General features: G+C 44.6%; 1 protein-coding gene and 2 non-coding genes across 5 annotated transcripts; 2 read left to right on the forward strand and 1 right to left on the reverse strand.

Moving 5' to 3' along the window:
• The first annotated feature begins 41244 nt into the window (after positions 1-41244).
• Pitslre (cyclin dependent kinase 11B pitslre) lies at positions 41245-223196 on the forward strand. Of its 3 annotated transcripts, none has more exons than XM_080271808.1 (16): positions 41245-41412; positions 58844-59032; positions 65309-65441; positions 72876-73125; positions 75571-75810; positions 104181-104393; positions 150084-150125; positions 162729-162806; positions 163441-163537; positions 166644-166796; positions 172198-172342; positions 177749-178015; positions 184996-185220; positions 186442-186590; positions 191917-192121; positions 222530-223196. In XM_080271808.1, the coding sequence occupies exons 1-16, from the start codon at positions 41315-41317 to the stop codon at positions 222614-222616; spliced, it is 2571 nt and encodes an 856-aa protein (XP_080127934.1). In that variant the 5' UTR covers positions 41245-41314; the 3' UTR covers positions 222617-223196. The 3 variants fall into 3 exon arrangements, with proteins under 3 accessions (XP_080127934.1, XP_080127935.1, XP_080127936.1); XM_080271809.1 differs by having other exon boundaries at positions 58847-59032; XM_080271810.1 differs by lacking the exon at positions 150084-150125.
• On the reverse strand, positions 53441-53559 carry LOC145399165 (5S ribosomal RNA). Its single transcript, XR_013897240.1, has one exon. It is a non-coding gene; the product is annotated as a 5S ribosomal RNA (ribosomal RNA).
• Positions 61285-61403, forward strand: LOC145399156 (5S ribosomal RNA). Its single transcript, XR_013897231.1, has one exon. It is a non-coding gene; the product is annotated as a 5S ribosomal RNA (ribosomal RNA).
• Positions 223197-288358: the final 65162 nt, after the last annotated feature.

Consider the following 288358-nt stretch of genomic DNA (forward strand, 5'->3'; position numbering starts at 1 on the left):
CTTGAAAGGGTACAACAAGGAAGAAAGGCTGATGGTTCTTTGAAAGCAGTGATAAGAAACAGGGAAGTGAGCATGGAAGTGAAAAAGTTACTACATGACAGTATTGTGATACCAACTCTAACGTATGGAAGTGAAGCTTGGACCTTGTTGGAGGGACACAAGTCAAAAGTGAGGGCAGTGGAAATGAGTTATTTGAGAGGAGCATGTACAGTCACATGGAGAGACAGACTGACAAATAAGGAAATGAAGGAGCACTGTGATGTGGAGGTGGATACGAAACGGTAGGAGAAACACACTGAGGTGGTTTGGCCGTGTGGAGAGGATGGAGAGTGTAGACTGATGAGAGTGTACTGTATGTCAGTGTGGTGGAGGGGGTGGAGAGGGAAGGGGAGGCCAAGGATGAGATGGAGGGATGGAGTGAGAGAGGGGGTGTGTGACCTGGGAGCAGGGCAGTGAAATGGTGGGGAACAGGGTGACATGGAGGCAATATGTTTGTGGCCACCTCTTACAGGATTAAGACATCTGGCAACAGATGGATAGATTGACATGACAGTCAGTGGACTGACTCCAACTAATAAGTAATGTGAAACGAATAAGTGTTGATGGTTACGCCTGTGAAGCGGAGTCATGTTTCTGGAAGCATAAATGGTGAGATGGTGCGATTATGGCCCCCTAAACTGACTAATTAAGTACTTCTTGAAATGATGACAACAGACGACACCACGACACCACCAGAAGGTGACAACGGAGGAGTAGACAGAGTGTGCGCGACATCCGTGCTATATGTATTTAAGTCCCATAGAGCCACGCGCCCCTATTCCCCGGAATGCACCTGGCGTGAACACCTCAGTCCGGGTGCATTACCCTTTCACTGGACCAGCCTGTTTCAGGATTGGGGTGGAGCTAGAAAACTAGTTCCAAGCAGGACCTCAGCAACGGCTAGTAGCCACGCACCTAAGGCAACGGTCTGTAGCCATACACTTGGGACGGCCAGTAGCCGCACACCCAAGGCAACAGCCTGTAGCCGTGCACTTGTGACGGCCGGTAGCCATGCACCTAAGGCAATGGCCTGTAGCCGTGCACTTGTGATGGCCGGTAGCCATGAACCTAAGGCAACAGCCTGTAGCCGTGCCCCTGCAATGGCTTGTAGCCGTGCACTTGTGATGGCCAGTAGCCACGCACCTAAGGCAACGGCCTGTAGCCGTGCACTTGTGATGGCCAGTAGTCGCGCCCTAAAGAGATGGCCAGTAGCTGCTCTTAGTGCTGCCATCCCCTCCAGCAGAACCCGTGACGGCCGGTTGCCGCTCGCGAGGAGAGAACAGTACACCCTCTCTCCTTCTGCAATTGTTTTGAGGGGCTTGACACTGGTGATGACGGGTAGCCGCACCAGCAGGCAAGAGACGGCCTGTAGCAGCTCTTCGCCTACATGTCGCCCTTCATACAGGACTTTGGCGACAGCTGGTAGCCGTGCCCGCAGCTGCACTTTGCTTGTGGTCCTGTCAGGTTGTCGAGTCCAGGTGACGGCCAGCTGCAGCCCCTACGGGAAAGGGACAGCCTGTAGCCACCCTCCTCCCGTTGCCCAAGGGACCTCAGCGACGGCCGGTAGCCACGCCTGGGAGGGGCACCTCAAAAGCCCCTCGCCCCCTGTGACTCCGGAACTCGAGGGAGACCTTGGAAGTCAGGCCCAGGTGATGGCCAGCTGCCGCACCTACGGGACAGGGACGGCTTGTAGCCGCCCTCTGCCTGTTGCCCAAGGGCCGGTAGCCATGCCAGGGAGGGGCGCCCTGAAAGCCCCTCGTCCCCTACAACAGCCCTACCTGAGGGAGACCCCTGTTCGAGCCGCCCCTCCAGTGGCAGAGCAAGTCCCACCCTCAGCTCCCTCACCTGAGGCAATCTACAGGAGGAACACCTCTCTATCCAGGACTGGTGGAGAGGACCCATCTTGACCCCGGGGTTACACTCCATCCAGCTGACATCAGAGGGAGATCCACGCCTGTTGGACTCCTGCCGCCCACAACACTGCAGTCCTACCCTGACAGCAATGCAGCGGGAGCGAGACCACAGCCGGCGGGCCCTCCACACCACCCATAGCATCCCGGGGCGTGACCTCTCCAGTCTGGAGGAGGAGTGACGCCCTTCCCGCACCAGATGCCTGCAGGAGCGCCTTCACCGAGTCTTCAGCCCCAGTCCTGAGGGCCAGACCCCAGTATCAAGCCCCTCTAGTGTGGGGCCCTTCAACACACATGACCGCAGCCCATCCCGGAGGACGACACCCCCACGGATAGCCCCATGGCCCCTTACCGAGAGCGCACCTGAAGGGTCGCCACCAACACCAGGCCGCCACCTGTGAGCCACCGTCCCCCTACCCCCCGGATGGTCTGCTCCTCTGCCCCATATCCCAGTAGTGACTGTGATCTCCCTCCCTGCCCGCAAGTGAAAGTGACTGCCCGAGCGTTTAGTACAGGGACAGTAAAATTGAACGTGACTGCCCGAGTATAAGGTACAGTGACAATGGTAGAGTAGCCAGAATATAGTGAGAAGTAGGAAAGGCACTACCAATGCATACCGTGGGACAGTTATAGAAATAATATAAGAAACCAGCAGCCCTAGAAGAAAAGTGTTAGTCACACCTTGTCTCAAGAGCAGTGTCTGTTTGTCTGTTTGTTGGTATCCTGCGAGATACCTTTAACCCATAAATACCTGTCCATTCCAGTTACTTGCCTTTGGATAAAGTCTAGCTTCCTGTATCCATAATTTGGTAATATACTTATAAGGTTTTTGCTCTGTGTTTTTATGCCCTATTCCTCTCATACTGTGTCTAAGCTCCGGTCTAGAAAGGGAATCCAGCTATACCTTTGGCGTTATTAGGATGGGAAGCCGACTTAAAAACACCTAGCATAACACTGGTGGACAGCAGTGGTTCTTGACCCGGGCATACACAGAGAGGAGCAAACAGGGGAATCGGCAAAATGGCAACCAAACCACACGTACAATTGCCCAAATTCAATCAGGAGCAGTACGATATTCACACGTACTTGTCCATAATCAAGCCAATGATGAATATTGGCTTTGAGTATGACAGACAGAAGATTGCGGTCACCCTACCACTTCTGGGCAAGGCAGCAGCCAGTATTGCACCCAAAGTTGTCCCCGACCTAACATGGGTGAATTTTACCAAGATTGTAGTAGATGCGTAAAATACCCGCCGCCGCCAGACCACCCACCCCACCACCAAGCCACTACCACACTGCCACCCCAGGAGGACACCACGGCAGGGCTATTGACCTGGAACAAGAGGGTCACTGGGACACCCCTGTCCTGAGTCGCTCTTCCCCGCAACTGTCCCAACACCAAGTAAGCGGGAAGAGGCAACGACCCTGCGAGCGGGGCAGCCTTCACCAGGTTCGGGGTGTGGCTGATCCAGAGTCAGTCCCAAGCAACACCGCGGTACGGCCACTGTATGTGCCGGGGAAGGAGCGGCCACTGTACGCCCTTCAGTTGTTTGCCCCCTGTGACTCTGCCATCACGGCCACTGTACGTGAGGGGGAAGGAGCGGCCACTGTATACCCTTCGGTCACAGCCACCTCTGGGGACGGCCTCGGGGTGTTAGTTATTGAACGCGCCCCGACTGGCAGAGACAGGAGTAGTGGATCCGCGATCACGGCCACTGTACGTGACGGGGAGGGAGCGGCCACTGTATGCCCCTCATCCACTACCTCCTCCTTCTACGGGAGTAACACTGCGCTCATGGCCACTGTACGTGACGGGGAAGGAGTGGCCACTGTATGCCCTTCAGTTACTTCCTGAAGGGCAGGCAGGCCCACGGCTACGGCCACTGTACGTACTAGGGGAGAGAGGCCCACGGCTACGGCCACTGTACGTACCGGGGAGGGCGCGGCCACTGTGCACCCCTCTCCTGCCTCTTCCTCCTTTGGGAGCAGCACCACCAGCACGGCCACTGTACGTGTGGGGGAAGGAGCGGCCACTGTACGCCCTTCAGCTGCGGGCCCTGGGAGTCACGGAACCGCCAACACGGTCACTGTATGTGTGGGGGAAGGAGCGGCCACTGTACGCCCTTCATTCGTGACTCTGACAGTCCTCCCAAAGCAGGAGGTCCCTTGCGCAGCCGACCCTTTACCTCTCGGCTGCGTGGGACGCCCTTTGTTGTCTCTTTTCAGGAGTGGCTTCCCGGAGGTGTTGCCAAAGTGGTGGCACGGCCCGATCCCGGTCCTACCACCTACCCCTGGGAGGTCCCTGCCCCTGCTGGACGTCCGACGGAGAAGGCGCCGCAGTTCACCCCTGACGGCGCTCCACCCTGTAGGCGGCCGCAGCCCCATGACCCCTAGGCCTGACCAGCAGGCCCCAGACCCGGGCAACTCAGGCTCCCTCTCTCCCCGGAGTCGGAGGCGACAGGCCTGCCTCCTGCAGCTGTTTGGCCCTAGTCCCGAGGGCCATCTCTCAGGTCGAGGCCCCCAGACTGGAGGGCCTCCCTGCACCCCACCGACGAGGCTCCAGTACGAGGGCCTCCTCCCAGGTCGAGGCCCCCAGACAGGAGGGCCTCCCTGTACACCCCCGACGATGAAGACCCGCGCGGTGATGCCCCTATGGGCAGTGCATTGCCCCCTACAGGAAGGCTCCCCATAGGGCCTCCTCTCATGCCCGGGCACCTCATCAGGTTATACCCAGGAAACACGGGTATGTAGTGATAGCAACGCCTCTTGTGCCGCGAACTGTCGAGACGGGAGTGTATAGTGACAGTAACAAAGCGAGGGCCAGAACAATATAAGTGGCTAAGTTACAAGTGATACACTGAAGAACGATACCCCGGCAGAGTGGAAAAATACGGATAAATACAGACAGAGAAACCTATCCTATAGAAATAGTGGGTCAAGACCAGTGGTGCGTGGGAAAACCAAAGACCTGTGAATAAGTGTTACTGCGACTAAGTGACTTTCTCGAGTGTCACGGCCCGCACCCTGAACACTTGTAGTAATATTCACTCCCCTGACCCTTGGCCCTGTCCACCCCTAGTGCATCAGACTTAATATATAAAATATCAATTCTGCCTATAAACAGAATACGGGTTTCGTGTTAGCATAATTCATTATCCATGTGTAAGTGAAGAATACTATGTCCTGAGTGTAACAATGAACATTTATATTGAAGGCTAACTCTGTGTCCCTGTCCAAAGCATATCCAGTGTCTCTCTGTTCTATATTGTAACGGTGTATGAATTAAGACAATAGATGTGTTAAGGTGTACTGCCTGGTTTTCATGTCCTGTTCCTTTGTGGGTGCTTTACTTCCGGTCTGGAAAGAGGACCCCGCTCAGTCGCGGGCGTTTTTAGGACAAGAGGTCGGACTAAAAACACCCAGCATAACACTGGTGGCCAGCGGTAGTTCTGGATCCGATTAAAGCACGGAGGAACAATAAAGGAAACTTGCACAATGGCAGCCAAACCTCACATCCAATTGCCAAGGTTCAACCCGGAGCAATATGACACTGACGTATACTTGGATATGGTAAAACCCCTCCTAGACATCAGGTTCGACACCGACAGAGAAAAGATAGCTGTCACACTACCCAACCTGGGCAAAATAATCGCCACTGTCGCAACAAAAATTGTCCCAGAATTAACATGGGACCAATTTTCACACATCGTGAAGCAGGCTGTCATGCCCTCTATGGGCAGGGTTGTCGCCCTCTCACAACTCGATGCCCTCACCTACGACGGTAACCTAGATGACGCTTTCGTCCAGGCACGGCGCCTCGTCAGCGCCGGTTTTCCCAAGGCAACCACAAACACTCGGGATCAACACACTTTAAACGCCCTGCTAAGAATTCTCCCAAGCACAGTCAGGGAGCACTTCACCATCTACGACCCCTCTGGGAACATGGGTCATGACCTACAACTCGTCCGACGCCTACTTGCCGCCCGTCCCATGCCACAACCTATCCACGCTGTGAGCAAATTCCCAACCACCAAGACCCCACCACCAAAAACAAAGCCACCGCCCCACCAGCCCACCACAGAGCCGTCAACTACCATTCCCAGGGCCCACCCACAGAAAAAACGCCCCAACCCTAGGGACCAGGACAACCTCATCTCAATTAATCCCTGGGAATTTATGACCTGTAGTCGCACCTGCCCCCTGCACGACATCAGAGAGCAGCTCTAGGCAAGCAGACGCAGGACCCTCACACATCGGCGCAGAAAGGTATTCTCCCTAGAGGACGACGCTCCACCCCTAGTCTACCTAGGACCAGACAATGAGGAACACGACGAACACGACAACGCTCAGCAGATGGATTTTTAGGTCCGCCCACGCACCTCCCCACGGTGGCGGGGTCCACTTCACATAAGAACAGGCTCCCAGTCTATGACAAAATTCGTCTGAATGGGGTCAAGGCTAGACTACTGGTGGACACGGGAGCTGCCAGGTCATGCCTGTACTCATACTTCTACTCCCGCCACAGTTCCGCTTTCAGTCCCCTTCTCCCCACCTCAGCCAACCTCGTAGACACAGGGGATGGCCCCCTGCCCATCCGTGGGGAAACCCGGGCCCTGTGGACCGACATTCACCAACAAGCATCCACCAATCACCCCTTCATCATATTCGACTCCACATGCCGTTAGTATGACGGATACCTAGGGCTGACCCTCTTACAAAAACTTCATACCACTAAAGACTGTCATCAACGCTGCCTCCACTTCAGTCCAGCCCCCCCACCAAGCATCAATCAAAAACAAGAAAACAACACCACCACCACCCATACACACCGCACCCCCCCCCCGACACTCATCCCCCCCAACCTCTCTGTACATATAACTCCACTCCAACCTCACCCAACACCTCACTTCCCCACTCTCCATCATCAGACTCCTCCCCACCTATACCGGCCCCCTCTCCATCTTTCCCTGCCACTATCGCCTCCACTGTCACCATCCCGCCCCATCACGAAGCTTGGATAGAACTAAACAGACCCTCTGGTACCTCCGTCCTCTTCTCCCCCTCCTTACCTGCCGGACCCCTCTCATCCTGTTTAGTATCCCCCACCTTCCTTCCCCCCCATGCCCGAGCAATCCGTATCGCTAACCTCGCCACAACACCACTGACCCTACCACAAGGACTCATCATAGGCGACACAGAAGCCGAGCCATGCCAAGCACCACCCTCTAACCACCCCACTCTACCTATCCTACCTCCGCACCTATCCCCTTCCCAAACTAACAACCTCTGACAATTACTCCTGGACTTTCAAGGCCTTTTTTCATCTGCCCCAACAGACCTCGGCCACATCACCTATCTCAGCCACGAGATACACACAACCGGACCACCCATTCGCCAATTATCACGCCACAAAAACCCTAAGTGACGCGCGGAAGAAGACCGGCAGGTCCAGGACATGCTCGATGCCGGTGTCATTTCCAACTCCACCAGCCCGTGGTCCTTCCCTGTCGTGCTCGTGAGAAAAAAAGACGGAACCATGCGGTTCTGTGTTGACTACTGCAGAGTCAATGATGTCACCATCAAGGACGCCACGCCCCTACCCAGAATCAACGACTCCCTCGACTCTCTACACAGCTCAACATGGTTCTCCACCCTAGACCTGCAATCAGGATACTGGCAGGTCCCCGTTCACCCAGACGACAAACAAAAGACGGCCTTCTCAACCTCAAACGGGAAACAATATGAGTTTAACATCCTCCCCTTCGGACTCTACAACGCCCCAGCTACATTATCCCGTCTCATGGAATCCGTCCTGAGCGATCTGACCTGGGAAATCTGCCTGGCCTATCTAGACGACATCATAGTCTTCAGTCACACCTGGGCCGACCACCTCCATCGCCTCAAACAAGTGTTCCTAGGCATACGCTAGGCTGGACTTAAACTCAAACCGACAAAATGCGTCCTAGGCACTCCTAGCCGAGCGATCCGTCTAATTCCTAGGACACGTGATCGGAGGCATCTCACCCGACTCTGAAAAACTATGTGCGATAGCCGACATCCCTCTACCTAGAGACGTCCACGAATCCAGGGCCTTCCTAGGCCCTAACTTCATATTACAGACATTTTGTTAAAGGTTTCGCCGACATCGCCAAACCACTCCATGACCTCACAAAAAAGGGCGAACCATTCGTGTGGACAGAACCAAGAAAGGCCGCATTCAGCACCCTCAAATCAAAGCTTATCTCAGCCCCCATCGTAGCTTTCCCAGACTACAACCTTCCCTTTCGTCTGTACACCGTTTCACTCATGGCCATAGGGGCTGTCTTTGCTCAAGTACAACATGGCCGTGAACACATCATCGCCTGCGCCAGCCGCACCCTAAATCAAGCCGAACGGAATTACGTGGCCACCAAACGCGAGTGCCTTGGAATCATCTGGGCTCTAGAATACTTCCGTTCATATATCTCCGGCACCCACATAATCATCATCACGGACCACCAATCACTCCAATGGCTACGCCAGTCCAATACCAACAATGCCCAACTCATCTGATTGTGAGAAGCACTATAAGAATTCGACTTTGAGATATCATACTGGCCAGGGAAATTACACACTAACGCCGACGCCCTTTCCCGCCTACCCATCAACGCTATCTGCCGAAAACCAGACCTAATTCAAATGTGGAGGGATAAACAACGCCCTACCTGGATCCCACCGCGCACGTTCTCCAAGCTTCACCTACACAGCGATCACCTGTTTGATTCAGACGGCCTCATCGTCCTCGACCCTACCACTGCACTTCACGCCAACAACGGCATCCACCTCGGGACAAAGAAACTTGTACAAGTTTTCAACGACATGTATTGGACAGCAAACCCATCCACCATTGCTAAAAACATTATCCAAGCATGCCGCGCCTGTGCTTTAGGTAAAGACATCACTTGCACACCCGGCCCTTCAGGCAAACTAACTGCACAAAAACCATGGAAGTTGCTCTCTCTCGACGTCGTCGGCCCCCTCACACCTAAAGCAGGATACAAATACAGCATCACATTCGTGGATGTTTACTCAAAGTTCATCATCGCTTGCCCCGCCAAAGACCACAACGCCGTATCAGTCGCCGACTTCCTGACCCGCCACGTCTTCCCCTACTTTGGAATTCCCCAAGCCCTACACTCAGATAATGCCCCAGAGTATACTGGCAAAATATGGGAAGAACTCGCGAAAATATTTGGCTACCATATCTCCCACTCATCCCCATACTGGCCACAAGGAAACAGCATATGCGAGAGAAGTCATCAGGCCCTCCTGAACCAAGTCAGAACGAGAATCATGCAAACGGGAAATGACGATTGGCCCGCCCATGTCAAAATTGTACAATGGGGCCTCAACACATGCCTCAGAGACGACGGCGTAATCCCCCACAAGCAAGTGTTTGGGGAAGCACCGCTCCTTCTACCCTCTGCCACCACCTCCACTTTCCCACCCCTCCCTCCACCACTGACCCCCTTCACCACCTCAAACGGCGTCTCCACCACCTCCAAGCCCAACAAGATCTAAAACCTGACACTAACCCCTCCAACCCCTACAAACCAGGAGATTCCGTCGTCGTCGTGCATCTACCTACCCCCGCCAAGACCTCCCCCCGATTCGATGGTCCCTTCACAATCATCAAAGTCCCTAACCCTTACCAAGTTACCATTGACCACCAGGGACAACCACGCACATATTGTAACCGCCATGTGCACCCCTTCCACCCCTCCAACAATGACCACACACACACCCGCGTGCCCCGCACCTCCCTCTGCACACCTGTTCCCTCAGCATCTTCCAAGAATTACCCCCCAGACTCCTACTCTTACTCCTTCTCACCTCCACCCTCCAACTCATCCACGAGCACGCCACCTCCCGGCACACCGACCCCCAACACACCACCCCTACTCTCCGACACCGACCCCCAACACCCCACTCCTCGCCATGACGACCACCCTACCTCTGCACCACCATCTCCACCACCACATCCTGCATCACTGCCCCCGCCACCCACTACCCAACCCCCAGCCCACCAACTAACCCACCCCCCACCCGACACTGCCACACCACCACAACCCACCACCCACCCACCCTCACACCAGTCAATGCACCACCCCACCCACCACACCGCTCTCCAGCCCACCACGTGCAACCACTCCACCACTCGCACGCACCACCCATCCAACCCCCCCCCTTACCCCATGACCATTCTCACTACACACGACGCACCACACCTCCACCCACAATCCCACCCAGCGACGACAACGCTCCCTCACCACCACGTGCCCAACCACCCTCACCACCGACACCCACCCTCACCACCAGATCAGGCCGCCTTTCATGCCCACCCTCTAGATACACCCCAACACCACCACCCACCGCCCACACAACCCACAATTCACCACCACATGCCACCCACACCCCAAACACCTCCCCCATCACCTTCCCTCTCCACCAGGCAAAATGGAATCTCCCCAAATCCCAATTCCCCAAAGTACAACGCTCCTCCCACCAACCTGTCCCCCATAAAAGCCCCAAACTCCCCTCACTCACCAGCATCCAGCCCCTGCCTCCACATCAAGCACCACCACCCGAGATGAAGATCGAGAGTTCATTGGCAACCTCACAACCACCCCCATGTCAGGATCAGGGCAACACACCAGCTTCTCCGTCTCCTATGCTGGACCAACCACCCATCCTCCCTCTGGCTCACTCTCAACCACCACCAAGAGCCAAACCCCACCACCCTCCACTGGACCAACTTCCTATGACACCTCAACCCGGCCCACAAGACATCCACCACCACAACATACCACCTCCAGTCACGGGGCCGTGACTTCTTCACCACGGAGGGTGGTAAAATACCCACCGCCGCCAGACCACCACCCCCGCCACCCCCCACCCCACCACCAAGCCACTACCACACCGCAACCCCAGGAGGACACCATGGCGGGGCTACTGACCCGGAACAAGAGGGTCACCGGGACACCCCTGTCCTGAGTCCCTCTTCCCCGCAACTGTCCCAATACCAAGTAAGCGGGAAAAGGCAATGACCCTACGAGCGGGGTAGCCTTCATCAGATTCGGGGTGGGGCTGATCCAGAGTCAGTCCCAAGCAACACCGTTGTACGGCCACTGTACATGCTGGGGAAGGAGCGGCCACTGTACGCCCTTCAGTTGTTTGCCCCCTGTGACTCCGCCATCACGGCCACTGTACGTAAGGGGGAAGGAGCGGCCACTGTACGCCCTTCGGTCACAACCACCTCTGGGGATGGCCTCGGGGCGTTAGTTATTGAACGCGCCCCGACTAGCAGAGACAGGAGTAGTGGATCCGCGATCACGACCACTGTACATGATGGGGACGGAGCGGCCACTGTACGTGACGGGGATGGAGCGGCCACTGTACTCCCCATCATCCACTACTTCCTCCTTCTACAGGAGTAACACTGCGCTCACGGCCACTGTACATGATGGGGAAGGAGTGGCCACTGTACGCCCTTCAGTTACTTCCCGAAGGGCAGGCAGGCCCACAGCTACGGCCACTGTACGTACTACGGCAGCCAGGCCCACAGCTACGGCCACTGTACATACTAGGGCAGACAGGCCCACGGCTACAGCCACTGTATGTACCGGGGAGGGCGCGGTCACTGTGCACCCCTCTCCTGCCTCTTCCTCCTTCGCGAGCAGCACCGCCAGCATGGCCACTGTATGTGCGGGGGAAGGAGCGGCCACCGTATGCCCTTCAGCTGCGGGCCCTAGGAGTCATGGAACCGCCAACACGGTCACTGTACGTTTGGGGGAAGGAGTAGGCACTGTACGCCCTTCATTCATGACTCTGACAGTCCTCCTGAAGCAGGAGGTCCCTTGTACGGCAGACCCTTTACCTCTCGGCTGCATGGGACGCCCTTTGTTGTCTCCTTTCAGGAGTGGTTCCCCAGAGGTGCTGCCGGAGTGGTGGCATGGCCCAATCCCGGTCCTGCCACTTACCCCTGGGAGGTCCCTGCCCCTGCCGGACGTTTGACGGAGAAGGCACCGCAGTTCACCCCTGACGGCGCTCCACCCTGTAGGCGGCTGCAACCCCCGGACCCCCAGGCCTGACCAGCAAGCCCCAAACCCGGGCAACTCAGGCTCCCTCTCTTCCCGGAGTCGAAGGCGACAGGCCTGTCTCCTGCAGCTGTTCGGCCCTAGTCCCGAGGGCCATCTCTCAGGTCGAGGCCCCCAGACCGGAGGGCCTCCCTGCACCCCACCAACGAGGCTCCAGTACGAGGGCCTCCTCCCAGGTCGAGGCCCCCAGACAGGAGGGCCTCCCTGTACCCCCCCGACGACGAAGACCCGGGTGGTGATGCCCCTACGGGCAGTGTGTTGCCCCCTACAGGAAGGCTCCCCATAGGGCCTCCTCTCACGCACGGGCACCTCATCAGGTTATACCCAGGAAACACAGGTATGTAGTGATAACAATGCCTCTTGTCCCGCGAACTGTCGAGACGGGAGTGTATAGTGACAGTAACAAAGTGATGACCAGAACAATATAAGTGGCTGAGTTACAAGTGACACACTGAGGAACGATACCCTGGCAAAGCGGAAAAATACGAATAAATACAGACAGAGAAACTTATAGAAATAGTGGGTCAAGACCAGTGGTGCGCGGGAAAACCAAAGACCTGTGAATAAGTGTTACCACGACTAAGTGACTTTCCCGAGTGTTGTGGCCTGCACCCTGAACACTTATAGTAGCCTAATATTCACTCCCCTGACCCTTGGCCCTGTCCACCCCTAGTGCATCAGACTTAATATATAAAATATCAATTCTGCCTATAAACAGAATACGGGTATCGTGTTAGCATAATTCATTATCCATGTGTAAGTGAAGAATACTATGTCCTGAGTGTAACTGTGAACATTTATATTGAAGGCTAACTCTGTGTCCCTGTCCAAAGCATATCCAGTGTCTCTCTGTTCTATATTGTAACGGTGTATGAATTAAGACAATAGATGTGTTAAGGTGTACTGCCTGGTTTTTGTCCTGTTCCTTTGTGGGTGCTTTACTTCAGGTCTGGAAAGAGGACCCCGCTCAGTCGCGGGCTTTTTTAGGACAAGAGGTCGGACTAAAAACACCCAGTATAACAATGCGATCACACCATCTCTAGGAGGAGTGGTGGCATTGTCCCAACTGGACAGCCTAACAATCGATGGAAGCCTGGATGACACCCTCATCCAAGCCAGGCAGCTCATTACCGCCGCTTACCCGGAAGCCGACACGGAAACCCGGGAGCAGCACACGTTTAACACCCTGCTCAGAGTTCTTCCAGGTATGGTCAAAGAGCACTTTACCATACACGACCCTACAGGAGATCTGGACAGGGATGTCCAGCTAATACGGTGACTTTTGACCTCCCGCTTCACCTCTCAACAAATCAACATAGTAAGTAAATTCTCAATGAATAAACCAACCCCACCCAGCAAGCCTCAGCCAATACCAACCCACACCAACCCTATGCCAATCCCACCTAGGACACACCCCACCAACAAGCGCCCGGCATACAAGGAAAGCCAGAATTTAATCACCGTCAATCCCTGGGAGTTCTCGGTTTATAGCCACTGGTGCCCACTCCACGACATTCGGGAGCAGCTTAAGGCAGCCTGACGTAAACCTAACACACCAGGCTGACGCAAGGTATCCTCATTAGAAAACGAGGGCCCTGACAACGACATCACACCACTAGGAGATACCGATCTTGGGGAAACAGAGCTGGAGGAAGAGGAGATCCCACAGCGGCTGGATTTTTAAGCCCGCCCCAGCACCTACCCATGATGGCGGAGGCCATCTCTCAGAAATACCGCTCCCCAGTTTACAATAAGATGAGACTCAATGGGGTTAAAACAAAGCTTCTGGTCAATGCAGGAGCGGCCAGTTCGTGCCTCTATAGCAGTGTTTTTTAAAGTGTGGTCCGCGGACCCCCAGGGGTCTGTGGAACGTTTCATAGGGTCTACAGGCTAATTTGAGTATCGGATAAAACATGTACTGTAACAGTATCTGGAATCAATTTGACGACTTCGTAGAATGCAGTGATATTTGTGATGCGGCAACTCTGTACTGGCTGCTGCCTGGCCACGGGCCCGCCGCATGCTATAGATTATACCCTACAAATGCCTTTAAACTCAAGAGGTAGGGTAGGAAGGAAATCTGCTCATAATTAAGGGTCCGCCACATGATTAGTTTTAATAAAAGGAGTCTGCTGCACGAGAAAGTTTAAGAATCAATGCTCTATAGTCACTTCTTCTCACGTCACAAACCAGCTTTTGGCCCACTTTTCCCTATGTCGACTCATCTTGTGGACGCAGGGGATGGCCCCCTACCCATCCATGGGGAAAGCCGGGCCTTCTGCACTGACGCCCACCAAAAAGTCTCTACCCAGCACAAATTCATCGTGTTCGACTCAGCCTGTCGCCCCTATGATGGATATCTGGGGCTGGACCTCGTGCAAAAGCTACAAATCAGCATCAATTGCCACAAGCGGCAACTTCAATTTCAGGAGCCACCAGCCCACTCCCTCAATCCCCCACAACCCCTGTGCACCTGCCTGCAGGCCCTCCCCCAACCCCCCCAGCACCGTGTCCCACCCATCTGTCCCCCCTCCCCCATCCCCCTCTTAACCCCCCCCTTTCACCCCATCTTCCACGCCATCACCACCTCCACCATCACCATTCCCCCTCACCACGAAGCATGGCTGTCACTGAACATGCCCACCAGAACATCTGTCCTATTCTCCCCGGACCTGCCTCCTGGAACTCTCTCGGCCTGCCTCCTATCCCCCACCTTCCTTCCCCCCCACATCGTGGCGGTCTGCATTGCTAACATCAGCACGACCCCCCTCACGCTACCTAAGGGGCTTGTGGTAGGAGAAATGGAAGAAGCACAACCATGTGACCCCACTGCCCCTCCCTCTTCTGTCCCTCTACCCCCCATTCCCGAGCATCTTTCACCTCACCAAGTCGACACTCTGCCACCTGCTCCTGGACTTTCAGGGCCTTTTTGCATCAGGACCTACTGATATCGGCCACATCACCTACCTGGAGCACGAAATATGCACCACAGGACCACCTATCCGCCAACCATCCTGACGGAAGAACCCGAAACAACGAGCAGAGGAAGACCGGCAGGTCCAGGAAATGCTTGATGCCGGTGCTGTTTCACCCTCCACCAGTCTTTGGTCCTCTCTCATCACCTTCATTAAGAAAAAAGATGGCACTATGTGATTCTGCGTGGACTACCGTCGCCTTACGACATTACCACCAAAGATGCCACCCCACTACCCAGGATTGACGACTCCCTCGACTCGCTGCACAGCGCTTCCTGGTTCTCTACCCTAGACCTCCAGTCTGGGTATTGGCAGATCGCCGTACATCCCGAGGATAGAGGGAAAATGGCGTTTTCCACCAGCAGTGGAAAACATTATGAGTTTAACATCTTGTCCTTCGGACTCTGCAATGCCCCTACCACCTTTTCCTGATTGATGGAGTCCGTCCTGAGTGGTCTTACCTGGGAGATATGCCTGGCATACTTAGACCAACTATTCATCTTCAGCAAGACGTGGGCCGATCACCTTCAGCGCCTCAGGAAGGTCTTTCAATGCATTCGCCAGGCCAGCCTTAAACTCTGACCTTCCAAGTGCATCCTGGCTGGCAAGACTGTTGCTTTCCTGGGGCATATAGTCTCAAAAGACGGTATTTCACTTGACCCCGACAAGCTGCACGCTATTGCGGAGCTCCCCCTACCACAAGGTGTCCACAAGGTCTGAGCCTTCCTGGGCCTCACCTCATACTACCATCTCCCAGAAGGGAGAACCTTTTACCTGGATCAGTGAATGACGGGCCGCTTTTCAGGAACTGAAAGACAAGTCCATAACTGCCCCCGTTGTAGCTTTCCTTGATTACTTCCTGCCCTTCCAGCTATATACAGACGTCTCCCTGATTGTGATCAGTGCCGTCCTCGCCCAGGTCTGGAGGGACGAGAACATATCATCGCCTGCACCAGTCACACCCTTAACCCATCACGTCCCGAGCTATTTTGCACCTCTGACACCCCCCAATCCAGAGGTATTTTCGATTTTTTTGGGGGGGCTAAAACCTCCGCTTTTGGTGAGAAACATCAAAAATTCACAGAGAAATCGCTCACCTGAGGTTTAAAATACTCGATCCAGGTACCAGTACCTCCTTACCTGACTGGGTTTTCTAACAGGCTGGCATCAAAGAAAACGAGTTCTATGGGAGGGTAACTATTTCACACCACTCATAAACGGTATTTATTTATTTACTTGGTACGAATTTATATGTAGTACGAGAGTATATTGGTTTTCAAACAGTAATATAGGCATTATAAGCATTGTTTCACTCACTAACTCATCATCATACCTGACCTTCTTTTGCCACATTACCTGATCATTATTTCTGACTGTTTCTTCCTCTAATGCTATGTAAACTTTGTCCTCCACATTGTCATCGATTGGGGAATCACTCTGGCCCTGAATGTCTTTACTGGCCAGGTCACTGGTAACAGGTGAATTGCCGAGACAATGGCATGAGGGGGGGAGGGGGGAAGTTATGTGGTGTAAGGCATTGTCCCTGCTTGGCATCTTGTAGAGGAATTGATGAAGGTGTCCCGTGTATACGTACGAAAAATCAAGTGCGAAAATTGAAAATTGTTCAAATTAGGGACCTTGCAATTGCACGACGTACCAGTACGTCGTCGGGATTGGCAAATGCAAAATGTTGCAATGTACCCATACGTCGACAGGACGGGGCAGGTTAACCAGGCCAAAAAGAATTATGCTGCGACCAAGCAAGAGTGCCTGGGCATCATCTGGGCTTTGGAGCATTTCCAGGCCTGTCTCTCTAGAGCAAATGTTACTCTCATCACAGATCACCAGTCGGTCCAATGGCTGCGCCAATCTGACACCCACAATGCCCAGCTCATCAGATGGAGGGAGACGTTGGAGTAATCTAATTATGAGGTCGCCTACCGTCCTGGCAAGCTCAACGCTAATGCCGACGCACTCTTGTGCCTGCCCCTCCATGCCATCCAATGTGAGCCGGAGCTCCTCCAACAGTGGCGTGACAAGGATCGCCCTCCCCCTGGATTCCACCACGCTTGTTCACCCAACTCCACCGACAGGGTGACAATTTATTCACCCCATCAGGCTACATGCTCCTCAACCCCGACACTGCTTTAGATACCATGAAACATCTCCACACCGACAATGGAATCCACATAGGTATCAAGAAGCTCCTCCAGGTGTTCAGTGACACCTATTGGACCCCTAACCCCAGCAACCTAGCAAAGCAAGTCACCCAGTTCTGCTGTGCCCGCGCATTAGGCAAGGATGTCACCCGCACCGCCAGTCCATCAGGCAGCATAACCGCCCACAAGCCTTGGCAGTTGCTGTCAGTAGATGTGGTGGGGCCCCTGCCCCCTAAGTCCAGGTACCGTTATATTATCACCTTTGTGGATACATATTCCAAGTTCTTATCGTGTGCCCGGCCAAGGAGCATCATGCCGTCGCCATGGCCGACGCCCTCGTCCACCACGTACTCCCCTATTTTTGAATTCCACAGGCCCTGCACTCAGACAATGCCCCCGAGTTTACCAGCAATGTATGGCGAGAGCTAGCCAAGCTATTCGGCTACTGCATCTTCCACTCCTCTCCATGCTGGCCACAGAGGAACAGAATTTGCAAGAGGAGCCACTGCACCCTCATGAATCAAGTGCGAACTAGAATTGAGGAGATGAAAAATGATGATTGGCCTGCACATGTTAAAATCGTCCAGTGGGGAATTAACTCCTGCCCCCGGGAAGACGGCATATCCCCTCATGAGCAGATATTTGGGGAGGCGCCTCTCCTCCTCTCACTACGCCGACACCTACAGCCTTCCACCATGCCCCCCAAGTCTGACCCCCTCCACAATCCTAAATGGGGTCTTCACCACCTTCAAAACGGCCTGGACCTCCAACCCGACACCACCCCCTGAAACCCCTACAAAACCTGGTGATTCCGTGATGGTTGCATAACTCCCAATCCCTCACAAACTGTCCCCCCGCTTCATGGGCCCCTTCACCATCACCCACGTCCCTAACCCTTACCAAGTGATCATAGATTATCATAACATTCCACGAACATACAGGAATTGCCATGTACGCCCGTTCCGCACCACCGCCACCCCCCAGTCCACCTCACCAGCCCCCCCGCACCACCTCACCACCACTCACCACCTCAGACCCTTCCCCGACTCCTACGATTGCTACATCACCCCTTCCTCCTTCCTCCCATCCTCACCTACACTCCCACCTTCCGCCCCTCACACCGCCTTGCCTCCCACCTCACCACCGCCACAAATTCCTTTCCCCAGCCAAACCCCCAGCCTCTCGCTGCTGCCTTCCTTGACCCTACCACCTCACCTGTCCACATTACGCACAACCTGAGCACAACGTGGCAGCACTCATACCTTGTCACCCACACCCACCCTAAAAACCACCATCACCCGATCTGGCCTTCTCTTGCCCCCTCCTGCCAGATACACCCCCATTCCATCCCCCACCCCCTCAGCCTCACCTCCGCCACTGGATTTATCCACCCCCATCACCCTCAGACTAGACCAAGCCCAGCTGAAATCTCCTTCTACTCCTATTCCTGGGGAAAACACCTGCGTTTCTCCCCAGCATAAACCCACCACTCCCGCTGCCAGCATTCAGCTGAGACTACTGGAGGACCAACCACATACCACCATGAGAGTCAGACGTGCCACCTGGGCACCAACCCGCGGCAGGAAGTGCCGCGTCCGCGGACCACACCACCTCCTCCAGATCCTCCGCACCTCATCCCTGCCCTCCACCCTATTCCTAACCTACACTCCGCACCTTGGTGAGAATAGAGCAACCACTCAATGGATCACCCTTCTCCAACACCTGACCCCAGACCATGACACCGGCAACACCAAGACCCAAGCATGCAGACATGACTTTTCCCCCCACAATGGTGGTGAAATGACGACAACAGACAACACCACGACATCCCCAGGAGGCGACAATGGAGGGGTAGACAGTGCATGCACAACGTCCGTGCTATACGGACGTAAGTCCCATAGAGCCGTGCGCTGCTATTCCCCAGAATGCACCCAGTGTGAACACCTCAGTCCGGGTGCATTACCCTTTCACCGGACCAGCCTGCATCAGGATCGGGGTGGAGCTAGAAAACTAGCTCCAAACAGCACCTCAGCAACGGCTGGTAACCGCACACCTAAGGCAGCGGCCTGTAGCCGTGCACTTGTGATGGCCAGTAGCCACACACCCAAGGCAACAGCCTGTAGCTGTGCCTCTAAAGCAACAGCCAATAGCCGTGCACCTGTGATGCACGGTAGCCGCACACCTAAGGCAACGGCCTGTAGCTGTGCCCCTGCAATGGCCAGTAGCTGTGCAAAAGCGACGGCCAGTAGTCCCGCCCTAAAGAGACAGCCAGTAGCCGCTCCAAGTGCTGTTATCCCCCCAGCAGAACCCATGACGGATGGTTCCCGCATGTGGGGAGAGAACTGTACTCCCTCTCTCCTTCTGCAATTGCCTCAAGGGGCTCGATACTAGTGATGGCTGGTAGCTGCACCAGCAGGGAAGAGACAGCCTGTAGCCACTCTTCACCTACACGTCGCCCCTCATATGGAACTTTGTGTAGATGGTCGGTAGCTGCGCCGTCAGCCGCACTTTGCCTGCGGTCCTGTCAGGGAGTCGGGTCCAGGTGATGGCCAGCTGCCACACCTATGGGAAAGGGACGGCCTGTAGCTGCCCTCCTCCCGTTGCCCAAGGGGCCTCAGCGATGGCCGGTAGCTGCACCAGGGAGGGAGCCCTCAAAAGCCCCTTGTCCCCTGTGACTCCGCAACTCAAGGGAGACCCTGGAAGTCAGGCCCAGGTGATGGCCAGCTGCCTCACCTACGGGACAGGGACGGGCTGTAGCCGCCCCCCGCCCATTGCCCAAGGGACCTTGGCGATGGCTGGTAGTTGTGCCATGGAGGGGCGCCCCTCGCCCCCTACAACTTCCCCACCTGAGGGAGACCACTGTTTGAGCCGCCCCTCCAGTGGCAGAACAAGACCCACCCCACCTGAGGCAGTCTCCAGGAGGAACACCTCTGTATCCAGGACTGGTGGAGAGGACCCATCTTGACCTCGGGGTTACACTCCATCCAGCCGGCACCAGAGGGAGACACATGCCTGTCAGACTCCTGCCGCCCGCAACGCCGCAGTCCTACCCTGATGGCAAAGCAGCGGGAGCGAGACTGCAGCCGGCAGGCCCTCCGTGCTGCCCCCAGCACCCCAGGGTGTAACCTCTCCAGTCTGGAGGAGGAGCGATGCCCTTCCTGCACCAGGTGCCTGCAGGAGTGCCTTCACCGAGTCTTCGGCCCCAGTCCCGAGGGCCAGACTCCAGTTCGGGGCCCTTCAACAAACATGACCGCAGCCCATCCCGGAGGACGACGCCCCCATGGATAGTCCCGTGGACCCTTACCGATAGCGCACCTGAAGGGTCGCCACCAACACCGGGCCGCTGCCTGTGAGATGCTGCCCCCCCCCCCTGGTTAGTCTGCTTCCCTGCCCCATACCCCTATAGTGACTGTGATCTCTCTCCCTGCCCGCGAGTGAATGTCAAAGTGACTGCTCGAGCGTCTAGTACAGGGACAGTAAAACTGAACATGACTGCCCAAGTATAAATTACAGTGACAGTTGTAGAGTAGCCAGAATATAGTGAGAAGTAAGAAAGACATTACCAGTGGATACCGCAGGACAGTTATAGAAATAATATAAGAAACCAGCAGCCCTAGAATAAAAGTGTATGCACACCTTATCGCAAGAGCAGTGTCAGTTTGTCTGTTTGTGGGTATCCTACGAGATACCTTTAAGCTATAAATATCTGTCCATTCCAGTTACTTGCTTATGGACGAAGTCTTGCTTCTTGTATCCATAATTTGATATTATACGTGTAAGGTTGTTGCTCTGTGTTTTTATGCCCTGTTCCTCTCATACTGTGTCTAAGCTCCGGTCTAGAAAGGAAACCCAGCTACACCTTAGGCGATATTAGAACGGGAAGCCGACCTAAAAACGCCTTCACCCTTTATCTTTTTTTTTTTTTCTTCTTCTTTTTGTGCCCCCAGGACCTTGCCTCACCCCCATCCTGGATGGTAAAAAAGAGGCTGGGATGATGATGACGAGCATTAAACGGACATCAATATTCTGCCAACTTTAGCTGGCATGTACTGTACTCATATATGTACTGTATGTACTTACCTACGCATGTACTGTATGTACTTAAGTACGTATGTACGTACCTACTTCCATAACTACTTACTACGTATCTACGTAATTAGGTATTATATGTGGAAAGTTTTGCGCATGTATGGTGTAGATGGTAAGCTGCTAGGTGCTGTCAAGAGTTTTTATGATGGTAGCGAAGCATGTGTAAGGGTTCATGGGCATCTAAGTGAATGGTTCACGATCGTGTGGGCGTGCGACAAGGTTGTGTGATGTCCCCATGGTTGTTCAATATATATATGGATGGGGTGATGAGAGAAATAAAAACACGAGTAAGTGATGGTTATTGAGAGAGAAGGTGACTCCCAGTGTGATGTCATAGTGAATGGAGAGAGACTGGAATTGGTGAGAGAGTTCAAATACTTGGGTACAGTGTTTGAAAAGAAAGGAAAATGTGCAAAAGAAGTGGAAAGTAGAGTGACACAAGGAAGAAAAGTAGCTGGTGCAATGAAGGCCTTGATAAGAAAGAGGCTTGAGTGTTGCAGCAGCACAAGGCTTACATGAGGGAGTGTTAGTGCCAACTCTAACATATGGATGTGAGACTATGGTGTGGCATGAAAATGAAAAGTCAAGAGTAAGAGCAGTGGAGATGGGATTGCTGAGGAATGTATGTGGAGTACAGAGGGTGGATAGGATACGAAATAATGTGATTCGTGAAAGGTGTGGTGAGGAAGTCGGTGGACACCAGAGTCGAAGAGAGTGTCCTGAGATGGTATGGTCAAGTCGAAAGAATGGATAACAATAGAGTGGTGAAAAAGGTATACCTGAGCGAATTTGAAGGAGGGAAGAGGCGAGGTAGGCCAAGGAGAAGGTGGAGAGATATGGTGGATGAGTGTTTGAGGAAGAGAGGTTTGGAAGTCAGTGAGGCCAGGGAACTGACAAGAGATCGAGCTGGCTGGATGAATGTAGTGAGAAGTGCATGATCATGGAGTTTGGCACTCCTTGTGAGTATGGCAGCATTCGGATTGACTCAATCGGATACGTTTGTGTGAAGCTGCAGAATATGGTGAATGTTTTTGGCGTATCCAGAAGAGCCAGGATTCTGAGGGCTTGAATGATGAGTGAATGAAAGTGTGGCCTGTTCGGATTGGGCAAGTTTGTGCTGTCTGGACATTGCTACACCTCACCCTGCCCTTGGGTGGGAAAGGAGGTCCGGATGATGATGGTGATGATGATTGTGATGTGCAAACGTTCGAACTTATTTACCGACGTGCTTACCTATGTACTAATTACCTAACTGGCTGGACCATTTCAATATCTTACTAAAATGCTGTATAATGTCAAGGAGGGCAACCTAACACCCCCAGAAGGAGCCCACCGAGGAGCATATACAGGGTGCATGGACTCCAGGCGACAAGGACATAAGTCCGCCCTGGCCGCTCGCCCCTATGACCCGGAACTCTCCCGCCGCCACCATAGCAGGAATATGAGACTACCTTCCGGCCGAGCCGACCACCAACAACCATGGGAGGGAGCTGTTACTTCAGCTCCAGTCAGCACCCCTGAGATGGCCGGTAGCCACTCAACCCTCCTACAGGAGACGGCCTGCAGCCGCTCTGGAGGCAAACAGAAGACGGCCTGTAATCGCTCCCGCCTTCGTCAGGAGATGGCCAGAAGCTGCTCTGAAAGTGCCCCTAACGAGACTGCCTGTAGTTGCTCGACCCTCCTACAGGAGAAGACCTGCAGCTGCTCGAGAGGCAAACAGGAGACGGCCTGCAGCCACTCCTGCCTTCGTCAGTAGACGGCCGGAAGCTGCTCTGAAGGTGCCCTTAACGAGATGGCCTGTAGCCACTCGACCCTCCTACAGGAGATGGCCTGCAGCTGCTCTGGAGGCAAACAGGAGATGGCCTGTAGCCGCTCCCACCTTCGTCAGGAGACGGCCGGTAGCCGCTCTGAAGGTGCCCCTTGAGAGACGGCCTGTAGCCGCTAGACCCTCCTACAGGAGACGGCCTGCAGCCGCTCCGGAGGGAACCAGGAGACGGTTGGTAGCCACTCCTGCCTTTGTCAGGAAATGGCCCGTAGCCGCTCTGAAGGTGCCCGTGAGTCGGCCTGTAGCCGATCTCTCCCCCAGGCCACGGCCGGTAGCCAGGCCTTAGCGATGGCCGGTAGCTGCACCCCCAGAAGGCCACGGCCAGTAGCCGGGCCCTATGGCAGGAGACGGCCAGTAGCTACTCCTGTTCACCAACCTACGACCCAGAGGGAGACCCCAGCCTGGAGGTGTACTGGAGAGGCCCCGTGACTACCACTGGGCTCTTCGCCTTGGAGCCGGATCCTGAGAGGACTCACCTGATGGACCCCGACGTAGGCCAATGCAATAGCTCCCTCCTGATGGCGTCTCCGAACACTGGGGACTGCAGCCCTTGGGACCTCCAGACCGCCCCCAGGACCCCAGATGGGACCTCCCTACACCCAGACCCCGGAGATCCTCATCCTCCGTCAGGTGCCTGAGCGAGAAGTTCAGGCAGCTATTCGGCCCCAGTCCCGAGGACCAGACTCCCGCCCCAAGCCCCGAAAGCACGGGACCCTTCGCCACCAGCAGCCCCTGACGAGAGAGGACGCCCCTACGCGTGATCCTGTGGCCCCTGAACACAGAGGCCCTTAGTGGAACCCAGCCCCGTCAGTAGTGAGGCTGAGTCACCTCTGTCGCCCTTGTACCTAACAGCCACGACGCTCAGACCTGAAAGGAGTGACAGTGAAAGCACAGTGTCCATGACATAGTGAAGTAAAGGCAGAACAATGAATTAACAGTATAAAGGAAGTCAGTGAGAAAAGCATCAGTGACTATATAAGAGAGTTGTGGAATAAGTAACGTAACAGTGAAACAGTGAACATGGCAAGGCAGTGAAATACAGGTCTATCACAGTGAATACGCTGCCAAATAATAACGCCGCACCACACTAAGATCATACGCAGACCCCAGTATTAAAGTAATAATTACCCACAGTGAGATAGTACCACCAGTTCCACCAATATATAAAACTTGGACTTCCTGCAATAATAGTGCATAACCCCTCTGCCCTAAGTGCTATTCACCTTACCCAACCTTTGACCTGAGTAGTATCCTGCGCGATACTAACGACCTATATCTAGGCCCAAGAATTATAATTGTCCAGTATATCTGTATTCGTGACATCTACCCGTTCTGCTGTAGAATTTAGTAATACACACGTAAGGTTGTTGCCTTGAGTTTTTGTGTCCAGCCTCTCTCCTATTTGTCTAAGCTCTGGTCTAGATAGAGAACCCAGCTACACAGTAGGCGTTAGAGGGACGGGAAGCCGACCGTAAAACACCTAGCATTACACTGGTGGACAGCGGTGGTTCTTGACCCGGGCATACGAGAGAGGTAATCAGGAAATACCGAAAAAATGGCTGCCAAACTGCATGTGCAATTACCTAAATTCGACCCTAAACAGTATGATGTTCACACATACCTGGCAATTATTAAATCTTTGCTAGATATCGGGTTCGAGGATGACAAGCAAAAAATTGCAGACACACTTCCGCTACTTGGCAAAGTGGCAGCTAATATAGCACCGAAGATCGTTCCGGGGCTCACCTGGCAGAATTTCACGAAACTCGAGATTCAAGCCATCACTCCATCACTAGGTAAAGTGGTGGCGCTATCCCACTTGGATAGCCTAACCTTTGATGGCATTTTGGATGATACTCTAGTCCAGACTAGATGCCTGGTCACCGCTCCCTACCCGGAGGCAGATGATGAAACCCGGGAGCAACACACCTTTAATACTCTCCTGAGAGTGCTCCCCAGCATGGTCATGGAGCACTTTACAATCCATGACCCTACCAGAGACATGGATAAGGATAATCAACTGATACGCCGCTTCCTGACCTCCTGCCCAGCACCCCAGCAAATCAACGTGGTAAAAAAGTTTTCCACGAATATTTCAGCTCACCCAGACAAGCCACGTCCGCCTATGCCCTGCACCAGCCCCACCCCAGCACCCAGCCTAAGGTGCACCACCCCCCACCGGCGCCCCAGTCACAGGGAGAATTCCAACCTCATCTTGGTGAATCCCTGGGAGTTCTCTGCTTGCAGCTCCAGGTGCCAACTGCACGATATCAGAGACCAATTGAAAGCTGCCAGACGGAAAACAACCACCCCAGGCCAACATAAAGTTTCCTGTCTAGAGAACGAGGAACTAGAGGATGAACCTGCACCCACGGAGGATACCGAACCCGGGGAACAGGAGCCAGAAGAAGAAGAAGGAGGTCCCTAGCAGTTGGATTTTTAGGACCGCCCCCGCACCTTCCCACGGTGGCGGGGGCCATTTCCTTCAAATACCGCCCCCCAGCTAACCACAAGATGAAGCTGAACGGGGTGAAAGGCAGAATTCTGGTCAATACAGGAGCGGCCAGATCCTGCCTGTATAGCCACTACTTCTCCCGTCACAAATCGACCTTTGGCGCGCTATTCCCAAAGGCTACTCACCTTGTGGACGAGTGGGATGGTCCCCTGCCGATTCGTGAGGAAACACGGGCCCTGCGCGTCAACACCCAGCAGCTGGCGTCGACATAGCATGAGTTCATCGTACTCGACTCTTCCTGCCGCAATTACGACGGATATCTGGGTTTGGACCTGTTGCAGAAGTTAGGAGCCACCATTGATTGCCGCAACAGACAGCTGCAGTTCCGGAAATCACCCGACCTCCCCCGTCCCACTCGGGCCATCTGCACCTGCACGCCCCGGCCCCGGCTGGAAGACTCTATGCCTCCCAATCTCCCCCCCCTTGACCACCCTCCCCTCTCCCCCCGCCTCCCCTCTTTTCCCACCACCATTTCATCCAGTCACCATTCCCCCCCCACCACGAAGCCTGGGTGCCCCTCAACCGGCCCTCCGGTACCTCCGTCCTGTTCTCCCCACTCCTGCCACCCGGAACCCTCTTGGCCTGCCTCCTGCCCCAACCTTCCTTCCCCCTCATCACACAGCAGTCCGGATTGCCAACCTTACCCCCTCGCCCTTCACTCTCCCTAAAGGTCTTATAATCGGAGAGTTGGAGGAAGCCGAGCCCTGCGTCCCTTCCTCCTCCTGCTCCCCCATCCCTCTGCCCCCCATCCCAGACCATCTCTCCGTTCACCAATCAGACACGCTCTGCTGCCTCCTCCTGGATTTCCAGGATCTGTTCGCAGTGGGACCCGCCGATATTGGACACACCACCTACCTGGCTCACGAGATTCTCACGACGGGCCCACTGATCCGACAGCCATCCCAGCGGAAGGACCCCAAACAGCGGGAAGAGGAAGACTGCCAGGTACAGGAGATGATCGAAGCCGGAGTCGTCTCCCCCTCCACCAGCCCCTGGTCCTCCCCTATCATCCTCGTGAAGAAGGATGGCACGATGCAGTTCTACGTTGATTACCGCCGGCTTAATGACGTGACCACCAAGGATGCTACTCCATCTCGTACATAGACGACTCCCTGGATTCTCTATACGGCGCCTCCTCGGTCTCCACCCTCGACCTCCAGTCAGGGTATTGGCAGATCCTGGTGCATCTGGAGGACAGAGGCAAAACCGTTTTCTCAACCAACTACGGGAAACATTATGAATGTACAGTAATGTTTTACCCTTCGGCCTCTGCAATGCACCCGCCACCTTCTCACGACTAATGGAATCCGTCCTCAGCGGCCTCACATGGGAGATTTGTCTTGCTTACTAGGATGACATCATCATTTTCAGCCAGACCTGGGCCTACCACCTGCAGCGCCTCCGCCGGATTTTCACCAGAATCCGACAGGCAAGCCTCAAACTCCGGCTCTCCAAGTGCGTCCTGTCTGCCAGAACCGTCTCATTCCTGGGACATGTCATCTCCCAGGCTGGCATATCTCCCGACCCAGACAAGTTCCTTGCCATCGCGGACATACCCCCACCACAAGACGTTCATGGGCTTTGAGCCTTCCTCGGCCTGACGTCCTATTACTGCCATTTTGTGAATGAGTTCGCCCACATTGCCAAGCCACTCCATGACCTGACCCATAAGGGAGAACCGTTCATCTGGATGGACGAGAGACAAGCCACCTTCCAACAACTTAATGATAAGCTCGTTTCCGGCCCTGTCGTGGCCTTTCCCGACTATGCCCTCCCATTCTGGCTGTACAAGGACGTTTCCCTAATCGTGATCGGTGCTGTGCTGGCATAAGTCCAAGAGGGCCGTGAGCACATCAGTGACTGCGCCAGCCGTACCCTCAATCAGGCAGAAAAAAAATTATGCCGCCACCAAGAGGGAGTGCCCGGGCATCATCTGTGCACTTGAGCACTTCCGGGCATACCTATCGGGGACTCAAGTTATTATCATTGATCACCAGTCCCTCCAGTGGCTGCAGCAGTCTGACACCCAGAATGCCCAGCTCATCAGATGGCGCAAAACCCTGGAGGAGTTCAACTATGAAATCTCGTACCGTCCCAGCAAACTCCACACCAACACGGATGCTCTCTCTCGGCTCCCCATCAATGCCACCCAGCCGGAACCCGATCTCCTCCAGCAGTGGCATCGTAAGGAACGACCCCACTGGATTCCCCAGCACCTCTTCAAGAAACTGAATCACCAGGGTGACCACATGCTTACTCCGTCCAGACATATCATCCTAGCCCCCAACACCGCCCTCGACACCCTCTGACACCTGCACACTCACAATGGTATTCACTTGGGCTCAAAAAAACTCCTGCAGGTCTTTAACGACACCTTCAGGGCGCCCAATCCCTCCACCCTCGCCAAGGAGATTATCCAATCTTGCCGAGTGTGCGCCCTTGGTAAGGACATCATCCATACCGCCGGTCCATCGGGTCATATTACCGCCGACAAACCTTGGCAGTTATTGGCAATCGACACAGTGGGACCCTTACCCCCGAAATCAGGCTATAGTTATGTAATCACGTTCGTTGATACGTACTCCAAATTTGTCGTAGCCTGCCCAGCAAAAGAACACCACTCTGTCGCAGTGGCTGACGCCCTGATTCGGCACATATTCCCGTACTTCGGTATCCTACAAGCAATCCACTCAGATAACGCACCAGAGTTCACCAGTAAAATCTGGGAGGAGCTGGGCCACATATTTGGCTATAACATCTCACACTCTTCCCCTTACTGGCCCCAAGGAAATGCCATATGCAAGCGAAGCCATTGTATGCTAATAAATCAACTCCTCACCCGGATAGAAGCCACCAAAGACGACGACTGGCTCACCCATGTAAAAACTGTGCAGTGGGGCATCAACTCCTGTTCCTGAGAGGACGGAATTTCACCGTAAGAACGAGTGTTTGGAGAAACACCCCTCTTCCTGCCCCTTCGGCAGTACATACTACCCCCCACTGCAACCCCCACATCTGACCCACTACACCATCTCAAACAACAGCTAACCCACCTTCAAAACAACCTGGACCTCCTCCCTGACACCGCCTGCAACCCCTACAAGCCGGGCGACACTGTTATGACAGCACAGTTCCCCACCCCCCACAAGCTTGCGCTGTGGTTCATGGGGCCCCAAACCATCATTCGCGTCCCTAATCCCTACCAGGTGACGGTCGAATATCGCGGCACTTCCCGCACTCTCAGAAACTGTCATGTACGCCCTTTTCATGCTCGTGCTTCCCCTGCCCCGGCCCCGTGCCCCACCCCACCCACTGCCCCCGCGCCACTTCCCTCTACCTCCTATGACTGCTACATCTCCCCATCGCCCTCTCTCTCCCTACCCTTCCCCCACTGCCTCCACCTCACCTCCCGCCACGCTGCCTCACACCTCACATGACAACTCACCGACGCCACCAAATCTTTGCCTCTCCCCCACCTCCTCACCACTCACCGCCCCGTCCCACACGCCCAGCACCGAGTGTCCCACGGACGCCCCTGCACCCCCACAACCCACCACACCCCCGCCCCAGCCATTGCCCACCACTGCCCCCGAATCTCCCCGCCTGCCACCCACACATGCCCCCTCGACCCCAATTACCCTGTCCCCCACCCCTGACTCCACCTGTGCTGCCCACACACCCACTACACCACCACCCACTAAGCCTACACCCCACTCCATGCAACGTGCCACCCACACTCCTACCACTCCACAGCCGCCCTCGCACGCCCTGCTCACCTCACACATGCGCTGACACCACACACCCACATCGCTGCCCACACCCACCCTTAAAACAACCATCACACACCCTGGCTGCCTCTCCCACCCACCCGCCCATTACACCCACTCTCCCACCCCACCCACCTCGCCGCAAAATCACACTCCAACCCCTGCCCTAAATCATCTCACACTCATGCTACACCAGGCCCAAATCCCAGCCACTTACACTCCTGAGAGACGCCGCGCCACATTACTCCAGCATAAAACCCCACACTCTCCGTCCGTCTCCAGCATTCAGCACAGCCCTGCACAGAAGACAACACCTACCACCATGAGGATTCGCTGAGCCATATGGGCGCCGCCCTTTGGACGAAAACAATGAGTCCGTGGACCCCGCCACCTCTTACGACTCCTACGCTCCTCTAGCGACCCATCCACCCTCTTCATCACCTGTGACGGGCAGCTAGACGAAAACCCTGCCACCACAGCCTGCCATGCTCTCCTCCAACACCTACAGCCAGTCTACCACACCTTCGACACCAAAATTTACCACTTCCAGTCACAGAGACATGACTTTTTCCCAGCAGATGGTGGTAAAATACAGTATAATGTCATGGAGGGCAACCTAACACCCCCAGAAGGAGCCCACTGAGGAGCATAATTATACAGTGCACCTGGACTCCGGGAGACAAGGACATAAGTCTGCTCTGGCCGTGCGCCCATATGACCCGGAGCTTGCCCGCCGCCACCGTAGCAGGAATACGAGACTACCTTCTCGGCAAGCCGACCACCAACAACCACTGGGTGGAGCTATTACTCCAGCTCCAGTCAGCACCCCTGAGACAGCCGGTAGCCGCTCAATCCTCCTACAGGAGAAGGCCTGCAGCCGCTCCAGAGTCAAACAGGAGACGGCCTGTAGCCACTCCTGCCTTCGTCAGGAGGCGGCCAGTAGCCGCTACAAAGGTGCCCCTAACGAGACGGCCTGTAGCCACTCGACCTTCCTACAGGAGACGGCCTGCAGCTGCTCTAGAGGCAAACGATAGACGACCTATAGCCGCTCCCACCTTTGTCAGGAGATGGTCGGTAGCCATTCTGAAGGTGCCCCTCGAGAGGTGGCCTGTAGCCGCTCAACCCTCCTACAGGAGACGGCCTGCAGCTGCTGCAGCAGGAACCAGGAGACAGCCGATAGCTGCTCCCGCCTTCGTCAGGAGACGGCCCGTAGCCGCTCTGAAGGTGCCCCTGAGTCGGCCTGTAACCGCTTCCTCCCCCGGGCCACAGCCAGTAACCGGGCCTTAGCGACGGCCGGTAGCCGCGCCCCCAAAAGGCCATGGCCAGTAGCTGGACCCTACGGCAGAAGACGGCTGGTAGCCGCTCCGTCAGGTGCTGACTCCTGTTCATCAACCTACTACCCGGAGGGAGCCCCCAGAGGAATACTGGAGAGGCCCTGTGACTACCATTGGACTCTTCTCCTTGCAGCCGGATCCTGACAGGACTTGCCTGACGGACCCCGACGTAGGCCGACGCCGCAGCCCCCCCTCCTGACGGCGTCTCCGAACACCGGGGACCGCAGCCCTTGGGACCTCCAGACCACCCCCAGGACCCCCGGGCAGGACCTCCCTACTCCCAAACCCCGGAGATCTTCTTCCTACATCAGGCACCTGAGCGAGAAGTTCAGGCAGCTATTCGACCCCAGCCCCGAGGGCCAGACTCCTGCCCCAAGCCCCAAAAGCGTGGGACCCTTCGCCACCAGCAGCCCCGGACGAGAGAGGACGCCCCTACGCGTGATCCCGTGGCCCCTGAACACAGAGGCCCCCGGCAGAATCCAGCTCCGTCAGTAGTAAAACTGTCACCCGCGCTGCCTTGTACCTGACCGCCACGACGCCCAGACCCGAAAGGAGTGACAGTGAAAGCACAGTGTCCGTGACTTAGTGAAGTAAAGGCAGAACAGTGAATTAACAGTACAGTATAAAGGAAGTCAGTGAGAAAAGCATCAGTGACAATATAAAAGAGTGGTGGAATAAGTAAGGTAACAGTGAAACAGTGAACACGGCAAGGCAATGAAATACGGGTCTATCACAGTGAATACGCTACCAAATAATAACGCCGCACCACACTAAGATCATACGCAGGGCCCAGTGTAAAAGTAATAATTACCCACAGTGAGATAGTACCACCAGTTCCACCAGTATATAAAACTTCGACTTCCTGCAATAATAGTGCATAACCCCTCTGCCCTAAATGCTATTCACCTTACCCGACCTTTGACCTGAGTAGTATCCTGCGCGATACTAACAACCCATAACTAGGCTTAAGAATTATAATTGTCCAGTATATCTGTATTCGTGACATCTACCCGCTCCGCTGTAGAATTTAGTAATACGCATGTAAGGTTATTGCCTTGAGTTTTTGTGTCCAGCCTCTCTCCTATTTGTCTAAGCTCCGGTGTAGAAAGAGAATCTAGCTCGCTAGGCGTTAGGGGAACGGGGAGCCGACCCTGAAACACCTAGCATTACTCATACTATAAGAAAAGAAAAAAAAACTTTATCAATCTACAGTATGGTTGAGAACGTGTATAATAAATATCAATGAAACTACATGAAATTTAGAAAAATTCTTGTAATGCAAGGTGTTTTAGGGTCGGCCTCCCGTCCCTAGAGCACCTAGTGAGTAGCTGGGTTCTCTTTCTAGACCGGAGCTTAGACAAATAAGAGAGAGGCAGGACACAAAAATTCGAGGCAACACCTTACATGTGTATTACTAAATCTTACACAGGAACGAGCAGATGTCACAAATACAAACAAGCTGGACAGTTATAATCCTTGGGCTGTAGATATGGAATAATAGTATCACGCAGGATACTATACAGGACCAGATTGGTTAGGGGGAACAACACTTGAGCTAGACACTTATGTTGGTGGGGGAGTTTAGATTTCCTAGGCCAGTGGTGGTGGTTGTCTCGATTTCCCAGGGTAGTGTAAATATTTTACACTGGGCCTAAGCGTGACCTTATCGAGACGTGATGTCACTGTTGCATAGAGTGTTCACTGTACCTTGGCCCGTAGATCATTTTTACATTACTTTACTATGTACCCGGGTGGACCTGGCGTTACTGGAACTTCAACTCAGGGGCCTATGTATGATTTTCACTGTCTTACGGCGGCACTGTACACTATGGTAGGCCCGTCCTTCACTGTCTTACTATTGCACTATCTTTTCCACCATTTTCTTTTATGCTCTAACCACTGGCCCACTTTACTCTGTCACTCCTACACTGACTGTATGCTGCGTGTGTTCACTTTCACTTGCTGTCAGGTCGGACGTGTCACAGTCAAGCGCAGGGGCGGCGGCAGAGTCTCAGCCTCCCTATTGACGGGGCTGGGATCCGCCAGAGGCGGCTAGGTCTCGGGGCCGGGGGACAGTGCATAGGGGCGTCGTCTCTCGTCCGGGGCTGCTGGGGGCGTAGGGGCTCAAGGCTTCTGGGCTCGGTGTGGGAGTCCAGCCCTCTGGGCTGGGGCTGAACAGTTGCCTGAACTTCTGAGTCAGGCACCTGACGGAGGATGAGGATCTCTGGTGTCTGGGTGCAGGGAGGTCCCACCCGGGATTCTGAGTGGCGGTCGGGAGGCTGCGGTCCCCGCAGGCCGGGGACGCCATCAGGAGTAAACTGCAGTGTCGGCCGGCGTCGGGGTCCATCAGGGGCGTCTCCACGGGCTGTAGGGAGAAGAGCCTGGTGGTGGTCACAGGGCCTCTCCAATACTCCTCCAGGCTGGGGGCTCCCTCCAAGTCGTGGGTAGGTGGACCAGGCTCAGCACCTGACAAAAAAGCGGCTTCAGGCTGTCTCTGGCGGTAGGGCCCGGCTACTGGCCGTGGCTGTCACGGGACACCTTCGGAGCGGCTACCGGCTGCCTCCTGCAGGAAGGTAGAGTGGCTACAGGCTGACTTTCCGGGGACACCTTCAGAGCGGCTTCCAGCCGTCTCCTGATGAAGGCGGGAGAGGCTGCCGGCCATCTCCTGATTGACCTCCGTAGTGGCTTCGGGCTGTCTCCTGTAGGAGGGTGAGCGGCTACCAGCCATCTCTCCAGAGGCACCTTCAGAGCTGCTTCTGGCCGTCTCCTGATTAAGGCGGGAACAGCTACCGGCCATCTCCTGATTGGCCTCCAGAGCGGCTTCAGGCCGTCTCCTGTAGGAGGGTGAGCAGCTGCAGGCCGTCTCTCTGAGGGGCACCTTTCAACCGGCTTCAGGCAGTCTCCTGACGAAGGTGGGAACGGTTTCAGGTCATCTCTTTTCCTCCAGAGCGGCTTCAGGCTGTCTCCTGTAGGAAGGCAAGTGGCTGCAGGCCGTCTCTCCTAGGGGCACCTTCCGAGCAGCTTCAGGCCGTCTACTGACGAAGGAGGTAGCGGCTTCAGGCCGTCTCCTAGTTTCCCCCAGAGCAGCTTCCGGCCGTCTCCTGTAGGAGGGTGAGCCGCTATAGGCCGTCTCAGGGGTGCTGTTAGGAACTGGAGAAACAGTTCCATCCCGGTCTGATCTGCGGGCAGCTCGCCCGGCAGGTCGTCTTGTATTCCTGCTATGGTGGCGGCAGGCGAATTCCGTGTCATAGGGGCACGCTGCCCGGGTGGACTTAAGCCGTTTCTGCCTGGAGCTCATTTCCGCCGTGAACACTTCTCCTTGGACTCCTTCTGGTGGCTCATTGCGGTCTGTTTTGGTGTCCTGCTGCATTTTACCACTGTCGGGAAAAAGTCATGGCCTCGTGACTGGAGGTGATAAATTCTTGTATCGTAGGTGGCGGAGACTGGCTGGAGGTGTTGGAGGAGGGAGTGCCAAGCTGTGATAGCAGGATTTTCTTCATGCTGTTCGTTGCAAGTGATGAACAGGGTGGATTGGTCAGTGGAGGAGCAGAGGAGGCGTAGGAGGTGGCGAGGACCTCGGACACGCCGTTTGTGCCCGAAGGGTGGTGCCCATACAGCTCAGCAGATCTTCATGGTAGGTGTCGTCTAGGGTGTTGGACTGTGGTGAATTCTGCAGATGGAGGGCAAGTATAGAGTTTTATGCCGGCGTAATGCGGCGTGGAGTCTCTGGGGAGTATATGTGGTCGGGATCTGAACTTTGTGTATCATGTATGTGAGAGGGCTGAAGGTAGGGGTCGGTGTGTGAATTTGCAGTAAGGCGGGTGGGTCGAGTGGGCGGGAGAGGCTGCAGGAACGGGTAGTGGTGGTTCTGAGGGTGGGTGAGGCGGCGATGGAGGCATGCGGCGATGGCCCGCTCGTGATGGGGGCTGGCATGGGCATTTGGTTTGGGGGTGGTCGGTGGGTGGATAGCGCAAGGCAGGGAGGGGTGGGTGGGTGTAGGGGTTGGTGGTGGGGTGGGCATGTGGGCAGCTCTGGTGGAAGCAGGGATGGGAGCTGGGGTGGGTGAGACCAAGGGGGTATGGGCGGGCGGCGGTTGATGGGTTTGGTTGTCCGAGGGGGTCAGAGGTTGAGGCGGGGGTGTGGTGGGCGGCGAGGGTGGGACACTTGGTGTTGGGCATGGTGGCCTGGGTACTAGGTGGTGATGGGGTGGGGGAGGTGTGGGAGCTCGATGGTGTTGTTGAGCTGTCAGGTGAGGTGCTGGACGTGGCGGGGGGTGAGATGGGGGCAGCGGGGGAGGGAGAGAGAGAGAGAGAGAGAGAGAAGGGGAGGGGGAGATAAAGCAGTCGTAGGAGATAGAGGAAGGTGGCATGGGGATGGGGGGTTGGGTGGAGCACAGGGTCAGAGCCGGGGAAATGGGGGGCGTGGAAGGGGCGGACATGTCGGTTTCTGAGGGTGCAGGACGTGCCGTGGTATTCTACGGTCACCTGGTAGAGGTTAGGGACATGAGTGATGGTGTGTGGCCCTGTAAAGTGCGGGGCAAGCTTGTGGGGGGTGGGCAGCTGCATGATCATCACGGTATTGTCAGGCTTGTAGGGGTTGAAGGTTGTGTCAGGGTGGAGGTCCAGGTTGTTTTGGAGGCACATCAGCCGTCGTTTGAGGTGGTGTAAGGGGTTGGAGGTGGGGGTGGAAGCGGAGGGTTGCAAGTGCTGCTGAAGGGGCAGGAGGAGGGGTGTTTCTCCGAACAGTTGCTCGTAGGCGAGATGCCGTCCTCTCGGGGACAGGAATTAATGCCCCATTGCACAGTTTTTACATGGAAGGGCCAGTTTTCATTTTTGGTGGATTCTATCTGGGTGCGGAGTTGATTCATTAGGGTACAATGGCTGTGTTCGCACATGGCATTTCCTTGGGGCCAGTAAGGGGACAAGTGGGAGATGCTATAGCTGAAAAGATGGGCATGTTCCTCCTAGATTTTGCTGGTGAATTCTGGCGCATTGTCTGAATGGATGGCTTGCAGGATACCAAAGTAAGGAAAAACATGTTGGACCAGGGGGTCGGCCACTGCGACAGCGTGGTGTTCTTTCACTGGGCAGGCTATGACGAACTTAGAGTACGTGTCGATGAATGTAATCACGCACCTATAGCCCAATTTCGGGGGCAAAGGTCCCGCTACGTCGAGTGCCAAGAGTTGCCAAGGTTTGTGAGTGATAATATGCCCAGTTGGGCTGGCAATACGGGTGATGTCCTAACCAAGGGCGCATGCTTGGCAAGATTGGATAATCTCCTTGGCGAGGGTGGAGGGATTTGGCATCCAATAGACGTCGGTGAAAACCTGTAGGAGTTTCTTCGTGCCCAGATGAATGCCGTTGTGGGCGTGCAGGTGTCGTAGGGCGTCTAGGGCAACGTCGGGGGCCAGAATGATATGCCCATATGGAGTTAGCAGATAGTTGCCTTGGCGGTACAATTTTTTAAAGAGGGGCTGTGGGATCCATGGTGGCCTTTCCTTCCAATGCCATTGTTGGAGGAGGTCTGTCCCCTGCTGGGAGGTGTTGATAGGGAGTCAGAAAAGGGCGTCTGCGTTGGTATAGAGTTTGCTGGGATGGTACGAGATTTCATAGCTAAACTCCTCCAGAGTTTCACGCCACCTGATGAGCTGTATGTTGTGGGTGTTGGACTGTCGCAACCACTGGAGGGACTGGTAATCAGTGATGATGGTAACTTGGGTCCCTGATAGGTATGCCAGGAAGTGCTCGAGTGCCCAGACAATACTCAGGCACTCCCTCTTGTTGGCGGCGTAATTCTTCTCCACCGGATTTAAGGTATGACTGGCGCAGGTGATGATGTGTTCGTGGCCCTCTTGGACTTGTGCCAGCACAGCCCTGATTGCAATGAGGGAGACGTCTGTGTAGAGCCGAAATGGAAGAGTGTAGTCGGGGAAAGTGACGACAGGGGCGGATACCTGTTTATCCTTAAGTTGTTGGAAGGCGGCGCGTCTCTCGTCTGTCCAGATGAACGGCTCTCCTTTTTGGGTCAGGTCGTGGAGGGTGGAGGGGCTTGGCAATGTGCTCAAATCCCTTCACGAAACAGCGGTAGTAGGAAGTCAGACTGAGGAATGCTCAGATTCCATGGACATCGCTGGGTGGGGCAATGTCCGTGATGGCGCAGAGTTTGTTGGGGTTTGGATATGCCAGCCTTGGAGATGACATGCCCCAGGAATGAGACAGTTGGCCAGGACGCACTTGGAGGGCCGGAGTTTGAGGCCTGCCTGTCGGATTCGGGAAAAAAACCGGCGGAGGCGCTGCAGCTGGTCGGCCCAGGTCTGGCTGAACACGATGACGTCGTCCAAGTACGCCAGACAGATCTCCCACGTAAGGCCGCTGAGGATGGATTCCATGAGTGGTGAGAAGGTGGCAGGGGCATTACAGAGGCTGAAAAGTAAAACATTAAATTCATAGTTTCCCAATGCTGGTGGAAAACGCAGTTTTGCCTCTGTCCTCCGGTCGCACCGGAACCTGCCGGTACCCCGACTGGAGATCAAGGGTGGAGAACCAGGATGCGCCATATAGGGAGTCTAGGGAATCGTCTATTCAGGGAAGTGGAGTGGCGTCCTTGGTAGTGACGTCATTGAGCCGGAAGTAATTGACGCAGAATCGCATCTTGCCATCCTTTTTCTTCACGAGGACGATGGGGGAGGACCAAGGGTTGGTAGAGGGGGAGACGACTCTGGCTTCAATCATCTCCTGCACCTGGCGATCTTCCTCTTCCCATTGCTTGGAGTTTTTCCACTGGGATGGCTGTCAGATTGGTGGGCCTGTCGTATGGATCTTGTGAGCTAGGTAGGTGGTATGTCCAATGTCGGGGGGTCCTGCCACAAATAGGTCCTGGAAATTCAGAAGGCGGCGAAGGGTGACGGATTGGTGGGCAGAGAGATGGTCGGGGATAGGGGGCAGAGGGGCGGAGGAACAGGATGGGGAAGGGGCACAGGGCTCGGCTTCTTCCATCTCTCCAATTATGAGCCCTTCTGGAAGGGTGAGGGGCGAGGGGGCAAGATTTGCAATCCGACTGCCAAGTGATGAGGGGGAAGGAAGGTTGGGGGCAGGAGGCAGGCTGAGAGGGTTCCGGGCAGAAGGAGGAGGGAGAATAGAACAGAGGTACCTGAGGGCCGGTTAAGGGGCACCCAAGTCTCGTGATGAGAGGGGATAGTGACAGTTGAGGAGGTGGCGGTAGGGAAGGAGGGGAGGGGGAGGGGGGTAGAGAGAAGGGGGGCAAGAAAAGGGGGGAGGGGGAACGGGGAGTCTTCCTCCTGGGGCCATGGCGTGCAAGTGCAGACGGCCCTCGTGGGGGGGGGGGACCGGAGGGTTTCTGGAACTAGAGCTGTATATTCTGGCAATCGATGGTGGCACCCAGCTTCTGCAGCAGGTCTAGTCCCAGATAGCCGTTGTAGTTTCGGCAGGAAGAATCGAATACAATAAATTTGTGCATTGTTGATGCCGGCTGGTGGGTGTCGACGTGCAGGGCCCATGTTTCCCCACGGATCAGCAGAGGGGCCATCCCCCGCATCCACCAGGTGAGTAGCCATCGGGAGTAGCGGGCCAAAGGTCGACTTGTGATGGGAAAAGTAGTGGCTGTATAGGCAAGATCTGGCCACTCCCGTGTCGACCAGTAATCTGGCTTTTACCCTGTTCAGCTTCATCTTGTGGCAAACTGGGGGGCAGTATTTGGGGAAAGTGGCCCCCGCCACTGTGGGAAGGTGCAGGGGCGGTCCTAAAAATCCAACTGTCAGGGTCCTCCTTCTTCTTCCTCTAGTTCCTGCTCCCTGGGTTCGGCTTCCTCTACGGGGTCAGATTCGTCGTCTGGCTCCTCATTTTCTAGGGAGGAGACTTTACGCCTGCCTGCGGTGGTGTTTTTTCATCTGGCAGCCTTTAGCTGGTCCCTGATATGATCGTGCAAGGGGCATCGGAAGCTGTAGGCTGAGAACTCCCAGGGGTTGACTAGGATGAGGTTGGGGTTCTCCTTGTGACTGGGGCGTCGGTGGGCAGGGTGTGCTCTAGGTAGGCTGGGTGCCAGATTGGGGCTGGTGTGGGGTATGGGTGGGCGTGGCTTAACTGGGGAAGCCGGAGCATTTGCGGGAAACTTCTTTACCACACTGATTTGCTGGGGTGCAGGATGGAAGGTCAGGAGGCGGCGTATCAGTTGGATATCCTTATCCACGTCTCCTGTAGGGTCATGGATTGTGAAATGCTCCATGACCATACTAGGGAGCACTCTCAGGAGAGTATTGAAGGTTTGTTGTTCCTGGGTGTCATCATCTGCCTCCGGGTAGGCAGCAGTGACCAGGCGTCTAGCTTGGATTAGGGTATCATCCAAATTTCCATCGAAGGTGCGCTAGTACTTTCCATAGCGAGGGAGTGATAGCTTGAATCACGAGTTTCGTGAAATTTTGCCAAGTGAGCCCCGGAACGATTTTCGGTGCTCTATTAGCTGCCGCTTTGCCTAGTAATGGGAGCGTGACTGCGATTTTTTGCTTATCGTCCTCGAATCCGATATCCAGCAAAGGTTTAATACCGTAAATGCCAGGTATGTGTGAACATCATACTGTTAGGGGTCGAATTTAGTTGCCATTTTGACAGTATTTCCCGATCACCTCTCTCGTATGCCTGGGTCAAGAACCACCGCTGTCCACCAGTGAAATGCTAGGTGTTTTAGGGTCGGCCTCCCGTCCCTAGAGCACCTAGTGAGTAGCTGGGTTCTCTTTCTAGACCGGAGCTTAGACAAATAAGAGAGAGGCAGGACACAAAAATTCGAGGCAACACCTTACATGTGTATTACTAAATCTTACACAGGAACGAGCAGATGTCACAAATACAAACAAGCTGGACAGTTATAATCCTTGGGCTGTAGATATGGAATAATAGTATCACGCAGGATACTGTACAGGACCAGATTGGTTAGGGGGAACAACACTTGAGCTAGACACTTATGTTGGTGGGGGAGTTTAGATTTCCTAGGCCGGTGGTGGTGGTTGTCTCGATTTCCCAGGGTAGTGTAAATATTTTACACTGGGCCTAAGCGTGACCTTATCGAGACGTGACGTCACTGTTGCATTGAGTGTTCACTGTACCTTGGCCCGTAGATCACTTTTACATTACTTTACTATGTACCCAGGTGGAACTGGCGGTACTGGATGTATGATCTTCACTGTCTTACGGCGACACTGTACACTATGGTAGGCCCGTCTTTCACTGTCTTACTATTGCACTATCTTTTCCACCATTTTCTTTTATGCTCTAACCACCGACCCATTTTACTCTGTCACTCCTACACTGACTGTATGCTGCGTGTGTTCACTTTCACTCACTGTCAGGTCGGACATGTCACAGTCAGGTGCAGGGGCGGCGGCAGAGTCTCAGCCTCCCTACTGACGGGGCTGGGATCTGCCATGGGCGGCTAGGTCTCAGGGGCAGGGGACAGCGCGTAGGGGCGTCCTTTCTCGTCCGGGGCTGCTGGGGGCGTAGGGGCCCCGAGGCTTGTGGGCTCGGTGTGGGAGTCCGGCCCTCTGGGCTGGTGCCGAACAGTCGCCTGAACTTCTGAGTCAGGCGCCTGACAGAGGATGAGGATCTCCGGCGTCTGGGTGCAGGGAGGTCCCGCCTGGGAGGCTGAGGGGCTGTCGGGAAGCTGCGATCCCCGCGGGTCGGGGACACCGTCAGGGGTGAGCTGCGGCGTCGGTGTCCCTCGGGCGTCTCCACGGGCTGTAGGGAGAAAAGCCCGGTGGTGGTCACTGGGCCTCTCCAATACTCCTCTAGGCTGGGGGCTCCCTCCAAGTCGTGGGTAGGTGGACCGGGCCCAGCACCTGACGAAGGAGCGACTTCAGGCCGTCTCCTACTTTCCTCCAGAGCGGCTTCCGGCCGTCTCATGTAGGAGGGTGAGCGGCTATAGGCCGTCTCAGGGGTGCTGTTAGGAACTGAAGAAACAGTTCCACCCCGGTCCGATCTGTGGGCAGCTCACTCGGCAGGTCTTGTATTCCTGGTATGGTGGCGTCGGGCGAGTTCCGTGTCATAGGGGCGCGCGGCCCGGGTGGACTTCCGCCCGGAGCTCATTCGCGCCGTGTACACTCCTCCGTGGGCTCCTTCTGGTGGCTCGTTGCGGTCTGTTTTGATGTCCTGCTGATTTTAATTCTTTTCCTCCACACAGTCAAACGAAAGAAAAATGAGACAACAGGCAGCAAAAAAGAACAGCCGAGTTAATCGCCTACTCCGAAATGTACATACTCGGCGTCAGAAGAAAATTATGAAAAAAAAAAAGACTCTTTGCACAGCTCTGGAGAGAAGGAATGCGATATTAAAGAAAAACATAAGACAGTAGAGAAGGAACCGAACAACGCAGCTTGGGAGCCGAATCAAAGGCAAATGCCGACAACGCTACTGAACTGAACTGAACCGAACGTCAGTTTGTCAACAAACACGGACGAAAACCTGTCTGGTTGTCAGTGCCCGGTACTGAGAACAGTAAGCTGTGTACTGTGCTGATGGTTTTAGACAAAATTATCGTGTCTCTTTAATTTTGTAATGGATAGTCATGAAGAGGATGGGGAAATAAGGGACGAGGGACGCCACCACGCTCACAATTCCATGGAGGATAACGAGGTGGAAGAGGATGAGTTTAGGTAAGTCAATCATGCCTCACCAAAGCATAACTGTCAAGGGCAGAATTATAATTATGATGACTTTAATAACATCTGTGTGTAAAATTTGACAGAACCTTGGAGTACTTCCACTAACAGGATAGTAAAACTGCAGAACTCGCATATATATAAAACAAAAATGATGTATGTAGGGTTGGTGGCGGCACTGTCAGAGAGGGAACGTGGCCATGTGCGATTTTTTTTTTTTCTCTAATGCGAATAAGAAGGAACCAAAGGCTAAGAGCCCACTGACAATTTCTTTGGTATTATTTTACAAGTGGACAATATGCAGTTTTGGAATTTTAGCACCATTGTCGTATAGTATAGTCCCAAAGGAACACAAATAACCCCTATTACCCCATTTGGAAATTGATTATTACTCCCCAAAGATTGGTTAGGTATGTTGATTTAGTTTGGTTAGTTTTACCGGTATTGTGTTCGGTGAGGGGCATTTCTGACAAAAATGAAGGTCAGAAACATTCGAATCGCATCAAAAACTGCCAGAAAAATATATTGCACTATCTGGGGGGTGTATTGTCCACTTGTAAAAATTTACCATTTCTTCCAAGAAGAAAACAAAAACAATACAAAACTGAGCCAAATTCAAGATCTGTTCATTTTGAGATGCCTGGACACACTTTGTTTGAAAGACTGGAGGTCATAGGAAGCAGGAAATACAGACAGAGGGAGACAGTTCCAAAGTTGACCTGTTGCATAAATGAAGGACTGGGAGTAATGGTTAACTCTTGCATTAGAGAGTTAGACAGAAAAGGGATGAGAGGTTGTTGCTTACGTCAGCATCAGTATTTTCGCCACCTGCTGAAAATTCTAGACTTTAACAAAATCATAGCGAGTACTTAAAACAGAACTGAGCACTAACGTAACACCCAAACGAAGCTTCAGCTTCTTACAGATCATCACACAAATCCTTCCTGCTCAGTGCTTAACTAATACTGTGCGGGAGGAATATATATTTTTGGACCGAAAAATGGCGAAATTAGTAACCATACTTTAAATTCTGCTGGCGAAAATTTTCATCCCATGTAATAACGTCGTCACTCTCATAAAGATAACGTGTAAGGTGAAATTTTCACTGTTGGCCAAGTTTCCATACTTAAAAGGCCTCAAAATGCAATTTGGCATCACATGTTTCGCCGAATACGAACTGTTGTTGTCGCTTGAAACGATCGGTTGTTACATAATCATCAGTCCTTTAAGTTACTTCAACGATAGTTTATGATTCTGAGTTCATGGAGCATTTATTAAGTTAAATAATACAACGGTTAATACATTTTCACAATTTTATTGCATATACCGTATATAGATGCAAATTAGTTGAGGGAAATTAAGACTGACAACTTCCACATAGCCTAATTATGAAAATATAGGAACCAACTCGGTACTTTAAATCAGCTGAGGATTAAATCTGTCCACACACACACACAATATATGTATATCTATAGCTATATCTATCTATATATATATATATATATAACCATACGTGCTCCCTACGTGTCAACAAGTGGGTTGGTGGAGGGTTAGTGCCCCTCCCCGTAAAACAAATAACTCAAAGTCAATGGCCACCCCTTACGGGATTATGGCGTCTGGCAATTGATTGATTGATTTGATTGTATATGTATATTCATTCTTTCATTGCCAGACGCCATGTATCCCAAACGGGGTGGCCAAGGCTTAGAGTTAATTGTTTTAGAGGAGGGGCACTAATCCTCCACCAACCCCACTTGACACGTAGGGAGAAATAAGGAGCCTTGACGGAATACGTATGGAACTCCAGACACCTTCATTCAAGTGGCAGGCCGTTCCACCCTATGTCACCTTGGCTCCTAAATTAAATATTGCGAGGATTCGAACCAGCGCTTGCAACTGCGTGAGTACAGCAGCTTACCAATATATATACTGTATGTATATAATATATATATATATATATATATATATATATATATATATACACAGTATATATATATATAGGTACAAAGTAGATGAGGAAAAGTATGACTTACAAATAATTACGAAAATATAGGAACCAACTCAGTTCTTTAAATCAGCAGCGTACAATAAGGTTTAACTTAAATGTCTCCCCAGACTTTAAAGGTCACACGCACGCACGCACCCACACACACACACACACACACACACACACACACACACACACTGATAGGAAATTACGGTGTTCCTCAAGTGGGAATGGGGTTATCATTAACTCAATGGTGTAAATAAGGACTTCTTTTAACTAAGTTAAGCTTACCGGTATTGTAATTCTATAAGGATAAAAAAAATCACAGGTTATGTATCACAGTTGTAAGTTAAAGCCTTTCAGATACTTAAATTAGCTTTGTGTTTCATTTGTTCTCTTTGAGAATTTTCAAATACTTAACAAAAATAAAGCTCTTTTGTACTAAACACAACAGAAAAACAGGTTTGTACTGACCACAGATATAAAATGAATACCTGTATAACGTATTATTCTGTAAGATTAACAAGATAACTCAGCTTCAAGATTCTGTTCAGTTCATTTTTGCAACAAAGCATTGGGGATGGGGGGATTATTCAGATGAAGTACAGTTAAAGAACACAGTTATCACAATAATATTCATCCTTATAATCAAATCCACTGGGATGGCAACGAGGACATGTCCAATGGGGACATCCTTGAGTCTCAGATCCAACCCACTTGGATTGTAGAACTGCCCTTTCATCATCCCATCCCTACCACATCGAGCACAACTATTATCATCCATTGAGCCTACATCATCTGAATCAGTGGACATAGGTCGTTTACCTTTAACAGCACTCCTCACTGGACCTTTAACTGTTCCTGTTTGTTTTCCCTTTTCTTTCCCCTTAATGGCATTGGATTGTTCTCTTTTACGTTTATCTGCTGCTTTCATATTGATTTCCACCTGTTGTTTCCCCAGGTCTTGCTGCACATCATCAGCAGTCATTACTCTTGCTTTTGATTTTATTCTTAGTGGTCTTTTGTGACCAGGAGGAACCTCTTTTGGTGGAGGGAAGAGAATCTGTGAAGTTTCAGCAGACATTATACCACAAAGATGTAAGGGGTTTTGTGGGGGAAGTTGTTCAAAACTTTTTGGAGTGGAAGCACCTACTGGAGAAGACTTATGGGTCAAATTCATAACAATAGTGTCAGCTGAGGCATTACTTACTGAGGGTCATGGAGAGCGGGGAATCTCCCCAGTATTACTTAATGATGACTCGTTTTGTACCTGAGGGACTTTGTCCTCAGGTACACTGTTGCAAGATACCTGTGGGTCAAGGCTATCTGTCTGCGTACTGGCATTAATCATAAAGCCAGTTGGTGGGGCGGCAAGATCAGTATCCACGTCTGGGATAATTTTGTTTCTTAGCAGCATGTTCTTATCTATGGCATTGGGATTAAAAGGATGCCGGTATATCCCACACTTTTGAAAACCCGCCTTAATATTAGACATACCGGTACTCATGCTTTCCTCAAATGGTTTTTAAATTATTCTGGGCACATGTTTCTTTGCTACCCAGACGTTACCTTTAACTACTTTCCTCAAATTCACCAGTTTCCCCAAGTGTGACTTGAAGCTCTTGTACACTGCAACATCAAGGGGTTGACGGATGTGATAGGTGTGTGGGGGCAAGGGCAAACAATGTCACATTGTGTTGGCGTGCCCTGTCAATTACCTGAGGTGAGCAGTGTGAAATGTGGCCATCCAACAAAAGCAGCACTGGCCATTCTGGAGTAGGATGAGCATGGGGAATGAATAACTGTTCAAATCATGTTAAGAATAGGTCAGAATCCATGAACCCAGACTCCTGTTTCCCATACAGATACTCATCAGGACCATCTTTGGAGTAGTTGCCTCCTGGAAAAGACTGTTTAAAAATTATGAATGGTGGCAGAGCATGTCCAGCAGCAGACATGCAGCAGTGAATACTTATATGTTCTGAGGAAACAACTTCTCAAGAGTGGGCATGTTTCATCATTTTTGGAATAGCTACTTTTTTTGTTCATTTATTTTAAATCCACAATGGTTTCATCACAATTATAAATATCCTGTGGCCTCTCCAGATACCCCCCATCCTCCAACTGTTGCTTTAAAAGCTAAAAGTAATCTCTGTTTATATTAACAGTTGAAGAAAGTGCCCTTCCTCTGTCCAACATATCAGGTCATCTTAACCTTACAGCATCAGGATACTTCTGTCTAAAGGACCGTCACCATCCCTCAAATGGTCCAGATGGCCCAAACACCATCCTACTGTTTATTTTATCAATGCACCAAGCTAGCATCAGTATTTGATTTACTGTAAGGGGGAATCCTCTGCCTGCCATGTAATCAGTGTAATTACACCGGTCTTTTCCGGGCCAGGAGTTAAAGCTCTTTTCCTCCCTGCCTTTGTACAGTCCTCATTAATTTTGCCATGCAGTCTGTCTGTCAAAGTTTTTCTGGGTACATTGTAAGTAGTGGCAGCTTGTGTAGGTGTCATCTGTCCAGATCTATCTATCTATATATCGCCAGACACCTTAATCCCGTAAGGGGTGGCCATTTGACTCTGAGATATTTGTTTTACAGGAAGGTGCACTAACCCTCCACCAACCAGATCTACATGCTCTAATTGCTAGTTGCATATTCCCCTGGCTCCATTTTGAATGCTTGACCCCAACCCTGTGGGGCCGTAATGATCTTTCAGGAGGTGCCATCCCTGCAACCATAGAATAAGGCAAATATATATATATATATATATATATATATATATACTGTATAAATATATAGACGGGGAACAGGCCGACATGGAGGCGATTTGTTTGCGGCCACCCCTTACGGGATTAAGGCATCTGGCAATGGATAGATAGATATACAGTATATCTATCTATCTATTGCCAGACGCATCAATCCCGTTGGGGGTGGCCACAAACAAATCGCCTCCAAGTCACCCTGTCCCCCGCCATTTCACTGCCCTGCTCTCAACTCACCCCCCCCTCTCTCATATACCTCTCCACCCCTTCCCTCCATCTCATCCTCGGCCTCCCCCTCCCTCTTCCCCCCTCCACCTCACTCACATACACTCTCTTCGTCAGTCTTTCACCCTCCATCCTCTCCACATGGTCAAACCACCTCAGTGTGTTCCTCATAATGCTTCCTATCACATCCACATCAACACCACAACGCTCCTTTATATCCTCATTCATCAGCCTGTCTCCCCATGTGACTCCACAGGCTCCTCTTAAATAACTCATTTCCACTGCTCTCACTCTTGACTTGTGTCCTTCCATCAACGTCCAAGCTTCACTTCCGTACGTTAGAGTTGGTATCACAATACTGTCATGTAGTAACTTTTTCACTTGCATTCTCACTTCCCTGTTTCTTATCACTGCTTTCAAAGAACCAGCAACCTTTCTTCCCTGCTGTACCCTTTCAAGCACTTCACCCTCCAAACCTCCATCCTTACTCATCACACTACCCAAGTACTTAAACGTACTCACACTTTCCAATTCCTCACCATCCAACCTCGCTGTACATTCACTGACTTCACCTCTCTCAAAGACCATCACTTTACTCTTCCGTACATTCACCTTTAGATTCCGTTTCTTACACACTCTCCCAAACTCATCCACCAAGCCTTGCAGCTCCCCTTTGTATTCACTCAACAACACAGTATCATCTGCAAACAACAGCACAGAGAGCTTCCAAACACCACCCCCTCCCACCAGGGCCACTCCAACATCCACCACTGTACCCTGTACCTCTTTTATTACCCCATCCATGTACAGATTGAACAACCATGGAGACATGACACATCCTTGTTTCAACCCAACTTTCAAAGAGGGCGAAATTTTTTTGAGGCTTATTAACTTTGCCGCTTATTTCGCCAAAGTTACCAATTTCACCATTTTCTGCAAAATATCATAATTCATTTTGCTGCCAGAAAAAATCATTCATTCATTCATTCATTGCCAGATGCCATGTATCCCAAACAGGGTGGCCAAGGGCTTAGAGTTAATTGTTTTTACAGGGAGGGGCACTAATCCTCCACCAACCCCACTTGACACGTAGGGATGCCAACAGCATCTGGTGTTCCCAGGCGGAAAAAAAAAAAATATTCACACAAAAAAATTGGCAACTAACATCGACAGGAATGGCTGTGTATACGGACCTACATCCTTCAGCTTTTTTTTTTTTTTTTATATATATATATATATATATATGTATATAAATAACAGAACAGAGGAAGGAAAAACATATGAGTAAAAAAAAAAAATCATCCATACACCAGATTACTGGTGTCCTCTGTTCATAAAATATCAGTAACAGTTAGACTTGAACAGTTGTGGGTTGAAATTTGGAGGGAAACAACTCTGGGGAAATGAGTTCCAGCGAGCTGTATTTCGGGGAATGAAAGAATTCTGATAGGCAGAAGTTCTGCAATATGGGTGAGTGACATTCCAGTCATGAGCGCTACCAGATGCCCGTGTAGCACGAGGGAAGGCATGGAGAGGTGGCACCATGGATGCAACTTCATCTGAGCATTTGCCAAAAAAATATCTGTAAAATAATGCAAGGGAGGCAACATTCCTTCTTACTTGCAGGGGAGGTAGTTTATATGTAATGGCAGGGTTGTTAATGATTCTAACAGTTTTGTTCTGAATTTTGTCTAGTTGTCTTAATGCAACTTTTCCACAACCATTCCACAAGGATGAGCAATATTTAGGCTGAGAGCGCACATGACTTATAAATTATAGCTAACTGTTCATCGGCAAAGAAGCTACGAACTATGTACAATAATCCAAGTTTCTTAGGGGCGGTTTTAGCAAGTGATCTGCCATGAGAGGTCCAGCTGAGGGCACTGTTAAGTGAGACGCCAAGAATTTCAGTACTTTTGGAGATGGGAATATTAGTAGCACTGAAGGCAATGTATGAATCTGGCAATATCTGTCTATTAGTAAACTGTATATATTTAGTTTTACTAGCATTAAAAGAGACAAGGTTGTTTTGCCCCCATTCACTGATTGTAGATAGATCTTGATTTATGGAGATGGCTGTACTGAGTTGAGAGGTGGAGATATTACACTTTGTAAATGGATGTCTGAGAGAATGAACTATGTAGTGTTGAGTCATCTGCATATGAGTGAATGGGATTGAGGGTGACAGATAAGAGATCATTAATATGAACCAGAAATAGGGTTGGCGCCAGAACTGATCCCTGTGGCACACCAGCGTTAATTGAGTGGAAATTGGAATATACATCATCTACTTTTACTCTCATCTGCAAACAACAGTACAGGGAGTTTCCAAACACTATCCTCTCTCACCAGGGCCACTCCAACATCCACTAAGGCTTGGTGGATGAGTTTGAGAGAGTGTGTAAGAAACGGAATCTAAAGGTGAATGTAGGGAAGAGTAAAGTGATGGTCTTTGAGAGAGGTGAAGTCAGTGAATGTACAGCGAGGTTGGATGGTGAGGAACTGGAAAATGTGAGTACGTTTAAGTACTTGGGTAGTGTGATGAGTAAGGATGGAGGTTTGGAGGGTGAAGTGCTTGAAAGGGTACAGCAGGGTAGAAAGGTTGCTGGTTCTTTGAAAGCAGTGATAAGAAACAGGGAAGTGAGCATGGAAGTGAAAAAGTTACTTCATGACAGTATTGTGATACCAACTCTAACGTATGGAAGTGAAGTTTGGACGTTGTTGGAAGGACACAAGTCAAGAGTGAGAGCCGTGGAAATGAGTTATTTAAGAGGAGCCTGTGGAGTCAAATGGAGAGACAGGCTGACCAATGAGGATATAAAGGAGCGTTGTGGTGTTGATGTGGATGTGATAGGAAGTCTTATGAGGAACACACTGAGGTGGTTTGGCCATGTGGAGAGGATGGAGGGTGAAAGACTGACGAAGAGAGTGTATGTGAGTGAGGTGGAGGGGGAAAGAGGGAGGGGGAGGCCGAGGATGAGATGGAGAGATGGGGTGGAGAGGTATATGAGAGAGGGGGGTGTGAGTTGGGAGCAGGGGAGTGAAATGGCGGGGGACAGGGCGACTTGGAGGCGATTTGTTTGTGGCCACCCCAAACGGGATTGAGGCGTCTGGCAATAGATAGATAGATAGATAGACTTTTACTCTTATTTTCCTGTCACTAAGATATGAAGAAATCAAAGGAACAAAAGATGTTAGTCCATAGCAAGGGAGTTTGGACAGCAGGGAACGGTGCCATACTCTGTCGAAAGCTTTAGAGATATCAAGAGCTACTGCATGAGTTTCTCCAAAAAGATCAATTGATTGATGAATAGTATGAGTTAAGAGATTGAGTATGTCAATGGTGAATCTTTCGTGGCGAAAACCATATTGTCTATCACTAATTAAGTTGTTGGATTCAAGATGTTTAACAATGAGCTTATTAATTAAAGTTTCAAATACCTTACCAAGAGAAGATGTGACAGCTATTGGTCTGTAATTGGAGGGGTCAGACGAACTTCCATTCTTCGGAACTGGGTGGATATTGGGTTCTTTCCATGAATTTGGGAATAAAGAAGTATGTATGCATAGTCTGAATAATTTAGCTAGGACAGAGGCAAGTTCAGGGGAACACTTTTTCAAAACAATTGGCGGAATTCCATCTGGGCCTGGAGCTTTGTTGGTTGGTAAATTGTCTAGGATGGATTTTACGTATCTTGTCTGTATTTTACGGGGGGCAATTTTGGGAGAATCAAGTTCCAGTACTGGGACATTCTGGCTGGTATCGTTTATGGTAGAGTTTCTGGCAAAGATATCTGCTTTCCCACGTGGGTCATTTGTAATGTTGCCATCTGAAGATTTTAGTGGGGGAGTGGAAGATGACTTGTTAAAGTTATTATTGAAAGAATTAAGAGTTGACCAGAATATTCTATCGTCATTAGGGTTGATAAGTAGTTTTAATGCTTGCTTTTGAAGAAAGTTTGATTTAGATAGATTTAATACAACTTTTGCATGATTTCTAGCAATTTTAAACTGGGAGAGTGATTCAGATGTTTTTGATTTTAAGTAAGAGTTATATGCTAATGACTTTTGCGCTGTTGCTCTGGCACAGTTGCCATCAAACCATTTTGGAGAGTTCGATCTTTTAGTGAACTGTTGACATGGTATGAATAAATCCATACCAGCTAGTATTAAGTCGCAAATTTGGGGTTGGGTAGAATTGGGATCACTAGAGAAGAAAGACTGCCATGGAACATCAGCAAGATAATTTCTAAATCCATCCCGAAGCAAGTTGAGCAGAACGCACAGTGTCACCCGCCATTTTCAAAACCTGCGATTGTCACCGGTAAGATTTTCTTTTTCTTTTTTTTTTCTTTTTTTTCCCTTTGATGTATGGTACACTATTTCTGTACATAGGTTTAGTTGTGGGAAGTATTAATGATGATCTGAGAGTCTCAAAAAAGTGGTCTGCACTGAAATAAGAGTGATATTAGCAAAAACGTAGAGCTCATCATCACTCGAAAATTGGCAGAAATACTGATGTTGACGTTAGACAGATGCTATGCACCTGTCGTATAGGTGGAGGGATGCAAACAGACAGTTCAGAGGAGCAGTGACCATGGAAGTAGCGATAGAAAAGAGATAAAAAGGCAACAGTGCAGCAAAGAAACAGAGGTTGAAGAGAGCTAGTAAGAGGAGGAGAGTTAATGAGACGAAAAGCCTTTGACTCCACCCTGTTGAGAAGAGTTGTATGTGGGGAGCCTCCCCACACATGAGAGTTGTGCTCTACATGGGGAAATAAAACCTGTGTATAAAGTCAACAACTGTGCAGGGGTAAAGAAGGAACGGAGTTGACTTAGCACACCTAATCTCTTGGAAGCTGATTTTACAAGAGATGTAACATGATCTTTGCAAGATAAATCCCGAATGAATGAAACCCCAAGCATGGTCAAGGATGATGCAGGCTTGAGCTGGTTATTATTAAACATTAGTGGGTACTCCTGTGGAAGATTTTGACGGGTTGACAGGTGTAAAAACGTGAGTCTTTGATGCATTCAAAACAACAAGATTATTTTTACCCCAGTCAGAGATACGAACCAAGTCAGACATTAGGTGTGCCATAGTCTCATCCCTTGTTTGTTGAAGTAATTGCAGGGATGGACGTTGTGGGAGCCAAATGGAAAGGTGAAGGGTGGAATCATCAGCGTACAAGTGGATATGGTTAGATATACAGCTTAGAAGGTCATTGATGAATAAAAGGAAGAGAGTTGGTGATTGGACAGAGCCCTGAGGAACACCACTGTTGATAGATCTAGGAGAAGAAAGATGGCCATCTACAACAGCGGCTATCGAACGACCAGAAAGGAAGCTGTAGATGAAGGCACAGATAGAAGGATAGAAACCGTAAGAGGGCAGTTTGAAAATTAAAGATTTATGCCAGACTTGATCGAAAGCCTTTGTGATGTCAAGTGTGATGGCAAAGCTTTCGCCAAAGTCCTGAAAGGAGGATGACCAGGAGTCTGAAAGGTAAGTGAGAAGATCGCCAGTGGAGTGTCCCTGACAGAACCTATACTGACAATCAGAAAGGTTGTGATATGAAAGATGCTTTAAAATTTTTCTGTTAAGAACAGATTGAAAATTTTGAGACACAGGATGTTAAAGCAATTGGAAGATAGTTAGAGGGTTGGGAATGGTCACCTTTCTTTGGGACTGGCTGAATGAGAGCAAACTTCCAGCAAGAAGGAAAGGTACAAGTTGAAAGACAAAGGCAATAGAGTTTACCTAGGGAAGGTGTAAGCAAAGAAGCACAGTTCTTGAGGACAACAGGAGGGATCCCGTCAGGTGCATATGCCTTGTTATACTCTGTCCAAGTTGATTTGAAGGTAAGTGCTCCACCTCTGGGATTTGACATCAAAATCGCTCCACCTACAGTCCACTATGATTGGCTGGTGGGGTGACATGCATGTACACACACACACACACACACACACACACACACACACACACACACACACACACACACACACACACACACACACACACACACACACACTTCAGACTGAATCAGATCGTGTCCTGCCCTGACTCAGTGCTCTCACCCTCTTATTTATGCTCTGTACAATATCCACGATAAACAATATAATTCTCTCTCTCTCTCGCATGCGCACGCGCAAAAAAAGGAAACATAAGAGGGGTATTGATAATGGATTTGATGTAGAGGTAAGTTTCATAATACATGAGGAAGAGGGAAGTTAAAAAGATAAGCAGCCAAGAGGCTCACACTGCACTCACGTCCCAGGGGATTTTCATGGAGGGCTGAAGAGAATCACAGGTTGCAAAATCCACCTGTCCATACTTGCCACTCCTAAACCCCTTTCTTCCCTCCGTTGCTCTCTCTCTCTCTTTCTCTTGAAACACACCACAACATAATGTAAACAAAAACGTACATACATACATACTGTATATATATATATATATATATATATATATATGTATATATATATATATATATGTATATATAAAGAGGGAGAGAGAGGAGTGTTGGAAGAAGACGGGACAAAAGGAATGAGGCACTGTACACTGGTATGCTACGTTTAAGAGACAATGAAAAGGGCGAAAAGCTGAGGAGAAATAAAAATAGGGTGATAGAACAGTGGAAGTGGAGGGATTGCATATACCGGTAATGACTTTAATGACGTGGAACAAAGTGTACGAGTCCTGGAGCATGATAGAGAGAGAGGGGCGCATGCACACACACACACACACACACACACACACACACACACACACACACACACACACACACACACACACACACACACACACACACACCAGAATATTGTATATTGTCCCTTGAGAATTAGCCTCCCTCCTCAGGTCACACACACACTCTTGGCTGCCTTTCATTTTAACTTCCCTCTTCCTTATGTATTATGAAACTTATCCATCCATCCATTGCCAGACGCCATGTATCCCAAACGGGGTGGTCAAGCGCTTTGAGTTAATTGTTTTACAGGGAGGGGCACTAATCCTCCACCAACCCCACTTGACACGTAGGGATGCCAACAGCATCTGGTGTTCCCAGGCAGTCACCCATCCAAGTACTAACCAGACCCAACGTTGCTTAACTTCGCTGATCGGACGGGAAGCGGTGTGCTCAACGTGGCATGGCCGTTCCTTATGTATTATGAAACTTATCTTTGCATCAAATCTTTTATCAGTACCCCTCTTACGTTTCCTTTTTTTGCTCTCTCTCTCTCTCTCTCTCTCGAGAGATTATATTGTTTATCATGGATATTGTACAGAGTATAAATAAGAGGGTGAGAGCATTGAGTCAGGGCAAGATACGATCTGATTCAGTCTGAAGTGTGTGTGTGTGTGTGTGTGTGTACGTGCCTGTCACTGCACCAGCCAATCATAGTGGACTGTAGGTGGAGCGATTTTGACGTCAAATCCCAGAGGTGGAGCATTTACCTTCAAATGAACTTGGACAGAGTATAGTACTGAGGCCAGTGATGGCAGAAAATACATCAGCTGAAGAAATTTTGATGTCAGCCATGAGGAAGTCTGAGGGAGGAAGTGATGGAGAACAGCACTGGAATTGTCAAAGATGGAATTGGTGGAGAAAGTCTGAACGAAGAGATCTGCTTTATCAGTGGAAGAAATAGCTACAGAGCCATCAGAGCAGAAAAGAGGAGGGAAGGATGATGAGGTAAAGTTGTTAGAAAGGTTTTTGGCAAGGTGCCAGAAAGAGCGGGAAGAATTCGAGTGGGAGAGTTGAGAGCATTTAGTACGGATGAAATTATTTTTGGCAGAGCGAACAACAGACTTAGCGCGATTCCAGTCAGAGACGTAAAAAAGATGTGATTCAGGGGTGGGTTGGCTCTGGTTCCTTTTATAGGCCGTCTCCTTATTGCGGGCAGCATTAGAACAAGCATGATTAAACCAAGGCTTTCTTGCATTAGTCAGAGGATATGAGAAAGGAATGTATGCTTCCATGCCCGAGAGAATAACCTCCATAATGCGCAAAGCACACTCAGATGGCTCCAGGCCACGGAAGCAATAATCCTTCCTGGGAAAATCAAAGAAGTACTGCCTGAGTTATTTAAGAGGAGCCTGTGGAGTCACATGGAGAGACAGGCTGACAAATGAGGATATAAAGGAGCAATGTGGTGTGGATGTGGATGTGATAGGAAGTGTTATGAGGAACACACTGAGGTGGTTTGGCCATGTGGAGAGGATGTAGGGTGAAAGACTGATGAAGAGAGTGTATGTGAGTGAGGTGGAGGGGGGAAGAGGGAGGGGGAGGGGTAGGCCGAGGATGAGATGGAGGGATGGGGTGGAGAGGTATATGAGAGAGGGGGGTGTGAGTTGGGAGCAGGGCAGTGAAATGGCGGGGGACAGGGTGACATGGAGGTGATTTTTTTGTGGCCACCCCAAACGGGATTGAGGCGTCTGGCAATAGATAGATAGACTGCCTGAGGGCCTCCCAATCCGCAGCTCCAAAGTGCCAGAAGGGCGTGGGAAGTAATTCTGTCTTGAGTAGTGTTTCCAATAAGTGGGTGCATAAGAGATGTAGTGGTTCTAAAGGTAGAGTGCAAGATGAGGTAAATTTTCGGAAAACTACATTTCTCGATCCATGAAATCTGACAACCACGTTGTAGACCATGTTTTTCTGAATCTGTTCAACAATACATTTGTTTCTGGAAATGTATATTTAACATAAAAATCCTGTATAATATTGCCTTGGATCTCCCCTTCAGTTTCCAACTTTCGCTTCGGTCTTTCTCCCTGTCACGGGAGCTCCCGGGCGTGACGTCATGCTACTACAGAGCATGTTCGGACATCACGGCCAATGAAATTGAAATCAGCCAAAAGGCAGGCCAATCAAATCATTGATAATGTTAGGAGATTTTCAGATTTCAAACATCCCTTACTTTAGAGTCAGTTCCACAATGGCTTCCACTTGTAGTGGGTGTCTGTCTATCTATCTATCTATCTATAGCCCGACACCCTAATCCCACAAAGGGTGGCCGCAGACAAAACGCCTCCAAGTCGCTCTGTCACCCACCATTTGACTACCCTCCCCCCAACTCACCCCCCTCTCCCTCATATACCTCTCTACTCCATCCCTCCTCCTCATCCTTGGTCTACCCCTCCCTCCTCCTCATCCTTGGTCTACCCCTCCCTCCTCCTCATCCTTGGTCTACCCCTCCCTCTCCCTTCCTCCACCTCACCTAAACACACCCTCTTAGTGAGTCTTTCATTCTCCATTCTCTTCACATGTCCAAACCACCTCAGTGTATTTTTCCTAATCTTCTCAACCACATCCACCCCACAACGTTCCTTCACTTCATTCGTCAACCTGTCCCTCCACGTCACTCCACATGCTCCTCTCAAGTAACTCATTTCCACTGCTCTCACTCTTGACTTGTTCCCCTCTTGCAAGGTCCACGCCTCGCTTCCATACGTCAGGGTAGGGATCACAATACTATCATGCAGTGACTTCTTAACTTCCATACTCACCTCCCTATTTCTCATCACTGCTTTCAGTGTACCAGCAACCTTCCTTCCTTGCTGTACCCTTTCACGCACTTCATCCCCCAAAGTTCCATCCTTGCTCATCACACTACCCAAGTACTTGAATGTGAATAATTATGAGGTCTTCGCTCGTTTTTGTAAGAATAATCAGGAAAGTGTAAATTTCTCATGCAGTCACGGTGTCCTGCCTTCCTCCCCGAAGTGTAGATGTGACCTACAATATAAACAGGACCGTCATTGGTAGTACTGTAAGAATTTTAGGAATTACCGTACGCAAATTCAAAGGAGCAGAGGTTGTGTAGGTTTAGAGGATTGAGGCAAACCCTTCCACTTCATTCTCCTCCTCTGACATTTAAGGTAAAGTAAGGTTAGGTAAGGTTGGGTTTGGTTAAGTTAGGTTAGGTTAATAATGTGGGGGGTATATGGTTCAGCCCATGTCCTCGATTTCGATTTCAAAACCAAAAATATTTTTTCTGGTCAATTTTGGTGTGATTTAAATGAATTTGTCCTTCATTTTTGTCTGAATTCACACATGTTGGAGATAGGCATGGGTTGGTGTATCTCCGAAACGAGTGATTTCCAACAAAAATGAAGGTCAAATTCATTCAAATCACACAAAAATTGACCAGAAAAATATTTTTGGTTTCGAAATGGAGAAATGTATTTTTCCGAAAATTGACCCAAGATAATGCTGATTTCATGTGTGCAGCGTGTCACGGAGAGCATGTGGAGATTCTTAGGTGTGAAAGGATTGAACTTGTCGGTGAGTCTCTTGTGTGGAAGATATTTGTTATTTGGGAGGCATATTATGGGCTGGAGCTAGCTCCGTGGCTAGAGTGAAGAGTGGTTGGAAGAAGTTCAAGGGGCTGTAACCTCCCCTGATGTTGAGAGGGCTCTTCATCTGTGCTAAGGGATCTTTGTATGCAGCATTCATTAGGAATGTAGTGCAGTATGGTAGTGAGACCAGGGCAATAAAGGAAGAGGATATTTGCAGGCATACACGTAGAGAAATGACAGTGATTAGGTGGATGTGCAATGCATTCCTGAATGCGAGGTCTGGGGGGGCTAGGTTTACAATGAAAGAGTTGAGTGGTAGGATGGGGCTGGAGTGTATTGGTGTTGTGATAAGGAGAGGTAAACTGAGATGGTTTGGGCATGTGGAAAGGATGGACGATGATAATGTGGTGCAGAAAGTGAGAAATGTTAACGTTAGGGGTAGGATTGCGTTAGGTATACCGAAAAGACCTGGGATGAGGTCATTGACCTTAGAGATAAGGGGCTGAATAAGGAAGCTGCCAGAGATTGAGCTGCATGGAGAGCAGCCATTAGGTGACCAAGGCCAACGCATGCAAGCATATTGGAGCCTTCAACAGCGAAATGAAACAGATTCTTTACCAAACAGGCGTGGCAATTCCAAGTATATATACTGTATTATAAACTCATGATCTCAAGGAAAGTAATTTTGGTACATGTGCAACACAGATAGTTAAATGTTGAATTTTGACTGCAAGAAGTTTTTGGAAAAAAACAAAATATATATATACCGGTACCTATTTTTGGGTATTTAAGGAAGTGGCCATCGCCAGCAGCATTGTGTGTACCAGTGATCTCTCTGACTGACCATGTTGTTTACCAGTCATCGCACTGAGAACACAGTATACCGTACCTTATCAAATATGCTCTATGCAAGGAAAGAAAACACTAATAACCCTGTCAAAGTTATGGAAAGCTTAATGATTTAACCTAACCTAAAATCCTCTGACAGCCAACTTTCAAGTTTCAAAACATGTGTTAAGAACATTAGATATGGCCAGCTACAGGTAGATGTTGGCGGAATATTTATGCATTCTAAATTCTCATTTCCAGCTTTCAGAGGTACATTAAGTTTATAAAAATTACCAGTAGGTATGGTAGTTGAGGAAGAATAACAAGTAACCTATGAAAGACTCATTTCAATAGAAAATTTGGAAGCACTGTGCCCATTTGGTAAAGAATTATTTTTTCCCCTCCATAAGCTGTAGCTAGGTATGGTATATATATGTTACCTCTCTTCCAGTAGTGCTAGAGATATGTTTACACTACTGTATTAGTTTGTGCATGTGATATGTGTGGGTGAATAGTGTGCATATGTGGGTAAATAATGTACATGTGTGGGAGGACAAGAACATATGCTTAAGGCTAAGCCAGAGTCAGTGACTTTATAAAGGTGTACAGAAGTGTGTTTTCAAGTATGAAGAGGATCCATTAATAAACAAGGAAAATATGATTACAGTATATACATAAGGAATAGGTTGGGTTAGGTTAGGTCGAGTTTGGTTAGGTTAACATGAAATTGGTAATGTTATACTAGGGTAAATAAAGCTGGGTAAAGTTATGAAAATTTTGGATAGGTTTGAATTAATAGGCACTGACAAAGGTAATTCATTAAAAAATAGCGTGATGGCATGCATCTGTCTTCGTGCACCACAAGATGGCATACGTCTGTAAGCAAACACCACTTTTTTAAATGCCTTTCATCATTTTTAAAAGAAATAAAAAAATATTGAAACTTAAACAATTGCATGGAGACCTAAGATAAGAAAAAAACAAAGGAAAACTCCAAAATAAGGTGTACCCGTGTATCCTGAAGGAGACACAGGTTGTTTTTTCTGATTTGGCTGAAGCTAGAAATTGAGTAGGTTTGGTCCTGTGTGGTTTGGTTTGTGTGTAAAACTGATGAGGTTCTATAATTAATAACTTTCAGATATCCCATTTCTGTTGTTTTAAACTAAATATTTTAATAGTCAGGTAATATTTTATAAAGAAAAAATATGACAGAATTGGGAGGTATCCTACTGGTAATATTTATTGTGAAATTTAAAATTTAGGCCTAAGTTACAGAGTACATTTTGTGTAACGTTTTAAGATTTCTCCTCTCTCTAGCAGCATGTCTTCCTATGATGGGGACCAAGGTGACAGTCTGGACATCAAGCCTCCTCAGGCGGTGGTACAACGAAGGGAAAAGAGAGAAAAACGCGAGAAGAGAGAACGGCATCGTCACAAGGGAGAGCGACATAAAGAGAGGCACCGCAGTAACCATGAAGAAAGGCATCGCACTCACAGGCGACACAGGTACAGTGTACAGTGATCCCTTGGTTATAGCAGTTTTTGTTATTACTGTGAGATGAAAATCTGTGCTTCTGCCATAGAAGCTCATTTTTAGCTAAAGGACATCATTATCACATGCCTGAGTTGGTTTCTGCTGAACATGATGGTGCAGTGTCTATGGTTTCTGATGGCTTTCGTTTTTGTTTTTGTTTATAAAGGCTCCAGCATGCTTGCATGTGTCAGCCTTGGTAACCTAATGGCACCTCTCCATGCTGCTCACTCTCTGGCAGCCTCCCTATTCAGTACCTTATCCCTGAGGTCACAGTCAGTGACCTTGTCGTAGGTCTTTTTCATTCTGCCTCACACCACCCTATCCCTGACATTAACACTTCTCACATTTTGCACCCAGTTGTCATCCCACTTCCTCTCCACATGCCCAAACCATCTTAGTCTACTTCACTGCATCACAGCACCAATACACTCCAGTCCAGGCCCTCAGGCAGTACTTTTTTTATTTTCGCTGGAATGATCATTGCTTCCATGGCCGGGAGCCATCTCGGTGTGCCTTGCACATTACGGAGGTTATTCTCTCGGGCATGGAGGCATACATTCCTTTCTCATATCCTTTGACTAATGCACGAAAGCCTTGGTATAATCACACATGTTCTAATGTTGTCCACAACAAGGAGAGGGCCTATAAAAGATACCGGAGCCAACCCACCTCTGAATCACATCTTTTATATGTTTCTGCCCAGAATCGTGCTAAGTCTGTTCTTCGCCTTGCTAAAAATAATTTCATCCGTACAAAATACTCTCAACTCTCTAACTCGAATTCTTCCCGCGCCTTCTGGCACCTTGCCAAAAACCTTTCTAACAACTTTACCTCATCATCCTTCCCTCCTCTTTTCTACTCTGATGGCTTTGTAGGTATTTCTTCTACTGATAAAGTAGATCTCTTCACTCAGACTTTCTCCTCCAACTCCACCTTAGACGATTCCGGTGCTGTTCCTCCATCACTTCCCCCCTCTGACTTTCTCATGGCTAACATTAAAATTTCTTCAGCTGATGTATTTTCTGCCATCACAGGCCTCAATACTAATAAGGCATATGGGCCTGATGGAGTCCCTCCTGTTGTTCTCAAGAACTGTGCTTCTGTGCTTACACCCTGCCTAGGCAAACTCTTTCGCCTTTGTCTGTCAACTTGTACCTTTCCTTCTTGCTGGAAGTTTGCTCTCATTCAGCCAGTCCCATAGAAGGGTGACCATTCCCAACCCTCTAACTATTATCCAATTGCTTTAACATCTTGTATCTCAAAAGTTTTCGAGTCTATTCTTAAGAGAAAAATAAAAAAGAGAAAAATTTTAAAGCATCTTTCCTATCACAACCTTCTTTCTGATCGTCAGTATGGTTTCCGTCAGGGACCTCCACAGGCGATCTTCTCACCTACCTTTCAGACTCCTGGTCATCCTTCTTTCGGGACTTTGGCGAAAGCTTTGCCATTGCACTTGACATCTCACAGGCTTTCAGTTGAGTCTGGCATAAATCTTTAATTTCCAAACTGCCCTCTTTTGGTTTCTATCCTTCTACCTGTGCCTTCATCTTTAGCTTCCTTTCTGGTCGTTCTATAGCCGCTGTTGTAGACGGCCATCGTTCTTCTCCTAGATCTATTAACAGTGGTGTTCCTCAGGGCTCTGTCGTATCACAAACTCGCTTCCTTTTATTGATCAATGACCTTCTAAGCTGTACATCTAACCCTATCCACTCATATGCTGATGACTCCACCCTTCACCTTTCCATTCGATTCCCACAGTGTCCATCATCAGTTGCTTCAACAAACAAGGGATGAGGCTATAGCACACCTAATGTCTGACTTGGCTCGTATCTCTGACTGGGGGTAAAAATAATCTTGTTGTTTTTAATGCATCAAAGACTCAGTTTTTGCACCTATGAACCCGACAAAATCTTCCACGGGTATACCCACTAATGTTTAATAATATTTAGCTTAATTCTGCATCATCGTTGAACATGCTTGGGGTTTCATTTGCTTGGGACTTGTCTTGGAAAGATCATACTACATTTCTTGCAAAATCTGCTTCCAAGAGATTGGATGTGCTAAGCCGACTCCGTTCCTTCTTTACCCCTGCACAATTGTTGACTCTATACAGGGGTTTTATCTGCCCCTGCATGGAGTACAACTCTCATGTGTGGGGAGGCTCCCCACATACAGCTCTTCTCAATAGGGTGGAGTCAAAGGCTTTTTGTCTCATTAACTCTCCCCCAACGGCCATACCACGTTGAGTACACCGCTTCCCGTCCGATCAGCGAAGTTAAGCAACGTTGGGTCTGGTTAGTACTTGGATGGGTGACCGCCTGGGAGCACCAGATGCTGTTGGCATCCCTACGTGTCAAGTGGGGTTGGTGGAGGGTTAGTGCCCCTCCCTGTAAAACAATTAACTCTGAGCCATTGGCCACCCCGTCCGGGATACATGGCGTCTGGCAATGAATGAATGAAAACTCTCCCCCTCTTACTGACTCCCTTCAACCTCTGTCTCTTCACCTCACTGTTGCATCTTTATCTCTTTTCTATCGTTACTTCAATGGTCACTGTTCCTCTGAACTGTCTGCATGCATTCCTCCACTTCTACGATGGGCGCGTAGCACCCATCTAGCAGCAAACTCTCACCCCTTTTCTGTCCAGCTCTCTAATGCAAGAGTTAACCGTTACTCCCAGTCCTTCATTTATGTAACAGGTCAACTCTGGAACTGTATCCCTCTGTCTGTATTTCCTGCTTCCTATGATCTCCAGTCTTTCAAACGCAGTGTGTCCAGGCATCTTGAAATGAATGGATCTTGAATTTGGCTCTCTCTTGTATTTTGTTTTTCTCTTGGAAGGAACAGTTTTGCGGGCTCGTTGCCTTTGGTTCCTTCTTCCTCACATAAAAAAAAAAAAAAAAAAGATCCCATCCTACTTTTTAACTCTTTCATTGTTAAGCTAGGCCCCCTCCCCCCCCAGGCCTCACATTCAAGGATGCACTGCACATCCACCTAATTACTTTCATTTCTGTATGTTTGAGCCTGCGAATATGCTCTTTCTTTACTGCCTAGGTCTCACCACGATACTGTACAGCATTACACTCCTAACACATGCTGCATACAAAGATCCCTTAGTGTGGATGAAGAGCTCTCGCGGTGTCAGGAGAGGCAACAGCTCCGTGAACTTCTTCCAGCTACTCCTCACACTAGTCACTGAGCTAGCTCCAGCCCAACCTCCAGCACATAACATGTCTCCCAAGGGGGAGGCGGTGGCCGAATCAGTAGAGAGGTGGCCTGCAGTCCCAGTGGACCCAGGTTCGAATCATGGCTGGGGCAGGGAACAGTTTATGGATTTGAATTTCATAAAAAGCAGACCTTACTGATCTACCAGAAGACCCGCCGACATGTCATAAAAATACCCCCGCTAATACCAATACAACAGTCCTGTATGAGACAGCCCTAGCATGTATTCAATATGGATGGTGGGTGTTAGCGCCGAAGTTGTGACATGTAGAGGTGAATGGATGTAGAAGGACTACTGGGCCTTGGGAACGGGCTGTGAAGCTTTAGCCCAGAGTCGGACACATTATAAAAAAAAAAAAGAGAAAAAAAATCCACACCTTCAAGAGACTCACCGGCAAGATCAATCCTTTCATGCTTGACAATCTCCATATTCTCTCCCTGACACCGCACGTATGAAATCAGCAGTATCTCGCAGTCTACCTCTAATACCACTACAACTCTTATGCACCCATGTATCACAAACACTGCACAAGATGGAATTACTTCCTACACCCTTGTGGCAAACCACACATTGCCACTCTCCCTCTTCTTTGACAGTACCACCACCAACCCTAGATACCATCACCTTTGTTTTATCTGCATTTACTCTCAAGCCCTTGTGCCTCATACCATCTCTCCTCTTCAAAAATCTTTACTCTGCCTTCCTTTCATTCTCTGCAGTCAACACCAAATCATCAGCATACAACATCTCGCACAGGAATCCATTTCTGAAGTCATGTAGGAGAGCTTTATGCACCATGATAAACAACAAGGGGCTCACAACTGACTCCTTGAGGGATTGAAACATGAAGCCCTACTTGAAGAGTTAATCCCAGGTGGTGGAGACCACTAACTCTCCACTCCCTGGCCTCGGAACTCCTTACCTCAAGCCCATCTCAGGTCTCTCTGTGGTACATGTTTCTTCCTTACTGTGTCTTTTTCACCACTTTCTGTTAACTTAACCATGTCTGTGTGTGTTTTTGATACTTATCTTAAGAGTTTGTATGTATTATAGTTGGTCTAAATTGTCATTAAAGGAAAAATGGGTAGGATAAATCCCATTGGTTCTTTGTATTTGTTATCTTGCATATCCATTATCATGCACCATGTTCAGTTCCAGTTATGTGTGATAACCAAGGGATCAGTGTATATACAGTGTGCACAACAACACTTATGACGGGGAATTTGTTTACACTAAGGACTGCAGGTACCAGATATACACTAATAATGAGTTACAGTAAAATCTCAAATTTCAACAGTTTAGAATTCGATGAATCAAATTTCGATGCATTTTGGAGTGGTCTGCCTACCTTACTTTTTGATGCAAATTCGTGAATTTCGATGCTCTCAGGGCCAGACTATAACCAAAACAAGCAAAGCTAATATGTTTGATGCGAACCAAAATGCTAGAAGTGAAGGAAAATTATAAGAAAAAGTATGAACCTGACCTAATATTGTATGTAACATGTGCACTCAGGGCCAGACTCCAACCAAAACAAGCAAAGATAATATTTTTGATGTGAACCAATATGCTAGAAGTGAAGGAAAATTATAAGAAATAGTATGAGCCTAACCATATGTGAACATGCATTTCACTGCAATTTAGTTGTATGTATTTTCTTTGTATTTTCATCACAACCTACCTGTTTCAAAATAGCAAGCAAGAGTGGTCCTTTAGGTAGCAGTGGTGATGTACGAGAGCAGCCTGGCATCTCTAAATCTTTGCAGCCCAAGGAGAAATGGCAGTACAGGAAAGGGCAGAAATACACCAAGTATACACTTGCTGACAAGATGGCAATACAATGCAGAACTACAGTTACTTAACCACAGTTATAGTTCATAAAGTTTACAGGGGGTGTGGGCAAAAAATCATGATTTTAGGTACCATAGTTAGATTTGGAGGCCCCGGACCCAAACTAATTTTTCCCATAAGAAGTTCAATTTAAATTTCGATGTTTTGAATTTAGATGCGGTTTTTGGGTACATATGTCCATTGAAATTTGAGATTTTACTGTATATACCATATGCAGCAGTTAATAGTACAATATATCATGTCACATTTCTTCTGATGATTTTTGAAGATCCACCCCCACACACATACCCACACCACATCTTGTAAATGCCATATCTGAGTAACTATGCCACCTATGATTGTTACACTGTGCATATATACAAAACCCACATTAAAGGTCTTGGTAAAGCTCTAGCCCATTGATTTTTTTTGTTCTTTCCCAGGTATTAGCTCTGTAGATCTCATCTGCACCATCTTTCCCCTCTTCTCCCCCACCCACCAATGCATTATATATTGTGGAAGATGTACTTTCACTCAAAAAAATATCCTTACTCATGTGAACGCAGGACTCCACAATTAGTAGAGTGATTCGAGCTGTGTCGGTATTCCATATTTTCTTGTCAAAAGACTCATGCCACTTTAGTAAGAATACCATTTACCCTATTGGTAATCAAGCTACCATTGGTTGTGTGGTGTTACATGGACAGTAGGCTTATGTTAAGGGTCCATCCTACCGGTTTTCAAGGCTCATTTTGGTACATGGGGTGAAGGAAATAGTCATGGGAGAATATGTTGGTGTTTGACAATTGAAGTGTGATAGTGAGTATACTTTTGATAAATGACATTTTAGTTCAGAGAGGATCCCATAATCATCATTATTATATTGCATTACCCTATTATATATATATATATATATGAAAGAAATTCATGCAACAAGTAGTACTGCACCGGTACAGTGTTCCAGCATATATGAAGAACTGCAGGGCCAAATGTGCATAAAAATTGTGAAATGCTTGTATTATTGTAGGACCCTTATAAACATTACCATACTATACCTGCACATCAGACCATTTCTAATTGTTTACCATTCCTGTATTAGCATATTAAAGTCATAATAGCAACTAATAGTTATGAGAGTTGATTAGCCAACTTTGAGTGGTTGAGTAGATTAGCCAGCTTTATCCACTTGTCAGGGACCGTGGGGAAGGTGAGCGACGTGATATTCGACATCGTGAGAAACGGCGTGACAGAAGCAACAAGCATGATAGACAGGTTATGGATGCTCGTAGCAAGAGTGACAAGAGGAAAATGGCTGAACGAGAGATGGTAATTTTTTGTTCTCTTTTGTTATACTTATTAATTGTTGATTAGCTACAGTATTGAATGCAGATTTCTTTTATGTAGAGCTGCAACAAACTCAACTTAAAACTAGGTCATTATCATTTATCTTCAGCATTGTCATTAGCATCCAGATCTCTGTCTCCCACACAGGAATGGAGTGATGCAGGGTCAGGAAAGCAGGGAGGGACAAAGCATGATATTGGGAAAACTAATCAACAGTATGTCCAATGAAATGGGTCACACATTCATAAATTATTCATGTCCCCAGAATCCTGACTCCCCTTAACAGTATGCACTTTTTTTTTTCTTTTAATGCATTCATATTACTTATAACTTAGTCAGTCTATCGACTAACAAGTTAAAAAGGGATGCCCAACCTTATGCATCTTATATGAGGCATCCGGAGGTAGAGGGGCGACCTCGCCAAACGTTGGAATTTCTGTTCTCTCGCTGGGTTAAATTTGACCCATTTTCTATGATTTGGTGTGTAAAGGCAGGCGAAATGCACCCTTATCACATGCATTCTGAGGGTTTGAAGTCCCAAGGTCGTCTGGGTAGAACCTAGCTGTCAGGTTGTGCTTCTGGAAGGTAGAGGGGCGATATTTTGGTCCAGCCACTAGCCAATAGGATGCTGCAGCGGAAACTCCTGGGTTTACATCCCGCCGCTCAGCCAATCAGCACCCGCGAAGCATTGCTTGTTGTCATTCTCTCCACCAGTCTCACATGTGTTGGAAGGATTATTGATGTCGTGCTGTATTTTGCCTTATTATACGGTTTATACTCATCATGTCTTCTAGTGACACTGCAAGTGAATTGCAGTTACCAAAGGTAACTAGGAAGAGGCAGAGGAACCTTGAGAAGTGGAAACAAGCTGCAGCTAAGAAGAAAAGAAACAGTGGTGAGGCTTACCTTAAGTCACCATAGTAAGCAACAGGTTCATGCAAGGTGAGTTGGTTCTCCTTGCCAGTGTCATGATAAATGCTTCACTAGTATTGGTGGTGATAATGTGCAGGAAATTTTTTATAATTTCTGGGCATTAGGTGACCATTATGCTCAGACAGCATACATTGTTGGCCGTGTGTCTGTTGGTGGTGTGAAATGGTCCCATGTGGCTGGTGGTGACCAGGAAAACAGAGTAAAACGGAGCATGATTTACACAGTGATGGTGAAGGGTGAGGCCTTAAAATTGTGTCGTGTGGCATTCCTTAAAATGCACGATATTTAGAAAAACATGTTCGTAATGCTTTGAAAAAGGTTTCAGATACTGGTACAGTTGACTCTGACATGCGGGATAAACATGCACCCCTGAATAAAGTGTCTGATGGGAGGAAGGAGAGAGTGTGGGAGTACATCAGAGTTCTGCCGACTGTGACAAGCCATTGCTCACGTGCGAAAAGTTCGCACCGCCAATATCTTCCTCCTGGGCTTAGTATTCACGAGTTGTACAAGGCTTATAAGGAGGTACGCGAAAAAGAAAATTGTAGTGCTGATGTTGTCTCACAAGATTATTTTGAAAGTGTGTTCTGTAATGAGTTCAGTATCGGATTTGAACCACCAAGTTCAGATACTTGCAACTAAATCATAAACACACACGTGCTTGCACTGCCGCCGTACTCAGCACTCTGAAGATGCAAGTTGTCTATCAACTTGTACCTTTCCTTCTTGCTGGAAGTTTGCTCTCATTCAGCCAGTCCCAAAGAAGGGTGACCATTCCCAACCCTCTAACTATTGTCCAATTGCTTTAACATCCTGTATCTCCATAGTTTTTGAGTCCTTAATAGAAAAATTTTAAAGCATCTTTCCTATCACAACCTTCTTTCTGATCGTCAGTATGGGTTCCGTCAGGGACGCTTCACTGGCGACCTTCTCATGTACCTTTCAGACTCCTGGTCCTCCTCCTTTCGGGACTTCAGTGAAAGCTTTGCCATTGCACTTGACATCTCAAAGGCTTTCGATCAAGTCTGGCATAAATCTTTAATTTCCAAACTACCCTCTTACGGTTTCTATCCTTCTATCTGTGCCTTCATCTATTGCTTCCTTTCTTGTCGTTCTATAGCCGCTGTTGTAGATGGCCATCTTTCTTCTCCTAGATCTATCAACAGTGGTGTTCCTCAGGGCTCTGTCCTATCACCAAGTCTCTTCCTCTTATTCATCAATGACCTGAGCTGTACATCTAACCCTATCCACTCATACACTGATGACTCCATCCTTCACCTTTCCATTTGATTCCCGCAACATCCATCTCATCAGTTACTTCAACAAACAAGAGATGAGGCTATGGCACACCTAATGTCTGACTTGGTTCGTATCTCTGACTGGGATAAAAATAATCTTGTTGTTTATAATGCATCAGACTCAGTTCTTACACCTGTCAACCCGTCAAAATCTTCCACAGGAGTACCCATTAATGTTCATATTACATCTCTTGTAAAATCTGCTTCCAAGAGATTAGGTGTGCTAGGCTGACTCCGTTCCTTCTTTACGCCTGCACAGTTGTTGACTTTATACACGGGTTTTATTTGCCCATGTAGAGCACAACTCTCATGTGTGGGGAGGCTCCCCACATACAGCTCTTCTCAATAGGGTGGAGTCAAAGGCATTTTGTCTCATTAACTCTCCTCCTTTTACTGGCTCCCTTCAACCTCTGTCACTTCGCCACACTGTTGCATCTTTATCTCTTTTTGGTCGCTACTTCAACGGTCACTGCTCCTCTGAACTGTCTGCTTGCATCCCTCCACCTCTACGACGTGCACATAGCACTCGTCTAGTAGCAAACTCTCATCCCTTTTCTGTCCAACTCTCTAATCCAAGAGTTAACCATTACTCCCAGTCCTTTATTGATGCAACAGGTCAACTCTGGAACTGTCTCCCTCTGTCTGTATTTCCTGCTAGCTATGATCTTCAGTCTTTCAAATGCAGTGTGTCCCGTCATCTCGAAATGATCGGTTCTTGAATTTGACTCTCTCTTGTATATTGTCTTTCTCTTGGATGGAACAGTATTGCAGGTGCGTGGCCTTTGGTTCCTTCTTCCTCGCATAAAAATACACACATACACACACACACAAATGAGGGAAGATCAGAAGAGGAGAAGAACACATTTTTTTTTTACAAAGTAATAGGATTGCAGGTACGAAAGTGGTACATAAACAGGAGGGAATAAAATGGAGGAAGGTAGTAGAACCAAGTCATGACAAGTATATAAACAAAATGATAAAGTTGATGTACTCAAATGTGGATGGAATAGTATCTAAATTATTAGAGATGAATGATTATGTCAGAGTCAATGAACCACATATAATATGCCTAACTGAAACAAAATTAACACCAAGGATATCAAATGACATACTAAACATAGAGGAATATAATATATGGAGAAGAGGTAGAAACTTAAAAAAAGGAGGAGGAATTATAATATTAACTAAGAAAAATCTAAAAGTCAATGAAATATACTAGATATATCCTCACAAGTAGAACTGATTGCAATAGAGATCAACACATCTGAAGGGAAAGTAGTTGTAGACAATTTGTACATGCCACCCAAATCAAACACATGGGAAAGAGACGAATATGAGGACCTGGCAGAGAGTACAATTCAGAGTTTAAGAGCATTACTACATAAAATGGAAGAGAAATCTGAAAGAATTATACTAACTGGAGATTTTAATACAAATATAAATTGGAGTACTCTAGATATAATAAGCCAAGAAAGCTGTTGGGACCAAAAGCTCCTGGATCTCGTGCAAGAGTTTTTCCTAACGCAACATGTGAGGGAAATCACCAGAAAAAGAGGACTCGATGTACCTTCAATGCTAGATCTCATATTTACTTGGCAAGAAAATGATATTGATAGTTTAATATATCACCCTCCACTTGGCAAAAGCGACCATGCAGTACTAAATTGCAACTTCAGGATAGCATATGACCTAGTTAACAGCAATGAAAGTTACAAAAAGAGCCTAAACTATAAAAAGGGAAATTATCATGACCTAAAGATTGGGAAAATGAGCTTAGAGGACAAGATTTAAATGCTGTATATAAAAAAATCTGTGAACTTAATGAAATAGGAGTCCAGAAGTACATCCCACAGCACAAAGAAACAGATAAGAAAATACAGAAATGGCTCAATACAGAATGTAAAAAATCAAATGAAAAAAGAGATTTGTTGTGGAATAGATACAGAAGACACAATAGTGAAAGGGCATATAATAATTACAAACAGGCAAGAAATGATTATACAAGAATAAGGAGGGGAGCCCAAGAACAGTTTGAGGAGGATATAATGAATAAAAGTAGTGATCAGCCGAAGCTATTTTACAGCTACATCAGAAGCAAAACCAAAGTAAAAGATATAATACAATCCATTACGGACGAGGGAATCACCTATACACGAGAGAAAGGTATTTGTGAAGCACTAAATAAAAATTTCCAATCAGTTTTTACAGAAGTAAAAAATTTTGAGAGGGACTATGTGGAACATGCATGTCCACACACACTACCAGATATACAAATATCAGAAAAAGTAATACAGGAGGAGTTAAGTAAATTAGACAGAGGAAAAGCACATGGTCCTGATGAAATTTCATGTTGGGTGCTACGAGAATGTGCAAAGGAGTTAAGTAAACCATTATTTTTAATTTTCAAGAAATCCTTGAGTCAAGGTAAACTACCTGATATTTGGAAGAAAGCAGATATTGTCCCATTATTCAGGAAAGGGAATAGAGGAGCCTGTGGAGTCACATGGAGAGACAGGCTGATGAATGAGGATATAAAGGAGTGTTGTGGTGTGGATGTGGATGTGATAGGAAGCGTTATGAGGAACACACTGAGGTGGTTTGACCATGTGGAGAGAATGGAGGGTGAAAGACTGACGAAGAGAGTTTATGTGAGTGAGGTGGAGGGGGGAAGAGGGAGGGGGAGGCTGAGGATGAGATGGAGGGATGGGGTGGAGAGGTATATGAGAGAAGGGGGTGTGAGTTGGGAGCAGGGGAGTGAAATGGCGGGGGACAGGGCGACTTGGAGGCGATTTGTGTGTGGCCACCCCAAACGGGATTTGGGCGTCTGGCAATAGATAGATAGATAGATAGAATAGACAAAATCCACTCAACTACCGACCAGTATCACTGACCAGTGTTGTAAGCAAGCTTATAAGAAAAGCTTGGGTAATTCATCTAGAAAAACACAATATGATAACCGAAAGACAGTTTGGTTTCAGAAAAGGAAAATCATGTGTTACTAATCTGTTGAGCTACTATGACAGAGTAACAGACACAATACAGGAAAGAGAAGGATGGGTGGACAGTATCTATTTAGATTTCAAGAAAGCATTTGACACAGTACCACACCAAAGACTTTTATGGAAACTGTACCATCAAGGAGGAATTCGAGGCAAACTGTTTTGTTGGATGCAAGATTTTCTCATAAAAAGAGGAATGAGAACAGTACTAAGAGGAAACTACTTATCATGGAAAGAAGTGACTAGTGGAGTACCACAGGGCTCAGTGCTGGCACCAATCATGTTTTTAGTGTATATAAATGATATAGACAGTAACACTGGAAATGAAAGCTATCTAAATATGTTTGCAGATGATGCAAAAATACAAAGGAGAATTACTAACATAGACTCTTGTAAAGAGCTACAAGAAGACTTAAATAAACTTCACGAATGGAATAATATATGGCAAATGGAATTCATTGTGGACAAGTGTCATGTAATCAAGTTTGGTAAAAGTGGAAAAAGACCTGATTGGGATTATACATTAGGAAATAAAACCTTACACACATCAGAAAGAGAGAAGGACCTAGGTGTGATTATCAATAACAGACTATCTCCGGCTGACCACATCAGTGAGAAGGTACGGAACATGTATGCACTACTTGCAAATATGAGAATAGCATTCACATACATAGATGAAGACATGCTAAGAAGGATAACAACATCATTCATCAGACCAACCCTGGAGTATGCATCAGTAGTCTGGAGTCCTCATCTCAAAAAACACATAGACAAGATTGAAAAAGTTCAAAGGGCCGCTACAAGATACCAAGCTTAAGGGATCTAAGGTATGAAGAAAGACTAAATAAACTGAATCTACCAACACTACAAGAGAGAAGGAAAAGAGGTGACATGATAATGCTATATAAATGCATATCAGGGAAGGAGAAAAAAGACATAAATGATTACTTAACATATGGGGAAGCATCAGCAAGAGGACACTGCAAAAGACTGCATAAGAAGAGAGGTGATAGAGACGTGAGGAAATTCAGTTTCCCAAACAGAGCAATTGATCAGTGGAATGCACTACCGAATGAAATAGTGTGTGGCAAAACAATTCACAAATTTAAGGATATGTACGATAAATATGGTTTAAGACACGGGACAGTACGAGCTTGACTCATTCCTGTAAAGATACAGTTAGGTAAGAGCAATTAGGTAAGGTAAGAACACACACACACACACACACATACACACACACACACACACACACACACATCTTGAAGTGAATGGATCTTGAATTTTTTCTTTCTTTTTTTTTTTTTTTTTTTTTTTTTTTTTTGAAGGAACGGTTTGCATACTCCCCGCCTATGGTTCCTTATTCCTTGCATTAAAAAAAAAAAAAAAAAAAAAAAAAAATCTTTCCCCTTCATCCCTTGAGAAGCCCTCAGAAAGTAGGGAGGCAGGGACATTATGTGTAGAAAGACTTGCATGTGTTTGAGCATCTCAACTTGGCTTTTGATTGTGTGCTGGAGGCAGAGTTCTCTTCCTGAGAGTGACTGATTGTATGGCAAAATTATCAAGCTTGTAGCCAAACATCAGCCTTTTGGGTTGTACCTCTCATAGTCAGTAGCTGCCAACAATCTGCTGTGCAACATAAATGAATACTTGCCACATGAATTGACCCATTTCTATTGACAACCCGAGACCCAAAATTCATGCCATAGACTTTTTTTTTTTTTTTTTTTTTTTTAAATAAGATGTGACATCACCCTTGTGCGGTGTGATGCGGTGAGGATCTGTCCGTTCTCCCCTTTGGGGCTAAGATGCGAATGAATGTGTTTGAATGGATGAGTAAATGGAGAGTGAGTCGTCCTGTCTCGGCTACCTCCCTTTCCTTGGGGGAAGCAGCCTAGGTATATAGATAGATAGATTAAATAAGATATCTTGTGTTTCAGTGGGTTAAGCTGCTCCAACCAGATGTGGCACATAATAATTTATAATGTGAGTGGTGGTTGGAGTTTATTGCTTAAATAATGCTATTCAGGTAAGCAACTGGTCACCCACCTAATATGTGTCTGGACTAAGTAGCCTAGCCTCAGTCCTGTGTGCCCCTTATGGGACAAAATAGGACTGGATGATAATGATGATGATGATGATGGGGAGGAGGATTTTGACAAATTCTATGTAAATGTAATGTACTACAGGGAAGGAGAAGGGATCGTGAACGTGAAGATTATTATGTAGAGGACCGTGAAGGATATGAGCGTTTGGACTATCATCGAGAGCACCAGGGAAGGACTGGTGTAAGGAGTGGTGGGGCTAGTGGAGGGATGGGGCCCAGTGATTATGCTGCTTACCACCCTCACCACAGAAGAGAAGACCAACAAATGGTTCAGCTGTCTCCAAGAGAGAGAGCAGAGAGGGACAGGCGAATGGAGAGAATTCTTGGTGCTGGTGAGTTTTTTATATACTGTATACAGTATATATGTCAGACCATTTATTTATTTATTTATTCATGACCACTCAGCCATTAATAGGTTGGTGTTTTTTGCAGTAAAATTATAGTTGTCCATTTAAGCTACTGTTTTTTATTGTGTAGACACTACTGGTACTTCTGGCAACTAGCTACTGTATATGCATACTAAGATGTAAATATTAACATGTGATGTACTAAAGCACATGGGGAGGGATGTATGATGCTCAGATAACTGTCATGGAATTTTGGTCTTGATATATAGATGGAGATTCTCACCATCCATTCACTCAGTGTAATGCCATCTACTGGTGACTGCCTGAGCGATATGACAGATCACTTATTTACTTCTCCAGGAAGTAATTTATTATGTTAATTGGTAACCTTATAGCCAATTCCTGGAATAGGGCAGCAAGAATATTGCCCTAATAATTCTTGTATCCCTGATGGCAAGGGAGAAAAGGTGGTAGGGATTACAGTACCCCCCACCCTATACCCTGTTCTTCCACTGCAAAAGCAGTGGACATGGATCATATGCCTATCAAGGACCGAGAAAGAATAGGCTCATGTGACCATCTGCAGTACGCCTGACTCCCACTATTTGATAGGGATGCATTCCATAAAAGTAGTTGAAGAACGAATTGGTCGAATAACGAACTGATTTTTCCCATAAGATTGTTAAGAAATAGGGGGGTTTGGTTCCTGACCACCTTTGTCATTCAAAAAATATTCAATAAAGATGGATAAAATACTGAAAGTGACACAGGGATTTCAGCTGTTTTCCTATAGACCTGCGTTCTCAAGGAAAATTATTATAGCACTGCATACATCTCAGATGATTGTCCTTTGATTTTTGGTCATAAAAATATTGGAGAACTAACGAAATATAGCTACTTCTCGATCTTAAAGAAAGCCACCTGAACACCTTCGATTGCATGTTTATTGTCGATCCCGCTGGCTGGACATGACCTCACCACACCAAACACTCAAATTTATTCAATTTAAAACCATAAATAGCATTGGAAGCCTAACTGGAAGTGCTGAAACCTACCTGAGGCCTTTGCCCCCAGGACCCCCAATGATTATAACCTACCTAACCACCTAGTGCATCCTAAGATGTGCATTCCATAAAACTAGGGCCAAAGCAGTATCGAGTGGTAAGAGCGTTCGTTAATCATTGGTGCAGTCATCACCAGGATTGCCATTTGGTATTTTTCTTTACCAAATGTGGGCCAATTTGGTAATGAAAAATTCATTTGGTAATGAATCAGCGTGATCCATTACCAAACCTAAATTGTAATCGCAGTGTACAGTGCACCCTCACACAATGCGAGTTTATGGGCGGCAGAAACCCTCTCATTCTACGATTTCTCATTGTGTGAACCAAAGAACTTATGGGAAAAATGATATATGTTGGACAGCCCACCCAGGGCTTTTTCTTCGGGTCCCCTTCCAGCCTACTCTACCCTGCTAATACTTTGTTTGATAGTACTTCTAGTTGGACCAACAAATAAAACAACAAATAGAACCTTCATTGAAGTGATGTCTGGGCTTGTTAAGAAGGGGGGAGGGGTATCTGAGGCTTGGGGCGTCTACTCTTGCCCTGCGGGGCAGGGTGCCCTGTTGTCACTCTCACTGTCACTGCTGAGGTCTCCTGGAGGTGCCGTAAAGCCTTCAAAGTTTAAAGCTGAAACCATGATGAACAATTGGGTACTGCTGTGATGCTAAAATGGACCACAGGATGCGGGGTACAGCATGTGTTCTCGTGGCAATATGGAGAAGTGTCTGTTTACTCAGGAAAGTCAGTAGATGACATGCGGATAGCTGGCCAGCTGCCCACCATTTTGAATCTGGCTTGTTGCCAACCACCTGCCTTCGTGAGACTGACTTGCATTGTCCAGCCTGACACTCATAGTAATGGCGGGAAGTCCATTTTTGCCTTGGAATTATACAGCCGATTCGCATGTTTGGAAGTTTGATTCACAGATTTCGCATTTGATAAAAATAAGCTTTTTATGGGTTGACCTCGCATTGTAGATGATTCACATCATGTGGGTTCGCAATATGTGGGGGTGCACTGTATAGTATTATGACGGTATCTGTGTTAATGAATGTGCACAAGTAATTATGAGAAGCAGAATAATAGTTGCTCTTGCTTGTAATATGAAGTCACTATTTCAGTGACTTGAATGGTAAGTGAATGATTGTGTGACCGACTTTACAGGGCACTATATTTGTAGTTTTACTTTAGTGCATTTTCTTTCCAGTTTGTGCATCCTACCTATCCTATTTCAGTGGGAACTATAAGATTGGAGTGTTGATTTGATAGCTGCCTTATTTAATGGTTTATCATGTATATGATCAGTGTAGAGGAAACAGGTTAGGAGATTACAGTGTAATTATCTTTTGTCTTCTTTTTGTTTCAGACAAGCAGAAGGAACTCTCACAGCAGATAGCTGAGAGCAGACGTCAGAGACGGGAGGAGGTGAGGAGAGGGGAGCAGATTGCGCGACACAGAGGTGGAGGTGAGGGAGGAGGAGGAAGTGGAAGTGGAGGAGGAGAGTTTTCACATCGGCACTCTACAAGATCTCATTCCCCATCTGATATACCGACTTCCCACAAGCGGCGAAAGCATCACCATCACCCAGAGCAATATCCTCACCATGGTTAGTGTCTATCTAACTTGAAATTCTTTAAGTAGATAAGATTCTTATTATTTCTTCTTATCATGATCAAGAATGTGAGGTATATATATATATATATATCTATCTATCTATCTATCTATAGCCCGACGCCCTAATCCCGCAAAGGGTGGCCGCAGACAAAACGCCTCCAAGTCACTCTGTCACGCACCATTTGACTACCCTCCCCCCAACTCACCCCCCCCCTCCCTCATATACCTCTCAACTCCATCCCTCCACCTCATCCTCGGTCTACCCCTCCCTCTCCCTCCCTCCACCTCACCTACATACACCCTCTTAGTCAGTCTTTCACTCTCCATTCTCTTCGCATGTCCAAACCACCTCGGTGTATTTCTCCTAATCTTCTCAACCACGTCCACATCCACCCCACAACGTTCCTTCACTTCTTCATTTGTCAACCTGTCCCTCCATGTCACTCCACATGCTCCTCTCAAGTAACTCATTTCCTATCTATCTATCTATCTATTGCCAGACGCCTCAATCCCGTTTGGGGTGGCCACAAACAAATCGCCTCCAAGTCGCCCGGTCCCCCGCCATTTCACTCCCCTGCTCCCAACTCACACCCCCCCTCTCTCATATACCTCTCCACCCCATCTCTCCATCTCATCCTCGGCCTCCCCCTCCCTCTTTCCCCCTCCACCTCACTCACATACACTCTCTTCGTCAGTCTTTCGCCCTCTATCCTCTCCACATGGCCAAACCACCTCAGTGTGTTCCTCATAACGCTTCCTATCACATCCACATCAACACCACAACGCTCCTTTATATCCTCATTCATCAGCCTGTCTCTCCATGTGACTCCACAGGCTCCTCTTAAATAATTCATTTCCACTGCTCTCACTCTTGACTTGTGTCCTTCCAACAACGTCCAAGCTTCACTTCCGTACGTTAGAGTTGGTATCACAATACTGTCATGTAGTAACTTTTTCACTTCCATGCTCACTTCCCTGTTTCTTATCACTGCTTTCAAAGAACCAGCAACCTTTCTTCCCTGCTGTACCCTTTCAAGCACTTCACCCTCCAAACCTCCATCCTTACTGATCACACTACCCAAGTACTTAAACATACTCACATTTTCCAATTCCTCACCATCCAACCTCGCTGTACATTCACTGACTTCACCTCTCTCAAAGACCATCACTTTACTCTTCCCTACATTCGCCTTTAGATTCCGTTTCTTACACACTCTCTCAAACTCATCCACCAAGTCTTGCAGCTCCCCTTCGTCTTCACTCAACAATACAGTATCATTTGCAAACAACAGTACAGGGAGTTTCCAAACACTATCCTCTCTCACCAGGGCCACTCCAACATCCACTACTCTACCTTGTACCTCTTTTATTACCTCATCCATGTACAGATTGAACAACCATGGAGACATGACACATCCCTGTTTCAACCCAACTTTCAAAGAGAAAAATTCACTTAGTTCACCATCCACACGCACTGCAGCCTTCGCACCATCGTACATACTCTTCATAGCATTCAACAACTTCCCATCTACTCCATATATTCTTAACACTTTCCACAATCCTAGTCTATCCACCCTGTCATATGCTTTCTCCAAATCCATGAAAGCCGCATACAACTTCTTTCCCTTCTCTAGAAACTTTTCCACTAAAGATCTGAGAATGAATATCTGATCTACACAACCTCTTCCCTTCCTAAAGCCTCCCTGTTCTTCTCCAACTAATTTCTCTGTTCTTTCTCTAACTCTGTCAATAAGTATCCTACCATACACTTTTCCTATTATACTAAGAAGACAAATGCCTCTATGATTACCACACACTTCTTTTTCCCCTTTTCATTTGTACAAGGGAATAATTATACCTGACTTCCAATCCTCCGGGACTCTACCTTCCTCCCAGGCCAATCTGCACATCTTCCACATCCATTCTACTACTATCTCTCCCCCATGCTTCAGCATTTCACTACACACTCCATCAATTCCTGGGGCTTTCACTGATTTAACTTTCTTCATTGCTTCCACAACTTCTATCCTACTGATTTCTTCCTGTCTTCTCACCTCCCCCCTTCTCCCAGCCATTCCCCAGCCACTTATACTCACATTACTTCCATCCTCCACGTTCAACAATTCCTTAAAGTGTTCTCTCCATCTGCTCACTTTTTCTCCCTTCTCCACTAGTAATCTACCATTTTTATCCTTCACTCCCCTGCTAACTTCACTTCCACCCTGTCTTACTCTTTTCACCTCTCTCCAGAACATTTTCTTACAGTCCCTCCACTTTACACTCAAATTCCTTCCAAATTCCTCATCCACTCTCTTCTTACTCTCTCTTACTAATCTTTTCACCTCTCTCTTTCTTTCTACATATAACTCTCTCTTTCGCCTCTGAACCTCTTCCACGCCCCTATTTCTCATCCATTCATTGTATGCTTTCTTCTTTTGTGCCACAGCCCGTTTCACTTCTTCAGTCCACCACGCTGTTCCTTGCACCCCCCTCCGTCTTCTCTTCCTTCCACACACCACATCACATGCTGCACATATTTCTTCTGTAAATATTCTACACACACCTTCCACGTCCCCCATCTGCTCTAATTCATATTTGCCCAATCGTTCCTCCACTTCTCTCTTATACTCTGCCTTTTTCTCATCCTCTTGTAACCTTTCCACTCTCCTTGCAACTACTCCTTCCTCTCGTCTTTCCCGTCTTCTATTCCTCCATCTTACTTGAACTTTAATTCTGGCCACCACCAAGTAGTGGTCAGAAAGTCCACTCCCCCAACCTCTATAAACTCTTGCATCTTCGCATCCTTTCATCCACACACACATAATCAATCATTGCCTTCCTTTCATTCAGTTCACCACCCACCCTTCTCATCACTCACCATGTATACCTGTGGATCATTTTATGCCTGAAGAGGGTATTGGCTATCACCAACCCCCTACCAGCACAAATGTCCACTAACGCACTCCCATTCTCATCTATCTCAGCAGGCACACCCCACTCACCAACTATTCCATCCACCTTCACATTCCCAACTTTACCATTCATATCACCAATCAAAAACACTCTCTCATTCCTTCCAAACTTTTCCATGCACACTTCTACATTTGTCCAGAACTCTTCTCTCACTCTTCTAGCATGATCTTGCGTTGGCGCATACACACACACAATCGCCCACATTTGTATTCCAACTCTCAACTTTACCCACATAATCCTTGATCCAACTGATCCATACTGTCTTATGCTCCTCTTCCATCTTTTACTCACAACTATACATACTCCTTCCTTTGCCCTCTCATTCTCACCTACTCCTGCACATATACCCCATCCATACTCCCATTCTCTCACACTTTCTCCTCTCCATTTTGTTTCAGTTATTCCACATACATCCACTTTCGCATCCTCAAGCACCTGGACAATCTCTCTCTCTTTCACCTCATCATTTGCTCCCCTTACATTCCAAGTTCCAATTGCAATGTCCTTTGTCCGGTCCTTGGTCGTCAACGTTTGGTCAGTCCTTGTCCGAGGCTCATTCTTGACTTTTTCCCCTCTTGCAAGGTCCACGCCTTGCTTCCATACGCCAGGGTAGGGATCACAATACTATCATGCAGTGACTTCCTAACTTCTGTACTCACCTCCCTATTTCTCATCACTGCTTTCAGTGAACCAACGACCTTCCTTCCCTGCTGTGCCCTTTCACGCACTTCATCCCCCAAAGTTCCATCCTTACTCATCACACTACCCAAGTACTTGAATGTGCTCACATTCTCCATATCCTTACCATCCAACCTCACTGTACACTCTGTGACTTCATTCCTCTCAAACACCATATATTTACTTTTGTTTACATTAACTTTCAGCCTCCTCCTCCTACACACTGTCCCAAATTCATTCACCAAACCTTGCAACTCCCATTCATCTTCACTGAACAATACTGTATCATCAGCAAACAGCAGCACCGGAATCTTCCAAATCTCACCCTCATTCATTAGAGCCACCCCCACATCCACTGCCCTACCTTGCATCTCCTTTACAACCCCATCCATGTATATATTAAACAGCCATGGAGACATCACACAACCCTGTTTCAGTCCCACATTGAGATCAAAGAACTCACTCAGCTCACCATCCACACGCACCGTAGCCCTAGCTCCCTCGTACATACTCTTCACAGCACTCAACAATTTCTCATCCACTCCATATATTCTTAATACCTTCCACATACCTTTCCTATCTATTCTGTCATAAGCTTTCTCCAAGTCCATGAAGGCAGCATACACTTTCCTTCCCTTCTCTAGATACTTCTCCACTAAACATCTTAGAACAAATCTCTGATCTACACACCCTTGTCCCTTCCTAAATCCCCCTGTTCTTCTCCAACTAGCTCCTCTGTCATATGCCTAACCGTATCAGTGAGTATTCTACCATCTATTTTACCAGTCACACTAAGAAGGCAAATACCCCTATGGTTATCACATACTTCTCTCTCCCCTTTTCCTTTGTATAAAGGAACAATTATACCTGATTTCCAGTCCTCTGGAACCCTTCCCTCTTCCCAAGCCAATCTACACAACTTCCATATCCACTCCACAACAATCTCACCCCCATACCTAAGGATTTCACCATACACTTCATTAATTCCTGGGGCCTTTCCCAACTTAATCTTCTTCATCGCTTCCGCTACTTCTGCCCTACTGATCTCTTCCTCCCTCCTCTCATCTCTTCTTCTCCCAGCCATTCCCCAACCACTTATACTCGCACTGTTCTCACTCTGTACATTCAACAAATCCTCAAAGTGCTCCTTCCATCTCCTCAATTTCTCAGTCTTCTCCACCAACAATCTGTTATTCCTATCTTTCACTTCCCTACTATTCCCCTTTCACACTGCCTTACTTTCTTTACCTCCTTCCAAAACAATTTCTTACTCTCCCTCTATTTCACACTCAGATTCCTCCCAAATTCTTCATCCACTTTCTTCTTACTCTCCTTCACCAGTCTCTTAACCTCCCTTCTCCTGCTCACATATACCTCTCTCTTCTCTGTCTCATCTTCTTCCCTTCCTCTACTCGCTAACCATTCACTATATGCCTTCTTCTTTTGTTCCACAGCTCGTTTCACCTCATCATTCCACCATGCTGTCCCTTGCACACCCTTGCATCTCCTCCTCACTCCACAAACCGCCTCACACTCTGCGCCTATCTCTTCCGTGAATATCATGCATATGTCTTCTACCCCTTCCATCAGCTCTAGCTCATACCTTCCCAATCTTTCTTCCACTATGCTCTTATACTCTGTCATTTTCTCCACTCTTCTCACAGGAGATGTTTCCTCCTATCTTCCCCTTCATCTCCTCAACCATTTTCTTTGCAGCTTTACCTTGGCCATCACTAAGTGATGGTCCGAGACTCCATTTCCCCACCCTCTCCACACTCTTGCATCCAACACTTGTCTTCTTATTTGCTCATCCACACACACGTAGTCTATCATTGCCTTTCGTTCAACAAGTTCATCATCCATCCTCCTCATTACTCTCCATGTATACTGGTGGATCATCTTATGGCAAAAGTAAGTGTTGGCTATTGCCAACCCCTTACAAGCACAGATGTCCACCAAAGCACTACCATTCCCATCTACTTCAGCTGGTACACCCCACTGACTAACCACTCCATCCACTCGTACATTCCCAACTTTGCCATTCATGTCTCCAATGAAAAGCACTCTCTCGCTCCTCTCAAACTTGTCCATACATTCTTCTACTGTCACCCAAAACTCATCTTTCACTCTTGCCACTCGATCCTTTGTCGGGCCATACACACATACAATCGCCCACGCTTGTATACCTACTTTCATCCTCACCCATACAATCCTTGCACCCACTGTTCCATACTCTCTTATATTCTTCTTCCACTTCTTGCTTATCATCAGACATACTCCCTCTCTTGCCCTCTCATTCTCATTGACTCCTGCACATATACCTAAACCATATTCCCATTCTCTCACCCTTTCACCTTTTCCATTTAATTTCAGTCAATCCACATATATCCACTTTTGCATCCTCAAGCACCTGAACAATTTCTCTCTCTCTCACTTCATCATTCACTCCTCTCACATTCCATGTTCCCACCAAGATATATATATATATATATATATATATATATATATATATATATATATATATATCTATTGCCAGACGCCTCAATCCCGTTTGGGGTGGCCACAAACAAATCGCCTCCAAGTTGCCCTGTCCCCTGCCATTTCACTGCCCTGCTCCCAACTCACACCCCCCTCTCTCATATACCTCTCCACCCCATCCCTCCATCTCATCCTCGGCCTCCCCCTCCCTCTTCCCCCCTCCACCTCACTCACATACACTCTCTTCGTCAGTCTTTCACCCTCCATCCTCTCCACATGGCCAAACCACCTCAGTGTGTTCCTCATAACGCTTCCTATCACATCCACATCCACACCACAACGCTCCTTTATATCCTCATTCGTCAGCCTGTCTCTCCACGTGACTCCACAGGCTCCTCTTAAATAACTCATTTCCACTGCTCTCACTCTTGACTTGTGTCCTTCCAACCGGACCCCTTTAATCCGGATTTCTGTTAATCCGGACAAAATTTAAAAATAATAAGCTCCAAAAATATGTTGAAAGTAATTCTAAAGTCATTTTCAGTATCGGCGTGAAAGTGATCGTCATTCGTTTAGTCTCGGATCACGCTAGGTCGCAACATGGGCGCCTGTTTAAACACACGCTAGCATTCATTCCATCAACTAGTTCACCAGCCATTTATATTTTTACGCTGTATTTCAAAAGTTAATCCTCCATACCATGTCCCTTAATGCAAGTGTAGCTTCCGCAATGAATAAAGGTGTTAAAAGGAGGAGTTTGCTTACACAAAAATGGGTCAGAATATTCTGCAGTGTTTAATGATTACTGTAGGTTATTTTTTGTACTTAAATGTGCTTTACTTGTACATCAAACATTAGCTTCTTGCCCATATGGGTGTTATCAATATGCCAAAGATGTCGATGTATTTTTTGCCTACATAAGTTTTATTTTTATTCCAAATATTACAGTTAATTAATTAATTTATTTTTTTGCCTACATGGGCCTTAGTCACTTACTACAATTTAAAGTGTAGGCTAGTTTCTTGTCATGGCCTTACATGTAAATTATGCAATACAAAAGTATCGTACATGATTAGTTTGGTTATTTTAGTGTCCTTTCATCTTTTGCAGTTACGTAGGGTTGACATGTGCCACATATGTTAATGATTAACAAACATACCATATGTAGACAGTTTTTGGTATGAACTGGAGATTACCCTGATGATCCGGACAATCTGCTAATTCGGATAACCCTTCCCCCCATATAGTCCGAATGAGAGAGGTTTTACTGTATATATCTTCTCCCTGCATATTAAGTGGGGTTGGTGGAGGATTAGTGCCCCTCCCTGTATAACAATAAACTTTAAGCCTTGGCCACCCCGCTTCTGGGATACATGGCGTCTGGCAATGAATGAATGAATGCATATATATAATATATATATATATATATATATATATATATATATATATATATATATATATATATATATATATATATATATATATATATATATATATATATATGTACTGTATATATGTATATATATATATATATATATATATATATATATATATATATATATATATATATATATATATATATATATATATATATATATATATATATATATATATATATATATTATATATGTATATTATATATATATTTTATATATATATTTTTTTATATATATACATATTATATTTTATATATATAGATATTATATATATATTATATATATATATCATTCATTCATTCATTGCCAGACGCCATGTATCCCACACGGGGTGGCCAAGGGCTTAGAGTTAATTGTTTTATGGGGAGGGGCACTAATCCTCCACCAACCCCACTTGACACGTAGGGATGCCAACAGCATCTGGTGTTCCCAGGCGGTCACCCATCCGAGTACTAACCAGACCCAAAATATATATGTATATATATATATATATATATATATATATATATATATATATATATATATATATATATATATATATATATATATATATATATGTATCCATCCATCCATCATCCAGTCCTACATTGCCCCATGAGGAGCGTAGGAGCCCGGGGCTAGGCAGTTGGTCCCGACATTTAAGATGAGAGTGATCAGCCTCACTCATCCCTGAGTGGTATTACATGAGCAATCAAACCCAACATATATATATATATATATATATATATATATATATATATATATATATATATTTACACACACACAATAATCCCCGTACTTTTCGGACACTTACTTTCCAGACACCCCACTTATCAGACATTGTGGGTCTGGACCCTCAGAACCCAAAAATGGCCAAAAAAAGAAAAAAATCCTCCCAAAATCCAAATTTTTTCCCACCCATAATTTGAAATTGCCACGCGGCACCAAACAGCTGGTTTACACCATGGCCCCTTCACCCCTTCCTTCTTCCCCCCTCCCCCATCCCCCTCCCCTGTCAGGGTTGCCATTTGGTATCCTTCATTACCAAATGTGGGCCAATTTGGTAATGAAAAATTCGTTTTGTAATGAATCAGAATAATGCATTACCAAACGGATTTTTCACATGTATGAGGATACACAGGATGGAGATGGTGGATTGTTTGCTCTCTCTGATTAATCTGTTAGCCAACATAGCATGAAAATAATCAACATGCTGTTAATTATAAGAAGAGTGATTACATGTATTTCCACTTGTATACATAATTAGTGAAGAATAAATGCTAGCTTATGAATTTGGTAATGAAAAGTTAAATTTGGTAATAAAAATTGAGGAGTTTGGTAATGTGGCCATTGTGATCTGTCAACTCTGTTTCCCCGTCACCAACACTCCAACCAACAGTTACTGCCTAACTTCGGTGGCGAGTAGATGCCTATCGCAATGGAAGCCACACGTGCTCATTTTTTGTGAATAAACTGCAATACCTCGCCACTAAACCACATGGGAATTTACAGTGTAATGCAGTGTTAAGAAATTAGAATTAGAGTGCAATGGATTAACTGTGGAGTGCAAATTGGCAGTTGAAACTGGCGTTTGAGACTGGCATGGTGCAGTGTTAAACAATTATAACTCACAGTGCAAAGAACTAAGTGCAGCACATCACTGGATTACTGTACTTACATGAAGAGCATTTTCACCACTGCCAAAACCTTAGAAAAGCCAGCCACAAACGTGCTGTAAGTGCCCTGGCTAAGGTACAGTCACTTCTAATTCCTCATTCTTTGGTTCCTTTTCATTTATTTCATGCTTTATGTCCATTATTGGTGTGAATAGGGTCTTAACCCTTTAACCGCGGGTGTCATCTCAGAATGACATTGCAAAAACTGGACCAAACCGCGGGTGTCATTCTCGAATGTTTGTGAATATTTTGAATATCGTGTGTTTTTTCCGTGCGCCAATTGTTTCAAGGGAGAGTAGCTATTAAGTTCTTTCACTCCAGCCGACCCCCACCTCCCTCCTCCCACCCCCCGGGCCCCCACCTCCCGCCCCCCGGGCCCCCACCTCCCACCCCCTGGGGCCCCCACCCCACCCCTGACAAAACACGCATCAGTATCTGTCCAGCTGTGTGAGTGACAACACCGCTGATGTGGCAGTGAAGTGCGGGCAATTACAGTGCCTTTTAACTGCCTCAGTGAACACAGAGTGGGTGTTTATCTTATGTGCAGTGTTCATATATGTTTATAGTATTATTATCAGAATGAGGTTGGCATTTGGTAATGGTGTGTGAGCGAAAAATAGAGATTACAACACCGCTGATATGGCAGTGAAGTGCGGGCAATTACAGTGCCTTTTACCTGCCTCAGTGAACACAGAGTGGGTGTTTATCGTATGTGCAGTGTTCATATATGTTTATAGTATTATTATCAGAATGAGGTTGGCATTTGGTAATGGTGTGTGAGTGAAAAATACTGATTACAACACTGCTGATGTGGCAGTGAAGTGCGGGCAATTACAGTGCCTTTTACCTGCCTCAGTGAACACAGAGTGGGTGTTTATCGTATGTGCAGTGTTCATATATGTTTATAATATTATTATCAGAATGAGGTTGGCATTTGGTAATGGTGTGTGAGCAAAAAATAGTGATTTTAGATCGCTCACTTCTAATGGCACTGCCCATCCAGTGATAGTCAACGAAATCATGAAACCTACATCATTGCAAAGCCGAAGGTTAGTACTTTCTAATGGTACCTTATTTTTCGCTCTAGATTTATTCTATGCAGAGTTATAAAGGTTTAAAGTTTGTTTACATTTTGGCTGGAACCCCCGCGGGAGAGGCCAGACGGGCCAAAACAATGCCCGCGGTTAAAGGGTTAAACAGATAGTAGTAGTAGTAGTTGTTCCCTAGGCAGTCTGGCCGAACAGCTCCGAGTCCCTTAGGAAGGCCATGGCTGAGACTGGGCTTTCCCACAGAGCTCTCAAAGAGTGTATGTTGTGTTGTTGGCGTAGGTGATTGTGTGCAATGTAGTCTTCCATAATGTGCTTAATAGTATGGGGTGCTGTGTTGCATCCTGGATAGGCATCAGCGACGGAGTCATCTAGCCTCTTCTGGTAGCTGAAGAGGGCTGTATGATGCCCACATCTCAGCCTGGCCAGGTGGACCCTGTCCTCACAAGGAAGATAGGATTCAGAAGGGTGGATGTCAGGAGGCCGTGCATGCAGCTGTGTGTTGTCTTTAAGTGACTGAATGGAGCGGCGAGTGATCTGAGTGTGGATATGTTTCTGGAAGCTGGTCTAAGGTGGGCGAGGGGAGAGGGATGACAGTACACTATTTGTGTATGGTATCGTGTGCTGGGTGTTGTTTTGATGTTCTTTGGTGTGGGTGGATGTGCTGCCATGTACTGTAGTGGATGTTGTGGGTTTGTGGAGGCTGCAGCAAGAAACTGGGTGCCTCTCATGTCTAGGTGATCCTTGACTTTGAGGACTTTGGTTTCTTGATGTAGGTGGTCTGTGGGTGTAGTAGCTGTGCAGCCTGTGATTATTTTTAGGGCCTTGTTCTGTATGGTCTGTAGAGTGTTGTAGTGTGTTTTGGTCAGGTTAGAAGCCCAGGCAGGGCTTGCATAATTCATCACTGAACGTATGTATTGTTTGTATACTGTGGTGGTGGTTTCTTTGTTGTGTCCGAATGTTGTATGGGCAAGTGACCTCAAAGCGTTGAGTCTTGGTGTTATTTTATTTTTAATGTTTGTGATGTGTTGTTTAAGTGACATTGATGTATTGTATGTTACACCAAGGATTTTGTGTGTGTGTATGTGTGTGTGGTAGGGGAGTGTTGTTTATGGTGAGGTGTGGGATGTGACTGTGTTCTGCTGTCCAGTTTGTGAGAAGAGTCACTATAGATTTGGCTGGGGCTATTTTGAGCCTGTTTGTGGTGAACCATTCGTGTAGTGTGTTGAGGTAAGGTTGAATGATGTGTGCAGCTATGTTTGTGTTTTGGTGTATACATGTAATTGTTATATCATCTGCATTGGAAGCTATGTGTATCTGTGGTGTGTGGGGTGTTGGTACGTCGTGCATGTATAGATTAAAGAGTGTAGGGGACAAAACAGATCCTTGGGGGACGCCGTTTGTGAAGTTTCTGATGTTAGAAGACTGACCGGCAAATGTTACGTGTGCACATCTGCCTGCTAAGTAGTTTGCCAGCCATCTTTTTGTGTTATTGTGCATGTTTGTGTTGAGTATTTTGTTTGTGAGGTTGTGGCGGGGGATGGCATCAAAAGCTTTGCTAATGTCTAGTGTGGTTAGGAGTGTTCTGTGTGGTAGCCTAGCTGAATTCATGCCATCGAAAACTCTCTGTGTAAGGTCTGTAAGATGGGTGTTTGTGGAGTGTAGTGGCCTAAAGCCATGTTGTGACTGGGCTAGGGGAATGTGAGGTGTGACTAGTTGTAGTATCAGTCGTTCAGTGACTTTAGAGGGGGTGCAGAGGAGTGTGATGGGGCGATGTGAGGAGGGTAATGTGGGGTCTTTGTTGGGTTTAGGGATTGTGATGATATTGCCACGCTTCCAGAAGTTGGGTATTATGTTGTGTGAGTAGCTGTAGTTTGATATGTTGGTGAGTGCTTGTATGCCTTGTGGTCCTAGGTGTTTAAGGTGAATGTTGCTTATGTTGTCTGGTCCACAGGCAGATGAGTGCTTGAGGTTGTTAATGATGTGCTTCGTCTGGTTGTAAGTGAAAGGCGCGTAGTCTGGGTTTGTGGGGAACTGTCTCTTACGTCTGATGATACGTCAGTCTTCCGGATGGGGGGTTAGATGGCTGACTTGTGAAAAGTGATTGATGAGAGTGTTTGCATGTTGTTTGTTTGAGGGTATGGTGTCTGTTGTTGTGATGGCAGCGTGTGATTGTGTGGTGTTGCTGTTGGAAAGTGTGATGCTGTTTAGTGTTTTGTAGAGTTTGCTGATGTTTGTTTTGTGGTCAGGTGTTTGGAGGTAATTTTTCCAGTTTAGTGTTTGCTGTTCTGATATTTTAATGTTTATCTAAGTGTTGAGTTCTTATATTTGTTGTATGGTGTCTTGTGTATGGGGTGTTTGGGGAGTGTTGCAGTGTGTCCCGTTGTCTGATGAGGCCTTGAATTTCTGGTGTGAAGTTGGGGATTTGTCTCTTTCTGTTGCCTCTAGGGATGTGTCTTTTGTCTGCGTTTTGTATGATTGTATTGAAAGTGTGCACAGCGGTGTTGATGTTTGTGATGGGTGTACTGTTAAGTGTTTTGAAATGTTGTTCTGTTTCAGTTACAAATTCCTCCCAGTTGGCTCTCTTATAATTAGTGTATGTGTGTTTGTGGCCAGCTGGGGTGATTCTGGTTTTGGTAGTGATGATGATTGGGAGGTGATCAGAACCTAGGGTTTTGACCACTCTCCATGATGTAGTGGGAGCGAGGTTTGTGGAGCAGAAGGTGATGTCTGGAGATGATGGGAGGAAGAGGGCTTGGTGTGGGATATGGGTATGTTGCTCTAGACTGTTTAGTATGAAAAGATGATCTGTCTGGGATTGTAGTACCAGCCGTCTATCTGTGTCAGGGTTGTTGACATGCCAGGCCGACGACTTGGCGTTGAAATCACCACCCAGGATGATGTTGGGTATGTTAGTGATGTGGTGTGTCTGTGGAGAGTAATTGTGTGGTACTATGGGGGACGATTGGGGGGGAATGTATGTGTTAGCGATTGTTATGTGTGATTTGTTACCAGTGCGTATTTTAATTGATTGTATTTCTGTTGTGGTGTCATGTGGGGGGAGAAGTGACTTTGTGTGTGCACTGGTATCTGCAAAGTTGATGGATTTGTGTACCAGGGTGATGAGTCCACCGCCACCGCCGTCAGCCCGGTCTTGTCGAATGGTGGTGAAGTTATGAAATGTTGGTGTTTTCTGTGCTCTGTGTAGTTTTGTTTCTTGTAAGATGGCAATGTGTATGTTCTGTTGTTTGATGAATTGTGTGAGTTCATGTATTTTGGTGTTTATGCCATCTATGTTTAACTGAAGGATGTTTATGTTGTGTGTGTGATGTGTGTTGGCTGCTGCAGCACGGGGGGTCGGTGGTGTGGGTGTAGGGGAAGGGGTAGGAGGAGGTTGTGATGGCGGTAAGTGTTGAGGTGGATTAGGATGGGTTGGAATGGGAGGAGTTGGGGGACTGGAAGGTGTTGGAAGGGTCAGTGGGTTTGGCTGTGGAGGTGTGAAGGAAGTAGGAGTAGGATTGGAAGGGGGGTTGATGGGTGGGGGGAAGGAGCCTAAGGAGCAGGTCCAGGTGTTTGTGTAATGTTTCCTGGATGCAAGTGTTGTGCAGGTGTAATGGGTCCAGTTCTTGCAGGAGTTGCATTGAACTGAACCCTTTGTCTGTTGGCTCGACGTGATAGGTTTTGAGCGTGTTGGACATATGTATTTGTTGTAGGGTCCTGGATTGCTCTCAGTGTCCCCAGCTAGAAGTCGTCGAGAAATGACAGCCGGGGAGTCATTTCTCGGTGTAGAAAAAACGGTGTTGTGTGTGTTGTGTCGGGAGATGTGGTACTTGCTCGGGCAACTGAAGCCACTCCCAGGTACTTGAGCCCCGTGAGGGGCCGGGGGGGTTTGTGGTGGTTTGGCCCCCATGCTGTTCTCTTCTCTTCGACAGCCTCTGGGGGGTAGATGCACGGCGAAGACGCCACTGCTCCAGATCCTCTTAAACAGGTTTAAATAGGTGCTATGCATGTCCGGTAGGGAGTTATTTAGGTGGCTTTCAAAGTTAGGCTGGGTTAGGGTCCCTAAGTACCAGTCCAGGAGCTAGGGGCCCACTTTCCGGACGGGGCCTCTTTCTGGACATGCCTTTGGCTCTGTTACATCAGATAGTAGAGGGATTACTGTATATATATACATATATACATACACACTCTACCACTGTGGTACAGTGGTAGAGTGTGTGTGTTGCAAGCTGGTGAACGCGGGAAGCGATCACCAAGCCACTTGCTACTTTGGCGAACACAAGGGATGCTGTAGTTGAACCAGTGTCGCATACTAGTACGCTTGCACCCAGTCGGCTTAAGGCGGGCCGATTACACTTGGTTCACAGACTACACACGCATCCAAAGCTACTACAATCACACTCACAAGCACTTCTCACCCTACAAACAGTCTTTACCGGACAGCATAAGCCACTGGGTAGAGATACATTGACTGTATTGTCCCTGCTTCGGTAGGGATAGACTGGTCCTGCAGTGGACCTCAACGGCTACTGCTGCTGCTGCTGATATATCTATCTATCTATCTATCTATCTATCTGTGTCTGTCTGTCTGTCCATCTGTCTTTATTTATCAATATCTATCTATATCTGTCTATCTATCCATCTGACTATCTATCTATCTATCTATCTATGATAAGAAACAGGGAAGTGAGCATGGAAGTGAAAAAGTTACTACATGACAGTATTGTGATACCAACTCTAACGTACGGAAGTGAAGCTTGGACGTTGTTGGAAGGACACAAGTCAAGAGTGAGAGCAGTGGAAATGAGTTATTTAAGAGGAGCCTGTGGAGTCACATGGAGAGACAGGCTGATGAATGAGGATATAAAGGAGCGTTGTGGTGTTGATGTGGATGTGATAGGAAGCGTTATGAGGAACACACTGAGGTGGTTTGGCCATGTGGAGAGGATGGAGGGTGAAAGACTGACGAAGAGAGTGTATGTGAGTGAGGTGGAGGGGGAAAGAGGGAGGGGGAGGCCGAGGATGAGATGGAGGGAAGGGGTGGAGAGGTATATGAGAGAGGGGGGTGTGAGCTGGGAGCAGGGGAGTGAAATGGCGGGGGACAGGGCGACTTGGAGGCGATTTGTTTGTGGCCACCCCAAACGGGATTGAGGCGTCTGGCAATAGATAGATAGATAGATATATATATATACATTCATTATATATACAGGTAAGCCCTTAATTCACGCGAGGGTTAGGTTCCCAGACCCTTCGCATATGTGGTAAATTCGCGTATATGTTCTGCCCTTGTGTGCACATAATTACGCATGTCTGTTAAGTATATTACATCTGAATAATACTGTTTATGCACTACATACACCTTATAAACTAGCATAAAGTATGAAAAACAACAAAAATGTAAGAAATTTAAAACTGAAACCTGACAAGCACAGGCGTAGGTGGAGACACTTCAGCAGTCTGGTGCGCCAGCCCTCACTGCCTCCCGTATGCTACATTCTGCCTTCTGTATTGTATGAACAGTTGACTCATTCACCCCAAACATGCGGTTCCAAGACAATTCACAGGCATAGGTGGAGACACTTTAGCACAGTCTGGTGCACTAGCCCTCACTGTCTCCCGTATGCTACATTCTCCTTCTTTATTGTATGAACAGTTGACTCACCCCAAACATACGGTTCTAAGACAATTCACCATCAAGTCATTTCACCGTCAAAACATGGACAATTCCCCATCATTCTATTAATATACTTATTATTGATTAATTAATACTTTAATAACTAATTTTCAGGGGGATTTTATAACTCATATAAGTAAAAAACTAGTGTACTGGACTTTGCTAAATGAACTGGTATGTAAATAAATGACGGGGAATCGTCCTGATGGAGAATTGTCGTCGACATTCCTCCCTGAAGTTTGTCCAACACTTTAACTTTCTCAGTCAGCAACATCACTTTACTAGTCCGTTTTGATGTGTTACCACATGCATCACTAGCACTAGGCTTAGGCCCCATGTTGGCAGACAAGGCAAGCAATCACTGGAAGGCAGAAAAATAAGCCACAAATAACGATTGGCCAGTCACGCATGGTTCGACCGTCGGATTCAGACTGACTGTGGTGCATGGTAAACCGACCTCCCACACACACATACACACACACACACACGCACACACACACACATCTGTATGCACACGGGCAGCAGGTAGGCATTTTTATATTTTATTTATTTCTCTTGTATATTAAAATTATTTATTTGAATACAGTACTATAATTTTATGTTTTAATTATTGTACGAAAAATTTGTGGATAACCGAAATTGCGTGAAAAAAGTTCGCGTGAATTAAGGGCTTACCTGTATATATATTTTTTTACTGTAAAATAGTACTGTACTCTTGTGGTATGGGTGGATACTCACCATCCACTCACTCAGTGTACTGTAGTGCTGCTCGTGGATGCATCTGTTTCCTCTCTTCTTTCCTTCTTTCCTCTTCTGTCTTTCTTTCCTTCTTTCTTTCTTCTTCCATCTGCCTACGGGTGACTCCACACTGAGTGAGAAGCCATATTGTTTCCTGTACACCAGGAAGCCATTTACTACGCTGGTTGGTAACCATATAACCAAATTATGGTGCCTGATGGTTTGGTGGGTAATTAAGGCACTCCTATCAGATTGAGCCTGGGCAGGTTTATATCCAGGGGGTGATTGAGGTTTATTGCTCACATAATGCCATTCAGAGATGAGTGAGACTGGTCACTTTCATCTTAAATGTCAGGACCTACTTGCCTAGCCCCGGGCTCCTACGCTCCACATGGGGCAAAACAGGATTGGGTGATGATGATAATGAAGTACCGGTACACTATGTACAGCTGTGGTCGTAAATAATCACCTATCCTCTTGCACCCCATGCCCCAAGTTGGCTCCTTTATATACAGCAAGTCACAGTGGGGTCATAGTGGCTGAGAGGGAGGGGCCAGAGAGAGTAGGGAAGGTGGGTGGGGGGGTGAGCGATGATGCACGAGTGGGATGATGGAGGGGAGGGAGGTAAGGTAGAGGATGGAGAATGAAATGCGAAGTGATGGTCCCATTATTTGTCTACAGTATTTCTGTTTATTCAGGGCATGATATAATGGAGTTAATATTTGATAGATAATACTGTATTACACCTTTTATAGCGGCATCAGATAACAAGCTTTAGAGTGGCTTGTGAGAGAAATATACTGATGTGACAAATCAAACTTTAGTGTGGGGCCAGATACTGGTGTGTAGGCCTGTCCATGTATTTTAACTTCGGACACAGAATGGAATCTGGATGGCTTTGACTTCCGTAATGTTTGTGTAAGAAACATACTGTACCCTTACATGTAATTAATCTATCCATCATCCAATCCTACGTTGTCCCATGAGTAGCGTAGGAGCCTGGGGCTAGGCAAGTTGGTCCTGACATTTAAGATGAGAGTGACCAGGCTCACTCATCCCTGAGTGGCATTACATGAGCAATAACCCCAACCATCCCTTGATATAAACCATCACCAGCTCAATCCGATTGGAGCGCTGTAATTACCCAATAAACCACTAGGCGCCATAATTTGGTTTTATGGTTACCACCCAGCATAGTAAATGGTTTCCTGGTGTACAGGAAACCATTCAGCTTGTCACTCAGTGTTTTCACTCACAGGCAGAAGTAAGAGGAAAGAATGAAGGACATAAAGACAAAAGTGTAAAGTCACGCGTAGGCAGAATGTTGTGGAAAGAATGAAGTAAAGAAAGACGGAAGAGGAGGGAAGGAATGGAGGGAGGAGAGGAAAGGGCAGATACCCGAGAGCAGCACTACATCGAGTGAGTGGATGGTGAGCGCTTCCACCTACCACAAATGTAATTAATTCAGGAACTAAATATCATATGCAGCCTTGGACATGGCTATGTCCCCAACAGATATGATCTTCCTCCCAGTACACACTCCCTCTATACAGTCACCATGATGTCAGCTGTTTTATGGCATCTCTCTGTGAAATGGCTATTTAAAATAATCTTGCATAAAAGGTAAATAAAATTGATGTCTGTGCACATAGGTGGATATAATAACTATCTCATATTCTGTTGCTTGGACTCTGTGCCAGTAGAGGTTTGAATAGCCGTCCAGCAACCCCAACACCCTCTTATCACCTCGGAATGATATTTTCCTCCGACAAAAAGAGCTACTTACAAACAGGTGGACAAGGCATTAGTGTGTTGTGTTGGAAACTTCTGGGTGTGCACTATTGTTTCATTTGTCATGTCAGTATATTTCTCTCACGAAGCAGCCCTTGATGTCACCACTCTCAAGCTTGTCATCTGACGCTGCTATACAAGCTGTAATGCAGCATTATCTACAGAATATTAACTCCTTTATATCATACCCTGAATGAAAAAAAATAGACAAATAATGTGACCACCACTTTGCATTTCATTCTCCCTCCCTTACCTCCCTCCCTCACGCCACCCCTGCACCACTGCTTGTCCCCCCACCAACCTTCCCTTCTCTCTCTCTGGCCCCTCCCTGTCAGCCCTTTTTACTTTACTGTGACGTGCATAAAGGAGCCAACAGAGGATAGGTGATTATGACCATGACTGTATTGTGCTTTTTTCCTCATCATTGTTAGAAATAAAATAGATTGAAAACATTCCTGCTGTTTAACAAATTAAAGCTGTAAAATGGTATATACAGTATTGGTATTTTTTCCATCTTTATTGAACATTTTTTGAATGATGAAGGTGGCCAGGAACTTAACCTCCCCCATTTCTTAACAGTCTTATGGGAAAAATAGGTTTGTTATACAACCAATTCATTATTCAACCACCTTTTATGGAACGCATCCCTGTTGAATAGTGGGGGAGAGGTGTACTCTGTACATAGCCAGTACAGTATTTAGAGTAATTTTGCTAATACTGTACAATAAACTCTCTAAAATTTGGATTAATTAAAGACTTCACCAGATCCTGTTTCAGGAATCTGCCACTAGGTTCACATCCATCACCCAGCTCTGATGCGGGGTAGGCACTGAAAAAGTAGCCAGTGCTTAATTTCTTTTTAATTTTGAAGCAAAGTAAAACACCTCAAAACATATTTTACTCATCAAATTACCCAGACGGCATGATATGCTACAAAGAAATTGCAATATGGGAGCCCTTTGATTATATATAATGTATTATAAGTGTCATTTTGTAAACTCAGCTTTCGTCAGTTTACTCATCTCTGTAAGCATAACAGAGAGACAAAACCTAGGCAAGTTTACTAGAACCATCCATAAAGCAAGATAACAGGGATTAAAATGTTTGTCATTCGTTAGTATTCACAAACGAAAATAGATGCGTAGCCGCATATTTAGCAGCGCCTTTCGATATACTGCCCTGCCTGACGGATGACTTTTCCTAACAGTACAGACCTGTTGAACGTCTTGGTCATCTTAGTAACCAAAGTCTAACACAAATAATTCTTTTAAATGTTTTCCTGGCTCCACTGCACAGTTTAGTAAGTTTACACTTCAACTCCTCATACTCTGTTATGATTATAGTGTCGTACCACACTGCCGTTTGTTTGGATTAATATAGATGACTCACCAACTAAGCAATTGTGCAGTACATTATTTTCAGTGGAACTGCTTACCTCTTTAAAGTATGCTAAAACACACGTCAGAAGTCCTGAAGGTAATCTCCTTATACTAACTGCACACGATTTATTCAAATATATGTAAATACTGTACACAGCACACTATTTTAGTCCCAAGCTAACATTCTCTGAAAGCCGGGTTATTCTTTCTTTACAGGTATATATATATATATATATATATATGTATCTATCTGTCTATCTATCTGTTGCCAGACGCCTCAGTCCTGTTTGGGGTGGCCACAAACAAATCGCCTCCACGTCGCCCTGTCCACCGCCATTTCACTGCCCTGCTCCCAACTCACACCCCCCTCTCTCATATACCTCTCCACCCCATCCCTCCATCTCATCCTCGGCCTCCCCCTCCCTCTTCCCCCCTCCACCTCACTCACGTACACTCTCTTCGTCAGTCTTTCACCCTCCATCCTCTCCACATGGCCAAACCACCTCAGTGTGTTCCTGATAACGCTTCCTATCAAATCCACATCCACACCACAACGCTCCTTTATATCCTCATTCGTCAGCCTGTCTCTCCATGTGACTCCACAGGCTCCTCTTAAATAACTCATTTCCACTGCTCTCACTCTTGACTTGTGTCCTTCCAACAACGTCCAAGCATCACTTCCGTACGTTAGGGTTGGTATCACAATACTGTCATGTAGTAACTTTTTCACTTGCATGCTCACTTCCCTGTTTCTTATCACTGCTTTCAAAGAACCAGCAACCTTTCTTCCCTGCTGTACCCTTTCAAGCACTTCACCCTCCAAACCTCCATCCTTACTCATCACACTACCCAAGTACTTAAACGTACTCACATTTTCCAATTCTTCACCATCCAACCTCGCTGTACATTCACTGACTTCACCTCTCTCAAAGACCATCACTTTACTCTTCCCTACATTCACCTTTAGATTCCGTTTCTTACACACTCTCCCAAACCCATCCACCAAGCCTTGCAGCTCCCCTTCGTCTTCACTCAACAACACAGTATCATCTGCAAACAACAGTACAGGGAGTTTCCAAACACTATCCTCTCTCATCAGGGCCACTCCAACATCCACTACCCTACCTTGTACCTCTTTTATTACCCCATCCATGTACAGATTGAACAACCATGGAGACATGACATATCCCTGTTTCAACCCAACTTTCAAAGAGAAAAATTCACTTAGTTCACCATCCACACACACTGCAGCCTTCGCACCATCATACATACTCTTCACAGTATTCAACAACTTCCCATCTACTCCATATATTCTTAACACTTTCCACAATCCTTGTCTGTCCACCCTGTCATATGCTTTCTCCAAATCCATGAAAGCCGCATACAACTTCTTTCCCTTCTCTAGAAACTTTTCCGCTAAAGATCTAAGAATGAATATCTGATCTACACAACCTCTTCCCTTCCTAAAGCCTCCCTGTTCTTCTCCAACTAATTTCACTGTTCTTTCTCTAACTTTGTCAATAAGTATCCTACCATACACTTTTCCTATTATACTAAGAAGACAAATGCCCCTATGATTACCACACACTTCTTTTTCCCCTTTTCCTTTGTACAAGGGAATAATTATACCTGACTTCTAATCCTCCGGGACTCTACCTTCCTCCCAGGCCAATCTGCACATCTTCCACATCCATTTTACTACTATCTCGCCCCCATGCTTCAGCATTTCACCACACACTCCATCAATTCCTGGGGCTTTCCCTGATTTAACTTTCTTCATTGCTTCCACAACTTCTATCCTACTGATTTCTTCCTGTCTTCTCACCTCCCTCCTACTCCCAGCCATTCCCCAGCCACTTATACTCGCATTACTTCCATCCTCTATGTTCAACAGTTCCTTAAAGTGTTCTCTCCATCTGCTCACTTTTTCTCCCTTCTCCACTAGTAATCTACCATTTTTGTCTTTCACTCCCCTGCTAACTTCACTTCCACCCTGTCTTACTCTTTTCACCTTTTTCCAGAACATTTTCTTACAGTCCCTCCACTTTACACTCAAATTCCTTCCAAATTCCTCATCCACTCTCTTCTTACTCTCTCTTACTAATCTTTTCACCTCTCTCTTTCTTTCTACATATAACTCTCTCTTCCGCCTCTCAACTTCTTCCACGCCCCTTTTTCTCATCCATTCATTGTATGCTTTCTTCTTTTGTGCCACAGCCTGTCTCACCTCTTCACTCCACCACGCTGTTCCTTGCACCCCCCTCCGTCTTCTCTTCCTTCTACACACCACATCACATATATATATATATATATATATATATATATATATATATATATATATATATATATATATGTATATATATATATATATATATATATGTATGTATATATATATATATATATATATATATATATATATATATATATATATATATATATATATATATATATATATATATATATATATATATATATATATATATATATATATATATATATACTGTATATATATGCACTTGATTGAATAGGAAAAATTATTCCTATAAATAGCAATATTATTATAAACTTAGCATTAGGTACAATTTCACAGGTCTTTAAAACCCCGCAAAAATATTTAATCAGGGCTGGGCAATGCTAGGCCACCTGGTGACAGACCTCTGAAATAGGGTTTGGTGAAGCCTCTAATTGGGGTGAACCCTACAGTATGTCAAATTATCCAAATATCCGAATTATTGGAGCTAATGCTGGCCCCTATCCCCATATCACACCCACGCTCACTAAAACATGGCTTTTTCTTAAAAACATTGAATAGTACAGTATATTATTACTTTATACTCAAAGAGTGTACAGTACAATAAATAAAATAGTGTCAGACCTTGAAAATGAAGTCTTGCAACACAGTAGTAGAGTACAGTACACTTAACTGTACCAAAGGTACTGTACATTTCTTAAAAATTACATTTATTACTACACTTATCACTACAAAAACTGTTCATATCCACTTATCACTGGAACCGTCTTCGGACTTGTCTCGCTTAATTTGAATTTCTGTCCGAAATAAAATTATTTGTCTGGTGGTAAAAAATGATCCGAATTAACCAGTTTCTGAATTATTTGGGGTCGAATAAGAGAGGATTTACTGTACTCATTTGTTCCAACTTTGTTTCCCTCTGTTATATACTTTTTTTTTTAAGTGAAAAGGAGTAGAGAAACATAATTTACACTAATGTTCTGATCCATTGTTGATGTGAACAACAATCATTGTCCTCCATCACAGACTTCTTTGGATGGCAGTCAGTGCTGCTAGTGTCTGTTCTTTGCTGACAAAGGATAGAAGCAGATGGAGAAAGTGTATTTGGAGATGTACATAGCACAGGCGTTGTACCTCTTTATTTTCCCATGCAATGAATAGAATGACTCAGTCACACAAGTGTACTGTACGTGAGGTAGTGAAGAACAGCAATACCCACGTACCTTGCATAATTGGGTACGAGATGTGCAGACCTTGCTTGTACCTATGTAAGAATTCATAATTTAGTCCTGAAACGTGAAGGGAAAAAAATGCACAAAAACATCATGTCTGGAAATTATGAGTTATCAGAAATGTTATATTTACTGTTCACTGTGGTACAACAGAGGGGACTGGGTATGGAGGCTGCAAAACAGCTGCATGAAGGTGTGTTTTTTTCACATTAACCCATGTATAACAAGAGAATTCTTTGTGTTGAGTAAAATTGTCATTAGGGAGAGTAAAATACATAAGTTGTCAGCCATGTTGGGGGTGTTAATAAAAAGAGTTTTTCATGTTTGAATGATAGGAGTTTCCCTAAGATGAATAAAATTGTTTGGCATTGGGTAAAATAAAATGCAAAAGTAGTCAGTCATCATTTAAGGGTTGTTTAATGTATAGGTTGGAGACAGTGGTATAACATGAATATGAGAAGTTAGTATTGTTAGCAGTAGAAATGCCAGTGCTGAAGATGATGTACAGTATATTTGTTGCTTGAGATCAGGTAAAATGTTGATCAGGTTATTGTAAGATATGGAGTAAGAAAGTCACTTGCCTGGAGTGTAGAGGAGAATGTGCTTAGTTGGGATGGTTATATAAAGAGATTTCTTAACCCGTTGTGTGCCGTGTCCATATATGTGTGGAGAAACCAATAGTCAAAATTGCTGAGTCCGTATATATACAGACTAACTCGTAGTACCCTAAATTGCCACGTCCGTATATATACAGACACAGTTTTTTGCACATTTGTGCAAAATTATTTGAGTCTGCCCTTAGTGTGTGACAGAAAATGGGATGACTGACACCTCTCCTCCCCTCCCATGTCTTATACCAATATACAGTAAAAGTCCTATTTTTCGGCATCTATGGGACCGGGCTGATGCTGAGAAATTGGATTTGCTGAATAATCAAAAAACCTACCCACTCAGTACTTTAAAATTATTGGTGAACACTGTCATCACCTCTTGTGGTATTACAATTTTCTGGAGAGAGTACTGTATTCTGTACAATACTGTAATCAGTACAGTACTATACGTGAATCTGAAATATATATACAGTATATTAGTAAACATATACAGGTGTAATGACACAGTAGGCCTAAAAGTCAGAGAACACTTCCTGGATGGCCGAAATGATACGGAATACTGTATTACCTACCGCTCAGTACATCATTTGTACTAGTGAACACTGTCATCACTACTTGTATTATTAGAGTGAGTACTGTATACAGTACTCTTTACAGTACTTGTATTATTAGAGTGAGTACTGTATACAGTACTCTTTCCAAACAAAATAAAATAGTCGGAAAAATACATAAAATAACTGGAGGAATATGAACTGGTAAGGTCTTTTGGATGGAAGTTAAACGTACATTTAGCGCTCATTCTTATGTTCGTTTTTATGAATTTATGTGAAAGAGAGAGTATTGATGCAAACAGTAATGTATTCTATTAACCCCTTAATAACCCCGGCATTGAACAACCTTTTACAGTACCAGTGTCAGTGATGTTGAGTTAGTATGAGCAACAAAGAAGAAAAAAGGAAAAAAAAACTGTGAACAATTATGGGAAAGAACGGAGGTCAGTGGTATGTTTACACGACTGTGGCCGCATTACATACACCAGGTTGCATTTCCATACTACAAATACTACATGCATCCACCTACTCTGTACCAAAATGGACTCTCTTTCCACATCAGCTGCTGATGGTATCTGAAAGAGGCCATCTTATGCAATCTGGTTCACGCTGCACAGCCAGAGATGTTGTGCTTACTCCCAACTTCTACTTGAAGTTGGAGGACTTCCAAGTGATGACCTAAATGACAGTGATGTGTAAATAGTGTTTATAATGAAAGTAGGATATGTAAATGTAAGTTAATAGAGGTAAATCATGAAATCAAGTAAGGAAAATAACATAAGAAATGTGTGATTTACCAGAAGTAATATGACTGTGTGCAACGTGAATGATTATAGTGCCATGTATGAGTGTTCATAATTTCTTATACCAGTAATATAAAAAAAAGTGAATGTGAAAATATGTAAAATTAGCATGAAACCCCAACTTCCTGTCATCATAGTTTCATCTGTGACCGCATTACGTTAAGCAGAATGCGTTTTATCACAGCAAATACTACATGCATCCACCCACTGCACATCGAATTGGACTATCAATCCACATCAGCCATTGACGGTATCTGAAAGTAGCCATCTGATGCAAATCTGGGCATCATGGACCAAAACCCATGTACAGTAAAACCTTGATATAATGGACTTCAATAGACTGGAATTTGCTTTTATCGGAATTGTGGAGCTACCGGACTAAATTCCTATATGTCGGAAAAAATCTAATAAAGCCAGAAGCAGTCCAGACTGCCTGACCACTTCAGCTGTGTTCACCATAATAAGGCAAATAAAAGACAGGTTTGTCAGTGTACAGTACAGTATTATGATATATATTACAATATACAGTAAAAGTCCTATTATTTGACAGCTGATTATTCGGTAGATCCAACACTTCGGCAGTTTTGATAAATACAGTAGTTCCATATATGAAAATCATCGATTGTTAGGCAGATGTCCGGAATCATCTCGGCAGTCCAGGAAGTGTTATCTGTGACTTGTAGGCCTAATGTTTCATTACATTTCTCTGTGTTCACTAATTTCTATATTTTTTTCAGATTCAGGTATAGTACTGTATTGATTACAATATTGCACAGTATCATACAGTACAGTAACCACCCCCACCAAATTAGTGAGGGTTACGTTCCAAGCCCCCTCGCTAATTCTTGAAATTTGTTCATTCTTGATGCCTTCCTGAAAATTACATTTACCAGCCATTGCGTAGCCCTTGAACCACTGATACTGTAATGCATTACCCATAAATAAATGTTGCTTGTTAAATCAGTTTCCCCGTTGTTTTTAGCTGTACGACTGTGACAGCTCTAGTATTTTTATTCCTCAGCATAATGGTGGAAGGGACTGTCCTGTTTAACTAAACCTAACCTAACCAAGTTTAACTGTACTTAATAATTTAACCAAACCTAACCTAACCTAAAGTCAGAAAAATACTTAAAAATAAACTGGAGGAATATGAATTGCTAAGGTCTTTCTGATGAAAGTTAAACGTACATTTAGTGCTCATTCTTTTGTTCATTTTTGTGTTTATACTTGAAACAGTACAGATGCAAACAGAAATATATCCCATTAATCCCTTAATAACCTCCAGCACTGAACAACCCTTTACAGTACTGATGTCAGTGATGTCAAGATAGTGTGAGCTATAAAGAAAACTGAACAATTATGGGGAGGGAACGAAGGTCACTGGTATGCTTACACGACTCTACGCTACGATTCCAAGCAGTCAGGCAGTCGGTTAATCTCGGATGTTTTCGCCCAGTTGGTAAATACATCGTAACCTTATCAATTTTTCCGTGACTGATAGTGATATCACAAGATGGGTTTAGGAAGCTAAATAACACATTGCTAGGTGAGCCAGACGATTATCATCACATCTTTAAGAAAAATAAATTGATTTCAGAAGAATGGAAGAAACTTACTCTACGTACTCAAAGAGGGACTAAATTTCTTCCATTTTCTTAAAGATGTGAAGATAATCGTCTGGCACACCTAGCAATGTGTTATTTAGCTTCCTAAACCCATGCTATGATTTGCTATGATTCACGGGAGAAATTACAAAGTTACGGTGCATTTACCAAATGGGAGAAAACATCTGAGATTAACCAACCCCCTGACTGCTTGGAATTGTAGCGTAGAGTTGTGTAAAAATACCAGTGATCTTCGTTCCCTTCCCATAATTGTTCACAGTTATTTCATAGCTCACTAACTCGACATCACTGACATCGGTACTGTAAAGGGTTATTCAATGCCAGAGGTTATTAAGGGGTTAATGGAATACATTACTGTTTGCATCAATACTCTCCCTTTCACATGTAAACAAAAAAACAAACAAAAGAATGAGTGCTAAATGTACGTTTAACATTCATCAGAAAGACCTTACCAATTCATATTCCTTCACTTTATTTTTATGTAATTTTCCTATTATTTTATTTTGTTTGGAAAAAGTACTGTGTACAGTACTCACTCCAAACATATTTGTAATAGTATAAGTAGTGATGAGTTCACCAATACAAGTGATGTACTGAGCTGGTAGGTAATATTCCGTATCATTTTGGCCATCCAGGAAGTGTTATCTGACTTCTAGGCCTACTGTGTCGTTACACTCGTATATGGTCACTAATTTATAGATATATTTCTGATTCAGGTATAGTACTGTATTGATTGCAGTATTGTACAGTATACAGTACTCTCTCCAAACACAGTTATAATACCATAAGTGGTGATGACAGTGTTCACCAATATATTCTAAGGTACTGAGTGGGTAGGTTTTTTTATTATTCGGCAAATCCAATTTCTCAGCATCATCCTGGTCTCATAGATGCCGAATAATAGGACTTTTACTGTACTGTTTGATTACTGTAATGAAGTTATAACACAGTACAATACTGCAATGATAGTCAAAACAGTTTAAAAACCATTCATGCTATCCAGACTAATGTCTGATATATCGGAAAAAGTCCGAGTTAGCAGGGGGAAGTCCGAATGTCGCTTTTATCGGAATTTCACATTTTTTGGAGTGGCTCAGGCCCCTGTTAGTCTGTTATGGTGAGGTCTTACTGTATTTGGGTGGAAAACAGCTGAAGTGAGCACTTTTACTATCATTAGGCTTATTGTGACCACTTTTCAGGTCTAATCATGGGAAAAAAATGTTGAAAATGGCTGGCATTCTAGATAATTTTGAAACACTGACCCTCGGCAATCTAGGCACAAAAACCGACAAAGGCTTCGGTGCTGAACTGGTTAATGATAGCTGTAGTTTCTGTCAGCATAATGTATAGATAATTTATTGATTAGCGTCTGAAACAGTATCATATATCCATGGTTTACTTAAAAAAAAAAAAAAAAAATTTACTCTGTTTATACCTACAGATGACACTGAGGCAGTGACAATACTGAGTGATGATGATGTAGAGACTGAGTATGAAGAAAACATAAAAGCTGAAATACACAAAAGCTCACAAGATAGGCGATCAGATGAAGATGGTAAGAAGAAGAAAAAGAAGGATGAAGAGAGAGGAGTTAGTGGGGGCAGCCAGACTGATTCAGGGGGAAGTGGATCATCAGACAGTGAATCTGATTCAGGTATGTTATATTAAAGTATATTGTTTTACAGTAGTGAACATCAAGTATGATGATCGTTTATCACTTTTGTTGATAGATTCATTTTGAATTTACAATGTAATGTACTGTATACACATATATGCTGATGTGGGTTTATTATAAAAAATGTGGATACACAAAAGGTGCTATCGACCTCAAACTAGTTATTGTCTTTTCCCAGCTGGCAGTCAGTTTTTTGGATGCCCAGTAAAGATACCCACTGCTGGTACAGTGGTACAGTATATTAGTGGGAGGGGCTTCTTACTCTGTTGGAGTAGATAAGGGCTGTACTTTTTTGTGCATATCACCAAAATTGTGTGTGGGGTTCTTGCTTCTCATACCCCTTATTTTCCATGCTTTTATGTGTAAGGTGGTTATTTATTTATTTATTATTTATTTTTTAGTAAACAAGTGTATAAGCCAAGAACTTGCATGTCTTAGGCTTTTATTTTATTAAGATATATAGGAGTGGATATGGAAGTTGTGTAGATTGGCTTGGGAAGAGGGAAGGGTTCCAGAGGACTGGAAATCAGGTATAATTGTTCCTCTGTACAAAGGAAAAGGGGAGAGAGAAGTATGTGGTAACCATAGGGGTATTTGCCTTCTTAGTGTGACTGGTAAAATATATGGTAGAATACTCATTGATAGGGTTAGGCATATGACAGAGGAGCTAGTTGGAGAAGAACAAGGGGGATTTAGGAAGGGAAAAGGGTGTGTAGATCAGATATTTGTTCTAAGATGTTTAGTGGAGAAGTATCTAGAGAAGGGAAGGAAAGTGTACGCTGCCTTCATGGACTTGGAGAAAGCTTATGACAGAATAGATAGGAAAGGTATGTGGAAGGTATTAAGAATATATGGAGTGGAGGGGAAATTGTTGAGTGCTGTGAAGAGTATGTACGAGGGAGCTAGGGCTACGGTGCGAGTGGATGGTGAGCTGAGTGAGTTCTTTGATCTCAATGTGGGACTGAAACAGGGGTGTGTAATGTCTCCATGGCTGTTTAATATATATATGGATGGGGTCATAAAGGAGGTACAAGGTAGGGCAGTGGATGTGGGGGTGGCCCTAATGAATGAGGGTGAGATTTGGAAGCTTCCGGTGTTGCTGTTTGCTGATGATACAGTATTGTTGAGTGAAGATGAATGGGAGTTGCAAGGTTTGGTGAATGAATTTGGGACAGTGTGTAGGAGGAGGAAGCTGAAAGTTAATGTAAACAAAAGTAGAGTTATGGTGTTTGAGAGGAATGAAGTCACAGAGTGTGCAGTGAGGTTGGATGGTGAGGATATGGAGAATGTGAGCACATTCAAGTACTTGGGTAGTGTGATGAGTAAGGATGGAACTTTGGGGGATGAAGTGGGTGAAAGGGTACAGCAGGGAAGGAAGGTTGTTGGCACACTGAAAGCAGTGATGAGAAATAGGGAGGTGAGTATGGAAGTTAAGAAGTCTCTGCATGATGGTATTGTGATCCCTACCCTGACGTATGGAAGCGAGGCGTGGACCTTGCAAGAGGGGAGCAAGTCAAGAGTGAGAGCAGTGGAAATGAGTTACTTGAGAGGAGCATGTGGAGTGACATGGAGGGACAGGTTGACGAATGAAGAAGTGAAGGAACGTTGTGGGGTAGATGTGGATGTGGTTGAAAAGATTAGGAGAAATACACTGAGGTGGTTTGGACATGTGGAGAGGATGGAGAGTGAAAGACTGACTAAGAGGGTGTATGTGGGTGAGGTGGAGGGAGGGAGAGGGAGGGGTAGACCGAGGATGAGGTGGAGGGATGGAGTTGAGAGGTATATGAGGGAGGGGGGGGTGAGTTGGGGGGAGGGGAGTCAAATGGTGGGTGACAGAGTGACTTGGAGGCGTTTTGTCTGCGGCCACCCTTTGCGGGATTAGGGCGTCGGGCTATAGATAGATATAGATAGATAGATAGAAGATATAGCTTCCTGAATTACTTTTTTATTAAGGTATCCAGGCAGCATTCCATAGATGGGTTTGGATGAAAGATTCATCTGTAGTAAATTGTATTGAAGGGAACATAGGAGAGAGATGAAGTCAAACTGTGTATAGAGAATCGACAAAGAGAGAAAATTAACACAGCTTCTTCACCATACTATAATAACTTACGTTTCATTTAGAGGTAAGGAACTGAATATAGGGAGGCTTCCAGAGATTGAGGAGCATGGAGAGCTGCCATTAGGTAACCAAGGCTTATGCATGCAAGCACGTTGGAGCCTTTATAAACAATACAATTTAGTCAGGTTTTGACTGAACAGTTTTATTCATTAGAAAGGACCTCAAGTATTGATAGAGGTAATGACACTATCTGACTCTTCAAGTACAAAGATCTACCCCCTGTGGGGGAGGGGAATCATCCCAGGATATAAAAAATAATATGTAAACAAAGTAAATGAGAATGGGAAGTGATTGAAGGATATGTGTCAGGAGAGGAGATTGAGCATTTCTACCTCGTATTTCAAACACAAAGATGCACATAAATATACAGGGTACATGGTATAGAGGGAACGGGGATCATGTTGAAAGGAGCCTGATTGATTACGTGCACGTAGAGAGGTCAGTGTGAGAATGGTTGCTGATACGAGGGCCATAAGAAGATGATGTGAAGGTGTGTCAGATCATATGATTGTGGTATGCAAGATCAATCTGAGAGGAATGTGGTGGACCAGGAGAGAGAGAGGCAGTCAGAGAGAATGACTGAAAGTCGAGAAGCTGAGGATCAAAGAAATAGCAGATGAATACAGGACCAAAGTAGGGGAGAAGTTAGAATCAATGAATTGGAATGAAATGGAACTGAACAGCTTGTGGAATGCACATAGGGATTGCTTGGTTAGGAATGCTAAAGTGATGTGTGTTGTGGCAAGAGTAACAACAAAGAAGAAAGGTACGGCATGGTGGGATGAAGAGGTTAAGTGAGCAGTGGAGGAAAAGAGGAAGTGGCAAGAGTGGTTACAAGACAGGGGTTCAGTTGAAATAAGAACTGTATATGTCGAGAGCAAGAAGGACGTAAAGAGACTAGTGAAGAGGAAAGAGGAGGAGGTAATGATGATCTAGGAAGAAAAATGAATGCAAACTACTTTGAAAATAAGAAATTATTCTGGAAAGAGGTGCAGAAATGTAGAAGTGAAAGTGGAAAGAAATGTGAAGGTGTGAAGGATGTAGGTGGTAGTAACCCATGGGGATGAAGTAAGGACCAGACAGAAAGAATGTTTTGAAAACCTGATGAATGGGAATAGGGAGAGCAGAGTGGCTGTAAACATGATTGGTTTGGGGGATGTGCAGAGAAGGAAAGCAGTGCCAAGAAATGTGACACCTGTACAGGTGACGAACACTGTGAAGTGGCTGAAAGGTGGGAAAGCAGCTGGGGTTGATGAGATTTATGCATAGATGATAAAGTTTAGTGGAGAGAGCAGAATGAAGTGCTTGTTGGAGATATGTAAGAAGGCATGGAGAAGTCAAGCTGTGCCAGCAAAGTGGAAAAAGGCTATGATTGTACCCCTGTGTAAGAGGAAAGGTGAGCGAAATGAGTGCAAGAACTATTGTGGCATAAGTTTATTGAGTGTGGTAGGGAAGGTGCATGGAAGAATTATTATAGAGAAAGTAAGAGATGTCAGAAGTCCTAGTGAGTGATGAATAGGGTGGCTTTAGGAGTGGCAGAGAATGTGTGGATCAAATATTTTCAGTAAGATAGATAGTGGGGAAGGCCTGTGAGAAAGACTATAAGGTGTTTATGGCATTCATGGATCTGAAAGAAGCATACGAGAGAGTAGACAGAGAAGGATTCTGGAAGTTTTTGCGCATGTACGGTATAGATGGCAAGCTGCTAGATGCCGTCAAGAGTTTTTATGATGGAAGTGAACCATGTGTAAGAGTAAATGGGCATCTAGGTGAATAGTTCACGATCGGTGTGGTCATGCAACAAGGTTGTGTGATATGGTTGTTCAATGTAAATATGGATATGATGATGAGAGACATAAAAACATGAGTAATGGAGAGGGGGATGGCATTGATAATGAATGGTAATGGATAGAATATCTCAAATTTGGTGTATGCTGATGATGCAGTACTACTTGCAAATAATCCTGGAGAGTGGTCAAAACCCTTGGATCTGATCACCTCCCAACCATCATCACTACCAAAACCAGAATCACCCAGCTGGCCACAGACACACATACACTACTGTAATTATAAGAGAGCCAACTGGGAGGTCTTCACAAGTAAATCAGAACAACACTTTGTAACACTAAACAGTACACCTATCACAAAGATCAACACCACTGTGCACACTTCCAATACAGTTATTAAAAACACAGACAAGACACATCCCTAGAGGCAGCAGAAAGAGACACAACCCCAACTTCACACCAGAAACTCAAGACCTCATCAGTCAACAGGACACGCTACGACGCTTCCCAACACCCCATACACAAGAGATTGTACAACAAATACAAGAACTCAACACTCAGATAAACAATAAAATATCAGAACAGCAAACAGTAAACTGTAATAATTATTTCCGAACACTTGGCCACAAAACAAACACCAACAAACTCTACAAAACACTGCATCACACTCTCCAACAGCAACACTACACAGTCACATGCTGCCATCACAACAACAGACACCATACCCTCAAACAGTCAACAATCAGACACTCTCATCAATCACTTTTCACATGTCAGCCATCTAAACCTCCTCGCGATGACCAACGTATCACCCGACTTAAGAGACAGTTCTCCACAGACCCTGACTTCGCACCTTTCACTTACAACCAGACAAAGCACATCATTAGGAACATTAAGCACTCATCTGCCTGTGGACCAGACAACATAAGCAACATACACCTTAAACACCTTGCACCACAAGGCATACAAGCACTCACCAACATATCAGACTACAGCTACTCACACAACATTAATACCCAACATTTGGAAGCATGGCATTATCATCACAATCCCCAAACCCAAGAGAGACCCAGTGTTACCTTCCTCACACCGCCCCATCACACTCCTCTGCATCCCCTCCCAAGTTCCTGAATGGCTGGTACTACAACTAGTTACACCTCACCCCCCCCTAGCCCCATCACAACATGGTTTTGGGCCACTACACTCCACAAACACTCTTCATACAGACCTTACACAGAGAGTTTTTGATGGCATGAATTCAGGTAGGCCACCACACAGAACACTCCTAGTGACGCTAGACATCAGCAGAGCTTTTGATGCCATCCCCTGCCACAACCTCACAAAGAAAATACTCAACACAAACATGCACAGTAACACAAAAAGATGGTTGGCAAACTACATACCAGGCAGATATGCACATGTAACATTTGCCGGTCAGTCTTTGAACATCAGAAACTTCACAAATGGCATTCCCCAAGGATCTGTTTTGTCCTCTACTTTCTTTAACCTATACATGCACGACATACCCACACCCCACACACCAGAGATACACATAGCTTCCTATGCAGACGACATAAATGCAAGCACAACTGCACACATCCTCCAACCTTACCTTAACCCCTACACCGCGGGCTTGTTTACCAATGACTTGCGTGTGCCGCAGGGTTATTTGGGCTCCGACAGACTCTCAAAAAATATTTGCCAAAAATCAGTTATTAGTCCTAGAATAATAAAATTACATATGCTTATGGCACATACCTTCAGCTTTCTCCTGGAATGATTGTTGAGCCTTCGTCGGTTACCATAGGACTTGTGGAGACCTCTGAAGTAGGGTAACGAAGTCTCCACTTTACACTTCCCGACAACCCGTAATATGATTACCACAGCCAGATACAAACACTATAAACACTGTTCTACAATTTTCAAGTAGTTTGGGATCCATACTCAAAAAAAAAAACACTGTGAAAGCAATGGAAATTACGAGCGCGTCTGATCGTCGCACTGGCACTAGTTCGCTCATGGTAGTCTGTCATTTATTATTCATAAAACCCCTCACACTTTATATTTCTATTACTATATAACACTTATATATATCTACAGTCTTTATCCATAAGTTTCCTTCAGTAGTATTAGTTTATTGTCACTGTAGGGATTCAATTTCTTTCAGTAAAATACGTAGCATTCACTTTCTCGTCCTGTATACTGGCATTGAGAGTGAATGTCACTTTCATCTGCACTCTCATAACTCATAGCATTCAGACATGCTAGAGTGAAACTTTCACTTTCATTACTCCTAGGGTATATACTCGTATTCTTATAATACTACTCATTTACATTTCTATTTACGTTCTCTATTTTATTTACGTTATTTACATTTCTATTTTATTTACAGTGTTATGCACTGTCACTTGAAATAACTTATAAAACTATTTTCCATTGTTCACGTATATTTACATTCATTACTTTCACTTGCTGTTTACACATTATTTACACATTATTTACAATTCCACTTGCACTGTTTTACTCAATAGAAAGATCGTAGTCACTCTTTTATCAATTGTCAGCCCTTTACCTCTTTCCACACGAGGTTTAGTAGGGGGTAAAGGTCACAGAGCCATTTGCATGGGGGTGAAAAAAGGCCTTGAAGTCAGCAAGATGAAACATACGTCCTCTCACTTCGGAAGATGAGAGTACACTGATAACGCAGGGGCCAGGCCAGCTAGCCTAGAGGCCTGCTTTAGGGGTTATTCAGAGTTACCAATATTACTTCTTGAAACAGCTAAGTCTAGCACTGATATGATTGGCAGGAAATCTAGACAATACATTATAAATTTGGTAGTTCCAGGTGAATGTAAATATCATTTAGGCTTCTCCCTTCCCTCCTTACATGTATATTTATTACGAAAATAGATTAGAGGCCTACTTAGGAGATATATAATCAGAGCTACCAATGTTAAATCTTGAAACAGCTTTGTGTAGCACTGATATGATTGGCAGGAAATCTAGACAATACATTATAAATTAGGTAGTTCCAGGTGAATGTAAATATCACTTAGGCTTCTCCCTTCTCTCCTTACATGTATATTTATTACGAAAATAGATTATACGGCATATTTCAAGGGGAAAAAAACAGCGAAAATTAGCGAACGAGGGCACGTGAGGTGTTGTCAGGTGATAATTAGCCAATTCCAGGTGTATGGCACTCTCACTTACCTGATTTCTTTCTTGTATATATTATTTGGTATAAGAATAGGACATAGGGCTTATTTCAATGGATGAAATCAGTGAAAAATTCCAGGGAAGATTTACTTAGCGTAGCATGGCCGGGCAGGCGAGAGGATAGGGTAATGGAGGGGGGGTAGGGAGGGGAGTCAAGAACGGGGAGAAATGGCTAAATTATCAACAATGGATGGGAGTACAGATGAGATTAGGAGTGCTGACTAGTGTTGGACATTGTCAGTACTGATAGATGATACAAGCCCCCACTTGAAAGCCCGGGTGAATTCAAAATAACACAGAATCACAAAAGCGACGCCCCGCGGTATGATCCCTTGCTCCCAAGCGTCACGAAAGTGACGCCCCGTGGTTAAGGGGTTAACACACTACACGAATGGTTCATCACAAACAGGCTCAAAATAGTCCCAGCCAAATCTACAGTGACCCTTCTCACAAACTGGACAGCAGAACACAGTCACATTCCACACCTCACCATAAACAACACTCCCCTACTACACACACACCCAAAATCCTTGGTGTAACATACAATACATCAATGTCATTTAAATAACACATCACAAACATTAAAAATAAATTAACACCAAGACTCAATGCCTTGAGGTCACTTACCCGTACAATATTTGGACTCAACAAAGAAACCACCACCACAGTATACAAACAATACATACGTTCAATGATGAATTATGCAAGCCCTGCCTGGGCTCCTAACCTCACTAAAACACACTACAACACTCTACAGGCCATACAGAAAAAGGCCCTAAAAATAATCAGAGGCTGCACATCTACTACACCTACAGACCACCTACAGCAAGAAACCAAGGTCTTCAAAGTCAAGGATCATCTAGACATGAGAGGCACCCAAATTCTCACTGCAGCCTCCACAAACCCACACCATCCACTACACTACATAGCAGCAAATACACACACACCAGGGAACATCAAAACAACACTCAGCACACGATATCATACACAAATACTGTCATCTCTCCCCCCTTGCCCGCTGAAGACCAGCTGCTTGAAGCACATCCATATTCAGATCACTCGCTGATCCATTCAGTCACTGAAAGACAACACACAGCTGCATGCATGGCCTCCTGATATCCACCCTTCTGAATCCTATCTCCCTCGTGAGGACAGCGTCCACCTGGCCAGGCTGAGATGTGGGCATCATCCAGCCCTCTTGAGTTATGGTAAGAGTGTGGATGATTCTGACGCTGATGCCTGTTGAGGATGTAACACAGCATCCCATACTGTTAAGCACATTATGGAAGACTGCATTGCACACAATAACCTATGCCAACAGCACAACATACACTCCTTGAGAGCTCTGTGGGAAAGCCCATTCTCGGCCATGGCCTTCCTTAGGGACTCGAGGCTCTTCGGCCAGACTGCTTAGGGAACAACTGCTAGTACTACTACCAGACAAGAACTTGGTAGACTAGTGCAAAGTTTTGCTGATGTCTATGAGCATCATGTTGAGAGTAAGTGTACAAAAAAGTAAAGTGATGGTTATCGAGAGAGAAGGTGACTCAGTGTGATGATACAGTGAATAGAGAGAGACTGGAATTGGTGAGAGAGTTCAAATACTCAGGTACAGTGATAGAAAAAAAGAGGAAAATGTACCAAAGAAGTGGGAAGTAGAGTGATACAAGGAAGGAAAGTTGCCAGTGCAATGAAGGTCTTGATAAGAAACAGAGGCTTGAGTGTTGCAGCTGCACGAGGCATACATGAAGGAGTGTTAATGCCAACTTTAACCTATGGATGTGATGCTAAGGTGTGGCATGAAAATGTAAAGTCAAGAGAGGGCAGTGGAGATGGGACTGCTAAGGAATGTATGTGGAGTACGAGAGAGGATAAGATACAAAATAATGAGATTTGTGAAAGATGTGGAGCGAGGAAGTCTGTGGACACCAGAATCAAAGAGAGTGTATTGAGATGGTATGGTGGTATGGAGAGAATGGATAACAATAGAATGGTGAAAAAGGTATATCTGAGCGAGTTTGAAGGAGGGAGGAGGCGAGGTAGGCCAAGGAGAAGGTGAAGGGATGTAGTGGATGAGTGTGTGAGGAAGAGAGTTTTGGAAGTCGGTGAGGACTGACAGGAGATTGAGATGGCTGGATGAATATTTTGAGGAGAAGTGCATGATCAGGGATTAGGCACCCCTTTTTAAAGTGACAGCGTCTGGATTGACTCATTTGGATATGTTTATGTGAAGCTACAGAACATTGTAAATGTTTTTGGCGTATCAGATAGAGCCGGGATTCCGGGGGCTTCAATGGTGAGTGAATGGAAGCATGGCCCATTGGATTGGGCAAATTTGAGCTGTCTGGATGTTGCTACTCCTCATCCTGCCCTGGGTTGGGAAAGGAGGTCCGGATGATAATGATGGTGCCTTCTGGCTGAAGGGGTTAATATGTGTCAGGTGAACCTCCGCTTTCTGGCTGTTCTGTCATATTATCATATAGGCTACCACCTGCTGGCACCACTCCCCTAAATCATATGAGCTTGTGTGTCTTTTGCTGTCTCACCATTGAGGAGATAGAGATTGTTGGCTGGATCTAATCTTTAAGAACCACTTTCTCAGTAGGAAAGAAATCCTATCTGGAATAGTAAATGCTTAACCCATACTTAAGGGGGAATGTCCATCTGGGTGGTATAATGTCTGACAACTGAGCCTCACTGGAAACAGAGAAAAAGAACATTGCCAAGTAGTCCAAGAAGATAGTTACCATTTAAAGCCAGGTAACCTCTGACTGACAAAGACTGACTAGACATGCTTTAGGAAAACTGTTTTTACACTGTAGTAGAAGAATGTAGCTCCAGGGAAATTACCTCCATCATCTAGTCCGTGTGGGAGGATTAGCCAGCAAAAAAACCATACCCATCTAATGGGTTACATCTTTAGCGTTCCAACAGTGGGCAGCAAGGTTCAGATAACCATAACAAGGCTTTTAGTATTACAGTATGCCCTGAAATTTTGCATTTTTTTACATTGCAGAATTAAAGTTGCTCCTTTTCATCTGAGGCTTCATTTCAAGGGAGTGAGCATTTTGAGACAGCATTCTGACACAAACTTTTGTGTTCATCACGACCTCAGTCTCTGTTAGATATGTCTATGCATCTGTAAGCACTAGTCACATTTTAAGCCCATCTAAGGGAGGTGCTTCTAAGGAACAGAAAAATTTGTACAGCTGAGCAACTGGGAGGGACTACAAGACCCACAGGTTCCCTGGACAGGGGCAGTTGCTGTGTGACAGAAGCTGCTGCATGTGCATCTCATGAGCAAATGAGACTAAGTTGCTAGAAAAAACATTTACATAGAAAAAAAAAAATTCTATCACTAGGTTAGAATTAATGAAAGGACAGTGGGTCAGTTAAGAATACCATTTGGTGTGATGGCCGATGCCTAGGCAGCAGCTTCAGTGTGACCATGTCTCTAAACCAGGTCAGTTCATGTCCCACCAGTAATTTTTTTTTTTTTTTTTTTTTTTTTTTTTTAACAAACTCTGGTGAAGAAACAGTAAAACTATCTTTATTTGATTTTTTTTTTTTTTTTTTAAGAAACTCTGGCCAAGAAACAGTAAAACTAATATCTTAAAGGCAGCAGTTTACTGTCACCAGATATTAACTGGAGTATTTGCAAGGCTGGAATGAAGAATAAACATTCAGAGTAAAGGGACACACTGAGACATACAGCAAAACTGGTTTTGGATTGGCTTGCCCTACCCTAGGGGTAGGGTTTTTTTTCAAGAATACTCCCCCAGTATCCCTGCTTGTCGTAAAAGGCGACTAAAAGGGTTGGCAGAGGGTTAGTGCCCCCTCCCTGGAAAACAACTAACTAAAAAAACAAACAATAAGCCTCGGACAAGGACTGACCAAACGATGACCACCAAGGACCGGACAAAGGACATGGTTATCGGAACGTGGAATGTAAGGGGAGCGAATGATGAGGTGAAAGAGAGAGAGATTGTCCAGGTGCTTGAGGGTGCGAAAGTGGATGTATGTGGAATAACTGAAACAAAATGGAGAGGAGAAAGTGTGAGAGAATGGGCGTATGGCTGGGGTATATGTGCAGGAGTAGGTGAGAATGAGAGGGCAAAGGAAGGAGTATGTATAGTTGTGAGTAAAAGATGGAAGAGGAGCATAAGACGGCATGGATCAGTTGGGTCAAGGATTGTGTGGGTAAAGTTGAAAGTTGGAATACAAATGTGGGCGATTGTGTGTGTGTATGCGCCAACGCAAGATTGTGCTAGAAGAGTGAGAGAAGAGTTCTGGACAAATGTAGAAGTGTGCATGGAAAAGTTTGGAAGGAATGAGAGTGTTTTTAATTGGTGATATGAATGGTAAAGTTGGGAATGTGAAGGTGGATGGAATAGTTGGTGAGTGGGGTGTGCCTGCTGAGATAGATGAGAATGGGAGTGCGTTAGTGGACATTTGTGCTGGTAGGGGGTTGGTGATAGCCAATACCCTCTTCAGGCATAAAATGATCCACAGGTATACATGGCGAGTGATGAGAAGGGTGGGTGGTGAACTGAATGAATGGAAGGCAGTGATTGATTATGTGTGTGTGGATGAAAGGATGCGAAGATGTGTAATGGATGCAAGAGTTTATAGAGGTTGGGGAAGTGGACTTTCTGACCACTACTTGGTGGTGGCCAGAATTAGAATTCAAGAAAGATGGGGGAATAGAAGAAGGGAAAGACGAGAGGAAGGAGTAGTTGCAAGGAGAGTGGAAAGGTTACAAGAGGATGAGAAAAAGGCAGAGTATAAGAGAGAAGTGGAGGAACGATTGGGCAAATATGAATTGGAGCAGATGGGAGAATTGGAATGTGTGTGTAGGATATTTACAGAAGAAATATGTGCAGCGTGTGATGTGGTGTGTGGAAGGAAGAGAAAACGGAGGGGGGTGCAAGGAACAGCGTGGTGGACTGAAGAGGTGAAACAGGCTGTGGCGCAAAAGAAGAAAGCATACAATGAATGGATGAGAAATAGGGGCGTGGAAGAAGTTGAGGGGCAGAAGAGAGAGTTATATGTAGAAAGAAAGAGAGAAGTGAAAAGATTAGTAAGAGAGAGTAAGAAGAGAGTGGATGAGGAATTTGGAAGGAATTTGAGTGTAAAGTGGAGGGACTGTAAGAAAATGTTCTAGAAAGAGGTGAAAAGAGTAAGACAGGGTGGAAGTGAAGTTAGCAGGGGAGTGAAAGATAAAAATGGTAGATTACTAGTGGAGAAGGGAGAAAAAGTGAGCAGATGGAGAGAACACTTTAAGGAATTGTTGAACATAGAGGATGGAAGTAATGTGAGTATAAGTGGCTGTGGAATGGCTGGGAGAAGGAGGGAGGTGAGAAGACAGGAAGAAATCAGTAGGATAGAAGTTGTGGAAGCAATGAAGAAAGTTAAATTGGGGAAAGCCCCAGGAATTGATGGAGTGTGTGGTGAAATGCTGAAGCATGGAGGAGAGATAGTAGTAGAATGGATGTGGAAGATGTGCAGATTGGCCTGGGAGGAAGGTAGAGTCCCGGAGGATTGGAAGTCAGGTATCCCTTGTACAAAGGAAAAGGGGAAAAAGAAGTGTGTGGTAATCATAGGGGGATTTGTCTTCTTAGTATAATAGGAAAAGTGTATGTTAGGATACTTATTGACAGAATTAGAGAAAGAACAGTGAAATTAGCTGGAGAAGGACAGGGAGGCTTTAGGAAGGGAAGAGGTTGTGTAGATCAGATATTCATTCTTAGACCTTTAGTGGAAAAGTTTCTAGAGAAAGGAAAGAAGTTGTATGCGGCTTTCATGGATTTGGGGAAAGCACATGACAGGGTGGATAGACTAGGATTGTGGAAAGTGTTAAGAATATATGGAGTAGATGGGAAGTTGTTGAATGCTGTGAAGAGTATGTACGATGGTGCGAAGGCTGCAGTGCGTGTGGATGGTGAACTAAGTGAATTTTTCTCTTTGAAAGTTGGGTTGAAACAGGGATGTGTCATGTCTCCATGGTTGTTCAATCTGCACATGGATGGGGTAATAAAAGAGGTACAAGGTAGGGTAGTGGATGTTGGAGTGACCCTGGTGAGAGAGGATAGTGTTTGGAAACTCCCTGTACTGTTGTTTGCAGATGATACTGTGTTGTTGAGTGAAGACAAAGGGGAGCTGCAAGGCTTGGTGGATGAGTTTGGGAGAGTGTGTAAGAAACGGAATCTAAAGGTGAATGTAGGGAAGAGTAAAGTGATGGTCTTTGAGAGAGGTGAAGTCAGTGAATGTACAGCGAGGTTGGATGGTGAGGAATTGGAAAATGTGAGTACGTTTAAGTACTTGGGTAGTGTGATGAGTAAGGATGGAGGTTTGGAGGATGAAGTGCTTGAAAGGGTACAGCAGGTTGCTGGTTCTTTGAAAGCAGTGATAAGAAACAGGGAAGTGAGCATGCAAGTGAAAAAGTTACTACATGACAGTATTGTGATACCAACTCTAACGTACGGAAGTGAAGCTTGGACGTTGTTGGAAGGACACAAGTCAAGAGTGAGAGCAGTGGAAATGAGTTATTTAAGAGGAGCCTGTGGAGTCACATGGAGAGACAGGCTGACGAATGAGGATATAAAGGAGCGTTGTGGTGTGGATGTGGATATGATAGGAAGCGTTATGAGGAACACACTGAGGTGGTTTGGCCATGTGGAGAGGATGAAGGGTGAAAGATTGACGAAGAGAGTGTATGTGAGTGAGGTGGAGGGGGGAAGAGGAAGGGGGAGGCCGAGGATGAGATGGAGGGATGGGGTGGAGAGGTATATGAGAGAGGGGGGTGTGAGTTGGAAGCAGGGCAGTGAAATGGCGGGGGAGAGGGCGACTTGGAGGCGATTTGTTTGTGGCCACCCCAGACGGGATTGATGCGTCTGGCAATAGATAGAATAGATAGATAGATTAAAAGCTCAATGGAATAACAGCACTTTTCAACTTTGACTCGCTTGAGAAAAGTTTCTCACTCACTGTGCTTTTGTTTATGGTGATGGGTGCAGAGATTTTTGCCTCTAGTATAGCCAGCTGATAACACTCCTCCATGGGGAAAGAATGGGTTATTGCATATTCAGCAGCTTATTTCCTACCAAGCTAATTTTGAAAATGCTTGGTGGTAGTATCTCAACCATCAAATGAAAAGACCTGCACATGCTAGCATGATCGCTACAGTCGTGGCACACAACTCTGAGGTTGTCATTATCATACCCAGGCAACCTACCACTCAAAAGTGTGTCCGATTTCGTGTCATACATGAATCATATTATTATGCGCGAATATATTACACACGAATATTATTATACATGAACATATTACACACGAGTCACATGCGTCTCATACATGAAATCAGACACACTGTTGAGGGGTAGGTTGCCAGGGAATGATAATAACAACCTCAGAATCGCTCGCCATGAATATACAGTAATCCCCGTACTTTCCGGACACCCACTTTCCGGACATCCCACTTACCAGACATTGTGGGCCTGAACCTTCGGAACCCAAAAATGGCCAAAAAAAGAAAAAAATCCCCCCAAAATGAGAACTTTTTTCCACCCGTAATTTGAAATTGCCTCGCGGCACCGAGCAGCTGGTTTACACCACGGCCCCTTCACTCCTTCCTTCCTCCCCCCTCCCCCCTTCCCTGTCAGGGTTGCCATTTGGTATCTTTCATTACCAAATGTGGGCCACTTTGGTAATGTAAAATTCGTTTGGTAATGAATCAGAATAATGCATTACCAAACGGATTTTTCACATGTATGAGGATACGTAGGATGGAGATGGTGGATTGGTTGCTCTCTCTGATTAATCTGCTAGCCAACATAGCGTGAAAATAATCAACATGCTGTTAATTATGAGAAGAGTGATTACATGTATTTCCACTTGTATATATAATTAGTGAAGAATAAATGTTAGCTTTACGAATTTGATAATGAAAAGTTATATTTGGGTAATGAAAATTGAGGAGTTTGGTAATGTGGCCATTGCGATCTGTCAACTCTGTTTCCCCATCACCAAGACTCCAACAGTTATTGCTTAACTTCGATGGCGAGTAGATGCCTATCGCAATGGAAGTCACGCGTTCTCATTTTTTGTGAATAACAGTGAATAAACTGCAATACCTCGCCACTAAACCACACGGGAATTAACAGTGTTGTGCAATGTTAAGAAATTAGAATTAGAGTACAAAGGATTAACTGTGGAGTGCAAATTGGCGGTTGAAACTGGCGTGGTGCAGTTAAGAACAATGTGCAGTTAAACAATTATAACTCACAGTACAAAAAACTAAGTGCAGCACAACACTGGATTACTGTTCGTGCTTCAAGAGCATTTTCACCACTGCCAAAACCTTAGAAAAGCCAGCCACAAATGTGCTGTAAGTATCCTGGCTGAGGTACAGTCACTTCTAATTCCTCATTCTTTGGTTCCTTTTCATTTTTTTCATGCTTTATGTCCATTATTGGTGTGAATAAGGTCTTAACCCCTTAACCGCGGGGCGTCACTTTTGTGACGCTTGGGAGCAAGGGATCATACCACGGGGCGACACTTTTGTGATTCTGTGTTATTTTGAATTCGCCCGGGCTTTGAAGTGGTGGCTTGTATCATCTATCAGTACTGCCAATGTCCAACACTAGTCAGCACTCCTAATCTCATCTGTACTCCCATCCATTGTTGACAATTTAGCCATTTCTCCCTGTTCTTGACTCCCCTCCCTACCTCCCCTCCATTACCCTATCCTCTCGCCTGCCCGGCCGTGCTACGCTAAGTAAATCTTCCTTGGATTTTTTCACTGATTTCATCCATTGAAATAAGCCCTATGCCCTATTCTTATACCAAATAATATGTACAAGAAAGAAATAAGGTAAGTGAGAGTGCCATACACCTAGAATTGGCTAATTATCACCTGACAACACCTCACGTGCACTCGTTTGCTAATTTTCGCTGTTTATTTCCCCTTGAAATATGCCGTATAATCTATTTTCGTAATAAAAATATATATAAGAAAGGAAGGGAGAAGCCTAAGTGATATTTACATTCACCTGGAACTACTTAATTATTGCAGGCCACTACACTGTATTCTACGCTAAGTAAATCTTCCCTGGAATTTTCCACTGATTTCATCCATTGAAATAAGCCCTATGCCCTATTCTTATACCAAATAATATATACAAAAAAGAAATAAGGTAAGTGATAGTGCCATACACCTGGAATTGGCTAATTATCACCTGAGAACACCTGACGTGCACTCGTTCGCTAATTTTCGCTGTTTATTTCCCCTTGAAATATGCCGTATAATCTATTTTCGTAATAAATATACATATAAGGAGGGAAGGGAGAAGCCTAAGTGATATTTACATTCACCTGGAACTACCTAATTTATTATGTATTGTCTTGGTTTCCTGCCAGTCATTTCATTGCTATATATTAGCAGGTCTCATAGGGCTGAAGTTGGTAGTACAGTAAGCCCCCTCGTTTGGCGAATTTCAACTTGGCGAAACTCACTTTTGGCGGTAGGGTGGCCACGGACCACCGAATGCGCGCTTAGGGATTTGAATTCAAACTTGGCGGTCCATCCCAACCTCCCCAGCCACCCCAACCTCCCCAACCTCCCCAGCCAAGCTTCGCTGCCCTCTTTAAGCTGGATGCTGACTTTTCTGGCTTCGATGAAGTGGATGATCATGCGAGACAAATGGTTGCTAAGGGGGTTATGGGGGAGGAGGGGGAGAGTGATGAGGAAAGTGGTGGTAGCAACTAAGCTGCCCCCACTGCCACTCCGACGTCCCCAGCCAAGCAAGTCTATCTTCACTCTATTTACGGTTAGTTACAACCTTTATATCATGTCTTATTAGCTTTATTTATTGTTTATTGGTCTGTTTTCTACATGTGTATTAATATGTGAAGGCAAAAGATTTTATTTCAGCTCGAAAGATGGTGTTTTAGGGGTCAAAAGGGGGACTTTGGCAATGACCAAAGACTGATTGAGGCACTTTATAGGCTATTTATATGGTAAAAAGAACTCGCGTTTGGCGAAATTCGCATTTGGCGGTAGTTTCGCCAGACTAATTGGATCGCCAAACGCGGGGGCTTACTGTATTGCACCTACCCTAGCCAGGCGGCAGGAGGCCACCACTATCAGTTCACTGTCGTCTTTGAAAGTGGGTGTATGTCTGATTTGCTCCTGCTAACTTCCGCCGCTTTATAGCCCCATGCAAAGGGCACTGTGACCTTGTACCCCTACTAAACCTCGTGTGGAAAGAGGTAAAGGGCTGACAATTTATAGAGAGTGACTATAATCTTTTTATTGAGTAAAACAGTGCAAGTGGAATTGTAAATAAAATGTAAATAATGTGTAAACAGCAAGAAAGCAATGAATGTAAATATAAGTGAACAGTGGAAAATAGTTTTATAAGTTACTTCAGGTGACAGTGCATAACACAGTGTAAATAAAATAGAAATGTAAATAATGTAAATAAAGTAGAGAACGTAAATAGAAATGTAAATGAGTGGTATTATAAGAATACGAGTATATATACTAGGAGTAATGAAAGTGAAAGTTTGACTCTAGCATGTATGAATACTATGAGTTATGAGAGTGAGGGTGAAAGTGACATTCACTCTCAATGCTATATACAGGACGAGAAAGTGAATGCTACGTATTTTACTGAAAGAAATTGAATCCCTACAGTGACAATAAACTACTATTACTGAAGGAAACTTATGGATAAAGACTGTAGATATATATAAGTGTTATATAGTAACAGAAATATAAACTGTGAGTGTTTTTATGAATAATAGACAACACTAGCGGCGAACGATCGGAAGTGGGATGGTCATACACCCTCGTAATTTTCATTGCTTTCACAGTGTTTTTTGGGGGGAGTATGGATTCCAAACTATTTGAGAATCATAGAATAGTGTTTCTAGTGATAATATCAGGCTGTGGTAATCATATTACGAGTTGTCGGGAAGTGTAAAGTGGAGACTTCGGTACCCAACTTCATAGGTCTCCACAAGTCCTATGGTACTCGACGAAGGCTCAACAAACACCCAAGGAGAAAGCTGAAGGTATGTGCCATAAGTATATGTGATTTTAATATTCTAGGACTAATAACTGATTTTTGGCAAATATTTTTAGTGAGGCTGTTGGAGCGCGAATATGCTCGCAGGAGCCGCAAGTCAAAGCAAAACAAGCCCGCGGTGTAAGGGTTCAGTAGGTTTAAATAGGTGCTATGCATGTCTGGTAGGGAGTTATTTATGTGGCTTTCAAAGTTAGGCTGGGTTAGGGTCCTTAAGTACCAGTCCAGGAGCTAGGGGCCCACTTTCTGGATGGGACCACTTTCAGGACATGCCTTTGGCTCTATTACATCAGATGGTAGAGGGATTACTTTAGTATCTAAACGTTGACTTAACATAATGTACGTGTAGCTAAGGAGGCATTTCATAGGTTGCCCAACCAGAGGGTTGTCCTGACATTATTTAGCATTCCACTACTTGCTTTACTGACCAGTAGGTTAAGTTTGGAAACATGGTGCAGCTTGGGAACAGTACTCCTTAGTACAATGGTAGTCATAATGAACTACACAAATATTGGTACACTAAAATCTCCAAAGGAACTGTGAAAATCCAGTAATCCCTGAAAAGAGATTATACATTCACCTCCGTTACAATTTTTATAGAACAGCAAGGCACCTCTGTCTTTGACTCATCAGAGCTGTGATGTATCCATCATTTCCTTACAACTTTTGGCAGAAGGTAATTTGTGGATAATCAGCTTCTAGTTCCTCAGGGGAAAGTTTTTTATTTTTTTATTTTTTTTATTTTTTTATTTTTTTTTTAGTTACAGCCCTTTTTATTATTCACTGCAACGTCTCTAATAATAACAAGCAGTACTGTTTCAGTTGTTGACTGGTTTGAGATAGTACTTACAGTATGTACTGTTATAGCCAGTTCTGTTTAGGAGCAACTGCAGTAAAACTGAATGTGATTAAAAAAAAAAAATTCATCATCTGCATTGTTTTGTAATGCATAATTCAGTCAGCATCCAGAGAGAGAAGTATCCCTGCTGTTGCCATCTCTGTTCTATGTGAAATCCAGGTTGTGCATTGGTCTTCCATTTGCGATAGGGATATATCATGTAATTGATCATAAAAATATGGAAACGTCCACCAACAAAATACATATATATATATATATATATATATATATATATATATATATATATATATATATATATATACAGTAGAACCTCTCTCATTCGGACCATATGGGGGGAAGGGTTGTCCGAATTAGCAGATTGTCCGGACCATCAGGGTAATCTCCAGTTCATACCAAAAACTGTCTACATATGGTATGTTTGTTAATTATTAACATATGTGGCATACAGTATGTCAACCCTACATAACTGCAAAAGATGAAAGGATACTAAAATAACCAAACTAATCATGTACGATAGTTTTGTATTGCATAATTTACAGATAAGGCCATGACAAGAAACTAGCCTACATTTTAAATTGTAGTAAGTGACTAAGGCCCGTGTAGGCAAAAAAATGAATTAATTAATTAACTGTAATATTTGGAATAAAAATAAAACTTATGTAGGCAAAAAATACATTGTCATCTTTGGCATATTGATAACACCAATATGGGCAAGAAGCTAATGTTTGATGTACAAGTAAAGCACATTTAAGTACAAAAAATAACCTACAGTAATCATTAAACACTGCAGAATATTCTGACCCATTTTTCTGTAAGCAAACTCCTCCTTTTAACACCTTTATGCGTTGCAGAAGCTACACTTGCATTAAGGGACATGGTATGGAGGATTAACTTTTGAAATACAGCGTAAAAATATAAATGGCTGGTGAACTAGTTGATGGAACGAATGCTAGCGTGTGTTTAAACAGGCGCCCATGTTGCGACCTAGTGTGATCCGAGACTAAACGAATAACGATCGCTTTCCGCGCTGATACTGAAAATGACTTTAGAATTACTTTCAACATATTTTTGGAGCTTATTATTTTTAAATTTTGTCCGAATTAACAGAAGTCCGGATCAAAGGGGTCCGGACCAAAGAGGTTCTACTGTATATATATATATATATATATATATATATATATATACCTGTACATACACAGCGGGATTTCGAATTTCGACGGGCATAGGTGCCTAAGAATCACCGCAAAATTCAAATACAGTAAACTCGCCCAGAACACGTTCTCGCTGAACGTGCTCGCAATTAAACATGGTTAGAGCTGGGATATGTATAAGATAACGTAAGATTAAAGAACCATTACGAAAACTATATATTTATGCAAGAGAGGCCTTTGACAGGCCAAATCCTCGAACATCAGCTCATCGCGCACGGTTTGTTTTGATCACGTGATGTGATTCGCTGTGCTGCTTTTCCTCAGTGCTGTATTTGTAAGTTAAATATTTACAGTACTGTTCTGGTAAGTTTATGTGCAAGTTAAAGTATTATTAAATAACGTTCAAGCAAGAAATAAAGTCTTATATCCAGTTTTCTGATAGGCGTCAGAATATTACCTTTTTTATTTGTTTGTTAAATATTTGCTGTACTGCTTTTCCACAGTATGTTTGTAAGTTAAATATTTACTATTCTGGTATGCACTTGTAAGTTAAAGCACTTAAAGAAAGTTAAAGCATTAAATAAAGCCTTGTAACTAGTTATAGATTACACACGATCGGTGGGTTCCAAGACAATTCGCCATCACGTCAATTCCCCGTCAAAACATGAACGATTCCCCATCAGGACAATTCGCACCCTGTTTGATTCCCTGTCATTCTATAAATATATTAATTAATCAGTACCTTTATAAATATACTTATTATTAATTAATCAATACTTTAATATCTATATTTCAGGGGGATCCATCAAAGTTTATGTTGTCTTGTTGTTGTTGTGACGGCGAACTGGCTGGACAGCGAATAGTCCAGAAACCATTTTGCTCCCTAGACTCCCTAAACGTGGTATTTTGCTGTTATCTGCCATTGGTAATCAATATGAAGCACTTTAAGTGGTTAGAAGGTTTATTTAATGTTATAACTTACAAATACAGTACTGCACAGCAAAACTTCAATATACAAATACGTAAACACAAGGCAACATTTCGACGCCAACTGATTTCGGCATCGGAATGTTGCCTTGTGTTTAGGTATTTGTATGTTGAAGTTTTGCTGTGCAGTACTGTATTTGTAAGTTATAACATTAAATAAACCTTCTAACCACTTAAAGTGCTTCATATTGATTACCAATGGCAGATAACAGCAAAAGACCACGTTTAGGAGATCTAGGGAGCAAAATAAGGAGTAGTTAAAACTTACGCGGTTTCGTGCCGAACGCGCCATGTTAGGAATGAAACCCACGCGTTGGGGGCGAGCTTGCTGTAATCAAAATTTAAACTGAACTTCTTATGGGAATAATTAGTTTGGGTCCGGGGCCTCCCCTAACTACGTAAACTCATGATATTTTTGCCCAAACCCCCTGTAAACTTTATGAACTATAATTGTGGTTAAGTAACTGTAGTTCTGCATTGTATTGCCATACTGTCAGCAAGAGTATATCACCTTGTCAGCAAGTGTATACTTGGTGTATTTCTGCCCTTTCCTGTATTGCCATTTCTCATTTGGCTGCGTCCATGTTTTGATGGGGAATTATCTGATGGCTAATTGACTTGACAGTGAATTGTCTTGGGACCATATCTTTGTATGCATCACATATGAATAAATGATGCTGATTTTCATTCTCATCTTGACACATGTCACATATTAGGTTAGGCTCATACTTTTTCTTATAATTTTCCTTCACTTCTGGCATTTTGGTTAGCATCAAAAATAGTATCTTTGCTTGTTTTGGTTGGAGTCTTGCCCCAAGAGCATCGGAAAATACGATTTTTTATCGAAAAGTGAGGTAGGTGGACCACTCCAAAACGCACTGAAATTTGAATCGTAGAATTCTAAACTGTCGAAATTTGAAATTCCACTGTATGTATATATATATATATATATATATATATATATATATATATATATACACACACACACACACATACCCAGTACAGTAAAAGTCCTGTAATCCGAATGGTAGGGGACCGAAGGCTTTTCGGACTATTGTTTTTTTCGGACTGTTGGGAGGGACCTCTGAAAACATTAGACATGTACACTCACAGTCACTAATTTCTGCCCAGGGGTGCCCCCTTCCCACCCCTGTATACCCAGGGAAGAGGGGACGGGGGGACGAAACGAGCTTCACCAACACTACCCCAGCATCCAACCCTCCCCCATACCCCTACCCAACCCCCACCCCACCTGTCATTCTTAACTGGCAGTTACATCTCAAGCTGATTTCATGCTTAACATTCTTGGTCCCACTACTAATACAAACATACAATGCTAGGATATGTTAAACATATATAATATAACTATCAACATGCTACAGCAAAAAATTAATGCATTATGACGTTGACAGCAAAACAAAAACATAAATGACGGCCATCTCAGGCTGTGAAGGAGCATTGTGGTGTGGATGTGGATGTGATAGGAAGCGATAGGAGAAACACATTAAGGTGGCTTGGCCATGTGGAGAGGATGTTGAGTGAGAGACTGGTGGGGAGAGTGTGAGTGAAGTGGAGGCCAAGGATGAGATGGAGGGGTGGAGTGCAGAGGTATATGAGAGAGGGGGGGTGTGAGCTGGGAGCAGGGCAATGAAATGGCGGGGGACAGGGCAACATGGAGGCAATTTGTTTGTGGCCACCCCTTACGGGATTAAGGCATCTGGCAGTAGGTAGCTAGATAGACCTCAGGCCTTATGTGTTGGGTGCACTACTTTGCAACAACACACACACACACACACACACACACACACACACACACACACACACACACACACACACACACACACACACACACACACACACACACATGCACACAAGCACCCAACACATAAGGCCTGGGAGCGCCATTGTTACTACTTTTGTTTTATTGTCAACATTATAATGCATTAATTTCTTGCTGCAGCATGTTTATAGTTATATTATATACTCTTTACATATCCTAGTGTTTTGTTTGTGTATTAGTAATGTGACTGAGTGTAACTGCCTGTTAAGAATGATGAGTGGGGGGGTTGGGTGGGGCAGGGGTAAGGAGGAGGGTTGGGAGCTGGGGTAGAGGTGAGTGGAGTTCGTTCCGTTCTCCCCTCCCGTCTTCCCTGGGTACATAGGGGTATGAAGGGGACACCCCTGAGCAAAAATTAGTGATCGTAAGTGTACACAATCATTAAATAAACTCTTGAAATGATATGGGTTATTGTTTTACTCACCAGAAATGCATAGAAGTGTAGATGAATAGTTGCAGGCATGTACATCCAAGGCCAAGACCAAGCCCAAACCAAATAAATCCTTAGATAAATCCCAGAAAAATTCAAAAAAAGACCAAAAAAAAAAAAAAAATCGAAAATTTTTGCCGTGACAGATTCATAGTATTGGGATTTTCGGATTATTGGTGGCCAGATTAGAGGACTTTTACTGTGTGTGTGTGTGTGTGTGTATATATATATATATATATATATGTACAGTGAAATTTCAAATTTCGATGGACATATGTACCAAAAAAACCGCATCGAAATTCAAAACATTGAAATTTAAACTGAACTTCTTATGAGAAAAATCAATTTGGGTCCAGGGCCTCCCAACTTCGCTACATAAAATCATGATTTTTTGCCCACACTCCCTGTAAACTTTATGAACTATAAATGCAGTTAAGTTTCTGCACTGTATTGCCATACTGTACTGTAGTGTAGAATACAGCAAAATTTGTTACAGTTTGTCAGTATCCTGTCAAAGTTTTTATTACAGTAGTTACAGCACACTGTACAGTACAGTACTAACTTTAGGTTATGGAATATTATCACTTGGCTGGCTGGTGTTTGTGGTGTGTGCTAAGGGTGGACTACTTAGTTGAAGTAGCCTTCTCTGTGGAGGTATCCAACCCGAACCCCTCAAAATCAAAATCATCCTCTAGTATCTGGACATCTGCAGTGTCGACATCTTCCTCCTCACCCTCTTGGATGGTTATATCTTGCAACACCCTAGTAACTGGCCTGAAGAAGGTGATGATCTTTGACTGTTCCTGCTTATGACGCTGCATGCTGTACAGTTCCATAACTTGTCCTCTGAATTCTTGGAGAGCCTTGATAATTTCATCGTGCTTTGGAATGTCAGCATTGTCAAACATATCTTCCATCTCAGTCAGATAGGCCAAGTACTGTGAGAGTGTGCGTGCTGAGACCTGTGGTTTTGGCTGCTCTGGAACAGCTGTCTCCTCTTCTTTGTCATCAGATTCATCCTGCTCAACCAACTTCGCAGCCTCCTCCTGTACAATGAAGCCAACCAGATTCTCCCTTACAGTTTTGGTATCAATGGCAGCCGTCTTCCCACCTGTGCGCTGGATGGCCTGTACAATCTCTGCCACTGTGTCTTCCTCATGCTGCCTCACTCCCTCTACCTTCAAATCTGGGAAGAGCTTCGTCCAGCCGTACATGATGGTAGCACAGTTTACCTTACTCCATGACTCCACCGTCAGGTCCACAGCATTCTTGATGTTGAACTACTTCCAGAATTCCAGTGGTGTCTTGCACTTGCATTTTGATGAAAAGTGTCTGGACAGAGGGTCCTGTTAGAGGTCCCAGGTGTTGATGAAGTGGAAGTTGGATGTTCTTCCACGCCAATCTCCTCTTCAATATCTAGAAACAACCGTCTGTCTTCTGTGTAAAACTCGAGCTGCTGGTGAAGACTGGTGTGGAATAAATTCTTCAATGTGGCTGTGATTTCCTGGTCCAAGGGCTGGATGCAGGTGGTGGTGTTGGGAGGCAGGAAGCACACCTGCACATTAGGATGTTGGTCCACGAGGTACTTGGCACGTGCAGGTGCGTTGTCCAGGAACAGGAGGATCTTGAAGTCAAGGTTGAGCTGCTTGCAATGTCTTCTAGCATCGGGGACAAAATAATGGTCAAACCACTCATGTGATAATTTCTCTGTCATGTGGCCACGGTTGGTCGCCTCCCAGTAGACACTGAGGCGTTTCATGTTGCAGTGTTTGTAGGCCCAGGGTCGGTGGAATCGGTGAATGACAAGGGGCTTCATCTTGTGGGATCCAGTGGCATTGCAGGTGAAAAGGACACTGAACCGTTCCTTGGACATCTTCTCACCGATGGCTTGCTTCTGTCCTTTGGGCAGATAAGTGTACTTGGCAGACCGTTTCTAGAACACACCAGTCTCATCGCAGTTGTAAACCTGGTTGAAAATGTGGCCAAAACATAAACTCTGCAGTACAGTACAGTAACTATAGGTAACCCTATCTAGTCATTATATCAAGCCTGCCTGCAGTAGGAAAAATAAATTTTTTAACACTCCACACAACTGTACAGTACAGTACAATACAGTAACTATAGGTAACCCTAGCTAGTCATAGTATCAAGCCTGCCTACAGTAGGAAAAGTAAATTTTTTGGTACTCCACACAATGGTACAGTACAGTACGGTACAATACAGGTACAGTAACTATAGGTAACCCTAGCTAGTCATAGTATCAAGCCTGCCTACAGTAGGAAAAATAAATTTTTTCACACTCCACACAACTGTACAGTACAGTACAATACCGTGATTATAGGTAACCCTAGCTAGTCATAGTATCAAGCCTGCTGATAAAAAACTGTACTGTAATTTTTACTGCAGGAAATCTATTGATATATGCAATAATATACCCGTACAGTACAGAGTGTCATTTGTAGTGAATAATTCTCCTACGGTAATGTACTGTAGCTGCAGTAGTTACCCAAAATGTGTGAAATGAAGGATGGAATACTGTATACAGTATACATATTCTGCATTATTACCAATCCATACCTGCCTCAAGCATACAGCACACAGGTTCGGTGTGATTAGAGAAAGAGTGAAAATTGATGAGATGCAGTCCGGGTTTATGCCAGGTAGGGGGACCGCTGATGCTATATTTATTGTTCTTCAGCTTCAGGAAAAATATATTGGTAGGAGAAGGGATCTTTATTTTGTTTTTGTTGGTTTGGATAAGGCCTTTGACCGAGTCCCCAGAGAGGTGGTGAAGTGGGTAATGAGAAAGCTTGGCTTGGAGGAGTGGCTGGTTAGGGTGGTTATGGCTATGTATGTGGGTGCTCACACCCAGGTAAGAGTGAATGGAGATTTGAGTGATGAGTTTTCCGTGAATGTTGGTGTGCATCAGGGGTCAGTCTTGAGGCCCATGTTGTTTATCATGGTACTTGAAGCCCTTTCACTTGACTTTAGAAACGGACTCCCGTGGGAGTTGTTGCATGCTTATGATTTGGTGTTGATTGCAGAGAACGAAAGGGAGGCGGAGGAAAGGTTTAGGAAGTGGAGAGATGGTATAGGGCACAAGGGCTTAAGGGTAAATGCAGATAAAACAAAAGTGATGATATCTAGGGTTGGTGGCGGTACTGTCAAAGACGAGGGAGAGTGGCCATGTGCAGTTTGCCACAAGGGCGTGGGAAGTAATTCTATTTTGTGTGGTGTGTGTGATAAATGGGTGCATAAGAGATGTAGTGGTATCAGAGGTAGACTGCGAGATAATGCTGATTTTATGTGTACAGCGTGTCAGGGTGAGCAGGTGGAGATTGTCAGGCGTGAAAGGATTGAACTTGCTGGTGAATCTCTTAAGTGTATAGAAGAGTTTTGCTATTTGGGAGACATGTTGTGTGCTGGAGGTGGGGCTGAAGCTAGCTCTGTGGCTAGGGTGAGAAGTGGTTGGAAGAAGTTCAGGGAGCTCTTGCCTCTCCTGACATTGAGAGGACTCTCCCTACATGCTAAGGGGTCTTTGTATGCAGCATGTGTTAGGAGTGTAATGCTGTATGGTAGTGAGACCTGGGTAGTGAAGGAGGAAGATATTTGCCGGCTCAGACGTACAGAAATGACAATGATTAGGTGGATGTGCAGTGCGTCCCTGGGTCCAAGACCTGGAGGGGCTGGGTTTACGATGGAAGAGTTGAGAGGTAGGATGGGACTGGAGTGTATTGGTGTTGTGATGAGGAGAGGTAGATTGAGATGGTTTGGACATGTGGAGAGGATGGGGGATGATAATTAGGTGAGGAAGGTGAGAAGTGTTAATATTGGGGGTGGGGTTATGAGGGGTAGATCAAGAAAGACATGGGACGAGGTCATTAAGTGTGACCTCAGGGTTAAGGGATTGAACAAGGAGGCTGCAATGGATTGTGCAGCATGGATAGCCGCCATTAGGTGACCAAGGCCGACACATGCAAGCATGTTGGGGCCTTTAAAAATGAAACGAAAACGAAATGAAACGAAACGAAACGATCACTGCATCACCCATTATCAACAGTACTGAATTTAAGAGCTAATTACTACTCCGTGGCAGATACTGAATTTATCAGTTTGGGGGAGTAAATATCTTAATGTAACCTTTCCTGATATTTATAGATAAGCCTTGTTACTGATCTTTATTGAGACAATAATAAAAGTCAATAATAATACTACCTGGTCAAAGCTGTAGCCGCCGTCTTCCACCAGCTTCTTGGCCTCCAAAGTGAAAGCTGATGCAGCTTCTGCATCAGCAGAGGCAGCCTTGCCAAGAAAGCAGACGTGCTTCACCTCACAGTGCCTTTTAAAGTTAGCTAACCATTCGCTTGAAGCCATGAAGCGTGGTGGTGATGCGATGCTCTTCTTGTGGCACATTGCAGTGTAGATCTTGAGTGCCTGTTCACGAAGCAAACGACCAGACACGCTTGCACCACAAGCCGCTTTCCTTGTCATCCAGCGCAACAGATAACCCTCTGTAATAGCCATAATCCTGTTGAACTCGGTGGTGTCAGCACTTATGTTTTTCTGACCAAGTCCAGAAAACTTCTTCCCAATGTCGACCTGCTTATTCACATCAACTGTCTTCTGCATGAGGATATGAATTGTGCTCTCAGGTGCTTCCGTAAGGCGGCGGATTTCAACAGCAGTCAAACCCTCGTCCAGGTACTCCAGGATTTTTGCCTTGTCAGCAAGTGTATACTTGGTGTATTTCTGCCCCTTCTTGTATTCCCTTTTCTTCTTTGGCTCCGAAGATTTAGAGGTGCTAGGCCATTCTTGTTCATTACCACTGCTACCTGAAGGACCACTCTTGCATGCCATCTTGAAACATGTAAGTTGTAATGAAAATACAACTAAAACACAACAAAATTGCAGCGAAATGCACACCCACACGTGGAAGGTACAACCTGAAACTGTGGTGCTTGGCTGTAGAGGGCAGTACAGTTGCAAGATGGCCGCAGACAATAGAACATCACCTTGCGCAAGGTTTGTTTTGGTTGGAGTTGGGCCCTGAGAGCATCAAAATGCACGACTTTGCATCGAAACGTGAAGTAGGCAGACCACTTGAAAATGCATCGAAATTTGATTCATCGAATTCTAAACTGTCGAAATTTGAGATTTCATTCTGTATATATATATATATATATATATATATATATATATATACATATATACAGTTAGACCTCACTATAATGGAATAATTGGAGCCCAAACCATTCCGAAAAATGCGAAATTCTGATAAAAGCGACATCCGGATTTCTCCCTGCTAGTCCGGACTTTTTCCGTAATATCAGACATTAGTCCGGATTGCATGAACGGTTTTTAAAGTGTTTTGACTACCATTGTGGTACTGTACTGTGTTATAACTTCACTACATTAATCAAATGGTACAATATATATAAGAATACTGTACTGTACACTGATAAACATGTCTTTTATTTAGCTTATTGTAGTGAACATAGCAGAAGTGGTTAGGCAGTCCGGACTGCTTCTGGCTTTATCGGACTTTTTCCGATAAATAGGAATATACAGTAGTCCGGTAGCTCCAAGACTCCGATAAAAGCGAATTCCGGACTATTGAAGTCTGTTATATCGAGGTTTTAGTATATATATATATATATATATATATATATATATATATATATATATATACAGTATATATATGTACATATATATATGTGTATATAAATATATAATACAGTAATCACTCTAATATCCGGACGCCCAATAACCGAACATCCCCACTACCCGGACATAATCCTCCTGAGATCCAACATTCCCAAAATGGTCTGAACCGCCCCCCCCCACCCCCCCACCCCAAAAAAACGATTTTTTCCTGCCCGTAATTTGAACTTACCGCGCGCGCCGCGGGAGAGCATTGTTTTGGTGCGTCATTCCTCCGACGTCCGATAGAGCGCCGCTGCATCCTCCCCACTTCCCGCCTGTCTCTCACCGCAAGTGCACGCTCGTTGTAATGGCTCCCCACGTGATCGCTTTTGTGGTGGTGCACTACCTGCTGCAGGGCCTCCTGCTGCTCTCGGGCCTCCTCTTAGTGTGTGTGATGATGGCCCCGCCACCTGAGAAAAGGAAGAGAGTGGTGTTGACTCTGGAGAAGAAGAGGGAGATATTGGAGAAAGTGGATGCGGGTTGGTCTTCTTCCCGCATTCTTCGCGAGTTCAACCTGGCCCGGTCTACTTTGTTTGATATCAAGAGGTCCCGAGACAAACTCATGGAGTACACGGCTGACTTCTCGTCGAGAAGCAAACGCAACGTGGAAAGGAAGGTTATGTTTACCCCCAAGTTTGCAGAAATCGACCGATCCACGTTGATTTGGTATCGACAACAACTGCTGCTGGTGTGATGGTACGTGGAACGGAGCTGAAGGCTGCTGCTGAGAAATTCGCCAGGCTTCACGACGCCCTAGACTTCAAGACATCCGAGGGTTGGCTCTTCGCGTTCAAGTTGCGACATGGCCTTACCAACCGTAAAGCACATGGCGAAGCATTGGACGCTAACGAGGATGGAGTTGACGAGTTTCGGCACAAGGTGAAAGGCTTGATCGACAGGGAGGGCCTAACTCTCGGTCAAGTCTACAACGCTGACGAAACTGGCCTATTCTATCGCTCGCTGCCAACGAACACTCTAGCCGAGGAGACGGAGAAGCGTGTACCTGGCTGCAAGCTTTCCAAGGAACGGATATCTGCTTTGTGTTGTGCCAGTACTAATGGCATGCACCGGCTTAAGCCCGTTGTTGTTGGCCGCACAAAGCAGCCTCGGTGCCTTTGTGGGGTGATGGATGTCCTTCCTGTCGTCTGGTACCATTCTTTGAAGGCATTGTTCACAGCTGTGATCTTCAAAGACTGGTTTCACCATCACTTCGTCAAGGAGGTCATCCATTACCAGACGAAGACACTGGGAATCCCGCGCGACCAGGTAAAGGCTCTCCTTCTACTCGACAATGCACCTGCCCACCCGTGCGACAAGGACTTTGTTGCTGAAAATGGCTGTATTAGGTGCATGTTTGTGCCACCTAATATGACTGCTCTCATTCAACCATTGGACCAAGGAGTGATCATGGCAACAAAGCGCCTATACCGTCGGAAGTTCCTGGACGAGGTGATGGTTGTTCTCGAGGACGAGGACGAGCACAGGGAGGGACGGGACACACGAGGCAAGCGGACTTTGGAAAACCTTCGCCGCTACATCAAGTCTGCGCTGTACAACTGGGCTAGTGCATGGAAGGAAGTCCCTGTGAAAACTCTTGAAAATGGTTGGTCTCGTCTGCTTCTCGGAACGGATGTGGAGTACGATTTTCTAGGGTTTGACGTGGATGACTTCCATGCACAGCTACGTAGCACAGCGACGATGTAGATGTGGACGATGTTCGTGAGTGGTTGAATGACGATGAGGGCGATCCTGGGTATCAGATGTTGTCTAATATTGAGATTGCGTCTTCGATTGCAGGTGTCAGTACCGAACTTGAAAATTCCGATGCTGAAGGCGACGATGATGTGGACTCCTCTCAGCAGGACACTACTCCAGCCATCCCCAAGCTGAGCGCACTCCGGGAACATCTAGAGTTTGTCCTAGACTACCTGGAACACCCGGACTGCGACAGGGAGATGGGGCCCTTGGGACTCATGGAGGAAGTGCGTGCTTTCAGGCAGCGCATCATCAATCGTCAGAATCATCGGTCATTCCGTCAATCAACCATTGACAGTTTTTTCAGGCCCGTGACCCCTGCTGTCCCCAGCCCTGGCTCCACTCCGTTGCCTCCCCAAGACAGGCCCTCATGCTCCGAGCCACAGCTCAGCACATCAGCCACGGTGGAGTCACCTCTCGACGTGAGTTTGCGGCTGTCTTCAGAGTCGTCTGCAGTGGGTACGCCATCACCACGACCCAGCGATGCACCCCTAGGTCGCCTGCCAGTGATACTCTCGGACTCTGACAGTGAATAAACAGCAAGAATTTCTCCACTAGACCACACGGGAATTTTGAGTGTTGTGCAGTGAAAAAAACAGTGTGTTGTGGTAAGGATTTAAAGTTGTGAAAGAAGAGACTAGAAAAAAAATGTAACGTAAATAGACTTGTTTGTTTTGGCTTTGGAAAATTAAAAAAAATGGGAAAAGTTAAAGTGCAACACTGAGTTACAATGGAGCATTATTTTGACAAAAGTGCATACTGTGAAGAGAACGGACTTCTGTGTGTGACTGACTAAGTTCAGTGCAAGACTTCAGGAACAGTGTACTGCAAGTGCTTCAGGAAATCGTTCTTACTGTCAGAGTCTGAGAGGAGGCGGTTATTCATCGAGGTGGCCATGGACTTGCTGTAAGTAGCCAGAATGTTTCATACTGTACTTTTTTCCATACTATACTTACCTCATTTCACTCTTTAATGTCCTTTATTGGTGTGAATAGGGTGATAGTAGCTATGCATGTGCAGTAGGAATGTGTTTTTCTGAGTTAGGCTAGGTTAGGGTCCGTAAGTACCAGATTGTTTATTAATGTATGAACCTTCTTCTAAACCCTCATTTTATGTTTCTTTTGCATTTATTTCAATCATTTATGTGCCTTATTGGTGTGATTTGGGTCTTAAATAGGTGCTATGCATGTCCAGAGGGAGTTGTATAGGTGTTTCTCTGAGTTAGGGTCCATAAGTACAAGTCCATAAGCTGGGGCCCAATATCCGGACAAAACCAATAACCGGACCTACCTATGGCTCTATTACATCGGATATTGGAGTGATTACTGTATATATATATGTACAGTAAACACTTAATTCAGGCAAACTTTTTTCACGCTATTTCGGTTATCCACAAATTTTTTTGTACAATAATTAACACATAAAATTCTAATATTTAAATAAAGAATTTTAATATATGGGAGAAATAAATAAAATATAAAAATACCTACCCACTGCCCATGCGCATACATGTGTGTGTGTGTGTGTGTGTTTATGGGTGTGTACGTGTGTGCGCAAGGGTGGGAGATCGGTCTACCACACACCACACAGTTTGAATCCAATGCTCAAGCCGTGCGTGACTCACGAATCATTATTTGTGGCTTATTTTTCTGCCTTTCAGTGATTACTTGCCTTGTTTGCCGACATGGATCCTAAGCGTAGTGCTAGTGATCCATGTGATAACATACCAATGCGGGCTCGTAAAGTGATGTTGCTGACAGAGAAAGTTGAAGTGTTGGACAAACATAGGGAAGGAATAGTCGGCGAGTGCTGTTGGTCGTATGTTTGGGGTCAATGGGTCAACTGTTTGTACAATAAAGAAGGCAGAACATAGCATACGGGAGGAAGCGTTCATCACGTACATTCCCGAATCAGTCTACAACCCCAGTCATCCAATGTGATGAAGATGAGGTTGAGGAAGATAAGGTCGATGACCCGTCGACTCCTTCTCCCGCCACTCAGTAACTCCCCGCTCCACCACCCATTCTACCACCCACCTTTGCTTGTGCTTGTCATCTTTCAGTAAGTGTTAAATTTCTTACATTTTTGTTGTTTTTCATACTTTATGCTTGTTTATTAGGTGTATATAGTGCATAAACAGTATTATTCAGATGTAATACACTTAATACACATGCGTAATTACATGCACACATGCACAGAACGTATCCGTGAATTTACCACATACACGAAGGGTCTGGGAACATACCGTAACCCTCACGTAAATTAAGGGATTACTGTCTATATCTATATATATATCTATATCTATCTATCTATCTATATATATATATATATATGTATATATATATGTATATATATATATATATCTATATCTATATCTATATCTATATCTATCTCTCTCTCTCTCTCTCTCTCTCTCTCTCTCTCTATATATATATATATATATCTATCTATCTAGTACAGTATCTGTATATATATATATATATATATATATATATATATATATTTATCTGTCTATCTATCTATCTATCTATATATATATCTGTTTATCTCTCTTTCTCTCTCTCTCTCTCTCTCACTCTATATATATATATATATGGAGCCTCTGTGGTACAGTGGTAGAGTGTGCGTTTCGTACACAGATGAACCAGGGTTCGCGCCCCACCAGGGTAATAAACTTTGGGAGTGTTCACCCGGCTTCGTACTGCATAGGCGGACACAAGGTGTGCTGTGGTTGAACCAGTGTCGCTTACTATAAAGTATGCTTGCACCCAGTTGGCTAGCGTGGGCCGATTACACTTGGTTCACAGACTACATACACATCCAAAGCCACTCCAACATAACAATTACACTTACAAACACTTCTCACCCTACATACAATCTCTACCAGACAGCCTAAGCCACTTGGTAGAGATACATTGGCTGTATCGTCCTGACTTTGGTCGGGATAGGCTGGTCCTGCAGTGGATACTCAAATGGCTGATGATGATGATGATCTCTATCTATCTATCTATCTATCTATCTATTGCCAGACGCCTCAATCGCGTTTGGGGTGGCCACAAACAAATCGCCTCCAAGTCGCCCTGTCCCCCGCCATTTCACTACCCTGCTCCCAACTCACACCCCCCTCTCTCATATACCTCTCCACCCCATCCCTCCATCTCATCCTCGGCCTCCCCCTCCCTCTTCCCCCCTCCACCTCACTCACATACACTCTCTTCGTCAGTCTTTCACCCTCCATCCTCTCCACATGACCAAACCACCTCAGCGTGCTCCTCATAACGCTCCCTATCACATCCACCTCAACACCACAATGTTCCTTTATATCCTCATTCGTCAGCCTATCTCTCCACGTGACTCCACAGGCTCCTCTTAAATAACTCATTTCCACTGCTCTCACTCTTGACTTGTGTCCTTCCAACAATGTCCAAGCTTCACTTCCGTGCGTTAGAGTTGGTATCCCAATACTGTCATGTAGTAACTTTTTCACTTTCATGCTCACTTCCCTGTTTCTTATCATGATGATGATGATATATATATATATATATATATATATACATACAGGTAAGCCCTTAATTCACGCGAGGGTTAGGTTCCCAGACCCTTCGCGTATGTGGTAAATTCGCGTATATGTTCTGCCCTTGTGTGCACATAATTACGCATGTCTATACGCATATTACACCTGAATAATACTGTTTATACACTACATACACCTTATAAACTAGCAAAAAGTATTAAAAACAACAAAAATGTAAGAAATTTAAAACTGAAACCTGACAAGCACAGACATAGGTGGAGACATTTCAGCAGTCTGGTGCGCTAGCCCTCACTGCCTCCCGTATGGTACATTCTGCCTTCTGTATTGTATGAACAGTTGACTCATTAACCCCAAACATGCGGTTCCAAGACAATTCACGGGCGTAGGTGGAGACACTTTAGCACAGTCTGGTGCACTAGCCCTCACTGTCTCCCGTATGCTGCATTCTCCTTCTTTATTGTATGAACAGTTGACTCACCCCAAACATACGGTTCTAAGACAATTCACCATGAAGTCATTTCACCGTCAAAACATGGACAATTCCCCATCATTCTATTAATATACTTATTATTGATTAATTAATACTTTAATAACTAATTTTCAGGGGGATTTTATAACTCATATAAGTAAAAAACTAGTGTACTGGACTTGCTAAATAAACTGGTATGTAAATAAATGACGGGGAATCGTCCTGATGGAGAATTGTCGCCAACATTCCACCCTGATGTTTGTCCAACACTTTAACTTTGTCAGTGACACCACTTTACCAGCCCGCTTTGGTGTGTTACCACATGCATCACTAGCACTACACTTAGGCCCCATGTTGGCAGACAAGGCAAGCAATCACTGGAAGGCAGAAAAATAAGCCACAAATAACGATTCTCGATCTCGAGTCACTCATGACTCGACCGTCGGATTCAAACTGACTGTGTGGTGCGTGGTAGACCGACCTCCCAGGCTCCCATACACACATACACACACACACATACATATATGTGCGCACACGGGCAGCAGGTAGGCATTTTTTATATTTTATTTATTTCTCTTGTATATTGAAATTACTTATTTGAATACTATAATTTTGTTTTAATTATTGTACGAAAAATTCGTGGATAACCGAAATCGCGTGAAAAAAGTTCGCGTGAATTAAGGGATAACCTGTATATATATATATATATATATATATATATATATATATATATATATATATATACACACACACACACACACACACACACAGAGTGATCCCTCCACTTTCCGATGTAATAGAGCCAAAAACATGTCCGGAAAGTGGTCCCATCTGGAAAGTGGGCCCCAGCCTCCTGGACTTGTACTTAGGGACCCTAACCTACCCTGACTCAGAAAAACACCTATATAACTCCCTACTGGACATGCATAGCACCTATTTAGGACCCAAATCACACCAATGAGGGACATAAAAGACTGAAATAAATGCAAAAGAACCAGAGAATAAGGTTTTAGAGGTGAGTTTATACAATATTCAACATTCTGGGTGCTTACAACAAGTCCCTGGCACCTGGATTTGTTTCAACTGCCAGTTTGCACTCCACAGTTAATCCTTTGCACTCTAAATTCTAATTTCTTAACACTGCACAACGCTGTAAATTCCCGTGAGGTCTAGTGGCGAGGTATTGCAGTTTATTCACTGTTTTTTCACAAAAAACGAGCACATGTGGCTTCCATTACGATAAGCATCTGCTCTCGATCGGAGTTAGGCTGTGACTATTGATAATGGGGTAACAGAGTTCCCAGATCGCAATGGCCACATTACCAAACTCCCCTATTTTCATTACCAAATTCGTAAAGGTAGCTTTTATTCTTCACTAATTATATACAAGTGGAAATTCATCTAATCACTCTTCTTATAATTAATAGCATGTTGATTATTTTCACTCTGTATAGGCTAGCAGAATAATCAGAGAGAGCAAACAATCCACCATCTCCATCCTGTGTATCCTCACACGTGAAAAATCTGTTTGGTGTTGCATTATTCTGATTCATTACCAAACGAATTTTTCATTACCAAATTGGCCCACATTTGGTAATGAAAAATACCAAATGGCAACCCTGACAGGAGGGGGGAGGGGGGAGGAAGGAAGGGGTGTAGGGTCTATGGTGTAACAGCTGTTTGGTGCCGCTTGGCAATTTCAAATTACAGGTGGAAAAAATTCAGATTTTGGGGGGATTTTTTTCTTTTTTTTGGCTATTTTTGGGTTCTGAAGGTCCAGGCCCACAATGTCCAGTAAGTGGGGTGTCCAGAAAGTGGGCGTCCGGAAAGTACAGGGATTACTGTATATATACATATATATATACAGTATATATATATATATATATATATATATATATATATATAAACACACACACACAGGGTGTAATGCGACGTATGACAAAAACTTACACCAATGATCTATCATGCAATTTTGAGTATATTTTGTTCTATAACATATACTCTCTGCGACCCCAGTTCAGTACCCAGCATTTGGCTGTATAATTGTGGTTTCGTGGCTGGCATGAGCCATTGGGTGAGAGCTTCGCAGGGCGACGGGACACAAGTATCATTAGCTTATACTGTACTGTACATAAAAATCCCATATCCTATCAGTGCAAACGAGTTTTAAGAAAAAACTTTACGTAGTCTATTGATTCTTTAACATCGTCTTGCATTCCTGCAAGTCTTTTGCACAAATCGACTGTAAATTAAGGATTAAATTCAAATTATATGGCTTACGAGAGAGCAGGGAGGGAGGAGAGGGGCTGGTGTGTTGTTGCTAGTTATGTAATATTTAGTTTGTAGGATATTGCTTCCAGCATTATCATAACACCCACAGCTCAATCAATGGAAAAATATTATTATAATGGTGACTAGCATCCCTTTAAGTCAGGAGTAATATTATTATCCATTACAATTTTTCTGCTGCAAGTAAACATGGCACAAATGCTTTTATATGATGTTGACGTGAGAACAGTGACACAGGATTGCCAATGTAAATACTATGCAGCTAGACCTATTTTTTGCTTCTACCTAGCGGCACCATTTAATATCTGGCAACATGATATCTAACTACATTCTGGATATTTTTACCATTTTCAGGTGATATTCTAGAGATTTAATCGTATTTTCTAGCAATGTTTTGCAGTGTTTACTATCTAGCGACATTCTAGCAAGTTTTCAGAACTAAACTGGCAAGATTGATTATAAGGGCTTGACAACCCTGCGTCCACTGTCATTTGAACGGGACAATTTGCAGGCGAGGCACGCATTTCAAATACTCTTCTCCGCGTTCAGCTGTTCACTGGGTTCAGCTTCACTTGTTCATGAAACATCATGCCACGTACGTACAGCAATGAAGAATATGCAGATATCATCTATTTTTACGGATTCTGCGATGATAATGCCAGTGCTGCAGAGAGGAATACATGTGGAGATACCCAATCGCACAACGTTAACTTGCAACGGAAAAATTGTTATGAATAATATTCTTCCTGGCTTAAACTGAGGCTAATCTCCCTTTACAATAACGTTTTTCCATTGAATGAGCCGTGGGTGTTATGATAATGCTGGAAGCAATATCCTACAAACTAAACATTACATAACTGGCAACAACACACCAGCCCCTCTCCTCCCTCGCAAGCCATAAAATTTGAATTTAATCACTAATTTACAGTCGATTTGTGCAAAAGAATTGCAGGAATGCATGACGATGTTAAAGAATCAATAGATTACGTAAAGTTTCTTCTTAAAACTCGTTTGTACTGATAAGAGATGGGATTTTTATGTACAGTACATGCTAATAATACTTGTCTCCCGTCGCCCTGCGAAGCTCTCACCCAGTGGCACATGCCAGCCACAAAACTTTACAATTATACAGCCGAATGCTGGGTACTGAACTAGGATCGCAGAGAGTATATGTTATAGAACAAAATATACTCAAAATTGCATGATAGATCATTGGTGTAAGTTTTTGTCATACGTTGCGTTACACCCTGTATATACACAGTCTGGGCTTGTCCAACATGGTTAATTGCTTCCACACCCCTACCGTGTTAGAGAAATTTCATGTTACAAGGACTCTTGAAACCCCCTATTTCCTTCCACACCCCTGCTCAAAGTCTACTTGTGGTGCAAAATTTTTTATACCTTCCAATTTTAACCTCGTAGAAGACATTAATATGATTCAAAAAGTTATAAAAGAGTATTATTACAGTTTAAAGCCACATTTTATTTACCTTATGGGAGGATAAGAGGAGACACACTATGCTGGAGGGAGCAGGGAGAGTGGGGAGGCAGGCGGGAGTAGGGAGTGGCCTGATTGACTGGGTAGGTCAAAGGCGAGAATGCTGAAGCTTGATTGTCTGAGAGGTAGGTGACACCCTTTGGCAAGGCAACGCTCATATGATTCATATCATCACCGCCCGCCCGGTTCAAATAACCATGTTATCTTCATCAGTTGCTGAGTTAGAAGCGATAGTGCTTCCGGAAAATTGTACTGTATTAGACCATTTTCGTGTTAGCGTAAACCGTGTTAGACAAAGATAGGCTGTATATATATATATATATATATATATATATATATATATATATATATATATAAATATATATATATATATATATATATATATATATATATGTATATATATACTGTATATATATATATATATATATATATATATATATATATACATATATATATACAGTATATATATTTATATATATATATATATATATATATATATATATATAAATACTGCATATATATATATATATATATATATATATATATATATATATATATATATATATATATATATATATATATCTATATATACTGTATACATATATATATGTTTATATATATATATATATATATATATATATATATATATATATATATATATATATATATATATATATGCATATATATATATATATATATATATATATATATATATATATATCATCATCATCATCAGCCGTTTGAGTATCCACTGCAGGACCGGCCTATCCCGACCGAAGTCGGGACGATACAGCCAATGTATCTCTACCAAGTGGCTTAGGCTGTCTAGTAGAGATTGTATGTAGAGTGAGAAGTGCTTGTAAGTGTAATTGTAGTGTTGCAGTGGCTTTGGATGTGTGTGTAGTCTGTGAACCAAGTGTAATCGGCCCGCGCAAGCCGACTGGGTGCAAGCATACTTATAGTAAGCGACACTGGTTCAACAACAGCACCCCTTTTATATATATATATATATATATATATATATATATATGGCGACCATCATCCACTCACTTGATGTAGTGCTGCCTACTTCTTCCGTAGCCTGTATCATTCTTTTTCTGTGCCTGTCCTCCTTTCTCCCTATTTCTCACATCTTTCATGTCACTTCTTGTTGCTTTTCTTTCCTTTACAGGTGGCTTTACATTGAGTGACAAGCCTAATGGTTTCATGTAAGCCAAGAAACCATTTACCATACTGGGTGGTAATCATATAACCAAACCATACGTGCTCCCTACGTGTCAACAAGTGGGTTGGTGGAGGTTTAGTGCCCCTCCTCGTAAAACAACTAACTCAAAGTCAAATGGCCACCCCTTACGAGATTATGGCGTCTGGCAGTAGATAGTAGATAGATATACAGTAATCACTCTAATATCCGGAGCCCAATATCTGAACATCCCCACTACCCGGACATAATCGTCCTGGGATCCAATATTCCCAAAATGGTCCGAAAACCCCAAAAAATAAAAAATAAAACAATTTTTTCCCGCCCGTGATTTGAACTTGCCGCGCGCGGCGCGGGAGACCATTGTTGTGGCGCGTCATTCCTCTGACGTCCAATAGAGCGCCGCTGCATCCTCCCCACTTTCCGCCTGTCTCTCGCTGCGAGTGCACGCTCGTCGTTATTGCTGCCCACGTGATCGCTTTTGTGGTGGTGCCTTACATGCTGCAGGGCCTCCTGCTGCTCCCTGTGAAGACTCTGGAAAATGGTTGGTCTCGTCTGCTTCTCGGAACGGATGTGGAGTACGATTTTCTAGGGTTTGACGTGGATGTGGAGTACGATTTTCTAGGGTTTGACGTGGATGATGATGGCTCCGCCACCTGAGAAAAGAAAGAGAGTGGTGTTGACTCTGGAGAAGAAGCGGGAGATATTGGAGAAAGTAGATGCGGGGTGGTCTTCTTCCCGCATTCTCCGCGAGTTTAACCTGGCCCGGTCTACTTTGTTCGATATCAAGAGATCTCGAGACAAACTCATGCAGTACACGGCTGACTTCTCATCGAGAAGCAAACGCAACGTGGAAAGGAAGGTTATTTTTACCCCCAAGTTTGCAGAAATCGACCGATCCACGTTGATTTGGTTTCGACAACAACGTGCTGCTGGTGTGATGGTACGTGGAACGGAGCTGAAGGCTGCTGCTGAGAAGTTCGCCAGGCTTCACGACACCCTAGACTTCAAGGCATCCGAGGGTTGGCTCTTTGCATTCAAGTTACGGCATGGCCTTACCAACCGTAAAGCACATGGCGAAGCATTGGACGCTAACGAGGATGGAGTTGACGAGTTTCGGCACAAGGTGAAGGGCTTGATCGGCAGGGAGGGCCTCACTCTCGGTCAAGTCTACAACGCAGACGAAACTGGCCTATTCTATCGCTCGCTGCCAACGAACACTCTAGCCGAGGAGACGGAGAAGCGTGTACCTGGCCGCAAGCTCTCCAAGGAACGGATATCTGCTTTGTGTTGTGCCAATGCTAACGGCATGCACCGGCTTAAGCCCGTTGTCGTTGGCCGCGCAAAGCAGCCTCGATGCCTTCGGGGGTGATGGATGACTTCCTGTCGTCTGGTACCATTCTTTGAAGGCATGGTTCACAGCTGTGATCTTCAAAGACTGGTTCCACCGCCACTTCATGAAGGAGGTCATCCATGACCAGACGAAGACACTGGGAATCCCGCGCGACCAGGTAAAGGCCCTCCTTCTCCTCGACAATGCATCTGCCCACCCGTGCGACAAGGACTTGGTTGCTGAAAATAGCCGTATTAGGTGCATGTTTCTGCCACCTAATACGACTGCTCTCATCCAACCAATGGACCAAGGAGTGATCGTGGCAACAAAGCTCCTATACCGTCGGAAGTTCCTGGACGAGGTGATGGTTGTTCTCGAGGACGAGGACGAGCGCAGGGAGGGACGGGACACACGAGGCAAGCAAACTTTGGAAAACCTTCGCTGCTACAACATCAAGTCTGTGCTGTACAACTGGGCTAGTGCATGGAAGGAAGTCCCTGTGAAGACTCTGGAAAATGGTTGGTCTCGTCTGCTTCTCGGAACGGATGTGGAGTACGATTTTCTAGGGTTTGACGTGGATGACTTCCATGCACGGCTACGTACGCACGGCGACGATGTAGATGTGGACGATGTTCATGAGTGGTTGGATGACGACAAGGGCGATCCTGGGTATCAGACGTTGTCTGATATCGAGATCGTTCTTCGGTTGCAGGTGTCAGTACCGAACTTGAAGATTCCAACGATGAAGGTGACGATGATGCGGACTCCTCTCAGCAGGACACTACTCCAGCCATCCCCAAGCTGAGCACACTCCGGGAACATCTAGAGTTCGTCCTAGACTACCTGGAACACCCGGACTGCGACAGGGAGATGGGGCCCTTGGGACTCGTGGAGGAAGTGCGTGTTTTCAGGCAGCTTATCATCAATCGTCAGAATCGTCGGTCATTGCATCAATCAACCATTGACAGTTTTTTCAGGCCCGTAACCCCCGCTGTGCCCAGCCCTGGCTCCACTCCGTTGCCTCCCCAAGACAGGCCCTTATGCTCCGAGCCACAGCCCAGCACATCAGCCACGGTGGAGTCACCACTCGACGTGAGTTTGCGGCTGTCTTCAGAGTCGTCTGCAGTGGGTACGTCATCACCACGACCCAGCGATGCACCCCTAGGTCGCCTGCCAGTGATACTCTCGGACTCTGACAGTGAATAAACAGCAAGAATTTCTCCACTAGACCACACGGGAATTTTGAGTGTTGTGCAGTGAAAAAAACAGTGTGTTGTGGTAAGGATTTACAGTTGTGAGAGAAAAGACTCAATAGAAAAAAAATTTAACATAAATAGACTTGTTTGTTTTGGCTTTGGAAAATTATAAGAATGGGAAAAGTTAAAGTGCAACACTTAGTAAGTTACAATGGAGAATTATTTAGACAAAAGTGCACACTGTGAAGAGAACGGACTTCTGTGTGTGATTGACTAAGTTCAGTGCAAGACTTCAGGAATGGTGTACTGCAAGTGCTTCAGGAACTCCTTCTTACTGTCAGAGTCCGAGAGGAGGCGGTTATTCATCGAGGTGGCCATGGACTTGCTGTAAGTAGCCAGAATGTTTCATACTGTACTTTTTTCCATACTATACTTACCTCATTTCACTCTTTAATGTCCTTTATTGGTGTGAATAGGGTGTTAGGAGCTATGCATATGCAGTAGGAAGGTGTTTTTCTGAGTTAGGCTAGGTTAGGGTCCATAAGTACCAGAATGTTTATTAATGTATGAACCTACTTCTAAACCCTCATTTTATGTTTCTTTTGCATTTATTTCAGTCATTTATGTGCCTTATTGGTGTGATTTGGTTCTTAGATAGGTGCTATGCATGTCCAGAGGGAGTTGTATAGGTGTTTCTCTGAGTTAGGGTCCATAAGTACAAGTCCATAAGCTGGGGCCCAATATCCGGACAGAACCAATATCCGGACCTACCTATGGCTCTATTACGTCGGATATTGGGGTGATTACTGTATATATATGTATATATATATATATATATATATATATATATATATATATATATATACAGTAAAAGTCCTATTATTCGGCAGCTGATTATTCGGTAGATCCGACATTTCAGCAGTTTTGAGAAATAGTCGCATTTACGAAAATCTTTGATTGTTCGGCAGATGTCTGGAATCATCTCGGCAGTCCAGGAAGTGTTATCTGTGACTTGTAGGCCTAATGTTTCATTACATTTCTGTATGTTCACTAATTTCTATATTTTTTTCAGGTTCAGGTATAGTACTGTATTGATTACAATATTGCACAGTATCATACAGTACAGTAACCATCCCCTCCAAATTAGCGAGGGTCACGTTCCAAGCCCCTTCGCTAATTCTTGAAATTCGTTCATTCTTGACGCCTTCCTGAAAGTGACATTTACCAGTAATTGCGTAGCCCATGAACCACTGATACTGTAATGCATTACCCATAAATAAATGGTGCTTGTTAAATCAGTTTCCCCTTTGTTTTTAGCTGTACAACTGTGACAGCTCTAGTATTTATATTCCTCAGCATAATGGTGGAAGGGACTGTCCTGTTGAACTAAATCTAACCTAACCGAGTTTAACCGTGCCTAATAATTTAACCAAACCTAACCTCACCTAAAGTCAGAAAAATACTTAAGAATAAACTGGAGGAATATGAATTGCTAAGGTCTCTCTGATGAAAGTTAAACGTACATTTAGCGCTCATTCTTTTGTTCGTTTTTGTGTTTAATGTGAAAGAGAGAGTATTGATGCAAACAGTAATATATCCCATTAACCCCTTAATAACCTCCAGCACTGAACAATCCTTTACAGTACCAGTGTCAGTGATATCAAGTTAGTGTGAGCTATAAAGAAAGCTGAACAATTATGGGGAGGGAACGAAGGTCACTGGTATGTTTACATGACTCTACGCTATGATTCCAAGCAGTCAGGCGGTCGGTTAATCTCAGATGTTTTCACCCATTTGGTAAATGCCCCGTAACTTTATGAATTTTTCCGTGACTCATAGCGAATCATAGCATGGGTTTAGGAAGCTAAATAACACATTGCTAGGTGAGCCAGACGATTATCTTCACATCTTTAAGAAAAACAAATTGATTTCAGAAGAATGGAAGAAACTTACTCTACATAGTCAGAGAGGGATTAACTTCCATTTTCTTAAAGATGTGAAGATAATCGTCTGGCGCACCTAACAATGTGTTATTTAGCTTCCTAAACCCATGCTATGATTCACGGGAGAAGTTACAAAGTTACGGTGCATTTACCAATTGGAAGAAATTATCTGAGATTAACCGACCCTCTGACTGCTTGAAATCGTATCGTAGAGTCATGTAAGCACACCAGTGACCTTCGTTCCCTTTCCATAATTGTTCACAGTTTTTTCATAGCTCACTAACTCAACATCACTGACATCGGTACTGTAAAGGGTTGTTCAATGCCTGAGGTTATTAAGGGGTTAATGGAATATACTACTGTTTCCATCAATACTCTCCCTTTCACAGGTAAACAAGAAAAACAAACAAACAAACAAAAGAATGAGTGCTAAATGTACTTTTAACTTTCATCAGAAAGACCCAACCAATTCATATTCCTTCACTTTATTTTATGCAATTTTCCGACTATTTTGTTTTGTGTTTGGAAAAAGTACTGTATACATTACTCACTCCAAACATATTTGTAATAATATAAGTAGTGATGAGTTCACCAATACAAGTGATGTACTGAGCTGGTAGGTAATATTCCTTATCATTTTTGCCATCCAGGAAGTGTTATCTGACCTGTATGCCTACTGTGCCAATACTGTGTCAATACACTTGTTTATGTTCACTAGTTTACATATATGTTTCAGATTCAGGTATAGTACTGTATTGATTGCAGTATTGTACAGTATACAGTACTCTCTCCAAACAGTTGTAATACAATAAGTATTCACCAATATATTTAAGGTACTGAGTGGGTAGGTTTTTGATTATTCTGCAAATCCAATATCTCGGCATCATCCCAGTCCCATAGATGCCGAATAATGGGACTTTTACTGTATATATATATATATATATGTATATACGAAGATAGATAGATATATACATATATATGTATGTATATATGGAGATAGATATAGATTTATATATATATTTACAGATATAGATTTATATATATATATATATATATATATATATATATATATGGTCTTCATTTGTTGCAAAGATATGTAGCAATGCACAGCACTATTTAAGATTTATTGGTATTCAGAATTGGTAAATATATGATGTGTTTATATGAGTTATTAGCTGTTTTGTATTTTACATACTGTGATACCATTGTGATGGCAACTTCACTTTACCCTTTCCCTTCCTTGCCTGCTCCCCCTTCCCTCCCAACAGAAAGGGCTCGCTCACCAACTCCTCCTCAGAGGAATCAGTACAGTGAGTTGATACAATAGCTGATAGAATTGTTTTTTATTGTGTGTATTCATGTTTAAGCACATACTGTACTAGGAAACCTACCAGTACAACATTACTTTCACATGTCTTAACTCATTTAAATCTTTAGTGGCATTCAGTGCTTTGTATTACCCTTTAATATTATAATTGTCTGAGTAGTAGTGCAAGCTGTACTGTAATGTGGATGATATTATCAGCTGAACTTTGCACTAATTTGTGATATTACAATGAAGGCTACCCGTTTATTGTTAAATCGTGAAGTTCTTTGTGTTTTAAGTTGACTTTTGCCACAGACTGGTTAACCTGGAATCTGCATCATACATTGTGATGATATCCAGGAGGGGGTTGATTTTGACATGCATGAGTGGGCTAGTCTTACCTCGCAAATCACCATTCCCCTCCTCTGCAACAGTCTCAAGTTTAGCATGGCAAAGTGAAAGGACCTAATGGCATAGTACAGAACAGTAGAAGCTGCATATTTGCAGTTATATTATTCTGATTAACAACACAAATATGATAAAATGCTAATACTGTATTACAAGTTGAAAATAAAAGTATAGGGTATATTGTCCCATGCTTCCTCTATTTATCCCCATATAACAACACATTCTTACACATACAGCCCTCCTGTAGCGCATCATTTTCTTGTTTGGAAGTAAAATTGACACATCTTGCAAATGATGGAGTCATATCTGTACTAGTGTGGTTCAGGCTGAGCTTAATGTCACTCCAGGTGCATATAGTTATCTCCAGTAAAGTATGTGTTTGGTATGTTTGTGTGCTTTATATGTGTGTTGAAGAGGAACAGAGGGGTTTTCGAAAGAGGAGGGGATATGGAGACATGATATTTGTGTAAATCTGTTTTCTGGAAAAGTATTTAGAGAAGCGAAAGGAAATTGAGTGCTGTGTTCATTGATCTGGAGAAAGCATATGACAGAAGATAGGCAAATGAATGCAGGTGCTGAAAATATATGGGGTACATTGAAAATTGTTGAATGTTGTCAAGAGTACTTGTATGTTTGAGGGTGCAAGGGTAGCAGTATGTGTAGAGGATGAATTAGCAAAGTGAGTTCTTTGAAGGTATAGTATATGGATAAATGGTGTCATAAAAAATACAGCACACAAGGTGAGCAGTGAGTGTTGGAGTACTCTTGAGAGAGGATAGGGTTGGGAAATTGTTTGACTGTTGTTTGCTGATGATAATACTGTAAATTGTTAAGTGATGACATGTGGGAGTTGCAGGGCATGGTCACTAAGTTTGGTAGTGTGTGTTAGAAACAAAATGTAAAAACAAATGTAGCAAAGAGTCATGATCTTGGAGAAGAATGAAGTCACACAGCTCACAGTCAGTATGAATGTTCATGAAATAGAGGATATTAGTGCTTTCAAATATTTGGCCAGTGTGATCAGCAAGGATGGAGTTTTAGGAGACGAAGTGCACGAACAATTTGAGCACGAAAGAAAGGCAGAAGGTTTACTGAGAGCAGTGATAAGACGTAGGAAAATAAGCATGGAAGTATAAAAAAAAAAAAATGCATGGCTACCATGATCCCCACTCTGATGTATGGAAGAGAAGTTTAGCTCCTGTTAAAAAGACATGTCAAGAGTGAGAGGAGTGATGAGTTATCTGAGAGGAGCATGTGGAGTTACGTGGAAAGACAGAAAATAGGAAGCGCAGCATTGTTATTGCTGATGTTAATGTGTTGGAAATTATCAGAAAAACTTTTAGATGTTTTGGCTGTCAAGAGAGAATGAGAGATTGAGGAGGAGAGTGTATGCGACTGAGGTGGAGAGAGGGTGGAGGGAAGGGGAGGTGATGGAAAGTTATATGGGTGAGGAGTGTGTGAGCTGGAGAAAGGGTAGCCTGATGGCAGAGGACAGAATGACATGATAGTGATTCATTTGGGACGACCCCATCTTGGATTAAAGCATCCGTCAATAGATAGTGTGTGTGTGTTTTGTTTACTGAATGTTTTGCATTTATTATTTGTGTTTGCTGTTTTGTGTGTGTGTGTGTGTGTGTGTGTGTGTGTGTTTATTTACCTGTTTATCTATTCATAGTATACAGTAATTGAGCTAAGCTCGTGTTGTCCTGTCTCTATATCTACATAGCTTTAAACACATGAATGTTTTTTGTCTGCACCACCTCCTAGTCTGTCATTCCAACTACCTATGCTTCTGTTTGGGAAACTGAACCTTTTAAGATCATTAAGACCTTTACTTTTCCTCAGCTTGAAGTCATGTCCTCTTGTTCTTTCATCGTCCAACACAAAAAGATCCTCTCTATCCACCTCTTCCAGTTCTCTTAGGTTTCTAAACATCATGATCATCTCCTCCTTCCCTTCACCCGCACAGTGTTGATAACTTCAGTTTTTCCAGTCTCTCCTTGTAGGTCAGTTCCTTAACCCCTAATACGCGGCCAATGGACAGCCGACCCCCCCCCCCCCCCGGTGGAGGCGTTCGATCGCGGTCTGAGTACCTGTAGGAAAATATTAGCCAAAAATCAAAGATTAACCCTAGAACATTATACTTGGTATGGCAGATAGTACTTACATTCAGCTTTCTCCAGAGACAGGTGTTGAGCCTTCGTGGACTACCCAAGGACTTGTGGAGACTTGCAAAGTTGGGTAACAAAATCTTCACTTTCACAGCCCGGTTTCCCCTCTACCACAGCCTCATTCTGCCACAGTAAACTTTATACTACAACGTACAGGTAGTTTGGAATCCGTATTTGTACAATAAGCACTGAAAATAAGGCTAAAATCAATGAAGCGTACGGCTGACATGCAGTGTGGCGGCGGTCTTCCCGTCACTCAACAAACATTTCCATTTTCACAGCTAAAAACACGTATACTACATTACATTTTTCAATCATATTACATCCCAAAAGATCACTGCAGCGTGCTTTTTATTCTGCCTTACACCCGTCACTTTATTCTTGTTCCTGTCGACTGCTCGCTCTGACTCGGAAGAGCTAGAACTCGCCATAATGTCACTTTGAAAGCCTGCGGTAAACTGATGCTAAACAGGGGCAAACCGTGCGAAAAAAAGCTAGTGTTACAACCGGGGAAACAAGCGTTTCCTATTAGCATAAACTGCTTGTGAGAGGAGAGCGCAGATTTACAGTTCTGAGCAGTCAGAGCGCTGCCATGTATCACAGCCAGGCTGGCCGGGCCGTGGTGGGGGGGGGAGGGAGGGAAAACGCGATACTTGGCAACAACAGAGGTCAGTAGTACAAAGGTAAAGTATGCTAATTGTAGCTAAAGGGTGGTGGTACTGATAGACAATACCAGCTGGAACATCCTTGCCCATGTTTATTCAAAATTAACTCGAATCGCAAACGCGACACTCCGCCATTATGTCCTTTTCGGCGAGCATCGCAAACGCGACGCCCCGCATTTTAGGGGTTAACCCGCTAACTGCTCTATACATCCTGGGCTGTTCCGAGTTCGACTGCTCAATACAGCCCTGGCTGCACGGGTGAATTTCGAATCTAGTGCCATGGTGACCAAGGCCAACCCATGCAAGCATGTTTGAGCCTTCAAAACTGAAACCAAAAAAGAAAACGAAAACCATACATTCCAGTAAGGAATCAGGCACTTCAGTGTTCATCCATGGCTTTACCAAGGTCAATATTGAGCTAATATTTCGTTACTATATACTTTGGCATGTGTTCTCTCAATTCCTAAGACAAAATTTGGCCTTTGGGAAATTTCATTTTTACCCCTATGTCTGTGCACCACGGACACCTCCAAAAAACCGCCATGCACAGTTAATGGGTTAAGCATGGTATCATCCTTGTAGCCATCCGTTGAACCCTCTCCAGTTTATCAATCTGCATCTTCAAATGAGGCGACCATACCACAGCCGCATACTTTAGTCTCAGTCTTATCATGGTCATTTTCAACTCCCTCAACATTTCCTCATCCATATAGTGTAATTAAAACCAGGGGGTAGGGCTTTTTTTCAAGAATACTCCCCCCAGTATCCCTGCTTGTCGTAAAAGGCGACTAAAAGGGTTGGCGGGAGGGGTTAGTGCCCCTCACCGGAAAACAGCTAACTAAAAAAACAAACAATAAGCCACGGACAAGGACTGACCAAAAGATGACGACCAAGGATCAGACAAAGGACATGGTAATCGGAACATGGAATGTAAGAGGTGCGTATGATGAGGTGAAAGGGAGATTGTCCAGGTGCTTGAGGGTGCGAAAGTTGATGTATGTGGAGTAACTGAAACTAAATGGAGAGGTGAGAGGGTGAGTGAATGGGAGTATGGATGGGGTATATGTGCAGGAGTAGGTGAGAATGAGAGGGCAAAAGAAGTAGTGTGTATAGTTGTGAGTAAAAGATGGAAGAAGAACATAAGAGAGTATGGATCAGTTGGGTCAAGGACTGTGTGGGTAAGATTGAAAGTTGGAATACAAATGTGGGCGATTGTGTGCCTGTATGCGCCAACGCAAGATCGTGCAAGCAGAGCGAGTGAAGAGTTCTGGACAAATGTAGAAGTGTGCATGGAAAAGTTTGGAAGGAATGAGAGAGTGTTTTTGATTGGTGATATGAGTGGTAAAGTAGGGAATGTGAAGGTGGATGGAATAGTTGGTGAGCGGGGTGTGCCTGCTGAGATAGATGAGAATGGGAGTGCGTTAGTGGACATTTGTGCTCGAAGGGGGTTGGCAGTAGCCTAATACCCTCTTCAGGCACAAAATGATCCACAGTTATACATGGCGAGTGATGAGAATGGTGGGTGGTGAACTGAATGAAAGGAAGGAAATTATTGATTATGTGTGTGTGGATGAAAGGATGCGAAGATGTGTAATGGATGCAAGAGCTTATAGAGGTTGGGGGAGTGGACTTTCTGACCACTACTTGGTGATGGCCAGAATCAAGATCCAAATAAGATGGAGAAATAGAAGAAGGGAAGGACGGGAAGAAGGAGTATTTGCAAGGAGAATGGAAAGGTTACAAGAGGATGAGATAAAGGCGGAATATAAGAGAGAAGTGGAGGAATAATTGGGCAAATATGAACTGGAGCAGATGGGGGATGTGGAAGGTGTGTGCAGGATGTTCACAGAAGAAATATGTGCAGCATGTGATGTGGTGTGTGGGATGAAGAGAAGACGGAGGGGGGTGCAAGGAACAGCGTGGTGGAATGAAGAGGTGAAACAGGCTGTGACACAAAAGAAGAAAGCATACAACGAATGGATGAGAAATAGGGGCGTGGAAGAAATTAAGAGGCGGAAGAGAGAGTTATATGTAGAAAGAAAGAGAGAGATGAAAAGATTTGTAAGAGAGATTAAGAAGAAAGTGGATAATGAATTTGGAAGGAATTTGAGTGTAAAGTGGAGGGACTGTAAGAAAATGTTCTGGAAAGAGGTGAAGAGAGTAAGACAGGGTGGAAGTGAAGTTAGCAGGGGAGTGAAAGATAAAAATGGTAGATTACTAGTGGAGAAGGGAGATAAAGTGAGCAGATGGAGAGAACACTTTAAGGAATTGTTGAACATAGAGGATGGAAGTGATGCAAGTATAATGGCTGGGAGAAAGAGGGAGGTGAGAAGACAGGAAGAAATCAGTAGGATAGAAGTTGTGGAAGCAATGAAGAAAGTTAAATTGGGGAAAGCCCCAGGAATTGATGGAGTGTGTGGTGAAATGCTGAAGCATGGGGGAGAGATAGTAGTAGAATGGATGTGGAAGATGTGCAGATTGGCCTGGGAGAAGGTAGAGTTCTGGAGGATTGGAAGTCAGGTATAATTATTCCCTTGTACAAAGGAAAAGGGGAAAAAGAAGTGTGTGCTAATCATAGGGACATTTGTCTTCTTAGTATAATTGGAAAAGTGTATGGTAGGATACTTATTGACAGAGTTAGGGAAATAACAGAGGAGTTAGTTGGAGAAGAACAGAGAGGCTTTAGGAAGGGAAGAGGTTGTGTAGATCAGATATTCATTCTTAAATCTTTAGTGGAGAGAAGGGCAAGAAGTTGTATGCGGCTTTCATGGATTTGGAGAAAGCATATGACAGGGTGGATAGACAAGGATTGTGGAAGGTATTAAGAATATATGAAGTAGATGGGAAGTTGTTGAAGGCTGTGAAGAGTATGTATGATGGTGCTAAGGCTGCAGTGCTTGTGGATGGTGAACTGAGTGAATTTTTCTCTTTGAAGGTTGGGTTGAAACAGGGATGTGTCATGTCTCTGTGGTTGTTCAATCTGTACATGGATGGGGTAATGGAAGAGGTACAAGGGAGGGTAGTGGATGTTGGAGTGGCCCTGATGAGAGAGGGTAGTGTTTGGAAACTCCCTGTACTGTTGTTTGCAGATGATACTGTGTTGAGTGAAGACGAAGGGGAGCTGCAAGGTTTGGTGGATGAGTTTGAGAGAGTGTGTAAGAAACGGAATCTAAAGGTGAATGTACGGAAGAGCAAAATGATGGTCTTTGAGAGAGGTGAAGTCATTGAATTTACAACTAGGTTGGATGGTGAGGAATTGGAAAATGTGAGTACGTTTAAGTTCTCGGGTAGTGTGATGAGTAAGGATGGAGGTTTGGAGGGTGAAGTGCTTGAAAGGGTACAGCAAGGAAGAAAGGTTGCTGGTTCCTTGAAAGCAGTGATAAGAAACAGGGAAGTGAGCATGGAAGTGAAAAAGTTACTACATGACAGTATTGTGATACCAACTCTAACGTATGGAAGTGAAGCTTGGACGTTGTTGGAAGGGCACAAGTCAAGAGTGAGAGCAGTGGAAATGAGTTATTAAAGAGGAGCCTGTGGAGTCACATGGAGAGAGAGGCTGGCAAATGAGGATATAAAGGAGCATTGTGGTGTGGATGTGGATGTGATAGGAAGCGTTAGGAGGAATACACTGAAGTGGTTTGGCCATGTGGAGAGGATGGAGGGTGAAAGACTGACGAGAGTGTATGTGAGTGAGGTGGAGGGGGGAAGAGGGAGGGGGAGGCCGAGGATGAGGTGGAGGGATGGGGTGGAGAGGTATATGAGAGAAGGGGGTGTGAGTTGGGAGCGTGGCAGTGAAATGGTGGCGGACAGGGTGAACATAAGAACATAAGAAGAGAGGATAACTGCAGTAGGCCGGTTGGCCCATGCTAGGCAGCTCCCAGAAGAGTAACTGAACTACTAGAATGAGATAAGGACAGCAAAGAAGAAGGCTCTCCCCCGCCCTCCAAACCCTCCAGCCGAAGCCGGCAGGAAAAAGTCAGAAAGAACACCACGCCGTATAGAAAAACTGGCGTGGACATTTTACAGGAAAGTGTGAAAGGAGAATAGAGACTATCATAGTGTAACCTGAAAAGAAAAATTTTTGAATTAGTATTGGTTATAAGATTTTCTTTATTCTATATCCACCCCTTATTTGTCATATGCTTATCTAGCCTATGCTTGAAACTCTCAATGGAAGAGGCAGCAACTACTTTACTAGGTAGCTTATTCCATTCGTCTACTACTCTATTACCAAACCAATTTCTACCGATTTCCTTACTGAAACGGAATTTTTCTAGTTTGAAACCATTATTTCTAGTTCTATCCTGTATGCTCACTTTAAGTACCTTGCTAATATCTCCCTTATTTATACCATTCATCCACTTAAACACCTCAATTAAGTCTCCCCTTACTCTACGCCTCTCTAGCGAATGCAGACTTAGTCTTTTCAGTCTGTCTTCATATGACAGGTTCCGGACGTCATGTATCATTTTAGTCATTCTTCTCTGTACATTTTCTAACGAATTAATATCCATTCTATAGTAAGGACACCAGAATTGTACTGCGTAGTCTAAATGTGGCCTTACTAATGCTAGATAAAGTTTTAGTATTACTTTAGATGATCTATTGCTCACGCTTCTCGAAATAAATCCTAGGACCCTATTTGCTTTATTTCTCGCATTAATACACTGTTGCCTAGGTTTAAGGTCGTTACTAATCATAACTCCTAGATCTCTCTCGCATTCCGATTTGCTAATTTCTTTGTTGTCTAAGCTGTATTTAGTATCTCCAATGGTCTTGCCTACGTTAAGTACTTTACATTTTTCAACGTTAAATTCCATTTGCCAAGTTTTAGACCATTTGGACAATGTATCGAGGTCTTTCTGTAAGTTATGGCAATCGTCAGTCGAGTTAATGATACGCCCTATTTTTGTATCGTCGGCAAATTTGCTGATGCTGCTATTGACTCCTAAGTCTAGATCATTTATATATATGATAAATAATAAGGGACCGAGTACTGAACCCTGTGGTACACCGTGGAGGCGATTTGTTTGTGGCAACCCAACACAGGATTGAGGCATATGGCAATAGATAGATAGATAGAAAAGCCACTCTCATGTTGGTCAGCAGTCCATAAGTGCCTCCAATAATTCTGTTTATATGCTTTTCTGGTGACAAGTCATCCTGAATAACCACTGCGAAATCCTTCTCATCTTTTCTTTAACTAATTACAGTATCTCATTGTCCATTTATATGTCCAATGTGGTCTTTTTTTCATTCACTCCCATTTCTCTTACATGACACTTCTTGTCATTGAAATCCATTTTCCAAGTCTGGCTCCAGCTGTGGAGTTTATCCAAGTCTGCTTGCAGTTCTTTACAACTATTAACCTGTGGATTGCAGAATTACCTTTTTTTATCCCACCCCATGGTGCGCAAAAAATGAAGGGAAATATATATATCTATATATTTTAGTTTTTGTTTATTATAAACATGAAGATGAACATCCAGGGCATCATATAGTGAAAAAAAAAAAAAATCTCTGTCTTTGCACAGGGCAATGCATAAGTTTATGTGGGGGAGTAGTGGAAAAAAAAAAAAAAAAATTGTTTATTATAAACTTGAAGATAAATGTCCAAGGAATCATTCAATGAAAAGAAAAAAAAAATCTCTCTCCCTTCATCTTTGCGTAACACCATGCGTGTTTGCATAGGGGTCAAGTAGTTAACGGTGATGCACGGCCAGCACAGCCTGAGCTGTGGCTCACAATCCACGGGTTAATACATTTCATATGTTTCATGATTTTAGCATCATCTGCAACCATACTCATGTAACTATTCAAACCTTCTGGCAAATCATTTATATATATCAGAAACATTACTGGGGCTATGACAGAGCCCTGGGGTACTCCACTGGTCACATTTTTCCATTGTGAAATCTTGTCCTTTATGACCGTTCTCACCTGCCTTCATATCAGTTAATCTTTCATCCATTTTAATAGATTCCCATGAACTTCTCCAAAGGTCTTCAGCTTCCTCAGCATTCTTTTGTAGGGCACCCTGTCAGATTCTTTCTTGAGGTCTAGATAGACACAATCTGCCCACCCTCTCTTTCTTGCATGACATCTGTTACCCTACTCTAGAATCTTAATAGGTTAGTAACACATGATACGTATTTTGTTTGTGTGTGTGTGTGTGTATTTATTTATTTTTTTACTTGTCCGACTCTGGGCAAAGGCTTCAGGGCGTTTTTCTCGGGGGCAGTGGCCTATCCCAAGGCCCAGTAGTCCTCCTACACCTCCACATGTCACCACTTCAGCGCTAACACCCACCGTCCATATTGAATACATGCTAGGGCTGTCTCATACAGGACTGGTGTACTGGTATTAGTGGGGATATTTTTTTTGACATGTTGGCAGGTCATCTGGTAGATCAGGAAAGTTTGCATTTAGGAAATTCAAATCCTTAAACTGTTCCCTGCACCAGCCGGGATTCAATCCTGGGTCCATTAGGACTGCAGGCTGCCTCTCTACTGATTCAGCCATCGCAAACAGAAACAGTATTTTGTGTGTGTGTGTGTGTGTGTGTGTGCGCACGCACACGCGTGTGTGCATGCATGCGTGTGTGCGTGCGTGCGTGTTTGCAAAAATAAACATAAAACTGAAAGCCATGATGCTAACTTTCATACAGAAACAGATCAGAAGAAACTACAGGTGACATTAATAAGTTGAGATAAACTGGAATCCCACACAGTACATTACCAACACTGTTCATTATTCACACAGCTGAGGCAACAATTTTATCTCAGGTCTGTCCTGATGGAATTTGTTTTGCATATTTGTTTATCAAGTCACCTTAGTCAGTGCAGATCCTGTGGCTGTTCAACAACTTTTAGGTGTAATAAGGCGCTGTATGTTATATCAATCCTTGTACTGTAAAGTTTAAAGCAGATGGTAACGGGTAGCCTTTATTATGATAGGACATCATTACCCCTAGAAGAATTGAAGATTTTTGGCTTTCTGAAGATTTTTCATGTCGTATTATGCACTTGAAATATCCATATTTTCTTAATTTTTTTTTTTTTACATTCAACTCTGTTAAAATACAGTAGTTCTGTTGTTAGGTACATTATAGGGCATAATATATTTGCATGATTGTTTACTGTAGCCCTGCTAATGACATCTTTTTTTTTTTTTTTTTTTTTACTACTACTACTACTACTAGTACTACAAAGGATTTTCATCATTTGTATATAGAGTATCTGAAGATTGCATTACGTCAGAAATCGCATCACAGTTTTTGACATTTAACATAGTTTTTGCAATTTCTGCTTCTGCCCTGTTTAAAGAGTTGACTTCATGCCAGAACCCCTGCAGCCTGGGGGCTCTTACTGAAGATGAAAAAATTCACTTGGTGTTAACTGTTGTGCATAGAATAAAATAAAGGCTGAAAGGGTTATTGAAGTTGCTTTTAACCCCTGCAGTCAGGGATGTGCTAATATAAACCGAATGATTAAAATTGTGTGGCATGAGCTAGAATAAAACAGATGCTCCCCTCCTCTCATTCCTGATTTGTATGTTGAGTTGGTTTGTAATTCAAAAAGTTCAGTTGATTTACTAATAGAGTATCTGAGGCCAAATACAGTACAGAATGTACAAATCATTGAACATTATGAACACAAGTATAAACTTAAATATCTTTGTTGTACCAGTCGCTTCATGTTCTTGTTGTTGTTGCAACCCCAGGCTCATCTAAACATGAACTCAGTTGACTGCAGGAAATCACTCATTCCAACCACTTGCTCCTAGAGATCTGTTTTTAAGGATATGTTGAAGGCTGTCTGTGCTGTGATACTGTGGTGCAGGGGTGAGTACAATAATGGTGTTTGCGCTATGGGGGACTGCATTTCATTGTGGCCATAATGAATTGTTTGTGAATTTTATTGTGTTGGTGCTGCACTGGGGAAGGGTGATGGTTGCATCGTAGTCTGGCCAGGTACACTTATATGTCTCTGTATAGGGTAGTTCTTGAATAATGGATGCCTGGTGGTGGTTTGTGAATAATACTGTTTGGCTGGAGGTTTCAGATGACTGTGCTGGCTGTGTTAAGGTATGTTTTTTTGAAGTGTAATGTTGAGTGGAAAAGGAGGGATGTTGCTGAGGCATTCTGTGTAATGCTGGAAGGTTGTTCACATTTTGGTTCTTTGTGGAGGAGGTGGTGCAGTATAAAGTTAAACTCAAACTGAAGTAATGAACTGAGTGCTTATCATATTTATATGGTCCTTGATTAAATGTATTTGTTTTTTTTGATGTAGCTGATATGTTTTTGTGGTCTCTCTGTATGCTTGTATTATTCACAAGTATTGAACTGTGTATAGACTTTTCAGAAATTTCTTTTGCTGTCAAAAGGCGGTTCCTATGAGTGTTTTCAAGGTCTTGATTTTACGAGATGCCCATGCAATGATGTTGCGTGTTTGTTGAAAGAGTCAAGTGTTTTACCCAAGTCAGTTCTAGAATTTTGTGGCATTTTTCAGTGGGAGTGGTTAAATAAAGAGGGAGACTTGAAGGTGTGTTTGAGAGTCATGTCTGTCGGGAGTGAAGAGGGTGATACCATAGCTGACTGAGTTGGCGAAGCAGTCATTCTGTTTTGTCTGCACCAAAGTTCACATATAGGTAATGCTGTTTGCTTCAAGTGATTTTGATCATTAGTACCATTAAGTCTTGTACAGTAGTACTGTACACAGTATTTTATAGATGTAATTGAAAAGTTAATGAGAAATGCATCTCAAAGAAAAGTTCGTATTTCCCAAATTTCATAACTTCAAAGCTTGTGAAAAGAGGAGCAGCTGAATAAAAAAAAAAATGCTCTGGCTGGAAAGGCAATTCAGATTGTTTTGAGTCTGCATATTGTTCTTAACATTTGTAGATTAGGAAGACCACACTTGAACTGAATAAAATCGTCTGACATGTGTCAGAGTAGGATAGCCTAACAAAACCATGCCCAAGCTGAAGGGGTGAAGCATTGAATTAAAAATAATACCTAGGTTGTAACTGTTTAGCTGGTGTCCTGTGTAGTGCTGTGAAGAAGCCAGCCTTCATTTTATGAATATTTCTTGTGAACTGTGTTAAACTAAACTTGTGTAAAATTGTTAACTTGTATTCCTGATGGGTGCAAACTTGAGGGAATGCAATAACTTTCTTTAAAAATTCTCTTATAATTATTGTACAGTATATCAACTCCTTAATACACTCAAGGTTATTTGACATACAAGAGAAATTTCAAATCCTAGTGTGTGTGTGTGTGTGTGTGTGTGTGTGTGTGTGTGTGTGTGTGTGTGTGTGTTTTCTAAGTTTACAGTTGAAATTTTTCTCTTATTTCTTCTTTAGATACTGATAGTACCAGCACAGAGACCGATGTGGAAGAAGATGATAAAGAAGAGAGTGAAAAGAAGGAAAAAGATTCAGGTAAGCCCAGAAAGAAATAGCTTTATCACAGTCTATCTGTTCATCTATTTACTTGCCTCATGGGAGATCTAACAGAAAGATCTCTCTCTCTCTCTCTCACACACACACACACACACACACACACACACACACACACACACACACACACACACACACACACACACACACACATCAACTGTTGATTTTTTTTCTTTCTTTTTTAATATAGACATTGTGCAGCCTTTTTTAAATGAAAGTAGGATCATAACAAAAACAGATGTTCTTTGGGACAAACTTAGAGAAAATACATGAATGTGACCAATATGGGGGGATGCAGAGGCAGGCCTTGGACCAATCAAGGGAATTTGAAGGATTTCAGTGTGACCAAGATATTAAAGATATGCTGTACTACAAAAGATCATTTAGGAGGATTAAAAATTTATTGAAGAAGTTAGAAATGAAGGGGGTGACAGCAAGAAACAGAGATATGATTGATAGTGTTTGAATGACATATACAGTGTTTCTAGAAAATATATGGTACCAGGACCACCAGTATATAAACTTGTAATACCTTTAACCTTTTCAGGAGGATTGTCTTTTTATTGCATTCTTGTTTATGCCAAATAATTTTATTTGCTTTAATTTTTCTTGGCAGGTGATCATATGTCTGGATCAGGGAGTGGAGGGTCCGATACTGGAAGATCTGTCACTCCTTCTCTCAGTCGGGCACACCGTTATGATGATTCGCCAATGTTAGTGTCCCACAGTGAATATCATGGTATTACAGCAATCCCTTAATTTATGCGAGGGTTACGTTCCCTGACCCTTCGCGTATGTGGAAAATTCGCGTATAGGTTCTGCGCATATGTGCATGTAATTAAGCATGTGTATTAAGTGTATTACATCTGAATAATACTGTTTATGCATTACATACACCAAATAAACTAGCATAAAGTATGAAAAACAACAAAAATGTAAGAAATTTAACACTTACTGAAAGCTGACAAGCACAGTCACATGCTGGCTCATGATCAGCTGATCCACTTTCTCCACAGATGCGAGGTTACGAAGGGAAAATCTCTTCTTAAAATTTTCAGACCACCCTTTGCTTGGACTGAAAACTGGAGTGTCAGGAGCTGACGAAGTGTCTTCACCTCCATCAGCTTCACACATAGTCTGGTACAGAGAAAGTGCTTTCTCTTTAGTTATGTTAAAGTCATGGGGTATACCATGCTTGTGAGAGTTCTCCATCCACAAAAATAGCACACTTTCCATCTTTGTAATGCCCTTATCTCTCTTATATTGAGACACTTTAGCACAGTCAGGTGCACTAGCCCTCACTGCCTCCTGTATGCTACATTGTGCCTTCTTAACCTCTTAACTGCGGGGCATCACTTTCATGACGCTTGGGAGCAAGGGATCGTACCGCGGGGCATCACTTTTGTGATTCTGTGTTATTTTGAATTCGTCCGGGCTTTCAAGTGGTCGCTTGTATCATCTGTCAGTACTGCCAATGTCCAACACTAGTCAGCACTTCTAATCTCATCTGTACTCCCATCCATTGTTGACAATTTAGCCATTTCTCCCCGTTCTTGACTCCCCTCCCTACCTCCCCTCCATTATCCTCTCCTCTCGCCTGCCCGGCCGTACTACGCTAAGTAAATCTTCCCTGGAATTTTCCACTGATTTCATCCATTGAAATAAGCCCTATGCCCTATTCTTATACCAAATAATATATACAAGAAAGAAATAAGGTAAGTGATAGTGCCATACACCTGGAATTGGCTAATTATCACCTGACAACACCTCACTTGCACTCGTTCGCTAATTTTCGCTGTTTATTTTCCCTTGAAATATGCCGTATAATCTATTCTCGTAATAAAAATATATATAAGAAGGAAGGGAGAAGCCTAAGTGATATTTACATTCACCTGGAACTACCTAATTTATTATGTATTGTCTAGATTTCCTGCCAATCATTTCATAGCGTATATATTAGCAGCTTTCACCCCGCTGACATTGACAGCATTGCACTTCCCCTAGGCAGGCCACCACGCTGTATTCAGTTTACTGTCTTCTTTCAAGGTGAAAGCACGTCGGATTCGCGCCTGCCCAGTTCCACCGCTTTTTAGCCCCATCCAAAGAGCCTTGTGACCTCTACCCCCTACTAAACCTCGTGTGGAAAGAGGTAAAGGGCTAAGTGACTGCTGTGGAACGTGAACTGGCTAATTTGTCAATGAAAATGATAGACAGTGACTACGATCTATCTGGTGAGTAAAACAGTGCAAGTGGAAATGTAAATAATGTGTAAATACCGTGTAAACAGCAAGTGAAAGCAATGAATGTAAATATAAGTGAACAGTGGAAAATAGTTTTATAAGTTACTGCAAGTGACTGCATAACACAGTGTAAATAAAATAGAAATGTAAATAATGTAAATGAAATAGAGAATGTAAATAGAAATGTAAATGAGTAGTAATATAAGAATACGAGTATATACTGTATACTAGGAGTAATGAAAGTGAAAGTTTCACTCTAGCATGTATGAATACTATGAGTTATGAAAGTGAAAATGAAAGTGACAGATTCATTCTCAACGCTAGTATACAGGACGAGAAAGTGAATGCTACGTAATTTACTGAAAGAGAAATTGAATGCCTGCTGTGACAATAAACTACTATTACTGAAGGAAACTTATGGATAAAGACTGTAGATATATATAAGTGTTATATAGTAATAGAAATATAAACTGTGTGTTTTTATGAAAAATAAATGACAGAACACCATTGGCGAACGATGTCAAGTGGGAAAGTCGTATACGCTCGTAATTTTCATTGCTTTCACAGTGTTTTTTTTTTTTTTCTTTGAGTATGGATTCCAAACTATTTGAGAATCATAGAATAGTGTTTCTAGTGATAATATCAGGCTGTGGTAATCATATTACGGGTTGTCGGGAAGTGTAAAGTGGAGACTTCGTTACCCAACTTCAGAGGTCTCCATAAGTCCTACGGTACTCGACGAAGACTCAACAAACATCCCAGGAGAAAGCTGAAGGTATGTGCCATAAGTATATGTAATTATAATATTCTATGACTAATAACTGATTTTTGGCAAATATTTTTAGAGAGTCTGTTGGATCTCGAATATGCTTGCGAGACATGCAAGTCAGGCAAAAACAACCTCGCAGTTTAGGGGTTAATTGTACGAACAGTTGACTCATTCACCCCAAACATACGACCAACAGCACTTGCTGACATTCCTTCTCGAAGTTTGTACAACACTTTAACGTTCTCTGTCGGCGATATCACTTTACGAGCCCGCTTTGATGTGTTACCACGTGCATCACTAGCACTACACATAGGCCCCATGTTGGCAAACAAGGCAAGCAATCACTGGAAGTCAGAAAAGTAAGCCACAAATAACGATTTGCGAGTCACGCACAGTTCGAGCGTCGGATTCAAACTGACTGTGTGGTGCGTCATAGACCAATCTCCCACCCACGCGCACACACACACACACACACACACACACACACATGTATGTGTCCAGGCAGCAGGTAGGCATTTTTATATTTTATTTATTTCTCATATTAAAATTATTTATTTAATACTATAATTTTATGTTTTAATTACTGTACGAAAAAATTCGTGGATAACCAAAATCGTGTGAAAAATGTTCGTGTGAATTAAGGGATTACTGTATTCTCCTTTATGTGGGTATAGTATTATGAGTTTGCAGGAGGAATCCTGTGGTTAGTAAATGTTAAAGTGTAACATATTCTTAGTGATTTTGTCACATTCAAAGTGTAACACAGTTAATATGTTTGTCATTTAAGTTTTCTCTTAACTTGTCTTGCAGCATTGATGATCGTCGGTCTGACCGTGAAGATGGAAACCAGTACTTGCCTGACTCCTCACCAGAGTCCCCTATTGAACTGAAGGAGCAATTACCAGCCTATTACCCTGCCATCATGGGTTGCCGTTCTGTTGATGAGTTTGAATGCCTTAATAGGTGTGTTTAAATCTCATGTATTGTTATGGTGTGAATAAGTAAGGCAGATTATGGAGGAAACATGTAAAGAAGACCCTAAAATATTGGACATTTATGAATCAGGTACAAAGCATATGAGAAAGTGAATGGGCAGGGATGCTAAAAGGCGTTAAATTTGCAAACCATGATGTGGATGGAAACGTGGTGAATGCTATAGACTTTTTATGATGATAGCTAATCATGTTTAATGATAGGTAAATCAATGACAGAGTGACTCAGTATCAGTACCAGAATGAACTGGTAGTATAATTTTTCAGTGGATGTGGTTACAATGTAGGTAAAAGTTAGTGAAATGGGAGTCAAACTGGTGAAGTGTTGTGTTGGAGCAGGAATGTAAGAAGCCAGAAAAAATGGTGGGACAGTTTATGTAAAAAGAACTGAATAATGGAAGAGAGACACAGTTATCAGGGAGAAGGAAAGTTGCGTTTGAAGTACAGTACAAAGCAGAAGCATGATTGGGAAGGATGAATACACTCTGAATGGGCATTAGAAAACAATAGCTCTTGTCCAGTATTGTATTCTAGTTGTATCCCAGTCTTAGTAGTTATTGTGTAGACATTGGGACTTCCTCAGACTGAATTTGAGGCTTAACTAAGGTGTTCCAATCGAATTGAGCCTGCGCAGGTTTATATCGAAGGAGTGGTTGGGATTTATTGCTCACGTAATGCCACTCAGGGATGTTTGAGGCTGGTCACCCTCATCTTTAATGTCAGGACCAAGTTGCCTAGCATCAGGCCCCTATGCTTCTTATGGGGCAACACAGGATTAGATGATGATGATATAGCTAGGCCTGTGAGGCAGTGTCAGGATTCTGTGGACTTAAATAATATGTGAATGAGTGCCTGGCCCATTTTACTTAGCATGCTCTTGATAGTTCCCACATTCATACTTTTCTTATTTACTAGATCCTATCTTACCCCAGTGGTTTCCAACCTGTGGGGTGCGCCCCACTAAGGGGGCACGAAGGGCTGTCTGGGAGGGCGCGAAGGCATGATAAAGAGGGTAATTATATTTGAAAACTTTGAATTATGATGGAATTCAGTAATTTCTAAATACCTGTATGGAGAAAATATTTCATATATGAATAAGAAATCAAGTTATCTGAATATATAAACAATTTCAAAGATTAAGAATCTATGATATTTATTGACATGTGCCAACTATGCCTGTAAAATACAGTATTAGAGGAAGGGGGGCGCAGGGAACGTCTCATTCCTTGACGGGGGGCGAGAATTAGAAAAGGTTGGAAACCACTGTCTTACCCTCTCTGTAAATGGGAAAAAGTTCATGATGATGATCATGATGAATCAAGAAGAGTATATTCATAGAGTGACCGTCTTTTACACATTTTATTAGAGCTGCCAAGCCAGTTTCATGAGCAGCTTCTGATTGACACTTATATTTTATGATAAGATTGGTATTTTAATCCACAGGTAAACAGCCACTTAGGATTTGACTATAATTATAATCACAGCCTCAAGTAGAATATCACCGATAATTGAAACAAAAGATATCCACAATAATTTAATCTTTGTCTTCATCATCCAACCTGTAAACACTCACATGTGGGATGAGGTAAGATTCAGAAAGCAAGGAAAAAAAGGTAATAGTGAGAGAGCTAATCAACAGATGTCCAATAAAATGGGTCACACATTCATTCACTTCCCATTTAAGTCCTTTTCAGAATGTTTTAACTTGCCTCTTCATGTTTATCAGTTGTGTGCATGATTCTGCAAAGTGAATGTAGTAGACCCTTCATATCAGGGATCACCATGTGTGGAATCTCCTTGCATCATAAGTATAAGCAATACCAATGGCATCATTTGCACAGAAAAAGTATGCAGCTTGTGCAGGCCTTACTAGACCGAGAGAGAGAGAGAGAGAGAAGAAGCAAAAGTAACCCTTATGTCAGTATGTGTAGTTTGAGAGAGAGAGAGTTACAAGGAAAAATTATTATCTTAAAAGAAATTGTGGTTGGTACCGAGGAGATACTTTACTTTGTATTTGCATGGGAATGCATATCCAGTTTGAGAGAGAGAGAAAATAACTGTTTCTGTCAGTCATAAGAGTCATTGTAAGTGTGAAGCTCTGTAAACATGCTGGGCAGCCAAACTGATAAATGAGTGAGGGATGCAAATTCCTCTCCTTGCCCTCCTCTCAAGAGAGACTCAAATTTCCCTTTATTATATATTTCTTTTGTATGCTTTTGATGTGACAGGAAGAGGAATAAGCAAGAAGGTTAGAAGTATCAGAAGAAGGAAAGAGAGAGGAAGAGAAAACACATGAGCAGGGAGAGAGATAATGATAAGGAAAGGGAGAGAAGGGAGATAGACAGCAAGTGAATTTTTTCCTACTTTTATTCCTTTAACCTCTTTAATTCCTGTCTTATGTCTACTTTACGTGTATATTGTAGACTGTGCTATTAGGAAGCATATTTGTAGTCTAGATGGGAGGCCTGTATTGTCGTCGGGTAAGGAAGCTTCCTATCATCTTCATTATTGATACATTTTTGGATATGGCTGGTTAATATCCTTATGTATGTTACTTATGCAGACTGTGGCAATATTAGAAGGATTTCTATAACACAGAATTGGTCACTGAGGTGTAATAACCAAAATAAATCACTTAGAGAAAGTGTTAGGGAGCTTCGTGAACCAAGTATATGAATCAGGGTCTAGGGCCTTCAGTAGGGAAGTCGGGATCAGGATGAGGGGTTAGTTAACACATTATATTTTTTATAATAGGATATGGATCTCTGCTGCATGGGTATAATTTACTTCCACAGTACCTTTGGTTAAAATTTAGCCATGCATATGGAGGATCTCCTGCATAATAGCAAAGTAAACATGTTTTGTGCTTCAGACTACTATGTGAAATGAATTGATGCTTACAGATAATACTGTATTCAGCACAGTAATGTTTGTGTTTTCTTTGTAGTAGAAGTGTCTGTATCCTACACACAGCAGTTTACTGTGCAAACACTGGCATTATTCATCATCATCATCATCATTATCACCTGGACCTCCTTTCCCACCCTGGGGCAGGGTGAGGAGTAGCAGTGTCTAGACAGCCCAAATTTGCCCAGTCCAATGGACCACACTTCCATTCACTCATCATTCAAGCCCCTGGAATCCTGGCTCTATCTGATATGCCAAAAATTTCCACCACATCCTGTAGCTTCACTTAAACATATCTGATAGAGTCAGTCCGGATGCTGTCACGTTAAAAAGGGGTGCCAAATCCCTGACCATGCACTTCTCACAACTTTCATCCAGCTAGCTCAGTCTCTTGTCAGTTCCTTGGCCTCACCAATTTCCATGCCTTTCTTCCTCACACACATATCCACCATATCCCTCCACCTTCTCCTTGGCCAACCTTGCCTCCTCCCTCCTTCAAATTTGCTCAGATATACCTTTTTCACCACTATGTTGTTATCCATTCTCTCCACATGACCATACCATCTCAGTACACTCTCTTAAATTCTGGTGTCCGCAGACTTCCTCTCTCTTCATCTCTCACGAATCACATTATTTCATATACTGTCCACTCTCTGTACTCCACATACATTTTTCAGCAGTCCCATTTCCACTGCTCTTACTCTTGACTTTTCATTTTCGTGCCACACCATAGTCTCGCATCGATATGTTGGCACTAACACTCTTTCATGTGAGCCTTGTGCAGCTACAACACTCAGGCCTTTGTTTCTTATCAAAGCCATCATAGCACCAGCTACTGCCTTGTGTCACTCTGCTTTCCACTTCTTTTGTACATTTTCCTCTCTTTTCTGTCACTGTACCCTGGTATTTGAACTCTCTCACCAGTTCCAGTCTCTCTCCATTCACTGTACCATCACAGTGGGAGTCTCCTTCTCTCTCGATTACCATCACTTTACTCTTTTCCAAATTTACTCTCATGGCACAATGCTCACAGATATCAACAAAACTCTGCACTACTTTACCAAGTTCTTGTCCGATATTTGCAAGTAGTACTGCATCATCAGCATACAACAAATTTGAGCTATACCATCTATCACCATTCATTACCAATGCCATCCCTCTCTCCATTACTCGTGTTTTTACTTTTCTCATCATCCCATCCATATATATATTGAACAACCATGGGGACATCACACAACCTTGTCACACACCCATATTGGTCGTGAATCATTCACTTAGATACCCATATACCCATACACATGCCTCACTACCATCATAGAAACTTGTGACGGCACCCAGCAGCTTACCATCTACGCCATACATGCACAAAACCTTCCACAATCCTTCTTTGTCTACTTTGCCATTTGCATTTTCCAGATCCATGAAAGCCATCAAGATCTTATTGACCTTCTCACAAACCTTCTACACTATTTGTCTCACTACATATATTTGATCCATGTATTGTCTGTCACTCTAAAAGCTACTCTGTTCATCATTCACTAGGACTTCTGATATCTCTCTTACATTCTCTATAATAATTCTTCCACATACCTTCCCTACAACACTTAATAAACTTATGCCATGATAATTATTGCACTCACCTCACTCACCTTTATTTTTGTACAGGGGTACAATCACAACATTTTTTCACTCTGCTGGTACAGTTTCACTCATCCATGCCTTCTTACATACTTTATCTCCAGCAAGCACTTCATTCCGCTCTCTCCACTACACTTAATCATCTCTGCATACTCCCTATCAACCCTAGCTGCTTTCCCATTTTTCAGCAGCTTCACAGCATTCTTTACCTCTGAGAGTGTCATGTTTCCTGGTGCTGCATTCCTTCTTTGCACATCCCCAAAACCAATCATGTTAACAGTCGCTTTGCTCTCTCCATTCCCATTCACTAGACTTTCAAAATATTCTTTCCATCTGGTCCTTACTTCATCCCCATGGGTTAATAATCTACCACTTACATCCTTCCCACTTTCACATTTCCTTCCACTGTCACTTCTACATTTCCACACCTCTTTCCGGAATAACTTCCTATTTTCAGAGTAACTTGCATTCATTTTTCTTCATAGACCATCATTTACCTCCTCCTTTTTCCTCTTCAGTAGTCTCTTTACATGCTTCTTGCTCTCAGTATATTCAGTTCTTATTTTAGTTGAACCCCTATCCTGTAACCACTCTAGCCACTTCTTCCTCTTTTCCTCCACTGCTCTCTTAACCTAATCATCCCACCATGCCATACCTTTCTTCTTTGTTGTAACTCTTGCCACACCACACACTGCTATAGCCTTCCTAACTAAGCAATCTCTGTATTCATTCCACAAGCTGTCTAGATCCATTTCATTTCAGTTCACTGATTCCATCTCCTCCCCTACTTTGGTTCTGTATTCATCTGCCATTATGAAATATTTCAGGATTGAAGAGGGGACGTATGGTGTCGTATATAGAGCAAGAGAGAAAGCAACCAATCAGATTGTAGCACTGAAAAGGCTGAAGATGGAGAAAGAGAAGGAAGGGTTTCCAATCACCTCACTCAGAGAAGTCAATACTTTGCTCAAGGTGAGTACTTTAGTTTCATATTTAATGACTTTGTGTCCTTACGTATGTATCGGGTTGTAGATGATGACGATCATCATCCGCTAACATTGTAGGGTTGCCTACTTCTTAATTTTTTCTATTTTCCCACCCTTCAAGTAACTTCTATTACCTTCCTTTACACTTCAGGTGACTCTACCCTGAGTGACAAACCTAATAGTTTCTTATGACCCAAGAAACCATTTATAAAAGTGGTTAGTAAGCATATAACCAGATAACTAGGTAAGGCTTCTGTGGTACCCCTGTTGTCAAGGTGGAGATGCAAATGCAGTGTCCGTCCAGGAGGCAAACTTCCACACTCTTTCCAACACTTTGCCTTGGTGAGGTGCTGTCCACTGCAAGGGAACATCAGTTCATCATAAGGGATGGCCATGCAGGGGCGATTGCCGGACTGTGGTAGTAGTAGTTCTTGTTCCCTAGGAAGTCTGGCCGAACAGCCCCGAGTCCCAAAGGAAGGCCACGGCCAAGATCAGGCTTTCCCACAGAGCTCTCAAGGAGAGTATGTTGTGTTGTTGGCGCAGGTGACTCTGTGCAATGCAGTCTTCCGTAATGTGCTTAATAGTATGGGGTGCTGTATTGCATCCTGGACAGGCATCAGCGACGGAGTCACCCAGCCTCTTCTGATAACTCAAGAGGGCTGGATGATGCCCACATCTCAGCCTGGCCAGGTGGACCCTGTCCTCACAAGGGAGGTAGGATTCAGAAAGGTAGATATCAGGAGGCCATGCATGCAGCTGTGTGTTGTCTTTGAGTGACTGAATGGAGCAGCGAGTGATTTGGCCATGGATATGCTTCTGGAAGCTGGTTTGTGGCGGGCAAGGGGGGTAGGGATGAAAGTATTTGTGTATGATATCTTGTGCTGGGTGTTGTTTTGATGTTCCTTGGTGTGTGTGGATGTGCTGCCATGTAGTGTAGTGGATGGTGTGGGTTTGTGGAGGCTGCAGCAAGAATTTGTATGCCTCTCATGTCGAAATGATCCTTGACTTTCAGGGCTTTGGTTTCTTGGGGTAGGTGGTCTGTAGGTGTAGTAGCTGTGCAGCCTGTGATTATTTTTAGAGCCATGTTCTGTATGGTCTATAGGGTGTTGTAGTGTGCTTCATTGAGGTTAGAAGCCCAAGCAGAGCTTGCTTAGTTCATCACTGAACATATATATTGTTTGTATACTGTGGTAGTGATTTCTCTGTTGTGTACGTGTGTGAGTGTTGTATGGGCAAGTGACTATAGGGCGTTGGGTCTTGGTGTTAATTTATTTTTAATGTTTGTGATGTGTTGTTTAAATGATATTGATGTATGTTACACTAAGGATTTTGGGTGTATGTATGTGTGGTAGGGGAGTGTTGTTTTTGGTGAGGTGTGGAATGTGACTATGTTCTGCTGTCCAGTTTGTGAGATGGGTCACTGTAGATATGGCTGGGGCTATTGCAATGAACCGTTCGTTTAGTGTTTATGGTGAGGTGTGGAATGTGACTATGTTCTGCTGTCCAGTTTGTGAGAAGGGTCACATTGTTTAGGCAGTGTTTAGGCTGGGGGTGTTGTGATGAACCATTCATGTAGTGTATTGAGGTAAGGTTGGAGGCTTGTGTGCGGCTGTTTGCGTTTTGGTATGTATATGTGTTATGTCGTCTGCATAGGAAGCAATGTGTATTTGTGGTGTGTGGGGTGTGGGTAAGTCATGCATGTATAGGTTAAAGAGTGTAGGGGACACGAAACAGATCCTTGAGGGATGCCGTTTGTGAAGTTCCTAATGTTCAGTAACTGACCGGCAAATGTTACATGTGCACATCTGCCTGCTAAATAGTTTGCCAGACATTACTGGCAAATGTTACATGTGCACATCTGCCTGCTAACTACTGTAGTTCGCCAGACATCTTTCTGTGTTACTACACATGTTTGTGGTAAATATTTTGTTTGTGAGGGTGTGTCGGGATGGCATCAGAGGCTTTGCTGATGTCTAGTGTGACTAGGAGTGTTGTGTGTGGTGACTTAGCTGAATTGATGCCATCAAAAACTCTTTGTGTAAGGTCTGTAAGAAGAGCGTTTGTAGAGTGTACTAGCCTAAAACCATGTTGTGATGGGGCTAGGGGGATGTGAGGTGTTACTAATTGTGATACCAGTTGTTCAGTGACTTTGGAGGGGGTGCAGTGGAGTGTGATGGGGCGATGTTAGGAAGGTAACGTGGAGTCTTTGTTGGGGTTGGGGATAGTGATGATAGTACTGTACCATGCTTCCAGATGTTGGGTTATGTTGTGTGAGTAGCTGTTGTTTGATTTTTTGGTGAGTCCTTGTATGTCTTGTGGTCCAAGATGTTTAAGGTGTATGTTGCTTATGTTGTCTGGGCCACAGGCAGATGAGTGCTTAAGGTTGCTAATGGTTTGCTCAGTCAGGTTGTAAGTGAAGGGTGCAAAGTCCGGGTCTGTGGGGAACTGGCTCTTGCATCGGATGACACGTCGGTCGTTGCGATGGGGGTTTAGTTGACTGTCGTGTGAAAAGTGATTGATGAGAGTGTTTGCTTGTTGTTTGTTTGAGGGGAAGGTGTCTGTTGTTGTGATGGCAGTGTGTGATTGTGTAGTGTTGGTGTTGGAGAGTATGATGCTGTTTAGTGTTTTGTAGAGTTTGCCAGTGTTTGTTTTGTGACCAAGTGTTTGGAGATAATTATTACAGTTTAATGTTTGATGCCCTGATATTTTATTGTTTATTTGAGTGTTGAGTTCTTATATTTGTTGTACGGTGTCTTGTGTATGGGGTGTTGTGGAGTGTTGTAGTGTGTCGCATTGACTGATGAGGCCTTGAATTTCTGGTGTGAAGTTGGGATTGTGTCTCTTTCTGTTGCCTCTAGGGGTGTGTGTTGTCTGTGTTTTTAATAATTGTATTGGAAGATTGCACAGTAGTGTTGATTTTTGTGATAGGTGTACTGTTCAGTGTTTCAAAGTGTTGTTCTGATTTACTTGTGAAGACCTCCCAGTTGGCTCTCTTTTAATTAGTGTATATGTTTCCATGGTCAGCTGGGGTAATTCTGCTTTTGGTAGTGATGATTGGCAGGTGGTCAAAACCAAGGGTTTTGACCACTATCCAGTATGTTGTGGGGGCAAGGTTTGGGGAGCAAAAGGTGTGTCTGGGGATGATGGGAGGAAGAGGGCTTGATGTGGGATATAAGTATGTTGATGGAGATTGTTGAGGATAAAAAGATTATCCGTTTTGGATTGTAATACCATCCCTCTGTCTGTGTTAGGGTTGTTGACATCCCGGGCTGACACCTTGGCGTTGAAATTACCATCGAGGATGATGGGTGTGTTAGTGATGTGGTGTATTCGTGAAGGGTAATTGTGTGGTACTGTGGGGGATGATTGGGAAGGAATGTATATATTGGCGATTGTTGTGTTTGATATGTTGCCAGTGCTTATTTTAATTGTTGTATTTCTGTTGTGGTGTCATGTGGGGGGAGAAGTGATTTTGTGTGTGCACTGGTATCTGAAAAGTTGATGGATTGGTATACCAGGGTGATGAATCCACTGTCACTTCCATCAGCTCAGGCATGTCTGATGGTGGTGAAATTATGAAATGTAGATGCTTTTTGTGTTCTGCGTAGTTTTGTTTCTTGTAAGGTGGCAGTGTGTATGTTTTGTCTCTTGATGAATTGTGTGAGTCCTTGTTTTTTGGTGTTTATGCCATCTATAATTATTTGCAGAATATTAATGTTGTGTGTGTGATAAGTGTTGGGTGCTTCAGCACAGGGAGGAGGTGGGGATGTGGGTGGAGGGGAGGGGGTAGGAGATGGTTGTGATAGAAATAAGGGTTGGGGAGGATTAGATTGGGATGGAATGGGAGGGGTTTGGGGATTGGATGGTGTGGGAAGGATCAGTGTGTTAGGCTGAGGGGGTGTGGAGAAAGTTGGAGAGGGGCTGGTGGTGGGTTAGAAGATGGGGGGAAGGAGCAAAAGGAGCAGGTCAAGATATTTGTGTAATGTTCTCAGGATGCAAGTGTTGTGCAGGTGAAATGGGTCCAGTTTTTGCAAGAATTACTCTGAACGGACCGCTTTGTCTGTCAACCCGAAGTGATGGGTTTTGAGCATGTTGGACATATGTATTTGTTGATGGGTCCTTGATTGCTCTCAGTGTCACCAGCTAGAAGAAGCCTTTGAGAAATGACCACCAGAGAGTCATTTATTGGTTAGAAAAAACTGTGTCGTTGTGTTGGGAGATGTGGTGCTTGCCTGGTCCACCGAAGCCACTCCCAGGTTCTCAGGCCCCGTGAGGGGCTGGGGGGGGGTTGCGGTGATTAGGTCGCCATGCTATCCTCCTCCTCCGCCTCAACAGCCTCTGGGGGGTGGACCCACGATGAAAACACCATTCCAGGTCTGGGTCTCCTTGGCCTGACAGGCTGAGGCTACTCAACAACAACTTTGGTGTGACATAAGTCAGACTAAGAGCAGTGGAAATAGGATTATTGAGGAATGCTTCTGGAATACTTAGAGTGCCCTAGATAAGAAATGATGTGATTTGTAAAGGATGCTGAGTAAAGAAGTCAGTTGATAATAGGGTTGAAGAGAATGTACTTTGTATAATTTACATACATTGGTGGAAAGGATTGTGACTCTGAAGGCACAAGGTGTGGTAGGCCAAAAAAAAAAAAAAAGATTATGGATGGATATGGTAAATGGGTGTGTAAGTACACAGGGTATGGACGTTGATGAAACTGAGGAAATGACAGTAGACTGAATTATGTATGAAGAAGCACATGACAAGGTTTGGCACCTCTTTTGTAATTTATAATCAACAGATTGATAGTGTGACAGGTAATGTGAAGTACATCAGTAAAGAAAAGGCCAAAAATAATATTTTTAGTTACTTAGGCCTATGAGATAAAGCCAGGATTCCAAGGGCTTGAATGATGAGTAAATGAGTGTGTGGCCCATCTTATCGGGCATGTTAACAGTTCATACATCATGCATTCACGTAAGTAGGCTATATCCTTGAAACTCAAGTGAAAGGTATTTGAATGAGTAGGGTGGGTGGATGGGAATGTTCAGGATGGTAAAGGATAGTGGTGAGAGGAGTGGACATGAAGGTTTTTCTTGGAAAGTCAAAGAGGAGAGAGACATAAAGGAGACAGGTAGGCAGAAATGAGTGGGGAGATTGTGTTGGGTTGGTGGTAGGTGTTGGATATGGTGGCAAATATAACATGTAAAGATGGGAATTGTTGGTTGACTAGGAAGGTATAAATCAAACACATCTCTTAGAGAGTTGATAGGAAGAAGAGAAGTGGATGTGGTATGCAGAGAAAAGTGGGTTCCATGAGTTAGGATGCTGGTGGGTGGGATGTGTATGTGTGATTTACTGAAGTTCTGTACAAGCTGGTAAATTTCCTCTACAGGGTCAACACGAGAACATAGTAACAGTACGAGAGATTGTGGTAGGCAGCAACATGGACAAAATATATATTGTAATGGATTATGTTGAGCACGACCTAAAAAGTCTGATGGAGACCATGCGGCAGAAGAAACAGATGTTTACAGTAGGAGAGGCAAAGACGTTGATGCTGCAGTTGCTGAAAGCCGTACACCATCTTCATGACAACTGGATCCTCCACCGTGACCTGAAGACATCCAACCTTCTTCTTTCCCATAGGGGAATACTCAAGGTCAGATATGCATCCAGCAATGATAATTGAGTTAGGTGTCATTGCATTACTCAGGTGTTCTTTGTTTAGTATGTAAGTAACTTTTGTATTTGCTGAACTTCTCACAGATTAATTTCACATTCATCAAAAACTGGAATTCTTTTGAACCTCCATATTCTGTACAGCAAATGTCCTGTGTGTATATATATATATATATATATATATATATATATATACAGTACCCTCGCGTCCAACACGGTAATATTGTCATGCATGGGTCACGTTTTGGACCAAAAATGTGTTGGACAAACAATAGAGCTTATGGGGAAAAATGAATTATGTCAGCAACCCTAGGAAAAGTCACCCTAAATACCTACCATATACCTATACATATATTGGTACTATTGTAATTATAATAAATGGTACTGTGCTATGAATGATAACTAACCTTTTAGGATAGTGTTGGTGGGCTTGCTGGGAATGGAAGGTGGTATCCAAGGCTGTAGGTAGTCCTACTGGGTCCGCGGAGGATGGCTGCTGGCGTCACTAGCGGGTAATGGCGCTGCTCCTCCTCAGCCTCCCACATAAATCCTTTGAAATCACACTCAGAATCACTATCTTCGTCCACAGCCATGGAAGGTCCTGCTTCTGCCTGTCCTAGCACTCTGTAATCCTCGGCAAAGGGCATGCTTCTCACACTGTTGCCAGAGCCCCGTCTCATGACTGTGGAAAGTGATCGCTGTCGCTGACTCGGTAGAGAATAAGGAGAAGCAACTTTGTTTATAAACTGGTACACACGCCGATGAGAAGGGTTTCAAAACGATTGATATTTATTCTAAAATACAGTAGAACCTCTCTCATTCGGACTATATGGGGGGAAAGGTTGTCCGAATTAGCAGATTGTCCGGACCATCAGGGTAATCTCTACTTCATACCAAAAACTATCTACATATGGTATGTTTGTTAATTATTAACATATGTGTCATTTTTAGAGTTTTTCTTTTATTTTCACCACAGTCACTGTTTATAACATCAAATTTTAAAGCAAACTGTCTAATTTTATCTTTGTTTTTCTTGATGTCTGACACAGTTTGTTTGGTGATACCAAACTCGTTCACGAGTTTTCCTGGAGGAACACCAGCCTCTAGTTTATCCAGTATTTTCACTGTATCTGCAATACTTAGTGTTACATGGTTCCTTTTAACACCTTTATTCATTGCAGAAGCTACATTTGCAATAAGGGGCATGGTAAGGAGGATTAACTTTTGAAATACAGCGTAAAAATATAAATGGTTGGTGAACTAGTTGATAGAACGAATGCTAGTGTATGTTTAAACAGGCGCCCATGTTGCAACCTAGCGTGATCCGAGACTAAACGAATGACTATCGCTTTCGGCGACGATACTGAAAATGATTTTAGAATTACTTTCAACATATTTTTGGAGCTTATTATTTTTAAATTTTGTCCAAATTAACAGAAATCTGGATTAATGGGGTCCGGACCAAAGAGGTTCTACTGTATTAATGTGTATTCAGTGTCAGGCTAAATGTTCAATGCTGTAGTACGATACATTCTCTGTCGAGTTGCCTGGGTTTTGGTCACACTGTTTTGCCCGTCGTATCCTTGGCAGGAATCCATCCAGTTGAATTCCAAATGCCCGTGGTATTGTCGGCAATTTTACCACGTTACCGTTCCGATTTACCATCGTATTCTCGGCTAACCTGGTATGAAGTGCCGTGTGATAGCCTTCGGCTGCCAGGATCTTGTCTTGGTTTTTTATTATGGTCCTCACGTTGGCTTCATTCATGTCGTAGGCCTTGGCAATGTCAACTTTCCTCTCCCCTTTCTTCTTCCTCTCGATGCTTTCTAGCTTGGTGGCCTGAGGGAGGTGCCGACGTTTCTTGGGGTTCTCAGAAGGCTTCCTAGGCATCGTGAGCAGGGTAAAATGCAGTAACAAGGGCAGAAAATGCAGCAACAAAAAAGCACCTTCCAATGCGAATTATGCGACTGAGTGGCGCTGTGGTGGGAGAAATTTAAACAAAACATCACGTGACAGCAGAAGCGTTTTTAATTGGGCGGCGTCACGATAGCGGGCGGGGAAGGCTACTTGATCAGAAGTTTTCATTGGCTATCATCATCATGGGAATGTCCAGCATGACCGTGTTGGATCGGGGTGATCGTGCTAGAGGTGAACTCTGCGGTTTTTCGCCCACTTCTCGGAGCTCTGTGTGTGTTATGCTAACACACTCGTGTTGCAGTAATTAAATCGTATTAAATAATACTAATTATTTGCTCTCCGTGCTGGACGTGAATCGTGCTGGACTAACGCGTGTTGGACATGAGGGTACTGTACATATATATATATATATATATATATATATATATATATATATATATATATATATATATATATATATAACGTGTCAAGTGGGGTTGGTGGAGGATTAGTGCCCCTCCCTGTAAAACAGTTAACTCTGAGCCGTTGGCCACCCTGTTTGGGATACATGGCGTCTGGCAATGAATGAGTGAATGATGAATATATATATATATGAAAGAGGTTTTGTAAAATTTATTTTGTAGAACCCACTTTGTTCAAACCCATCCTGTGGCAATGGCCACACATACCTCAGTTACTCTGTTTTGAGTTACTGGATCAGGACATAGTAGAGAGGGCTGACATTGTTGACAGTCCCTTCAAAACAATTCAAACAAGCAATACCTAATCCCAGACTTAGGTTGCCTCAACAAGTTTATCAAGACCCAGTTCAGAATAGTGACGGAGGCCTCTGACTTATTCCATTTAAAAAAAGATTGGTTGCTGGCATCACTCAGTAGACAGGAAGTGTTATTCATGACCAGTCAAGCAGGGACTCACTTACTGGTTTGTTCTTGCCCTCTTGCAAAATTAAACTTTTGCCACCGAGATCATAACAATACTGTAATGTTACCATAAAGTAAACCCATGATGACTTGGCATAAATGTGGCTGTGGAGTCACATAACTGGACAAGCATTCACACATTATGGTGAAAGTTATAATTAAAATGTACATTATTACTAGTAATTTAAATACTGTTTCTAGCAAAATATATAAAGAAATGCTTTGATAACACACTTTCATGTGTCAGATCCTGCGTTTCTGTATGGATATGAAGCATATACACTATTTGCTGCTGCAGTCAGTTGATGTTTAGCTATTAAAGTTGACTGTAGGAAGCTTTTGCATGGAGTACTGTGGTACTCAATATTGTACTGACATTTGTAATTTATATATATATATATATATATATATATATATATATATATATATACAGTACCCTCGCGTCCAACACGCGTTAGTCCAGCACGATTCACGTCCAGCACGGAGAGCAAATAATTAGTATTTAATACGATTTAATTACTGCAACACGAGTGTGTTAGCATAACACGCACAGAGCTCCGAGAAGTGGGCGAAATCCACAGAGTTCAACTCTAGCACGATCACCCCCGGTCCAACACGGTCATACTGGACATTCCCATGATGATGATAGCCAATGAAACCTTCTGATCAAGTAGCCTTCCCCGCCCGCTATCGTGACGTGATCGTGATGCCGCCCAATTAAAAACACTTCTGCTATCACGTGATGTTTTGTTTAAATTTCTCCCGCCACAGCGCCACTCAGTCGCATAGTTGCATTGGAAGGTGCTTTTTTGTTGCTGCATTTTATGCCCTTGTTACTGCATTTTACCCTGCTCACGATGCCTAGGAAGCCTTCTGAGAACCCCAAGAAGCGTCGGCACCTCCCTCAGGCCACCAAGCTAGAAAGCATCGAGAGGAAGAAGAAAGGGGAGAGGAAAGTTGACATTGCCAATGCCTACGACATGAATGAAGCCAACGTGAGGACCATAATAAAAAACCAAGACAAGATCCTGGCAGCCGAAGGCTATCACACGGCACTTCATACCAGGTTTGCCGAGGATACGATGGTAAATCGGAACGGTAATGTGGTAAAATTGCCGACGATACCACGGGCATTTGGAAATCATCTGGATGGATTCCTCCCGAGGATACGACGGGCAAAACAGTGTGATCAAAACCCAGGCGACTCGACAGAGAATGTATCGTACTACAGCATTGAATATTTAGCCTGACACTGAATACATATTAATATTTTAGAATAAATATCAATCGTTTTGAAACCCTTCTCATCGACGTGAGTACCAGTTTATAAACAAAGTTGCTTCTCCTTATTCTCTACCGAGTCAGCGACAGCAATCACTTTCCACAGTCACGAGACGGGGCTCTGGCAACAGTGTGAGAAGCATGCTCTTTGCCGAGGATTACAGAGTGCTAGGACAGGCAGAAGCAGGACCTTCCATGGCTGTGGACGAAGATAGTGATTCTGAGTGTGATTTCGAAGGATTTATGAGGGAGGTTGAGGAGGAGCAACAGCCATTACCCGCTAGTGATGCCAGCAGCCATCCTCCGGGGACCCAGTAGGACTACCAACAGCCTTGGATACCACCTTCCATTCCCAGCAAGCCAACCAACACTATCCTAAAAGGTTAGTTATCATTCATAGCACAGTACCATTTATTATAATTACAATAGTACCAATATATGTATAGGTATATGGTAGGTATTTAGGGTGCCTTTTCCTAGGGTTGCTGATATAATTCATTTTTCCCCATAAGCTCTGTTGTTAGTCCAACACGTTTTTGGTCCAACACGTGACCCATGCATGACAATATTACCGTGTTGGACACGAGGGTACTGTGTATATATATATATATATATATATATATATATATATATATGTATGTATGTATGTATATATATATTTATATATTTATATATATATATATATATATATGTATGTGTATATATATATATATATATATATATATATATATATATATATATATATGTATGTGTATATATATATATATATATATATATATGTATGTGTATATATATATATATATATATATATATATATATATATATATATATATATATATGTATATATATATATATATATATATATATATATATATATATATGTATGTATATATATATATGTATATATATATATATATATATATATAGATAGATAGATAGATAGATAGATAAATATATAGATAGATAGATAGATAAAGATATAGATAGATAGATATATATATATATATATATATATATATATATATATATATATTTATATATACCGGTATATATATATTAACGCTTTTTGCACTAGAAATCATCAAACTTCATGAACCTGTTAACTATAGCCTGAGAAAAGTCTGCATTGCATGTGGTGCATAAAAACAAAGTTTTTCCAGTTGATTTTTTGGGGAGTCATATTGTCTCATGGAAAATGTAAAGTACCAGTATACAGTTTGTGTTTAGTGGATAATTAAGGGACTCCAGGGGGATTGAACATTAGTAGGTTTATATTCAAGGGGTGGTTGGGTTTCTTGCTCACATAATGCCATTCAGGGATGAATGAGGCTGGTCATTCTCATCTTAAACGTCAGGACCGACTAGCCTACCCCTGGGCTCCTGCGCTCCTCATAGGGCAACATAGGATTAGATGATGTATGTATGTTATATATATATGTAGATGATTTTTTGTGACAAGTGAACGTGGTGGGTGGGAGAGAGAGAGATACAGGGTAGAGCTTGAATTACTGTCTTTATTTTCCGTAACATTTCACGCTAACACAGAACTCCTTGTTATTGAGTTTGAACAAGAAGTTATGAAGCCAAAACATTTATGCCTCTGGAAAATCCCTCCCCTTCTTGTGTCGCAGCCTTGCTGGCTACCTCTAGGAAAGTTCTGTCATCCCTACCCCACCCATGATTGTACCATTAGTGCTATCCTTGCTGTATGCCGTAATAAACTGAAAAATTCTTCTCTGTGATTAGTTATACATATTTTTTACATAAATGTGAGCTGCTCAAATTTGTGTAAAAAGTGTAACTAACCATATGGAGGGATTATTTGGTAAAAAAAAGGTACACCTGTGATTGCAACATTAGTGCTATCCCTGCTGTATACCTACATAGTCTGAAAAATCCCTCCATATGGTTAGTTACATGTTTTATATAAGTGTGAGCTGTGCACATTTGTGGAAAAAATGTAACTAACTATGGGGAGGGATTTTTCATTCTGCGCAGGTATACGGTAAGGATGACATTAATGTTGCAATCAGAGGTGGTGTTGGATAACAAGATTTTCTAGAGACAGCCAGTCAGGTTTTGACACGAGAAAGGGAAGGAAATTTCCAGGGGTATAAATGTCCCAGCTCTAAAACTTCTTGTTCAGGCTCTCTGAAGATGTGTTCTGTGTAGCCTGAAACAATAGAGAAAATCAAGAATTCAAGTTCTAACCTGTGTTTCTCTCCCACCCATTTCCATATGTGTTTTAACTTTTAGGTCAATATGTACAGTAATTTAGTTGTAGCAGTGTCCTGTGTTTATGAATATTTTAAAAAAAGTATATACTGTATATATTTTTTCTGTTTCAATGAATAACATATATGGGTATGAGATGGAAGAGGGCAGAGGACATATGAAAACATAGGTAGGCAAATTTTCAGGTCACTGTTTATTGTACTTTAGCCACAGTGAATACCAAAATAATAAAATGGCAGGACATTCATTTATAATTGGCCTCTGTTGAGGTACATTGCAGTCAGAGCCAGGTCCATCATTGAGGTAAGATACAGTCACTGGATCAAATCTACCGCTCTAAAACAAGGGATAAAATGATAGGAGGTTAAAGTTTCTCTTCTTCATCGTGTTGTACTCCAATCCCTCCTATTGATAGGGATAATACACTTCACAGATTTTGTTTCCTTCATGTAATTAAATTATATCAACTTTTAAATTATAGAGTTGTCAGTGGAAAGGATAATAATGTTTGCCCTACTTTTTGCTGGTTACAGGTAAAACATTGTGTATGATTTACTTCTTGTCATTGAAAGATGAAAATTAATATATTTATTCTATGGAACAGGTAGGTGACTTTGGTCTGGCACGAGAGTATGGTTCACCACTGAAACACTACACTCCCATTGTGGTGACATTATGGTATCGTGCCCCTGAACTACTACTTGGGGCCAAACAGTACTCCACCCACATCGATGTCTGGTCAGTGGGCTGCATCTTTGGTGAACTTTTAGGGATGGAGCCAATGTTTCCAGGGAAATCAGAGATTGATCAGCTAAATAAGATCTTCAAGGTAATTTTGATAGTTTTTGTTGCTGTCATAATGAGTCATAACCAAACCAGAAAATAATATAGTACCATACATATATATTTTATGTTTGTTTACATTGACTGGACTTGTTTCTTTGGCAATGTTTATTAGCTAATTGTCATAATGAGAACATACCAGAAAACAACCCATTTACCTTTCTGGGTTGGGTTTTTTGGTTTTACATATTTTTTTAATATACTGCTCCAGTCTCTTCTTCCTTACTACATAAGGTCTACCTGTACCAACTTTACCTTCGGTCTCTTTTTCACAAACTTTCTTTGATGTCCACATCATGTGCAGTGTTTTATTTCATTTATAATCGCACCAGCATACAGTACTTGCATACGTTGGCCTTGGTCACCTAGTTGCAGCTGTCTGTGCTGCTTAATGTCTTGCAACTTCTCTGTTGTCATTTAACCATTCCTAAGGTCACACTTAATGACCTCATCTCAGTTCCATATCAAACTTCTACTGCTGTCTCTTTCTTTCCATAACACTCAGTTTTCTGTTTCAATACATACACCATCCATCCTCCTTATTCCCACAGCTGTTCTGTGAAGGTTGTTGGTATAGCCTGCAACCAAGAAATTTTTGTCATTTACCACCTAAGTTTCTCTTGCATACAAGAGTGTCAGGAATAAAACACTTTCACACAGACCTGTTGTAACCTTCATACTGTCTGCTATACCCTTCAAAATGCAGCCAAGCTCTTCTGTTACTCCTCTTCCATGAAGTGATCTCTGTCTCAAACTTCACACTCCATATTGCGACAGTTACACAATAGCTGTAGCTCCTAGACATTTAAAGGTATTAACTTCCTTAAACATTTCACCTCCCAATTGAACTTTGCAATTCACTGTGTTGCCTCTTTCTGTCCTGTAATGCCTACCAGTATCTGTTGTCTATTATTCTTTCCCGTCACGTAAGATTATCTCGCTTTTCATTACATCATCATTGTCCAGACATTCTTTCTCACAACAAGGTTGAATGAGGTAGGGTTCAGAGAGAGAGAAAAAAAATAATTAGGTTTCTTCCATATTGATATGTAAAACACTCCATTATCCTTCCCAGTCCACTTTCATAAGCCTTATCCAAGTGTCTTTCTAACTGCAACATACAGGTAATTGAAAGGTCATACTGTACATCTCAGAACCATAGTACAGAAGGGAGGCTTGTATTGACAAACACTATTTTTGTTTTCAGGACCTGGGTTCTCCAAGTGAGAAGATTTGGCCGGGTTATAACCAGTTGCCCTTGGTTAAGAAGACACAGTTTGCAGACTATCCGTACAACCACCTCAGGGAGAGGTTCAAGGCCAGACTCTCAGATCAAGGATTTAACCTTCTTAACAGGTATTTAGTATACTGCAAATCATGTATACTTATGGACAAATGAGTTTAGGCCACCCAGTCATTGTTTGGATGCTTATTGCAAATGTGGTTATGGATTATCAGTGTGCACATCACTAACTGACAGCATGGTTGTAGTCAAGTTTTCCACCCATCATCCAATCCTATGTTGTCCCATAAGGAGCGTAGGAACCCGGGGCTAGGTATGTTGGTCCTGACACTTAAGATGAGAGTGACCAGCCTCACTCATCCCTGAGTGGCATTATGTGAGCATTAAACCCCAACCATCTGTTGGATATAAACCTACAATGGCTCAGTCCAATTGGAGCACCCTTACTTACCCACTAAACCACCAGGTGCCATAATTTGGTTATATGGTGAGGAGTAGACTGTAGCACCAGTCGAACAGGGCAGTACTCCCGAGGTTGATGGCAAGCTGGTGATAGGGAGAGCTGGAGCTCCCGTTTCACCAGCCCTCAGGACTTGATCCTGACCATCTCCCTTTTCTGAACATTTTCAGTGAATTCATTTACACAGAGAGTAGGCCAGCATGCTCTCATGATACCTCTACCTTCAACTGTCTACACCACACTACATGCGCATAACATATCACACCTTCTATTCACATCTTTAGTAATGGCCGCTGCAATCTCACAATCAAATGAGGTGGTATCTCGGATTGCCACCACCGGCAGGGTAGGGCTGGAGGCACAGGGTCCTCCCGGTCGCTATCAAGCGACTGTGCCAGCAGCGACTGTTGCTATTTCCGGAAAAACTCGTCGGCGAAGAGGTGACGGTGTGGCCTTATTCTTTACCAACATCCGCGGCCTTACCACGAATTTAAACTCAGTTCATTTTTTCCTTCAGTCCATATCCCCTTTGGCCCTTTTCCTCACAGAACCACAAATCTCACCCTCTACCGATATATCTCCATTTTGTTTTCCCGGTTACCATCTCCTTACAAACTTTCGAAACAAGTGCGGCACCTGTTGTTATATCAAATCCCAATATGCAGTTGATACTATTTTAAACTTCACTTCATCCAGTTTTGATTACTCATTATATAAATTAAATTGCCAAAACATTACCAAATATATCTGTGTAGTTTATCGTTCCCCCAATGCTTCTTCGGAACCCAGTGTATTTGATTCCATATCCACTCAGTTGAGTAACCTTGACCTTGCCCTTGGCAATGAAATTACCATTTTGGGTGATTTTAACATACACAATGTTGAATGGCTATTGCATTCTGCCCGGACTGACGACGCTGGTCTAGGAATGCGAGCTATTTTTATGCGGAATCGTTTAATCTCACCCAGTTGGTAAAGCAACCAACCAGAATACCTGATAACCCTGACCATAATGCCCATCTCTTGGATTTATTCTTGACAAATAATCCAGATCAATACAGGATAGAGGTACTGTCACCACTTGGATCCTCTGACCACAATCTCATCAAAGCCTCATTAGTTAACCCTCCTACACCTCCCCATTCCGAACCTGTCAGGGTGACCCGATGGCACTTTGACAGGGCAGACTGGGATGGATTTAGAAATTATCTTGCTGATGTTCCATGGCAGTCTTTCTTCTCTAGTGATCCCAATTCTACCCAGTCCCACATTTGTGACTTAATACTAGCTGGTATGGATTTATTCATACCAAGTCAACAATTCACTAAAAGATCAAACTCTCCAAAATGGTTTGATGGCAATTGTGCCAGAGCAACAGCCCAAAAGTCATTAGCATATAACTCTTACTTAAAATCAAAAACACCTGAATCACTCTCCCAATTTAAAATTGCTAGAAATCATGCAAAAGCTGTATTAAATCTATCCAAATCAAACTTTCTTCAAAAAGCAAGCATCAAAACTACTTAACAACCCTAATGACAATAGAATATTCTGGTCAACTCTTAATTCTTTCAATAATAACTTTAACAAGTCATCTTCCATTCCCCCACTAAAATCTTCAGATGGCAATATTACAAATGACCCACGTGGGAAAGCAGATATCTTTGCTAGTACCTTTGCAAGAAACTCTACCATAGATGATACCAGCCAGAATGTCTCAGTACTGGAACTTGATTCTCCCGAAATTGCCCCACTTAAAATACAGACAAGATACGTAAAATCCATCCTAGACAATTTACCTACCAACATAGCTCCAGGTCCAGATGGAATTCCGCCAATTGTTTAGAAAAAGTGTTCCCCTGAACTTGCCCCTGTCCTAGCTAAATTATTCAGACTATGCATACGTACTTCTTTATTCCCAAATTCATGGAAAGAAGCCAATATCCACCCAGTTCCGAAGACAGGAAGTTCGTCTGACCCCTCCAATTACAGACCAATAGCTGTCACATCTTCTCTTAGTAAGGTATTTAAAACTTTAATTAATAAGCATGTTGTTAAACATCTTGAATCCAACAACTTAATTAGTGATAGACAATACGGTTTTCGCCACGAAAGATCCACCATTGACATACTCAGTCTCTTAACTCATACCATCCACCAATCAATTGATTTTTTGGAGAAACTCATGCAGTAGCTCTTGATATCTCTAAAGCTTTCGACAGAGTATGGCACCATTCCCTGCTGTCCAAACTCCCTTGCTATGGACTAACGTCTTTTGTTCCTTTGATTTCTTCTTCTCTTAGTGACAGGAAAATAAGAGTAAAGTAGATGATGTATATTCGAATTTCCACTCAATTAACACCGGCGTGCTGCAGGGATCAGTTCTGGCGCCAACCCTATTTCTGGTTCATATTAATGATCTCTTATCTGTCACTCACAATCCCATTCACTCATATGCAGATGACTCAACACTACATAGTTCATTCACACTCAGACATCCATTTACAAAGTCTAATATCTCTACCTCTCAACTCAATACAGCCATCTCCATAAATGAAGATCTATCTACAATCAGTGAATGGGGACAAAACAACCTTGTCTCTTTTAATGCTAGTAAAACTAAATATATACAGTTTACCAATAGACAGATATTGCCAGACTCGTACATTACCTTCAGTGCTACTAATATTCCCATCTCCAAAAGTATTGAAATTCTTGGTGTCTCACTTAACAGTGCCCTCAGCTGGACCTCTCATGTCAGATCACTTGCTAAAACCGCCTCAAAGAAACTTGGATTATTGTACAGAGTCCGTAACTTCTTCGCCGATGAGCAGTTAGCTATAATTTATAAGAGTCATGTGCGCTCTCAGCTTGAATATTGCTCACCCTTGTGGAATGGTTGTGGAGAGGTTGCATTAAGGCAACTAGACAAAATTCAGAATAAAGCTGTTAGAATCATTAACAACCCTGCCATTACATATAAACTACCTCCCCTGCAAGTAAGAAGGAATGTTGCCTCCCTTGCATTATTTTACAGATATTTTTTTGGCAAATGCTCAGACGAAGTTGCGTCCATGGTGCCACCTCTCCATGCCTTCCCTCGTGCTACACGGGCATCTGGTAGCGCTCATGACTGGAATGTCACTCAACCATATTGCAGAACTTCTGCCTATCAGAATTCTTTCATTCCCCGAACTGCATCTCTCTGGAACTCGCTTCCCCAGAGTTGTTTTCCTCCAAATTTCAACCTACAACTCTTCAAGTCTAACTGTTACAGATATTTTATGAACGGGGGACACCAGTGATCTGGTGTATGGATTGTTTTTTTTTCTCCATTTGTTTTTCCTTCCTCCGTTCTGTTATTAAAAAAAAAAAAAAAAAAAAAAAAACCAGCATAGAAATGGTTTCCTGGTGTACAGGAAACCATTTAGCTTGTCACCCAGTGTAGATTCACCCATAGGCAGAAGCAAGAGGAAAGGATGAAGGAAGAAAGACAGAAGAAGGAGTGTAAAGTCATCTGTAGGCAGAAAAAAAAGGAAAGAAAGACAGAAGAGGAAGGATGGAAGAGAGGAAAGGGCAGACACCCAAAGCAGCATTACATTGAATGAGTGGATGGTATTTTTCATACAAGGCACTGTACATAAATGTATATGATAGCAGTTAGTAATAGGCAGTATGTTGCATATTATTTCAAACTAGTCCATATGATTTTGCATTAAAATTACTGAAGCATGGCCTTTTCTGCTACCGTGAGAATTACTGTACTAGCATTAACCATTCCTTTCATAAACCCATACTAGTTTTAGCTACAAATAAGGGGGACCAGTTGCATAGCAATTGTTTTTTCTTTTGCCCATTATGGAGGAGGTGGTGGTCAGGTGGTTGTGGTCAGAAAAGTGATATGTTGTCTGTTGCAAGTTTGAACCCAGACTGGGAATTTATGTCCTCTCCATATGCCTGAACAGACTGTATTACTTCATCCAACAAGGCACCAAATACCTGGACTTTGCTGATGGTCCAGGAGACCTTTAGTCCCAGTGGCTTGTTCATTACTGATCTTTTACAAGACCCAGAAACATCACAAAAACACTGTTACTAATAGTATGACACCAGTCATGAATTCAGTAGACATATTTTGAGGATTCTTTCTGTTGTCAGAGGTAGTGCCTGTGAATGACTCCAGAACATCGAGTTTGGAAGATGCATTTGCACTGATGTTATTTGTATGCTGAGAAAAGATCATGAGTGTTTCCAAAGTAAGTCTTTCCAGGAGGAGTGGTTGGCTAAGAGGGAAACTTGAGGGTTTGTTTTCTTCCTTGTTTGAATCTAAAATTTTACTTATCAGGATGTGTCTTGATACTGTGTCAAAAGCTTTGTGGATGCTAGAGTGGTTCTTATGGTGGTTGTTTCGTGTTGAAGCCATCTGGGATAAGTGAGTTGAGGTGGGTGGTGGTTGAGTGCTTGGGCCAGGGTCCACATTGGGAGTCAGATGGGAAGATGATGTTCTCTAAGATTAACAGTTGGATGTTAGGCTGCAGCATGAGCACAGTGCCCTTCTCCTGGAGATGAACTGACGTTGAATCCAGAAAGCACCAGTGTTAGAGAACTAGTAACATCATACCCAGTGATACTGGCCATGCAGTCATCCAAGCCTTCATAGTCATGAATACACCTCACAAGCATAACCACCCACTTCTTTCACGAAGCTTATTACCGTACTTTTATCATTATATCTAACAGTTAAATCAACTCAAAAAGTCATCAGCACATCACCTGTTGAACAGCCGTAGTCCCCTACACTACAGACTTTTCAAACTGGAGAGGTTAGATATGGCCTTCATTTAACCCCTTCTCTACCAGAGGCCTACCCAAAGCTGAATAGAATCATCTGGAGCCAGCAAGAATGAAATCCAAATTATTCCATTGGATTGAAGGAGTTAACAATATGAATCTGATACCCCATTACTTAAACCTTGCAGATTCTTGACATACAACCCCAGCAAGCGGATCACATGCCAGGAAGGGTTGGACCATGACTACTTCCACAAAGAACCTCCTAAACCCATAGACCCTGCAATGTTTCCTACATGGCCTGCGAAGTCTGAGAATCCTCATGCTCGCACTGCCAAGAAAACCGGCCTTAGCCCTAAACCTCCTTCTGGTGGCAAGAACTACAAAGAATTGGTAAGTTAGCTTTCTTTTACAGATATTATTTTTAAAATTTTGGAGCCCAGCTCGTCACAACATACTTATTGATCTCTGTTAGCTTATTCTTGTATTACATATATACCTGTGGTGTAGTTCCACAGACATCTGTTGGAGTGGTCTGTTGATAGTGTACATTATGTTATTTTGAAAACTTGGTATCACACACATGGTACAATAGAGTCCCCTTTTGCCATTATAACATGACAGATTCTGATAAACCTCATGGTATTTCAGGTGTATGTTAAATTGTGACGTATATTTACATTTAAAATAAGGGACAAAATTCTTGAGTCTCATGTATCCCTACCCCCCACCCCTCAAAAAACAAATCACACATCTCAAGAACTCCCCTCATTGGGGTTGGCCATGGCACAGCTGATGTTTTCTATGGACTGGAAACTAAACCAATTACCAGAACGTATAATTACTTCCCAACACTTGATGGATGCTGTTAGGTAAAAAAAATTTTGGATGTGTAATGAGATTTGTAACAATGTGAGAGTCTCAGCTTAGACTTTGAATTTATGTACTGTCATTCATAAGAAAGGTCACTGAGTGACTGTACTTGTGGCTGAACTGTCCCTGCCAAAGAATGATGAGTGTGTGGCTAGTTACCAGGCCTGTAGCCACATGTAGTGCCTCGCAGGGTCAGTGGTAGTCATTATCTACCATCCATCCATCCATCATCCAATCCTGTGTTGCCCCATGAGGAGCATAGAAGCCCGGGGCTAGGCAAGTTGGTCCTGACATTTAAGATGAGAGCGACCAGCCTCACTCATCCCTGAGTGGCATTACGTGAGCAATAAACCCCAACCACCCCTTGGATATAAGCCTTCACCGGCTCAAAAAAAAAAAATAATAATTAAAAAATAATAAAAAAATAAAAATTTAATAGTCTTAGGGAAGGTCATTAGAGCCACATCCATGAAACCTTGATTAAGAAATGCAAATGAAATGTGCCTGACTTGAGTGAATTCATCTGCACGCTGCTTGTCAAGGCCAAGAGATGACTGCTGGGGCTCAGATTGATAGAAACAGTATAGTAAACACTTGCTAAATCTGACTTTACATAGTGTGAATTGCAGGCAAGTCATTCAGACCACTGACAATCTGTAAATTATCCTGTATACTGAGGATATTTCAAAAGGTTCTGAATGTTTAAAATCATATATATATGTATAACTGTATATGGTAGGTGGGGGCACTCACCATCCACTCACTCGATGTAGTGGAACTTTGGGTGTCTGACCTTTCCTGTCTCCTTTCCTTTCTCTCATGTCTTTCTTTCCTTCATTCTTTCCTCTTCCTTCTGCCTATGGGTGAATCTACACTGAGTGACAAGCCAAATGTTTTCCTGTACACCAGGAAACCATTTACTATGCCGGGTGGTAACCATATAACCAAATTATGGCACTTGTTGGTTTAGTGGGTAATTAAGGTGCTGCAATTGGATTGAGCCAGTGTAGGTTTATATCTGAGATGGTTGGGGTTTATTGTTCACATAATGCTACTCAGGGATGAGTGAGACTGGTCACTCTCATCCTAAATGTCAGGACCAACTTGGCTAGTTCAGGGTTCTTCACTCCTCATTGGGCGACATAGGATTGGATGATGGTTGGATGTTTTTTTTTTTTTTTTTTTTTAATGTGTCCGACTCTGGGCAAAGGCTTCAGGGCCTATATCTCGGGGGCAGTAGCCTATCCCAAGGCCCAGTAGTCCTCCTACACCTTCACATGTCACCACTTCGGCGCTAACACCCACCGTTCATATTGAATACATGCTAGGGCTGTCTCATACAGGACTGGTGTATTGGTATTAGCGGGGGTATTTTTACGACATGTCGGCGGGTCATCTGGTAGATCAGGAAAGTCTGCTTTTTTAAATGAAATTAAAATCCTTAAACTGTTCCCTGGCCCAGCCGGGATTCGAACCTGGGTCCATCAGGACTGCAGGCCGCCTCTCTACCGATTCAGCCATATATATATATATATATATGTATGTGTATATATACAGTGGGGCACCAATTTTCGCGCCTAATTGGGTCCAAAAATAATGCACGAAAGTGGAATTAGCGAAAGTTGGGGCATTGTCTTTATGGCAAAAAGGCTAATTGGTTCCCGGTTATCCTAAAGTAACATCAGATTTTCATTTTCACTTGCAATACAGTACATCAAATCACTATTGTACATTGCATTGTGAGATACAAACAATAAATACTGTACAGTACACATTATATGAGGAGAAACATACCACAGAGACCAGGTTGAAGTGTTTAATGGATGTTGGGGGTAATTATCCGAGGCACGTGGCGGGCTTATTTAGCCACACCAGACGTATTGGCGCCACCTCTTGCTGCCTCACTACCACCATGCTGTTTCCTCATACTACGCACTGTCGATTCTGGGATGTTAAATATACGGCAGATTTCACTGTTTTTTGGGCCCTTGTCCATGTGCTCAACTATCTTCCTTTTCATTTCATTATTATACTGCCGTTTCTTCACTCCAACACGATACTCTCTTTTAGCCTTGGCCTTTCCTCCCGACTTTGAATGTCCCGGCCACTTTTTATCACCACCACTGCCTCCCGGCCCTCCCCCCACACCACCAGGCTCTCCCCCCACACCACCAGGCCCTTTCCCCACACTACCAGGTATAGTAGAGGCCATTGAACCGTGAGAATCCAACACAATGGAGCTAGCACGCTCGTACACAATGGCGGGAATGGGTGGACAGAGTGTTGACATGACGTCATTCAAGATGGCGGTGGGTTGCGGGCGGGCGGTGCAGGAAATTCAAAGTTCAAAATATTGTCCCAAACCCAAAATTTGTGCGCAAAAATCGATTTTTTTCAAGCGAAAGTGGAAGTTAGGGAATATTTGGTGCATGCCGCGAAAGTGGATTCCGTGAATCCTGCTGTAGCGAAAGTTGGTGCACTACTGTATATATATATATATATATATATATATATATATATATATATATATTATCATCATCATCATCATCATCATCATTATCCGGACCTCCTGTCCCACCCAAGGGCAGGGTGAGGAATAGCAATGTCCAGACAGCACAAACTTGCCCAATCCAAATAGGCCACATTTCCATTCACTCATCATTCATGCCCTCGGAATCCTGGCTCTATTGGATACGCCAAAAACATTCACCTAATTCTGCAGCTTCACACAAACGTATCCGATTGAGTCAATCCGGACGCTGCCATGCTCACAAGGGGTGCCAAAATCTGTGATCATGCACTTCTCCTCACAAAATTCATCCAGCCAGCTCGATCTCTTGTCAGTTCCCTAGCCTCACCAACTTCCAAACCTCACTTCCTCACACACTCATCCACCATAACTCTCCACCTTCTCCTTGGCCTACCTCGCCTCTTCCCTCCTTCAAATTCGCTCAGGTATACCTTTTTTACCACTCTATTGTTATCCATTCTTTCCATATGACCATACCATCTCAGGACACTCTTCGATTCTGGTGTCCACCGACTTTCTCACTCCACACCTTTCACAAATCACATTACTGTATATCGTATCCTGTCTGCCCTCTGTACTCCACATACATTCCTCAGCAGTCTCATCTCCACTGCTCTTACTCTTGACTTTTCATTTTCATGCCACACCATAGTCTCACACCCATATATCAGAGTTGGCACTAACAAGCCCTCATGAAAGCCTTGTGCAGCTGCAACATTCAAGCGTCTGTTTCTTATCAAGCCCTTCATTGCACCAGCCACTTTTCTTCCTTGTGTCACTCTACTTTCAACTTCTTTTACACATTTTCCTCTCTTTTCTGTTGCATTACCCAAGTATTTGAACTCTCTCACCAATTCCAGTCTTTCCATTCACTGTGACATCACATTGGGAGTCATCTTCTCTCTATGTAACCATCACTTAACGATTCTCTATATTTACTTTCAAGGCACGATGCTCACAGACATCAGCAAAACTCTCTACTAGCCTACCAAGTTCTTGTCCGGTACTTGCAATCAGTACTGCATCATCAGCATACAACAAATTTGAGATACTCCATCTATCACCATTCATTACCAGCGCCATCCCTCTCTCCATTACTCGTGTTTTTACTTCTCTCAACACCCCATCCATATATATATTGAACAACTATAGGGACATCGCACAACCTTGTCGCACGCCCACACCAATCATGAACCACTCATTTAGATGCCCATTAACCCTTACACATGCATCGCTGCCAACCTAAAAACTCTTGACAGCACCTAACAGCTTACCATCTACACCATACATGCGCAAAACTTTCCACAATCCCTCTCGGTCTACTTTGTCGTGTGCTTTTTCCAGATCCATGAATGCCATAAACATCTTATGGTCCTTCTCACAAGCCTTCTCTGCTACCTGTCTCACTGCAAATACTTGATCCACACATCGTCTACCACTCCTAAAGCCACCCTGTTCATCACTCACTTGGACTTCTGATATATCTTTTACTTTCTCTATAATAATTCTTCCATATACCTTCTCTACCACACTCAATAAACATATGCCACGATAATTCTTGCACTCACTTCGCCCACCTTTATTTTTGTACAGGGGTACAATCACAGCCTTTTTCCACTCTGCAGGGACAGTTTCACTCATTCATGCCTTCTTACAAATCTCCAACAAGCACTTCATTCCATTCTTTCCACTACACTTAACCCTTTAAACGCGGATCGTCGCGTTTGTGATGCTCGGCGAAAAGGACATAACGGCAGAGCGTCGCGTTTGCGATTCTAGTAAATTTTGAATAACCGCGGGCAAGCAGGCTCCAGCTGGTATTGTCTATCAGTACCACCACCCTTTAGCTACAATTAGCATACTTTACCTTTGTACTACTGGCCTCCGTTGTTGCCAAGTATCACGTTTTTCCCCCGTCCCCCCCCCCACCACGGCCCGGCCAGCCTGGCTGTGATACATGGCAGCGCTCTGAGTGCTCAGAACTGTAAATCTGCGCTCTCCTCTCACAAGCAGTTTATGCTAATAGGAAACGCTTGTTTCCCCGGTTGTAACACTAGCTTTTTTTCGCACAGTTTGCCCCTGTTTAGTGCCGGTTTACTGCAGGCTTTCAAAGTGACATTATGGCAAGTTCTAGCTCTTCCGAGTCAGTGCTAGCGGCTGACAGGAACAAGAATAAAGTGATGGGCGTAAGGCAGAATAAAAAGCGCGCCGCGGTGATCTTTCGGGAAGTAATATGATTGAAAATAATGTAGTATACATGTTTTTAGCTGTGAAAATGGAAATGTTTGTTGAGTGACGGGAAGACCGCCGCCGCACTGCATGTCGGCCGTACGCTTCGTTGATTTTAGCCTTATTTTCAGTGCTTATTGTACAAATACGGATTCAAACTACCTTTACATTGTAGTATAAAGTTTACTGTGACAGAATGAGACTGTGGTAGAGGGGAAACCGGGTTGCTGGAGGTGTGAAAGTGAAGATTTGGTTACCCAACTTTGCAAGTCTCCACAAGCCCTTGGGTAGTCCACGAAGGCTCAACACCTGTCTCTGGAGAAAGCTAAATGTAAGTACTATCTGCCATACCAAGTATAATGTACTAGGGTTAATCTCTGATTTTTGGCTAATATTTTCCTACAGGTACTCAGACCGCAATACAACCCCGCCACTCGGGGGGGGGGGGTCGACTGTTCACGGCCGCGTTTAAGGGGTTAAGCATCTCTGCATACACTTCATCAACCCCAGCTGCTTTCCCATTTTTCAGCCATTTCACAGCGCTCTTCACCTGTGCGAGTGTCACGTCTCCTGACACTCCATTCCTTTTCTGCACACCCCGATAACCAATCATGTTTACAGCCGCTCTGCTCTCTCTTTTCCCATTCATCAGGCTTTCAAAATATTCTTTCCATCTGGTCCTTACTTCATCACCATGGGTTGGTATCCTACCACCTGCATCCTTGACACCATCACATTTCTTTCTGCTTTCACTTCCACATTTCCACACCTCTTTCCAGAATAACTTCCTATTTTCAGAGTAGTTCGCATTCATTTTTCTTCCTAGATCATCATTTACCACCCTTATTTTCCTCTTCACTAGTCTCTTTCCGTGCTTCTTGCTCTCAATATACTCAGTTCATATTTCAACTGAACCCCTGTCCTGTAACCACTTTATCTACGTCTTCCTCTTTTCCTCCACTGCTCTCTCAACCACCTTATCCAATTATGCCATACCCTTCTTTTTTGTTGATACTCTTGCCACACCACACACCATTTTAGCATTCCTAACTAAGCAGTCCCTATATGCATTACACTGGCTGTCCAGATCCAGTTCATTCCAGTTCACTGGTTCTAACTCGTCCTCTACTTTGGTCCTGTATTCATCTGCCATTCTTTGATCATCAGCTTCTCAACTTTCTGTCTTTCTCCCTGACTGCTCCTCTCTCTCTTGATCCACCTCACTCCTCTCAGTTTGATCTTGCATACCACAATCATATGATCTGACAGACCCCCAGATCGTCCTCTCACAGCCCTTGTATCAATCATATGATCTGACAGACCCCCACATCGTCCTCTCACAGCCCTCGTATCAGCGACCATTCCCATCATTGACCTCTGTACAAGCACATAATCAATCAGGCTTCTTTCCACACGATCCCCGTTTCCTCTATACCATATATATTTATGTGCATCTTTGTGTTTGAAAATAAGAATTACAAATGCACAACCTCCTCTCCTGACACATATCCTTTAGTCGATTCCCATTATCATTTTCTCCTGGTACTCCATAACAACCCATTATGTCATCCTCTGGACCAGTGCCTACTCTTCCGCTTATATCCTCCATCATGATCACTTTGTAGCTCCTTGGCATTTCTCCCACTACTTCACCCAGCTCATCCCAAATCCTGTCTTTCTCATTCCCGTCCTCACACTGTTCATACGCTACAGTTACTGCCACTTTCACCTTCTCACACTTGAACTTGACATGCATACACCTCGAGCTGACACATTTGTAGTCTCTCATTCCACTCTGCCACACCTCATTCATCAACAAAGCAACTCCTTCCGTACATCTTCCTCTCCCATTCATTCCCGATCTTACACATTTTACACCCTCCCACTCCTCCACTTTGCACCCTTTCATCTTCGTTTCACACAATGCCATCACATCATAACTTGCACTCTTGAACACATTCACCACTTCCACCCTCTTGCTTTCCTCATTCACACCTTTCATATTCCACATGGCCACGTGAATCTGCCCATTTGGTTAGGACCCTGGGCAGGTATTGGGCCCTCCGAGGCTCTCTGAAACGACTGTCATGATTAAGTGATTTTAGATAGTGATGAGAAGGGTGGGTGGTGAACTGAATGAAAGGAAGGCAGTGATTGATTATGTGTGTGTGGATGAAAGGATGCAAAGATGTGTAATGGATGCAAGAGCCTATAGAGGTTGGGGGAGTGGACTTTCTGACCACTACTTGGTGGTGGCCAGAATCAAGACCCAAATAAGATGGAGTAATAGAAGAAGGGAAGGATGGGAAGAAGGAGTAGTTGCAAGGAGAGTGGAAAGGTTACAACAGGATGAGAAAAAGGCAAAATATAAGAGAGAAGTGGAGGAACGATTGGGCAAATATGAATTAGAGCAGATGGGGGACATGGAAGGTGTGTGCAGGATATTCACAGGAGAAATATGTGTAGCATGTGATGTGGTGTGTGGAAAGAAGAGAAGACGGAGGGGGGTGCAAGGAACAGCGTGGTGGAATGAATAGGTGAGACAGGCTGTGGCACAAAAGAAGAAAGCATACAATGAATGGATGAGAAATAGGGGCGTGGAAGAAGTTGAGAAGCGGAAGAGAGAGTTAAATGTAGAAAGAAAGAGAGAGGTAAAAAGATTAGTAAGAGAGAGTAAGAAGAGAGTGGATGAGGAATTTGGAAGGATTTTCAGTGTAAAGTGGAGGGACTGTAAGAAAATGTTCTGGAAAGAGGTGAAGAGAGTAAGGGTGGAAGTGAAGTTAGCAGGGGAGTGAAAGTTAAAAAATGGTAGATTACTAGTGAAGGGAGAAAAAGTGAGCAGATGGAGAGAACACTTTAAGGAATTGTAGAACATAGAATATGGAAGTGGTGTGAGTATAAGTGGCTGGGGAATGGCTGGGAGAAGGAGGGAGGTGAGAAGACAGGACGAAATCAGTAGGATAGAAGTTGTGAAATGAAGAAAGTTAAATCGGGGAAAGCACCAGGAATTGATGGAGTGTGTGGTGAAATATTGAAGCATGGGGGAGAGATAGTAGTAGAATGGATGTGGAAGATGTGCAGATAGGCCTGGGAGGAAGGTAGAGTCCCGGAGGATTGGAAGTCAGTTATAATTATTCCCTTGTACAAAGGAAAAGGGGAAAAAGAAGTGTGTGGTAATCATAAGGGCATTTGTCTTCTTAGTATTATAGGAAAAGTGTATGGTAGGATATTATTGACAAAGGTAGGGAAATAACAGAGGAATTAGTTGGAGAAGAATAGGGATGCTTTAGGAAGGGAAGAGGTTGTGTAGATATTCATTCTTAGATCTTTAATGGAAAAGTTTCTAGAGGAGGGAAAGAAGTTGTATGCGGCTTTCATGGATTTGGAGAAAGCATATGACAGGGTGGATAGACAATGATTGTGGAAAGTATTAAGAATATATAGAGTAGATGGGAAGTTGTTGAATGCTATGAAGAGTATGTATGATGGTACTAAGGCTGCAGTGCTTGTGGATGGTGAACTGAGTGAATTTTTCTCTTTGAAGGTTGGGTTGAAACAGGGATGTGTCATGTCTCCATAGTTGTTCAATCTGTACATGGATGGGGTAATAAAAGAGGTACAAGGTAGGGTAGTGGATGTTGGAGTGGCCCTGATGAGAGAGGATAGTGTTTGGAAACTACCTGTATTGTTGTTTGCAGATGATACTGTGTTGTTCAGTGAAGACGAAGGGGAGCTGCAAGGCTTGGTGGATGAGTTTGGGAGAGTGTGTAAGAAACTGAATCTAAAGGTGAATGTAGGGAAGAGTAAAGTGATGGTCTTTGAGAGGGGTGAAGTCAGTGAATGTACAGCGAGGTTGGATGGTGAGGAATTGGAAAATGTGAGTACAGTAATCCCTCCAATATCCGACGTAATAGAGCCATAGGCAGGTCCGGATAGTGGTCCTGTCCGGATATTGGGCCCCGGCGTATGGACTTGTACTTACGAACCCTAACTCAGAGAAACATCTATACAGCTCCCTCTGGACATGCATAGCACCTATTTAAGACCCAAATCACACCAATTAGGGACATAAAAGACTGAAATAAATGCAAAAGAACCATAAAATGAGGTTTTAGAGGTGAGTTTATACAATATTAAACATTCTGGGTACTTACAAGTCCCTGGCTCCTGGACTGGTTTGAACCGCCAGTTTGCAGTCCACAGTTAATCCTCTGCACTCTAAATTCAAATTTCTTAACACTGCACAACAATGTAAATTCCTGTGTGTTCTAGTGGCGAGGTATTGCAGCTTATTCACTGTTTATTCACAAAAAACAAGCACCTGTGGCTTGCACTGCTATGAGCATCTGCTCTCGATCAGAGTTAAGCTGTGACTGTTGATGATGGCGGGGTAACAGAGTTGCCAGATTGCAATGGCCATATTACTAATCTCCTCAACTTTCATTACCAAATTTAACTTTTCATTACCAAATTCATAAAGCTAGCATTTATTCTTCACTAATTATATATACAAGTGGAAATACATGTAATCACTCTCCTTATAATTAACACCATGTTGATTATTTTCATGCTATGTAGGGTAGCAGATTAATCAGAGAGAGCAGACAATCCACCATCTCCATCCTGTGTATCCTCATACATGTGAAAAATCCATTTGGTAATGCATTATTCTGATTCATTACCAAACGAATTTTTCATTACCAAATTGGCCCATACTTGGTAATGAAAAATACCAAATGGCAACCCTGACAGGGGAGGGGGGAGGGGGGAGGAAGGAAGGGGTGAAGGGACCATGGTGTAACAGCTGTTCGGCGCCAGGCGGCAATTTCAAATTATGGGTGGGAAAAAAGTCAGATTTTTTTCGAATTTTTTGCGGTTTTTGGCCCATTTTGGGAATATTGGATCACAGGATGATTATGTCCGGTTAGTGGGGATGTTCGGATATTGGGCATTCGGATATTAGAGGGATTACTTTTAAGTACTTGGGTAGTGTGATGAGTAAGGATGGAGGTTTGGAGGGTGAAGTGCTTGAAAGGGTACAACAGGGAAGAAAGGTTGCTGGTTCCTTGAAGGCAGTGATAAGAAACAGGGAAGTGAGCATGGAAGTGAAAAAGTTACTACATGACAGTATTGTGATACCAACTCTAACATGTGGAAGTGAAGCTTGGACGTTGTTGGAAGGGCACAAGTCAAGAGTGAGAGCAGTGGAAATGAGTTATTTAAGAGGAGCCTGTGGAGTCACATGGAGAGAGAGGCTGACAAATGAGGTTATAAAGGAGCGTTGTGGTGTGGATGTGGATGTGATAGGAAGCGTTAGGAGGAATACACTGAGATGGTTTGGCCATGTGGAGAGGATGGAGGGTGAAAAACTGACGAAGAGTGTGTATGTGACTGAGGTGGAAGGGAGAAGAGGGAGGGGGAGGCCGAGGATGAGATGGAGGGATGGGGTGGAGAGGTATATGAGAGAGGGGGGTGTGAGTTGGGAGCAGGGCAGTGAAATGGCGGAGGACAGGGTGACGTGGAGGCGATTTGTTTGTGGCCACCCCGAATGGGATTGAGATGTCTGGCAATGGATGGATGGATGGATAGGAAAATTTGGGGGACACTTAACCCTACCAGAAAACCCCGGTTATATGGTTACCACCCAGCGTTGTAAATGGTTTCCTGGGTACGGGAAACCATTTGGCTTGTCACTCAGTGTAGAGCTCATATGGCATCAATATACATTGAGTGAGTGGATGATGGGCACTCCTACCTACCACAAAGACATATATACTGCATATATATATATATATATATAGTGGTAGGTGGGGGCGCTCGCCATCCACTCACTCGATGTAGTGCTTCTCTCGGGTGTCTGCTGTTTCCTCTCCTCCATCCTTCTTTCCTTCCATCCTCTTCTGTCTTTCTTTCCTTTATTCTTTCCCCCGTCCTTCTGTCTACGGGTGACTTTACACTCTCTCTTCTGCCTTTCTTTCCTTCATTCTTTCCTCTTCCTTCTGTCTATGGGTGACTCTACATTGATTGACAAGCTAAATGGTTTCCTGTACGCCAGGAAACATTTACTACTTTGGGTGGGAACCATATAACCAAATTTTGGCACCTGGTGGTTTAGTGGGTAATTACAATGCCCCAATCGGATTGAGCCGGTGCTTCTTTATATCCAAGAGGTGGTTGGAGTTTATTGCTCACATAATGCCACTCAGGGATGAATGAGGCTGGTCACTCTCATCTTAAATGTCAGGACCAACTTGCCTAGCCCCGGGCTCCTACGCTTCTCATGGGGCAACGTAGGATTGGATGATGGATGGATGGATATATATATCTATCTATCTATCTATATATATATATATATATATATATATATATATATGTATGGAGCCTGTACAGTGGTAAAGTGTGCGTTTTCGTACACTGAAAAACGATGGTTTGCACCCCGCCAGGGTAATATACTTTGGGGGTGTTCTTCTGGCCACGTATTGCATTGGCGGACACAAGGGGTGCTGTGGTTGAACCAGTGTCGCATACTATAAAGTACACAGGCACCTAGTTGGCTTGTGCGGGCTGATTACACTTGGTTCACAGACTACACACACATCCAAAGCCACTCCAACACTACAATTACACTTACAAGCACCTCTCACCCTACATACAATATCTACCATACAGCCTAAGCCACTTGGTAGAGACACATTGGCTGTATTGTCCCCACTTCGGTTGGGATAGGCCGGTCCTGCAGTGGACACTCAAATGGCTGATGAGACGAAATGAGACGAAACGATATATATATATATATATATATATATATATACCGTAGAACCTCTTTGGTCCGGACCCCTTTAATCCGGATTTCTGTTAATCCGGACAAAATTTAAAAATAATAAGCTCCAAAAATATGTTGAAAGTAATTCTAAAGTCATTTTCAGTATCGGCGAGGAAAGCGATCATCATTCGTTTAGTCTCGGATCACGCTGGGTTGCAACATGGGCGCCTGTTTAAACACATGCTAGCATTCGTTCCATCAAATAGTTCACCAACCATTTATATTTTTACGCTGTATTTCAAAAGTTAATCATCCTTACCATGCCCCTTAATGCAAGTGTAGCTTCTGTAATGAATAAAGGTGTTAAAAGGAGGAGTTTGCTTACACAAAAATGGGTCAGAATATTCTGCAGTGTTTAGTGATTACTGTAGGTTATATTTTGTACTTAAATGTGCTTTACTTGTACATCAAACATTAGCTTCTTGCCCATATGGGTGTTATCAATATGCCAAAGATGACAATGTATTTTTTGCCTACATGAGTTTTATTTTTATTCCAAATATTACAGTTAATTAATTAATTTATTTCTTTGCATACACGGGCCTTAGTCACTTACTACAATTTAAAATGTAGGCTAGTTTCTTGTCATGGCCTTACCTGTAAATTATGCAATACAAAACTATCGTACATGATTAGTTTTTTTATTTTAATACCGGTATCCTTTCATCTTTTGCAGTTACGTAGGTTTGACATATGCCACATATGTTAATAATTAACAAACATTCCATATGCAGATAGAGTTTGGTATGAACTGGAGATTACCCTGATGGTCCGGACAATCTGCTAATTCGGACAACCCTTCCCCCCATATAGTCCGAATGAGAGAGGTTCTACTGTATAGATATATATATATATATATATATATATATATATATATATATATATACAGTACCCTCGCTTCCAACCCGCGTTAGTCCAGCACGATTCAGGTCCAGCACGGAGAGCAAATAATTAGTATTATTTAATACGATTTAATTACTGCAACACAAGTGTGTTAGCATAACACGCACAGAGCTCCGAGAAGTGGGCGAAATCCGCAGAGTTCAACTCTAGCACGATCACCCCCGGTCCAACACGGTCATACTGGACATTCCCATGATGATGATAGCCAATGAAAACTTCTGATCAAGTAGCCTTCCCCTCCCGCTATCGTGACGTGATCGTGATGCCACCCAATTAAAAACGCATCTGGTGTCACGTGATGTTTTGTTTAAATTTCTCCCGCCACAGCGCCACTCAGTCGCATAATTGCATTGGAAGGTGCTTTTTTGTTGCTGCATTTTCTGCCCTTGTTATTGCATTTTACCCTGCTCACGATGCCTAGGAAGCCTTCTGAGAACCCCAAGAAGCGTCGGCACCTCCCTCAGGCCACCAAGCTAGAAAGCATCGAGAGGAAGAAGAAAGGGGAGAGGAAAGTTGACATTGCCAATGCCTACGACATGAATGAAGCCAACGTGAGGACCATAATATAAAACCTAAGACAAGATCCTGGCAGCCGAAGGCTATCACACGGCACTTCATACCAGGTTTGCCTGAGGATACGATGGTAAATCGGAACGGTAATGTGGTAAAATTGCCGACGATACCACGGGCATTTGGAATTCATCTGGATGGATTCCTGCCGAAGATACAACGGGCAAAACAGTGTGATCAAAACCCAGGCGACTCGACAGAGAATGTAACGTACTACAGCATTGAACATTTAGCCTGACACTGAATACATATTAATATTTTAGAATAAATATCAATCGTTTTGAAACCCTTCTCATCGGCGTGTGTACCAGTTTATAAACAAAGTTGCTTCTCCTTATTCTCTACCGAGTCAGTGACAGCGATCACTTTCATCAGTCACGAGACGGGGCTCTGGCAACAGTGTGAGAAGCATGCCATTTGCCGAGGATTACAGAGTGCTAGGACAGGCAGAAGCAGGACCTTCCATGGCTGTGGATGAAGATAGTGATTCTGAGTGTGATTTCAAAGGATTTATGAGGGAGGTTGAGGAGGAGCAACACCCATTACCCGCTAGTGACGACAGCAGCCATCCTCCGGGGACCCAGTAGGACTACCAACAGCCTTGGATACCACCTTCCATTCCCAGCAAGCCCACCAACACTATCTTAAAAGGTTAGTTATCATTCATAGCACAGTACCATTTATTATAATTACAATATTTCCATTATATGTATAGGTATATGGTAGGTATTTAGGGTGACTTTTCCTAGGGTTGCTGACATAATTCATTTTTCCCCATAAGCTCTGTTGTTAGTCCAACACGTTTTTGGTCCAACACGTGACCCATGCATGACAATATTACCGTGTTGGACGCGAGGGTACTGTATATATATATATATATATATATATATCTATACAGGTAAGCCCTTAATTAAAGTTCGATAATATATATATATATATATATATATATATATATACACATACATACATACATACATACATACAGGTAAGCCTTTAATTCAAACGAACTTTTTTCACGCAATTTCGGTTATCCACGAATTTTTCCTACAATAATTAAAACATAAAATTATAGTATTCAAATAAATAATTTTAATATTCAAGAGAAATAAATAAAGTATAAAAATGCCTACCTGCTGCCCGTGTGCATACATATGTGTGTGTGTGTGGGGGGGGGGAGGTCTACCATGCACCACACAGTCTGTTTGAATCCGACGGTCGAACCATGCGTGACTCGCGAATCGTTATTTGTGGCTTATTTTTCTGCATTCCAGTGATTACTTGTCTGCCAACATGGGGCCTAAGCGTAGTGCTAGTGATGCATATGGTAACACACCAAAACGGACTCGTAAAGTGATGTTGCTGACAGAGAAAGTTAAAGTGTTGGACAAACTTAAGGGAGGAATGTCGGCGACAATTTTCCGTCAGGATGATTCCCCGTCATGTATTTACATACCAGTTTATTTAGCAAGTTCAGTACACTAGTTTTTTACTTATATGAGTTATAAAATCCCCCTGAAAATTAGTTGTTAAAGTATTAATTAATCAATAATAAGTATATTTATAGAATGACAGGGATTCGTCAATGTTTTGATGGTGAATTGACTTCATGGTGAATTGTCTCTGAACCATATGTTTGGGGTGAGTCAACTGTTCTTACAATAAAGAAGGCAGAATGTAGCATATGGGAGTCAGTGAGAGCTAGTGCACCAGACTGTGCTAGTGTCTCCACCTATGCCTGTGAACTGGCTCGGAACCATATGTTTGGGGTGAATGAGTCAACTGTTTGGACAATAAAGAAGGCAGAATGTAGCATATGGGAGGCAGTGAAGGCTTGTGCACCAGACTGCTGAAGTGTCTCTACCTACGCCTGTGCTTGTCAGGTTTCAGTGTTAAACTTCTTACATTTTTGTTGTTTTTCATACTTTATGCTAGTTTATAAGGTGTATGTAGTGCATAAACAGTATTATTCAGATGCAATATACTTAGTAGACATGCGTAATTATGTGGACACAAGGGCAGAATGTATACGCGAATTTACCACATACGCGAAGGGTCTGGGAACGTAACCCTCGCGTGAATTAAGGGCTTACCTGTATATACCGGTACTATATATATATATATATATATATATATATATATATCCTCCCTGTAAAACAAATAACTCAGAGTCAAATGGCCACCCCGTACGGGATTATGGCGTCTGACGATAGATAGATAGATATACAGTATATGTAATATATATATATATATATATATATATATATATACAGTATGCGCAATGGAAGTCTGGACCCTCTAATTCGTACCATATATTTGGTAGGGTCCAAGAAATATTGTAGGAAAATTCCTATAGTCAGTGGATTTTTTTCTGGTGGCTTCTAGCGACTTTATAGGCTTACCACCAAATCCTGTGAGATTGTGAGTTCAGTGCCTGCCTGACTTTGGATGAGAAAGCATGTCAGATTTTCTTGTCCTGCTTGGCACTTGTTAATTTCAAAGCTCTCCTTTTCACACCCTCCTTTGCCTTAGTGAATCATTGGAGATGGGTCCCAAGCCATTAACTGATGTAGAAAAAGCCCGAATTTTAACTATGAGAGAAGAAAATGTAAAAATTAAGGATATTTGTATTCGAACTGGGCGAGGAAAATCTACCGTTATGGCACTCCTCGCTGCTTCCAACTGCCAAAAAACACAATTCCCCAACATAAAGGCAGGCTAGGACCTAAAAGGAAGACATCACCAACTACAGACAGGTTACTGAAGCAAGCTGTGATAAAAGACCCACGTTTGACTGCTAGACAGCTGAAAGATATGTACCCAAAATTGCTGAAAGATGTGTCTGAAAGAACCATACAGCATCGACTTCAGAAAGACTTCAAGATCCCCAGCCGTACTGCTGCACTGAAGCCTCTCCATAATTTTTACATTTTCCTCTCTGGTAGTTAAAATTCGGGCTTTTCCTACGTCAGTTAATGGCTTCGGACCCATCTCCAATGATTCACTAAAGCAGAGGAGGGTGTGAAAACGAGAGCTTTGAAATTAACAAGGGCCAGGCAGGACAAGAAAATCTGACGTGCTCTCCCACCCAAAGTCAGGCAGGCACTGAGCTAATAATCTCACAGCATGTGGTGGTAATCCTGTAAAGTTGCTAGAAGCCACCAGAAAAAAATCCACCGACTACAGGAATTTTCCTACAATATTTCTTGGCCCCTACCAAATATATGGTGCGAATTAGAGGGTCCAGACTGTATATATATACACTGTATGTATATACAGTGGAAGCTCGATTATCCAGGCTCGGATTATCCAGCTTTCGGTATATCCGGTCCGTGACCCAATGGTTCAGTGGTACAGTAATTCATAGAATTATCTGTACGAATGCTCCGGTTTAAACAGGAAGCATCCAGTTGCTAAGGAGAGAGGCATGGATAAACCAGAGAGGGTCTTGCTCACCCTGCCTCCACCCACACCTGCTCACAACTCGAACACAAGGGTGGTAGGGTGGAGTTTGGTGAGGCAACTGATACTCCTGACGTAGCCTAACCTTGCTTAACTACTTAATAATTTAACCTAATTTAACCTAACCTGACCCAACCTGGGCTCCAGTTGGGAAATTGGGAAACTAAATCCACTTTTGTGTACGATGAGTTTCTTCCTTTATGCCCGAAGCAATCGTAGGTACGGCTTAAAGAACGTGATAAAAGAGAAAATCTTTCAGCAAGAGTAGGTAATTTACTACCCTCAAAATAGAAAAACACAGAAAACAAACTGGAGGAATATGAAGTGAATTGGTGAAGTCTTTAGGCTGTATGCTTAGACGAAAAGTAATGGGTTTCCTAGTTTTAGGGAATGAAATGAAACAAGAATGTCTGCTAATCAGAAAAAAAAAAAAAATACTCATCTCATGTGTTCTCGTAAGTTAGCATTCAGTTCTGCATTCTTCGTTAGGTATCGCGCCTCCCAACACATTTCGGACCGACAGATCATTGTTATTTCTTCCTCTTACATTTACTGTTCACTCTTTTGTTCGTTCTTAAGTGTACTGTATGTATGAAGGAGAGTATTAATACAAACAATAATGCATTCCATTAACCCCATCATAGCTGTCAGCCTCGAACAATGGTTTACTGTACCGGTGTCAGGGATGCTGGGTTAGGGAGAGCTATAAAAAACTGCGAACAATTATGGGAAGGGAACGAAGGTCACTGGTATGTTTTCACGACCCTCCTCTACCATCTCAAACAGTCAGGCGGCCTGCCACTTCATCTCAGATGTTTTCGCCGATATGTTTAAATGCTAATGTAACATGCACCCTAATTATGAGTAAGTTTCTTCCATTATGCCAGAAACAATCGTAGGTAAGGCTTAAGGAACGTTATGATAATAAGAAAACAAACTAGAAAAATACAGAAAACAAACTAGAGAATATGAATTGAATTGGTAATGTTATTAGGGTGTATGCTTGGACGAAAATTTACGAGTTTCACAATTATAGGGGACGAAATGGAACAATTATGTTTACTAATAAGAAAAAATACTTTCATCTCAAGTGTTCTCGTAAGGTGGCATTCAGTTCCACATTCTTTGTTCGGTGTCGCTTCCCAACACATTTCAGACCGACAGAGCTTACAGTTATTTCTGCTCCTTACAGTTAAGTGTACATTTATTGCACATTCTTTTGTTCGTTCGTGTATGTGTGAAAGAGAGAGTATTGATACAAACAATAATGTATTCCATTAACCCCTTATGGCTGCTAGCCTTGAACAATGCTTTATTGTACCGGTGTCAGTAACGTTAAGTTAGGGAGAGCCATGAAAACTGCGAACAATTATGGGAAGGGAACGGTCACTGGTATGTTTACACGACCCTACTCTACCATCCCAAACAGCTCGGCGGTCCTTTCATCCCAGATGTTTTCGCCGATATGTTTAAATGATAAAGTAACATGCACCCTAACTTTATGTTTAAATTCTAATGTAACATGCCCCCTAATTTTCTTTCACGAATCATAGCAAATCACAAGATGGGTTTAGGGAGGAGGGGAAAAAGCCAGGTGTACCAGACGAGTCTTTTCAAATCTATAAGAAAAAGAAACTGACTTTATAACTTTGAAAAAATGGTTTCAAGGTCTGCCATGGGAGCACACAAATTTCTGAACTCACGAACATTGAGGATTTGAGGGTGGTAAACATTCGCTTTGCTGTAAGCAGTAAAAGCACCTTACCAAAGCAGTTCATCCTGATAGTCTGTTATATTTTTCTGATTATTTCTGGGTTGGTAAATAAACATTTCTTGTTAAATCTTTCCCCGCTGTTTTTAGCTGTTCTGGTGTGACGACTCTTTGATTCGTTAACGTAACGGCAGAAGACACTGTTCTAATATAAGTGTTTAAACCTGGCCTAACCTAGCTTAACTGCCCCTAATAATGTAACCTAACCTAATCTTCAGTTGGGAAGTTGGGAAACAAAGTCCACATTTGAGTACGATGAGTTTCGTCCATTGTGCTGGAAACAATCGTAGGTACAGCTTTAGAACGAGACGATACTAACAGGGAGGAAATCTTTCAGTAAGAAAAAGTGATTTACCGAACTGAATATAGTCTGAAAAATACTGAAACAAGCTGGAGGAATATACATTGAACTGGAAAGGTCTTTCTGGTACTTAAAGTGTACATTTACCGGTAAATAAATCAGTCTAACAGTACAGTACTTGTGTTTCCGCCAGATTAATCGTGCTTTCGGACTAAGCGGGCACCCCTTAACACCATATAGCCCGGATAATCGGGCTATCTCTGTATATCGCTCCAATATCCGACATAATAGGGCCATAGGCAGGTCCGGATAGTGGTCCTGTCCGGATATTGGGCCCCAGCTTATGGGCTTGTACTTATGGACCCTAACTCAGAGAAACACCTATACAACTCCCTCTGGACATGCATAGCACCTATTTAAGACCCAAATCACACCAATAAGGGACATAAAAGACTGAAATAAATGCAAAAGAACCATAAAATGAGGTTTTAGATGTGAATTTATACAATATTAAACATTCTGGGTACTTACAAGTCCCTGGCTCCTGGACTGCTTTGAACCACCAGTTTGCAGTCCACAGTTAATCCTCTGCACTCTAAATTCTACAATCAACACCATGTTGATTATTTTCACGCTATGTAGGGTAGCAGATTAATCAAAGAGAGCAAACAATCCACCATCTCCATACTGTGTATCCTCATACATGTGAAAAATCCATTTGGTAATGCATTATTCTGATTCATTACCAAACGAATTTTTCATTACCAAATTGGCCCACACTTGGTAATGAAAAATACCAAATGGCAACCCTGACAGGGGAGGGGGGAGGGGGGAGGAAGGAAGGGGTGAAGGGACCATGGTGTAACAGCTGTTCGGCACCAGGCGGCAATTTCAGATTACAGGTGGAAAAAAAGTCAGATTTTTTTCGAATTTTTTGCGGTTTTTGGCCCATTTTGGGAATATTGGATCCCATGATGATTATGTCCGGTTAGTGGGGATGTTTGGATATTGGACGTTCGGATATTAGAGGGATTACTGTATATATATATATATATATATATATATATATATATATATATATATATATATATGTATGTATATGTACCAGCTACTTTTCTTCCTTGTGTCACTCTACTTTCAACTTCTTTTGCACATTTTCCTCTCTTTTCTGTCACTGTACCCGGGTATTTGAACTCTCTCACCAATTACAGTCTCTCTCCATTCACTGTTACATTGCACTGGGAGTCACCTTCTCTCTCAGTAACCATCAGTTTACTCTTTTCTTCATTTACTCTCAAGGAATGACCAATACAGACATCAGCAAAACTCTTCACTAGCCTACGAAGTTCTTGTCCAGTACTTGCAAGCAGTACTGCATCATCAGCATACAACAAATTTGAGATATTCCATCCATCACCATTCATTACCAATGCAATCACTCTCTCCATTACTCGTGTTTTCACTTCTCTCATCACCCCATCCATATATACATTGAACAACCATGGGGACATCACACAACCTTGTTGCATGCCCACACTGATTGTGAACCATTCACTTAGATGCCCATTAACTCTGACACATGCTTCTCTACCATCATAAAAACTCTTGACGGCACCTAACAGCTTACCCTCTACACCGTACATGCGCAAAACTTTCCACAATCCTTCTCTGTCCACCTTGTCATATGGTTTTTCCAGATCCATGAATGCCATAAACACCTTATGGTCCTTCTCACAAACCTTCTCTACTATCTGTCTCACTGCAAATATTTGGTCCACACATCTTCTGCCACTCCTAAAGTCACCCTGTTCATCACTCACTAGGACTTCTGATATCTCTCTTACTTTCTCTAAAATAATTCTTCCATATACCTTCCCTACCACACTCAATAAACTTATGCCATGATAATTCTTGCACTCACTTCGCCCACCTTTATTTTTGTACAGGGGTACAATCACAGCCTTTTTCCACTCTGCAGGCACAGTTTCACTTATTCATGCCTTCTTACATATGTCCAACAAGCACTTCATTCCTTTCTCTCCACTACATTTAAGCATCTCTGCATACACCTCATCATCCCCAGCTGCTTTCCCATTTTTCAGCCGCTTCACAGCACTCTTCACCTGTGCGAGCGTCGTGTCTCCCGGCACTGCATTCCTTCTCTGCACACCCCCAAAGCCAATCATGTTTACAGCTGCTTTGCTCTCTCTATCCCCATTCATCAGGCTTTCAAAATATTCTTTCCATCTGGTCCTTACTTCATCTCCATAGGTTAATAATCTACCACCTGCATCCTTCACACCATCCCATTTCTTACCGCTTTCACTTCTACTTTCCCCATCTCTTTCCAGAATATCTTTCTATTTTCAGAGTAGTTCGCATTCATTTTTCTTCCTAGATCCTCATTTACCTCATTTTTCCTCATCACTAGTCACTTTGCGTGCTTCTTGCTCTCAACATATTCAGCTCTTATTTCAACTGAACCCCTATCCTATAACCACTTTAGCCACTTCTTCCTCTTTTCCTCCACCGCTCTCTTTACCTCCTCATCCCACAATGCCGTACCTTTCTTCTTTGTTGTTACTTTTGCCACACCACATACTGCTTTAGCATTCCTAACTAAGCAATCCCTATATGCATTCCACAGTCTGTCCAGACCCATTTAATTCCGATTCAGTAATTCTAACTCGTCCTCTACTTTGGTCCTGTATTCATCTGCCATTTCTTTGATCCTCAGCTCAACTTTCAGTCTTTCTCTCTGACTGCTTGTCTCTCTCCTGATTCACCTCACTCCTTTCAGCTTGATCTTGCATACCGCAATCATATGATCTGACAGACCTCCACATCGTCCTCGCACAACCCTCGTATCAGCAGCCATTCCCATCATTGACCTCTCTACGAGCACGTAATCAATCAGGCTTCTTTCAACACGATCCCCGTTCCCTCTATACCATGTATATTTATGTGCATCTCTGTGTTTGAAATACAAGTTACAAATGCACAACCTCCACTCCTGACACATATCCTTAAGTCTCGTCCCATTATCATTTTCTCCTGGTACTCCATAGCAACCCATTATGTCATCCTCAGGACCAGTGCCTACTCTTCCATTCATATCCCCCATCACAATCACTTTATAGCTCCTGGGCATTTCTCCCACTACTTCACCCAGCTCATCCCAAAACCTGCCTTATTCTCTCTCACTCCTGTCTTCACATGGTGCATATGCTACAATCACTGCCACTTTCACCTTCTCAAACTTGAACTTGACATACATACATCTCAAGCTAACACATTTGTAGTCTCTCATTCCACTCTGCCACACCTTATTCATCAACAAAGCAACTCCTTCTTTGCATCTTCCTCTCCCATTCATTCCTGATCTTACACATTTCATACCTTCCCACTCCTCCACTTCGCACCCTTTCATCTTCATTTCACACAATGCCATCACAGCATATCTCGCACTCTTGAACACATTCACCACTTCCACCTTCTTGCTCTCCTCATTCACGCCTCTCACATTCCACATGGCCACGCGAGTCTGCCCATTTGGTCGGGGCCCTGGGCAGGTATTGGGCCCTCCGAGTCTCTCTGAAACAACTGCCATGATTAAGTGATTTTGGATAGGAGAATCTGGGGGACACTTAACCCTGCCAGAAACCCCGGTTATTTGGTTACCACCCAGCGTAGTAAATGGTTTCCTGGGTACAGGAAACCATTTGGCTTGTCACTCAGTGTAGAGATCATATGGCACCTCTACATTGAGTGAGTGGATGATGGGTGCCCCCACCTACCACAATATGTATATATATATATATATATATATATATATATACATATACATGTACATAGCACTCCCTCAGTTATCCGACATAATAGAGCCAAAGGCATCTCTGGGTAGTGGCAGTATCTGGATAATGAACAATATCCCTCATACAATATCCAGACTCAACCTATTTCCAATCTCCAACCTATACTTAACCTGTTTGTACAGTACCATTGCTTATTTTGGCAGTGTTCTCCACCGTTCAGGCACACAGTGCACTCTCACACAAGGCGAGTTTATGGGCTTCAGAAACCCTTGCATTCTGCGATTTTGCATTATGTGAACCAAAGAACTTATGAGAAAAATGATATATGGTGGACAGCCCACCCAGGACTTGGTCTTCGGGTCCTCTTCCAGCCTACTCTACCCTACTAATACTTTGTCAAACAGTACAGATAAGCCCTTAATTCACGTGAACTTTTTTCACGCGATTTCGGTTGTCCATGAATTTTTCGTACAATAATTAAAACATAAAATTATAGTATTCAAATAAATAATTTTAATATACAAGAGAAATAAATAAAATATAAAAATGCCTACCTTCTGCCCATGTGCATACATATGTGTGTGTGTGTGTGTGTGTGGGGGGGGGAGTTCTACCACGCACCACACAGTCAGTTTGAATTCGACGGTCGAACCATGCGTGACTCGCGAATCATTATTTGTGGCATATTTTTCTGCATTCCAGTGATTGCTTGCCTTGTCTGCCAACATGGGGCCTAAGCATAGTGCAAGTGATGCATGTGGTAACACACCAAAACGGACTCGTAAAGTGATGTTGCTGACAGAGAAAGTTAAAGTGTTGGACAAACTTAAGGAAGGAATGTCGGTGACAATTTTCCGTCAGGACGATTCCCCGTCATTTATTTACATGCCAGTATATTTAGCAAGTACAGTACACTAGTTTATTATATATATGAGTTATAAAATCCCCCTGAAAATTAGTTATTAAAGTATTAATTAATCAATAATAAGTATACTGTATTTATAGAATGACAGGGAATCGTCCATGTTTTGATGGTGAATTGACTTCATTGTCTCTGAACCGTGTGTTTGGGGTGAGTCAACTGTTCTTACAATAAAGAAGGCAGAATGTAGCATACGGGAGTCAGTGAGGGCTAGTGCACCAGACTGTGCTAGTGTCTCCACCTACGCCTGTGAACTGGCTCGGAACCGTATATTTGGGGTGAATGAGTCATCTGTTTGGACAATAAAGAAGGCAGAATGTAGCATATGGGAGGCAGTGAGAGCTTGTGCACCAGACTGCTGAAGTGTCTCCACTTACGCCTGTGCTTGTCGGGTTTCAGTGTTAAATTTCTTACATTTTTGTTGATTTTCATATTTTATGCTAGTTTATAAGGTGTATGTAGTGCATAAACAGTATTATTCAGATGCAATATACTTAGTAGACATGCGTAATTATGTGCACACAAGGGCAGAATGTATACGCGAATTTACCTCATACGCGAAGGGTCTGGGAATGTAACCCTCGCGTGAATTAAGGGCTTACCTGTACTTCTAGTTGGACAAACAAATAGAACACCATGTACCTTTATTTAAATGACTTCTGGGCATGTTAAGAAGGGAGGGAGTGGGTGGGTGTTTGAGGCTTGGAACGTCTGCTCTTGCCCCATGGGGCAGGGTGCCCTGTTGTTACTCTGTCACTGCTGAGGTCTCCTGGAGGTGCCATAAAGCCATCAAAGTCAATAGCTGAGACCATGATGAACAGTTGGGTACTGGTATGATACTAAAATGGACCACAGGATGCGAGGTACAACATGTGTTCTCGCGGCAACATGGAGGAGATGTGTCCGTTTACTCAGGAAAGTCGGTAGATGGCATGGAGATAGCTGGCCAGCCGCCTGTCATTTTGAATCTGGCTTATTGCCAGCCACCTGCCTTCATGTGACTGACTCGCATTGTCCAGCCTAACACTCGTAGTAATGGCAGGAAGTCCATTTTTGCCTTGGAATTATACAACCGACTCACATTTTGGGAAGTTCGATTCACAGATTTCGCATTCGATAAAAATAAGCATTTTCTGGGGTGACCTCCTATTGTAGGTGATTCGTGCCATGTGAGTTCGCTTTATGTGGGGGTGCACTGTATTTAGACACACACAGGAATATCCATAATAATTCTAAACACCAAGAAAACCATTTAAAAAAAACAATGAAAAAAAAAAAGACCCTACCTATACACTACTGTATGTACAGAACCCCTCCAAATTTTGGCACTGTTTTCAGGCCAGTCTGCCATATTTAGATATCAAAACGTACATAGAAATATCCAGAGTACAGTAAAACCTCAATATAACGGACTTCAATAGACTGGAATTTGCTTTTATTGGACTTGAGGAGCTGCCGGACTAAATTCCTATATATTGGAAAAAGTCCGATAAAGCCAGGCAGTCCAGACTGCCTGACCACTTCAGCTATGTTCACCACAATATGGTAAATAAAAGACATGTTTATCAGTGTACAGTACAGTATTATTATACCGGTATATATTGTACCATTTGATTAATGTAGTGAAGTTATAACACAATACAGTACCACAATGGTAGTCAAAACAGTTTAAAAACTATTCATGTGATCCGGACTAATGTCTGATATATCGGAAAAAGTCCGGGTTAGCAGGGGGAAGTCCAATGTTGCTTTTATCGGAATTTCGCATTTTTTGAAATGGTTTGGGCTCCAATTAATCCGTTATAGTGAGGTCTTACTGTAATGCTAAACACCCTGAAAACTATGCAAAAAAGCATTTTAAAAAACTACCTTTATGTACAGTACCTCTCCAAATTTTGGCAGTGTTTTCCGGTCATTCTGCCATATTGAGACATCAAAACACACATAGGAATACTGTATCCATGTTAACCCCTTAAGACCGCAATTATTTTGGGTAGGTCCCCCTCCCCACAACTGCAATTTGGGGGGGGGTTGGTAACTTTCAGCAGGGCAAATTGATTGTGTTCTGGCTAAAGAGGAAGAATTTACACACCTGACAACACAATCCACACCCCCGTAGGCCTAATGGTTACTGCACAATCACGTGTCAAAGTTAAAAAAAAAAATTATAATAGTTACCCCTCGATAACAATCTAAAATGTGAAAATTTTGATAACTACCAATTTTTCTTATTGAAACGGGTCATTTCAAAGTATTTTGTCACACCAACCATGAAAACAGGTGTATGTAAGTGTGGGGAGATTACTAGGCTGTCGGGAGATAAAGTAGACTGTGGAGAGTAGGCCTATAGGTACGGACGTTGGAAAAATAACCAACTTTTCGCATGAAAGCATTTCAGTATGTTCTGTAACATCTTGGTGGCCTGATACTCTTGGGGGTCTGTAGGGGATGGGAAGGTAATGAGGGACAAGGAGGGAGGGATGGGTTGGGGTTCGAGGAGGACACAAGGCTAGCAGGGTGGTAGGAGGGGTGAGAGTGGGTGGGAAGAGACACAGGTGGTGGTAGGAGGAGAGATGCAGGTGTGTGGAGGGGTGGGAGGGTGATGGGGAACAAGGAGGGAGTGAGGGAGTGGAGTAAAGGGTGGCATGGAGGCAGACCAGAGCGGGGGGTGCCCCCCCACCTCCCGGGTTGGTCCAGTCCCCCCTCATGCTACCTCAGGTGAGCTCTCATTGGCTTGAAGCCATGTACGTCATAATCGGGGTGGAGGAAGCGTTCTGCTTGACTTTGACCATCCAGTACAGGGGCGGATGGACATTTTAGCTCAGGTTGTGGGTTACGGCCTGTTTTCCGTAAGGCTAGAGTCCAGCAGCCATGTTACCGATTGTTTGAACATGTCGGCTGGCCTGCCAAGTTCTTGGGGACTTTTATGTCTGGATAATTGCAAGTAAATTCAGATAATGGTTTAATAGAGTCAAGGTCCAGTATCCAGATAATGAACAGGTTCGGATACTGCATATCTGGATAAGTTAGGGATTACTATGTGTACATATACATATATATATATATATATATATATATATATATATATGTATATATATACGGTATATATTAAGATTTAGGAAGTGGAGAGATGGTATGGGGCACAAGGGCTTAAGGATAAATGCAGATAAAAAAGTGATGATATCTAGGGTTGGTGGCGATACTGTCAAAGAAGAGGAAGTGGCCATGTAAAATTTGCCACAAGGGCGTGGGAAGTAATTCCATCTTGTGCAGTGTTGTAATAAGTGAGTGTATAAAATATGTAGTGGTATTAGAGGTAGACTGCGAGATAATGCTGATTTTATGTGTGCATTGTGTTGGGGAGAGCAGGTGGAGATTGTCAGGCATGAAAGGATTGAAGCTGCTGTTGAGTCTCTTGAATGTGTGGAAGAGTTTAGTTGTTTGGGAGACATTTATGTGCTGGAGGTGGGGTTGGAGCTAGCTTCTGTGGCTAGGGTGAGGAGTGGTTGGAAGAAGTTCAGGGAGCTCTTGACTCTCCTGACATTGAGAGGGCTATCTCTACATGCTAAAAGGTCTTTGTATGCAGCATGTTAGGAGTGTAATGCTGTATGGTTCTGAGACCTGGGTTGTAAAGAAAGAGGATATTTGCAGGCTCAAACGTACAGAAATGATGATAATTAGGTGGATGTGCAGTGCGTCCCTGAGTTCAAGGCTTGGGGGGGCTAGGCTTATGATGGAAGAGTTGAGAGGTAGGATGGGACTGGAGTGTATTAGTGTTGTGATGAGGAGAGGTAGATTGAGGTGGTTTGGGTATGTGGAGAGGATGGGGGATGATAATTGGTTGCAGAAAGTGAGAAGCGATAATATTAGTGGTGGGATTTGTGAGGGGTAGACCAAAAAAGACCTGGGACAAGGTCATTAAGTGTGATCTCAGGGTTAAGGGACTGAACAGAGAGGCTGTCGGAGATCAAGCAGCATGGAAAGCCGCCATTAGGTGACCAAGGCCGATGGATGCAATTATGTTAGAGTCTTTCAAAATGAAATGAAATGAAATTCTCCATTTTATGGACTGGCCTGATTCTCTATTGGTCTAACTTAAAAAGCTTAAATTGTTAAGCATTTTTAATATCCAGTGCAAAAACATCCCAGTCCAACACTTTTCCCTTCCATATTGTTTGTGTTGAAAATGACTAAACACATCTATACTGAACAACATAATGCACCCTTGTTGCATTCAAGGACTCATGTAGAGACATTCAAACATCCATATATTGAGGCACATGCATACAGCATTTAACAGTTTTTCTTCCACAAAATATATAACTCCTTTCATTGTCCTTCCCTGTTCACTTTATCATACACTTTTTCCAAATCTGTAAATGGCATACTAGCAGATATGACAGTCCCATGCTTTCTTAACTCTCTTTCTGCACATACTGGTACCAGATTCACACTACCCCTGCTGATCCAAATAATATCCTGTTCATCATTAACATGTTCCAGATAGTGTGGTACAGTATTTGCCTTGCTATGTCTGTCATTATTCTTCCATATTACCCCATACAGTGTGCTTAAGACTTATTCTACAGTAATTTTTTATCTCATAATGGACTTGGAGAAAGCTTATGACAGAATAGATAGGCAAGGTATGTGGAAGGTATTAAGAATATATGGAGTGGAGGGGAAATTGTTGAGTGCTGTGAAGAGTATGTACGAGGGAGCTAGGGCTACGGTGCGAGTGGATGCTGAGCTGAGTGAGTTCTTTGATCTCAGTGTGGGACTGAAACAGGGGTGTGTGATGTCTCCATGGCTGTTTAATATATATATGGATGGGGTTGTAAAGGAGGTGCAAGGTAGGGCAGTGGATGTGGGGCTGGCCCTAATGAATGAGGGTGAGATTTGGAAGCTTCCGGTGTTGCTGTTTGCTGGTGATACAGTATTGTTGAGTGAAGATGAATGGGAATTGCAAGGTTTGGTGAATGAATTTGGGGCAGTGTGTAGGAGGAGGAATCTGAAAGTTAATGTAAACAAAAGTAAAGTTATGGTGTTTGAGAGGAATGAAGTCACAGAGTGTGCAGTGAGGTTGGATGGTGAGGATATGGAGAATGTGAGTGCATTCAAGTACTTGGGTAGTGTGATGAGTAAGGATGGAACTTTGGGGGATAAAGTACGTGAAAGGGCACAGCAGGGAAGGAAGGTTGTTGGTACACTGAAAGCAGTGATGAGAAATAGGGAGGTGAGTATGGAAGTTAAGAAGTCACTGCATGATAGTACTGTGATCCCTACCCTGACGTATGGAAGCGAGGCATGGACCTTACAAGAGGGGAGCAAGTCAAGAGTGAGAGCAGTGGAAATGAGTTACTTGAGAGGAGCATGTGGAGTGACGTGGAGGGACAGGTTGACGAATGAAGAAGTGAAGGAACGTTGTAGGGTAGATGTGGATGTGGTTGAGAAGATTAGGAGAAATATACTGAGGTGGTTTGGACATGTGGAGAGAATGGAGAATGAAAGACTGACTAAGAGGGTGTATGTAGGTGAGGTGGAGGGAAGGAGAGGGAGGGGTAGACCGAGGATGAGGTGGAGGGATGGAGTTGAGAGGTATATGAGGGAGGGGGGGGTGAGTTGGGGGAGGGTAGTCAAATGGTGGGTGACAGAGTGACTTGGAGGCGTTTTGTCTGTGGCCACCCTTTGCGGGATTAGGGCGTCGGGCTATTGATAGATAGATAGATAGATAATGGTCTTGATATTAAAAGATACAGTATGAGCTTCTTCCACTCCTGTGGTACAGTTCTTCTAATCCATACTTTGTCGTAATCCCATAAACAGTTCATTCCTTTCTCTCCACCATTTTGTCTACCTGTCTGTCACCATATGCCTTTATCCTATAAATGGTGGCCCCAGACAAATTGCTTTCACGTCACCCTATCCTCCTATCATCAGGCTGCTGTTTCTCCAACTCGTGTCTCCTTTCTCACATCTCTCTCCACCCCCTCTTCCACCACTTCATTAACATTCACTCTTCTAATCTATCTCTTGTTCTTCATCCACTCCACATGGCCAAATCATCTCCCATATCTTTTAATGTTTTCTAGCACATTCACATTAGCACCACAATGCTCCTTCATTTCCTTTGTCTGTCTGTCTCTTCACATAAAATTACATGCACTTTTTAGTTAACTCATTTACACTGTTCTCACTCTTTCCTTGTATCCTCTCAACAGGGTCCAAGTTTCACTTCCATGTCAGAGGAGGGATCACAGTGTTGTCAAGCAATGATTTTTTTTTTTTTTTCCCCCTCCATGCTCACTCTCCCATTCTTTACTGCTGTTTTCAGTGAACCAACAACCATTCTACCCTGTTGTACCCTGTCAAACACTGCATCATCTGAACTTCCATCATTATTAAACACAGTTGGGAAGCAAGTAGCTGGTTTGGGCTTATAGATTAGTTTCCTGTTCATAGAATATGTTAGCTGCACCATGATGAACCTCAATATGGGGATACCTTAACTGTGTGTGTGTGTGTGTGTGTGTGTGTATGTGCATGCGCGTGCGTGCGTGCTTGTTATACATTATTGAAATTCTTAATGCAGATATTTATTACAGGTGGAAGGTGATGATGAACTGGCAGGGCGTGGTTTCTTCCTAGGAGGAGGTTCTTCTGCAGGAGCTGGCTTTGTACTCAAGATGTGAGTGGAGAGAACTTGTAAAATGAAGATGGTTGTAGGATGACATTGGGAACTTATATTTAAGACTCAGACTGAAACAAATACAAACATCTGGGATGTCTACAAAGAATCTGTATGTCATGTTAGTGAGTGAAAAGTAACCTATAGATCAAATAATCAAGATATGTTTGAGTAAAGCCTGAAGGACACTACTGAGCTGTGCTAGAAAGAACTTGCCATACCTCCCTGTACAAAAGTGTAGACTTTCTACACCTGACCACCTTTAGAGTTTTATTTTGTATACGCACTGAACTCTCATATATGTGGGTGACGATGTGACAAAGAAACTAGAATGTGTGGATATGCAAAGAAGGTTCACAAGTTATTCCACGTGATATACAGACAATTTTCAGATGTGATACCATATTGCTTTGGACTGTGTCCTAGGTATGTGGAATCTGTTTCTGTAACATAAATACAAAGAGATTGTGTGATTATGTGGAACACAGAAACTTCAGTCATCTATGACTGGTAGCTGTAAGGACCCCAACAAATTAATCATATTTGGTTATCAGAAGGTACAAGATACTGCGTGATAAAGAGGTATCAGATAAAGTACTGTGTGATGGTACTTTGGCATAGTTGGAGGTTTTGAAAATAAATGACATAAATTTTCTCACTGAGAGCAAATTCTTACCGATATGTCCAAAATGGTTGGGTTCAAGTTTTTACAGAAAAAAAGGGAACTATTGACATATAGTAAAACCTGCCTAGTCTGGACTCATTTTATCTGGAATATTCTTAATAAGGACTGGCAAACCACTCCTGACTATACCTACTTAAGCCATATTCAATCCAGATTGAATTAGTAGAGTCCAGATACAGTCTGACTCCCTATATGTTCACAGACACTGAAACTGCAAACCTTTAACCCTTTAACCGCGGGCATTGTTTTGCCCCGACTGGCCTCTCCCGCGGGGGTTCCAGCCAAAATGTAAACAAATTTTAAACCTTTATAACTCTGCACAGAATAAATCTAAAGCGAATAATAAGGTACCATTAGAAAGTAATAACCTTCGGCTTTGCAATGATGTAGGTTTCATGATTTCGTTGACTATCACTGGATGGGCAGTGCCATTAGAAGTGAGCGATCTAAAATGACTATTTTTCTCTCACACACCATTACCAAATGCCAACCTCATTCTGATAATAATACTATAAACATATATGAACACTGCACATACGATAAACACCCAGTCTGTGTTTACTGAGGCAGGTAAAAGGCACTGTAATTGCCCACACTTCACTGCCACATCAGCGGTGTTGTAATCACCATTCTTCGCTCACACACCATTACCAAATGCCAACCTCATTCTGATAATAATACTATAAACATATATGAACACTGCACATACGATAAACACCCACTCTGTGTTCACTGAGGCAGGTAAAAGGCACTGTAATTGCCCGCACTTCACTGCCACGTCAGCGGTGTTGTAATCACTATTTTTCGCTCACACACCATTACCAAATGCCAACCTCATTCTGATAATAATACTATAAACATATATGAACACTGCACATACGATAAACACCCACTCTGTGTTCACTGAGGCAGGTAAAAGGCACTGTAATTGCCCACACTTCACTTCCACATCAGCGGTGTTGTCACTCACACAGCTGGACAGATACTGATGCGTGTTTGGTCAGGGGTGGGGTGGGGGGCCCGGGGGGTGGGAGGAGGGAGGTGGAGGTCGGCTGGAGTGAAAGAACTTAATAGCTACTCTCCCTTGAAACAATTGGCGCACGGAAAAAACGCGCGGTATTCAAAATATTCACAAACATTCGAGAATGACACCCGCGGTTTGGTCCAGTTTTTGCAATGTCATTCTGGGATGACACCCGCGGTTAAAGGGTTAATACACTACTGTACTGAATACTTGTCACGAATCGGCTAGTGACATTGGCTTTTGTGGGAAACTGCGAACTCAAGTGGAAAGCCAGTTTATCGTTCAGTTAACCGCTCATTCGGACGGAAGCTTTGTCAAATCAATTTTTCAGTGTCATAAGTGATCGTCTTTGTGTGAGACATTAGCGCTTCCGCTGAGCGATTAGTTTTGGGCACATTTCGCTCACTCTAGCCGTTAAAAAATGCGACGATAGCCTTCTTTCTTTCCCATGAGCTGATCAGTCCAGTGTTTGCTGTGACAGAGTGAGGTACTGTGCTCCAGCAGTGAGAAGTCAGCTCGCACCCAGGCTCCACTAGACTACAGTTCTCCAGACTCCCACCCTTAGTTGGTGATACACTGCATTCATTGACCAGTATTTCTTTTCGTTTCCTAGACTTAAGAGTTTAGTTAAGGTGTTTTTCCTAGGCGTAAGAATTTAGCTTTTGAGTGAATGAGTGAGTGCGATCTCATTAATTTGATTTTGAAATGTAACGTTAAATTTATTTTGTAATCAATAAATTTAACAGTTCTTTTTCTTGAGCTTAATGTAATGTAAACTTGTGTTTCATTTCTCCATAATTAAGCTTATTTCTCTTATAGCTCCTAGCTTGCATAAACGTTTGCCATTCATAACTGGTACTTAGGCCAGTCTTGTTGTATTAAGCTTAAAATCCGTTGTGCCTCCTAGGAGTTAAGCATCAGCAAGAACCTGATATTGTTAATAGTATTAGTTATTTATTGTCAGGGGTGAAGTAACTTTCTCCAGAGGCTAACAGTACTAATAAACAGTAATTGAGTAATTAGTCTCTGCTGTGTACTGTTGAGAAAGTTTATAAATTCTCGTTCTCAGAGAATCGTGCGAAGCAAGCCAGCGTAAAGTAATCATTGTTTGATGTAGCAAGACAATAATTGTCCCTGCTCTTCAATATCATTATCATTATCTTTTAATAATAGCATTTATTTTAAAACACCATGACAATTGGCCACCTCATTCCAGGATATTAACTCCTAGCTCTAAAGCTATTCACGAGATAGTGCTCACTCGTTCATATTTAGGTATTTATCATTAAAGTTTATAGGCACAAGTTAACTGGTGGTTACCGTTAATTTAGCAAGTGAATTTTTGCTTTATTAATCCACAGAGTACTTAACACTATTTAGTACTTTATTCTTGGTAACGCCAGACGATTTTATTTGCTCCTGGGTAGCCGCCATACCAATTGCATTAATTATTGAGTCTTCCCAGTCATTTGCATTTTTGCTTTATTCTTTTCCAGTTAATTAGATAAGACTGGTCACCACTAGCTTGTGTCTGTATTCTTTACTTGTGTTTATTAGCATTCGTTTGCGAAGCAGCAATCAGTACTGAGTCGCTAGTTATTTAGATTGAGTTAGCGACGTGGCTACCATCATATTTTTACGGGAAGCCAAAGATATGGGTCTTACAGACCCAACTGAAATTAAAGAGTACATACTCTCACGGCATAATATGGACCAGCAGCGCGAGAATGATGCCCGTGAAGAGCGTAAGATTCAGCGCAAATACGAGCGAGAACAGCGCGAATACGAGCGAGAACAGTGCGAACACGAGCGAAAACAGCACGAACTCGACTTAGAACACGAGCGAGAACAGCGTGAGGAACGAGAGAGAGAACGAGAACACGAACGTGCCGAGCGAGAAGCACGTGAAAAACACGAATATGAAATGCTGAAGCTCAAGCGAGATTCCTTGGCTTCAGATACATCTGGTGCAGTTGGTCAAAGCTCCACGAGCGTTCTTCCTACACATGTCATGGCGACCCCACACATCAAGCTTCCCCCATACAAAGATGGCGAGCGAATCGAGCCATACATAGCTCGATTTGAAGACATGGCTCAACTTTACCAGCTCGATGATGCAGCTAAGTGGCTTCAGTTTCTTAGCCTGTTTGAGGGCCCTGCCCTCGATATTCTCCACAGAATTCGTGGAGGCAATCTCACATATGAAGTGATGAAAGCTGCACTCATTAAGGTGTATGGTCTCACAGTAGACGACGCCAAAGTTCAGTTCATGCGAGCTCGTCTCCAAGACAAGGAGACAGCTGTTCAGTTCCTCGACCGTCTCACTGCTTACTTAGGTGAGTGGATGGAGAAAGATGAAACTCCTTCCACGCGTGAGGGGATAATTGACCTTATGCTGCGTACACAGCTAGAGAGGTCTTGGCCTGCTGAGCTCATAGCACAGCTTAAGATCTGCCAGGTGAAAGATGCCAGCCAAATGGTAGAAAAGGCTGACGCATTCTTTACTGCATACGGGTATCAAACTCGTAAGCAAAACACCTGGAACAGAAAACCTGAAAAATCTGGGAAACCGTCTCAGATTGAACCCCACCAACAAGGCCATTCTCAGAATAATGGCCAAGGTCCAAGCAAACTGCAGTGGAAGGACCAGGGGCAAAACACTCAGTAACCTGAGTGGAAGAGGTACAACAAGTACCTTAACCAGCAGCAGTATCAGCCACGCAACCGACCATCGGGACAAACTTTTTCACCAGCTCAAAAGAGGCAGGAAGCGAACGCAGCCTTCATTCCTCGGCAGCAGCACGGTGGTCACGTCCCTACCAGTGTGGGTACTCCCCTACAGTTCACTAGTCCCACAGTGACAGTGAACTCCCCTCCACAGATGGCCAGTGTTCCATCTCCACAGGCAGTGAGTACGACCCCTCAAGTATCAAATTCTCAAGGCACAATGTTTGCCGCATCAATTCAGCAGCCTCATGAGTGGCTAGCTGCTTCCTCCACAGGCCCTCCCACAGGTGACAGTACCTTCCTTGTTCAGCAAGGGTTTGTGGGAGGCATTCCTGTGAAGGTCCTGAGAGACAATGGGTCCTCAGGTTGTTCTGTCAAGCAGAGTCTAGTTCGGCCTGAGCAGTATACAGGTCGACAGATCCATGCAAACCTTATTGATGGATCAGTGAGATTGTTCCCTGAGGCATGTATCCAGGTGGCATCTCCATTTTATACTGGTACGACACTCGCAGTTGTCATGCCAGAACCTTTATTTGACCTCGTAGTAGGAAACATTTATGGTGTCAAGGATAGTTGCACCGAGCATGACGCTACTCAGACTTCGGCTGCTGCGGTAACACGAGCCATGGCTGAGGCTCCAGACTGTGCCACCCCAGTGATCATTGAATCGCCGCAAGATCTGATGTGTAGTCAACTTGTTGTACAAGAACAACATTCTGACCCGACACTTGCTGCCGTGCGGAACAAACAAAAGGGTCGAGTGATTAGGTATTCACGGGGAGGTCGAGCCAAGTTCCTTCGCAAACAAGGACGGCTCTGCCGTGAGTCACGAACACCCGAGGGCGAGGTTCGACTGCAGTTTGTCGTTCCCGCCAAGTACCGCCTAGCACTGTTACAATGGGGTCATTGTTCAGCCTCAGGAGGTCACATGGGCAAAAGGAAGACCCAGGGCCGTATCTGAGCTGACTTTTTCTGGCCAGGGATGGGACGAGACATAGATAGTTTTGTGCATTCCTGCAGTGTGTGTCAAAGTACCACTAATCAGGAACATGTCCTTCCTGTGCCGTTTGTAACTACACCTGTAATCTCTGAGTCAGTTGAGAGACAGGGTAGTGGTAATGTGGGTGTAGACCTGATGTCTCACCTACTAACTGCTTACTAACTAGCAACTGTTGTATGCTGGGTTCCGTAAGATAGGCGGCCTCAGAGATTTGAGTAATCCAAGGACCAGCCTGGTTCCCAGTTAAAAGTGTAGACCAGACGTCTCACTCGTTGGCCCCACAGGACACAGTATATCCAGGGCCTGTACATACATGTATACCATAAGTTAAGGGGGAAGTTTGAGAACCCTGCAGAGACAGTCCGAGGCTGTGTACGAATTACTTTGTGGAACGTCTCGAGCTGTGGGCCTCTCTGAGGATTCCCGGAGAATGCACATTACCCACATGAGTGTTCACACCCACGGTGGGTGTTGAAATGTGACCTGCCCGAGATTGCTTAGCGATTCTCAGCTTCCTGTATTAGTCGTAAGTGTAGAGTTAGGTTAACCAGTAAACTGCCCGTTCTAAGCAATTTGTGAATTCAAGAACTGGCACGTTTCCTGGTTAATAATGTTAGGTTAACTAGTAAACTGCCCGTTCTAAGAGATTTGAGTAATTCAAGAACTGGCACATTTCCTAGTTAATAAGCGTTAACCAGTAAGCTATAAGGGTTCTAAGCAATTTGTGAATTCAAGAATTATGTTTCCTGGTTAATAATGACATAAGTACTGATTGCTAGGCAGAGAGAGAGAGAGAGAGAAGTAACAGTTTTGATGCTCCACCTTAATTCCCTTTGCAGGTGTAGCTGGTGGGTGCAGCATTGCCGTGCAGATCAGCTGGTCGTTCCTGTCGCATGCTGTCGCCCCTTCTCTTTTGCCTCGTCGTCATTATTTACTATAAATTTGTATTATGTGATTTTACACGTAGGCACAGTTACACCACAACTGTCACACCTACACCGTGTATTACATACACTACGCTACATAACAATTAGGTGTTAATGTAAATGTAGCGAACTTTCGCTCAGTTTGACCTGAGTACAGGATTTTCACCGTCGTCACGGAGTTTTTCCCTCAAGCTTGTTTCTATTAACGTAAATACGAGGTTTTTTCGCTCACTGGCGACTGCGACTTTCTCCTGTAGCAGGGTAGCACACACACCACAGTGTGAATCTTGTGTGACTGAGCTAGGATTTATCTATCTATCTATATTGCCAGACACCTCAATCCCGTTTGGGGTGGCCACAAACAAATCGCCTCCAAGTCGCCCTGTCCCCCGCCATTTCACTCCCCTGCTCCCAACTCACACCCCCCTCTCTCATATACCTCTCCACCCCATCTCTCCATCTCATCCTCGGCCTCCCCCTCCCTCTTTCCCCCTCCACCTCACTCACATACACTCTCTTCGTCAGTCTTTCACCCTCCATCCTCTCCACATGGCCAAACCACCTCAGTGTGTTCCTCATAACGCTTCCTATCACATCCACATCAACACCACAACGCTCCTTTATATCCTCATTCATCAGCCTGTCTCTCCATGTGACTCCACAGGCTCCTCTTAAATAACTCATTTCCACGGCTCTCACTCTTGACTTGTGTCCTTCCAACAACGTCCAAGCTTCACTTCCGTACGTTAGAGTTGGTATCACAATACTGTCATGTAGTAACTTTTTCACTTCCATGCTCACTTCCCTGTTTCTTATCACTGCTTTCAAAGAACCAGCAACCTTTCTTCCCTGCTGTACCCTTTCTAGCACTTCACCCTCCAAACCTCCATCCTTACTCATCACACTACCCAAGTACTTAAACATACTCACATTTTCCAATTCCTCACCATCCAACCTCACTGTACATTCATTAACTTCACCTCTCTCAAAGACCATCACTTTACTCTTCCCTACATTCACCTTTAGATTCCATTTCTTACACACTCTCTCAAACTCATCCACCAAGCCTTGCAGCTCCCCTTCGTCTTCACTCAACAACACAGTATCATCTGCAAACAACAGTACAGGGAGTTTCCAAACACTATGCTCTCTCACCAGGGCCACTCCAACATCCACTACCCTACCTTGTACCTCTTTTATTACCCCATCCATGTACAGATTGAACAACCATGGTGACATGACACATCCCTGTTTCAACCCAACTTTCAAAGAGAAAAATTCACTTAGTTCACCATCCACACGCACTGCAGCCTTCGCACCATCGTACATACTCTTCACAGCATTCAACAACTTCCCATCTACTCCATATATCCTTAACACTTTCCACAATCCTTGTCTATCCACCGTCATATGCTTTCTCCAAATCCATGAAAGCCGCATACAACTTCTTTCCCTTCTCTAGAAACTTTTCCACTAAAGATCTGAGAATGAATATCTGATCTACACAACCTCTTCCCTTCCTAAAGCCTCCCTGTTCTTCTCCAACTAATTTCTCTGTTCTTTCTCTAACTCTGTCAATAAGTATCCTACCATACACTTTTCCTATTATACTAAGAAGACAAATGCCCCTATGATTACCACACACTTCTTTTTCCCCTTTTCCTTTGTACAAGGGAATAATTATACCTGACTTCCAATCCTCCGGGACTCTACCTTCCTCCCAGGCCAATCTGCACATCTTCCACATCCATTCTACTACTGTCTCTCCCCCATGCTTCAGCATTTCACCACACACTCCATCAATTCCTGGGGCTTTCCCTGATTTAACTTTCTTCATTGCTTCCACAACTTCTATCCTACTGATTTCTTCCTGTCTTCTCACCTCCCTCCTTCTCCCAGCCATTCCCCAGCCACTTATACTCGCATTACTTCCATCCTCCACGTTCAACAATTCCTTAAAGTGTTCTCTCCATCTGCTCACTTTTTCTCCCTTCTCCACTAGTAATCTACCATTTTTATCTTTCACTCCCCTGTAACTTCACTTCCACCCTGTCTTACTCTTTTCACCTCTTTCCAGAACATTTTCTTACAGTCCCTCCACTTTACACTCAAATTCCTTCCAAATTCCTCATCCACTCTCTTCTTACACTCTCTTACTAATCTTTTCACCTCTCTCTTTCTTTCTACATATAACTCTCTCTTCCGCCTCTCAACTTCTTCCACGCCCCTATTTCTCATCCATTCATTGTATGCTTTCTTCTTTTGTGCCACAGCCCGTTTCACCTCTTCAGTCCACCACGCTGTTCCTTGCATCCCCCTCCGTCTTCTCTTCCTTCCACACACCACATCACATGCTGCACATATTTCTTCTGTAAATATTCTACACACACCTTCCACGTCCCCCATCTGCTCCAATTCATATTTGCCCAATCGTTCCTACACTTCTCTCTTATACTCTGCCTTTTTCTCATCCTCTTGTAACCTTTCCACTCTCCTTGCAACTACTCCTTCCTCTTGTCTTTCCCTTCTTCTATTCCTCCATCTTACTTGATTTTGATGGGGCGTAATGTCATGAGTCGGCTAGTGACATTGGCTTTTGTGGGAAACCGCGAACTCAAGTGGAAACCCAGTTTATCGTTCAGTTAACCGCTCATTCGGACGGAAGCTTTGTCAAATCAGTTTTTCAGTGTCATAAGTGATCATCTTTGTGTGAGGCATTAGTGCTTCCGCTGAGCGATTTGTTTTGGGCACGTTTCGCTCACTCTAGCTGTTAAAAAATGCGGCAATAGCCTTCTTTCTTTCCCATGAGCTGATCAGTCCAGTGTTTGCTGTGACAGAGTGAGGTACTGTGCTCCAGCAGTGAGAAGTCAGCTCGCACCCAGGCACCACTAGACTACAGTTCTCCAGACTCCCACCCTTAGTTGGTGATACACCGCATTCATTGACCAGTATTTCTTTTCGTTTCCTAGACTTAAGAGTTTAGTTAAGGTGTTTTTCCTAGGCGTAAGAATTTAGCTTTTGAGTGAGTGAGTGAGTGCGATCTCATTAATTTGATTTTGAAGTGTAACGTTAAATTTATTTTGTAATCAATAAATTTAACAGTTCTTTTTCTTGAGCTTAATGTAATGTAAACTCGTGTTTCATTTCTCCATAATTAAGCTTATTTCTCTTATAGCTCCTAGCTTGCATAAACGTTTGCCATTCATAACTGGTACTTAGGCCAGTCTTGTTGTATTAAGCTTAAAATCCGTTGTGCCTCCTAGGAGTTAAGCATCAGCAAGAACCTGATATTGTTAATAGTATTAGTTATTTATTGTCAGGGGTGAAGTAACTTTCTCCAGAGGCTAACAGTACTAATAAACAGTAATTGAGTAATTAGTCTCTGCTGTGTACTGTTGAGAAAGTTTATAAATTCTCGTTCTCAGAGAATCGTGCGAAGCAAGCCAGCATAAAGTAATCATTGTTTGATGTAGCAAGACAATCATTGTCTCTGCTCTTCAATATCATTATCATTATCCTTTAATAATAGCATTTATTTTAAAAACACCGTGACAATACTGTACTGAGTACTAGTATCTGTGCACATAATTGACATTCTTAAGTCACAAGACATGGGCAGGTAAAGTCAGGGAGGCTTACAAACACTTGACCCAGGCAACTGATATGAAGGGTCATGTAAACAAAGGTTTGAAGCAGAGCTGTCACTATACAGCAGAGTACCCTTCCTGTAAATGGCTTTGTTCATCTACAGGGTACAGTACTAATGGTGTTACTGTAATGCATAACGAACACCACAAAAAAATCTAAATTCTAATTAAACTGGTGATACAGACGGAGAGATTATCAAACAGTCTATGTACACCACCAACAGAAGATGCAACAAGCCCACAGCTGAGGAAGGAAGCTTTGGTGGGTAGCACAAGGGTGATCCAGATGCCACTCGCATCATCTAACTTGACTCTAGATTAACATGGATTCTTCTTTTCTGGAACCCTGTTTATCCAGAAAATAGGCTGATATGGATTGGCTTTCCCCCAGTTAGTCCAGATTAAGTGGATTTTACTGTATAGAACTGTAAAAACAAACAGTGAGAAAATCATGTAATAATTACATTAGTCTGCATTACTGTAAAAAGTACCTTGTGTTAGCATTAGACTGTTCTAACTGGTAAAAAACTAAATAAATAAAAATATGTTGACTTTTATTAGGTTTGATAATATCAACACACTCCACATATGAAAAATAATTTGGAAAGTGAAGGTTTTCAGAAAATGGACTTTTAGATTTTGAAATTTGTGTTGTATTTAGAAATGAAGATGCTCCCAAAGTGTGTGTGTGTGTGTGTGTGTTTGTGTGTGTGTGTGTGTAATATATATATATATATATATATATATATATATATATATATATATATATATATATATATATACAGTAGGCTCACACAGTGCACGATTCGGACTGTGCACGAGTGACCAAAAATCATAACCAAACACCTTGAATGTGCGAGTTTACCTCACAGAATGCGAGGTAGAGGCAAGGAGTGGCTCTAAAATGCCATATTCTATTAGTATGTGACCATCCCTCACACAACACGTCACGTATCGTCATGTTGATGCGCAGAAATTCCCTGGCATTCTACTACGCAGCTTGGGGTACAAGGCAGCGGGCACGCCATAACAGTCCTGGCTCGTGTACAGTGTGGATGCGCTCTCTATGGCTAACCTGTCGTATACAACATGTGGTGGTTTTTTTGCTGCTCCATCCTGGCCTGTACTTCACCGCACCATGGCTCCAACCCCAAGAGTTAAGAAACTTCTGATGCATGCCACCAAGTTAGAGATCATCAAGAGGAAGGAGAAGGGTCAAGGAAACACCGCCATCGGGAAAGCCCTGGGACTGGCTGAATCAACAGTGAGAACAGTGTGGAAGAACCGTTATGCCATAAGGGCTGTAGTGAAGACATATGGTGCCTCTGACCTAGACGGCTGTTCGCGGGTGGGAAATCATGCGATGATACTAATGGAGCGGTATCTTGCCACCTTCATAATGAGGAAGAAGAAGGAAGGTGTTCCACTGAATGGAAGATTTATTCGGAACCAAGCCCAGCCCTTTTACAAGGCAGCATCTCGCAAGTTAAATGTGGACAAACCTTTCAAAGCATCAATTGGATGGCTGGACCATTTTCTCGAGCGCAAGGAACTCCATCACGTCAAAGTGTCTAATGAACGTGCCTCTGCTGACGAGCTGGCCGCGAGAGATTATCCTGAGATATTTAGAGCGCTTCTTGAAGAGGGACAGTGCACCAAGGACCAGATGTATAACTTCGATGAAACATCTTTATACTACAAGGCCATGCCCAAATCAACTTACATCGCTAAAAGACAGAAACAAGCCCCTGGTCGCAAGCTCCAGAAGTGTAAGATGACGGTAATGTTCGCTGTAAACCTGTCTGGAAGCCACAAGATGAGGCCAGTTGTTGTACACACAGCTTCACACCCAAGGTGCTGCAAAAACCTCACGAACATGGACGCAAGTGGCGTGTACTGGTACAAGTCTGCAAGTGGTTGGATGACCGGGAACATTATGGCAGACTGGTTAACAAGGCGCTGCTTCCCTGATGCCAGGGCCAAATGTTGGGAACTGGGCATTCCATATAAGATGCTCCTTGTGCTTGACAATGCACCAAGTCACCCTCCATACCGAGATTTGCATAAGGATTGTCGAGTTGTGTTTCTGCCGCCTCGCACGACGTCACTATTGCAGCCACTGGATCAAGAACTGATTGCCACTGTGAAGCACTTCTACCATAAGCAAGTGTACAACTACCTACGCAGGAAGACTGACACACAAGAGGAGCTTCATGCCCTACAAGAAGATTATGATGAAGACCTCGATGAGGCACCTGCTCCCGTTCCATCTCCGCCAGCAGCTGTATCCCGACCCGCCACAGGTGCCATGACTGTTGAGGCAATTTGGTGTCATTTTACAGTGAAGGACGCAGTTGGATTTCTCCTACAAGCCTGGCACCAGATTACACCTGCAGCAGTGAATCATGTATGGTGAATGCTTGTGCCTCACCTATGCACAACCCAGGAGATGGCCATTCAACCACTGGTCGAGGCTGAGGCAGCAACACTGACAGCAGCACAAGCTGTACCAGGTTTCGAGGACGTTACATTGGTGGACAAACTAGAAGTGCACGCTGCTAATGAGGAAAAGCCTCCCGAGGAAGTGTTGCAATGGATAGACGAGGCTGACGCAGAGCCCGACATCAGGCAGAATCAAGTTGAGCAGCCTAGTGTGATGGAGGGCAGGACTGAGCTGTGTATGTCAAGAATAAGCAAGATCCTTGCTGCCGTGGATAAGCTCAGGGAAGAGGTGAAGGAACAGGAAGTGAGCAGCCAAATAACGGAGGAAGTTCTGGTTGGTATCAACAAACTCTTCTGTTTCTACATAGACAGGCACAGGCAAGAAATAAACGGAAGAAGACAGACGCTCATAACAAGTTATACACAGCGGTCTCAAGTTAGTGAAATTGAGGAACCAGCTACATCGTCTGCTCTTGTTCCTGTTGAGGATGAAGAGGATGCAATGTCAGAAGTGTCAGCATTGGACTTCAAGGGGTTTATGGCCGAAGTGAGCGACTTTGAGGCTCCTGGGGAAGGTGCTCAAAAGGAGTCTGTGGAGGGAAATATTGGTGCGGCAGGAGGTGCAGCGGGGGCGGTGCGGTGCTGAAGGTGTTGCCGTGCCTCGGAACCCCTGTTATTTAAGTCCATCAGGCCTGTTGTCTACTGTTGTTAAGGTGACTACCCATATTTTTGTTATTGTAGCTATATCTGTAGTTCAGTGTCTGAAAAATATGACCTTTATTATGGATGGAATAGTTGGTGAGTGGGGTGTGCCTGCTGAGATAGATGAGAATGGTAGTGCGTTAGTGGACATTTGTGCTGGGAGGGGGTTGGTGATAGCCAATACCCTCTTCAGGCATAAAATGATCCACAGGTATACATGGCGAGTGATGAGAACGGTGGGTGGTGAACTGAATGAAAGGAAGGCAATGATTGATTATGTGTGTGTGGATGAAAGGATGTGAAGATGTGTAATGGATGCAAGAGCTTATAGAGGTTGGGGAGTGGACTTTCTGACCACTACTTGGTGGTGGTCAGAATTAGGATCCAAGTAAGATGGAGAAATAGAGGAAGGGAAAGACGAGAGGAAGGAGTAGTTGCAAGGAGAGTGGAAAGGTTACAAGCGGATGAGATAAAGGCAGAGTATAAGAGAGAAGTGGAGGAACGATTGGGCAAATGTGAATTGGAGCAGATGGGGGACGTGGAAGGTGTGTGCAGGATATTTACAGAAGAAATATGTGCAGCATGTGATGTGGTGTGTGGGAGGAAGAGAAGACAGGGGGGGGTGCAAGGAACAGCATGGTGGACTGAAGAGGTGAGACAGGCTGTGGCACAAAAGAAGAAAGCATACAATGAATGGATGAGATATAGGGGCGTGGAAGAAGTTGAGAGGCGGAAGAGAGAGTTATATGTAGAAAGAAAGAGAGAGGTGAAAAGATTAGTAAGAGAGTGTAAGAAGAGAGTGGATGAGGAATTTGGAAGGAATTTGAGTGTAAAGTGGAGAGACTGTAAGAAAATGTTCTGGAAAGCGGTGAAGAGAGTAAGATAGGGTGGAAGTGAGGTTAGCAGGGGAGTGAAAGATAAAAATGGTAGAGTACTAGTGGAGAAGGGAGAAAAAGTGAGCAGATGGAGAGAGCACTTTAAGGAATTGTTGAACATACAGGATGGAAGTAATGCGAGTATAAGTGGCTGGGGAATGGCTGGGAGAAGGAGGGAGGTGAGAAGACAGGAAAAAATCAGTAGGATAGAAGTTGTGGAAGCAATGAAGAAAGTTAAATTGGGGAAAGCCCCAGGAATTGATGGAGTGTGTGGTGAAATGCTGAAGCATGGGGGAGAGATAGTAGTAGAATGGATGTGGAAGATGTGCAGATTGGCCTGGGAGGAAGGTAGAGTCCCGGAGGATTGGAAGTCAGGTATAATTATTCCCTTGTACAAAGGAAAAGGGGAAAAAGAAGTGTGTGGTAATCATAGGGGCATTTGTCTTCTTAGTATAATAGGAAAAATGTATGGTAGGATACTTATTGACAGAGTTAGAGAAAGAACAGAGGAATTAGTTGGAGAAGAACAGAGAGGCTTTAGGAAGGGAAGAGGTTGTGTAGATCAGATATTCATTCTTAGATCTGTTGTGGAAAAGTTTCTAGAGAAGGGAAAGAAGTTGTATGCGGCTTTCATGGATTTGGAGAAAGCATATGACAGGGTGGATAGACAAGGATTGTGGAGAGTATTAAGAATATATGGAGTAAATGGGAAGTTGTTGAATGCTGTGAAGAGTATGTACGATGGTGTGAAGGCTGCAGTGTGTGTGGATGGTGAACTAAGTGAATTTTTCTCTTTGGAAGTTGGGTTGAAACAGGGATGTGTCATGTCTCCATGGTTGTTCGATCTGTACATGGATGGGGTAATAAAAGAGGTACAAGGTAGGGTAGTGGATGTTGGAGTGGCCCTGATGAGAGAGGATAGTGTTTGGAAACTCCCTGTACTGTTGTTTGCAGATGATACTGTGTTGTTGAGTGAAGACGAAGGGGAGCTGCAAGGCTTGGTGGATGAGTTTGGGAGAGTGTGTAAGAAACGGAATCTAAAGGTGAATGTAGGGAAGAGTAAAGTGATGGTCTTTGAGAGAGGTGAAGTCAGTGAATGTACAGCAAGGTTGGATGGTGAGGAATTGGAAAATGTGAGTACGTTTAAGTACTTGGGTAGTGTGATGAGTAAGGATGGAGGTTTGGAGGGTGAAGTGCTTGAAAGGGTACAGCAGCGAAGAAAGGTTGCTGGTTCCTTGAAAGCAGTGATAAGAAACAGGGAAGTGAGCATGGAAGTGAAAAAGTTACTACATGACAGTAATGTGATACCAACTCTAACTTATGGAAGTGAAGCTTGAACGTGTTGGAAGAACACAAGTCAAGAGTGAGAGCAGTGGAAATGAGTTATTTAAGAGGAGCCTGTGGAGTCACATGGAGAGACAGGCTGACGAATGAGGATATAAAGGAGCATTGTGGTGTGGATGTGGATGTGATAGGAAGCGTTATGAGGAACACACTGAGGTGGTTTGGCCATGTGGAAAGGATGGAGGGTGAAAGACTGTCAAAGAGTGTGTATATGAGTGAGGTGGAGGGGGGAAGAGGGAGGGGGAGGCTGAGGATGAGATGGAGGGATGGGGTGGAGAGGTGGTGTGTGAGTTGGGAGCAAGGCAGTGAAATGGCGGGGGCAGGGTGACATGGAGGCGATTTGTTTGTGGCCACCCCAAACGGGATTGAGGCATCTGGCAATAGATAGATAGATAGATTATGTCTCTAAGAGCCAAAAAATGTCAAGGTATGAGGGGGTACTGCCCATATGTAATTTTTCCCATAAGATTATGTATTCACAGTGTGTGAATTCTCAGTGTGTGAGGTCATGGACTGCCCAATCTCTTGCGCACTGTGTGAGCCTACTGTATATATATATATATAAAGAAGAAAATTAGATACAGTCATGGATAAAGTGATGACAAACTAAATTTTCTGCAGTGTCAGTTTCTTGTCTTCTCAGGTAGTAAATATTAGCTGTTGTTGTCAGATGACAAGTTTTGCGATTAGCTTAGTATATCTTCATTTCTCATTATTTTTCAGTCATCAAACTTCCATAAAAAACTGTTTAGCTACAGTGCTTAATTTTTTCTAAACAGGAATATCTGACAAAAGCTACCACTGAATTCACTTGTGGGCTGGATGCAGGCAGTGCTGGATTAGAAGACTAGTTAGAAGATATTATAAATATGGTTGTGGTTACATGTCTGCTGTTTTTGAACTGAGTCAGTTCACTGAGCTATCTAGTGAGGGAAGTTAAATGGCACCTTCATATGACAGACCCATATGATAGTCATACACTAACCTAGTTAGAAGGTACACATTCAGTCTTTTGTTCATCAAAGAGGGCATCAGCTAGTGAGAGAAGTCAAATGACACCTTCGTATGATAGACCTGTCTGACAAGTCATTCACAAATTAACCTAGTTAGCAGGGACACTGACACATTTAGGTGGTGTCTTTGTTCGTTGAAGAATGCATCAGTGCAATGTAAGCTGATGCTGACAGGTTAAGTAAAGGCATAATACCTGTAGTAAGATTTTAATCATGTACAATTTACTGTACAGTACTGTACATTCAGCTGTACCAGATAAATGATATTACAGCAATATTGTTTACACACCATTTATTATGCTTTCTCCTTTGCTGATAAATATCAGAGGGATTCATTCATCCATTCATCATCCAATCCTACAGTGCCCCATGAGGAGCTCTGGAGCTCGGGGTCAGGCAAGTTGGTCCTGACATTTGAGATGAGAGTGACCAGTCTCACTCATCCCTGAATGGCATTACAAAGCAGTAAACCCCAACCATTCATTGTATATAAACCATCACTGTCTCAAACCTATTGGAGCACCTTAATTACTCACTAAACCACTAGGCACCATAATTTGGTTATCTGGTTACCACCCAGCGTAGTAAATGGTTTCCTGGTGTACAGGAAACCATTTGGCTTGGCACTCAGTTTAGAGTCACCAATAGGCAGGAGGAAGAGGAAAGAATGAAGGAAAGACAGACAGAAGAGGGAGTGTAAAGTCACCTGTTGGCAGAAGGAGGTGGAAAGAATGAAGGAAAGAAAAACAGACAGAAGATGGAATGTAAAGTCACCTGGCAGAAGGAGGAGGAGAGAATGGAGGAAAGAAAGACAAAAAGGAAGGAAGGAAGGAAAGGGCAGACACCCAAAGCAGCACAGCATCGAGTGAGTGTTTGGTGAGTGCACCCACCCACCAAAAATCATAGGGATAATGCAATATATTTTTGTAGGAACATACCAGGTACCAAAATTTAGTGCTGAATATGGATGAATACCATATTTGAGGAAGTCACTATGGTAATAGCCACTCCAAAATGTATAAGTAGATCAACAATTATTTATTGTTTATTTTTAGTTTGCATTTGTATATCCACCTTAAAATGTACAAGCGGATCAGCAGTTATCTACTGTTGATTATTTTTACTGTTAGCATTTGTATGATTATCTTCACCCTCCACTGTAGTGGTGCTTTGGGAGCCTGCCCTTTCCTCATCTTCCTTCCTTCTTCCTCTCCCTGTCTTTCCTTCATTCTTTCCTCTTCCTTCTGCCTGCGAATGACTTTACACTCCCTTTTCTGTCTTTCTTTCTTTCCTTCATTCTTTCCTCTTCCTTCTGCCTATTGGTGACTCTACACTGAGTGGCAAACCAGATGGTTTCCTGTACACCAAGAAACCATTTACTACGCTGGATGGTAACCATATAACCAATTATGGTGCCTGGTGGTTTAGTGGGTAATTAAGGTGCTCCAATCGGATTGAGGTTGTGTAGGTTTATATCCAAAAGGTGGTTGGGGAAGGCCAAGGATAAGATGGAGGGAAGGAATGGAGAGGTATATGAGTAAGGGGTGTGTGAGCTGGGAGCAGGGCAGTGAAATGGTGGGGGACAGGGCAACATGGAGGAGATTTGTTTGTGGCCACCCCTTACGGGATTAAGGCATCTGGCAATAGATAGATAGACAGATAGGTTGAGGTATATTGCTCACGTAATGCCACTCAGGGGTGAATGATGCTGGTCACTCTCATCTTAAATGTCAGGACTTGCCTAGCCCCAGGCTCCTATGTTCCTAATGGGGCAAATTGATGAATGGATGGAAATAATCTGAAGAAAAATACGGATATTTCCTTTATATGGTCAGATATCAGATACAGTATTCCATTCTTAAGTATGGCTTCAGTCCTACCCTACTTTTCATTATCAAGTGTTATATAGTGTGAACTATAAAGGCTCCTTAGCCTCTGGAGATAACTTGCAGCATATAGCTTATTCCGGCTAATGCCAGTTACACATCACTGGAAAACCTCTCGAGCTCCAAATATAATGCTTTAAGCTGGGACAAACCTAGGATGTGTAAAATGGGATGAGAACTTTAGGAGATCTGTGGTGACCACTAGGGTGGCCATGCACATTTCAGGAGCAGCCAAAGACATTTCAACAACCCATCTGGCAAGGCACTGCTTTGGGGCAGGGAACTCAGTCAAAAGTATACTCTTAAGTAAAAACCATAACTCTCATACTATTCCAAATATATATTATGACACATCAGAGATATTTTCCCCCATTTAGTTTCCAGCAACTGGTGGGAAGTAATAAAAATAAATAAAAATAAGTGCCATATGTGTCACCAACCCCTGCACGTTGGCTCCCTAACATGAAGCACTGTGTTACCTTAGTTCAAATACCTGTACAGTGATCCTTGGTTAGCACTTGGTTCTACAGTGGTGGTTTTTGTTATCACTGTACGATGAAAATCTGCAATCTGGCCATTACTGCACATTTTTTGGCTAAGAAACACTGCCTCACATCTGAGTTGCATTCTACTTGTGGTTTCTGATGGCTTTGAGGAATTCAGTGATGAGGCCCTACACAAGGAGTTAATTCCATGTGGTAGAGACCACCATTTCTCCACCCCCCCCTAGCCTCTGAACCCCTTACCTCAAGCCTATCTCAGGTCTCCCTACGGTGTGTGTTTCTTCCTTAAAATATTGTGCTTTGTATTAACCTAAGCATGCATTATTGCATGTAAGATACTTACCATAACAGTACATATGTATTTAGTAGGTATAAGTTGTTGCAAAATGGAAAATTTGGGTTTATGAGTGGGGTACCCAGTACCAATTATGATAAATCCCATAAGTTCTGTGCTTTCTTGCAACTTTGTCATCACACGCTACGTTCAGTACCAATTATTCATGATAACCAAGGGATCACCATAATCTATTAAGTAAACGAGTAGTGAAAACCAGTAGATAGTACAGTATATACTGATACTGTACATGATTTGTTTTCTTGATGTAATAAATTGCAGTTTCTTCACAAAACAGATCAGGAGAAGGAGGCAGGTGAAAGCAAAGCTGGAAAAAGAGATAGAGAGAGATAATGGAGAAAACAGCAGGAAGGTTGAGAAGTGGGAAGTACAAAACAGAGATGGAAAGAGGAGAGGTAAGACAAAAAAACTGAACTTGGGATGGGCATGGTTACTGATGGCCACTGAGAGAAAGATTGAGAGAAAGGACACGGCTTAGATTTACACACATCTACTGAATGAGAGGATCATTAAGTCAGACAATTAGTGCTTTCCAAGTCTCATTGGTCTTTCCTCAGAACACAACCTGGAAAGATCAATCATTTTATACAACTGGGTAAACGGACAAAGGGGCATCTGCACCCAACAGTCTGATGGAGTCAAGAATCGAACACTTGTTCTTCCAATTGTGATTTCTCTTCAAACCAAAGTACCACAGGCTCCCCTCCCCTCCAAAGTATAAGTTGTGGTGAAGGAGTGAGGACATGTGATAAGGTGGGAAATGTGAGATAAAGAAGGAGAGGACGGGAAATGGGAAGTGGAAAGGAGAGGAAGGGATCTCAAATGAGAAGGAAGAGGTAAGAGAAAGGGCAGAGTTGATACTACTGTATATACGCTGACAAATGACAGACACATAGTCATATGTACCGCATACTGTACAGACGGACACCACAGCCTTGCATAACTAACAGTATGAACAAACACTGTGAGCTTAGTAAAATGCTTAATGATCACAGACACAGTTAACCCATAGACATACCAATGAAGACCTGGGTCGTCATGTGTTTGTCAACCTCTGACGTCAGTAGGACGACTTTGCCCGTCATCCGACGTAATCTCTGAAGAAATATTTAGGGAGTCGTCATTTTGTTGGATAATGGGCAAAAGTGGGCAGAGCTAAGCCTGCCACAGCTGGTGCATGCGTGCTCATTTGTTCTGCTCGGCTCAGTGTGGTGTGAGGTTCCTCACAGGTAGGATGTACACCTCTTGACCTCCCGTCGAACATTTATGCTCCTTCTCTCGCGTATATATGCGGCGTTATTATTTAAGAATATGCAACAAATGATGCATTATTGGAAAGGAAATTTATTCTGCTACGTATTGAAGCAAAAAATATTACTTCTTGAATAGTTTTTTTGGGGGGGAATTTCTTTTTTGAAGGACAGTGTAAAACTTTAGTATGTCAGCTAACTTCTACTCACTTTTTTTGCATTATATTTTGTATATATTGTTTTTCTGGACAATGAACGACAGAGCAAAACTCTTCATCTTCAAAAGGAGACCAAAGTGGCCTTTCTATGATGAATAGTAACTTTCCTATGAGCGTTAGAAGTAAAATATCTCTACATGACTGTTCTGAAAGCTCTTGAGCGAGAGTTACGTGCACAGCCAGAATTTACACTCCTCCCTTTACGGGATAGGGTTAACATGCTGCTTATATCTATGGTACTGTAGTCCAAACCTGAGACCAAGAGTGAGAGAACCCCTTAGTCAAACCCCAGACCGTGTTGGGATGTCATTTAATGGCACTTGTGCTCAGCTGGAAATTCAGTTACAATAGAACCTCACTATATGGGATTATTAGGAGGGAAGCCCGATCTGATAAAGCCGAAAATCTGTTATATCCCCTGATGTAGACTTCATAATCTAGTACTGTGCTTGAAGTACCCACCCTCATGGGAAGCCTAGGGAGGGGTGTTGCAACACCCACCCCACGAAGGACCCATGGCGAGGGTGGTGAAATACCCACCCATAAGGGAAGCCACGGGGAGGCGTGTAGAGCGCGTAACGGATCCGACCCGGAAGGTCCTACATCCCCCGTCACCATGCGGCCCTCTTCCTCTCAAGCAGGCCCAGTGAGAGGTATGCAGAGCTGGTACACTACACTCCAGCCAGACCAGTGCTCGCCAGGATCGGGTTGGGGCTTGTCCTAGTACAGTCCCAAGCAGCACCGCGGTGACAGCCACTGTACGCTCTTCAGCTGTTGCCCCCTGCAGCCCTGCGGTGACGGTCACTGTACGCACTGGGAAGGAAGTGACAGTCACTGTACGCACTTTGGTTGCAGCCGCCTCTGGGACCAGCCCTCTAGTGACAGCTACTGTATGCACTGGGAGGGAAGTGACAGCCACGGTACACTCTTCGGCTGGTAACCCAGAGAGAGGCAGACCCCTGGTGACGGCCACTGTTCACACCGGGAAGGAAGGGACAGCTACTATATGACCTTCGTCTGCCACCTCCTTAGGGAGCAGCACTGCAGTAACGGCCACTGTACGCACTGGGAAGGAAGAGATGGCCACTGTATGCCCTTCTTCCCCTGCTCCTGAGACTACCCTCCTTGGAGGAGGTCTCTGGCTCGGCCCACCACCCACCCAAAGGCCAAGTGGGATGCCTTTCTCTTTCTCCCAACAGGTGCAGCCCACCAGAGGAGTTGCAGCTAGAGGAGCTGTGGCGAGGGCCCATCTTGAGCCTGGGGTTTCGTGCCCTGCAGCCAACCTCCAGATGATACCCTCAGCTGAAGGACTCCAGGAGGAAGGGGAGCTGCAGGCAGCTACTGACAGCAGTCTGACCCTGTGGAGACCGCAACTCCCAGACACCCAGGGGCACCCCTAGGACTCTGGGGCATGACCTCCCCAGCCCCACCCACAAGCAGTCCTCCTCCAGGAGCAGACAGAGGCAAGCCCACCTGCTGGCCCTGTTCAGCCCCAGTCCAGAGGGCCGCCTTCCCTGTCTAGGCCCCACCAGAAAAGGGCCTCCCCCCCATGCCTACCAGCAGCCCTGTCCGGATGATATCACCCCCAGCAGTAGTCCCGTGCCTCCTATGGGAAGTCACACCTGATGAGCTACCTCCAACGCCTGGGCGCCATCTATAAGCCACTCAGACCCCCAGCAGCCCAGGCCAGAGTCTGTTAGCCTCATTGTGTCCCCCTTAAGCTATCAATATATACTATTGCCATCGTACTGTACTGATTGTAACTAGGGCAATATATGTGTAAGGTTGGTCAGCCGAGTTTTTATGCCCAGTTCCTCTTGTTGTGTATTCTAGTTCCAGTCTCAAAAGAGAACCCCAGCTCAGTAGCTAGTGTTCTAGGACGAGAGGTCGACCAAAGAACACCTAGAATAACATTGGTGGCCAGCAGTGGTTCTTGACCCGATCAGAATACCAAGAGGAGCAAACAGGGAAGTCTAGCAAAATGGCAGCCAAACCTCATGTTCAGTTACCAAACTTTGATTCTGAGCAGTATGATATAAATATATACCTGTCCATGGTTAAGCCACTACTGGACATAGGCTTTGACAATGACAGGAAGAAAATAGCTGTCACATGCTGTTCCTGGGCAAGGCAGTATCATGTATTGCCCCCAAGATCGTCCCAGAATTAACATGAGCACAGTTTACCCAAATCGTGACGCAGGCAGTCACGCCATCTTTGGGGAATGTCATAACCTTGACACAGCTAGACGCCCTCGCCTATGACGGCAACATGACACACTCATCCAGACCAGGTGACGCGTCACTGTTGCTTACCCAGAGACTGACACAGCCATCCGGGAACAACTTATCTTCAGTACCCTGTTAAGGATCCTCCCCAGTACCATAAGGGAACATTTCATAATCTTTGACCCAGTGGGAGACCTTGACAGGGATATTCAACTTATCGGGTGTCTTCTCACCCTTCGCACCACCCCATAACACATCAGCAGAGTGAGCAGAATCTCGATGAATCCGGCACAACCCCCAAAATCACGGATGTCCCCCAGACACACAGTTTCACCAACACCACCCAGTAGGGCCAGGGTGCGCCCCACCAAAAGGCACCTGCTTTTTAATGAATATACCAACCAGATTTCCATAGATCCGTGGGAATTTTCAGCATGTCATAACCAGTGCCTCATTCATGACATGCAAGAACAACTCATGACTGCCCAACAGCGACCACCTACCCAAGACCACCAGACGGTCTCCTCCATCGAACATCACAACACCCCAAGCACATATCCCAATCACCATATCCATCTCTTCCGCCCCCCACCCGCCACCTGTCAACCACGCTACACTAACTCCCTCACACAGCACACGCCACACCACCACCCACCTACCCTGACCACACAACTGACTCATTCACCTACTATCTCACACCATCACACTCCTCACTCTCACTCACTCCCCCCTCCACATTCATGCCTCCCACCATACCCTCCACCAACTCCACACCCTCACCACAGACCCCCCACTCTCCCACGGCAACCTCACCTCCTACCCCAGCACTCACCGCCTCATCGCCACCACCGGACACGCAGGCCCACCCCCCCAGAGACCCCCACCCACCCCCAGTCATCCCACCACGTCACCAACACTGCACAACACCCACCACCACCCCTACACCCGCTCATTTTTCCCCCGCACACACCCGCTTCCCAACCACCTCTGACGCCAAACCAGGCACCAGCCCCTCACCCACCAGCGCCACCTCAACTTCACGCACTCCACCACCAAGACAGTCAACAACCTGCCTCCGCTCAGCCAATGCACCACGTGGCCCCACCACATCGCCACCCACCACCACCCCTACACCCACAAAATTTCCCCCCACACACACCCCACGCACCAGCCCCTCACCCACCGCCACCACCACCACTCCACGTACTCCACCACCAAGACAATCAACCACCCACCCATGCCTGGCCACCTCACCACATGGCCCAAGCTCCTCGCCACCCACACTTGTCCTCACTACCGCCACTACCAGATCCAGCCAGTTCCCCCGCCCACCTGCTAGATACGCATCCACACCCTCACCCACACCCGTCTTCACCACAGCCACTACCAGATCCAGCCAGCTCTCCCACCCACCAGCTAGATACCCACACTCTCACCTACACCTGAACGCCCCCAACACCCGCCAAACCAACCACCTCCACCAATTCCTGGCGACCCCCTAAAATCCAGGTCACCTCACCCATCTCCTGCCTTCAGCCAGGAGACGTCGGCCACCCACCACCTCCAGAAGTGAAGGACACCAAGTGACCTGGACCCCTGCCCAAGGGAAACACAAGCTTATCCGAGGAACACCTCAACTCCTCTGCCTCTTCTTGAAGACACCGCAGACCTCCACCCTCCACGTCATCTACACCCCGCACCAGGGACCCAATCCACCCACCCACCACTGGACCACTCTCCTCTGCCACCTCTCACTGGCCCACCAGACCACCACCTTGGACACCTACCACCTCCAGCCACAGGGATGTGACTTTTTCCCCACTGATGGTGGTGAAGTGCCCACCCCCATGGGAAGCCCAGGGAGGGGTGTCACAACACCCAGCCCTGAGAGGACCCACGACCAGGGTGGGGAAATATCCACCCATGGGGAAGCCACGGGGAGGCACATAGAGCATGTAAGGGATCCGAGCCAGGGGGTCCTACATCCCCCCCACCATGCACCCCTCTTCCTCTCAAGCAGACCCAGCGAGAGGTATGCAGTGCTGGTACACTGCACTCCAGCCAGACCAGCAGTCGTCAGGATCGGGGTGGGACTTACCCTAGTACAGTCCCAAGTAGCACCACAGTGATGGTCACTGTACGCACTGGGAAGGAAGGGATGGCCACTGTATGCCCTACAGCTGTTGCCCCCTGCAGCCCCACGGTGACCCTGGGGATTCGTGCCCTGCAGCCAACCTCTGGACGACGCCCTCCGCTGATGGACTCCACAAGGAAAGGGTGCCGCAGGCAGCTCCTGATGGCCGTCCGACCCTGCTGAGACCACAGCCCCTAGACATCCAGGGGCACCCCTAGGACTCTGAGGCATGACCTCCCCAGCCCCAACAGCAGGCAGTCCTCCTCCAGAAGCAGATAGAGGCAAGCCTGCCTGCTGGCCCTGTTCGGCCCCAGTCCAGAGGGCCGCCTTCCCTGTTAAGGCCAACCAGGAAAGGGCCTCCCCCCCACATCTATCAGCAGCCCTGTCTGGATGACATTGCCCTCAGCAGTAGTCCCGTGCCTCCTACGGGAAGGCACACCTGATGAGCTACCTCCCACCCCCGGGCGCCATCTACAGTATAAGCACCCAGACCCCTAACAGCCTGGGCCAGAGTCTGTTAGCCTGATTGTGTCCCCCTTAAGCTATCAATATATACTATTGTCATCGTACTGTACTGATTGTATGTAACTAAGGCAATATATGTGTAAGGTTGGTCAGCCGAGTTTTTATGCCCTGTTCCTCTTGTTGTGTATTCTAGTTCCGGTCTCGAAAGAGAACCCTGGTTCAGTAGCTAGTGTTCTAAGGACGAGAGGTCGACCAAAGAACACCTAGCATAACAGTACTAAAAATTAAAACTATAACCATTTTACATTAACCTGGCACATAATTTCACCCTTTTACAGTTTATTTAACATCCTTGTCACTGCACTTCTTTATGAAATACTGTACACATATTGCGCCCCATGTAACATACAATGTTTGTTATAGCCGACGCAAGTCCGGTGGCCTCATAGTGTTCATCAAATCCAGTACCCGATTTATTGAGGTCTGTCTGCATTGTACCACCACCACCCAACAATACCGTACTTCCCACTGATGAAATAAAGCTGCACGTCCCTAGCACTGCAAAACCACTGCCAGTCAAGTAGCATGTGAAACTTTAAAACAGCAAGTCACTTTTAATAAATATTAGGACTAGCAAATTTATAGTGTATTTCTTTTCAGATGCTTTAAGGGTGAACTAAAGACTTCACAAGAGGAATGTTTGATTGTAGAATATGAACTTATAGACTATAGTCCATTAATATCATAGTACAAAAGACAAACAATTTTCCCTTAAAGAATTTTCACTGCTTTGCTCTCTGAGTATGAATTTTCAAGTGGTGTGGCTTATGGGATGACGAGAAAGCCAATAATGCATTAGTCAGGACAAATCTTTGAAACAGTTTTTTACAAAAGTGCTGTGTGCTATGAAGTGGTGAGGGTTCTAAGAGAACGAGAAAGCTGATTATCAGTAATGCTGGAGCAAATATTTGACTGCAAGGTGCACGTGCTATTAATTGCGTCCGAATATACAGTATATCACATCCCAGATAAAGGTCACTGTTATGCTAGGTGTTTTTAGGTCGACTTCTCGCCCTGAGATCACTAGCTACTGAGCAGAGTCCTCTTACGAGACCGGAACTAGAACACACACAAGAAGAACAGGGCATAAAAATTCGACAGACCACCCTTACACATTTATTTCCTTAATTTGATTTCCTTACAATATACAGCAATTATATACAAGTGATGTGGACAATGTCAGGCTTTGGTACACAATACTGAAATTACTGCAATATACCAGTGCAATCACCATCAGTCAACAACAATATTCACTAATAGCACATGGGAGTTATAGGCACAGTCTATATAGTTCTTCCCGTACAGTCTTAGTGTACCACTCGTTAGTTTCAGACTTAGGTAATTCTCATTGTACATTAGAGGTGTTACTGTGATGGGTTTGGACACTGTCAGTCTTCACTGTACCACTGATGTGAACAAGCCGTATAATACCGACACTGTCAATCCTTCTTCTGTAGGGAGTCACTGTTATTACACTAGTGGGCTTCTTGGGCTGCTGAAACCTGGGCTTAATCAGAAGTGGCACCCGGGCATAGGGGGCTGGTCCTCGGGCGTGCCCTCCCATAGGGGACGCAGGACTACTGCAGGGGGTGAGGTAGCCCAGGTGTGGTTATGATCCGGGGTGCAGGGAGGGCCTTCCTTAGTGGGGCCTTGACCTGACAGGTGGCCCTTGGGACTGGGGCCAAACAAGGCCAGAAGTCACATCTGCTGCCGTCTGCTCCTGGCGGAGGGTCATTGGTAGGACGGGCTCGGGAGGTCCCACCCCAGGGTCCTGGGTGTGTCCCTGGGTGGCTGGGGGCTGCAGTCACCACTGGGCTGGACCACCATCAGGATTTGCCTGCAGCATCCCTTGTGGGTGGCATCCGTCAGTGCCAGGCGTCATCCAGGGGCAACTCGTAGGGCGTGAATTCCCTCTCCTGGGATCAGGTTCTGCCACCACTCCTCAAAGGGCAGCTCCTCCTGGGAACCACACCTGTGGGGAGAGTGAGAAGGGCATCCCGCTCAGCCTGTGGGTAACAAGTGGGGTGAGCCAGGGACTTCCTCCAAAGGGAAAGCCCTAGAGACCGCACATGAAGGGCATACAGTGGCTGACCTTTCCCTGACGTGGACAGTGACCAACCCTTCCCTGTTATGGACAGTGGCCAATACCGTGGTGCTGCTTCCAGAGGAGGATGAGGCAAATGAAGGACATACAGTGGCTGACCTTTCCCCGATGTGGACAGTGGCCGATATCGTGCTTCTGCCTTTCCCTGGCTTACCAGCCGATGTCCGTACAGTGGCCGTCACATCCAACCTGGGGCGTACACCACCACCGCAGGGCTGGTTCCAGAGGTGACTGCAACAGAAGGGCATACAGCGGCAGCTTCTTCCCTGGTATGGACAGTGGCCAATACCGCGGTGCTGCAGGGGGCAACAGCTGAAGGTCATACAGTGGCCGATCCTTCTCTGGTATGGACAGTGGCCGATACTGCGGTGCTGCTTAGGACTGCCTGTAGACAAGTCCCCCCCCCCCCCGATCCTGGCGAGTGCTGGTCCGGCTGTGATGCAGTGCGCCGGTACTGTTTAGTTGTCATTGGCCATGTTGAGGGGAAGAGGGGTGTAGGGCCGTGGTACACCTGGGCCCGTATCGTTTGGATCTGGAGCTCTCTTTATCTGCTCCCCTGTGGTCTCCTTCTGGGGTGGGGGTGGGGCCATGGCTCCATCCTAGGGGGGGGGGTCTCCACGGGAGTGTGTATTTCAGTCACAGTGCAGAGACACAGCAACATCAGTTCCAGGGTATGTATGGATATGAATAATTGTAATGCTAGGTGAAAAAGGCCCGACTCCTCGGTCCTAGAACACCTAATGTGTAGCGGGGTCCTCTTTCGAGACCGGGGCTTAGTGCAATAAAGAGAGGTAGGACACCAAAACTCCAGACAATAACCTTTACACGTATATTAGTGCAGTCAGACACAGGACAAAAACACCAGATAGTACAACACAATATATGGTGGATAATAAAACCTTAACTAGATAATCAGTATCTCACAGGATACTAGCTTAGCAGACACTGGTACTAACACTCTAGATTTAGTGCACAGGTTTGCTTGGAACACAGGGTCGTGGTGCACGTGGGAGAGTAGGAGTGGGTCTCACACGGGGGGGGGGGGAGGTGGCAAGGGGTGATGCGCGGAGGGTCTGATTATAGTTATAGTAATATTAGGAGGGAATTGATGTTACGGATTCTGACTTGGTATTTTTTGGTAACAAGGGGATCTTGATAATTGATTATATTGCAAGTCCAGGTTCATACATACACACCGACTGCTGAGAGGAGAGTTATTAAGGGAGGGTGGAAGGCACTGAGAGTCTTGTTATGTTTATTGTAATGCAAGCGGGAGGGTATTATTAACACTTTCTCTTCACTATTTTCCTGGTAGCAAAAGACGTTTGGATATTTTACCAAGGAGAATTTTCTCGTGTTGGGAGTCTTACTGACTTTTTACAAGGGCGTCACTTGTGAGTCGGATTCACCAGAACTTAGTCTCTGCACTCGTCTTATTAATCCGCCCCGTGATAACGCGTATTCTCCTGCTATCTTCTCTCGAACACTTGCCCTGTTATTCAATATATACTAAGTCACTGTATCACTGTTACACTAACTTTGGGGCAACATCACACTTAACATAAGTCACCTATACGGTGGGGGCGGTGGGGAGACACGCCAGCGACAGTTCTGCTGGAACAGGGGCACCACCAGGGGAGGGCGTGCTGAGAGGGCACAGGACGACTCGCAGGGGCATCTTCTCTCGTTTGGGGCCGCAGGTGGCGAAGGGGCCCGTATTCTCCGGGCTGGGTACAGGGGTGTGGCCCTCAGGGCTGGGGCCAAACAGTCCAGAAATCTCTGGCTCAGGTCTCGGCTGGAGGTGAAGGTGTTCCGCCGTCGTGGCATGGGGAGATCTCACCTGGGTGTCCTGGGGAGGGCCTGGAGTGCCCTAGGACTGCGGCCCTCAGAGTCAAGGGGCGCCGTCAGGGAGGGGCTGCGGCACTGACCTGAATCAGGGTCCGTCAGGTGGGTCTTCTCCAGGGTCAGGCGCAGGGAGCAGAGGCTGTAGGGCCTCTCTGGGGTCCTTCTGCGTCGGGAGTCCGGGCACTTGTCTCATGCTGGGGCGGTAACACTGCTTTCACCTCTCTCTGGTCGTGGGGCCCGGCTACTGGCTGTGGCTGCCTAAAGGCACGACTATGAGGCGCCAAAGCCTGACTACTGGCCGTGGCCTGAGTGGGGAATCAGCGCGCCTCTGAACACCTTAGGAGCGGCTCCAGGCCATCTCCTGCAGGAGGGAGGGGGAGCGGCTACAGGCCGACTCGGGGGCAGCACCTTCGGAGCAGCTATCAGCCGTCTGATGAACACGGGAGCAGCCACAGGCCGTCTCCTTCTGCCGGAGGGAGGAGCAGCTACAGGCCGACTTGGGGGCAGCACCTTCAGAGCAGCTATCGGCCATCTGATGAAGGCGGGAGCGGCCACAGGCCGTCTCCTTCTGCCGGAGGGAGGAGCGGCTATTGGCCATCTGCAGGAGGGGGTGTAGGGCAGGTACAGGCCGTCCCTGGAAGAACACCTTCTGATGAAGGCAGGAGCGGCTGTAGGCCATCTCCCGATTACCCTCAGGTCGGTGAGACACTGATTCCCTTACGAGGGGCGGGCGGCTACCGGCCGTCCCAAAGGAGAAGACACCTTCAGAGAGGCCACAGGCACACTTCTGTTGAAGGCGGGAGTGGCTACAGGCCAACTCCTGAGGGGCGTTGTTTAGAGCTGGATAGGCAGCTCCACCCCGATCTGATCTGGCGGTACCTTTTCCCGAAGGTAGTGTTGAATTCCTGCTAGGGCGACAGTGAGGAGGCTGAGTGTCATAGAGGCTCACGGCCCGGGCTGACTTGTGCTGTTGACACACTGCATCCTGCGGTTCAGCTGCAGCTCCTCCGAGGGGTCCGGGTGGGGGTGTTGGTGAGTTTCCGGGGGCACTATGCTGTAGCTTATGCATGTTACCTGTCGGGGAGTTTCTGGGGGCATTATGCTGTAGCTCACGCATTTTACCACCTTTCTTCTGGAAACAGTCACATCCCCATGACTGGAGGTGATAGACGTGAGTGTCATGGGTGGTGTAAACAGGTTGGAGGTGCTGGAGAAGGGCCTGCCAGGCAGCAGTGGGGTGGTTTTCCTCTCGCTCCACGTCACAGGTGAGGAAGACCATGGAGGTGGTGGGGGAGGAGCGGAGGAGGTTTAGTAGGTGGCGTGGTCCTTGGAGCCGGTGGTTCCTGCCGAGGGTAGGCGCCCATACTGCCCGCCACACTTTCATCTTGCTCGGTGTTGTTGCTGGTGTGGTGTGGTGCTGTATGCTGGACACCGAGGGTAGAAGCCGGGTTTTGTGCCATGGTAATGCTGCGTAGGGTCTTTGGGGAGTATAGGTGGTGGGGATCTGAGCTTGGTGTACCATGATAGTGTGAAGTTGTGGGGAGGCAGGTGGCGTAGGGGATTTGGTGTATCGGGTGGGTGGGCGTGAGAGGCGGCCTGAGCGGGTGGTTGTGGTTTTCAGGGTGGGAGTGAGTGGGGAGGTGGGCGTGCGGGATGGGCGGGGTTGGGTGGTTCATGTCTGGCGTGTGGAGGGCATGGCGGGATGTGACGACATCGGAGTGGGCATCTGTAAGGGTGGTGGTTGGGGGGTAGTGGTAGTCAGTTGTGGTGATGGTGTGGTGGAGTGGGCAGGACATGAGGGGCTGGGCGGCGAGGGTGGGGTGGTGGGAGGAAGGGGTGAGGGAGAGCGATGGGGGGCTTGTGTGGCGGGTGAGATGTCAGGTGAGGCGTGGGGGGTGATGGTGGCCGGGGAGGCTGAGGTGGTAGGGGGAGTGGAGGGGGAAGGTGAGGAGGAAATGTAGCACTCGTCTGTGGGAATGGGGGGTGGCACAGGGGCTGGAGGAGGTTGGGGGTGTGGGGCCGGGGTGGGGATGCGAAAAGGGCGCATGTGGCGGTTTCGGAGGGTGTGCCATGATAGTCCACGACAACTTGCTAAGGGTTGGGGACATGGGTGATTGTGTGGGGCCCCGTGACAAGCTTGTGTGGGGTGGGGAGTTGGGCGATGATGTCGGTGTTGCCAGGGTGGAAGGGGTTGGAGGCTGTGTCGGGGCTGAGGTCTATATTTCTTTGTGGGTGATCTAGTCGCCCCTTCAGATGGTGCAACGGGTCTGTGGTGGGAGCGGAGGTGGGTGGTTGTAGGTGTTGGCGTAGTGGCAATAGAAGGGGGGCCTCGCCGAATATACTCTCGTAGGGGTAAACCTCATCTTCTCGGGGGCAGGAATTTATGCCCCACTGAACAATATGTGAGCAGGCCAATCGTCGTCTTTCGTAACCTCGATGCGTGTGCGCAATTGATTCATGATAGTGTGATGGCTACGTTTGCATACTGCATTTCCCTGTGGCCAGTAAGGAGAGGAGTGGGAGATTTTATATCCAAATATTCTGGCGAGCTCTTCCCAGATTTTTCCGGTAAACTCCGGGGCATTATCAGAATGGATGGCCTATGGGATGCCAAAATAAGGGAACACGTGTTAGAGAAGGGCGTTGGCGACAGCGACGGCATGATGCTCTTTGGCTGGGCAGACTACTACAAACTTTGAATATGTGTCCACGAAGGTGATCACATATTTATACCCTGATTTTGGAAGGGGCCTACTACATCTATTGCCAGGAGTTGCCAGGGCTTGTGGGTGGTGATGTGGCCCGAGGGTCCTGTGGTCCGGGTGATATCTTTCCCCAGTGCACAGGTGCGGCAACTTTGAATGATTTCCTTGGCGAGGGTGGAAGGGTTTGGCACCCAGTATGTGCCGTTGAACACCTGCAGTAGTTTCTTGGTGCCTAGGTGGATGCTGTTATGGGCATGAAGTTGGCGCAGGGTGTCATGCGCCACATCGGGGGTCAGGAGGATATGCGCAGATGGGGTTAGGAGGTGGTCACCCTGCCAGTATAGTTTGCTGAACAGGTGGGAGGGGATCCAGGGGGGTCACTCCTTGCGGTGCCATTGTTGCAGGAGGTCTGTTTCTGGTTGTACCGCGTGGATGGGGAGGCAGCAGAGGGCATCTGCATTAGTGTGGAGTTTTCCGGGCCTGTAGGAGATCTCGTAATGGAATTCTTCCAGGGTTTCGCGACACCTGATGAGTTGGGCGTTGTGAGAATCAGATTTGGCATAACCACTGGAGTGACTGGTGGTCCGTGATGATAGTGACCTGGGTCCCGGAAAGGTAACCCCTGAAATGCTGGAGAGCCCACATTATGCCGCTTGGTCGCGGCATAATTCTTCTCGGCTTGATTCATGGTGGGGCTGGCACAGGCGATGATGTGTTGCCAACCGGCTTGTACCTGGGCTAGTATGGCGCCTATGGCGGTGAGGGAAACATCGGTGTAGAGGCGGAAGGAAAGGGAATAATCAGGAAAGGCTACAATAGGGGCGGAGATGAGTTTATCTTTGAGCTGTTGAAAGGCAGCTTGCCTCTCTTGCATCCAGAGGAACGGCTCCCCTTTCTTGGTCAAATCGTAAAGGGGCTTGCAATATGGGCGAATCCCTTCACGAAGTGACAATAATAGAACGTTAGTCCTAAGAAGGCGCGGATGCCGTGGACGTCCTGTGGCGGAGATATATCCGCTATGGCGTGGAGCTTGTCGGGGTCTAGGGAGATTTCTGCCTGGGAAATAATGTGTCCCAGGAATGAGACAGTCCTGGCAGCCAGGACACACTTAGAGGGATGGAGTTTGAGGCCTGCCTGGCGAATCCTGGTGAAGACTCGGTGGAGGCGCTGCAGGTGGTCGGCTCTGGTCTGGCTAAAGACGATGATGTCGTCTAAATAAGCCAGGCATATTTCCCAGGTGAGGGCGCTCAGGACAGATTCCATTAGCCTGGAGAAGGTGGCGGGGGCGTTGCAGAGGCCAAACGGCAGGACATTAAATTCGTAATGTTTGCCGTTGCTTGTTGAAGAGGCCGTCTTGCCTTGATCTTCTGGATGCACAGGGACCTGCCAGTATCTCGACTGGAGGTCGAGGGTGGAAAACCAAGACTCCCCATAAAGGGAATCTAAGGAATCGTCGATTCGTAGGAGGGGGGTGGCATCTTTGATGGTGACGTCGTTCAGGCGGCGGTAATCGATGCAAAATCGCATCGTGCCGTCCTTCTTTTTCACTATGGTCAGACTGAAATATGAAGTCCGTTTGGGTGGGGCCCGCGTGGGGATTTCCCTCTCTACAGCTCTGCCAGACCTCCTCTCTCTCTCTCTCTCTCTCTCTCTCTCTCTCTCTCTCTCTCTCTTTCAGTTGATTGAGAGTTTTTATATATTTATAAGTTGTGTTTTCTTCTATATTGTTTCGACCTTTTTTCCACACCACCACTGAGGTAAAAGTCTTGGCGCGTTTTTTTTTATAGAGGTTTCCCCAGTAGGCATAAGTCCTCTCTCTGATCTTTTTTCTATAAAATACTTGTTCACATTGTAAATAAGTTCTTTCTTCCGACTGTGGAGCACACGAGAGCGAGTCGGAGTAGCTGCCATCGTGGGTGGGGATCAGGGAGGAAGTGACCGGTCACCTGTAGTCTGAGGTGGGTGTCCTTGACCTCTGGCAGCGTCGGAAAGCGACGTTGTCACATGGTGTGGAATTTATACAAATCATTGCTATTATCCTAAAAAGCGACACATTCATAGCACTATATAGCCTTATTTAATATATTTAATAAGTACATAATATTTAATATACAATTTCATATAGTAAATAGCTGACATATGACAGAGAGAGAGATAGGTACTGGGGTTGATGCGGCAGAGCTGTAGAGAGGGAAATCCCCTCTCGGGCCCCACCCAAACGGACTTCATATTTGAGTCTGACCATAGAACGACGGGGGAGGACCAGGGGCTGGTGGAGGGGGAAATGATGCCGGCCTCTATCATTTCACATACCTGGCGGTCCTCTTCCTCCCTTTGTCGGGATTCTTCCATCAGGAAGGCTGTCTAATGGGTGGGCCTGTCATGTGAATCTCATGCGACATGTACGTGGTATGCCCTATGTCTGCTGGTCCTGTTGCAAACAGATCCTGGAAATCCAGAAGGCGACATAGGGTGTCTGACTGCTGGGTGGAGAGATGGTCGGAAATGGGGGTCAGGGGGGCAGGGGAGTGGGAGGAGGGTGGGGCACAGGGCTCGGCTTCCTCCATCTCTCCGATGATGAGCCCTTTTGGGAGGGTCAGGGGGGAAGGGACGAGGTTATCGATGAGGACGGCGGTGTGATGTGGGGGAAGAAAAGTGGGAGACAAGAGGCAGGCGGAGAGGGCTCCCGGTGGGAGGAGGGGGGAGAACAAGACAGAGGGACCAGAGGGCCGGTTAAGGGGCACCCAGTCCTCGTGGTGGGGGGGGGGGATGGTAACGGCGGCAGAGACGGTGGTGGGGAAAGAGGGAGGAGGGGTGGTGAGGGGGGCACGGGAGGAGGAGGGGGTGGAGGGAGGGGAGGAGGGAGGTATGGGAGGAAGGAAGGGGGCGAATCTTCCGGCTGGGACCGTGGCATACAGGTGCAAACGGCCTGGGTGGGGTTGGGTGGGGCACGGAACTGGAGCTGCCGATAACGGCAGTCTATTGTAGCTCCAAGTTTCTGGAGTAGGTCCAGTCCTAAATACCCATCGTAGCTCCGGCAGGAGGAGTAAAAAATAATGAATTGGTGTCGGGTTGACACCGGTTGGTGGGTATCGACCCGTAGGGCCCGTGTCTCTCCACGGATGGGTAGGGGGCCATCCCCGTGTCCACAAGGTGAGTGACAGTGGGGAGGAGTGGGGCAAAGGTCGATTTATGGCCGGAGAAATAGTGGCTGTAAAGGCAGGATCTGGCTGCTCCCGTATCGACTAACAGTCTGGCCTTCATGCCATTCAATTTCATCTTGTGGTACACTGGGGGGTGATACTTAGGGGTAATGGCCACCGTGGGTTGATGCAGGGGTGGGCCTAAAAATCCAGCTGGCTGGGGCTTTCATTTTCCTGTTCCTGCTCCTGTTCCCCAGGATGGGGCTCCTCCATGAGTGCCAGTTCATCTTCCGGGGCCTCGTCCTCCAGAGAGGACACCTTACGTGAAGCCGGGGCCGTGGGCCTGCGGCGGGCAGCCTTAAGCTGGTCCCATATGTCATGTAGGGGACACCAGGAGCTGCAGGCTGTGAATTCCCATGGATTCACTAGGATCAGGTTCAGATTTTCCCGAGGGGCGGGACGCCGGAGGGAGGGGTGTGCCCTAGGCGGGCTCGGTGCCGGGGTGGGGTTGGTGTGAGGCAAGGGCACACGTGGCATGGTCGGGGAAGCCGGGGGTTGAGTGGGAAATTTCTTCACCACATTAATTTGCTGGGGAGTAGGGCAGGCGGTCAGGAGGCGCCATATGAGCTGGACATCACTATCCATGTCTCTAGTTGGGTCATGGATAGTAAAGTGTTGTTTGACAACACTCGGAAGCACTCTGAGAAGAGTGTTGAACGTGTGCTGATCCCGGGTTTCCTCGTCTGCCTCCCGGTAGGCAGCATTAACTAGGCATCTTGCCTGTATTAGGGTATTATTTAAATCCCCGTCAAATGAGAAGCTATCCAGTTGGGATAGAGCCACCACTTTCCCTAATGATGGGGTGATGGCCTGAACAACGAACTTTGTAAAGTTCTGCCAGGTGAGCTCCGGGACGATTTTTGGTGCTATGTTCGCCGCCGCTTTGCCCGGTAGTGGAAGTGTGACTGCAATTTTTTGCTGATCATCATCAAAGCCAATATCCAGTAAGGGTTTAATGATCACCAGATACGTGTGTATATCGTACTGGTCGGGGTCAAACTTGGGTAATTGTATGTGAGGTTTTGTTTGCCATTTTGTCAAATATTTCCTCACTACCTCTCTTTTATGCCCGGGTCAAGAACCACCGCTGGCCACCAGTGTAATGTTAGGTGAAAAAGGCCCGACTCCGGTCCTAGAACACCTAACGTGTAGCGGAGTCCTCTTTCGAGACCGGGGCTTAGTGCAATAAAGAGAGGTAGGACACAAAAACTCCAGGCAACAACCTTTACACGTATATTACTGCAGTCAGACACAGGACAAAAACACCAGATAGTACAACACAATATATGGTGGATAATAAAACCTTAACTAGATAATCAGTATCTCACAGGATACTAGCTTAACAGACACTGATACTAACACTCTAGATTAAGTGCACAGGTTTACGTGGAACACAGGGTCACGGTGGACGTGGGAGAGTAGGAGTGGGTTTCACACGGGAGGGTGGTCGAGGGGTGATGTGCGGAGGGTCTGATTATAGTTATAGTAATATTAGGGGGGAATTGATGTTACGGATTCTGACTTAGTATTTTCTGGTAGCAATGGGATTTTGATAATTGATTATATTGCTAGTCCAGGTTCTTACATACACACCGACTGCTGAGAGGAGAGTTATTAAGGGAGGGTGGAAGGCACTGAGAGTCTTGTTGTGTTTGTGGTAATACAAGCGGGAGGGTATTATTAACACTTTCTCTTCACTATTTCCTGGTAGCAAAAGACGTTTGGATATTTTACCAAGGAGAATTTTCTCGTGTTGGGAGTCTTACTGACTTTATACAAGGGGGTTACTCGTGAGTTGGATTCACCAGAACTTAGTCTCTGCACTTCGTCCTTATTAATCCGGCCCGTGATAACGCGTGTTCTCCTGCTATCTTCTCCTGAACACTTGCCCTGTTATTCGACATATACTAAGTCACTGTATCACTGTTACACTAACTTTGGGGCAACATCACACTTAACATAAGTCACCTATACGGTGGAGGTGGTGGGGAGACACGACGGCGAAAGTTCTGCCGGAACAGGGGCACCGCCAGGGGAGGGCGTGCCAAGAGGGCACGGGACGACTTGCAGGGGCGTCTTCTCTCATCCGGGACTGCAGGTGGTGAAGGGGCCCATATTCTCCGGGCTGGGTACAGGGGTGTGGCCCTCAGGGCTGGGGCCAAACAGTCCAGAAATCTCTGGCTCAGGTCTCGGCCAGAGGTAGAGGTCTTCCACCGTCGTGGCGTGGGGAGATCTCGCCCGGGTGTCCTGGGGAGGGCCTGGAGTACCCTAGGACTGTGGCCCCCAGAGTCAAGGGGCGCTGTCAGGGAGGGGCTGCGGCACCGACCTGAATCAGGGTCTGTCAGGTAGGTCTTCTCCAGGGCCAGGCATAGGGAGCAGAGGCCAGGGGAGGCTGTAGGGCCTCTCTGGGGTCCTGCATAGGGAGTTTGGGCACTAGTCTCACGCTGAGGCGATAACACTGCTCTCACCTCTCTCTGGCCGTGGGGCCCGGCTACTGGCTGTGGCTGCCCAAGGGCGCGACTATGAGGTGCCAAGGCTCGGCTACTGGCCGTGGCCTGAATGAGGGAATCAGCACTCCTCTGGACACCTTCGGAGCAGCTATTGGCCGTCTGATGAAGGTGGGAGTGGCTCCAGGCCGTCTCCTGCTGGAGGGAGGGGGAGCGGCTACAGGCCGACTCGGGGGCAGCACCTTCGGAGTGGCTATCGGCCATCTGATGAAGGTGGGAACAGCCACAGGCCATCTTCTTCTGCTGGAGGGAGGAGCGGCTACAGGCCGACTCGGGGGCAGCACCTTCAGAGTGGCTATCGGCCGTCTGACGAGGGCGGGAGTGGCCACAGGCCGTCTCCTGCCGGAGGGAAGAGCGGCTACAGCCGACTCAGGGGCAGCACCTTTGGAGCAGCTACTGGCCGTCTGACGAAGGTGGGAGTGGCCACAGGCCGTCTCCTTCTGCCGGAGGGAGGAGCAGCCACAGGCCGTCTCCTTCTGCCAGAGGGAGGAGCGGCCACAGGCCGACTCGGGGGCAGCACCTTTGGAGTGGCTATCGGCCGTCTGACGAAGGCAGGAGCAGCCATAGGCCGTCTCCTTCTGCCAGAGGGAGGAGCAGCTATCGGCTGTCTCCTGCTGGAGGGGGTGTAGGGGGGCTACAGGCCGTCCCTGGAAGAACACCTTCAGACGAAGGCGGGAGCGGCTATCGGCCGTCTCCTGATTACCCTCAGATCAGTGAGACACCGATTCCCTTACGAGGGGCAGGCGGCTACCGGGCGTCCCAAAGAGGAAGACACCTTCGGAGAGGCTAAAGGCTCATTCCAGTTGAAGGCGGGAGTGGCTAAAGGCCAACTCTTTAGGGGCGTTGTTTGGAGCTGGATAGGCAGCTCCACCCTGATCTGATCTGGCGGTACCTCTCCCCGAAGGTAGTGTTGAATTCCTGCTAGGGCGATGGTGAGGAGGTTGAGTGTCATAGGGGCGCATGGCCCGGTCTGCCTTGTGCCGTTGTCGCACTGCATCCTGCGGTTCGGCTGCGGCTCCTCCGTGGGGTCCAGGTGGGGGTGTCGGTGACAGGTAACATGCTGTAGCTCACGCATGTTACCTGTCGGGGAGTTTCTGGGGGCACTATGCTGTAGCTCACGCATACCTGCTCCACCTTGGTCTCCTTCTGGGGTGGGGGTGGGGCCGTGGCTCCGTCCTAGGGGGGGGGGGTGTCTCCACGGGAGAGTGTATTTCAGTCACAATGCAGAGACAGCACCATCAGTTCCAGGGTAGCCTATGTATGGACATGAATAATCAAGAACAAATGTTAAACAAATCTGATATCTGTATACATTAACAAAACTAAGTTTTTTGGACAATACATCCATAAATTTCACTACTTAAACAAGTCTTCCTAAATAACACTGAAACATTACTCTCTCTCTTTTTCTAACCTAATTTACCCGAGACCGTAAACAGCAAAAAATATTGTATGAAAGATAAAAATGACGAACAAAATGCTTTAAAAAGAAAAGTTGTAACAAGCATTGCTGAACTGAACTGAAATATTTACCGTTGTAAAAGGTACAGATCGAGTACAGAGTGCTTACACAACAAAGGAAGGTGGTGGGTCTTGCCACACACCTTCTTCAGCCAATACAGTTACTTGGGATGGACGATACCAGCATTTTTAAATCGATACGATACCAAGTGTTGGCTGTACAGGAAGGGTGTTGGATACTTGGGCTGGTCTCCCCTGAAAAGCTGTTAATTTTCTTTCATTGATATACATTAACATATATTTGTAACTGTTCTTATTAGTTATCAGTTTCATTTGTGTTAACTTTAATTTATAAACTGTATGATTTGCTTCATTGTTATAAATTGCCTTGTGTAAGAAGTAATGCAATGAGTGTTATTTCTTGAATACACGTGTGAGTCGCCACCAGACAGCTGTCAAGTTGTTTCTCTTCCCCGGCTTGGGTCTGCCTCTGCTACTGAGATGAGTTTCGCCGTGTTGTCCCACTCTACCTTTGCTTGAGACTAACATATGGGTGCCCAGACCCGGGAATTCAAGTTGATTAAGAAGATATTCCCGAAAACTTGGCGAAATGTCAGCAGATGGCAAGCTGTTGGGGAAGAAGAGGTGGCAGCCAAGGGTTGGGCCAGCCGCTCAGGCAAAGCTCTGACGACATTTTACTGGCTACGCCTAAAGTCCCGTCCACACGAGCGGGCAGTGTCCGACGGGCAAACATTGTTACCAAATCACGTTCCAGTTCACACGTTTAGAGGATGGGTGGCGGGCACGAGTGTAGATGACGTCATAAGCAGGGAAATCACGGGCCAACCATCGAAATGCCCCTGCCCGACGTCGACTGGACAACCACTACCTAACCACAGCTCGGTCTGCCGTGTGGACAACACAGGTGTGCCCGGTTGTAGCCAATGGCCGCCGGAGACTGCTCGATCTGGAAACTGCTAATAAAGCGAGGGATATCAACTCAGCGGGCTGTGCCTGTCGGGCACTGCCCGCTCGTGTGGACGGGCCTAAGGTGACCAGGGTTGCACTGGAGGACGCCATAGACGATTTTGACCGGCGTCTTGCTGCCCTGGACGAGGCCCAGAGTGCTGTGGAGTTGGAAATCAGCGATTCTGAGAAACTTGAAGAGGATATCGACGCCGCTGACCAATTTCCCCGGCAACCGAGGGGGCAGGCTGCTCAGATGTTAGTTAGGCATGGCTATGACAGAGCAACCAGGTGAGTCAGCCCACAGCGTCAGTGGTTTTGCCGAGTCCATGCTCAACAACGTGAGCCTGCCAACCATTGAGTTACCTATAAGTTCAGTGGTGATGTAACTGAATGGCAGTCCTTTTGAGATCAGTTTGTGGCGATGGTGACTGAGATTAATATCCCTGATATTAGTTAGTTTGGCGGCTTGCAATCCTGATTGGAGGGTGATGGAAAGGGAGTGATACAAGGTCTAAAGCTTACAGCTGCAAACTCCCTACTGCTTGTTCGGTGTTAAAGGAACAGTTCGGTAGACCTGAACGTGGAATATTTGCGCACATACAAGCACTACTTAACATTAGTATCCTGCTAAAGCCTCAGGTTCTAAGTATGTAGCCTCTTTGTGGGGAAACTGCAGGATCAACTTGTGTCACATGTCCGTAGTTTGGAGGCGTTGAAGGTCAAAGGTGAGCAGTATGTGTTATTTTGACTCCTGTTATATAACACATCCCGCCTTCCCCATGACATTATGGAGTGGTCCATAGAGGGTTCCAACCATGAGTGATCTTGCCTGGCTATTGAAATTTCTCCAAAGGGAAATACAGCGCAGGGAACGGTCTGAATCCTCAGTTCCGTTCAGTTCAGTCGTGAGACGGGAATAAAACCTTTGCATCGGTACTTCCTTTCTTCTTATTTTTTTACTTCTGCTTTATTCTGCTGTGCTTTGTCGTCTGGGTTTTCTTGAATAATATACTAAACATTTGGTTTTCAGTATAAAGCTGGTTTTATGCCCTTATGTTCCCCCTCTCAGTTCCTTTATCTTTAGCTCTCTCTCCATATCTTGTTCAATCCTTCCTTTTTTGCTTCCTTATTTTCACTAATAAACAGAAATTTCCCTATAATGTCTTCTATATTTTCTTTATATGGTTGTTGCAATTCAATAATAGCTTTCCTTTCTTCACCATACATTGGGCAAAATAGTAATAGGTATTCCAGGTCCTCCTCTGGTGCTTCGCACAGCTGACATCCTATAGTCAGTCGTACTCAAATGGCGGACCAATCCGGACCGTGACGAGTTTTTGTACGGACCCCAGCGACTTCCATCACTGAACGTTCAGTATCGTCCTCGAAAGAAAGAAACACAATATTTAGCATCTCTGGATAAGTTATGTCCACAATACGGCTCAAATAAACATGATTTCATAGGGCTGCCAATTATTTTTATCTACTGCAGTAATACCAGCATGTCCACTTGATGGTTACAGTACAAACGAGTGAGCTAACTGATCAACACAGAAGCTACTATATTTTCCAGCTACTCTAGGTGTTCACATCAAAGTAACCTTTCTTGATATTAAGTAGCATATTATCACTTTAATCTCGTTAGCAGTAAGTATTGGTAAGATGAAAAGATTCCTAGCCGTAGGAAATCTGTATTGAGCAAGCTGCACTGCATGTACTCGTAACTATTGATTGTTGTCAGCCAAGCTTGTTCAGCTGGTGAATTGACGGAAAGATACTGAAAAGTATTAAGACTGGCTACTGGTGGATGATATGGTCCTAAAGTAGTGGTGGTAGTGCTAAAGTGACTGTGCATATGTAGGGATGGTAATAGTAATTTGGGCAATAGAATGTCGTTTTGTGTCTTTGAGAAGGTTGTAGTCTGAGAATAGATTTTTGTCTTACTTCCACCTTAACAACAGAAAAAAATATCTACTTTAAATCTTATTTCGCTTTTGCTCAGGGTATTAACTTTTCGCAGAGTTTCGGTATATTTTAAAGAACTAATTACTCTGTATCCTAAAATAAATGCAAGTATTAAATTCCATTGTTAATATTAAATACAAGATTTTACATCTGGACCTCTGCCACATTGGAAGATAGTATGACTGGACCTTCATAGAAAGTAATTGTTCTCCCATGTGTCGTCTTGAGGGATGAAGGCCGTAAAGCCCGTGTCACACATACGCGAATCAAGGGCCAACTGTAGCGTGACTCAAGGTTGTGTCCTAGTTGGCTCCCATGCCTCCCGACTGGCCCCGAGTCTGCTCTGCTCACGACTATGTATGTCACGACTGCCTCACGACCGCCTCATGACCGGTCGTAACGTCCTCAAGAATGCGACAAGATTGTGAGGTGACCGTGAGGAGATGGAGCTACGAGTCTTCAGATTTGAAATTTAACAAATTTTTGTCAGCCACGACCGTGACACAACCGCCCGCGAACACAGCATGACTATGTGATGCATTTAGGGAATGCACCCCGACCCCCCCACGACCGACCCATGGGGCGGGGCATCACACCTGGACCACCAATGACATCCAGTGTGGGGCTGGGCATCACACCTGGACCACCAATGACATCCAGTGTGGGGCTGGGCATCACACCTGGACCACCAATGACACCCAGAATGGAGCGGGGTATCACACCATAGACCACCAGTGACACCCAGCGAGGGGCAGGGCATCACACCTGGACCACCAATGACACCCAGCGTGGGGCAGGGCATCACACCTGGACCACCAATGACACCCAGCGAGGGGCAGGGCATCACACCTGGACCACCAGTGACACCCAGCGTGGGGCAGGGCATCACACCTGGACCACCAGTGACACCCAGCGTGGGGCAGGGCATCACACCTGGACCACCAGTGACACCCAGCGTGGGGCAGGGCATCACACCTGGACCACCAATGACACCCAGCGCATCACCTTGGACCTCTCCTGTGCTTAGTCAATTGATGAGGGACACGCAGTTGTAATGTTTTTTTTGTCGGCGACAGCATCACGACACGCAACGACCACATCACGACGCATCCGATTGAACTAAGACTGCTTCACGACTGATGTACAACACTCCTGACTGTGACACAACTATGACACGACTTTTGGCAAGTCGTGAGGCCCAGCGAGTCGTCCCAGCAGCTCACGAGCACCCTAAAGAGTCCGGGCTTTGTCGGCGAATCAAGGGACAATCGATGAAAAAATGCGTTATGACCTTAAGTTGCGCCGCGGTCGGCCCTTGAGTCGCATATGTGTGACAGGGGCTTAAGGAAGATGCCGCAGTGGAACCACAGTGTCAGTAAGGAGGAATGTGCCTTCTGGTTCAGCCTCCGATCTCCAGACTTCCTCAGCAGTAGATCAGATCAGATATAGGTTTTGCAATAAATCCAGTCCAAGTGAGAAATGTTTTAGTGTTCTGAAGCTTTCTCCAGCTGAGCGGGAAGAAAGAATCCGCTTTGCTAACTTGTGTTTTAAGTGCCTTGGCAAGGAACACATTTCAAAGGAATGCAAATCTAAATGTGGAAAATGTAATGGGAATCATAGTGTACAGTTGCGGACATACCAAACAGTAACGCCCCGTCCACCAGCAAGGTGGCGAAATGCTCTCCGCATCTGGAAACACTAATAGGTATGGAACTTCACCAGGTTTCGTTCGGTCGCTTGGAGAAACGAACGCGGTGATTATTACCGCTGTGCGCAGGTACTGGTGATACTATAATATATAAGCAATGTTCCACCAGAAAATATACTGATAAATTAACCTGTCATGTTTATGATATATATATATATATTTTTTAATTATGCCACACATATACTCTCTAATTATATTGGCAGTTATTATGAATGAACGGATTTCATTAGTGGTTTAGTTTCCGGTCATGAACCATGCAGCGGTTAACAGTAATTATCATATAAACCAAAGTTATCAGCTTCCCCACATCTATCAATGAACAGAGAATTATCGCGACTCCCATCCTCCCTACCGTGAACCTGACAGTTTTAGGCCTCTAAAATCAAAGCAAGTTCACTACATACAGGAGGTGGCGCCACAGGAGGCGTCAGGGTGGGGATGGGGGACCTGGGAGACAGAAGGATGAAGGTGGGTCAGGAAGGGGGCAATAGTGTTCGAACTGGGGGCTAGAGGAGAGTTGCGATGGGGTAGTGACGGTGGACTTTGGTAGACGACAGGAGCCGCAGTAGGAGGAACAGACTACAAGGTGATGACTGGGCCACGTCATTGTTTCATGGAGAATATGGAATTTTAGTCATACCATGAAACGTTGCTATAAGTGCTTGAGGTAGATTAAAAGCATCTGCTTGCCCGAGTGCCAGGGGGTTATCTTACCCTCTTCATGCCCACAGTGGGGGCGGAGGGACATTGGTTACAAGATTGTGACAATGTGAGATAACTTTTACCTGGTCGTGGTGTAGTGGTATGCTACCTGGCTCTCACCTGAGAGTCCCTGGTTCAATTCCTGGCATATTGGTAATATATTTGATGGTAATATATTGGATGGACGTTGCCACGTGTCGTAATTGACCGTCATGGTTTGTAACAATTCACGACACACTTTCCACTGGGTGGTTCAATACCCCTGTACTAAGAGTATGGTGACTATTTGTTAATGTGCAGTTGTATGACACGTCCCAACAGTTTGTCAGATGTTACAGCTGTTGCCACAGTGACTGGGAAATACTCTTGTAGCCTATTATGTAGTATCATCATGGATGACGACAGATATCGCAGAGTAGGGATAGACGTATGTAGATTTTTCCCTTTATCGCCAATAAATATGAACAGTCTGACTGTATCGATGGTCCCTATGGTTCTCATTAATATCTGTATGACACCAGTGTAAAAGGTGGATTTTACTTAATCCAGGTTTATGTTACTGTTTTCTATATGCCGTGTATGGCTTTTAATTTTACACATTGCCAGAGGTTATTAGTTATATTTAGGTATATTGAGCAACTGTCGTATGTCCCAAGGATTCCGTCACAAATCCTCGAGCCAATAATGGTGGAACAAGCTTGTAATGTCAGCAGTTACCCAGTCTGAGCACGTGCATATTACATCTACTCTGCCATTAGTTACAGAAATCGCTTGTTTTAAATGCAAACACACAGTTTATCCGCAGTGTGTTTCGTTATGCTAAACAACCGAGTAGCGTTCACGCCGTATGAAATTGACAGGATAAAAATAAATATGAGGACCATTGCTCTGTTCACGGAGAGCAACTTCTGAGCTGCTCATCTCGGCAGTGTCCGAACAAGGCTCTTTTGCATTGGCTGAGTAACAGTGTATTGCAATCCATTAAAGAAGGCAGGTGATCCACTGTCGTTGGTGTATAAACATGTGATCCGCTGTTCATGTTGTAGCGGCCATTACGGCCATCTCCTCTCCCCGTCAGTACCCGTGTCTGAGTGCAGCTGCTAGGAAGAGGGAGAGGTTGTGAATCAGACTGCTTAACAGTTACACGTCCTTTATGCCACGATTTGCTCTATCAGTCTAGTTTTACAGTAATCCAACATATAAGATCATGTAATACAGCTGATAAGGGATCTCTCTACCCACCTATTAGCCTACCCCAGTTTCGCTACCTCTGGTCTGAGACCCACTCCACTCCCCCCCCCCTAGTAAATCACGTTTTCGTTTACATGGATGCCATACGGATATTAACGAGAACCATAGGCACGAATCACTACCGTTAACTATAATTTATTGGGGCAAGGGAAAATCCTCCCTCTCCTTTCACTACTTTCGTTACCACAGTCGTCATCCATGATATTAGACGCAACAAGAATTTTCCTAATCGCCATGACAACAGGTGTGACGTCAGACCAACATTCTAGGACGTTTCATGTATCACCATGTGATGAGATAGTCGTCACCATACACTAATTATGTAGGTGGTAGATTATTAACCCATGGGGATGAAGTAAGGACCAGATGGAAAGAATATTTTGAAAGCCTGATGAATGGGAATACAGAGAGCAGAGCCACTGTAAACATGATTCATTTTTGGGGGTGTGCAGAGAATTAATGCAGTGCCAGGAAACGTGACACTCGCACATGTGAAGAGCGCTGTAAAACTGCTGAAAAATGGAAAAGCAGGTGGGTTCAATGAGGTGTATGCAGAGATGATTAAGTGTCGTGGAGAGAGCGGAATGAAGTGCTTCTTGGAGATATGTAAGAAGGCATAGATGAGTGAAACTGTGCCCGCATGATGGAAAAAGGCTGTGATTGTACCCCTGTACAAAAATAAAGGTGTGCGAAGTGAATGCCAGACTTATCGTGGCATAAGTTTATTGAGTATGGTAGGGAAGGAATATGGAAGAATTATTATTGAGAAAGCAAGAGAGATATCAGAAGTCCTAGTGAGTGATGAACAGGGTAGCTTTAGGAGTGGCAAAGGATGTGTGGATCATATATTTGCAGTGAGACAGATAGTGGAGAAGGCTTGTGAGAAGGACTATGAGGTGTTTGTGGCATTCATGGATCTGCAAAAAGCATGTGAGAAAGCATAGAAGGATTGTGGAAGGTGCTGCGCATGCAGTGTAGATGGTAAGCTGCTAGGTGCTGTCAAGAGCTTTTATGATGGTAGTGACGCATCCGTAAGGGTTAATGGGCATCTAAGTGAATGGTTCACGATCAGCGTGGGCGTGCGACAAGGTTGTGTGATGTCCCCATGGTTGTTCAATATATATATATGGATGGGGTGATGAGAGAAATAAAAACACGAGTAATGGAGAGGGGTTGGCGTTGGTAATGAATGGTTATGGATGAAATATGTCAAATTTGTTGCATGCTAATGATGCAGTACTATTTGCAAATACCAGACAAGAACTTAGTAGACTAGTGCAGTGGTTTGCTGATGTCTGTGAGCGTCGTGCCTTGAGAGCCAATGTAGAAAAGAGTAAAGTGATGGTTACTGAGAGAGGAGGTGACTCTCAGTGTGATGTTACAGTAAATGGAGAGAGATTGGAATTGGTGAGAGAGTTCAAGTACCTGGGTACAATGATAGAAAAGAGAGGAAAATGTGCAAAAGAAGTGGAAAGTAGAGTGACACAAGGAAGGAAAGTATCGGTGCAATGAAGGCCTTGATAAGAAACAGAGGCTCGAGTGCTGCAGCTGCACGAGGCTTACAAGAAGGAGTGTTAATGGCAACTTTAACATATGGATGTGAGACTATGATGTGGCATGAAGATGAAAAGTCAAGAGTGAGAGCAGTGGAGATGGGACTGCTGAGAAATGCATGTGGAGTACAGAGAGTGGATAGGATGCGAAATAATGTGATTCGTGAAGGATGTGGAGTGAGGAAGTCTGTGGATACCAAAATCGAAGAGAGTGTAATGAGATGGTGTGGTCATACGGAGAGAATGGATAACAACTGAGTGGTGAAAAGGTGTATCTGAGCAGATTTGAAGGAGGGAGGAGGCGAGGTCAGCGAAGGAGAAGGTGGAGGGATATGGTGGATGAGTGTGTGAGGAAGAGAGTTTTGGAAGTCGGTGAGGCTAGGGGACTCACAAGAGATCGAGCTGGCTGGATGAATATTGTAAGAAGCGCATGATCAGGGATCTGGCACCCTTTTTTAACGGAGAGCATCCGGATTGACTCAATTGGATACGTTTATATGAAGCTATAGTACTTGGTGAATGTTTTTTGGATTTGCCAATAGAGCCAGGATTCCGGGGGCTTGAATGGTGAGTGAATGGAAGCGTGGCCCATTGGAGTGGGCAAACTTAGGCTGTCTGGACGTTGCTACTCCTCACCCTGCCCTAAACTGGGAAAGAAGGTCCGGATGATGATGATGTAATTTGCCACCCTGTGAAAAAATGGGAGAAATGGAGTTCCCCCGAGCTAAGCCCTGTATTGGACTATATAGCCCCGCTAGGGTTACAGGAGGGAGCTACCACTCCCGGCACGGCAGCCCGGGCGAGGCTCGAACTTGCAATCCCCCGATTACAAGTCCAACGCGCTACCACTGTGCTACCGCGCCCCCCAGCCACCCTGTGAGGAGTAGGCCATCCTATAGACGATATAACAAAAGATGCTGGTAGACTGCGTAACGTGCCAAAGTCTGCATAACGTTTAACGGCCTGACTATCACATTCCATAATCAACATTAAACTATAGTTGATTTGGCACCATGTCACCAGTCTATCATTTGTCCAACCTATCCTAGCTTCCTGCCACAGTCCACTCTCCCCTACCCCATCACTCGTCTCCGGTAGAGCCTCGCCCTCCCACCAGCCAGACCACTATTGCCCCCTCCTCGCCCACCTCCCTCCTGTCTCTCAAGCGCCCCTCCCTGCCTCCTTTTCTGACGCTACCTCTTATGAAACTCTTCGATTAAAGAGGTCTACCAGTTTCAGGTTCACGGTCAGGGAGGAGGGGGGTCACTGTAATATTGTGTTTTTTAAAATAGGTGCGGGAATGCAGATAATGTTATAATGGCTTACATGCTGGCCGTCGGTAAATGTTGTATGGTTCGTGACGTTCGTCGAAGTCATACTTAAGAAACCTGTGTGTTCATGTGAATAAAATATGGATATGTATGATGTGAAATTATTTTATTATCGTATTCACAAAACTTTGTTATTTTCAGTATATTGTCAGGCGGGACATTGTTTATATACCACCAATAACTGCGCACAGCGGCAGTGATCGCCGCATTCGGTTCATCCTAGCGACCGAACGAAACCTGTTTAAGTTCCATACCTATCAGTGTTGCCAGATGCGGAGAGCATTTCACCACCTCGCTGGTGGACAGGGTGTTTCTGTTTGATATGTCCGCAACTGTACTTTGTTGAGGTAAGGCTATTTCAGATCTGCTCCGGGACAAGGTTTATGATAACCAAACTGTGCAGCCAACCAGTAATGAAGGCATAGGGGTGAGGACTAATGCATGTACTCAAGCCCATCTCAGGTAAACCACGTTGGTGTAGCACCCAGTAGGTGTGACCCGAGTCATGAGAGTTTAAGTCAGACATGCATTGTTTACAAACTGCTAAGATCCAAGTGTATGGCACACAGGGACAGTATGTTTAAGCTACTGTTCTTTTTGACAATGGTTCTGATAGGGCTTATGTTTCAAGTAGCTTAATCAAGAAAGTCAGACCTAAATGGGTGTGTTCTGAACCTGTTACCTATTCTGCGTTCGGTAATAAGATCACCAAGGGTCATTTGTGTAACATTTATGACTTGAGCATTAGGGATTGTAAAGGGGTAGCACATTCCCTAGTGGCTGTTGAAATTCCTACCATATGTGTTCCTCTATTGCGTTCCAGTGTTCCCCAGGACAAGCTAAAAGGGTTTGAATCCTGACATCTGGCTGATGATTATGAGAATAATCGCCATGTTACTGTTGACATTTTAGTGAGGCTTGATGCTTACTGGAATTTTATGCTGCCTAACCAGGTTTTGCAAGCTGAGGGACTGGTTGCCCAAGCATCAATTTTTGGATGGTTGTTATCTGGTTCCTGGACTGCTCCTAACGGCCAGAAAGGTGGGAATACTCAGCTTTTGTGTGTTAATGGTATATCTGAGTCTCTTTTAAACAATTTTTGGGATATAGAATCTATTGGAATTGTCCCTAAGGAAGCCCATTGTAATGAAAACACTCCTAACCATATTCAGGAAAACTTCATATCTACCATTAATGAAATTTAGTCATTAAACTTCCGAAACAATAAATTTCATAAATGGTAGATATGAAGTTACTTTACCTTGGAAATCTGATGTTGCCAAGTTTGATTTACAGGACAGTGTAAAACTTGCTAAAAAAAGGCTAGAAAATCTGAACCGTAAATCTGAGAGGGATCACTGTTTAGAGGAGAAGTATGATGCTGTTCTTGAGGAGTATGAGCACGAGGGCATTATTGAGGAAGTTCAGTCATCTGTGCTTGGAAGCATTTATCTTACGTATTACCTCCCCCCCCCCCATCGCCCAGTTGTACGAGAGGGCAACTCTTCTACTAAAGTAAGGCCAGTGTTTGATGCTTCAGCTGTTAGTTATAATGGGATATCACTAAATGATTGTTTAGAAACTGGTCCTTCCCACAGCCTAGACCTGGTGGAAGTTCTCTTACGGTTTAGACTGCGGCAGTTTGCTATGATAGGAGACATCACTAGGGCATTCTTCCAAACTAGTGTTCATAAGAAAGACCGGGATGTTCACAGATTCCTCCGGAGTTGTGGAGGGAGAATTCGCACTATGAGATTTACTTGTGTTCCCTTCGGTAACAAGAGCAGGCCTTTTCTCTTACATGCTACCATCAAATATCATCTTCAGTCTTACCCCAGCTTTGAGGTTGTGAAAGAACTGAGAGAAAATCTCTATGTAGATGACTGGTTGTCGGGATCTGATAGCACTGAGGAAGGCCAAGCTAAATTCTCTGAGGCATGTTCTATTTTAGCTGCGGCTGGAATGTCATTATCAAAGTGGACTTCAAATAGTAAGTACTTAATGAAATGTTTCGGTAACAACTCAGATGTGTGTAACAAGGAGGCAGTTAAGATCCTGGGCTTGCAATGGGGTGTATTTCAAAATTGTTTTTCTTTTGATGGCATCAATGTAAATACACCTTTAGAACTAATACACACAAAGAGAGGTATTCTCAGTATAATGACTACACTTTTTGACCCACTTGGTCTCATTAGTCCATATGTAGTGTTTGTCAAAATTCTGTTTCAAGATGTATGGAGACTTGGTCTTGCGTGGGATGATTCACTACCTGATGAGTTACTGCTCAAGTTTCAGAAGTGGTTCAAAGGTATTAATGCTTTTCAGTCATTGAGAGTTAAACGTTGTTATTTCCCTGGAATTTTCTAGAAGTTGATGGGAGGTGTAGAGCTTCATGCTTTTGGTGATGCATCAGAGAAAGGGTATGGGGCCTGTGTCTACCTCAGAGTGCCCCTCCATGATGACAAGGCTAAAGTGTTCTTTGTCCTGTCCAAAGGGAGAGTAGATCCCACTAAAAGTATTTCTTTACCTCGCCTAGAATTGCTTGGTGCTTTACTGTGTGCGAGGCTGGTAATGTTTGTGAAGTCTGCCCTTCATCTTGATGTGCCTGTCTTTTGTTGGACAGACTCCACAGTTGTATTATTGTGGATAATGGTAGACCCGAGCTGGTAGAAAACTTTCGTGAGGAATATAGTTAGTGAAATTCAAGGCTAACTTCACCTGGTAACTGGTTTCATTGTTTTGGGAAAGATAACCCTGCTGTCCTTATTTCTAGAGGTGTGTTGGCTGAGCAATTGTCATCTGATCATTGGCTGATCCATCATGGTTGTCCATTCCCCCAAACAACTCTCGGCAGGAGGAGCAGAGACTGTCCTTCGATGAGGAGGACACAATTGGTAAGAGGGCAGTGGTTGCCTGCATGACTGTTAATCCTTTACGAACGTGTTTGAATTTACTCGCTGGAGTAACCTCTCCAAGGTTATAAGCTTGGGTATTGAGATTCATCAATAATTGTAAGCCAAGAAGCGACAAGTGTTCTGGTCCTCTGACATACGACGAGTTAACTAAGGCAAAGGTGAATGTGTTTTTCTGTGTACAAAGAGACGCATATTCAATGGAGGTTAAGGTTTTGGAGCAACGTAAGTCATTTCCAAGGGGTCCTCCTTAAGAAAACTTGATCCATTTTTGGATGAAGATAGTATGTTGAGGATCAAGGGTCGATTAGACCAGTCAGACATGATGTATGACAGCAAGCATCCCATCATAATTCCCTCTGGTCATGTTGCACAACTTCTGATTCAGTTTCAGCATGGTTTACTCAAACATGCTGGTGTTTCTACACTTCTATCTACTTTAAGAAATAATTACTGGATAATTGGGCTAAGAAGGATGGCCAAAAGTGTATGCAGATGTGTATCCTGTCGTAAGCATGTTTCTAAAGCTCGTAACTAGCCTGCAGCTCCTCTAACAGAGTCGAGAGTCAAACCATCTCCACCTTTCTCTGTCACTGGCCTTGACTTTGCTGGGCCATTGTATTGTACCGATGTGCCTTCCAAGAAGTTCTACATTTTGCTCTTTACTCTTGCTGTTATCAGAGCTGTTTATTTGGAACTTACAGACTCTTTGTCACTAAATGATTGTATGCTTGCAAACCGCAGATTCGTTGCAAGACGGGGTCTTCCCTCAGTCTTCTATTCTGAAAATGCTAAAACCTTTATTGGCGTTTCCAACAAATTACAACAGAATTTCGGCCCTCTCGCCCTAGACCGGAAATTCATATAGTAGGACTCGCGCACGCTCGCGGCCGTGGCGCGGCCCGCACCTGTGTACAGTGTTGCCACGTTTTCTATACCGTTATCTCTCTCTCTCTCTCTCTCTTTCTCTCTCTCTCTCTCTCTCCTGGCGGGAAATGTGAGCCACCCTGAGTACTTTTGATTCTTTTATAAGTTATTTATAATTGTGCTTTCATTTGTTAATTTGGTTTTGTCATATTTAGTAGTAGATGGAGTGTCAAAGTTACTGTCTGCTGAGAGGTTTGTTACGTTACTGATTCATACACCCCGACGTAGTGGTCCAGGGGGGAGGGGAAGTGTGAAGGGGGATTTGACCTGAGACACCCAGGAGGGATTAAGAAGGGAGGAGAGGGGAAGGGGGGGCTGGATTCACCTACCACGTGGTCAGTATTAGAAGAGAGAGAGAGAGAGAGAGAGAGAGAGAAATTACGTGTATAGATATATGTGCATCAATAGGAACAATGTATATCAGTGTGTGCAGTATGTACAAAGGAACAAATGAATACAAAGAAGGCAGTGACAGACCTCTCTCTCTCTCTCCCCTCTCCCTCTCTCTCCTGGCAGGAAATGTGAGCCACCCTGAGTACTTTTGATTCTTTTATAAGTTATTTATAATTGTGCTTTCATTTGTTAATTTGGTTTTGTTATATTAAGTGATGCCGACAATGCATTCAATGCATGCCTCTCTCTCTCTCCCTCTCTCTCTCTCTCTCTCTCTCTTGGGACATTGAATCTCCTCATTCTCCCTTGGGACATTTATTTTAGGCCAGATGGATGTGTAAGTATTGCCACTCACAAGAATTACATGAATTATTTCTTTTACTTTGGATATTGGCATATTTCTTCTTTTTTCAGGCTCATTATCTTATATCCATAACTGTGATATCATTACCCACCCTAAAACTACGCTAAAAACCATTAAAAGTGACTACAATATCTTTTAGCAACACTGTACAATATGTGTGCCATGTTTCTGTGTTACTGTATAAATATTTTATGCATAATAAGATTACTGTTGATTCATCCATCAAAATACACAAGTGTAAGTTTTATTCATCTGAATTTATCGAATTTGTGATGCCTTGTACATAAATAGCTTCCGTTTCACATCGCAAGTTGGGGAAACGTGGCACCATTGCCCACAGGTGCTGGCCACACCCCCGCCGCAAACAGGCGGGATTCCGACTATAGTACCACGCGCTCCATGGTGGGGAGGCTGGTGGGAACGTCTAATCAAGTCTCTTAAAGTAGCTATGCGGAAGACTCTTGGAATCAAATGTTTGTCAAGGTGTGAATTAGAAACCACCCAACATGAGGTGGAAGTTTGTGTAAACTCCAGACCTGTGACCTTCGTTAGTGAAGATCATGAGGCACCTCTTTCACTGATACCTTCACACTTTCGTATTGGGCGCATAGCTGGGGTATTGATAACCAGAACATCACTGTGTTTGCTAAAGATCTATGTACCAGGGAAAAGGTGCGTCAACTGGATAAATTCTGGAAATTATGGAGTTGTGACTGTATTACTTAGAAATTTACCTCAGACTGTTAAGGGCTTTGTATTTAAAGGTAATTTAAAGTGGGGTTCTGTAGTTCTGATTAAAGAAGATAATGTTCCAAGAATGTCCTGGCCTATTGGTATAGTTGTCGATGTGTTTCCTGGTAAACCCAATGTTATCAGAATTATAAATGCTCAGACTTCTATAGGTGTTATCTGCAGACCTGTGCAAAGACTTCATGACCTAGAGATTTCAGATGGTAGTAATGCAGATGTAGCATTTGTGACAAACTCTGAAGTTCAGCCTGTTATAAGTACAGTATTGAATCTCCTTGTTCAGATAATGTTTCTGATGATATCCATGAAGTTGATAATTATCCTGTGTCTTAAACCTCTCGCACTGGGGGTGTTGTAAAGCCTCCTGTACGATTGGACTTGTGATGTTTGTATTCATGTGTCTGAATTCTTAGTGGATATAATATATCTTGTTTATAGTGAATATAAATATAGGAGTAAGTAAATGTACTGCTATGGTGGGGAGCATGTTGGCTGTACAGGAAGGGTGTTGGGTACTTTGGCTGGTCTCCCCTAAAAAGCCGTTTTCATTCATTGATATACATTAACATATATTTGCTAACTGTTCATATTAGTTATCAATTTCATTTTTGTTAATTTTAATTAATAAACTGTATGATTTGCTTCATTGTTATGCTACGTGTTCTAGGGTCGACTTCTCGTCCTTAATTAGAACACTAGCTCCTGAGCTGGGGTTCTCTTTCGAGACCGGGTCTAGAATACACAAGAGGAACAGGGCATAAAAACTCGGGTCGACCAACTTTACACGTATATCACCTTAATTACACAGTGAACAGATTACAATATTAATATTATACACTGGTCAGGTTAGGGGACACAATAGGACTAGTTGACTCTGGCCCGGGCTGCTGTGGTCTTGGGCTGCTTGCAGGTGTCGCCCGGGTGTGGGAGGGAGCTCGTCAGGTGTGTTCTCCCGCAGGAGACACGGGACTACTGCCGAGGGCTGGGTCGTCCGGAGTGGGCTGCTGTTTGGCGTGGATGGAGGCCCTTCCCTAGTGGGGCCTCGGTGGGGAAGGCAGCCTTCTGGAATGAGGCCGAACAGGGTGAGCAGGCAGGCTTGCCTCTGCCTACTCTTGGAGGAGGACTGCCTGCTGGTGGGGCTGGGGGGGTCAAGCCCTGGGGTCCTGGGGGGTGCTCCTGGGCGTCTGGGGGCTGCCGTCTTGCCTGGGTCGAGTCACCATCAGGAGCTGCCTGTGGCGTCCCTTCCTTGTGGATCTGACAGCGAGGGGCATCGCCCGGGTGCTGGCTGCAGAGCACTGACTCCCAGGCTCATGACAGGACCTCGCCAGAGCTCCTCCTGCTGCAACTCCTCCAGGGAACTGCACCTGTGGGGAGAGAGAGAAGGGTGTCCCGCTCAGCCTGTGGGTGGGTGGTAAAGTGAGCAAGGGACTTCCTCCATATTAGTAGTCACAGGGCAGTGGATGAAGGACGTATGGTGGCTGTTCCCTCCTTCCCGACGTGGATGGTGGCCATCGTCGCGGTTCCACTTGCCTCTGAGACACCAGGTGAAAGGCATATTGTGGCTGTCCCTTCCTTCCTGGTGTGGACGGTGGCTGTCATTGCTCCCTGAGGAGGTGGCAGACGAAGGGCGTACAGTGGCCATCCCTTCCTTCCCGGTATGGACGATGGCTGTCACTGCGGTTCTGCCCTTCTCTGAGGCCACAGCCACGAGATGTACAGTGGCCATTCTCCCTTTCCCGGTGCGGATGGTGGCCGTCACCACAGTGCTGTTCCCAGGAATGGCTGCAGGCAAAGGGAGTACAGTGGCTGTCCCTTCCTTTCCGGTGCGGATGGTGGCTGTCACCACAGTCCTGCAGGGGGTAGTAGCAGAAGGACATACAGTGGCAGTCTCTTCCTTCCCGACGCAGACAGTGGCCATCATTTTGATGCTACCTGGAACTGTATAGATAATAGTCCCACTCTGATCTTGGCGAGGACTGGCCCAGCTGTAGAGTAGTCTGCCGGGGCGACGTTCCTGTTCTTGGTCTTGTTGAGGGGAAGAGGGGTGCAAGGTCGTGGGGGATATAGGCCCATCTCGCCTGGGCCTTACGCGCGCCCTATGTGCCTCCCCCTGTGGTGGGTGTTGCGACACCTGGTCTAGCAAATGGTGGTCAAATGAAGGTCACAAGAAAAATTTTTATATCACAGATGGAAAGGTGACTCCAACTGGAGTCACAAATACTTACAACTACGCTGTAAGCAATGGGAGAGGGGAGGGATGTCCTTGAAACTGAGCTGTGCAAACAGAGTGACTCCAAACCAACCCACGATTCTCAGCCACTGAAAATGCCTAACGTACAGCGGAAAAATTCAAAGGTAGAGTGCGTGTGACTCCACCTGGGCACAGTCTTTCCTATCTAGGGTTAAGGGATTATTTCAGGTCTCAGAATTTTGATTTACCAATTTCATTTTTGTTGTTGTTATGACAAGTTCCAAATTTACCTCAGTAACTTAATATGAATTGGTGTTCTGCCATTACTCGAATGCTATGTAAGAAGGTGCTCCTTTCTTTAATTCTGATTAAAATGGAAAAGCAAACAGGTTGGAACACACACACACACACACACTCACACACACACACACTGATGATGCAGAAATACAAAGGACACTGCAAAAAACTACATAAAATAGAGGCGATAAAGACGTAAGGAAATTTAGTTTCCCAAATAGAGTAATTGATCAGTGGAATGCACTACCGAATAAAATAGTGTGTGCCAAAACAGTTCATAAATTTAAGGATATGTATGATAATGGTTTAAGACACGGGACAATAGGAGCTTGACTCATGCCTGTAAAGATACAATTAGGTAAGAACAATTGAGTAGGTAAGAACACACACACACACACACACACACACACACACACACACACACACACACTCAACTGCATCTACTGTAGGTTAGAATGATGATACAGGTTCAGAGTTCCCATAAATATAAAAACGAAAACTTGAGTACTATCCCTTGAACTCATCCTGTGTGGATTTTTTTACTTTATTATTATTACTATTATTATTATTATTATTATTAGCTGAAGTTGCATCTCGCTAGGTAGGTGGGTGTGGTGGAGGGGGGTATCATGCTTCTCTCTCATGGGAGGAACATATGAACGCCTTCTTGAATTAATAATCTATTATGACAAAATAACCGCATTATGGAAAAAACCTTTGTAAGAGTTTACTGCAGTGAAACTGGCACTCACTGTGGGACTTTTTATAGACCTGCCATAAGTTGAATAATATTAGTTTTGATAAGTATATGCCATATCATAATCACCATTAACTTTATTTCCAAAAGTACTCACAAGTATCGATACTTTGCCATTCAGTATCGATACTTCCGATACTGGTCCAGTATCGAAAATATCGATACTTTGGTATCGATACGCCCACCCCTTTAAACCGCTTAGGATGAGATGCAATGAATAATCCTAAGCCATCGAGAAATAAAAGCAATGCACTTCTTGCATCGTCAATGTGGAGTGTGTGAATGTTCTTACCTTACCTAATTGTTCTTACCTAATTGTATCTTTACAGGAATGAGTCAAGCTCGTACTGTCCCGTGTCTTAAACCATATTTATCGTACATATCCTTAAATTTGTGAATTGTTTTGACACACACTATTTAATTCGGTAGTGCATTCCACTGATCAATTGCTCTGTTTGGGAAACTGAATTTCCTCACGTCTTTATCACCTCTCTTCTTATGCAGTTTTTTGCAGTGTCCTCTTGCTGATGCATCCCCATAGGTTAAGTAATCATTTATGTCTATTTTCTCCTTCCCAGATATGCATTTATATAGCACAATCATGTAACCTCTTTTCCTTCTTTCCTGTAGTGTTGGTAGATTCAGTTTAGTCTTTCTTTGTAGCTTAAATCCCTTAAGCTTTGTATCCATCTTGTAGCGGCCCTTTGAACTTTTTCAATCTTGTCTATGTGTTTTTTGAGATGAGGACTCCAGACTACTGACGCATACTCCAGGGTTGGCCTGATGAATGATGTTATTATCTTTCTTAGCATGTCTTCATTTATGTATGTGAATGCTATTCTCATATTTGCAAGCAGTGTATACATGTTCCGTACCGTCTCACTGATGTGGTCAGCCGGAGATAGTCTGTTATTGATAATCACACCTAGGTCCTTCTCTCTTTCTGATGTGTGTAGGGTTTTATTTCCTAACGTATAATCCCAATCAGGTCTTTTTCCACTTTTACCAAACTTGATTACATGACACTTGTCCACATTGAATTCCATTTGCCATGTATTACTCCATTCGTGAAGTTTATTTAATTCTTCTTGTAGCTCTTTACAAGAGTCTGTGTTAGTAATTCTCCTTTGTATTTTTGCATCATCTGCAAACATATTTAGATAGCTTTCATTTCCAGTGTTATTGTCTATATCATTTATATACACTAAAAACATGATTGGTGCCAGCACTGAGCCCTGTGGTACTCCACTAGTCACTTCTTTCCATGATGAGTAGTTTCCCCTTAGTACTGTCCTCATTTCTCTTTTTATGAGAAAATCTTGCATCCAACAAAACAGTTTGCCTCGAATTCCTCCTTGATGGTATAGTTTCCATAAAAGTCTTTGGTGTGGTACTATGTCAAATGCTTTCTTGAAATCTGAGTAGATACTGTCCACCCATCCTTCTCTTTCCTGTATTGTGTCTGTTACTCTGTCATAGTAGCTCAACAGATTAGTAACACATGATTTTCCTTTTCTGAAACCAAACTGTCTTTCTGTTATCATATTGTGTTCTTCTAGATGATTTACCCAAGCTTTTCTTATAAGCTTTTCTAATACCTTGCTTACAACACTGGTCAGTGATACTGGTCGGTAGTTGAGTGGATTTTGTCTATTCCCTTTCTTGAATAAGGGGACAATATTTGCATTCTTCCAAATATCAGGTAGTTTACCTTGACTCAAGGATTTCTTGAAAATTAAAAATAATGGTTTACTTAACTCCTTTGCACATTCTCGTAGCACCCAACATGAAATTTCATCAGGACCATTTGCTTTTCCTCTGCCTAATTTACTTAACTCCTCCTGTATTACTTTTTCTGCTATTTGTATATCTGGTAGTATGTGTGGGCATGCATGTTCCACATAGTCCCTCTCAAAATTTTTTTCTTCTGTAAAAACTGATTGGAAATTCTTCTTTAGTGCTTCACAAATATCTTTCTCTTGTGTATAGGTGATTCTCTCGTCCGTAATGGATTGTATTATATCGTTTACTTTGGTTTTGCTTCTGATGTAGCTGTAAAATAGCTTCGGTTGATCACTACTTTTATTTATGATATCCTCCTCAAACTGTTTTTGGGCTTCCTTCCTTATTCTTGTGTAATTGTTTCTTGCCTGTTTGTAATTATTATATGCCCTTTCACTATTGTGTCTTCTGTATCTATTCCACAACAGATCTCTTCTTTCTTTTGATTTTTTATATTCTGTATCGAACCATTTCTGTATTTTCTTATCTGCTTCTTTGTGCTGTGGGATGTACTTCTGGACTCCTATTTCATAAAATTCACAAAATTTTTTATATACAGCATTTAAATCTTGTCCTCTAAGCTCATTTTCCCAATCAACTTCTAAGAAATTCTTCTTTAGGTCACGATAATTTCCCTTTTTATAGTTTAGGCTCTTTTTGTAACTTTCATTGCTGTTAACTGTGTCATATGCTATCCTGAAGTTGCAATTTAGTACTGCATGGTCGCTTTTGCCGAGTGGAGGGTGATATATGAAACTGTCAATATCATTTTCTCGCCTAGTAAATATGAGATCTAGCATTGAAGGTGCATCGAGTCCTCTTTTTCTGGCGGTTTCCCTCACATGTTGCGTTAGGAAAAACTCTTGCACGAGATCCAGGAGCTTTTGGTCCCAACAGCTTTCTTGGCTTATTATATCTAGAGTATTCCAATTTATATTTCTATTAAAATCTCCAGTTAGTATAATTCTTTCCGATTTCTCTTCCATTTTATGTAGTAATGCTCTTAAACTCTGAATTGTACTCTCTGCCAGGTCCTCATATTCGTCTCTTTCCCATGTGTTTGATCTGAGTGGCATGTACAAATTGGCTACAATTACTTTCCCTTCAGATGTGTTGATCTCTACTGCAATCAGTTGTTAATATTATAATTCCTCCTCCTTTTTTTAAGTTTCTATTTCTTCTCCATATATTATATTCCTCTAAGTTTAGTATGTCATTTGATATCCTTGGTGTTAATTTTGTTTCAGTTAGGCATATTATATGTGGTTCATCTTCTCTGACATAATCATTAATCTCTAATAATTTAGATACCATTCCATCCACCTTTGAGTACATCAACTTTATCTTGTTTATATACTTGTCATGACTTGGTTCTACTATACCTTCCTCCTTTTTATTCCCTCCTGTTTATGTACCACTTTCGTACCTGCAATCCTATTACTTTGTAAAAAAATGTTCTTCTCCTCTTCTGATCTTCCCTTATTTTTTGTTTTTGCTTCCTCCCTCTTCTCTTTCCGTAATTCCAGTTCCTCTTGTGTTAGGCATCTTTTTATCCATACATTTTGGGACTCCTCTTTTTCCATAAGAGTCTTTGCATTTTTCAGTATCTCCTCCACGGTGTTTACACTCTGGAAAGTTACCTTTAGAGGTCCTGATTTGCTTTTCTCATATTTCCCTAACCTTTTATGTTCCTTCATGTCTTTACTACAGATTTCCTCTGATACTTCTTTCAATAAGCTCATTACATATGCCATCTCCTTTTTGTATCTTGAGATCTTGTTTTTTACTTCTTCCTCTTCTATACCACTGATTACTATAGATTTGTTGACATCTACTGAATCTCTGACTAACTTTGGATTGTTTTGGATTATTCTTTTCACTTCCTTTTTAATGCTTTTTTCTTCCACCCTTGTTTCTAAGTCTTTCTGGTAACTTTTTAGAAGTAACCAACGTTTTCTTTTATCATTATTTTTATGTTTTCCAATGCAAAATACTGTTTTAATTAGTTTTGACCTTCATTTTGGGGGGGAAATCCCCCTTTTGGAATTTTGAGTAAGATTTCCAAAAGAGGGTTTATCCCCCAAAATCAAGATCAAAATTAATTAAAAACGCACTATTTTGCATTAAACGAACCCAAACTAACAACCTAACCTAACCTAACCTAACCTAGGCCTAACCTAGGGCCTGACATAAGACCGAGTGCACACACCTGCACCGGCCAATATGGCGCGACATTCATGCGCTACTGAGCTGTAGCCTAACCTAAGTTACTATATGACTACCCCTACAAAATTTGCTCCCCCAACTCAAACTAGGCTTAAAAGGTAAGTCTTAGTTAGAATAGTTCAGGGACGTAATATAATGAAAATTGGTAACGTTGGTTACTTCTAAAGTTATACCGTCTTTCTTTACTTTCACCATTTCAGCATAAGTGGTTTCCACATCATTTTTGTAGCTTTGCACAGCTTCATTCACCTGTGTTATCTTCTCCTCAGTATCACTGCTCTGGTCTATCAGACTGCTTACTTGCCTAATTGTCTCTGTATCATTTTTGAACTCTTCCATAATACTCTCGTGGTTGACTACTGTACTTGCCATTTCACTCATTTTCCTTCTAAGTGTACTCACTTCCACTGTTAGTTCACATATGGTTGTGTCTTTCTTGTTGACCTCCCTTCCTAGTTTTTCTGTTTCTTCCTTTTGCAAGTGCATCTGCTTCTTTATTTCATCAATTTCATTCTGGAAAGCCATCTCCAGTCTGTGTACACGCTCTACCAGTTTATTGTGAGTCTCCATTTCACCCAGTTCTTGGTAGAAATCATCATCTTGCTTTCTACCTTTATCCCTTTTCTTTTCCAAATTTGCTTTACTAAAGTATGTGGCCATTTTGCAGTACTAAAAGCACAGAGTACTTACTGTACATTCCCAGGGGCAGTTGTAGTCTAAACAAACAATCAGCTGATTGAGCGCATTCTTTCGCTACTCGGTTCTCTTTTCTGTTTGAACAAGTCTCGTTTAAACTTTTTTTTTTTTAATAATAAAAACCATTTAGTCCACCCTGGTACAGAGCTTGACTCATATAAAGATCCTAATTTAGGTAATGCCACTGGCCGTGTTGGCTCGGTATGGAGCACTGTCGGCCCACGTCGGCTCTCCTTGGTGTGTGTGTGTGTGTGTGTGAATGAGTCTGTGAATAAGCGCGTGAGTGCGTGAGTGAGTGAGTGTGAGTGAGGCTCTGCGCAAACAAGAACGTCACGTGAGTTCATATTACTGATGTTCTCCATCTTATCGACACAGAAAACTAGAGAACCACAAACAAAGTACCACTGAAATGGCTAACATACCATCTGATCTAACTCGACCGTATTGGTACTGTAGAAAATTTTCAGTTATAATAGTTGCCCTGCACATGCTGACAAACCTTCAATTTCCATCTTCATAGGGTGTATAGCCCTCACCTTGCCTCACCGCCCACCGCCAACCCAACACTCTTATCCACTCACTCAACCCATTTCCTACTTTCTGTTTACACATCAAACCTCTTTGACTTACACTTTCTCACCACCAACAAATATCTTCAAAGGGTGTACTCGCCCCATCTTTTTTCACCATTTATATCATCTTAGCCTATCCCACTCGCCACCACCAACGCCCTTCTGCCCATGGTGTATTTCACCACTACATTTTTTAGAACTTCGTTATTTGATGATTTGTATTTTAACAGAATTTCGAGCAACATAATTTTGAGATTCAGCAAACATCTCATGGCGGGGAAGCGGGACGTCCTCCCAGGGTTCACGTAACTGGACTTGAACGCTGAGCAGCAACATAAAAACAAGTAGGCAACTACGCTCGCTGAAAACTGGTTGCCGGATGATACTTTCTATAAATTACAGCTGATTTTTCTTTAAAATCTCTTCATTTTGAGATTTTGTGCATTTTTGCCCTAGATAATGTAAACAACCATGGCAAAGAAAGCTCAGCAGCTTTCACAAGCTATTTTGAGAAAAATATTTACACAGCTGGGGCTAAGGTCTCAGTGATATCGTATAATGATCAGATTCAAGGATAGCTAATCGTAATACTTAAAATACCTCTTCTATACTGTGAAGAACAGCAACATATAAGGAGTTACCCGCAAAACAACATGCCAACCTATGGAGTGCAGCAGGGCGATAGTTTGTGTGTGTGTGTGTGTGTGTGAAGCATGGCGTAGTGGCAACTGTGGGTGGGCGTGGAGGAGGTCTGGGTGGAAGGCAGAGGTACCGTAGGGCCGACTCGGCCGAGTGTGTTGAGTGTGAATCTGCCACCATACGGACCACACCTCTGCTACACCTCCCCATAGTCTTGGCAGTACAGTGTATGTAAAAAAAAAAAGAATTTTCATGTGAATTAGGTGTTCCTTTGACAGTTCATAGTCCGCTGCTGGTAACAGGAGTATAATTTATCATCACTGATGACTGAAGAAATATAATGAGATAATTAATCATAAGGAAAGTTTGTGTATACACACGGAAACTAAGGCTAGCTCCGCGTAGGATGAGAGAATATCAATGTAATTCGCACAAAAGGACAGTAAATGCGTAAGCAGAGAAAACTGGAAAGAAATAGTTCCAGCGTTGTGTCATCGCGGTGTGGACTATTGTTTAGCCTGATATACCTGCGTGTGACACCTGTCAAATTCGGAGATTCTCCCTCTGTCCTTCACTCACAGGTATAAGTAATTTTCCTCAAGTTTGTTGTGTTACCAAATGGACAACATATATAAGCAGGTGCACTGCCAATAAGATTTAACCACAGCGCTGTGTTGCAAATCTGGAAACCTTTTTCCGGGCCGCAGTAAGACGCACTTCCTCCACCCCACCAGCAGCTGGTGCTATCACGCCCCACCTGGCGCTGCTGCTTGGGCTGGGATGAACACACCACACCAAAGCGGACCATATTTCTGTATAAGAAACTGTGATATTAAACATCTTTAACGCCGGTGTTACATACATGATGGAATTCACCTCAGCTTATATAAGTAACACCGTGCAACTGTCTTAATATTTAATTTCAGATAAATGAAGTTGCTTTTCTAACTGCAGTGTGTTAGAATTCGCTCTACCAAATATAAAATCATGGGTACCTTGTCCTTGTGAAGTTTTTGTGCCCAGTACCAGCAAATGTGCCTTTGCAAGATGAACAATACTAACAGAACTGTCTGTCATTAATCCATCACTTCTGTTTGATCAGTAATCTCTGCAGTGATCACTGTCATCTGTACTGTAATTACACCATTCTGTTACCTTTACCAACACTTACATCATACCTATACATGCCTCTTCAGCTCACCACTGCTATAGCAATATAACTGTCATCATCATTACCAACAGATACCTGAACTTGCGTGCATTAGGATTATATTCTCCTAGACGATTTTATTCAGCAGAGGGAAATTAAAACTATTTCGTTTAAGTAACATTTTCCCAGGCAGTGGACACAAGAGACTGCTATTACACGATTATATTTTACAGCGAGAAACCTTCTATTAATAAATATAAAAGGAACAGGGTGCATTACTTAATGTTGTGACCCCGAACTCTTCTGAGTGTGAACCTGGTGGAATGCTGGCTGAAGTTGCCCTCCTCCTGCTGTGCAATCTACTATCTTCCTTTCGGAGGATAGGGAGTTGGAGTATGTTTGTATAACCGGGCAGCGGAGCCGCTCGGTTGTGAGTGCCACTACGTGAAGGCGTCCTTCTCCAGCACCATATTACCTATTACAGTAATAATAACATACACCAAACTCAGGTCACGTCGTTGAAACTCTACTCTGCGATCATTATGCTTAAAGCACAGCCACACAGTGCACGTTCACTGTTGCCCATGGCTGACTTAAAAATATATTCTCGCCAGGCAGTCGGAAGCAAGTGTGTGTGTAATGTGAATAATCAAACAGCATCCCTGTATCTAATCTCTTGACGGGGAACTGGCCACGGCGTCAGACAGACCTCCAGAGCGGGTTAGCTAACACGGTCGCCTTTACAAAATGAACCTGTCGAGGCAAAATTGTAATAACAGAGCATGGGACTGGGAAATCAAGGTATCAAAAAATAGCTGAGACAGTTAGTGTCTTTTAGTCAAATATTATGTCGGGGAATAGTTGAGGATCCAAGTAGTTATAGATCATCTGAGTTGGCTATAAAATATTGATTATAAATGTATGTAAATCACTGCACATTAGGAGTACCGGTATACGAGTATGTACAGTACCTTCATAATAATGTGGTTCAATTGTGGAATCACTCAGAATCTGTGAACGTAACCAAGGGATTTTTCTGAGAGCTGACCTAGGAATGAGTCAGTGGACCGGACAAAGACAAAAGGTAGACCTACGTATGCATTAGCAAAAAGTGGATATGATGCGTCTTTCGTAGAACGAACTATTATTAATAATAATAATAATAAAAAAAAAAAAGAGTAGGTCATTAATGGACTGAAATTCCAACAGGCCAATCGACAGAGGAAAAATACAGATTAATTAAGATACCGGTATGATTGTTAACTCCTTTAGTTCGATGACATACTTTCAATTTTATTCTTG

The sequence above is a fragment of the Coenobita brevimanus genome, chromosome 47, assembly GCF_032717465.1.
Source record: "Coenobita brevimanus isolate Jiangsu-jjx chromosome 47, ASM3271746v2, whole genome shotgun sequence".
Taxonomy (NCBI): domain Eukaryota; kingdom Metazoa; phylum Arthropoda; class Malacostraca; order Decapoda; family Coenobitidae; genus Coenobita; species Coenobita brevimanus.

What these genes read in the sequence shown, in the direction of transcription:
- Pitslre (XM_080271808.1), top strand. Translation starts at nt 41,315, where the DNA reads ATGGATAGTCATGAAGAGGATGGGGAAATAAGGGACGAGGGACGCCAC. An exon ending in AGAGCAATATCCTCACCATG is followed by an intron (nt 75,811 to 104,180) that starts GTTAGTGTCTAT and finishes TTATACCTACAG; the next exon opens with ATGACACTGAGGCAGTGACA. An exon ending in GCAAGAACTACAAAGAATTG is followed by an intron (nt 192,122 to 222,529) that starts GTAAGTTAGCTT and finishes TATTTATTACAG; the next exon opens with GTGGAAGGTGATGATGAACT.